Source organism: Acartia tonsa, chromosome 7 (assembly GCF_053477335.1).
Source record: "Acartia tonsa isolate MP-2025a chromosome 7, ASM5347733v1, whole genome shotgun sequence".
In the NCBI taxonomy this organism is placed as follows: domain Eukaryota; kingdom Metazoa; phylum Arthropoda; class Copepoda; order Calanoida; family Acartiidae; genus Acartia; species Acartia tonsa.
Genome location: NC_137266.1, coordinates 48,322,747 through 48,611,104, shown reverse-complemented (window position 1 = coordinate 48,611,104; position 288,358 = coordinate 48,322,747). Strand labels below are relative to the sequence as shown.

Sequence of the window (288,358 nt, the reverse complement as noted above, 5' to 3'; positions counted from 1 at the left end):
TAAAATACATAGTTTAATTTTCCAATTCTCCTTACGTTTTCCTTCAGTTTGAAATAATATTTCAATATCAATTAAAATACCATTTCTTGAATTAGAAATGAAATAAACAGGCATTCAAATATTCCTAACGATATGAGCAATCCGTTACAAATGAACGTACGAATCCACTTGATTAATAAAAACTTTACTTTTAAAAAGAAACAAATACAAGAATACAGTCGGGCAGTGAAAAAATGTTGCATAGCTTTGCTACCAAAAATGAGCAAACACATAAATTGTGTAAAGAAATATGTCAGGTTGTATTTAGAAATAAGGGAATGAGAAATATATTTTTATTTATGCATTGTTTTTCTCTCCTTCACTCTCAAAATGTCAGGGATGCAGGGGATAAGTAAGAAATAATACTATTATTTACAATAACAGTAAAAAAATCATCCGTTGTGGGGTCAGGGTTTTGCCAGGAGGGTCTACATTTAAATTAGACAGTTATTAGTTATTTCTCGCATCGTATTATAAACAGCTTTCCGCGGATATAGAATGTACATGATTGTACATTTTTATATTCGTAGAAAGCTGGATATAATAAGATGCTAGACATAGTTTTTTCGTATGGATGAAAACCGGTTCCTATCCACCAGATTCAAATGAATACGAGAAAAAACTTTACAGCTTATTGGCTTCAAAGGGGTGTCCAAAGCATTCCTGAAAAATTTGATCCACTTTTCGAAGTGCTGAAATTTTGAAAAGTGTCATGTGTGACGTCATAAAAAGGAGGGATGAGAGGAGAAGTGGGAAAGATAACCCCTAGAAAAGAGATGGTTAATAGACGTATTTTTATGATGTCACATATGCAACTTTCTAGAGCTTCCACTTATCTCTCTATTCTTGCAACCCAACTCCGCAAATTCAAAATGATGAATTATTTTGCGCAAAGTTTTAGAATTATTTAGAATTATCTGCATAAATTTCAACAAATCCCATTATTTGCGAAGGCTTAGGTGAGGGTTTTAGGACAATAGAGTTTACTTAGAAAGTGTTTATGTATTTTTGAATTTGATTCAGAACGTTATAAATCAATACCTCCATTAATTCTTAAGTATAAATTAATATTAAATATTATTAGCAGCATGATGTGTTTCTGTCTGTAAAAAAACAATTTTGCCTACTGCATTCCTGAATACGTGTTTAATTCTATGGTTTTCTAGATAAAATTTAAGATATAAAAAAGCTTTTTTTAAGTTTAGATTTTTAAGGGTTCAGAACTTATTTGTCTAAGAGTTTGGGTTAGTGAGAAAAGAGAAGGAAAAATATGGGAGACAAAATGCTTTACAAACTTTGTTTTAAATGCAAAATTGTTTTTAAGCAGACGATTATGTATTGTTGTAGTGAAGCTTCTCTTTATTTTTTTTTACATTGATTCTATTTTTTTATGGTCATTTTTCTTCTTCGAGTCGCTATCTTTTGGAGCCAATGTGTTTATTCACTACCAAATTGACACAAACTATACATTTGTGACAAAAATAAGACAAACAGACTAATAGATAAGAATTGTATAGAAGATCTGCGCTTTAACGTAATTTGAAAGTTTGCTGTTTTATTAAAATACCTTTGTTATGGATTATATATGAATTAATAGACTTATTATATACAATATTATAAAAGTCCAAGAAACCATGGAACTATTGTTCACCAGTTTACTAATTATTATTGGACAACAACCTTATAGCATACTATTTGGAAGTTAAAACCATATCATCTTCCCTGAAAAGTACAACCCATTCGGAACAAAGATCATAAGCTTCAGACAAAAAAAGCCTTTTTTTGTTTTTTTTGGGGATGGGAGCATAGGATTCTAATGGTTCTATCAGATATGTCGATTATTAATATTTTGAAACAAATGTGATTAGCCTAGATATAATGATAAAATTCAATTATACATAACACAGTACAACACATACTAAGGGAGGGAGGGGACATTAGGCTGTTTATTACACTAGTCCCCAAAATTTTATCATGACGTTTTCTTATTCGTTGTCTTAACAACTTTGAGTACTTCTATTACATTTTGATTGGTTCGTTCATTAATTTGAGTGTCTAAAAGTTTAACCACTTGTAATTTACAAAAGGGACAGTTTTTTGTATCATCATTGGGGATGAACATTAATTTATCGGCCATTGTCTTATCCCCATATTTTCCTGTCATCAATTAAGGAAGAATGACATTCATAAAAACAAAGCTCAATAAATCGGACAGTAGGACAAACGACCATTATGAATTATAGGTGACATCAAATAAAGACACAAAACAATAATTCGAAATTAAAATCAATATCTGTACAATATAAATATTTGGATGTCATCATAGGAATCGGGAAAAATTCCAAAAATTAAACTAAAAGGATATTTACAATATGCAATATGTAAATCAAATATATAAAATGTTATCATATACATAATATGCTACAGGCACATTATTTAGTAATTAGACATATAAAATTAAGTTTTTTTTAACCTGAATCTAAGCTTCAATTTGAAATCTCTCTGTGTGTTTAAGTATGAAGATAAATATTACGTTTTCACACACATATCATATCCTAATATTTTATCATTTCACAAAATTTGTACAAAATATGGGGGATAAAGAACTACGTATACAAAGACAATTTTGTCCATAAGTAGCGCAGCAACTATACGATTACAAATTCAGGACAGCATACAATAAAGTTTTCTTATTTGTTGACTTAACAACCTTGGGGACTTGAATTTTTTATTGGTTGGTTCACTGAGGTTCAACTACTATTTGTAATATACAGCAGGAGGGGTAATTTTGTGTTTCATTATTGGGGATGTACATTGTACATCAATTTATAGGCCATTGTCTTATCTCTTTACGCTCCTGACATAATACCCTAACACAAAATAAATCTAAGATTATTTTCCATATTCAGTAGTTGTAATGATTGTACGTCAGGCGAATGCTTACTGGCAAATTGGGATTGACCACTCCAAATAGGCTAAAACCTTCACAGATACAGATAAACAAAATATCTCAATTCAAATATTTACTTATTCCTATATTTCTGATAAAATCCTAGCATATGAATGTATAAATGTGTGAATAGATTATTTATAATTTCCCATAAAATAAGTAAAAACCTGAAAAAAAGTTTTCTTTGTCAAATTTGTTATCAAATATAGAAATGTAAAAAAATCCGAAAATTTATATTTCCAATCAGGAAGAACAAAATTTGACGCTTAAGATCTCGCTAACCAATGCTCTGCTTTTTAGCTGATTTTACCTTCTAATTTCATACGAAGTTTTTAAGCAATTTTTGGAGATTTTGTCAATTGTCCTCCTGAAATTATTTGTAGATCCACATTTGAGTCAAGACATCAAGTATTAATTAATATTATATACCATTAGTAAAGTAACAAAGCTGCAGATGATATCATAAAAACCTAACACGCACACACTTATAGAACAGCAAGTAAATTATAAAGAAAGTAAAAATATTGAAAAGTACTTAATAATCAGGTCCTGCCTTTGACTTTTGTAGAGTAGCTACGCTTTCTATTATACCATTTTTGAAACAACATTAAAGCAATATTTCATGGGGGAAAATAAAGCATGATTAAAATTGCACTAAAAATAGAAAATCTAGATTTCAAGTGTCACTTTTGAAATGAGAAGGAAATTGTCGATTATCCCTTTTCCTGCGATATGAATTCAATATACAACTACAGATATGCTAAAAATATCATATTCATTCTTTTTCGCAAGTTATTTCAATAAATGTTCTGTGTGTTAGTCTTTCTTAAAAAAAAACACCTTTTCGTGGATATTGAAATTATATATTGTAAGATTAACAGCAATTTTGATAGTTTAGGGAGTCAGAAAGCCAAGACTAACAAAAATGTTATTAAATTTATGATTTGTATTGCAATATTTGTGAAAAAATTCTGTAATACGGTGCAATACATGATTTTTCAGTATGGCTGAGAACCGGTTTTGATCCAGCGGATATTAATCGGTTTCAGAGCCATACTGGAAATAAGTTTAAATAATTCTGTATTTTTTTTAATAGAAAAACTTATCTATAATGCATTAGCATGTATGTTTTATTTCTTATCTAGCAAAAAGTGTCCAATAAAGTTTTACCTGATAAATTGAAGAAAATAAGATATTACAACTAATTAAATCCACCTGTTTTAGAGATCTTGATACAATAATTCACAAAAATATACAAAAGTTTCAAAGCTATACTATAGTTGGGTATAGGTACTTATCATTGGTATATATTTTCAGTAGAAATATATCTAGTTCAATAGAAGAGTGTGGCTCTTATTAAACATAGTAATATTTATATTTTTAGTAGAAATATATCTAGTTCAATAGGAGGTTGTGGCTTTTGTTAAACATGGTATTATTTATATTTTGAGTAAGAATATATCTAGTTCAATAGAAGAGTATGGTTCTTATTGAACATGGTAATATTTATATTTTTAATAGAAACATATCTAGTTCAATTAAACATGGTAATATTTATACTTTTAGTAGAATTATATCTAATTCAATAGAAGGGTGTGTCTCTTATTAAACATGATAATATTTATATTTTTAATAGAAATATATCTAGTTCAGTTGAAGGGTGTGGCTCTTATTAAACATGGTAATATTTATATTTTTAGTAGAAATATATCTAGTTCAATAGGAGAGTGTGGCACTTATTAAACATGATAATATTTATATTTTTAGAAGAAATATATCTAGTTCAATAGAAGGGTATGGCTCATATAAAACAAGGTAATTTTTATATTTTTAGTACAAATATACCTAGTTCAATAGGAGGGTGTATAGGAGGGTGTGTGTATTATTTATATTTTTAGTATATTTAAATATATCTAGTGCAATAGGAGGGTGTAGCTCATATTAAACATTGTAATATTTATATTTTTAGTAGAAATATATTTAGTTCAATAGGAGGGTGTGTCTCTTATTAAACATTAATATTTATATTTTTAGTAGAAATATATCTAGTTGAATAGGAGGGTGTGTCTTTTATTAAACATGGTATTATTTATATTTTTAGTAGAAATATACCTAGTTCAATAGGAGGGTGTGGTTCTTATTAAAAATGTTATTATTTATATTTTCAATACAAAATATATCTAGTTTAATAGAAGACTATGGCCCTTATTAAGCATTGTGATATTTACATTTTTAGTAGAAATATATCTAGTTCAATAGAAGAGTGTGGCACTGATTAAACATGGTAAAATTTATATTTTTAGTAAAAATATATCTAGTTCAATAGGAGGGTGTGTCTCTTATTAAACATGGTAATATTTATATTTTTAGTAGAAATATATCTAGTTAAATCTAGATGGGTATGGCTCTTATTAAGCATTGTGATATTTACATTTTTAGTAGAAATATATCTAGTTAAATAGGAGGGTGTAGCTCATATTAAACATTGTAATATTTATATTTTTAGTAGAAATATATTTAGTGCAATAGGAGGGTGTGGCACATATTAAACATTAATATTTATATTTTTAGTTGAAATATATCTAGTTAAATAGAAGGGTGTAGCTCTTATTAAACATGATAGTATCTATATTTTCAGTAGAAATATATCTGGTTCAATCTAGATGGGCGTGGCTCTCGTTAAACATGACTATATTGATAGATTTAGTTGATAGCCTAAAACCAATCCTAAAACCAAGTGCTTGCTTTAAATGAAGATCTTCATATGTCCAGCGGTTAGCAAGATCTTAATGCTTAAATTAAAAGCCCAACAACTTTATAAAGTACTAGCGGCTACGCCCCTAAAGGCCTCTAGTGGCATTTAAATGTTTTTTTTTTATTTTAAATATCTAATTTGAAAAAAAAATTGTTTATGTTATCAACTATTAAATTCTTGCGTCTACGCTGCGAGACTACGCTAGGGACACTATGCGGCGGAAATATTTAATTTTTTTTCGATTTTATTGTGATTTCTCTTGGGAAGGTGGTGGTACCCTCCCCCAAAATAGTTGAAAACCTTTCCAGGACATATGAGAATCTACCCTGTTAAGGAGAACCCAATCGGTTCAGCGGTTAGCAATATCCTTCGGTACAAACACACAGACACACAGACAAACATACTGTTGCTTCAGTATAAGGATGAAACTGTAAAATTAAAGCCACACCATTTACTGTATCTTTCCTTCTTTTAGAAAGGGTATGAAAAGGATAATCGGTCTGGGAAATATTCAATATACCTTACCAACATTTAAATACATTTTTATTCTTTACGTTTCCCCGTGTTATACTTGGAAATAGTTTGTTGGCATGTAACTTTAATTATGTAGTTCGATTTAAAGGTATCTAATTAAGTGGTTCAAACTGACATCGTTACCATTATCAAAGTATTAAAGCCATATAGTAGACTTAAATTCTTGAAATTTCATATCGATTTATTGTCAACGGTTTTGAAAGGGTCGGCATCCTGATACTTTTATTAGGATTAAAGCTTTTAAAGTCATAGATTTTTTAATATACTTTTTTGTTGTTGTGAAATTCTTATATTTCTATGATATAAGCATCATCCTTAGAAAAGGGATAGGGGCCCACAAAATGCAATAGTTAGATTATCAACGTTGAGCCAAGGAGGGAGTGGACATTGGATTGTAAATTACACTGGTATCCAATGTTTTATATCAATTCCAGATTGTTAAAAAAAATTTCAATAATTTTGTCTATCAATTAGGGTTGAGCTTCAATTTGTCCTCTATTGTCCTATCCCTGTATAACCCTGACGTTCCTTTGGGTTTGGTGGTGAAATTAACTTTTTTATACTTGACCCACTATTTTTAATATATAATCTCTTATTTACCAAGGTTTATACTATAACTACAAATATTTTTTTAAATTTTCATCTGTCAGATAAGATCTTACCAACCACTAAACTGATCGAATACTTCAGTTTTGGTACCAATATAGTTTTAGGCTATTTTCTGAACCCTGCCTCCATATTCGAATACAAAGCTCTTTTAGATGATAGGGTGAACCGCAAGTCAGTAATATAACAGAAAGCGAAGATAACCAAATCATTTAATTGGCCATACTTTAATTTCACATTTATCCTTAAAATTCAAAATGCTTTTAACGTACATACTTATTTCAGTTATTGATTCATAGAATTTTAGTATAGAAATGGATATAGGATATACGAGGATAAAATGACAGGGGAAAATTTGTCATCAATTTAGCTTGCTAATATAGATGGACCTTATTTATTGGTCAGTTCGTCCATCCAGTAAGAGGGGAAATCGTTATTTCAGCCAGCTGCGAGTTTTACTTTATCAGAGTACATGAAAATCTGGTGTAACATCCAAGTAATAATATATCGATTAGAATAGTATTACATTTGATGGCTAATTACCAGAAATCACTCTTTATATAAAAAAAATTCAGTAAGTATCTCGAGTTGCTACGCTTTTAAACAAGGGTCAAATTTGAACTGACTTCAAATTCCTTGAATTGCTATTTTAACTTAAATGTATAAACATTCACTTACACCTTAAATTGGACATATGATTTCTCAATAAATTGATACCTAAGTTAAAAACATATTGGTTAATTTGTTGATATGTAGTCACACCATATTAACTCTGTATATTAGTATGCGGAGAGGTTATATGGTCTGTTCTACTTTTCAACAAAATGGGTGTTTAAACAATAATGTTAGAAATCATTTTTATTCAAAACTATGTATGCCTTATATTCTTCACCCTCTTTTCAACACCTCACGGCTTCACAACCTCCTAGTGAAACGCTGGGCACGTCATTAATTAAGATTCCTTCTTAGATCTTAAGTATATTTCAAGCAATGGATAAGAGAACACTAAAAGGGTAAAGGCCCCATGGGTTCGAGCTTTCGAGAGCAAGAAGCAAATTTGTTTTGATTTTCAAAATAAGGTGAGAGGGTGGTTTAAAAAGTCCACATAGTTTTAAAAATTCTAGTAGATAAAAATATCTAAGTAAAATGTTTTTTTTTTAAAAAGGGGAAAATAAAAATTAGATTTTAAATATTTTCTAAATGAAGGTTCGCTATATTAGTATTCTATATCATTTATATATATTTTTCACACTATTGTGTAAACACTGTAAATAAGAACTGCAAAAAGCAATAAAAAGTATTCTTAATATTAAAGACCTATTTGTGCACTAAAAAAGAAAATAAGGTTGCATTTCTCATTTCCCTATAGACCGTCGGATAAATGGTTTAATTAAATAATAAAATAACAAATGGGAAATATTTCTAATCTTTAAACTAATAACCCCTCCCCCCAAGAATTCCAAATAGAAAAAAAAAATTCCTAGCCTATGGGGGATGTTTCCAGGGTTGATTTCCCTTTTTTTTCAGGGGGAGGGAGGGTTGATGTAACATTTAATTAGCTCAAATGAAATAAAGAACAATATCGGCCGGCCCTCCATTCATGCACCTGTCGTTAATTTTAGCAATAAACCACAGACTAATTTTAAAACTTTTTAAAACAAACAATTCTAAACAATTAAATAAAAATATTAAAATTAAATGCTAAAGTTTATTCATAATGAATTTATGCGTTCATTAGCTCTGTTCCATTTTTATATAATTTTTTATTTACTTTCTTAAAAAGTAAATAAAAACTTTTATGCTAAAAAAAACTGCAACCAAAATAGCAAAAAGTGTGTATTGTAATAGCTGAAGTTAAATTGGTCTCCAATAAAGGTTTTTATTCAGCAAATGAGTAATTAGGTGGTAAGAAAGAAAAATTTAGGTTTTTTTTACTGTAGCTTATGATTTCGATACTTACTGAACCATTTTAGAAAGTGGAGACACGGAAAGTGTCATGTGTGACGTCATAAAAGAGGTCTAAATCCATCTCTTTTTTAGAGGTTTCACACATGACACCTTCCGTATGTCCTAATGGTTTAAGGCTATTTTAGTTCTTGCACCAACAAAAATCTTAAAAATCAAATAATAGACAGCTCTAAAATTTATAATATATGCCATGATTTATGCTTTTTATGGCTTTGGGTGAAAATTAATTCTAAGATTTTACAAACTTTATCAAACTTTAACATATTTTTAAACACATTTAGTTAGATAAACATGGATGACAGCATTGATAAAAGCGAATCTCAGCTAAACCAAAATCAACAAAAGAATTAACGGTCACATATAATGCCTTAAAATTACATTAACAAATAAAATCAGAGTTTCTACGACTGATAATACGACTTTATCCTTTATTTTAAGTTTAAAATTAGTAATATTTACATATTGCATCGTATTATAGACAGATGTCAGCGGTTGATAAAATGAAAAAAATTATATGATTGATGAATATTATGATTTTTTCATATTATTATTCGTAGAAAATTGTCTGTAATACAATACGATACATGATTTTAAGTATGGATCAGAACCTATTATTTGGTTTCGAAGCCACACTTGAAAATTTTTATTTATTTCTCTGGTTATTTTCTTTTCAGACGGACTTTCGAAATAAAAACGATGTCATTGTCCGGGCTAATTTAGGTTCCAGGTAAAACCATGCAGATCTAGACCCTTCAGATCTCCAGGAAAGGAGCTCGACTGTTTAGCCTTCAGATTCAGGGATCTAAAGGGATAACATAGAAGATAAACTCCTTATTTTATGAGGGATAATACAATGGCAGAATAATTGATGCACATCCCCAAAGATGATACATTAAAATTAAATTACCCTTCTGTAGATTATATTATAGAGAAACACTGAACTTCATGAACTAATCATCATTAAAAGTCCCCTAAGTTGTTAGGCCAACGAATAGGAAAACGTTATTATAAAATTTTGGGAATAAACAGCCCAATGTCCCCTCCCTCCATGCTTAAGATGTAATAGACGAGAAGTATACAAAATTAGAGAAAATAAATAGACAGATAGAAACTAAACTTTAAAAAAGAAATTAAATAGTTTCCAACGTCCAAGCTTTATCTTTTCAATTCAGAACAACTTTTCTTGGGGGGATGGCTCCCGCCAAATTTTTCTCATCTTACATTTATCATATATTAAATTTTAATTTGTTAAAAATGCTTTGTTACATTTTTTAGATTTACTGTTTATATTTGTTAAGTCATTTTTAGCTAGAAGGTTTTGCAATATTTGAGAATTTTAAGTTATTGTTTTTCTCTCGTTTTCCACAAAAAAAAATGTAAACGAGATTTTTTCAGCCCCAAAAAAAAATCCAGCAGATGTTAACCCCTAATTTTTTCCCCTTGACATTTTTTACCACAGTTCTACACTATCTACACTAGTTCCCAAAGTTTTATAATGACTTATTCATTGGCTTCAAAACTTTGGGAACTTCTTATCTAATTTTGATTGGCTGTTTTATCAGGTTGAGTTTCCAAAGTTTTCACTCACTAATTTGAATTTACAGAAAGGGTAATTTTGTAATCACCATTGGGGATGTACATCAATTTATCGGCCAATGTCTTATTCCTTTAGATTCCTGATACAAACCTATCATAAACACTAACACACACACACTAGAAATGTTACACAGACAATCTTACACTAAAAAGTTACTCATTCACACAAAAACTTACACACACTGGTTAATAACATGGATGTAGTAATCTTTATAAAGAAATAACAGGATGTCTGTTTATAATGTGTCTGATTTTGTAGCAAAGATCTCACTAACCGCTGAACCGGAATGGTTCTCCTTTACAGTAAAGCTTTTCGAAGGTCCAGGAAAAGTTTAGAACTATTGTTAGTGAGGGTGACCACCTTTTATAAGAAGTCGCCCCTAGAAAAAAAAACACCTATGTTCCCCAAAGAATAAGGTTTAGCCAACAAGCGAAATTAATGTAATATAATATTTTGAGGACAGTTAAAAAGGTCGTAAATTCTACTAAGTATTGCCCTCCAACAATAGTTGAAAATCACATATAGATTTGTGATTTGTTTTCGAATTAATTTCGTTGTTGGTTTAAGCTGGTGCCCCCACCCTCCCATGTTTTTAAACTTTTCTTTTTAAAACTGTAATTTGAAGAAAAGGGTCGACCCTAACCCATCCATCAGTAAAGAGAAACTCAAGTTGAAATTAAGATATAAATGATCGATTTCTGTTAAATGTTATTAGATTACAATAAGCCATGGAAATCCGCCGTTTTAAGTAAAATTGTTTTGATAATAGAAAATTGTTGGGATAATTTAATTTATTGAGGAAAAAATAATCTTACAATTTTACCGATCCTTTTTTCTTTGTCTGGTCCCCCAACTAAATTTTGTTCTTATAAGTTTCAACATTAAAAAGATGATAAGACTAAAAGTGTTCCGAACAAAAATGAGTTTTGATTTTCAAACTTTGAATATATGAGACTTTTCAACATTTTAGGGACTTTAAGAATGTATTTTAGCTGCATCGAAGAAAAACCCTTAAATTTTCAATTACAAAAAAATTTCAAAGTCTAAGTATCAGCAAGGATGGTAACATCCATAAAAGCAAAGCTTTAAAATCAGAAGAATAACTCTTGTAGAGTGTCCAACGTTAATTATAGAAATGCCTCGCTTATTATATTGCACCTTGTTGTTCTAATAATCATTGTTTTAAAAATCAGATGAATAGGATAATTATATTATACCAAATTTAGTTGTCAAAAAGTCAAAATGTTTTCAATTGACGTATATATGTATAGAGAATATTTGCTGCAAAATTTGCATGAAACAGTTATTAACAAAAACGCTTTTTATAAAATATTTTTTATTTAATAAATATAGTTTAATATTTTCGTTGATAACATTGAGAAAATGCGTGGTAATGATTATGATATTTGAAGCTCTTCATAGGTAGTCCCTTTTAAAAATGACGTCATCAAAACAAATAACCATTGATAGGCCAGGATACATTGTAACTTACCAATGGTAATATGTGTACTAGCCTTTCATTAGTCATTCATATTGTATGACATTTTTTATTAGGCACTAGAAGCTGCTTTCTGATTTTCTTGAAAAGAAAGGATTAATATTTAAAATATTAGAACAAGGCACAGCAAATATTTGACATAGAATCAATGATACACAAATTAAGTTTTTGAATCTGCAAAATAATTTTTGGTTGCTCTGTTAACATTAAATTTTAACGCTTTCCTTGCATACGATGAACATTTAAAGCAAGATTGGTACAAACTTCTTGAGGATGTGCATCAAGCAAATACGGCTTGGTCAGTTTGGACAATAAATATATCAAGCTTGGTACACACCTCTTGAGGAGGTGTATCAAGCAAATATGGCTTGGTCAGTTTAGACAATAAATATATCAAGCTTGGTACACACCTCTTGAGGAGGTGCATGAAGCAAATATGGCTTGGTAAGTTTAGAAAATAAATATATCAAGCTTGGTACAAACCTCTTGAGGAAGTGTATTAAGCAAATATGGCTTGGTCAGTTTAGACAATAAATATAAACTTTAAAAAGGTTTATGTTTTAATAACAAGTCTATTCATGTAAAAAAATTTAAGTTTTGAAAGATCAAAAATTGTCGGAAGATTCACAACAAAATTTGGCATTAGAAAAATATTTAATTCTTGCCATTTTGGCTATATAAAATTATTTAAATAGTTAAAGTTGTAGTTAAAAAGTTTTTTTAATATAAGATTATTAAAAACTTGTTTTGTAGTTAAATCTATCTATCTATTTCTTACATTTATTAAATAGGTTTTTTGGTAACAATATTAAATTTTTAACAATTTTGAGTTAATATGTAATAGGAATTATTTAAATGCTGGATATTTAAAACAATTATAACAATCTTTTAAATAGTTTAGCCGTTCAATTACATGATATATATGCATACAATCCAAATAAAATATAAAATGTCCAATAACAAAATTTAGTATCGCAGCTATCATACATAAAATTCAAAAATTCAAAAAGTAGTCGTAGCAATTAGGACAAACAATGTGTATTCAGTAAAGTTATTAATTTTTTTTAATCGCATTCTTTTTGTATGCAAGATTAATTTTTTTTAAAAGTATTATTATTTAATAATGAGCATGTTCATAAATTAAACTAAATTTTAACATAAAGTCACTTAAACTAATAAAGAGGTTTAAATAGGCAACAGGTTTTTTTGAAGCATTTTTTGTACAATAAAGAATTATTTAAGGCAACATATAAAAAGCTTATAAATTTCTATATGCTAAATAAAAATATGAAAATTCAGCAGCAGTTATTTTCAGTTGTGTTACAAAAAAAAACAGGTTTAGGAGTCGTTTACAGTAAGAATACAAATTGAGTGGTTTTACATAATTTATAATGTTATTACACTATCGACCTCTCCCCTAGCATCTAGTGAAGGTCGAAGGCCAGTACAATAATCAGACTAAAAATTAAAAATTAAATGTGCCTATTTCTGTTTCTGAAATTTTAATTATACCGCTTGTATTCATAAATCATGAAATAGGTTTAAAGCACCAGTATTTTTTTTCCAATAGGAGGTTGTGAAGAGTAAGACACTCATCCAACCTGTATAAAGCTTCTCTAAACTGGAGAACTTAATAGATTTAGTCATTAGCGAGATCATAAAGAACAGACAACAAATCTTACTACTTTATATTACAGGATGATAATACAAAATAAATAGCATTACAATAATTTACAAAAATATGTGTGGACTCTTTTTTTATGCCTCAGACTGTTCATGTTTGAGTATTGGAGTGTTTGACTGGTTAAGGTCGGTTGGTCTGTTAGCCTGCACGTCAGGATCAAGCACGGGTAATCTCTGGGCACATTGGAACATTTTTCTTATTTATAACTTTCTCATTTATTGGCGGATTCAAAAGTTTTTAAACGTACATTAAAAAAGTCAAATGAAATTTATTAGAGTTAAAAGCTTTTTTTGTCTGCTGAACCCCATTACAGGTCAGCTTCATTTAGGTCCAGGAAAAATTTCTAATATTTTTAGAGAGGGTATCTCCACATTCGAGCGTCCTTTGGTGCCTCTTGGGGCATAACCGCTAAATCAATTATATTGTGTTATTGAGATTACTCTTGCAGAATATTGCAATATCAAACTTTTAAACTTATTCAAATATTTGCAAGAATAAAAAGATATAATTTTATAATGACACTATTTCAAATTAAATCACTTCCTTCGATGAACCTAATTATCCTTGTAAGTATGTGATATAAATATTAGATAAACTATTGATATATTCATGGACCATTGAAAAATCATCCAATATCGATAAAGAAGTGTCCATCTAATTACGCAATATTTTTAAAAATATTTTTGTAATTTAATATAATAGTTTTTCCAGAATGGCTTCGAAAACGATTCTCAGTCATATTGAAAAAGCATCGTATTATAGACAATTTTCTCCCAAATTTAAAATTATAATATTAATGTGAGTTTTTATCCCGGGCCTTAGGCCCCTAGGGGTTTACAAAACTGGTTTTAATCTAATAATTTTTCATTCTTTAAGTCATAAAATAATGTATAGTATGTTCAATTTATAACATCTCGACGCATTTAATAATAAAATAATCAGCAGAGAATTAAATATGACACAATTTAACGGAAAAAATAACGGTAAAATAAAAGACGGTAATTTTTTTCGCAGAATTTCAGAAAGCTAGGTTTTTGGATTGTAGTCATTAGCTCTTATTAGGTCAAACAGTTGTTAATTATGGACCATTTCATAAATAAATAAATAATGGGATAATTAAGAACACCTTGAATTAATAAGAGCATTTGACTAAATTATACTAAATTGTTTGACCACATGTATGGACATACAAATACTTGTAATAGTGTGGATAAATGGTAATAGATACTGGTCAAGAATCAAGATAAAGAAAGTCCATCCCAGCTTTCACTTAATTTTAATATATTTAACCCTTACAGATCGGGCCCAAATCCTACCTTAATAGATAGACCCCCCCTCTATCTCGGCTCCTGTTACAGATAGAGACATAAATTCATGTGCATTTTTAAAGAAAATTACTTTTTCTAGTCATAGCGGTCAGACCGCTCCTTGGCCGTTTTTTTAACGGCTAGACGCTAAATATTAAAACAGCTGTAGAGAGGCCAATTTTAAAGCTAGGTTTACCAAATTTTAGGTGGATCTGTAAGGGTTAAATAGAAATGTATATTTATTTTCAGGCCTTAAGAAATTACAAAGTTTATTCAAAAGGATAATGACATCATACCAAGGGTTGCATCTCTTTAAATTTTATCATGAAATATTTTGGCTTCAGAACAAAGGTCTAATTTAAATTTGTAATAAAATACAAGAATCCTAATATAGATTTGCTTACATTTTAAGTATAGAGATGCTTTTCCTCTAACAGTTTGCCTAAATGTCTTTCGAATCAATATTTGATTAATATGTGTTAAAATTACACAATTAAATCAATTTAAAAATGTTCAAAGTGCCTGTGGTCTTCTACTTTTAATCAGTTCTGGGTTCGGTGACCTAAATATATTTAGAGAATTATTTTGTATAGCAAAGCTTCTCTGAACATGTAAATTGTCTGTACTACTCTATACATAACCGTGCATAGATATCAAGAATGTGTACCTAACTTTCTAATTTATTGACCAAATTTAATACTATAACAGGAATAAAATAATCGAAATCGAAGTATATTGCGGAGAGAAACATATAAATTTTCATCATAGAAAATTTAGTAGACTTTAACTTAAAGTTTTTTTTCAGAAAGGTTGCGTGATTTATATTATACATATTTTGTGTGTCTTCTATAAAATCTAGTTATTTTGTTTGGAGATATTTATTGGTTTATATGGCTTTAGCTAAAAAAAGGTTATGTCTGACATCTGACTTAAATGTGAACTTTTTCCTGAAAACCACGACGTTATGACCATTCAGCATTAAAACTCGAGTCCATACTCGAGCATGACTATCATCATTTTGAATGTATAACTTGTTATTACACTCCGCTTATTTTGAATTAAGTTGTTAAATCACCTGGAAATAGAAGAGTGATAATAAATGCTACAGTGCTAAATAGAGCTTAGACTAGAAAAATATGGGTACCTAAATAAAATAAGTCCCCAAAAAGGCATAATAAAGAAAACTACCTTGGAATTAGAAGAGTGATAATATATGCTACAGTGCTAAATAGAGTTAAGACTATAAACATTTTGGGTACCTGTATGAAATAAGTCCCCAAAAAGGTATACAAATAAACCTACCTTGGAAATAGAAGAGTGATTATAAATGCTACAGTGCTAAATAGAGCTAAGACAAGAAACATCGCCGTCCATCCGCCAGCTTGGAGTATTGAGTGGCTGAAATACAATAATAGTTATTATCAAAAAACATTATAGACAGCTTTCCGTGGATATTAAATACAGCTAAGACTAGAAACATCGCCGTCCAACCGCCAGCTTGGAGTAAGGAGTGACTAAATTACAATAATAGTTATTTGATAAATTCACTTCAGTGAAAAAAGTCTTTTTCATCATAATATTCCATCGTGATTTTTCGGTGAACATTGCACCCTCTTCAGTGTAAATGACATAATTCATATTAATTTAAATTTAAATTGAATTTTAATAAATTAGTAAAAATTTAAAAATTTAAAAAAATTAAGGCAGAAAATGTTGATTTAAAAGGTAAAATTATATAATATGATCAACCTTTGTAGTTTAGCTGGATGTTAACTGTATTGATTGATTGATTAGCCATAGTTTCTTGGGGTTTGAGCCTAAGTAGTCATGGAGTAGGCTGAGACACTTTTCTAGCCACTAGGGCTATCAAGCTCCACGTTCAAGCACATTACGACTTGACCCGCTGTCTCATGAGAGCTACTTATTATTACCTCACCCTCGTCGAGTATGACAGGTGTCCCAAATTAAGTCACCGTAATAAATGACGCTCTCCGCAGAGGAGCTTGGGATAAGGGTAGTACTGATATCATGTACGTGACTATTGAGTATCCAAACTTACTCAATAATCCCCTTCTAACACAACCAGGGGAAGTTGCGTGATTATTATTGCGAATAAGAAATTCGAGTCAACACACGGAGAATTAAACTCGAACTCTCACCACCGTAGCATAGTGTGTTACCACTGAGCCACGGCGCCCCTCATGTTAACTGTAAACTGCGCATGGCTTATGTTCAAAGACCCAATTGAAAGTCGGCACAGGGTCCTTACCTTGTGAATATACAGTTATTTGACCCCTTGCCCCTATATTGTTTTACTTTAATGTTTTACTAACCTCATGGTTCCAACAAGAAAATTGTTGACAATATCCGAGGTGAACAGGAAACCGTAGATTGTTCCACCGTATTTGTGTCCAAATGTCTAAAACAAGAAAAAATAAGTTTATAAGAAGCGGACCAATCTCCGACTAAAATATTTGTATGTTGAAAGAAGAATAAAGGAACAAATAATACAGATTGGTAGTATACAGACTTTAAAAATCTTTTAAAACGGGTCAATAAACAAGGGAGTTGTTGATGCATTCCCTGGTTAAGTAACACTTCACAATTGATATGATTTAGGTTTTTGAAATACTAGCTATAGGCCTTAGGATTCCGTTGGTTTGACGATAGGTAATCATACACAGTTTTTCAGTAATCTTTTTATCAATTTATTCTTTTATTATATCTATCTTTCTTTCTTATCTATCTACTAGTTCTAGATAAAGATATGATATGAAAAATATAAAACTTGATGAATTATAGCTAACACACACACAAACACATACACACACACTTACACACAAACCTCACAATATAAATGTGGTAGATTGGAGCAAATAAACATTTTGTTTGACAGAAAGCCTACATTATCCCAGCATACTCCTATCATACTTTAGCTAAAAATACACCACCACATAGATTCACATATTTTTAAGAATTTACAGGTTGCTGAAAATTAATAAAGAAATTTACAGCATCAACAAAAACAGAATAGTCCAAGGTATGAGAATTCAATTAAAAATAACTTGCAATCATTCTAAGTTACTTATGAATAATTACCTCCTACGCGAAACTGCTGTCCATGACACACTAAGGTGACGGTGAGGTCCAACAATCCAGGATAACAAAAGGGCGCTAAATCTCCTTTTTTTGTCCAAACACTCGAGGTATTAGGTAAAGTAACACCAATAAGACAACCAACTCTTTGATTGCACGACCTTTGTCTGAAAATCCTTACTATGCATGGTAATGACTCAATGAGGTGGGTCTGTTTTGGGCCAAGACATTCTCCCTACTCTAACTATTAATATCGCGCATCTGACATAGCAGTAGTAGGAACCATTTTAACGTCTTTAAATATGACGCGGTGATGAGCCGAGATTCAAAGCCATGCTTGTTAACCACGGTCGCGGGTCTTTATGATTAGTTATTTAGCCTTTATCATATTTTTCCCTCTTTGTACAGTTAAGTACTAAGAATATATTCATATTAAAGATTGATACTCACCCTGTAAGAAAGATATGTTGACAAATACATGTATATTATATGTGAGGATGATAAATTTTACTCCAGAATTTTTATATCTAGTTTAATGTATGTATACCACAGATAATGACACTTTGACCTCTCCACCCTTAAAATTATATCTGGGATATTTTAAAGTGACCCACCGTTTAAGAGAAGCTTTGGTCAAGTATATAAAGAATCACATTCGTTGGCTCAAAAAATTTAGGTCCTTTAAATACATTTTTATATAGTGTCCGAACTTTTTAACCAATATTCTTAATCTACAATGTGAGCAATTTGTTTATCATCATTGGGGATATAATTTAATTCATAGTTCTTTGTCTTATCCCTTAAAATCCTTGTGGGGGAAAGTCAGTAAACACCAAAAAAAATAACAACCTTTCATGTCTACACACCTTTAAATAGAGTTTGTTGGCAGAATTTAAAATCAGTACATTGTGAGTTTCGCTTATAGATATTGATTCATACCTAGTTCAATATGAAAAATTGTCAAATCCAACTCATTTTTCCCAAGGATTAAGAGATACTAAACACTTCTTTAAATTCTTCAATGGATGGTAAATTGATTTAAATACCAATAGTTTAAATCTTTTAGACTGAAATTATTGTTTTCAACCAATCAAAATTCAATAAAAGTACCCAACGTTTTCAAGCCAACGATTAAGATACCGCTGTAATAAATCATTGGATACCTGTGTAATTTACAGTACATTATCCCCTCCAACCCCTGATGATACCTTTCTATGGTAACGCCCATCATCAATAATTCATTTTCAGGATTCAAAAGAAATATCATTTAACTATCTTTTTCTATGGTTCCGGGGAATTTGAGCAGTTTTTTGATAATCATGGTCTATCTGTTAGTCAAGAACGCCAACAGGCTTATCAGCTTATGATAGAATGAAAACCTTCTGACTTTATACATCAACTAACACATTATTAAAGTTTTTAGTTACTTGTAATCAAATAGCATAACCTGCAAGTGTAATGTCTAACATTTTAAAAAAGTTAAATTAAAGAAAGAAAATAACTATGACAATTCAATCAATCTACAACATTTTTTCCTCCCTTTGTATAAAACCTTTGTAAGTAATCCTGTTTTTTTAGTAGCGAAGCTACTCTATAATTCACTTTGTCCGTCCGTCAGTCAGTCCGTCCGTCAGTCAGTCCGTCCGTCCGTAACGCTATGGGGGAAATGGGATTTACTCAGCTCCTATAAAAGATAGAATGCTGAATTTTTTTGACAACATTCCCATCATTAAGGAGCACAATTGACTATAAAACATCATTGGCGTTCGGACCGATTTTTGGCAGGTTTTAGGCTATTTTAATATTTTTCACATTTTTCTCCATATCTTCAGTGTTTATGGTCCGATTTTCAAAATTTTTTCAGTTACAGATATCAAAATTAAATTTCCCGTCGTTTAAAGGAACAACCATAAGGGCCAGACTGCCTCTTTAGCAGGTTTTAGGCTATTTTTATATTTTTCACATTTTTCTCCATATCTTCAGTGTTTATGGTCCGATTTTCAAAATCTTTTCAGTTATAGATATCAAAATTGAATTTCCCGTCTTTAAAAGAAAACAATCATGATGGCCAGACTGCCTTTTTAGCAGGTTTAAGGCTGTTTTTTATATATTTAACATTTTTCTCCATATCTTCAGTGTTTATAGTCCGATTTTCAAAATTTTTCAGTTATAGATATCAAAATTAAATTTCCCGTCTTTTAAACAAAGTAACCATGACTGCCAGACTGCCTTTTTGGCAGGTTTTAGGCTATTTTTATATATTTAACACTTTTTTCCATATCTTCAGTGTATATGGTCCGATTTTCCAAATTTTTTAAGTTAAGGATTTAAAAATTAATTTTTTTGTCGTTTTAATAAAACAACCATGACGGCCAGACTGCCTTTTATCAGGTTTTTGGCTATTTTTTATATGTTTTACATATTTCCCCATATCTTTGTTTTTTTTTTATGCAATTTTCAAACTTTTATGGGATATCAGTAACAAAATAATCTTTCCCATTGTTATGAGCATCTTTAATATAATTTACTTTAACCATCGTCATCATGCAAAATAAAACAAGGTTTCATGTTTATTTTATCCAATAAATCTATTCTTGATTTTAGTAAAAACCTTTTAAATCTACCTGTACGTATTCCCATCAACGATTTTTTGTGCTTCGCTACTTATGGATGTTGTCATCCTTGTTTTATCATTGAATTGTATAGATTTCTCTTTTTGGTCTTTGTTTTTGCTTAAATACTTATTACTTATTTCTGCCTTTTGAGGGAAAAGACAATGAAATTAAATAAATCCTATTATTTACTCACTGTATAACTGGAACGCATGGTCCAATATTTGTTTAATTTTCTACCACTATTTATACCTGAGTTGTAACTGCTGGCTGGGTTGAAAATGTTCCGGGGAATGTGAAATAGATTAGCCAGATACAGGTAGCAAACATGATCTTGCCAACCCACTGATTATAATATTCCCATACATATCTGACAATTCTCGACTTTATTAAAGATTAAATCATTTTTTTGTTGATACTCATTACAGCATGAAGTTGAACATTGAAATAAAGGAGAAAATAATGTAATTTGTCACAGTAAAGTTAAAGACAGAATAGAGCTAGAATTATCTATTAATAAAATAAATGCTTGGTAAAATATAAGATGTTTTGGATATTTATGTAGAAATCCCTGAGTGACAGGTAGACTTGCTACCAAGATGGTTAGGCTTGTCATCTCTAATAACATGGCAACTTTGTAGCTACTCCTAAATATTATTAATGGTTACACAGGTAGACTTTCCATGAAGATGGATAGGCTTGTCATCTCCAATAACATGGCAAATTTGTAGCTACTCCTAAAATTTATTAATAGTTAGACAGGTAGACTTTACATGAAGATGGTTAGGCTTGTCATCTCCAATAACATGGCAACTTTGTAGCTACTCCTAAAATTTATTAATAGTTAGACAGGTAGACTTTACATGAAGATGGTTAGGCTTGTCATCTCCAATAACATGGCAACTTTGTAGGTACTCCTAAAATTTATTAATAGTTAGACAGGTAGACTTTACATGAAGTTGGTTAGGCTTGTCATCTCTAATAACATGGCAACTTTGTAGCTACTCCTAAATATTATTGATAGTTAGACAGGTAGACTTTACATGAAGATGGTTAGGCTTGGCATCTCCAATATCATGGCAACTTTGTAGCTACTCCTAAATATTTTTGATAGTTAGGCAAGTGGACTTTCCATGAAGATGGTTAAGCTTGTCATCTCCAATAACATGACAACTTTGTAGCTACTCCTAAATATTAATAATAGATAGGTAGACTTCTAGAGAGTTCGAGTTCTAGTCCCCATGTGGCAACTCGAATTTCTCAGTTGAATATATTCACGCAACTTCCCCTGGTTGTGTAAGAAGGGGATTATTGAGTAAGTTTGGATACTTAATAGTCAAGTACATAATATCAGTACTACCCTTATCCCAAGCTCCTCGGCGGAGAGCGTCATTCATTAAGGTGACTTAATTTGGGACACCTGCCATACTCAGCAAGGGTGAGGTAATAATGAGTAGCTCTCATGAGATAGCGGGTCAAGTTAAAATGTGCTTGAACGTGGAGCTTGATAGCCCTAGTGGCTATACAAAAGTGTCTCAACCTACTCCATGACTACTTAGGTCCAAACCCTAAGAATCTATGGCTAATCAATCAATCAATCAATAGGTAGACTTTCCATAAACAAGGTTAGCTACATCTCTAATAACAGGGCAAATTTGTAGCTACTCCTAAATATTGGAGATGCGACATCCAAATTTCAAAATTCTTTGAACGTACAGACAAGATTCTTATAGAAATGCTTCGCATCTAGTTCACTTTATTTATACCCTCTATAAATTTAACACAATATAAGACTTTGATCTAAATATTGATTGACAATTCATAGTAATTATCGCGCGCACTTCAGGAGTAAGACACAGATACTCTGGTCAGCCCTTAGGCAGTTTTAATGTATTTTTATGCATTTTCAAGTCTATTATTACCAATATAATACCATATATGGGTAATACTAGCCTAATCATGGTAATCTATATGTGATTGAATATTGTTATATGCTTATATAAAACATTATATCTATTGTTGAAGTAATCATGTAACCATTATGTAATACTCAGTATACCTATAGCCATAGCTACATTTACGTCACAAGTTTAACATACAAACACCTTATTAATCAGACAAGGACTAGATCCTAGTAAATAGTTGTCGTTATGACTTGCACTTCTTAAAATCTCTCAGTTATTCATTGACTCTTGAACTATTAAGTTCTTCTCCTGGCTTAAAGGTAATGATCTTAGTTAATTTAGCATGCATTGTAGTTTAAATTTAGGTTCCTTAGTACTTAGCATGAATTGTGCTTAGGTCTTATGTTAGAGGTCTAACTCTATGCACAATTAAATGCTTTGGACTTAAGGCACTTTCCTGTCCTACACTACTTATGTTTATTATCTCCTATCCTGTATATATTTCATACTTAACTGATTCACTTGTAAGCAATATAATAACGTGCGTTTGTATTTGTTGAACTGCCATGGGTTCAACCAAATTCGTATTATACTTGTGGGAATAAAAGGAAAAAGCATTCTTCACTGACGAGCCGACGCTGAGAATGTCTATGTGTATTGCAGTAAAAGTAGGATTTAAGTAGTACTCATAGAAGAGCGATCTCCATACCATAACTTTTGGACAAGCGCCCCATTCGCACAACCAATATGATAAATAGTAAGATAAGTAGAACTTCTATAACATCATATTTTGTACATATTACAGCAGATATTTGATAAGCTGCTTCCCTTTTTCCTTAATTCTGTTTCTCCCCACCTAATTAAAACAAATTGTACCTGTCCATGAGAAGCCCATAGAACAATCTACCAGTACAGTTGAATACAGAGCTAACTGCTCCAACCAATGATAGGAAATGGTCATCTGCTATGAAGGTCTGTCCAAAGGCCTAAAAGAAAAAATAGCTAATTTGTCACTTTATTTTTCTCACAAATATTCTGAAGTTAAAAAGCTTCATAGTATAAATATATTCAATAAAATAGTTGTTCAAATCTTAGAGAGAAACAACAAATAAATTTTCATTAGAAACATGCTTGAAAACCATATTATCTTTACTAAAAAGTTAACATTCCAAAAATTTACTATTTTGAGTACTATATCTAAATATGAATCAATAAAGATAAATTAGTCATATATGTTGAATTCTTCTTTATGTAGCTTAGGATAAAAGTATTGTAGATTATTCAATTTATCTGTATATCCAGAAGACTATGCTTCAAACAAAAAAAGTTGATCATAAGAAACATTTGGTTTTGAAAACAAAACAGAACATAAGATGTATTTTGGTAAATATAGTGTGTCTCACTCACTTAAATCTATTACTTTTATTGCACTATTAACTCAGGTTTTATTCTTTATTTTATTTGAGTATGGTGCACCTGGAGTAACTTTACAAAACTGCTTAGAAATAGAAACAAAAATAGCCAAATTTGAGTTTAGATTTTAAGAAGAGGCTTAATTTTTACTCTTTAAAGTAACCAACAACCAAAACTAAGCCTTACTAAAAAACAATGTATATCAGACATTTTACTCTATGAATAAGGAATAAGGTATAGCCAACAGGCAAAATAAAATCCAAAATGATATGTGAGGGCAGATAAAAAAGTCGTCAAAAGTGTTGCCCTACAACGACAGTTAAAAATCACGTACTGGTTTCCTGATTTTATTCGAATTAATTTCATAATTGGTATTAGCTGTCTATAAATAATCATGTTGTGCTTTAACCTCGTAAATTTAAAAGAAGCAGAACACTATCCCTTTTCAAAATTGATTAATATACAACCATTAAAAGTAAGGTAAACTGACATTAATAACTATTTGAGATGATTTGCTAATTTAAAAATAAATTATATTTTGCAAGAACATACTATTACAGCTTGTACGTAGTTATAGTGCTAATTTTATGGCGACACTTTTTCTCTTTTTAATCCTTGGAAAAGTAAAATAAGAGGAATTGTGAAATTTAAATGTTTTAAGCCTTGGCAATTATTTCTTATATCCCTAATTGAAATTTTAAGGTATTTAAGAAGATATAATTGCATCCAATAGGTGGTTGTCTTTGACACATTTGGATAAAAATGTTCATGAAAATGTTTGGCAATATTTATTTATTAATAATTAAGTTTTTTAGATCGGTTCAACTATCTTCTAAATAATATTCTGCTTCTTCAATGTCATTTTATATGTCATAATGTTCTTTTGTCCAAATGTCTCCTTAGTTGAGCTTCGCTTTCATGGATTTTGTCATCTCATTTCTTTTTTCAAATATAAATCTGAATACATAAGGTTATTACTTTTACAAATTTTATATGCATATTTATCATAATGTTTGTTTGTGTAAAGAAAAAAGTTAAATAGAAGAAGCCATTTTGTTGAGAAATGGCTCTTTTTGTCAAGCTTATGAAAAACTTTTATGTTTGTTTTTTAGTTGAACTACAGCACACCCAAATTATTTGTACAATTACAATTTGTTTTGGGTATAATTTTCTTTTAGCAGTAAGGAAACAATTTCAATATGGATAGTTATGGTCATCAGTAAAAGGAGAGGTAGCGATCTAAATTAGGGATAAGACAAAGTCGATAAATTGATTTACATTCCCAATGATGATACACAAAACACTCCCTTTGTAGATTACAATTAGTAGTTGAAACGTTTGAATACTTGAAGACTTAACCAAATGATCTAAGCATTCAAATTCATTTAGTAAAAACTTTTGGGTATAGTGTAATAAACAGCTTAATGTCCTCTCTTTCCGTGTAAGTGGGTGATGTACTTTGTACACAATAAAGATTAAGGCATTTTACTTAACTTGCTGCCTTACTGAAATTCTAAATTGATAATATTTACCAAAAGGTTAGCGCTTAGTATTGGTCATGTAAATATGTAAACAAATACAACTACTGTTAGATTTTAACAAATACAGATAAATGACTTATCGGTATGTCTCTCTCATATTTTATCAGTGATTTAAAGGGATAAGACAATGACTAAATATTTAGGAATATTTTCAATGATTATACACTAAATTACCCCTTTATATAGATTAGTGGTTAAAACGTATGGACACTCAACTGAATGCACCAACCAATCAAAATTCATTAACGTCCCCAAAGTTGTTAAGCCAACGAATGAAAAAAAGTTACCATATATAGTCCTCAAAGTTGATAAACCAACGAATAAAAAAAACATCATAAAACATGGGGACTAGTGTAATAAATAGCCCAATGTGCTCTCTTATTATTGCGAAAGTACTATATAAGTATATTTGCAAAAATCTGAGCTAAAAACGTAATAATATTACTTCTGGTTAAAAAGAAAATCTAAATTATGATTATTTAGCCCTAAAATTGGGTTTCTTCGCTTCATTGGTCTGTCTTTCAATAATACTTTCCCTGGGATAAAGAGAAATGTAAAAAGATAAATAGTTATTTATTGCGCAGTATTATAGACAGTTTTCTGCGGATTTGAAATAAAAAAAATATCAGATTCAAAAACAGTTTTTTTAGCTCTGGCCTACGGCTAACAGTTTTAATTTTATGGTTTTTATTTTGATATTCGTGGAAAATTGTCTGTACTAAACGGCTATACATGATTTATTCAGTATGGCTGATAACCTGTCCAATCTGGCGGATATACTAATAGTATACGGATATACCGCGGATATTAATAGGTTTGAAAGCAATAATCAAAAAAATTCTTTAAAAATTTGTTTTTCCAACCTAAACAAGCTGGATATAATGTAAAAGTGTAGAAATTCATTAATCTATATGAACAAGCCCGTATGTCTCTACAATATTTTTTGTGAAGTCACTGTGAATTTGTCAATAATCCTTTGTCCGTCTCATCTTTAGAGCTTGTTTTATGGTTGTTGTCATCCATTCTTTATTCTACACCTTTTCGCGGATATTGAAATGAAAAATTCTAAGATCAATTAATTTTCATTTTAATCTTCGTCGAAAATTAACTATAATACATGGAATATACATGATTATGCAGTATGGCTGAGAATCAGTTCTTATCCAGTGGATGTGTTTTTCGGTATAGAAGTAGTACTAAAAAATATAATCTCCTTTTTACCTAACCCAATATCCCTAGTTTTTTCTTCTTTTCAAAAAAAAACTTAGCTTTAAGTCTATAACTATTTCTTTGAAGTTATATTAAGAAAATAAGAAACTATATTCTGAAAGCTATTATGAAATATATAATGCTAGAGAGAAAAAACATAATTTTTAGTAGATTTTTAAAAAATCTACTTAATAAAAATTATGAGATTGAAAATGACAATCTATCTATATATATGATCGAAATATTAAAAAAAGTAAATCATTTCTCTAACTGTTTATTGTAAAAGATTCTCATAGCCACTATTTGTATATCGATTAATCTGTCATTTAAATAAAAAACTATTGTTTATGTTATCAAACCATCAATTTATTTTACATTTGATCATCAATAATTTTCAATATCAAACCTCTTTTTTATCTTTAAATAAAAAAATTGTTTTTTGATCTATCAGTTTTTTTATCCATTAATTAATTTAACCATCTTTCAGTCTATCTATCAAAAATTTGATTCAACTGTCAATTAATATATGTTTTAAGAAACAATTACGATGGTAAATTCATCTGCTACAAATCTTGGATCATGGAATGAAAACGAAGTCAGGGAGAAGTTATAGGGAGATTTATTAGTAATTAATTACAGAATGGTTATGTCAGTCTGATATACTGGTAATCTAATTTTCAAATGATTGTTTTTTTCTTGGAACTTTCTTATTTTATAGTTTTCTAAATTTTAATAACACCCCCTTTACAATTTCCTCCAAATTTTCTGGATTAATCTGGATTTCATGGCCTTTTTTAGAAGACTCTTAAATTGAATTAATTGCCCATTGTCCCCTCCCTTACTCCCTGAAACGAAGTAGCATGTTTTTTTTTGGCTAGGTAAATGTTAATGATTGCCCTGCAGGTTTAGGAAATAGGCCCCGCAGGGTTAAAGCCCTCCAGAGGTGCTAGAAATAGGATAAAAGCTACAGTGAAAATCAACGAAACCCGCTACTTCGTTTTCTTTCCATGATCCCAAATCGTATTTCCACTTATAAATCTATCCATCTATTTATCAATCTGCCTACCTTATAGAAGCCCGAAACTGTTTGAGTAATGAGAACAGCACAGAATCTTGTCAGCCACAGCATGTAGAACTCGCGACACTTCAAAGCTTCCCTGAAAATTAAAGATTATCAATATATTACTAGCTATAAGTTGTTTGTGTTACTCTAGTTATGTCTTTCAAACAAAGGTTCCATAATTAAAGGGTTTGTTATCTATCTGATTTATTTGCTTCTAGTGTTTGATCATGCTGTAAATATAAAATTAATAAAATTCAGATAATTTTTTACTTAATGAAAAGTCAAAGGTTGTTTCTCTAAAAGTGACAAGTCGAGCACTACTTGGGTTACATATAAAGAAGTTATTCCCCATTTTTAACCAATTTTAACGAAATTAGAAGGGTTGGGTGTGTTTGCTTGCTTGAGAAAAAGCACCAAATTCACAAAAGGATAAGAACGCAGCCACTGGTTTATGCTTACAAAATTTTGCAGGCTATATTTAATATGCAAAAAATCTGACATACATCCAGAAAAATTGCAAGGGGGGCACTATACTTCTAATTAACTATTGGAAAACAAACACCCAACCAAACAATTAGTTATTATTTCCTTGAGTTTCTACAAAAAGTATAGCCCCTATGGAGAACTGACCTAAACTTCACATAACCATGATATAGGGAATATGGTTTTTTATATGATAGGATCGGTAATCTACTATTCTTATTTTGTCCTTTTAATACCCACTTAAATCATTCCCAATTGCAATTTATCCCAACTAAAACCTGGCAAAATATTTAATTATTGGCATATAAAATTAATAAGTACTGCATCTCAAAGAAGCTTAGCTAAAATAAGTTTCACAAATTATTTTTAGTAAGTTAATTAGTAAGATTGGTAGTCCAGTAGTAACAGAAGGGATATTTCTGCAAAGTGCATACATTTTTTTATAATTCAATGTCATTGTGCCCAAGAAAATGTTCATTCCTAGTTGTGTAATATTTAAAACAATGAAATTTTTATAGCCAATTACGAAAACTTTTTAATGGCACTGTGTTCTAAATGAATTGTATAAAAGCTTAAAAGAGAATAATACCTAAATTAAAGGTTTACTTTTCTTTAAAAATATGTCTATTTGTCCTTTTTTCTACGATGGAACATGTCCGTCGTTAATCCACCATTCTGACAGTCCATTAAAATTTTTCGGCTGCATTTACAGTTCACGGCTGACATATTAAACTTTCCAATGAATTAACCATGTATTACTTAGCTGTCCATGATTTTAAGTTTATTTGAAAAACTAATCGCCACTTTGGATGTAATCGTCTTTGCAGGGAGGGAAGGGACAAAAATATGTTTATTACACTTGTCCCCAAAGTTAAATAATACAGTTTTCTTATTTGTTAGTTCAACAACTTATGTGGCTTTTCTAAAATTTTGGTTAGTATGTTCATTAAGTTAAGTGTCCAAACATTTCAACCACTATTTGTAATCTTAATAAGTGGTAATTTTGTGTATTATCATAGGGGATGTTAATCAATGTATCGGCTATTGTCTTTTCCCTGTCGTCCTTGAGTATTTTGTATTTTTTCTTCTGAAACCACTTGATATAGCTCTTATATTCTCTCACTAGAATTATATCTCTTAAATAAAGTGTGTATATAGAACAGCAAAAGATACAAAACCCACAAAAAAAGATTTATAGTAAAACGAATTGATCACTCTACAACCCTTTAATCCACCCTATACTATCGAAGTCAGAACATAGGAATTTAAGAAAAGGATAACTTATGAACAATTGGCCTATCTCTCAACAGATCTATAGTATAGATGTATATACAGACAACTACCCCCCTTTCTTTTTCAAAGACCTCTTTTGTCTGCTTCTAAATTATTTTCTGCTACTTTGCTGTGTAAATATAAGCGACACCATTGGTTGATTTTCAATGACCAAATAGAAAGGTTGCACAAGGCGGTTGCGATGTGGAGATACAGGTATTTAACCCTTTCTTCCTCCAAAATAAGCGACTTGTTATTTTATTTACAGAAATGAATGTTACAAATTGAATTTTCCCCAGGAGTTTCAACCATAATTGGTGTTTAGGTTAAACAAGGGATAAGACATTGGACGATAATTTGATGTACTCCTTATATAATTTGAATAATTGTAGGAAATGTTTGATAAGGAAGTTTTTAGGCCAACGAATGGGAAAGCTGGTTGGTTGATTAATTTAATTTACAATCCAATTTCTCATCCATCTCTATTTAAAACTTTAAACTGTTTTATTTTCAAGGGAAAATTAGTTTTAAATTGAAAAAAAAACAGTCTTAAACCTGCTAAAGATCAATATTAAGTTAAATGTACATCCTTGACCTATCTGTTACGCCGTTTAAGAGGTTTTTGAAACAAACAAACACAAAGTCTTATATCAAGAATTTATAAAATTTTAAAATAGGATTAAGATGCAACAATTTTTGCTTTTATCAGCAAACAGCATTTTCTCACTCTTATTATCCAATAAACTTTTCTATGAAAAAATTTTTTGAGAGAAATTAATTTTATATAGAACTAAATTAATAAAAATTCAAATTAAGAGTTCAGTTTAACCAGAAATTAAATTCTTTTAAAAAGTTAGGATTAATTTAATCAAAAATTATAATTATTTCTAAACAGATTTTAACAATTTCTCTAATTAATTTCTTTATTCGGAGTTCAAAAATAATGAATTTCATTTAAAATCAATTAAAAAAGAGGAACAGGGATCTAAGGGGATAAGACAATGGCCGATGAATTGATACACATCCCTCATGTTAATTTCCACAATTACCCCATCTGTAGATTTCAAATAGTGAACACTCACTTAATAAACTAACTAATCAAAATTAATCTAAAATACCCAAAGTTGTTAAGCCTACAAATATGAGAAAGTTGTTACAAAACTTTGGGGACTAAAGCAATAAACAACAGCCCATTGACCTCACCCTCTCTCTTATAATTTCTTAGTGCAAAACAATGACTATCTCTTCTAATTAAATTGCTAAAATATCTTACACAAAGAAATCAAAAACAAAAGACCATATTTTCATAATAGTCAACTACAACAATACCTATTATTTTATCATTATTTTAAATAAAAGATTGTTGTTTGAAAAGACAAAGGGTTAAAACAATAAAAATTTTGTAAGAAGATTCTTTAAGAAATTTAATTAGAAAGAGCCATGGATCTAAAAGGTTGAGACAATCGGCGATAAATTAATGTACATTCCTAATGATGAAACATAAAATTATCCCTACTGTAGATTTTAATTTAGGCACTACTCTTAATGAACCAACCAATTAAAATTCAATTAGGGTCCCCAAAGTTTTTTAGCCAACAAATAAGAAAACGTTAATATAAAATTTTGGGGACTATTTTAATAAACAGCCCAATGTCCCCTCCCTCCCTGGTTACAGACAGTAATGATACTTACTTTGGAGTGACAAAGTCCTCAATGGTCTGAGTTTGATCATCCATAAGTATATCATTCCTATCAACACAATCATTTGTGTCTTCATCAGTATTGGTACTCTCAGCCAACTAAAAAAGACTATCATTAATAATCAGATATCTTAATTGATGTTTATCCACAATGAAGATAGACAAAATTACCCCTGTAATAGATTCTAATTATTGGTTGAAAAGTTGGGACATCACAAGTTTAGAACTAGCTAATAAAGATTCTTAGTTTGATCATCCATAAGTATGTCATTTCTATCCACACAATCATTTGTGTCTTTATCTGTGTTTGTACTTTCAACCAACTAAACAGGAAAATCTTTAAAATCGTTTGTTGAAAAGTTGGGACACTAGTAGTTAGGAACACAAAGTACTCTCGGCCAACTAAAGGAATAATATCTTAAGGGATAAGACAATGGATGACAAATTGAATATCATTCAAAATAAAAGTATCTCTGTAATAAATTTATATTATTGGATAAAAAGTTGCGACACTACTAGTTTGGTACCAACTAATCAAAATTCGATAAAAAGAATCTTAAGTTATTATTAAATCGAACATATTAGATAATAAAACTTTAAGAACCAGTGTAATTTTCTTTCCCTCCATTTAAATATATATTTCATATTTTAAGACTAAAACAATAAAGCCTTTTTTGTTCCGTATTAAAGTTGGGGCCTAGAAATAAATTATGTATTTCCCAAAATTTTTTATCTAAATAACCTTCTCAAAATGTGTAATTGTCTGTCTTAAAAGTAAACAAAAATAACATCAATCATAAGTAGCAAAGCACTAAAATTTTATGGAAAGACAAACATACACAATGAATTATACAGAAGTTGTTTAGTTGATAAATGTTTAATAATTCTTAGAAAATGCGAAACCTTTCTGAAATATTAATTAAAAACACATTTTTAACGACTTTTATGCATGACCGACAGACTGACGGACAAAGTAAATTATACACTTAATACTTATTGATACAAGAAATATCCACCAAAAATTTCAGCCGTCTATCAATAATAGGAGAGAAAATATATATACTAGCATTGCGGACAGACAATGTGAGCTATAGAGCAGATTAGCTACCAAAATAATTTGTCTTAACCTTGAACAAAAAAATGATGCTGCATTTAAAATTATGATAAAATATATATTTGCCAGGTATGCTGGCTAGGCTGGTTCATTTTTTTCAGGGAGGGAGGAGACAATGAGCTGTTTACTACACTAATCCCAAAAGTCTTATAATGACATTTCCTTATTCGTTGGTTTCGATAAGTTAAGCTTTTCTATCACTAATTGTAATCTACAGAAAGGATAATTTTTGTGAACTTATGGGGGATATACATCAATTTATCGACCATTAGCCTATCCCTTTAGATCCCTTGCTAGACAGTCAGTGAGTAAGATCCAAAAATGAAAATACTGAACAACTCTAATGCATGGCCAAGAGCCAAGCTAGGAAAGTGAGTAAGATCTAAAATGTAAATAATGAACAACTCTAATGTAAGGCCAAGAGCAAGGCTAGGAAAGTGAGTAAGATCTAAAATGAAAATACTGAACTGTGCTAAGGTAAGGCTAAGAGCAGGGCTAGGAAAAATAAAGATATCCTAGAGAGACATGCTGTCTAAATCAGCCAATAGGCGAATAATAATGGAAAATTCAAGACATCTCATTGGTTGAAACATTTTACAGATTTTGGTATGTGAGGCAATATTTTTTTCATGTCGTTCTGATTATGAGCTATAATTTTTCGCAAATCTTAGGATAATGCTTTTCTTGGATAAATTAATTCGTGTAAAAAAATCGTTTTCTTTGGTATAATGTGAAGCATATGACAAAACATATAAGTTAGTAATGATTCAATGAATAAAATTCTTAGAATAAAGTTAGTGTTCTAAAAATTATAAAGTCGCAAATAATGTCGCACATATCTCGTAAACAAAGTTTTTTGTCTATAAACTAAGTTTGACGAAAAATGGGGTCTGATGGACCATCTAGATATGTGTCTGGAAGAGAATGGAAGGAAGGAAGAGTGTTTTCATGTTGAATAAATGAAAAATGTTAAGATAAATTGACTCAAAATATCTCTGCATCCATTTTTCTTCCTTATAATCCTGTATGGGGGCTCTCTAGTTTTGCAGCTATGTACATAGATATATAGTTATATAGCAAGACTAGAGTTGGCTCGATATAATTATCTCCCTATTGGCTAGATTTCTATATGCATATCTATTTCTCAATAAATCTATTTTCCTCACCCGGCATTACTATCTAAAAGAAAGTAAATATTTAATAATTTAAATGATTTTTAAAAGATTTTTTTAAATTATATTTTTTTCTTTACATTACCATCACCAAAGGGTTAATGATGATGATTACAATTTTAGTTTAATATTTGAACACACAAAATGTCGCCACAATCGAATTCTTTTAAAACATAGTTTTCTTAAAGAAGTTGTATCAACTTTTTTGCTTTTTATTTAAGATAGCTAGCCGGTTCTTTCAGTAAGTAGTAGATGTAAAAATTTTCATAGAATTCAGATATGCAATCGGTTTTTTTGTAGACCTCTTATTTTTTAAGTAATTTAAGTTTTTTAAAAAAATAATTAAGTCGGTTTTAAGGTACTAAAACGCAACAAAATAAAAGAAGAAAATGGCCAGTATGAACAAAAATAGTAAGATCTTTAATTTGACACCTTACTTTTAAAATTCTGTTGAGTAATTATTGAAAAAATCTATTTTTTTAACCTCGGTTTAATAAAAACTTTAGACCTAAATATTTTCTCAAACAGACATAAAAAACATGGGTTCATATATACCTTTAGAATCAGAAAAATATTACGAATCTATTCTAAGCAAAATTGAAAAAGTTTTATAAAACTATTATAAAAAAAATAAGTTTATTTTAAGAATCATAATTTTCGGCTTTAAAGGGTTAGCTTGAACCAAACCTGAACAAAACCTAAACAAAAGACAATGCAATGTAGCAGATATTTTTTAAACACAAGAAACAATAATGTATTTTTAACTGCATTGTTTTGAAGTTTATAAACAGACTGATGCATATTTGTTCATAATTTTTCATTCTTTACATGTTCTTTAATATCACTATGTTTATTGTAGTATCTATTGTATATATTGTATGAACGTTCTCCTTTTTTTCTGGCAATTCTATAGGTTAATTTTATAGATTAAGCTTCCCGATTCGTCAATTTTTGCGATTTGTGATTGGCTAGTTTAGTAGTTACAATTCTTAAAATAAACTTTTTATTTTTTCTATTTTTTATTACAATTTTTTAAAACTTTTTCAATTTCGCTTAGAATGGATTCATATTATTTTTCTCATTCTAATGGTATATATGAACCCATATTTTTTATGTCTGTATGAGAAAATATTTAGGTTTAATGTTTTGATTAAACCGAGGTTAAAAAAATAGATTTTTTCAACAATTACTCAACAGAATTTTAAAAGTAAGGTGTCAAATTAAAGATCTTACTATTTTTGTTCATACTGGCTATTTTCTTCTTTTATTTTGTTGCGTTTTAGTACCTTAAAACCGACTTCATTATTTTTTTAAAAAACTTAAATTACTTAAAAAATAAGAGGTCTACAAAAAAACCGATTGCATATCTGAATTCTATGAAAATTTTTACATCTTCTACTTACTGAAAGAACCGGCTAGCTATCTTAAATAAAAAGCAAAAAAGTTGATACAACTTCTTTATCATTTTATAAATTTAAATTTTCTTTTTTATGATTAGAAATTAAATACATCAATATAAGGTAAATAGCAACATGAAATGAAAAAAAAGAATTTATTTTTAATAAAGTAAAATAATGGGTCTTATCGTTCTGGGCAATGAGAGTTTATTATGGATTATTGGAGCACTATGAGTTTTAATCATATATTCCTTGGAAAACTTGAGCTCGTTTATAGACATTTATTTCCTATATAGATCTGACATGGATCTTGAAGCAATTAAGCAGGCCGTTTTGTACATTTAAAGGGGAAAGAATGTGCAGAACATTGGTACATAACCATACCAAGAAAAAAAAAACGGCCTAAAACATCATAACCGTTTGTGAAGGTTCCTTAAAAATGGAGAACCCAATCGGTTCAATAATTATACACATTGTAAGATAATGACAAAAAAATCTTCCTACCTTATATAATAGAATAATGGCAGTTAGATTGGTAGGTAAATTATCAAAGGAAAAATACTATGAAAAATACAAAAAAATATAAATTGTTTTTTTTTCTGTACTCAAAGGTTTATATTTGTGACACATTATGCAATTTTTACAGAAATCTTGCAAAAACAAGGACGCTTTACCAGGTAGGGAAGGAGACATTAAGCTCACGGTTGGTTTTTTATCAAATGAATAAGTTAGGGTACAATGTTTGGCACTTTCGATATAAGTAAATGATAATATAAAACCCATAGAATGCGATAATAACTTCAGAAAAATCGAAAAAAATAGTTTTCATACTTAATTAACGTTTTTAAGTTTTTCTTCAAAAAGTTTAGATAAGATGCCTTTAAAAGTCGTCTATGATTTTGTCAGGGATAAAAATGTAACTTTAAAATAAGAATTAAAACATATTTTTTCAATTAGTACAAAGTAAAATTTTGAACATTTTATTGATCAGTATATTTTTTTAAATGTGAAGTAGAAACCTGAATATTTTATCATGAAAATTGTGTTATGATTTGATTGTCTGCTAGATTACAAGAAAAAAGATACTGACAGTACTTGTTGGTTCTTTTAAAAAAATTAGGTAGATTACTTTCAGAACCCCTCTTTTTGCAACGTTATTTCAATAGAACAGAGCCGTAGTCTTAGTGTACTCAATATCTAGACAGCCAACCATTGTTTTAGAATTGTTCAATTTTTTTAACTTCTGATAAAAACAGAATTAATGGTATTTTTGTAAATATTATACCTCCAAGAAATGGCTATACTTCCCAATCATATGTTGTGTGATATTTAAGAGGAATTATTTTGATATAATGTCATTATAATATTCGTTGAAAAAAGTGCTATTCTAGCTTATACTTTACATTTTAATGTGTATGATAATTCAAATAAAAGATAATGAAGATTTATATTATATTTAATTGTTAAAATTATAGGGATGTACATAATTTATCTCCATTTTCTTACCCCTTTATATCCCTGACAATTATCACTTGATTTTTATTGACACAGACAAACAAAAAAGTATATAACTTCTAGATTAGCTATGCTGCTGCTAAAAAAAATCCGCAATCCTTTTTTGCAAAAAAAAACTGAGTTTGTAGATCTAGGTAGAATAATCTGCAATAGCGGACATATATATGCACACACACACACACACACACATATACACTAGCACACAGACATACATACACACTAAGCTATATAAGTTGGAAAGAATTTTAATGTATATAATAGATTTAAAATCTGCATGAATTTAAGGATTTTTTTTTATAAAATTCGTTTGTATAATTCTTTATTTAAAGCGCAAATACAATATAAAGTAATTGATTTTGACCAATAGGATAGGTGGATTGGAAACTACCTGAGCTCTAATTGGTTGAATGATGTACGAAACTTAAGCTTCTCCAATCAGAGCGCAGATTGTTTTCAACCCACCAATCACAGATGACAAAATTAATTAATTTAAATTGTATTTCCGCTTTTAGATAAAGAATTATACAAAAAAAAACGAATTTTATAAAAAATCCTAAAAATTTTATGCAGATTTCAAATCTATTATATATATTAAAATTCTTTCCAACTTATACAGCTTAATACACACACTTACACATACACAAACACAAACACACACACACACATACGCATACAGTATTACAAATACTTGCATTCATACAGACAAATGTTTATTTTTATGATTAAATAATACTTTAATATAGCCTTTATAGGATTTGAAATTATATCTAGAAATATAAATTATTGATAAAATGTATATATTATAAATTTAAAATTTTTAAAACTTATTTAACTTTAAGCTAAATATCATAAAAATTAAAAGAAATTTGAGGAAAGTTTTCAAAATAAGAGCATAAAAATAGCCTAAAGCCATCCTAAAACTATGATCTAAAAATAAAATAGCTTGAAACCATCCTGGAACCTATATGAAGCTTCTCTAAAATAGAGAAATCAATTGGTTCAATAGTTATCGAGATCTTAAGCTATAAACAATTAAAGAAGCCCTTTTTTTATTTTATATGATATATATGAAAATACCAATCTTTAATTCTATGGTTATTTTATTACGGAATATGTATCAGTATGAACTGCACAATTGCTATATATGTTAAGGTCAGGGGCAGGGTGAAATTAAGTTTTAAGGGGTAGGGACGGGGCATGGGAATGTAAAATTATACTGGTCCTCAAGTCTATATATCATTTGTTTGCTTAAAAACATTTAGAAACTTTTATTTATTCTTGATTGGATTGTACAATTAAACTCCTGAGAATTCTGAGTATTAGAGAACACCAACCTACTCTTTGATTGAATGACCTTTATCTTCTTTCATAATGATACTTACAAAAAAAAACCTACAATTTAAATTTACAGTAGTTCTATTTTGGTCATTTATTAATTGTCTTATCCTATTAATAAAGTAACAGGATCTGTGTGTGTGTACCGAAGTAAGTAACAGAACAAATATGGTTCTTCTTTACTGGGTAGCTTCAATTAGATCCAATGAAGGTTGATAACTAATTTGTGGGAGGGTACCACGACCCTCCAAAGAAAGAATGAACCTTCGAATTTTTTAAATAACGATAAATGCTTACCTTTTCTTGTATATGTTCATTAGTTTGAGGGGGTTCAGTCACCATACAACACTTATAAAGTAACTAGTATTACCTTTTCTTGTATATGTTCATTAGTTTGAGGGGGTTCAGTCACCATACAACACTTATAAAGTAACTAGTATTACCTTTTCTTGTATATGTTCATTAGTTTGAGGGGGTTCAGTCACCATACAACACTTATAAAGTAACTAGTATTACCTTTTCTTGTATATGTTCATTAGTTTGAGGGGGTTCAGTCACCATACAACACTTATAAAGTAACTAGTATTACCTTTTCTTGTATATGTTCATTAGTTTGAGGGGGTTCAGTCACCATACAACACTTATAAAGTAACTAGTATTACCTTTTCTTGAATATGTTCATTAGTTTGAGGGGGTTCAGTCACCATACAACACTTATAAGGTAACTAGTATTACCTTTTCTTGAATATGTTCATTAGTTTGAGGTGGTTCAGTCACCATACAACACTTATAAAGTAACTAGTATTACCTTTTCTTGAATATGTTCATTAGTTTGAGGTGGTTCAGTCACCATACAACACTTATAAAGTAACTAGTATTACCTTTTCTTGAATATGTTCATTAGTTTGAGGGGGTTCAGTCACCATACAACACTTATAAGGTAACTAGTATTACCTTTTCTTGAATATGTTCATTAGTTTGAGGTGGTTCAGTCACCATACAACACTTATAAAGTAACTAGTATTACCTTTTCTTGAATATGTTCATTAGTTTGAGGTGGTTCAGTCACCATACAACACTTATAAAGTAACTAGTATTACCTTTTCTTGAATATGTTCATTAGTTTGAGGGGGTTCAGTCACCATACAACACTTATAAGGTAACTAGTATTACCTTTTCTTGAATATGTTCATTAGTTTGAGGTGGTTCAGTCACCATACAACACTTATAAAGTAACTAGTATTACCTTTTCTTGAATATGTTCATTAGTTTGAGGTGGTTCAGTCACCATACAACACTTATAAAGTAACTAGTATTACCTTTTCTTGAATATGTTCATTAGTTTGAGGGGGTTCAGTCACCATACAACACTTATAAGGTAACTAGTATTACCTTTTCTTGAATATGTTCATTAGTTTGAGGTGGTTCAGTCACCATACAACACTTATAAAGTAACTAGTATTACCTTTTCTTGAATATGTTCATTAGTTTGAGGTGGTTCAGTCACCATACAACACTTATAAAGTAACTAGTATTACCTTTTCTTGAATATGTTCATTAGTTTGAGGGGGTTCAGTCACCATACAACACTTATAAGGTAACTAGTATTACCTTTTCTTGAATATGTTCATTAGTTTGAGGGGGTTCAGTCACCATACAACACTTATAAAGTAACTAGTATTACCTTTTCTTGAATATGTTCATTAGTTTGAGGTGGTTCAGTCACCATACAACACTTATAAAGTAACTAGTATTACCTTTTCTTGAATATGTTCATTAGTTTGAGGTGGTTCAGTCACCATACAACACTTATAAAGTAACTAGTATTACCTTTTCTTGAATATGTTCATTAGTTTGAGGGGGTTCAGTCACCATACAACACTTATAAGGTAACTAGTATTACCTTTTCTTGAATATGTTCATTAGTTTGAGGTGGTTCAGTCACCATACAACACTTATAAAGTAACTAGTATTACCTTTTCTTGAATATGTTCATTAGTTTGAGGTGGTTCAGTCACCATACAACACTTATAAAGTAACTAGTATTACCTTTTCTTGAATATGTTCATTAGTTTGAGGGGGTTCAGTCACCATACAACACTTATAAGGTAACTAGTATTACCTTTTCTTGAATATGTTCATTAGTTTGAGGTGGTTCAGTCACCATACAACACTTATAAAGTAACTAGTATTACCTTTTCTTGAATATGTTCATTAGTTTGAGGTGGTTCAGTCACCATACAACACTTATAAAGTAACTAGTATTACCTTTTCTTGAATATGTTCATTAGTTTGAGGGGGTTCAGTCACCATACAACACTTATAAAGTAACTAGTATTACCTTTTCTTGTATATGTTCATTAGTTTGAGGGGGTTCAGTTACCATACAACAATTATAAAGTAACAAGTATTACCTTTTCTTGAATATGTTCATTAGTTTGAGGAGGTTCAGGCACCAAACAACACTTATAAAGTAACTAGTATTACCTTTTCTTGTATATGTTCATTAGTTTGAGGGGGTTCAGTTACCATACAACAATTATAAAGTAACAAGTATTACCTTTTCTTGAATATGTTCATTAGTTTGAGGAGGTTCAGGCACCAAACAACACTTATAAAGTAACTAGTATTACCTTTTCTTGTATATGTTCATTAGTTTGAGGGGGTTCAGTCACAATACAACACTTATAAAGTAACTAGTATTACCTTTTCTTGTATATGTTCATTAGTTTGAGGGGGTTCAGTCACCATACAACACTTATAAGGTAACTAGTATTACCTTTTCTTGAATATGTTCATTAGTTTGAGGTGGTTCAGTCACCATACAACACTTATAAAGTAACTAGTATTACCTTTTCTTGAATATGTTCATTAGTTTGAGGTGGTTCAGTCACCATACAACACTTATAAAGTAACTAGTATTACCTTTTCTTGAATATGTTCATTAGTTTGAGGGGGTTCAGTCACCATACAACACTTATAAGGTAACTAGTATTACCTTTTCTTGAATATGTTCATTAGTTTGAGGTGGTTCAGTCACCATACAACACTTATAAAGTAACTAGTATTACCTTTTCTTGAATATGTTCATTAGTTTGAGGTGGTTCAGTCACCATACAACACTTATAAAGTAACTAGTATTACCTTTTCTTGAATATGTTCATTAGTTTGAGGGGGTTCAGTCACCATACAACACTTATAAAGTAACTAGTATTACCTTTTCTTGTATATGTTCATTAGTTTGAGGGGGTTCAGTTACCATACAACAATTATAAAGTAACAAGTATTACCTTTTCTTGAATATGTTCATTAGTTTGAGGAGGTTCAGGCACCAAACAACACTTATAAAGTAACTAGTATTACCTTTTCTTGTATATGTTCATTAGTTTGAGGGGGTTCAGTTACCATACAACAATTATAAAGTAACAAGTATTACCTTTTCTTGAATATGTTCATTAGTTTGAGGAGGTTCAGGCACCAAACAACACTTATAAAGTAACTAGTATTACCTTTTCTTGTATATGTTCATTAGTTTGAGGGGGTTCAGTCACAATACAACACTTATAAAGTAACTAGTATTACCTTTTCTTGAATATGTTCATTAGTTTGAGGGGGTTCAGTCACCATACAACACGCCAACATCTGTTCAATTTTAAATTCATACTTCTTCTGCTTTTTGATCAATCTTTGTTTTAAAGTCTGTCTGTCAAGGGAACTATTTTGGGGTCGGGTAGCTTCGCCATACTAAGACAATTTGGCCATGTATTAAACACCCCATCCCTACACCCAACATTTTTTTAGTATTTCTTTTCATAATTAAATTAAATATATCGCCCCTAGTTATATGAAAACTTACTACTTTATACAATAGGATACGCTAAACATAGGAAACAAAAAATAATTTAAAATTTTATGATAATTGACATTTACTTTTTGGAGCAAATATATATATAATTGTAGATGTGTTAAAAAGGATATAAAAGAAAATATTTAAAAATCCATCGAAGAAGGGAAGAAAAAAGACAGAGACAAATAACAAAAGAAAAAAGAAAGTCAGTAAATTATACTAATTAAAATAAAAAAAAATCAGAAAAAGAGTAAAAAGGGGAAATAGAGAGAAAGACCGAAAGAGAATAATAAACAATAAATAATTATAAGAAAAAACATTCCAATTTCCAGATATAAGAAAATAATTGATTATATTCTCCTAAGAAAATATAACAATAGCCATATATTAATTTGTTCACAATGAAAACAATAAAAGTGTTATTTGTTAGCTAGAAGAAATATAAATAATGGGATCTCTTGCAGGGACGAGGGACTAGAATCTCAAAAAAAGATGTTATCATTCAAACTTGTCTGTGTGTTACAGTTTTTAAGAGCTTGAAATATTAGAGTTTCCTTATAGACTTATTTTAAGCAGGTTTTTAGTAATATTTTCTAATTTACTTATAACTACTACAAATATGACGAAGCATTTAACGTGTTATGCTTTATACCAAATACTGAATCTTTTAAATTACTTTGTAAATAAAAATATTTAATTGTTAAATAAAAGATCAAATTTGATTTGTACTTCTAGTCACCATAAAAATATAGAATAGGATATAAAATTATCAAATAATTATTGCGAAACAAAGTTGATGATATTTCAATCATTGATACTTTTATTGATTTCAGAGATTACCAATAGAGTCAATAATGTCTGAGAAATAATGGTTTTAAATTAATTGGATCAACATTTTCCCCTCCATCCATTACTATACATTAAATAGTAGTTTAACTCAATTCTTCCCAGTCTAACTGAAAAGTCTTCTAAGTTGTTGAAGAAGAGTTATTCCTTAACAAAAAGGTAGCCAGATCTCTTTTCAGCTCTCTTAACCCTTCTTTATTTCACTTTTTACTACAACAAGTTGAGATTAATACTTGGGGCGGGTTACAAAAAGACAACAAATATGCAGAAATCTAAAGAGATAAGACAATGGCCGATAAAAAAGTGTACATCCCTAATAATAATACACAAAATTACCTTGTCTTTAGATTTGGAAACGCAACTTAATGAACCAACCAACCGAAATACAATTAAAGTCCCCATTATAACAAACGCTTTACTAAAGTCAAACAGACACAAATATAAAGTAATTCTTTTTTACTATCAGAGAAGCCCAAGGAAAGGAATTGGGGGAAGGGCTATAACCCTAAAAAATCAATTTATGATTGCCATATATAAAATTGCTTAGTAATAGCAATAAATTATACATTTAAAAGAATAGCAGTCTTTTTTGGCAAAAAATACATTTTTATAACACCTACAAAAAGTTTTGGGTTCAGTGTATGAGATAGCTAGGTGTATAATATACTATATTTCAGGAATACAATTTTTATATGAGCTCTTTATTTGATTAACCCATTTATAACATTTTTTTGGATATATTTATTGTTTATGAATTAGTATGATGTAATTCATCAATGTTTGCTTTCAATTAGTATAATAAATTCTTGAAGATTTTAGTATAATTAACCACCTCCCACGATTAAGAATCTTAAACCAAACCGTTTCACCCTTAAAAAGCAACAAGAGCTTTTAGTTATATCCAAGAGGCTAATAGGTTGAGTGAAGAAATTTCTTTTTTCCAAGTATTTGTCCCACTTTTTCTTAAATATTCTTTTATCCTTATATTCACCCCCCCCCCCTCCACCTCACTTTAAGCTCATGGTTGTAATTAGATGTTTATATATCTCTTTATCCTGTATATCAGTAATATTTCTTATTTTTTGTCTTCTCTGCCGACAAATTGAATAGCTGAGCAGGATTTCTTAGATCATAAACTTTTCTAAGCGCTCAAGGTCTTCTGATTGTGTTCTTGCAAATTAGCAAAATACATTTTAAAAAAAACGGTGTCATAATTGAGAAAATAATTAGTTTTGTTTCATAAATGATTTTTTTTTATTGTCAAAAATATTCTAGTATGACTTCGAAACTGAGTTATATCCGCTAGATTAAAACCGGTTCTCTGCCATACTTAAAATCATGTATAGCATAATATTGTAGACAATTTTCTACAGATATCAAAATAATATTAATACTAGTTTTATTAGCCGTCGCCTTTGGCCCCTCGAAGCTAATAAAAATGCTTTTAATCTTAAAATTTTTTTATTTTAATATCCGCAGAAAGCTGTCTATAATACGAGGAGATACATTTTGTAGTTTTGTTTCCACTGTCAATTTTTATAATTTATTACATGTTTTGCTAAGTCTTGCAACAACCCTTTTAGTAAATTGTTAACTGAACATTTTTAAGGAAATAAGACATTTTTACCAGAAAGACACAAGTCCCCAAAGTTTTAAAATAATGTTTTCTTATTCATTGGCTTAACAACTTTGTGGACTTAACTTATCCGGACAAACAAAAAACCTTATCACTTTTAAATTAGATTTTCTGTATCTTTGGCTTTTAGTAAAATGGTTTTGTATGAATTAAATTCCTGAATTATAAAGTATATAGTGCCAAGGATTAACATAAGGCCAGGAACACGGCTTAACAAATCTTCATCTAAAATTAAATAATTACTTTAACATACATAATCATTACTAATAAAAAATTTATTAGAATTTTCTGTCTTTTAAAATAATAGTATAAACTTCGTATTGGTAAAGACTAAAATAAATCTGGGAGAAAGGAGACAATGGGCTGTAAATTACACTAGCCCCAAAAGTTTTATAATGACGTTTCCTTGCTACTTGGCTTAATAACTTTGGGGACTGAAATTTGATTGGTTTAATAAGTGGTTCAAACGTTTTAACCACTAATTGCGGTAATTTTATGTATTATAATTGGGGGTATAAATCAGTTTATCGCCCATTGTCTTATCCCTTTAGATCCCTGATATTTAATATTTTATAACACCAGTTGGGACAAAAGAGTTCTTCTGTAGATAAATATTCTTTAAATATTTTTTCCCTCCTGCAAAGGCCAATATCGTGTTTAATAAGTAAAGCAAAACCAAACAGACAACCAATTTTTAAATAGATTCTGTCTACATCTTCGCTATTTTTATAGAACATGTATTTTTTTGGCGATATTTCTTGGGAAGGTGGGAGTACCCTCCCCCAAAATAGTTTAAACCTGCCCAGCACCTATGAGAAGCTAAATTGTAAAGGAGAACCGTGTCGGTCCAGTGGTTGGTGAGATCCTTCGGTACAAACAGAAATCCTGTTACTTTATAAGGATTATTTATTTGTAACCAGTTCCATAGATAAAACAGACAAATAAGAGTAGCCACGCTTCCAAAATCTTACCAGTAAAATATTTATCATCTGGATCTGGACTAATGTTACCAGGATTCAAAATTACAGTCTAAAAAATAATAATCAAAGAAAATAAACATTATTATCTATTTCCACATAGATATGACTATTTTTACCTTAAGGATTACATATCTTTAGCATTTATGTATACCTAATTTAAAAATCTTAGTTTTTTGATTTATCGGTAAGATCTTCATACATTAATCAGATTACGTTCTCCTTTATAAAAATGCCTTAAATAAGCCATAGGATGTTTTTTTGCCAATTGAGATTTAATTCAAGAATTAGGATGATTTGGTCCATTTTTTGCCCCCACCACTTCTATTCAAACACAATGAATCTAAATGCTAGAGTCGCAACCGAAATTAATTTAAAAATTTGCCTAAATCAACATAAATGTACCTTCCTATATACAAAAAGAAAAGATTCAACATCTAATAATTCATAATCTTAATCTAATCGTACTTTGTATTTTATTGTGACTAATGCAATATCCTACCTGGATTTGATTAAATATAAAGGCTCCGCCTCCAAACCCACCAACAACTACGCCCATCGCCATACCCTTCCTGTTAGGGAACCATCGCATTCCAATTGTCATAGTTGGGATCAAAGCAATACCCTACAAAAATCATAATAATTGCAATTAACAACAATATAGTTTAAATTATTTAAAGCAGCGTTGCGAACTCGTTTGATTTTGGTGCGGCTCCGTCTCCAGCTCCGGCCTAAAATCAAGAAACTCGACATATTTTTTCCCCATAAAAAAAATATTTTTATTTTTGACTTTTGAAGGTTTTAAAAGTTTAATTTTTGATAAAAATGGACTTGAAAAGCTTAAACAGGGCATTTGCACATGACAAAACAGAGTTACCAAATTATAATTTACAAAAAATCTCCTTATTTATCTAGTCCGGAGCCGGAGCCGTTTTTTAAAGAAAATTACGGCTCCGGCTCCAGCAAAATGGCGGCTCCACGGCTCCAGGCTCCGGCTCCGCAACACTGATTTAAAGCTCTAGACACTTAAATTGATAATAAAAAAAATGTTAAAATTGTTCTAGCGATTTCAAACCATGTTAGAGCATGTAAATTGATGTAATGGAGAGCTATAATAAAAAAAATGTTAAAATTGTTCTGTCGATTTCAAACCATGTTAGAGCACTTATTGATATGGTATGATATATAAAGAAGAAAGTGTAACAACTGTAATGAGGTTATTAGAAATTCAGTGGCGTCGAATTTTAAAATGACCTTTTTCAACTTGATTTGAAATAATGAACGTGATTCCTATAACGAAAAGGCTTATATTTTTTAATTATTTAGAAAAAGCAACGAAAAATAGGCAAACTAAAAAGTAAAAGTCTGTCCTCTTTTAAAATCATTTTATGTAGACGGACTGACGGACATATGTAAAATACGAATATCGACTATCTTGTAAAAATACCTGTCCAAAGGCAGAAATAAATCCATAGGTCAGTGCAACATATTCCAATGACTAAAATTCAAAATATAATTATATAATTGGGCCAAATCCTATGAATTTTCTTAGGCTAGCCGGGAATTTCATAAGCTTTTCTTAGTCATTTACATATAAGGGAACACTAAACCCTAGATTAGCCTATACAACTAGGATACGACCAAATGTGTCTTGAAATGTAAAGTTTATATGGGTCATAGAGTTTGTTAATAAAATAGTATCAATATTTATCAAAAAGTTATCCGCTTTTAAGCTGTACATTTGCTAGCATTTGAGATAATGAACTATATGACAACTTGAAGGTACAGGTCCACACAAGAGAAACTAAAAAGCTCAAACACCATATATATATATAAAGTTTTTATGTATATGAGCACTACAAAATGCAGAAAAAATATACATCCAAATGTTGATTTTAGACTTCTTTTTTAATGATAACACTTTTATATATAATTTTGTTGAGTTAAGAATAATAGACAAATTTTTAAAGTTACCCTTTACCTGGTTTAATGTAAAATAAGTCAGGGCTGTGCCTACACTGAATATTGTACATCCAATAAACATCGATTGTCGAACTCCCAGAAATCTAATAAAAATAATTGATCAAAATAAATATGCATAGAAAATGCGTGGGTATTAAGACAGGAGAAAAATTGTCAGATAGCTATCATGAAACTCAATTATTGGTCAGTTTTTTCATCCCATGGGATGTATGTAATGGGCATGGGGTAAATGGGGTGGATAGGAAAGATCATTATTCTAGCCAGCTACAAGTTTTACTTTATTTGAGCACATGATAATCTAGTGTAAGATCCAAGTAATAATAAATCCATTATCAAATCAAAACTAGAAAAAAATACAAACAAAGGAGAAAGAAAGGAAATAAAGATAGAATGGGGGAAAACATGTTTTGAGAAAATAAAATAAAGAATCACATATAAGGTAAATCTCAGAATAAATAAAACAAAACACAGGACAAACATACAATGTATGTATGTTAAAAAGAACAACAATAAATAAAAATTAAGTAAAAAGGCTTTTTACCTAATTACAAAAACTAGTTGCAAGTAAATATATTATCTATAGCATCGTTACCATTAATTCAAAGAGAGAGAGGGGACAATGGGCTAGTTATGCTGTTTATTACACTCGTCCCAAAAGTTTTATTAAAACGTTTTCTTATTCGTTGGCTTAACAACTTTGGGGACTTAAATTGAGTGTCTTAACGTTTCAACCGCTACTTTTAATCTACAGAATCCCCTGCGGGAGCTATTAAAACAGTATATTCTAAACCCTGGGATAAAAGGGATAAGACAATGGCTGATAAATTGATTTATATCCCCCTTGAAAATACACAAAATTACCCCTTCTAAAGATTAAAATTAGCGGTTGAAATATTTTAACTATCAACTTAATTAGTGCTAACCAATCAAAAGTACTCAAAGTTGTAAATCTATGGAATAAGAAAATGTTATTATAAAACTTTGGAGACTTGTATAATAAACAGCCCATTGTCCTCTTTCTCTCTGTTCTTAACCTCCATAAATTAAATGGAGGAGGGGTAGAGATGTTGATTATAAATGTTCCAATTGCAATAATATGGATATTTCCTAAATCTTTCCTATAAAACATAGTCCTATATACTAAACATTACTTTATATTATCAATGTAAAAAGCCATGTAATTTTTTAAATAAGAACATACATAAATAATATTGTCATACAGTAAGTAAGCTTACTAAAATAATGTATAATCTAACTGTCCTTATTTATAATCCGTTATTCCAGTATGGCTTCGAAACCGATTGATATCCGGAATGAGATTAGAACAGGTTCTCACCCATACTGAAAAATCGTATTACAGGCAAGTTTTGACGATTAAAATTATAAATTATAAATTAAAAACAGTTTTGTTACCCCCAGTCTTGTTTTAATCTTATTTATATTCATTTTAATATCCGCAGAAAGTTGACTATAATATGATGCAATAGATAACTATTACTTCATATGAAATATCCCTCCCATGGTAGCTAAAATGTTCTAAATGTAATAGTGAGTTTACATTTCTTGCTGAGTGTGTACATTTTTTACATGGACCATAGAAAAATATTTAAATAAAAACAAGGATGACAACATTCCATTGTAAATATAAAACAATTTACTTAAGTATTAAATAGCCATACAAAGTTTCATATTATGTAATTTAATTTCAATACATATAAGATTCAATGATTTTAAAGAAGAAGACAATTGTGATATATATTGATATACAACCCCAATAATTTAAAACAAGATTATCCAATTAGATCAAAATTATTGGTTGAAAAGTTTGGACACTACTTATTTGTAACTAATTTTTCCAACTTTATTAAAGTACCCAAAGGTTTTGCGCCTACGACAATTTATAACTATATACTCCAATACATCCTCCCTCCATGTAAAGTATATTCTTTTTGCAGTATAAAACGTTTCTGTTCTTTTTTTATCAATTCTTTATCTTCCATGTCAATTTCCCTGATAGAATCTGGTATGGGACAATTCAATGTAAATTCAATAGAAATAAAAGCACCAGTACAAACAAATGGGATCTAGTGCAGTTCACGATAAAATGTTCCTGGTAACGATTATCTCCAAAAATATACACACTTTTAAGGCTGCTAACGGTAAAACGGTGTATCATATAGATTATGCTCACATACAATTTTAACCAACAAAAGAAGACCTAAAAATAATCTGGAATAGTCATTACTCAAAATTAACATTTATCAAGCAGTGCACATAAATGCGCGAAAAAGATTTGTTTCAACGTTTTTTCCTTAGTGAAGCTTTATCTGTACATCATTGGATCTACGCTATTCCAGATTATTTATAGGCCTTTTTATGCGGAGGGCATGCCATGCACTTTCAGCCGTTTGGCAGCTAGCAGCCTTTCGAATTCATAATTTAATAGATTTTTGGAGATAATCGTTACCAGGAACATTTTACCGTGAACTGCACTGAATTCAACAAATGTACACACAACAAAGGTTTATAAATACAAGGATAAAAACACTCATACACGCTTGGCTCAATAATTAAGATAATAGGAAAAGAATGGATAATAACTCTTTGGAATAAGTCATGTATAACAATGTATTACTGACAATATTCCATGAACATTAAAATAAAAATCATAAAATTAATACCAGTTTTGTTGTCACGGGCCCACGGCCCTCAGATCTAACAAAACTGAGTTTAATCTTATAATTTTTCATTTTAATATCCACGGAAACCTGTCTAAAATACTATGCGATAAATAACGTTTCCTATATTTTAGTTGGTAAAAAGGAACAATATTTGAAAGGATTTATTGTCAACTTTTTGTTAATTTGGTTTTGTAGCTGCAGTATCTAATAAATACTCAGGGAACATAAGGGATAAGACAATCGACGATAAATATTATTGTACAGCCCCAACTGTAAAAAATAAAATTAAACATTCTGTAAATTAAAATCATGGGTTGAAATTACAAAAAGTCAATGAATAAGATATCGTTTTTATGAAACATTTGGTAAACATTCTCAACCGCTAAGAGTAGCATTTTTTAACATTTAAACCTTTAAGAGTCTTTTCTGATAAGTAGAACAAAAATACTACTCAATACCTAATCCGAATACCAGACAGGTACTGGCATGTCTTGTAAAAAAGGTTCAATATTAACAATATGTGTATCTTTAGATAGACGTACAAAAGAATTTATTAACATTTGGCTTTATAGAAAACCAATATTTTAAGTCTCTGGTCAACTTTTGAAATAACTACCGCTTGTTGTCTTGTAGTAATTGAGGTTTTCAGTTTTTTTCTCCTCAGGCATATGACCATACTATTGACAGTAAATCAACAATTTCTTACGAAGAACAAATATGAAACGGTCATGCAATTAAATGGTAGAAACATAAATATGCTGCATATATCAAAATAAGTTAAACTTACTTGATTATAAAACCAGAAAGAGGCATTATGACTCCCTAAACCATTCACTCATTTTTTTTATATTGAAAAAAGATTTTTTAATTACATCATTTTCGTATATATGTTATTATCTAAGTTGAGTTTAAATGAGAGAAAATTTAAATATAAAATGATGTTTTAAAAAGTTGTATTCTATATTTTTTAACTCGTTATATGGATTAATTTTACATTATTCTGTATATTTTTTGTTGTAAATGTTTATATTGTAGGGGGACAGACTATCGTACAGAGTAGCTATGCTCCTACTAATAATAAAGTTCTTGTATATAATTTAGTTTAATGAATTATGCTTACTTAATATATTTTTTGTATTTGCCATTCCGTTCCCCAAAATACATAAAGGGAAGTAATCATTGTTATCCTGTTTAACCCATCCTAATTATGTAAAAATCAGTTTTGTTTTGTTTGTGTATAAATAAACTACATATAGAGACTCTGTGTTATTGGGGATTGAAGCGAAGCTTCTCTACAATTAGAACAAATCCGTCTAGCGTGTCCGACGCTCAGTTTCTGTATACTAGAATAAAATGTGTAATGGTTTTCCTGAGTTATGCCCCAAACAGACTGAACCACAATAAAATCTCCATATGTTAAATTTGGTGAACCATTCTTCCTAAAAATAAAATTGAAAATAATTTTAAGCGTAGCTTAACAATTATTGGGTATGTTCGTCTGAATGTAAATTTTCAACAATTTATGTAGTATAGGTAGACTAATAGCAAAACCATAAGTAGATATAAAATTCAGTGTTTCAGATTCTATATTCTGCTATGTTAAAAGTCGTCTTACTGGGTATACAATTTCTTTTCTAAAAAGACAAATATTTAGTAAGTTCGAATTTATACACACATTTCATATAACTCAAATAACAAGTTTACCATAGTGAAAGCAACATAATAAAAAAAACATTTTCATTGTTGTACATTTCAAATCTAAGTTGACATGTATATTATATAAATTACATACACTTATATTACATTTGAGGATTATAGGTCACTAATAATCCACCTAATAAAAAATGACCTCATACAATACAAATAACCAATGATAGGCCAGTATACATTTATATTGACTAACGGAAAAAATGTATAATTGCCTATCATTGGTCATTTGTATTGTTTGGCGTCATTTCTTATTAGGCACTAAAATCTAAAAATTTTCAAAAAATATTTTAAAAACATTTTTACCTCATATAAGAAGTCATATATGTCATCATGTTGCCAAAAGAATAAAAAGACCCCAGAGTCAACTGTATCAAAAATCCACCTGAAAAAAACAAAAATCCAATTTTCTATGTATAGTTAATACAAATGTGAAATTCATATTATTTGCATCGATCATATAAGAAATCATGGCTTACATATAATCAAAATAAAATAAAATTGTAAATTACCTTATATGTATATTTACATAAAGCTCCTAATTCATATTACTTCTGGAATTTTAATCTACCCTAAAAACTTCATTCTAACAATGATATTTACCCCTTTGAAGTTTCTAATAATATTATAATAGCAACTAAAAACTTAACAGTCAATCTTATTTTAGAGATTTTGAGTTACACATATTATAATCTCAATTAACTTGTTTTTCAGATATTCAACCTTAAATCAAACTGCCAAAAACTAAAAAAAACACGTTCTTCTAAAAACAATGAGTACTTTTTATAAAATCTTGTTTGATTGGTTTAAAGTTGAAACTAGTAGTGTCTAACTGTTCAACCAACTATCTTAATCAAGAGAAGGAATAATTTTGTTAATTATTCATGGGGATGTTCATCAATTCACCAATCCTTAAAGATCACTAGGATTTATAAATCAATTTTGATTGACAAGGACAAACTTATACAATAGTGCCAGGGTGCAAAAAAAATTAAAATTTACCTATAAGGGCTAAAATGCCCCGCCAGGGTATTCTCTTGCTTTTCTCCATGGCGGCTGCCATCAAACCTAAGATTAAGATACAATTAAAATTTCGAAACCTTTAATAATGGGAGAATAAGTACTTTTAAAAGGAATAAAATTGTGATAAAAGATTAATAAAAGCTTTTTTCATATAGAAACTGATTGGTTGTACGAATTATTTTGTGGAAGATCAAGGTATACATTTTCCATAAAGAAAAGAGTTCAAACGTCAATAAAAATAGAATAAGAATATAATAAGAACCCAAATTTCAAGTGGTTAGCGAGATCTTAAACTTCATCCCAACGAACAGACACCTTTTCCAATTGAATTAAGTAAAATTTGTATAAAAAACTTTAATTATCATAAAAAAAGGTGTATAGTTTATTAATGTTTTGCTATTTATGAACATTTTGTGATCTTACAATTGAATATTCTAAGCAAATTTACAAAATCATAACATTTTATTCAGGAAGATAACGTGAATTTGGCTTTTCTGTTGATAAGTTTGTAGGCTTTACTTTACTTACCCTGTATTTCATGTGATATTAGTATCATTTTTATATTTATTTGATTTTCTACAATTTTATGACAATTAAAACTTAAAACTAAACAATTGTAAGTTAAAATAGAATAGAAGCATGTATGTATAAAATATAAATCATACGTACATAAACATATGTATTATAAAACATTATATTATTTATAAATAGTGGCTGCACTCTTAGCATTTAGGGCTATAATATTCGAAAGAGTGTGGAAAGTAGAAAAATAGCCTAAAACCAAAATTAAATAGCCCAAAACTAGGGACTTATAAGAAGCTTCCATAAAATGAGGAACTAAATCGGTTTAGTAGTAATTGAAATCTTAAAATTCAAAAAAATGTAATACTTTATATTATAGGATGTAATTATGTGTATTGTACAAAATTAAAGTAAAAGTATAGATATAATATACAAAAACAGAACAAAACCTTACCTTTCTTATATGGATTAGCATGGTATTTTGAAAAGTCGAATTCAAAACTTGCGTCAAAAAGTAACGGCGAAAAAGACATTACGCTTTTGATTCTTTTTATTGCTATTTAACTTTTAAAGGTCACTATATAAAGTTATTTCAATGAGAATTTTGCATTTGAACTTCAACTATGATTTTACAAAATTCTCAACTGATTTTTTTCACCTATTTCTATATGATTATTCTAACATTTATTTAATTTAACTCTTTTCTTGTCAAAAGTCTAAAAGGAACTAACTTTATTTTAATAGGTTATGAATTGGCGGTCAAACTAGACCAATTACACAACCCCTTCCTTTTTCCTTTTTCCTTTTCCCTTTCCCCGAATCTACTCTATAATTAATTTTCTTACAAACTGTACAAGTAAGGATGTTTACTTCCAATGTAAATTGTGAAGAAAAATAAATCTAAAAAAGGGATATTTTATTTGAAGGCCATATTCCCCTGTCAAATGGCCTTAAACCTTAAAAGAAATGGGCTAAAATTGAAAAGCCGTGAAAGGCATTTGAAATATTTTTTTTCGTAATACAATGTGGTAATTGGGATTTACTAGGCTTCTTATTCTTTTGTAAAAAAAAACAAATTATGAGTAAGCTAGTCTATAAATCACTGAGATTTGATTCTGTAATTATATTTTATAGAGAATCGTATAACCTATGAAATTCAACTCAGAATCTCTTTATATCTTACATCCACCTATTTTTATTATTTTATTATGTTTCACTACCTATAAATGTTGTCATCCTTGTACTAGTATTGTTATCATGCTATTTAATTTACAGTAAATATGGTATACAACACTTAGATATATCGTACAATAGTAATTTGATAAAACAAGATAACTTCAATATCATGAATCTTAATGGAAAAGATGTTAGATTGTAGATTTTTGATATACATAAAAGGTTCAACAGAATGTAATTGTACATAAATTTGTATATTGACCCTCCATTCTAAATACAATTGTCAAACATCTAACATAGCATCAAAATAAACAATTTTCAGCATAGGCTTATACTTAAGAGACTTGATCGAACTTCCCAAAATAGTTAAAAACCTTCTTCTGAAACATTTAAGAAGATTCACTATAAAGGAGAACTATATCACATCAGTGGTTAGCGAGATCCTTCACCACAGACAAAAAGCTTATTACTTTATATTATAGGATCAATATAGGATAAAAATAGTTATAATAATGAATTAAATGAGTGACATTCACAAACTAAAGCATAATTCATTGGGCGCTTCTTAAAATGAAGTAAAGATTCGCCAGGGAGGGAATGGACAATAATCAATAAATTATCTTCCACCAAATTACTGAATGGGCTACTAAAGTTATAGAGTTGAGAGAAATTAAAAGATTAATTTTGTCCATTGACCCTCTACCTCCCTGAGATTCATACAAATCAGAAAATTTCTTGTCATTTCCAAATTTTTAGATTCCAGAAATAACGGATATGATATTGACTGATTATTTCTTGTCAAGTCTAATATACTAGAGTTATAATGCAATGTGTGTTTGTTTGTCTGTCTAATATGTTCTCTTTAAACACTGGACCAAATAAGTTCTCGAATAAGAAGTGAGAATAACTTTATAGGGGCAACAAAATAAATTCAAAAGATTGAAATAATAGCCCTAAAAAATATTATTTGCGTTGTTATATCCTTTATTCTTGATATCAAAAGATCATGCATTTAATTTGTTTTTGTTTATATCACTTGCGGATGCAGCACTTGACTTTATAATTTTACACCCTTGATATAGATTTTAGGGAACAGAGATTTCATGACCCCCCCCCCCCCCAAATAAAAATAAATAAAGAACAGGGACAATGTTACTTTTATGTGGCGTTGCAATAAGAATGCTCTCTGTTTTTAAATTTGGATGAAAATATGTTTTCGTTTGTAGCACCTGTGATATTGATAACCAACTCCTTGATTAAACGACCTTTGTTTGGAATTCCTTAATTTAATTTTGAGTTGCACCTCTTGAGTTAAAACTGTTTTATCTGAGATTTGAATACCTCCCCAACGAAGAGTGCATGCGCTACGAGTTAAATTAAAGTCGAGTTTATATAGAAGATTCTCTATCTATAATTCACGTTGCTCATAAGACGTAGAATTTATTATTGTATCGTCTCCTTGACGGGGCATTTCAAGATCAACAAGCAAAATGTTCTCCAAAACAGCACAATTAAGAAATATTAATATAATTGTATAGCTATGATTTTGATAAAAGTCAAAGTGATAACGCTAATAAAAATTGTATATTATATCATTTCTATACAATTGCCCTCAGATAAGAAAATACATATTCGCATCAGTACATTTAATTAAAACCTAGTTTTGTTATTACAGTTAGGGAGTTGAATCCATTTTTATAGAAGCAGAAATATAATCTATGATTATGGTTTGGACCCTCTAAAACTGTAATCTACCTTTCCACTTTCCCCTCTCTTGGTGAAGATATCTTCAACGCCAATACGATTTTTGAAATATAAGATTCTACTTTCCCTTCTCTTGGTGAAGATATCTTCAACGCCGATACGATTTTTGAAATGTAAGATTCCACTTTCCCCTCTCTTGGTGAAGATATCTTCAACGCCGATTCGACTTTTGAAATTTAAGATTCCTCTTTTGCCTCTCTTGGTGAAGATATCTTCCACAAGAGAGACAAAAGTGGAATCTTATATTTCAAAAATCGTATCGGCGTTGAAGATATCTTCACCAAGAGAGGGGAAGGTGGAAGGGTAGATTACAGTTTTAGAGGGTCCAAACCATAATCATAGATTATATTTCTGCTTCTATAAAAATGGATTCAACTCCCTAACTGTATTAAACTACTAAAAATTAGTGTGGGATTTAACAGTTAAGTAAATAATAGTGCAGCTTCGCAATTAAAAATAGCATATGATTCAACAGTTATAATAAACATATATAGGGAAAATATGTTTTTATAATTGGGATTCCTAGAGTTATCAAACATTTAAATTCACTTTGAACTTAAATCCTTAACTAGGCCATAATGTGATGAATTTCCAAAAAAAAAATATTCTAGAAACAGCTATTAAGTGTCAATAATTTGATTACAGTATATAATAAATTGGGATAAAGGATATTGAAAATGAACTAAAAATCTAATTTTATTAGTGGAGCTACTCTATAATCCAATTTCTATTTAGAATCTATCTTTTCTAATAGTAAATATTCTATAAAATTATTAATATGCTGAATTTATCTACCACAGATATTGTAAAATAAATTTTTGACTTATCTCAAATATTATTTGGGAGGCCAGATGAACCCCTAAAAAAAACTTTACCCCCCTACAATTTTGTATTCAATTTTTTTAGATCATCAGTAGTAAGAACATTAGATACACATTTTTCTGGATAAAATTAATGCACATTTATCTTAAATACAATATTAGTAAATTAAGTCTTTCTGTAAGTCATTTTAAATGTCTTATACGTTATTTAACTTTTTATTGATCAGTAACGCGTTCTGGTTTTTTCCAGGGGGGGGGGGGTACGTGAAGCGCACCCGAAAACACTTAAATGAAACTCTAGGCGGATGTGAGCTCACATAATTTAATACACAAGCGAACAATTTATTTTCAAAAAAATGTTAGAATGTGAATCACTTTTACAAATAAAATCTAAATATACTTATATAAAACTAAAATTATAAATTCTTAAATGTTTAAAAATGCGAATTAAGGTTTGGTATAAACTAGTTTTAATATTCCCTCATTTAATATTTCATCAATATAACACACAAATACGTCTTGACCTTATTAAAGGTCATTTAAAAGATTTTAGTATATTCAAGATTTACATTTTCAAATCAAGAGACATTCAACTTGAAATATCATCATATTTTTTGTTTTAAGTATCCTGATATATAAAATTGAAGTGGCTGCGCTCCTAGGGGCAGCTAATAAAAGGCGGGGGGGGGGGGGGGAATAAGTCCCCTACTTTTATTTAATATGTTTAAATATTTAGGGAAGATTCTTGGGGTGATGGTTGTACCATTCCTAAATAGTTAACTATCGTTCATGGACCTATAAGAAGTATTACTGTAAAGGAGAATCATATCAGTTAAGGGGTTAGCAAGATCCTTCGTTATATACCGTTAGACGTCCTGTTACTTACTTCTAAGAATAAGTTTCTAGAGGGCAAAATTAGAAGAAACTTTTATAATGTACTGTAAATATTTTTTTATTAAATTCTATGGAAGTATATATTCTTGTGTTGATCGTATTGTATTGCATTATATTTACTAAATTATCAAAAACAAAACAAATTTTTAGTTACATTCCTGATTTAATAAGCAAAACTAATCTACAATTCATTGCGTTTGTTTACATATTGATATCAGGGATCTAAAGGGATAAGACAATGACCGATAAATTTATATATCTCCCCAATGATGATAAACAAAGTTACACCTTCTTTAGGTTACAATAAGTATTTGATACGTTTGGACATTCAACCTAAAGAACCAACCAATGAAAATCCCATAAAAGTTTTCTTAGTTGTTAAGTCAACGAAAGTTGAAAGTAGTGCTTCTGCTTTTGAATTTATACTTTATATTAGTTCTGCGGTTAAATTGATATTTCGCTAAACACAGACAAATAGACATTATGTTGCTTTTGTAATTAGATAAATATTATTGTCCTTGTTAATTTGCAAAAAATGCAATACACAATTTTATTTCTAGAAAAAATAGTTTTGCTTACGCAATTAATTTCAATAAGGAATTTTGATTATATTTCAAATTTCCATGGCCCACGGGTTAAAGAGAATTAAAAGAGTTATTTATCGCATCGAATCATAGACAACTTTTGGTGGATATTAATTTTAGATAATATCCTATTAGAATTTTTTTTTTTATTTTGAAAATTTGAGTACCCCCCCTCCCCCCACAGAACTATGAATTCTGGCCGCAGCGCTCGGCCCCCTTGCCTGCATAGCCGTAGCGCTCGGCCCCCTTGCCTGCCTAGCCATAGCGCTCGGCCCCCTTGCCTGCCTAAACGCAGCGCTCGGCTCCCTAGCCTATAACCTAACCTAACCTAAAATAGTTGTTCTCTGTACTCAAATTTACAAAATTGAAAAAAAAATTCTAAGAGGTTAACGCCTAATTTTATAATTATTATTTCAATATTTGTGGAAAATTTTCGTAATACATAATATGCTATACATAATATTTCAGTATGGCTGGGAACCTTGTCGATTTATGAAAATTTGATATGAATGAAAAATAAAATAATATTTTTTCAATGTCATTAATATCGTCTTAAAAATAACAATTATTTAGCAATATTTTTTGACATAAAAATAATCATTTATTTTGTGGAAAATCTACTCTACAATTTTCGGGTAATAAATTCATATTGATAAATGTTAGAGACTGACGGACAAAGTGAAGGGGGGTAATGGGGCGATTACCCCCCCAAAATTTTTTTTCATTTTACCCCCCCCCCCCCAAGCAAATTTTACCCCCGGGGTAAAAATTCTGGGGGGGGGGTAAACAAAATTTGCAGCGCGCTTCGCCCGCCATTTTACCCCCCTAAAACCGAATTACCCCCCCTTAAAAAAATTTTACCCCCCCCAAAATAAAAAGCTTGGACGCCCCTGAAGCCAGACCACTAGAGAAAAACAATATAGGGGTAGGGGATTAAACAACTGTATGTCTCACCCCGTGAACCTTGTGCCAACTTTCAATTAGGTATTTGAATTTCAGCCAGTAGTAAATATTAAATCTGTTAAGTCGCTACAAAAGATCAGAAGGCAATTTACTGGTGATGAAAGAGGTCCCCAAGACCGGCGCCAAATAGTTGTCTGGGTTATACATCTATACTTATGACATTAATTGCAAGACCTTTCATAATTTATCATCACGGAAGATGTTAAAACCATTTTACTCCCTTTCGCTATGCAATGCTCTAAATGAAACTGAATGAGATTAAGCTATGTAGAACACAATTTGCGTGCTGAAAAAAATCATACCACAAGAACTATCTTCATTTGCTATTACCATAGTATCACTATAAATAATATTCAAGTTATAATAGGACATTTTTCAGTATTTTGTGTTTGGAGAAAAAAAATTAAGGAAAAAGAGTTTTCGTGGATACAGACAAAAAGATTTCAGTTTTTAGGGAAAAAATGCTTATTTTACAATTATTGAATTTTCTTCAAATATAATTTATGTTAAACAATTGCTTGGCAAATATAATGGTGATGACATTGGGTATATAAAACATACTACTGGTGGTAAAACCATAATAATTATAATTTGTCAAATTTTGGGTGTTTCAAAATTTTATTTTTGTGTAAAATGTTTAATGTTTATTATTTTGTTATAAAATGTCTAAGAAAATAGACGATAAAATATTGTACATACCAAATTATTATAAACAAAATTACCCCTTCTAAAGATTATTTGAGCTATGTGTTCGATTAAACAGCCTGAAACCATCCAGGACCTTATAAAAGGCTTCCAAAAAAATAGTACTCAATCGTTTCGAAATCTTAAGCTACCGATAAAAAACCTTACTACTTTACATAATAGGATTGCTATCTGGTACACCAAAATAAGACAATTTATAGTTAAAGCCTTCCATCCAAATTATTTTTACAGAAATATAATTATTATACAAACAGCACATTGATATTTTAAACATCCTTTACATTTACATACTCGACGTCACACTGAGAAAGTAAAAAAATACAGGAATTTCGGCAAATAAATATTTTTGAAAATTATGTTTTTAAAAATGAAATAACCAAGACAAGATTGAGGGTTTTCAAAGGCCTTCATAGTATATCAAACTATTGGGCAATTTTTAGTTATTAAGTAGGTGCTACTTATTCTAGTTTTATTACTAAGAAGTTTATAATTTACTCACTTTTTCACCTAATTCTCAACCCAACGTAAAATTGGTTTTACATATTAGATTGTTGTTTACTATATCCCTGCTTAAAGTTAACTAAGTACGCACACACACAGGAATACCAGAGATTTAAAGGGATACGACTATGGCCTATTATTTCGTGTACATCCCTAATGATGATACACAAAATAACCCCTTCTGTAGATTACAATCAGTGAATGTTACATTTGGACACTCAAATTAGTGAACTGACCATCAAAATAGGATATTCAAAAGATATTATAAAACTTTGGAGACTAGTGTAGTAAACAGCCCATTGTCCCCTTCCTTCCTGTATTACCTATATGTATATGAGTATTGGTTAATTTAATATATTTATATCATTAATTACATGTGACAAGCCAAACAGAAGAAAATTAATAATTTACTGAATATTAGCTAAAAATTATGATTTAAGTAACAAACTTAAAATAAAGAATTTTGCAGAGCTGCTAATCAAAGCCTAAATTTGCTATGATATGTTCCTTTGGGGACCCAATGCCGACTTTGAATTGGGTCAAAAGCGACGGAAATATTAACACAGTCAAGTTACTACAAAAAAGTAGAGACCATTTTGCTAACAGATTAAAAAGTTCCCAACCACTTGAGCCAGTTAGATGTCTGAGTTATACATCTATGCTTATACATTTATGGTTTGGATCCTGGAATTTGTCGGCAAACTTTTTTTTACTTTTAATTCTTTTTGTTTATAATGTACTATTTGTTGATAAATTGTTAACATTATTAAATGACTCATGGTATTTTTTTTCTATTTGGTAAACTTTTTAATGCCCCGTTTTGGGGCGGGATGCAAGGTTTGAAATCGATATGATAACTCTAACAAGCCAAAGTTTAAGATAAGAGCTATCGGCCTTTCTTGTAGAAAATGTTCGCTATTAAAAACATTTAAGTTAGCCTTATGGTCAACTAACTTATGAATGTCCTCCATGTTTCTTGCATATAGTTGCACGTTCATGGACCAAGGCACAACTCTCTGTACCTTTTTAAAACCTGTAATTACTGTTACATACTTTACTGTTCTTAAGTTATTATTGTTGCGCAATTTAAGTTCCTTGTTTACATTAACACTCAACTAAATCATGTAGTAATTTATAATAACCGTAGGTGCTGATTTTATAAATTATGTGACTTGTTAAAAAATGTATAGTATTAAAATTTTTTCTGTTTTTAAATCAAAATTATAGTTCATACTTTAAACATAAAGAAAATGATACGATTATATATCCTTTTTGAGGCATACAACTATGGTAAATAAAAGTTTTACAAAGTTGCCTCTAGGGGAGGGCGAGGAGGTAAGAAAAACAGTAAAATATGACCATCAATTTTATATATCTTTGGCTTCAGTCAAATACCTTAAAATATTTTCTTATTGTTTTGCAATTATTTTAAATACTGAAAGGTTAGTAATTAAGATGGGAAAGCCCTAGCATTACTGAAAGACAAAAGTAAAAACAGACGTACAGACGCCAACATCAATAGAATAGCTTTGCTACTAAAAACGTGTGCAGAAAACATTAGCAAAAATCTACTTTCCTCTGTACTATTTTCTTTAATGTAACCTTGACAATTATATTTAAAATGCACTTTAAGATACATCAGAATACATAAATTCTTAAAAACACATATTTAATTGCCTTTATATTATGTTTTACTAGCAGTTACGCCCCCTAGAGGCCTCTATGGGCAATTGAAGAATTAGGAAGGGGAGTAATTTCAGTATTAGTTTTTAAAGAAATAAGTTACAAAAACATCTCGGGGGAGGGGGGGTCTATAGGCGATAGGGACGGTTAACTCTTCCTTTAAAGTTATAAACCTTACCAAGACCTTTGAGTAGCTACCCTGTAATGGAGAACCTTATCAGTGATTAAGTGATTATGAAAGAACCATTGATATACACACAGACAGAAACACATATAACTTTATTATATGTTATAAGGATGATGGTTAAATTTTGCAGTAAAATTTGCAAGCCATAGTTGACGACATTTGCAGCAGTTAAATTTGTAAAAATTTTACCATATTAATGTATATAGAATGCTTGGGTATATTGCTAGTGGAAAATTTGTTGTCAATTTAGGTTGCTAATAATCATATCTTATTTATTGGTCTTTTTGTTCAGCCAGTAGGAGGGGAGGGAATGGGGTCAAAGAGGTGTGCATTACTTTATTAGAGTACATGAAAATCTGGTGCAACATCAAAGTAATTAATATCGATTACCACAATGGTATACCTTGACTAACATAATCTAGTTGATAATTATATTTTTATTGTAATTTTAGATAATGAAAAACAAACCTCAATTACATATTATATAAAAAATTTCATCCACTTACATTTTTTAAAATCATTTAATTATTAAAATTGGTTTTATAAATAATTTGAAATATACAATACTTTTCTTTGAATTATCTACTTTAATATTCAATCCTAATATATAAAGTAATAAGCTTTTTTGTCTGTACCGAAGGATCTTGCTAACTGCTAAACTGATCGGGTTCTCCTTAACAGGGTAGCTTCTTATAGGTCCCGGGAAGGTTTATAACTATTTTGGGGGAGTAATCGCCCCTAGAAAAATCCGCACCCCCCCCCCCCCCAAAAAAAATTAAATTTTTTGGGATTCAACTTCCCCCTTCTTAAGTGCTCCTAGAGGCCTCTAGGGGCGTAGCCGCTAGTTTATTTATATACTAAAGAGCGTTTCTGATGTGAAAATGCAGTAAAATCAATATTACTTTCAGCTTGTTAATAAAGAAAACTCAAGGAAATATTATTAAATTATGCATCTTTTGAATTTTTATTTTTTTGCCCTAAATATTTAATGTTGTACTTTATTGGAGGAGGTCATTTACTCTCTCGATCTCAAAATGGGATAATTATAAATTCACTATGCTTTTCTGAATCCATCTTTCTGTCCGTGTCCTATATCCTTTATCCTGAATATACTGGTTTGTTCTTTTTAGGCGAAGTACATGTGTGTGTGTGTGTGTGTGTGTGTATGTGTGTTTGGACAGAATTTTAGAGGCTTTGCTAAGAGAAATGAAATTAAAAGTGGTATTTATACAAAACAACATGGGATGATTCTAAAAGCAACAAAATTGGCTATTCTGAGAAAAAAATTCTTCTCCATAAGTATTTTTAATAGATGTTGAAAATATTTTTTAAATGTGATTTTTAGCCTTCAGATTTGTATTTCATTTATTTTAGGATAAGTTAGGTTAAGTGGGGTTAAAAAGTTCCCCACAAGGCTTGTGCCGGTCTTGCTGCAGTGTATTATTTCAAAATGCCAACTAAATTATGCTCTTTGATAAATTTATCCTTCTTTAAACGCACACCCAAATCATGAAGTTTCAGTTTATGCAAAAACTATTCAAATTTTAAGAAAATATGACGAAATTTTTAAGGTACTTTTTAAATGGATTTTTATATTTGAAAAGGGTATTTTAATAAATAACAGGAAGTTAACAAAATTTTTTGCGATTTTTCACTTTAAATTTGAATACCTAGCCCTTTAAATCTTTTTTTTTTAAATATTAGGTTTTATGTCACAGATTTACATATTAACTACGATTAACTCTTAATTACTTAAATGAGATAATTATATAAAAACAATTGTTTTGTACATTTAAATTACAAAATAAATATATATATTTACATATAAAATGTCTTACAAATACACCATAAATATGCTTAATGCCAAAAACAGTAAGTAATGATACAAATAATCTTTTAAATATCAAAATCACTCAAGAAATAACCAAAATCACTATTCAAACTTTAACATCAACCGCAGACATCAAACGCTACACTAAGGTCAATTTATTCCAAACTTTATCTATCTACTATCCCATCTATCTATCTACTTATAACAACTATCTATCTATTTTACCGGCATGGCTTTCCCTACGGACTTACGCAATACTTTATAAAACATATCGACTTAACAACTAAAATTATGAAATGAATATACTTTTATGTAATACTAACCAAAAATGAGTCACTTACCTTTTATTTTTGTCACAAGAACCCAGAGGTTAAACAGTACATTTTAATTCACTCTAAAAAAATACATCCAAAGAAAATGTGGGAAAAAAGAGCTAACATATTGATATGTGTACACTGGTATATAATACTAAAAGAGTTTCATATATATCCTTCATATAAAAACATTGGGGTGTGCCTACAATTTAGCAAACCCTTTTCTTTAAAAGAAATCTAATTAACCAGGGATCTGAAGGGATAAGACAATAACATATAAATTGATGTACATCAAAAATGATGACTCACAAAATTACCCTTTTTGTAGATTAAAATTAGCGATGGAAACGTTTGAACACTAGAAGTTGTTAAACAAACGAATAAGAAAACGTTATTTAAAAAAATTGTGGAATAGTGTAATAAACAGCCCATTGTCCCCTCTCTGTGTAAGTAACTCTTTAAAGAAATGTTTTGGATATCATGAGTAGCGGTAAGCAACATAGATCTTTAGTTTTAGAAAAAGTGATAAAGGTATTTGTTTTTTCCCTTTACGAGTTGATCATTAAAACATTTAAATCTTATTGAGATACTCTTTTATTTGACAAAAATAACTATTCATGAAAAATATTCGCTATTTCATGATTCTCCTAATTTGAACTACAGTGTATAAACCTTCCTACTGAGACACTGCTTTCTATCCTACTCTCTTTCTCTTACAATGGATTTTTAAACACATGGATAAAAAATAGTTATTTTACTTGGGACACGAACAAAAAAAATCAGTTTTTGGTATTGTCAAGTATGTTTTATGCATATTTTTGTCTAGGGCATAAAGAGTTTTTCCTTTTTCCTTTTTAAAAATTTTAGTAAAGTCACATATGATAAAAAAATTTTATCAACATATTTGGAAAAAAGAACAGAAGAATAGAAAATTCAACATTAATTTCAAAAAATTCTGCATCCATGACCATAAAAGCCATTTATATCTCTGTTCCTTGTATGTAGAATGAAATAATCACACGGTATTGCGGGTGTGCATTAGAATAATTAACTATTGACCATGTTTTATCCAGTTTTTTTTATTTGATTGTTAATATTGAAAAAAAGATAGAGAGGGGACAATGGGCTGTTTGTCACACTAGTCTCCAAAGTTTTGTAATAACCTTTTCTTATTCATTGGGTTAACAACTTTGGGGACAGAATTTTGAATAATTAAGTTGAGTGTTCAAACGTTTTAACAACTAATTATAATCTACAGAAGGGGTAATTTTGTGTTTCATCATAGGGGATGTACATATGAGCCATTGTCTTCTCCCTTTATATCCCTTTGAAAAACTCTTTTTAAAGTTTTTTTGGATCTACTGCTGTCCACGGTAAAATATTGCTGGTAACGAATATTGCCAAAAATCTATGAATTTTAAAGGCTGCTAGCTGCCAAACGGCTGAATGTACAGATCATACCCGTACACCATTTTAAGCGGTATAAGAAGGCCTACAAATAATCTGGAATAGCCAAGATCCAATGATTCACAGGGAAAGCTTCACTGAAGAAAAAACGCGTAAAATAGGCCTTTTTTGCGCATTTCTCTGCACTGTGAGATAATTATGCATTATTGATTTATGGCTATTCCAGATTATTTGTAGGCCTTCTTATGCTGCTTAAAACAGTGTGCGGGCATGATCTGTACGTTCAGCCGTTTGGCAGCTAGCAGCCTTTAAAATTCATAGATTTTTGGAATTATTCGTTACCAGCAATATTTTACCGTGAACTGCAGTAGATCCGTTTTTTTTTCTAAAGTATTTTTTGCTTGCTTTTGTACATAAACTCAAAATCTACGTAGCATTCTTGCAGGTATTATCAAAAAAACAGTTAACTAGAATAATGAAAATAAAAATCAACATTTGTAGAACACTCTAAATGTAGTAGCTCTTTTTGATGACGTAAATATGAGGCTATGGTAAACTTTAAATGCTCTTAGATAATTACATAATTGATTGGTATTACTAAAACTACTCTATAACTATGGTTTGTCCACTTGATTAAACTGTCCGAATTTAAAGCAAAATAGTGTTCCAATTACTCTATTGGCTATAGCTCTATTCAATAACGTAAATATGAGGCTATGGCAAAATGAGAATCCTCTACTAATACTCTAAAATTAAAGCCTTTCCGTTTGTCCAACTGTCTTAAAGTCTTGGATAAAAGATGCTCTAAACACTCTATTGGCTATAGCTCTATCCAATGACGTAAATAAGAGGCTAATACAAAATAATAATGCTCTAAAAATAAATTCCTTTGCAAAATGAGAATGCTCTAATATGATTATTACTTTGCTTGTAGCAAAAGTTCTCTATAAGTAGAGCCTGTCCGTTTGCCCAACCGTCCTAAAGTCTTGACAAGAAGATGCTCTGACCACTCTAGTGACCATAGCTCTATTTAATGACGTAAATATGAGGCTATGTCAAAATTAGAATGCTCATAAATAATAATTATTTTATTGCTTGTTGGACTTCCTATCACTCTATTGACACAAACTCTATACTATGACGTAGATATGAGGCTCGGGTAAATTAAGAGAATGCTCTTAAGTAATTACTTAATTATTTTTTATATTAATAGCACAAAAGTGCACTAAGTACGTAAAAATGCATTATCTTTAATTAAATGTATTGTTTTTTTGGTTATAAAATAAGGGTTCATTAAAAGCTAGACAATCTATAGAACGATGTCTGTTTGTCTATTTGTTTGTCTGTCAGTTTGTTTGTAGCGAAGGATCACGCTAACCGCTGAACCGATCGGGTTCTCCTTTACAGGGTAGCTTCTCATAGGTCCCGGGAAGGTTTATAACTATTTTCTTGGGGGGGACACCCCCAACCCCACAAAAAAATTAAAAATACCCCCCCTCAAAACAAATTTTTTTTCTTTTAAAAATAAAATTAAAATAGTGGGGTCGACTACCCCCCTCCCCACCAAAAAAAAAATTTCCCCCCCAAATTTTTTTAAAAATTTTTTCTTTTAAATCTAAAATACGAAAAATTGGTTTGATTAAATCTCTTGGGGCAAAGCCCCTAGAGGCTAGGGGCGAAGCGGCTAGTTTTAAATAAAAGTACTATATCACTTAAAATTGCCAAAAAGCATTAATGACAACATTTATAAAAGCAAAGCTCTAAAATCAGAAGGAAGGAAAAACCAACAATAACTCTTTTAATGGTTAGATTTTAAAAAGCTAAACATTAATTTGAATGTCTAAACAAATTATAAATGGTTGCAAAAGTGCGTAAAAACAGGACACTGTATAACAAAATAAATTTAGTTTTAAGATTTGAGTTTAGAGATGCTTTGCTTATAATATTGTAACCTTTCCTAGGAAACATTATTTCAAAAATCAGATGAAGAGAATAATTATATCATACAAAAAGTTATTGTCAAAAAGTTAAAAAATTAGCATGTTTCAAACAGACTTTCATGGTAATGATTATAGAGTTGTTTTCTTATATTGTACATACCTTTTAAAAGAATCATCATGCGAAAATTGAAATCGACAATTCTAACTTGCCAAAAAAAAAGATGAAAGCTATCTGTTACGTTAGTACGGTCGTAGTAACCTACCCTAATTCTAAAAAGCATCGGATTTTTAAAAAAATATACCTTACAATAAAAATATGACCCATAAACGTTTAAAATCAGATGTCTGTCTTACATTGTGAGTCTCTGGTAACTTGCGGACGTTATAGAGCAATTGTGCTAAATAAAGCATAACCATACATATAATTAAAATATGATTTAATTTTTAGTAACATTCAGTTTAAAATTCTTTATTTTCATGATAAATTAAATAAACTGTTGATCTATCAAACGTGTTGCTGATGTCAAAAAAGGAGCACAAATGAACTAAAACTGCACTATAAGAGGAAGGAACCAGAGATCTAAAGGGATAAGACAATAGCCAATAAATTGAAGTACAACCTCAATGATGATACACTAACTTACAACTTCTGTAGATTATAATTAATGGTTATAACGTTTGAACACTCAACCATTCAAAATTCACTCTAAAGTCCCCAAAGTTGTTAAGTCAACGAATAAGAAAACATTATTATAAAACTTTGGGGACTAGTATAATAAACAGCCCATTGTCCACTCTCTCCCGGTAAAGAACTACAGGTTATAAGAGGTTAATGTAAGGTGGTTTTAAGATTGTATAATTTAGTATAACATTAGTATTATTTACGTAACATATATTTATTGAGGTGTAATATTAAAATGATAGTATAACGTCGGAAACCATTGTACGTGTATTTACCAACGTTTTCTCTTTATTAAAAATCAGGGAGGAAGGGACATTGGGTTATTTCTTCCACTAGCCCCCAAAGTTTTTTAATAACGCTTCCTTGCTGGTTAGCTAAACAACTTTGGGGACTTTTATTGTATTATAATTGGTTGGTTAATTAAGTTGAGTATCAAAAGTTTCAACCACAGTCTACATTATACAGAAGTGGTAATTTAGTGTATCATCATTTAGGATGTGCATTTATTTATCGTTCATATTGTCTTATCCCTTTAGATCTCTGATTAAAAATAGAGCCTCTAATATATATGTTCTACCCCTTTTTGTTGTCAATTTATCGCCTTATCTTATTTTACTCCTTAATTTTGTTTCATAGTGCAACTACACTATAAATGTAAATTGTCCGTCTGTTTATAAATCAGAGTGTACATCGGCTCTATTTGAAAATCATCTACGTATTAAAGTGATGTTATACTAGTTTAAAAGGCATTGAAAAGTATAATTCTTATATGTGAATTGATTTTTTTCACTTAAATATAAAATCATAGTGTCTATGTCTCTAGAGGGCTTTAAGGGTTACTACAAAAGAGAAAGAAAGGGGTTAGTTGACTTAATACCTGTAACTTCATTTTTTTAGGTGATATTTCTCTTGAGGGGAGAAAAGTAACCTAACCAAGTTTTACTAACAAGAAAAACCTTATTTGTTCATCAGTTACCGAGATTTTAAAGGATAAAGAGAGGGTGAGGGGAGGAGTTGAAGTGTCCCTTTGTAAACAATTACAGTGTTAAAAATATTTTTGGATTAATACCTCTTATACATGGTGATAATTAAAATAAAATACTTTATAAGACGACATTTCTTTTGTATTTTATATTTTACAAAAATTGCATTTTAAAATTGTCCCAAGGATTTCACACTTTGCAGGATGATTTCTGTAAAAGTCACGATTTATAAAGAGTTACCATAAAATATGTACGACCATTTAAATATTCTTTTTTTTTACTTTTTCAATACATTTTTTGTATAGAAAAAAGAACAGAAGTATGAATAAATACGTCTAATAAAACTTTATAGTATAATTTTTCTTCAGGTGTTATGATTGGTAAATTCAACATGGACGTATAGATGGGTTGTAATGCAAATCCTAGTTATATTGTAGCCTTGCTTCTAATAACCATGTAAAGTTCTAGTTTCCAAGTTCTTTACAGACTTAGTCAAGGATGATAAATATCTACATAAAAATTTTCAGGGGTATAGGGGATAGTATTCTGAATATTAAAGTAACAGGGTATATATATGTTCTTCTAGTTCCTCAAGCTTTTTTATAGGGCTAATAACAATGACGCCATACTGGCTTACCATTGGTCAATTAAATGTAAAATGGCCTGCTATTGATGATTTAGTCTGTGTATTGGCTTATCAACGGATAATTGTTTGTATGACGTCATACCCAAAAGAGCTTCCAAGTTCTTAATTTTAAGAAATCTTTGTAGAGCTTATGTCATGGCTTAGGACTATCTTACTTTAAAGTCTTGGGATGGATTTTAGCTATTTTTCTGACCCTTATCTCCCCCATTTGCAAATAAGAAAAAAAGCTTAAAGAATAAAAAGTAATATTTACCTAAACTTATTTTTATTCAATATATGTATCCCTTCCTTTGTTATTTATGGAAAATACAAGTAATAATCATATAGCTTTATGTCTGGGAAAAAACTTTATCATGGAAAATGGATAAAAGACGTTATATTTAGATATATAACATTTTTTTCTTACATTCTTAAAAGTTATTTATCGCATTATATTAAAGACAGCTTTATGTGGTTATTAAAATACAAAATTAGAAAATTAAAGTTTTGTTAGTACTACTTAATGTTAGATGTAAAGTCAACGTTGAAATCACATGACATAGCAATCCTGATATAAAAGATAAAGGATACCTATATGTCTGTCTGTTTATATCGAAGGATCTTGTAAACGCTAAACAAATATAGCTCTCCTTTATAGTGTAGCTTCTTATAGGTTCTGGAAAGGTAAATAGCTATTTTTGGTGAGGGTAATAACACCCTCCCAAGATAAATCGCCAAAATGCTCAAAATAGTTTTACAATCACGCTAGGCGGCGTCATTGTTGTATGACTTACTGGTTTTAAAGGTGTCCAGAGACTTTTCTTTTTAAAACAGCAACGGCCCTTAGAGGTATCTAGCCTATTATACTTCTCTTGAAAACAAAATCAACAATCATCCGTTATCCCTGAAGAAATGTATCAATAGTAGGTTTAGCTTTTGACCACCAAATATTAATTTGTTCAGTTTTCAATGTCAGCAGTTATTTATAGTTGACAGGAATCTACAGGGATAAGACAATGACCAATAAATTGAGGTTCATCCCCAATAATGATACATAGAATTATCCCTTCTATAGATTACAATTAATGGTTGAAACGTTTAGACACTTACCTTGATCACTGATGTCCCTAAAGTTAATAGTCCAACAAATGAGAAAACGCTATTATAAACTTTGGGGACTATTGTAACAAACAGCCCATTATCCCCACTCTCACTGATTTATATTTGTACACTTTTATTTTCTTGCAGACTTTATATTACTTTTATGTTCAATTTACCTTTAAAAAATACGGAAATAAGATTTGTATGATCATCACCAAACCTTTCTCCTTTTCAGCTAAATTATTTTAAGACTAGTGCGGCTACGCCTTTAAAGGCCTCTAGAGGCACTTGATGGGGCGGTGGTGATATTTACAACCTACATTTTTATTTTATATTTGAAAAAAAAGTAATTTTTTATTTCTTAGGGTTGGAGTCGACAATTTTCCAGTTTTAATTTAATTTTTATCATTACAAATTTGTGACAAGGGGATTTTTTTCTAGAGTAGATTTTTCTTGGGAGGGTGGTAGTACCCTCCCCAAAAATAGTTAAAAGCCTTTCAGGACCCTGTAAAGTTGCTGTTAAACGATAAGGCCATGCATATGAAAGTGTAAATTAAAGTGATGTATATCTCCAATTATGACAAACAAAATTCACCCTTCTTTAGATAACACTATTATAAATTAAAAGTGTAATTTACATTTCATTGTCCCCACCCTCCCCATGATACAATACATAGAGTGTGAATATCTTTTTGTAATCTGTAAGTTAAGATATAAAGCAATATATATAAACATTTCTTAGTGTGGAATTTAAAATGACTTTTGTTTTATTATGATCCTTTGAAATAAACAATGTCTCTTAAATATCCTAATTTTAGAAAATACTAAGAGACTAATTACGATTTCATATAGGTAATATTCGTTATTCATATTATTTAGCAGAAGGTGACTTCAAGTTCAAGTTTTAGCAGCCGTTTTCGATTGAGAACATTACAAATGTATTCAGGAATCTAAAGAGGTATGGCAATGGCCGATAAATTGATGTACATCCCCAGTGATGATGCACAAAATTACCCCATTCATAAATTAAAATTAGTGAATGAAACTTTTAAACACTCAACTTAAATAACCAACCAATCAAAATTTAATACGAGTCCCCAAAGTTGTTATTATAAAACTCTGGGGACTAGTGTTATAAACAACCTAATGTCCCCTCCCTCCCTGGTTCTAATGTGGCTTTAAAATTAAGAGTTACCTCGCACACACAAGTAAACTTAAGTCATTTGAAATTCCAGATTGTATAAGAAATGAATAATAAATTATTCACAATTCTCCTATATAGATCTTTTTCTGTATTGGAATATTAAAAATTTACATTTTTCCTTCCTCACTTAGCATATAACTTTTACAGTTTATATGTTATGCATCTAGAGACTTTAAATGGCTTAGATGGGGTAAAATAATAGCCTAAAGCCTAAGGCTTAAATCTTAAAAAAGTCTAATACCATCTCTGGACCTATGTGAAGCTTTCCAAAAACTCAATCAGTTCTGTAGTTGTCGAAATCTTAAGCTTCAGACAAAAAAACTACTTTATAAAAAAAAAGATATTTTGTTTATATTTTAATTAAATGGATAGAGATATTATGTGTTATATTCGTTTTTTTTGCATGGATAGGCCAATTTGGAAGTTAGGACTTTCCCTAAATATTAAAAAGAAATCAATTAATTTGTTTGCAGATAACCATTAATTCTTGATTTTTAATATTTTTATCTATAGAACATTTTATTATTTTTTTAAAGGCTGATTTTCTACAAGGAAAAAATAAAGGACCATCAAAAAGCTTCTCACAGTTTAAGAATTTTTTCTTCTTGTATCACAAGAACTAAAATTATTTTTTAAAGTAAAATAAATCAATCAAAACAGTTATTTATATTTATTTTGTATTCTACTATTCAACAAAACAAACATCACAAATTTCACTTTTTAAATAACATTTCATATAAACATATATTTACTAAATAAACTAATAATTAATCACAAGGTTTTGTTTTGGAGTTTCTACAATTATAATATTATAATATAAATAAATAGGATTTTTGTAATTAGCACAGCAATAACAAGTTTATTCTTTACAAAGGAAAAAAATTTGTTGTAAAGTACTTTTAAATGTACACATTGTTACTCTTAAGAATGCCTTAAAATAATCCAAGATCTGTAGTGATAACTATTTGAGGTTCTAAGCTGGATCTTTAAATGTGTAGCCGTTGACATTGCCGTAGCCGTAGCCGTCGCCACTGCCAGTGCTGCCAATAAACATTGATTTTAAAAAAAGATTTTACAGCAGTGCAATGCTAGCTATCCTAAAAATATGGATTTATAAAAATAAATTATTTTTAGAAAAGAAATAAATTTATTATGCCTAAATAAATGCGTAGCCAATTTGATTTAAAGATCGCTATGAGGTTTGTGACTGTATTTCTGGCAGCGGCAATTGCAACGGCTACACATTTAAAGATCCAGCTCTGTTGTGCACTGATATTTATATTCAAATTAGTATGTACATTTTTAATTATTGACTTTTACAGATTATTTTCAGGTCGCTGTTTAAATGATGGGAGACTGTAATATTTATGTTCGGCCATTTAGTTGCTGACAGAATTTAAAGATTTTAGACTTTTTTGCTTTTGAAATATTCGATTATAACAATATTTACAGTCAACAAGTTAAAAAAGTTTTTTTTTAAATTTCAAATTTTTGGCTATTATCTTTACATAAACATGACAGGATGTGAGTTTGTCTGTCTGTGTAGTATTGCAAAGGATTTTGCTATTAAATCAACCAATATAGTGTAGCTTCTCATAGGCCAGGGTCAAGTTTATAACTATTTTGGTGGAGGGTACAAACACCCAAAATTCCCACTTACCACATGCGCCCCAGAGGCCTCTTGGCATAGACACTATTTGAAAATAAATCCCTGAAACGGCACTATATAGATTTTCACAATAATGAAACAAAAAATTACCCCTTCTGTAGATTAAAATTAGTGGTTGAAACGTTTGAACACTCAACATTATAAAGTAAGCAAAATTCATTAAAGTTGTTATGCCAACAAATAAGAAAATATTAATATAAAACTAAAGGGACTAACATCGCATTGTCCCCTCTCTCCCTCTGTAATGAAATACTCCGACGGAATATCCTAGTTATAGAGTAGCTGCGCTAATAAAATATAAATACAGGAAAATAAATAGGAATTATTAGGGAATCTAAGAAAGTTAAACACACATAAATTTCTAAAATAAATTTGTTTTGAAAATATTTTATTATTCGATCTATAAATATTTCTTCAAGTTTCCATTTCATTTAAATTTAGCGACATCACTTATTTAACATTAAGGATAAGTATATCTTTAATTCAGTAGTTATCATTAATCACTTTTTAAGTTTATTTTGTGTTCTGATTAAATTTCTTAATAGCTTTTGTTGTATTATCTATTCTGTTTTCTTCTTTGTTTCTTAGAAACCTGAAAATGAAAATATTTATTAATAATTGATTACATTTGCATTAATGTTTTGAGGGTGTGCAATTGATTCCGCATATTATAATGAACGCCATCTTGAAGCTTTTTAAAGTGCCTATAATAAATGACGTCATACTGGCATACCATTGGTCAATTAAAATGTATACTTGCCTATCATTGGTCATTTGTATTGTATGACGTCATTTTGTATACGGTACTATAAAGAGCTACTTTAAGCATTGTCAAAAGACCTATTAATTAACAAATAAACAAGAATGACAAAAATCATTAAAGCGAAGATCAATAAATAAGTTTAAAATTACATTTTGAAATTGACAATACAATTCTAAATTAACTGATGTTACAGACGGGTGAACGGACGTACGTAAGGAACTAACCTAGAAGTATAATAGCTTCGCTTTCAATGCGTGCGATGTTTACTTATGCCAGTTAAGCAAAGTAAAAGGGTAGTACAAGATGTTGAATTTTATGAAGATTGCGGAAGTTAATGCGCACCTTATCAAACCATTTTCCTTATAAACAGGAAAAATTAATAATTTCCAACAAGGCTCTAAATCAGATTTTATAATGCTGGATAGAAATTATTCTTAGAAAAAAGTTTAGAAACTTGTACCATCCACTTAATATACAATAAATGGGGTCATCTCAAAAAATTTCTATCTCAGAAAACGCCTATCTCAAAAAACGCCCATCTCAAAAAACACCTATCTCAGAAAATGCCTATTACATTTAAAAAATAAAGTTTTGTCTAATATCTAGTATTTAATAGTATAAAAAAGACTATTTACTAAGTATATTTGCAATAACTTTTATTTAATGAAATCTTCCAATTTTTAACATGTACAAAACGGCCTGCTTTATTGCTTCAAGATCCATGTCAGATCTATATAGGAAATAAATGTCTATAAACGAGCTCAAGTTTTCCAAGGAATATATGTACATAACTCATAGTGCTCCAATAATCCATAATAAACTCTCATTGGCTAGAACGATAAGACCCATTATTTTACTTTATTAAAAATAAATTCATTATTTTCATTTCATGTTGCTATTTACCTTATATTGATGTATTTAATTTCTAATCATAAAAAAGAAAATTTAAATTTATAATATAATAAATTTAAGAAAACTCTGTTTTAAAAGAATTCGATTGTGGCGACACTTTGTGTGTTCAAATATTAAACTAAAATTGTAATCATCATCATTAACCCTTTGGTGATGGTAATGTAAAGAAAAAAATTAAATTTTAAAATCTTTTTAAAATCATTTAAATTATTGAATATTTACTTTCTTTTAGATAGTAATGCCGGGTGAGGAAAAAAGATTTATTGAGAAATAGATATGCATATAGAAAACTAGCCAATAGGGAGATAATTATATCGAGCCAACTCTAGTATTTTGATATCCTAAATGTACCATATTTACATTTTGTGTAAAGACATGTCTTGTATGATACAAATACAAAAAAAAGAGTAGCTTCTAAAATCAGAAGGAACGTTTTTTTAGTATAGCCAATAAAAGTTCCTGACGCTTTTAATCTTAGTAATGAAAGATAACTTTTTAACTATTGTAAAATTAATATTTTAAAGCTTTTGAAAATACGTTCGCTTCCTTGTCTCTCATTTGATAAAATATCCATGTGATTGTTTAGATTAGGTTAATTAAGGATATTAATATTAGCAATTTTGCTACTGCAAGGTTTATGCTTTCTGCAGGGACTAGCAGCTAATATGCAAACCCGTGTAGGTTATATTTGAACTCCTGTATATCCCTAGGAGTTATATAACCATATGAAGAAAACTTGTCGGATGAAAATTTCATATTAAAAAATATTTCATTAGTGACTAGTGGCGATGCCGCTAGTACGCTCAGAAATGCTAGGAGGTAGTAATTACATACAAAGATTACAAAGATGGTACAAAATCATCTAAAAATATATATTAGTATTGGTCTGCAATATTATACAGGGGTGTTTTACCACAATAACTAACCAATTTAAAATTGGCTGCAAAAATATTTGTTTCTGACATATTATTTGAATCATTGTATGCTTTGAAAGGAGCTAATTTTCTAATATTTTTGACAGTATGATTAATATTAAATCTCATGATTCATGTAAACCAAATCCTATAACTTAAAGTAATAAGGTTTCTGTCTGCACATCAAGATCACACTAACTACTGAACAGATTGAGTTCTTCTTATTAGGTAAGATTCGTAAAGGATTGTTTTATGTTTAAGGATTATCTCCCATTCTCACCCCCTAATAATAAAGACCCCCAGGATTGAGTTTTCAATTTAACGAAGATTCCTATATCTCAAACCAATTCTTGGGTTAGTTTTATGCTATTTTTCTGTACCATCCTCACAAAAAATACCCTTAAGCATATCTTCAAAAATACCCCACAGTGTGTGAGCTTCTAGATGATATGGCTATAATGATTGCTAATAATCCATAATAACTTCAGTCACGTTTACCAATATATTTAACTCTCTGAAATATGTCAATTTTTATAATCCTTTATGTTATTTACATGTTACCTATTTCATATCAGAATTTATTGCTGATAAGTAAAAACGTAGAAGTCAATCATCAAGGCAAGATATTATACTTATGTTTTCATAGTCAATTCATAATTCTTATATTCCTATTTTTTAATTTTATAAAGATTTTTGATGTCAGCTTTATACACATAAAGCATAGTTCTTTTAATTGGCTAAATTTTAATGTATTAGAAAACTTTAAAGAAGATTTTTGCAGAGAGAGGGAGAGGGTTACAATACGCTGTTTTATTACACTAGTCCTAATAGTTTTATAAAAACTTTCTCTTAATCGTTGGCTTAACAACTATACTTCACAGAATTATTTCTGTAGTATAAATCCTTTGTTTCTTTTCGAAACTTAAAGATAACAACTTTGGGGACTTTAGTGAATTTTGATTAGTTTGTTAATTAAGGTTAGTGTTCAAACGTTTCAAGCACTAATTGTAAACTACAGAAGGTGTAATTTTGTGTATCATTATTTGGGAGTTACATCAATTTATCGTCAATTGTCTTATCTCTTTAGATCCCTGTGACCCTACAGACACAAAGCAAAACTGTTATGTATTGATTATGTGATTGGCCTACAATACCTTTCTTCTCCAGAGGATGAGTAGAATTCCCAAGAGACTTGTTACACATATACCAGCCACCCCTAAACAATTATGATATAAGTTATCTATCTGTCTATATGCTATCTATCTATCTATGTGTCTATATGCTTTCTTTCTATCTATCAATCTAAATAGCCCCTTGTTAACATATACCATCCACACCTGAACAATTATGATATGATATATCTATCTATCTATCTACCTGTAAATATGACGGCTAAATTAGACTGTTGTAGGGCAGCATACCCTGAATCCGAGATTTCTATACTGTCTATCTGTCTATCTATCTGTCTATCTATCTATGTACCTGTAAATATGACGGCTACATTAACCTGTTCAATACCCTGGGTCCTAGATTTCTAAACTGTCTGTCTGTCTGGCTGTCTATCTATCTATCTATATACCTGTAAATATGACGGCAACATTAGCCTGTTGCAGGGCAGCATACCCTGGATCCAAGATTTCTATACTGTTTGTCTGTCTATCTATCTATCTACTTATAAATATGACGGCAACATTAGCCTGTTGTAGGGCAGCATACCATGGGTTCAAGATTTCTATACTGTTTGTCTGTCTATCTATCTATCTACTTATAAATATGACGGCAACATTAGCCTGTTGTAGGGCAGCATACCCTGGTTCCAATATTTCTATACTGTCTGTCTGCCTATCTATCTATCTATCTACCTGTAAATATGACGGCTACATTAGCCTGTTGTAGGGCAGCATAACCTGGGTCCAAGATTTATATACTATTTATCTATCTATCTATCTATCTATCTATATACCTGTAAATATGACGGCTACATTAGCCTGTTGTAGGGCAGCACACCCTGGATCCAATATTCCTATACTGTCTGTCTATCTATACTATCTATCTATATACCTGTAAATATGACGGCAACATTAGCCTGTTGTAGGGCAGCATACCCTGGGTCCAAGATTTCTATACTGTCTATCTGTCTATCTATCTATCTATCTACCTGTAAATATGACAGCCACATTAGCCTGTTGTAGGGCAGCATACCCTGGGTCCAAGATTTCTATACTGTTTGTCTGTCTATATATCTATCTACTTATAAATGTGACGGCAACATTAGCCTGTTGAAGGGCAGCATACCCTGGATCCAAGATTTCTATACTGTTTGTATGTCTATCTATCTATCTACTTATAAATATGACGGCAACATTAGCCTGTTGAAGGGCAGCATACCCTGGATCCAAGATTTCTATACTGTTTGTCTGTCTATCTATCTATCTACTTATAAATATGACGGCAACATTAGCCTGTTGTAGGGCAGCATACCATGGGTCCAAGATTTCTATACTGTCTATCTATCTATCTACCTGTTAATATGACGGCTACATTAGCCTGTTGTAGGGCAGCATACCATGGGTCCAAGATTTCTATATTGTCTGTCTGTCTATCGATCTATCTATCTACCTGTAAATATGACGGCTACATTAGCCTGTTGTAGGGCAGCATACCCTGGATCCAAGATTTCTATACTGCATGAACTGTTTCCTAAATAAAATTTATGGATTTTATTTAAATTTTCAAAAAATTGTCTGTAATACGATGCTATGCATGGTTTTTCAGTGTGGTTGAGATTCGGTTCTTATCCAGCGGATATTAATTGGTTTTAAAGCCATTCTGTAAATGAAATATTGTTTACAATAAAAAGACCATATGGCCTTAATTAAAGGTATTATATTTTAATTGATTATCTTATTCATTAAATTATTATAATGGTCTTATTAACAAAATATTTCTTTATGGTTTGTTTGAAACTGTTAAAGGAAAAGAAATTAAATTAGTCTTCATAAATTGTAGAGTATTATCCTATGTAATCCATAAAATACAAAATTACGTACAACATAACAAATAAATAATTCTTACATTCATTTTTTTTACATAAATAAAAAACTATTGTTTTTAAAAAAATTATTGGGCTCAGCAGCGGCTAGTTTTCAATCGGCTTGATGTGACTGAATTCTGATACAAAATTGTAGCTGTAAATGACAGATATCTTTCGATAAAACAGGGGCGAATAACCAATCTTTAAAATATAAAAGGGACCTTTGATTTATTAGTTCGCAAAATATCTATTCCACCGGCTGTTAATTTAAAGGATAGACAAGTAGACCGGATGCAACTGCAGATAATTTCAATTTGTGGGTGGTTTTTTTGCACAATATGTGGCTGAAGATGGCCGCAGTGATCTTAATCTAGTTTTGCAGACAACCAGATTTGCAAATATAATTTGCTTTACTACCTTTTTGCAGCTCTAAAAGCTTCTATGAAGGAAGGGGGTTGTCGAACAAACCCAATTTATTCAATTTTAGTTTTAAAAAGAAAAATTAAAACTAGATTATTAGGAAAGGTTTTTTCCTATTGATAAACAGACATGCTAACATCGTATATCCCTCAAACAAACAGAGGATTTATAGAGTAGCCTCGCAACTGAAACTGTTACATAATCTAATTACATAAATAATACATTTGAAACTAAGGTAAAATTATTGAAATGTTGAAATGCCAAATCTGATGATTAAGCATGAAACACGTTTCAAACAGAGCTAATTAACAAGGACAAGCAAACCGTATTCATAAAAAAAAACGAAATTAATAAAGCATAGACATTTAGGCAATATCATATTATTAAAAGTAATTTCAAAATATTTAGATAAACAGTTGATTTGAACAAAAGAATCTGACAAACGGACTGAGGTAGAAACCCAAGGAAGGTCAGACGGTCATTTTCTGGATCAGGATTAGCTGCGCCACTTTAATTGTTAGAACATCGCTAATCCAATTATTTAAAGTAGTAAGCTTTTTTGTCTGTAGCGACGGATCTCGCTAACCGCTGAACCAATATGGTTCTCCTTCACAGTGGAGCTTCATATAGGACATGCTATGGTTTTAGGCTAATATTTTTTTTTTATAAAAAATGCTGCGTTTTATGCTATTTGTCTGCTCTTCTATAATAAATTTAGAGTATAGATGTATAAACAGATAGCTACAAACATTCCTTAAGCAAAGACCTAAAGCTCTGCAGAAGGTTGTTTATCGATAGAAATTTTGCTTTCTCACTTAGCTGCTAGAAAGCTCAAATGCTGTCATTTTAATAAGGTTTGAAGAAATAATCAAAATCACCAACTTGTTGGTATAAGGATTTGGGGGACCTTATTATAAATTAAAGTCATCTGCCCAATTGTACAAGAGTTAAAACAATTAAATCAAAAGATTTAAGTGTAAAACTATTTGTAAATAAGAGTATAAGAATAAGATATTGTTATCAACGACAAAAAAAATGTTTTGCCTAGTTTTTGTAAAAAAAATTTGAGCATATTTATCATTTAATATCAATGCTATCTTTTCAAAAGTGTTTCCATTAATTTGTTTGTGTTTTGTAAGCAAACCCTGTTTTATTATTATTTGTACTGTGTTATTTTATTTGAATATATGTTTCAAAGATAGCTAATTTTTTTAAAAAATAAACTGAGATGAATCTTGGAATTTTCTTATTAAACATAATAATGTATATATAATTAGAATAGTAAGACCTTGAAAATAAGCGATAAATTATTAGATGATAATTATCAGTAAATTTAACAGAATTTAAACGTAATTATTACAAAGCTAGCTAAAAAAGTGTTGACAAAAAATAATAATCCTTTTATTCAAATACTATAGAACATTATAACAAGGATGATAATATTAAGTGTAGCAGCATTTTAAAAAATATGTCTTTCTAAAATCAATTGATTTAATGAATAAAATATTGAAAATATAGCAATGTACAGATTTTTATGATTTTCAGGAATTGAAAATAATTACATTCATTTGGTTGCTGATGTAAAAAGCAGAAAAGGGCATGTATAGAGTCATAAAAGAGCTGCAATGATTTACATATATTTAATAGGATGTAAAATCCTTTTATCAAAGTCAAATGCAGATTAACTTTTATTTGCAAATTCATTGGAAAAAAAATCCGGACTTACTGATAGACAAAGTGAATTATAGAGTAGCTTCTCTACTAAATATAACATATAAATAGACATGCGCAGAAGCTACGTAGGAGCTACGGACAGTTCTAATATTTCGGAAACAGGGATAAGGGATGGGAAACGTAAGAAAATATTATTCCAGGCCTATTTTCCAACTAGGCCTAAAAAACTAGTTTCGGGATGACGCAGTAGTTAGATTTGAAAACTATGAACAATGATGAAATAGCTATTATATGAATGCAAAGAAAAAAAGTATAGAATAGAATTCAGGTAGTTGATTTCACCAATCATAAAATATAATAAAAACTTTCCAAAGAACCAATATGTTAGTGGCTTTAAGTAGAATCCCGTTATTACTTCGCCAACCCCCCCCCCCATTTAAAAAAAAGTTTTTTTGAGATGGTTAAATCTGATTTATTTTCAAACATTTTAAGGGGGGATCTACTTCACCCCAAAATTTGTATTTAGAAATGAACACCGCTTTAGCCCCCCCAGCTTTAATAAATAAATTAAGTAGATTTGAATAAGTACATGGGTAACATTCTATCAACTAATTGTTCCATAGCATACATATAAATTAAGAATTTTTTTAAAAAATAATTTTACGTTAAATATTAACAAAAAAGTTCAATTAAGTGTTTTACCAAAATTAATGAAAATTTTTTTTAACAAAACACAGTACACTTTTATTTACATATTGAACTAGTTTTGTATTTGTAATCATTTAGTTGGGTTATCAATTCCACATGAAATGTAACTTTTAAATTGTCTAAAGACAATGAGTTTTTCACATTGTTCTAAAGTATAAAATGTTGAATCCTACTCAGTCTTCAAAAAACGATCTCTCAATTTATGTTTTGCTATATGGACATTTATTAATGTGTAGATTTAATAATAAGTTGATGTGATTGAACGTCATATATATTGTTGTCCTTCTGATAGCAGAAACTTTCCATTGTTGTCTTTCTAATAGCAGAAATTTATGTTTGCTTGAATTAATTTAGCCAATAATGAACTGGGGGACGCGTTTGTTATTAATAATTGGTTAATGCTAAAAGCAAGTTTCAGGTTATTGGATATTGGCCTACAGCCAATGAGGAACTGGCGAAAATGAGTTGATTTTATAGGCAAAAAAGAAAAGTTGCCCCATCACTTTTAAAAGGAGGCTGAGACCTAATTTTCGGCCAGGTTTCCCATCCCTTATCCCTGTTCGGAAAGGGGAAAGGAAGAAAGTTATCTATCTATTACTGGGAAAAACATTTAAAAGCCCCCTCAAAAGGAAAATATTTTAAAAACAAATTAAACCTATATTGATTTTAATTTGAACCTTAATATTGCTATTTTTAAAAATTGGCATTGATATCTACTTTCCGAAATGACTGTATTGTTAGCAGCTTGAAGTGAAAATATTTTACTGAAAGTCCAAATTTTTACAGTTTTTATAATTTTTTGACAATGCTAAAATTGATTTGTTTCCTTCATTAATTTTAAGATATATCCATTATTTATTAAGGAAAAACACAAATATATGTTAAATTTTATAGGTAGGGAATTGTTTCTAATGATGAAAAATCCTGTATAAAACTCGGCCATTTTAGGGTCCAAGCTGTCAAATTTCTTGACCAATATGAATATGTTAGTAGGTCTTTGCCATAGTTCTATGTAGCCATGTACCATCGACCCCTCTATACTTTAAAATATAAAAGAGACCTTTGATTGATTCGTTTGCAAAATATCTATTCCACTGGCTGTTAATTTATAAAATAGACAAGTAGACCGGCTGCAACTTCAGATAATTTCAAATTGTTTTTTTTTGCAAAATATGTGGCTGAATATGGCTGCTGTGATCTTAATCTAGTTTTGCAGACGACAATCAGATTTGCAAAGAGAATTAGCTTTATTACCTTTTTGCAGCTCTAAAGGCTTCTATGAAGGAAGGGGGTTGTCGAACAAACCCAATTTATTTAATTTTAGTTTTAAAAGAAAAATTTAAACTAGATTATTGTAGGAAAGTTTTTTTATTGATAAACAGAAAGACATCCTTAAATAAACAGATAATCTACAGAGTAGCATTGCAACTGAAACTGTTACATAATCTAATTACATAAATAATAAATTTGAAACTAAGGTAAAATTATTGAAATGTTGAAATGCCAAATCTGATGATTAAGCATGAAACACGTTTCAAACAAGAGCTAATTAACAAGGACAAGCAAACCGTATTTATAAAAAAAACCCGAAATTAATAAAGCATAGACATTTAGGCAATATCATATTATTAAAAGTACCCAAAGAAGGACAGACGGACATCAAGATAAAGATTAGCTGCGCCACTTTAATTGTTAGAACATCACTAAGTTTTGTTGTCTGTAGCTACAGATCTAGCTAACCGCTGAACCGATATGGTTTTCCTTCACAGTGGAGTTTCATATGGGACCTCAGATGGTTTAAAGCTATTTTTAAAAAAGGCTTGGTTTGGTTTAATGCTATTAGTCTGCCCTTCCACATCCGTTCAAATATAGAGCCATTAGAAGCTAGGGGAGCAGCCTTTGTTTTCCTTTTAAACATTTCTGCGAACCAATATATACGATTCGTGGATTTCAATAAAACCAAATTTCATAATTTTATCCCATCTGGTAATAATGGAATGGGGGGGGGGGGGGGAGTTGGGCTGTTTATAATACTAGTCCCAAAAGTTTTATAATGGCGTATTCTTATTTGTAGTTTCATTTTGATTTTTTTATTGGTTTGTTAATTAATTTGACTGTCCAATCGTTTTAACAACTAATTGTAATCTACAGAAGGAGTTCTATTGTTTATCATCATTTGGGATGTACATCAATGTATCGGCAACTCTCTTATCCCTTTAGATACACTGGACAATGAAAAAAATATGCGTCTAAATTAACTGAATGGGGAGAAAAACGTAGAATTAGGGAAAGTTACTTGTAGAGATGTTTCGGTTATCAAACGTTACAAAAATTACATAAGATTTTTCTAGTTTTTATATTATTTGACATTTGTGTCGAAATATTTTCAAAATTTAAAAAGACATGTCACAATTAGCTCATGAAATCAAATTATAATTAATTCTAGAGTCTTCTAAACTTATTTTATGTATTTTTGTAATATTTATGCTTTTTACAAGGTGTAAACCTCGAAGGTATTAAGTAGATGAATCTTGTAATTTTACATAACGGGATAATTGTGTTGAAAGAGTGTGAGATCACTTCAACCTATCTGTAAATTAACCTTCTCCAAAATGTACGGGCCCATAGCCTTAAGGAGGCGCCATTATTTTTCAATAAAAATATTTAAACATGAGAATATACATAAGGCTTCATGAAGTGGTCGAAATCGATTAGTAAAGTTAGTATCAAGATCTTAATATACAGACATCAAAAACCTTACTTTTTTATATAATAGGATAAAATATCTTCACCATGTATCCTGTAATTTATTCTATCCATATATTAACCCTTAAAAGTCGGGCGTTCAATGCCCCCCCCCCCCCCATGAACAGTCAAAGGTTAACCTTACCTAAAGAATTGCTAAGATGACAAGTATATTCTCCATCTACGTCATCCGTCACCTCCAGCTCCAAAACTGGATTCGAACCTTTAAATAGAATTACATTATAAAATGGTAAAAATTTAAGGTACTGTCTATCCGTAAGTCAGTCCGTCCTTAACTCTTTGGGGGAAATACAATTTTCTCGGCTTCTATTGAAGATGGACGAGTAAAGTTTTTGCTGAAGATTCCCTGTATCAATGAGCATCAAGTTTATAATTTACATTGTCCAACAGACTGCCGGTCATGCATAAAAGACATTGAAAATATTTTATTTTATTAATAATTAAAAAAATTTCATGATTTCTAATAGTCTCTATAATTTGCTACTTATGGATGTTGTTATCCTTATTTCTTAATAATCTTTGTACTGAAATTTTTTTAGAATATTTGCCTGTACCTCAGAACTTTTACTTTGTGGTGTGGTTTCAGGATAGAAGGATATGACAACTGAATTTAAAATTACATTTTCTGATCATGACCAGTGATTCTAAGGGATAAGATAATGGCCGATAAATGATGACAAAATTAATCTTTCTGTAATTCATAGGTGGTAGAAACAAGTACGTCCAAGCTTTGAATTTGAGTATTAATATGTAATCTTTATACCATAGAGACAAGGACGTCCAAACTTTTTTTTATTCTTTTTTTTGGAGGGGGGGGGGGGGATTTTTTCTTGTATTTTCCGTAAAGTTATTTGTTACTGTTTAGTCAAATGAGCTTATTAAGTCAAACTGACTCAACAGTAATACACAACTTTACGGAAAATACACGAAAAAACCCCTTCATCAGCTATTAAAAATAATTTTGAAAATGGTATTGAGGGGGAGAATATTTTAGTTACAATAGCCTATCCAGCTATCTCTTATACTGTGTGTGTAATTATTAAACAAGGAAGAAAATGTTTAAATTACCAAGAATTCATTCATTGTGTGCATACAATGTCATTGAAAAGTATTTATACATGATAATTATGTCAGGCTGTTTATTACAACAGTTCCTAAAGTTTTATTATAACGTTTTCTTATTCGTTGGCCTAACAATTTTGGACAATTTTACTATATTTGATTGGTTGGTTTTTTAAATTGAGTGTCCGAAAATTTCAACCGCTAATTGTAATCTACAGAATTGTTAATTTTGGGTATCATCATTGGTGATGTACATCAATTTATCGGTCATTGTCTTATCCCTTTACATCCCTGAAAGCTAAATCATGAATACAAACTATTTCAGACCTCCTTGAAATTATACTAGGATAGAAAGAGTAAAATGGTATTTTTAAAGTGATTTGTACAAATGTTAATTTTATGTTTCTTGCATTTTTTGAAATTTGTTACCTTTGCTATTTTATTATTATTACAACTTTTGACTGAACACTTTGTGGGTAAAGTTTGTAAAGTAGAACAAGCAAACAGTAAACTGTTGTTTGTCAGGAATCTAAAGGGATAAGACAATGACCGATGAATTGATCCCCAATGAAGATACACAAAATTACCTATTCTTTAGATTTCAATTAAAGGTTGAAATGTTTAGACACTCAATTTAATAAACCAACCAATTAAAATTCAGTAAAAGTCCCCAAAGTTGTTCAAATAACGAATAAGAAAACGTTATTATAGATTATTAGTGCAATAAATTGCCCAATGTTCCCTCCCTCCATGGTTGTTTGTAAATGAATTCAAACATCTATTAACAAGTTGTATTACACATCTATCTTATATAGTCATTCTTAAATATTTTGTAGATAGATACTTTTATAAATCTGCTAAAATTTGTATTTTTATAATTTAGATTCTTCTGGTGTTTTAATTTGCTATAAAAGATTAGGCATCTTTTTATTAAAAATAACCCAGATAACTAACTGCCTCATACTTGAGGACCTTTTTTCGTCTGCTAGTAAATTGCTTTCTGCTCTTTTGTAGAGACTAGAGCTATGTTAATATTCCCTACGCTATTGGCTGATATTCAAAGACCCAATTGAAAGTCGCCACTGGGTCTCCATCCCGTAAACAGGAATTAATATGGATACAATTTTACGTTCAACATTCAATGGACTTTCTAGTGCCCCTTATAATAAGCTCAAAAAAACCCAAGAAAAATATAATGATTCTGGTTCCGAGATCTCACTAAACAAATTAATATCAATGTAAATAGTATGAGAATGAATTTAGAATGTACGTGGATAATAATATTATGGTAGGGGAAAAATTGTCGTCAATTTAGCTTGCTAGCATGGAACTCATTTATTGGTCATTTCGTTCCTCAAGTGGGAAAGCAGTGTGTGTTGGAAAAGGGGGCATTTAGCCCGCTGCGTGTTTCACTTTATTTGAGAACATGAATATCTGTTGTAAGATCCAAATAATAATATATCCATTAGTATAAGAAATTAAGTATGGTGTAGAAAACGTCATAAAAAGAAGAAGAATACTTAATGAAATCTCAGCCTTTTATTCTTTATTAAATATTCATAAACTAGGAGTTCCTACATAACAAAACAATCATCATTAATAAATAGAATCAAAATACAATATGTGAGAATATATCTTTTAGGTACTTATATGTATTTAGTTGGTTTTAATGAGACAAAAAATATCCTCTGGCCTACTTTGTTATAAAATACATTTGGCGTTTAAATGTATTTAGACTTCAAACGGTTAAAAAACATAAACATAAAAGGAAATTTATATTATCTATTATGACTAAATAGTTAATTAATTAAACAGTGGCTCTGCTCTTAATGTCAGAAATGAGTTAGAATGAATAGATCAATAAAGATGCTACCAATTGATTAATTAAGGTATTAAAAAGATGTTTTTAGTGTTATATTACAAGCGTTCCTTGAGGCCTCTAATTGCACGTAAAATGTTTTTTTAAATCTATTTTAAGATCTGCTATTTAATTAAAAATATCAAGAAGGCGGTTAGCGAGATCCTTCGGTACACACATACATATTAAAAGGATTAGAATCTGCAAAGGATATATTCAGTAAAGGTTCTTCTTTCTTTATTCCTGTGTTGTTCTCTTGGGACTAGAATAAAGCAAAGAGGAAATGGATTTGCTTAAAAGATATGAGATAATGAAACTTAACAAGAAACTGAATATTCATAACTACGCTACATAACAGAGAGAAAGAGAGCAATGGACTGTTTATTACACTAGTCCCAAAAAAATTAAAATAACGTTTTCTTTTTCATTGACACAATGGGTAAATTTATGTAAATATCATCATTGAAGATATACATCAATTTATCGGCAATTGTCTTATGCCTTTAGATCCCAGTAATGACACAATCTTTTATCAAGTCAAAATTGTTAATTCGTAGTATATATTTTTACATTATGAAATTGAAAGCGTACAATAAAGTTATAGAGAAGCAATGCTTCTAAAAAGATGGGAAAAGTTGATTATTGATGACGTAAAACAGATTTTAAAATATCAAAACATTAAAATCCTATTTAAAGCCATAACATAAAATAGATTTGCGCCTATTGCTTGTAAGTTATATCCCCATAGGTGTTCAAAAATTATCTCCAAATTCCTTCTGTAACCAAAGTTTTAAAAACATGATTTCTCAATCAGTGGCTTTAAAAAATTGAGAACTTGGTTGATTAAATCTTGGTTGGTTGTTACAAATTAGTAGTGTTCAAACATTTCCACCAATCTATAGGAACTGTAATTTTGTTTATTTGATCATAAATCTATCGACATTGTTGTTAAATGTTGATAGCTCAAACTTAAAATTGCATGTTTAATTAAAGTTAGAATTTTTGTCCTACTTTCAATGTCTTCCTTAAAATTCTTAAAAGCTCCATCCTACAAATTAAACATTTATATATGCATACAATTATCCTTGTATCCTTTCCTTAATAAAAATGTTAAATATTTCTTTATTTTCATATATAATAATTCATTTTAAATGAAATAACAACTAAAAATAAACACTAAAAAAAAAATACTTTACAAAAAAATTACACTTTAAAAATACACTATAAAATAATACACTTTTAAAGTAAAAAATATGCAAAAATATAGACCTACATCAAAAAAACTTGACTTAACTAAAAAATACTCTAACACAATAAAAAAATGAAATTATCAGCAAAAGTAGGTTTATATCAGCCTTCCTTTTCTCATCTCATAGGAAGCCTGCTGGTTTTCTTAAGCTTGGTGTAGCTTCAAAGCACTTTAAACTGTAGCCCTGTAAATTCGAACCTGGTCAACTGTAAGACTCCACTGATTGAAGCATATCATAGGAGGGTGTTGACCATGGTCTGCATGTAATATAAATTGTAATTTTTTTTATAAAATTGTAATCTTATTAAATGTAGATTCGAAAATATATATTCATTCATATATTCATATAATTTATAAATTGCAACAAAAACGAGCATTAAGCTTTCTTATGCACTTTTTCTAACCAAAAAGGAATAAATATATGAATAACAAATGAACATATTTTCCTTTTGCAGTAGTGAAGCTATTTTTATTAGGTGTTTTTGTCGTGTTGCGTTTAAGTCACTCTAAAAGAGGCTAGACACAATTCAAAGGAATGAGAACACGTAGCGCATCAGCTTATCGTCGGAGTGGTTAAGGGTTAGAATCTCTGAGCAAACCACTTCAGTTAAAGGTCCAATATACTGCTGCTATATCAAATGCATTCATTGTAAGATTAACAGATCTATAGTATAGATGTATATAAAGACAACTACCTCCCTTCATTTTTCAAAGACCCCTTTCGTCTGCTTCTAAATAATTGTCTGCTACTTAATTGTGTTAATATAAGCGATACTATTGGTTGATTATCAATGACCCAATAGGAAGGTTGCACAAGACGATTGCGATGGGGAGATACAGTTATTTAACCCTTTCTCCCTCTAGTGTTTTACTCTAATGTAAGATTAGTGGAGGCGCTTTTCATTTTAATGTAAAGTTAAAAATAAGAAAAGGTCATGTAATCAAAGGGTTAGTTGTCTGCAATATTTGGGATATCATTTTCATGGAACGATTTTATAATAACAATATCATCCTTGATCAGGAACATATTCTAAGGTGTAACAGTATTAAAAAAATATTTTAGGTGTTTTTCCTCTATTATATCCTATTATATAAAGTACTAAGCTTTTTTCTGTCTGTAGCGAAGGATCTTGCTAACTAACGAACATATATGGTTCTCCTTAACAGTACAGCTTCTTAAAGGTCCTAATGTGGTTTTAGGCTATTTTTTGCCCATCTATATCACTTTGATTATAGAGCCCCTAGATGCTAGGGGCGCAGCCACTAGTTATTCCTATAAAGCAAATATGGAACATTAAATTGGAATGAATTAGCCCTTGAAAAGGCACATCTAGTCAACTGAATTACCTGTTTGTAAAGTTTTGTTAGCTTGCTCCCATTTGTAAAAGAACTGGCTAGGAGCACCTACCCCATCACATCTAAAAAATTTGTAAACAAATCAATTATTCTCAAAAGTCAAAAATAACGAACAAACAAAGGCCATAAACATTGGCAAAAGTATGTACTATTGTAATTTAAAAGAGCTCTTTGCCTTTCAGAGTGCCTTTGCCTTATTAGTCGAGGTAAACAAAGATATTAATGGATTTTTTTTGATCTTTCATTTTGTTGTTAAAAGCGATAATTGATGTACTTTGGAGAATGGATTATAAATAAAAAAAATACAACAAAATTTTTTTGATTTGGCAATTTAATAATTTGATCATTTAAATTCAAAATAGGGACGCTTTAATAATAAAAAAATATAGAAAAAAATGCAAGTTTTACCTTATTTTTATCACAGTATTTACGATTGTAGAATGTAGTGTACATGTTGGCGGATATACAACCTGAAATAATTTAAATAATCATTTTCTGAAGCAAATCAACTCTTTAGTCTGTATGTATGAGAATCTAACCAGTGAACTATAGGTTATAGGTATAGGCTTAGGTAAAACCCTCTAGACGACAAACCGTTTGAATACACAACCTTATCCAGAATTCGTAGCTGTGCATGAAAATGTCTTGGCCTATTTATAGGCCAAGACATTACTTCTATATTTATTATTAATGTCATGCGCCTGACATAAAAAAAAAGTTTTACGTTTTTTTTATGTATATATGGTTGCGTTCTTATCTCATATGATGTCTTAAAGGTCTAAAAAAATGTATTTATCCCTTATTTTTTGAGGCAGTTTTAAATAAACCATTTTTTCACCCATTACAATTTTCAATTTTGTACTTTTTTCAATTCTAACAAAAACTAATCTTTCATCTTAATGTTTTTTTTTACTTAATAATAATCTCAAAATCCTTCTTATTAAGAAGATAAGTGTTCTGAATATGATAAGTTACATTGTGTTTTTAAATAAACAAAGTTGTAACAGACCTATTGAATTTGAAATTATGTAAATTATGTAATAGTTATTAAAGATTTTTCAAGTACTAGAAACTTATAAATTCTGAAGAAGGAAGGTTGATTTTAGATTTTAGAGTAGGTGAAACATTAAACGTTCTTTGTCTGAGGGCACAGTGTGAGGTGTCAAATAATACATCTGAATATAAAAACCTTATCACATGTCACATGCTACTTAGGAAGGAAAGTACAGGAAAAGATCATTGCTGTAATAAAAAAAATATTTTATGATAGTTGAAAACATTGTACTAAATAGTATTGTGTTATTAGCCGGAAGTTGAAAAGATAATAAACAGAACAATTTATGGTTAGAATTGCTGAATATCTATGCCTGTCCATAAATGCATAAGAATACATTGTATATGATATTGTACAATATTCTACAACAAATCATACCCATACAATACAGGGTGTAGCAGTATAATATATTGTATATGATATTGTATAATATTCTACAACAAATCATACCCATAAATACAGGGTGTACCAGTATAATATATTATATATGACATTGTTCAATATTCTACAACAAATTGTACCCATACAATACAGGGTGTAAAAGAATAATATATTGTATATGATAATGCACTTTTTTTTACAACAAAACATATCCCTACAATACAGAATGTAATATTATGATATATTGTATATAATATGGTACAATAATCCACAACAAATCATACCCATACACTACAGGATGTAGCAGTATAATATATTATATATGATATTGTACAATATTCTACAACAAAACATACCCATACAATACAGGGTGTATCAGTATAATATATTGTATATGATATTGTATACTATTCTACTACAAATCATACCCATACAATACAGGGTTTATCAGTATAATATATTGATTATGATATTGCACAATATTCTACAAAAAATCATACCCATACAATACAGGGTGTATCAGTATGATATATTGTACAATATTCTACAACAAATGATACCCATACAATATGAAATTTTATTTAATAAAAGAAAAATTTTAAAACATAATCTTTTTTTTTGTGGGGGGGGGGGAGGGTAGGTGGTAAGTTTTTTTCTAGGGTCAATTTATTTTCATAAAAGTTATAAACCTTTCTAGGAACTATGCGAAGCTACATCTTAAAGGATAAACTATCGGTTCAGAGGTTATTGAGATCATTAAGTAAACCACACAGATCATGTTACTTTTTTCTAAGGAGGTAATAATAAAAAAAAATATTCTGGTGAATTCAACCCAATCAATAAAAAAACCTAACATATTTACTTTTGAAACATCCTGTAAGAAAAATCTTTAGATACATGAAAGATATAATAATTGGAAAGAGAGAAAAAAATTTATTATTATTGTTGAGATGATATCATGTCTGACATATTAATGTTTTACTCTTTTAGGTAGCACAGTAGGATCTTTTCCTAAAAGTGCCTGTTCAAGCACCAACCCCCCTGGCCTTCTAATCAAAACTTTTCAAAGGTCTATCAAAAATATGAAAATTCAAATACTAACTAAAATAATTGTCAAAAATTAATAACTTATTGCTTCAATAAAATTAATAAAAGACCACAACAACCAATTCCTATTTTTTGTTTTTATTCTACTATTTAAATAACTCTTTATAAGACGTTAAAGTATAATGTATTCATAATGCAATAAAATTCTCAAAATCTATTAAAAACTAAAGCATCAAAGTAATCTTTACAGTTCAATTATACATTATACAACATATTAAATTTCCAAATATACTTAACTTTTACTCTAGGTACTTTGAAATCATTTGATACTAATCCTTATTAATTACTATTACTATCTGTTAGAAAAGGGACATTACTCTCAAAATCTGCAAGATGGAATGTAAAGGATATATTGATTGTGAACAAATAGTCATGATATTGAATATATTTCATTAAATAAATTGAAGATACAATTTTCAACAAGAAATGTATACCGAATTAGGATTTTTACCCAAAACATACAACATAAATAAATCAGAAATCAAGCAATTTGATGTGGTATTTTTTTCATGTCAAAACCAAATTCAAACAATTGCTTACTAAAAATAATATTGGACATACTTTTTCTATTGTGCTTTATCCACAAGTATTTGACCATTTGTACAAGCAATGCAATCCAACTCCATTAGTAAGAACAAATCCTAGAATAGTTTCCAAAGATACTTTGCAATTATATATCACAGTAGACTATATGGCAGGTTTATCTAGTACTCCTACTGTCACACTTATGTTACCAAATATCTATGAAAACATCCTTCAGATTCTTTTCTTTTAGATTCACAATCTTAATCCTTGGCTTCCCAGTTCCAAGAAGGGATAGAGATAAAGACCATCGTAAGTTTCAAAGATTTTTGTTGTATTTTGGAAGATTTTTTTATCTTTAAAAGTAGTTCAAAATATCAGGAAGAATGTTTCTTTAGTATAGTTCAAAGAATTTCATGAACTAGTAATACAAAAGAATATAATGCTAATGTGTAAGGGAAGTGCTATTGGTATAAAAATAGCTTATCATTAAAGTTATTAATCTCATGTAAGATCCAAGTATCTTTTTTCTTGTCATTAATATAAGAAAACATTTTCCGATAACCTTTTCTTTAAATTATGAATAGTTTATACTTTTAATAAATATGTATCACATATAGATTTTATTGTCTAAAAATAATTTAGAATTGCATCAACTTTTAATGGAGCGTTGCCATTTCTACAACTCCCAGAAATACGATGAATGTTTTTCTTGTCAAAATGTATTACCCTCCGCCAAAAATGCAGTCATACTTTAAGAAAAAGTCACTGCTTTGTAAAGCTAATGGACCTTGCAGGGTTTTCTAGCGTCATGTGCCTTGGGTAAAACTACTATACAAATTTCCACTTTTGTATAATTATTACATTTAAAAAGTATTCCTGTGTAGTTAGTAGCAGTATATAATATAATTTGCATCTAACATGCATAATTAATTACATTCAATAGTAGTGTCATATCAAATCCGCAATTAAACCTGTCTTTTAATAGAGCAGCTATAACTTTAAGATATTCTAAATGTCCATCTTAAGTTGTCATTTTATTAATTAGATGATTTATTGACTTAAGTTTATCGGACATTCCTTAAAACTAACTAGCTTGAAAAAGGCGTAAGAGAAAATACATCAAATTTATTACCACAGCATCATAACTGGTAAATTTACTTAACCCCTTAATATTCCAAAAATGTAGGGAAAAAAACAACTATGATAACATTTATAAGTATCAAACTTAAAAAAAACAATGTTTGGACAAACAAACAAAGGTAATTATAGAGCAGATTGAATTATCATAACAAAAAATAGAAAGTTTGAGAACCTTCGATAAGATTTTAGCTGTCTATCTATAAAAGCAGAAAATCTAATTGTATCTAGTTTTAAGTTATTAACATGAAATCTTAGAACTATGCGGATCTGATAAAACAACTACATAGATAATGTATAGGTTCTGTGGTCTTATATATTGTAATATAACTACAGATTTTATGCTTAGTAATGCCTGAAATTGTGCTATTATGTAAATATTTCTCCTTGGCTTTAAAAATCTTCCAATTGTGACTTTCAACTTGATAATGGACTTAGATAATTATTCAAAAATATGTTTTTAAAAATGCGAGTGTACTTAAAATGTTATTGAATCTTTTGAGATTTTAAAAGAAATTAAGTTACATTTTGTATTATTGAAAGAAAACGAAGTAGCGGGTTTCGTTGTATTTTGACAGTAGCTTCTTATAGGTTATTTTAGGTTAGGTAAATGTTAATGATTGCTTTGCACGGTTAGAGCTCCCTGCAGGGGCTATAAATAGGAGAACAGCTACTGTGAATACCCGTGATTCGTTTTCTTTCCATGATCTAACAGTTTATACAGTATACAAAAGCAATCTCTACTAAATGATCATAATTAGCTTAATTAATGACAGTTTGACTTTTACAAAGAAATATATATAAAACTAGGAGGAAAATTACTTAAAAATATTCTGTTTAAATCTTATTTGGTCCTTTTGTATAAAACATCATTACAAATAGTTTTTGTTTATTATGAAATTATTTACCTATGGCTATAAGGATAAATTGTATGACATTTTTTATGAAACTAATATAAATTAGTAAGCGTAGCAAATCTATCATCGTAACCAGAAAGTCCGTGCGTCCGATTGTTCTTTTACTATTTGCGATATTTATTCAATTTTGCAACTAATATACGATTTCGTTTAGACTTAGAAATTAATGTTCTGCTTATTAAGTTCTGACACTCTGCAAGAGTTATTGTTTGTTTGTCCTTCCTTCTGATTTTAGAACTTCGCTTTTATGGATGTTGTCATTCTTGTTTTTTCTATATGGTTGTCCTTGTGCTTATACATGTAGTGGATACATAGATAATGTATTTGTTAGAGAAGAAGGAATCAGGGATATAAAGGGATAATACAATGGTCGAAAAATTGATATACATCGCCCAATCATAATAAACAAAATTACCCTTTATGAATAAAAAAAATAGTGGGTGAAACGTTTGGACACTCAATTAAATCAAACGACCAGTGTAATAAACAGGTCATTGTCTTCTTCCTTCTTGGAAAAGAGAAATAATGATATCAATAATCTAGAAAATGTTTTGTCTTAGTGTGTAAGTGTGTTATTGTTCCATCAATTTCACAAAATGTATACATTATTAAATCATTGAAATAGCAATTTTTTAGAACAGCGAAATTGTTTCTTCCCACGCGTTGCTTCAATTAATATCAAAACTTTGCCATACGCAATAGCCTGTGTTTGATTTTGCGATTGTAAAAACACTACAGAAATATGTAGTAAGCGTTAGTTATTGCAAACAAGTATGTGTGTGTTTGTGTGTGGTTTGATTGTTCAGGGTTAAATGTAATAGTTAATGGTGAAAATATAACAAGGACAATAATAAATTTCCAGTGTGGCTTCGAAACCAATTGATATACACTGGATTAGAACGAGTTCTCAGCCAAACTGTAAAATCATGTATAGCATCGCATTACAGACAGCTTTCCAAGAATATTGAAATAAAAATAAAAAAGTTAAAACCAATTTTTTAGCCTGGGTCTTTGGTTCCTAGGGCTAACAAAAATGGTCTCGATCTTGTAATTTTTATTTTAATAAACGCGGAAAGCTGTCCATCATACGATTTTGAGACTATAAATATGTATGCCTATAGTCTATATATGTTTACTTGTATGAAAGGATATTGTAAAAGTCTAATGCTGTCATGTCATTTACCCAAGAACACATCTGTCTCAGATTAATCTGATTAGCAATTTACAAAGAGGGAGGTCATTTTCTAGTATATCCCGTAAAGGTGTGTGTTATAAGGCCTAAAAATAGTAGTAGAACGATAAGGTGCTCTATATATTTGTATTTCCTATTGAATAGAACAATAGGGAAGAAATTTATTTTTTTTTTTTGATAACCGTACCTGGAATATCCATAAATTTCTATCAAACGCTTTGTTTGGCTCAAACTGTCACAAATAAAAAAAAATATAATTATAATAAATCAACCTGTAAAGAATGACTTCTTCCTTTGTTTAATGGTATAGATTGTTCTTAACCTTTACCTTGTACCTATAGAAAACATTATTATTATAATTATATTTTTTTTAAATTTTTGTCAGTTTGAGCCAAACAAAGCGTTTGATAGAAATTTCGTATTTTTTAAAGATATTCCAGGTACGATTATCAAAAAAAAAAAAAAAATTTCCCTATTGTTCTATTCAATAGGGAATACAAATATATAGAGCACCTTATCGTTCTACTACTATTTTTAGGCCTTATAACACACACCTTTACGGGATTTACAAGAAAATGACCTCTCTCTTTGTCTATTTAAACAAGGATGACAAAATCCCATAGCGAAGTATATTAAATAGCAAAAAAGGTATACGAAACAGCCATGCAGATGGATGGATAAAGTGAGTTAAAGAGTCTCAGTCATTGAGATATTTACATTAGAGTAAAACAATAGAGGAGGAAGGAGTTAAATAACAGTATATCCCCACCCCGTGGATGCTGTGCCAACTTTAAATTTGGTTTTTGAACATTAACCAATAGCCAAGAATATCAACACAGCCAAGTCGCTATAAAGAGCAAAAAGCAATTTTCTAGCAGATGAAAAAAGTCCCCAACAGGTAGATCTAGATAGTTGTCTGGTTTTACAACTATATTGATAGATTTATTATCTTTACATGCTACTTTAGACATTATTTAAGGATAAGAAAAATCTCATTTACCCCACAGAATCTTTATCTCTACAATAGTCTAATGGACAGACAAAAGGACAAATTAGTTGTCATTGGAATCATCACATAACATTTTGTTATATTATCTTTACAATAGCTAAGGGAAAACACATGTATCTTCTAGAAATTTGATATAATCCACTGAAAATTTTTATTTTAGTGTGATCTAAAATAGAAAATCCCATGAATTTTATGGTAAATTCTGTGTGTGTCAACTTAGTCTCATGACAGCACCAGTGTTGTTCTGATAAACATTATGTATATGTATTTTTATTTATCTTATTATATATTTTTAGATCTCATGGCATTTTATAGATTTATTTTCAATGTATGGTATCTACTTTGTAATCAGAGAACATTACTCAACGAAACAACTTTTTAACTTAATTTGACCAAAATTTGGATTTAGATTATTTACAAGACCTTTGTCAATTATTTAATACATATGTCAATAGGTTAAACTTAATAATGCTTTTTTTCTGGCAAAAAAAGATGATTTTCTAGTTATCTATCTCTCCACTTTGTGTACATATTATATGTGTATGTTATTGTACAATGTGTCATGTTATTGGACCCTTGTACTAATGTACATACATTATCCTGTAAAATCCCTTATCCTGCCATTGGAGCATTATTAACCTACCACCCGCCCCCCCCCCTCCGTCAATATGATTTAGAAATAAATCTATAGCGCTATATAAAAATACTAGCGGCTTCGCCCCTAGCCTCTAGGGGCTTTTCCACAAGAGGTAATTAAAAAAAAAAAAGTACCACCCCTAAGGTACCCCTACTACTTTCTGTTAAAAAAAAATTAAGTACCCCCCACTAAGGTGCCCCCACTACTTTCTAAATAAAGAAGAAAAAAATGTTAATGGTCCTTATTTTGCTTATTTTTGATAAAATATGAGGGGGGGGGGGCTGGGTGAATACATCCATATTAAAGATTTTAACCATTATCCTATTCATGATAATGCATACAAGGTTGTCTCAGGAAGTGTTAATATTTTTCCCAAAAGTTTTCATCTGTATCTCTTTATAATTAATATTTTAGTTGTTAAATTAAAGAAAGCTTAACACATATATAACCACCTTCCATCTTTATCTTCAATATCTATTTATCTATCTAAATATCTATCTATCTACCTGTACACTTAATTTAGTGCTAGCTTGAACATGCAGGTTTCTAGATTCACAAGTATATACACCTTCCATTATTATCTTTACTCTATCTATCTATCTATCTATCTATCTATCTACCTGTACACTTAATTTAGTGCTAGCCTGACCATGCTGGTTTCTAGCCTCACAAGTATGTATATACACCTTCCATTATTATCTTTACTCTATCTATCTACCTGTACACTTAAGTAAGACGAATGGTTAACGGACTCAACATGTAAAATCCTCAGACAGAAAAACTCAAGGCATCAAATTTTTAAATTAATTCAACGTTTCGAGGGCAAAACTGCCCTCATCATCAGGAACTAAACAAAAAAAATAGCAATTAAAATTTATCAAAATATGCATTTTAAGTCAATTATTACTTAATATATGTTTTATAGGCATTTTTACATATATACACTTAATTTAGTGCTAGCTTGACCATGATGATTTCTAGCCTCACAAGTATATACACCTTCCATTAATATCTTTACTCTATCTATCTATCTATCGATTTACCTGTACACTTAATTTAGTGCTAGCTTGACCATACTGGTTTCTAGCCTCAAAAGTATATATACCTTCCATTAATATCTATCTATCTATCTATCTATCTACCTACCTGTACACTTAATTTAGTGCTAGCTTGGCCATGCTGGTTTCTAGCCTCACAAGTATATACACTTTCCATTATTATCTTCACTCTATCTATCTATTTATCTATCTATCTATCTATCTATCTATCTATCTATCTATCTATCTATCTATCTATCTATCTATCTATCTATCTATCTATCTATCTATCTATCTATCTATCAATCTACCTGTACACTTAATTTAGTGCTAGCTTGACCATGCTGGTTTTTAGCCTCACAAGTATATATACCTACTATTATTATCTTTACTTTATCTATCTATCTATCTAGCTATCTATCTATCTATCTATCTATCTATCTATCTATCTATCTATCTATCTATCTATCTATCTATCTATCTATCTATCTATCTACCTGTACACTTAATTTAGTGCTAGCCTGACCATGCTGGTTTCTAGCCTCACAAGTATATACACCTTCCATTATTATCTTTACTCTATCTATCTATCTATCTATCTATCTATCTATCTATCTATCTATCTACCTGTACACTTAATTTAGTGCTAGCTTGACCATGCTGGTTTCTAGCCTCACAAGTATATATACCTACTATTATTATCTTTACTTTATCTATCTATCTATCTAGCTATCTATCTATCTATCTATCTATCTATCTATCTATCTATCTATCTATCTACCTGTACACTTAATTTAGTGCTAGCCTGACCATGCTGGTTTCTAGCCTCACAAGTATATACACCTTCCATTATTATCTTTACTCTATCTATCTATCTATCTATCTATCTATCTATCTATCTATCTATCTACCTGTACACTTAATTTAGTGCTAGCTTGACCATAATGATTTCTAGCCTCACAAGTATATACACCTTCCATTATTATCTTTACTCTATCTATCTATCTATCTATCTATCTATCTACCTGTACACTTAATTTAGTGCTAGCCTGACCATGCTGGTTTCTAGCCTCACAAGTATATATACCTACTATTATTATCTTTACTTTATCTATCTATCTATCTAGCTATCTATCTATCTATCTATCTATCTATCTATCTACCTGTACACTTAATTTAGTGCTAGCCTGACCATGCTGGTTTCTAGCCTCACAAGTATATACACCTTCCATTATTATCTTTACTCTATCTATCTATCTATCTATCTATCTATCTATCTATCTATCTATCTATCTATCTATCTATCTATCTATCTATCTATCTATCTATCTATCTATCTATCTATCTATCTATCTATCTATCTATCTATCTATCTATCTATCTATCTATCTATCTATCTATCTATCTATCTATCTATCTATCTATCTATCTATCTATCTATCTATCTATATATCTATCTGTCTGTCTATCTATCTATCTATCTATCTATCTATCTATCTATCTATCTATCTATCTATCTATCTATCTATCTATCTATCTATCTATCTATCTATTTATCTATATACCTATCTATCTATCTACCTACCTGTACACTTAATTTAGTGCTAGCTTGGCCATGCTGGTTTCTAGCCTTAATAGTATATACACCTTACATTATCATCTTCACTCTATCTATCTATCTATCTATATATATATCTATCTATCTATCTACCCACCTGTACACTTAATTTAGTGCTAGCTTGGCCATGCTGGTTTCTAGCCTCATAAGTATATACACCTTACATTATCATCTTCACTCTATCTATCTATCTATCTATCTATCTATCTATCTATATATATATCTATCTACCAACCTGTACACTTAATTTAGTGCTAGCTTGACCATGCTGGTTCCTAGCCTCACAAGTATATACACCTTCCATTATTATCTTTACTCTATCTATCTATATATCTATCTATCTATCTATCTATCTATCTATCTATATATCTATCTACCTACCTGTACACTTAATTTAGTGCTAGCCTGACCATGCTGATTTCTAGCCTCACAAGTATATACACCTTCCATTAATATCTTTACTCTATCTATCTATCTATCTATCTATCTATCTACCTACCTGTACACTTAATTTAGTGCTAGCTTGGCCATGCTGGTTTCTAGCCTCACAAGTATATACACCTTTCATTATTATCTTCACTCTATCTATCTATCTATCTATCTATCTATATATATATCTATCTATCTATCTATCTATCTATCTATCTATCTATCTATATATATATATATATCTATCTACCAACCTGTACACTTAATTTAGTGCTAGCTTGACCATGCTGTTTTCTAGCCTCACAAGTATATACACCTTCCATTATTATCTTTACTCTATCTATCTATCTATCTATCTACCTGTACACTTAATTTAGTGCTAGCTTGGCCATGCTGGTTTCTAGCCTCACAAGTATATACACCTTCCATTATTATCTTTACTCTATCTATCTATCTATCTACCTGTACACTTAATTTAGTGCTAGCTTGACCATGCTGGTTTCTAGCCTCTCAAGTATATACACTTTCCATTATTATCTTTACTCTATCTATCTATCTATCTATCTATCTATCTACCTGTACACTTAATTTAGTGCTAGCCTTACCATGCTGGTTTCTAGCCTCACAAGTATATACACCTTCCATTATTATCTTTACTCTATCTATCTATCTACCCACCTGTACACTTAATTTGGTGCAAGCCTGATCATGCTGGTTTCTAGCCTCTCAAGTATATACACCTTCCATTATTATCTTCACTCTATCTATCTATCTACCCACCTGTACACTTAATTTGGTGCAAGCCTGATCATGCTGGTTTCTAGCCTCTCAAGTATATACACCTTCCATTATTATCTTCACTCTATCTATCTATCTACCCACCTGTACACTTAATTTAGTGCTAGCTTGACCATGCTGGTTTCTAGTCTCACAAGTATATACACCTTCCATTAATATCTTTACTCTATCTATCTATCTATCTATCTATCTATTTATCTATCTATCTACCTGTACACTTAATTTAGTGCTAGCTTGACCATGCTGGTTTCTAGCCTCACAAGTATATACACCTTCCATTGTCCGTTTCACTCCCTCACTAAAAATATATTAAGAAATATTTTTATTTTTAAGATTTTCAAATAAAAATGATTCGTTTATGTTCTAATACATTTTGGCCATTATTGTTATTGGCAGGTCGTGGAGTCTTTAGGCTCTTTATGACACTGGTCTCCAAAGTTTTACAATAACGTTTTCTTATTCGTTGATTTAACAACTTTAGGGACTTTTGGAGAATTTAAATTGGTTAGGTCATTAGGTTGAGCGTTCAAACGTTTCAACTACAAATGTTAATCTTCAGGAGGGGTAATTTTGTTATCATTGGGAATGTACATCATTTTATCGACCATTGCCTTAACTCTTTAGGTTCTTGGTTATTAGAGAGAATTATTGAAAATTGACTATCTGTGATTTGAATATTGAATATTAAATAACGTAAAAACTGCTGGAAAACAAATCAAATACCTGAACTCAAGCAGTGGTTGGTTGCTGATAGTATGTCCATTATACTGCCAGCTTATATCTGGTCTAGGATACCCGTCTGCTGTACATAGTATTGGTCCTATAATAGACAGATAGATAGATATGTAAAATAGATAGATAGTATGTCAATTGTACTGCCAACTTATATCTGGTCTAGGGTAACCGTCTGCTGTACATAGTATTGGTCCTATAATAGATAGATTGATAGGTTGTTCGCTAGATAGATATGATGTCCTACAATAAAAAAAGACATATGATTAGATAGATAGATAAATAATATAGAAAGCATAACGGTTAGACTAAAGATCAAGAAATACAATAGTAAACTGAAAGATAAAGGTTGATACAGTATATTTCCATTATAAAGATCAACACAAAAAGAAAATTGTATACTTTTTACATGTATATAAAGGATAATTATATTATGCATATTATCCTAATATTCAGGATAAGTATTACTTTCTTAACTTCTGGTAGGTAGATGCATTCTTATACATGGAGGGATGGGACATTGGGCTGTTTATTACACTAGTCCCTAAAGATTTATAATAAAATTTTTATATTCGTTGGCTTGATAACCTTGGGGACTTTTATTCAATTTTGATAGGTTGGTCCAAGTTGAGTGTCTTTAAGTTTCAACCATTAATTGTAATCTACAAAAGAGGGAATTTTGTGTATCATCATTGGGGAAGTACATCAATTTATGGGTAATTGTCTTATCCATTTAGGTCCCTGATTCTTCTAGGTTTAGATGACATACAGGGTTTAAAGTTGTATCTTAATTTTGGTATAACAGCAAAAAAGTCTATACGAGCATGTTATTTAAAAGTAAAGGGGTATGAAAGCTTTAAGAACCCTATTTGCTTGACAAAAGAGAAAAATTCATGGATTTAAGGAAATTTAAATTGTGTAGAATACTTTATAATACAAAAAGTTTGAAGAAACAATTTTTTTTACAAATTATAAAGACAAAAAAAACTACAAAACATTATTTATTTTTAATTGTATTCTCATCAAATAAAATTAACTTTAAGACGAAATTTTTAACTGGCAGTGGCAATAATGATAAATTATAAATCTTGCTTTATATATACTTCAGTGTCTTTTTTTAAATTTTCTCGCGGCTACGCCCCTATTTATCTTGGGAGGGTGGTGTTATACTCCCCCAAAATAGTTATAAACATTTCCGGGACCTATGAGAAGCTACCCTGCAATTGAGAACCATTACGGTTCAGCAGTCAGCGAGATCCTTCTGTACAGACAATCAATCAGACATCCTGTTACTTTATTATAAGAATTCTAAACTCATATTTTTAGCAAATTTACATCTGCTAATATTCCTGAAAAACTTGTATGCAACAGGAAAAAAGTTGTTGATTAAATTAGTCAACATTCTTAACTTTTAACATTAGGATGATCAATGTTAGACATTAAGATATTGTATAAATTGTACTTAAGGTAGGTAGGTTAGATTATATTATTTACAAGTTAGGCATTAAGAAAATTATACGTTTAATTAGGTCTATTTTCACATTAGGTCTTAATACTTTTGTCCATTAGTTCTTATGTTTCTAGACTTTTGTCTATTAGATATTATAATGTTATACTTTGTTAGGTATTCTGTCTTTATACTTTTGTCAATTTAATCTTTGGTCATTAAACTTTTGTTCATTAAGTCCTTTGTATGTTTTTAGATTTCTGTTCAAATTACATTGTAAATGAAGAAAAGTTTTTACAATCATATAGATACAATTTCAAACAACAAAGAGCCCTATGTAAAAAAACTGTACTGAATTTTAAGCTAACTATTCATCATCCAAGAATATATTCTAGAGAATAAACACAGTAAATTGTAAAAGTATAATAATATAAAGAATTTTCCTTTTGCTTCAAAGAGGGTATTTTTTGCGCATTTTCCGTAAATTTGTAAGTTAGCGTTTGGTAAAATGCGCCTATTAAGTCTAAATGTTCTTAATGTTGACTAATTGACCGCTAACAAATTTTTTTTGGGAAAATACCCGAAAAAAACTTTTGTAAAATACAAATAAAGAAAAATACAAAACTTCTTATTTTTATGAAAATATCAAAAATCTCAAACTGTGCTCAACATATTTCTTAGAACCACAGGGAGTGAATATTAAGAGTGAAATTTATTAACTTTTTAGCTTTGATATTCTGACAAAAAAAGAAAACGGTTAGTTGAATATATATTTGCTTAGTTGGTGGGTCTGTAATGCTAACAACGTTCTATAAAGAAAATTAGAGTATTTAGCTTCAATTAAAAACTAGCAGCTATGATTTATGTAGGTGAGATGACAATTGTTTGCTTAAGGCTTTCTTCTTGGGAAGTTAGAGATAAAACAATAAAAACTTTTTACGAAACCTTAAGAAGCTTCACTGTAGAGGATAATCATATCGGTTAAACATATGGCAAACTTTTTCGTTATAGAAAAACATTAAAGCATACATTTTTAGACAGACAGACACATATTCAATTACTTATATAACTAAAATAACTTAATTGAACTTTTTTTTGCAGAATTTTTCTCCCTATTAGTGGAGCTTTGTAGGTATTTGTTTGTCTGTTGAAAATATTTTCTTAAGAAATATAATGTAGAATTATTAAACTCTTTCATTTGGAAGTAGAAATAGGCACGGAGTCATGGATAGGTAGAAAATGGATAAATTAATCTTTCTCTAATTGAAAAGTATGACTTTCTGAATTTAAAATATAATCTTTCATCAAATGCCAGAAGCAGCCTATAGTGCCTAATAAAATTTTAAAGAAAAGTTGTGTTTATATATATATATATAATAAAACAATGACGTCATAGAAAAAACGCGACCAATAATAGGCCAAATACATTTTACTATTGGTCAAAATGTATACTGGCCTACTGGACTATTTGTTATTAAAAGGTATATTTGTCTAATGACTATTTTGTTAAAAAAAAACTTTACGTTTATGATGAAATCAAAATTCCCCCCACCCCGGAGAAGGGAGACGCATCGCAAAAGTATTTTTTTAAGTGTTTACGTGTTAGGATAGAGTAAATTGGTGAATGACAGCTCTACAAGATTATCCACATCCCTCTAGCATGCATAGTACGCAGATTTGGGATTCGCTACAGAAAAAAAAACATTTAAATTGCAAAACTTTACATTAAATTGTCAGATTCTCTAGTATTTCTTTTCGAAAATAACATTTTAATGCAATTTATGGACTGAATACTATATATAATATTCAAATTGATATCAAATTTATTGCCCCGGAAAAAAAACATTTATATAACCTCTAGTTGAAATAAGAAATATTGCATTTATAGCAACCTAGTTGTTGGGCATTTGTCTGTCTGTCATAGAATCGTATTCATGGGACCTAATGATTTCTTTGTAGGTAATCTTAAACTTAAAGCTATTAAACCTTTCTAGAAAGCGAAACACCTCTATAATCCATAAAATAATGTCTTTAGTCTATTTTAGATATGTTGATTTTAATCATTATTGAAAAATTTTCTTGTTATATATTTATTTAATTTTTGGAATACTAATTCCTAGGACAATGCACAATGTCATAAGTGAACCATCTCTATAATTAAGTCCTAAAAACCTAAATATGTCCTAAAACATTATCCAGCTATATTTGACAGTTTTGCTACAAATTTACTTACAAGTTTTTTTTATACGTATACATTAATTTTGAGTTTATTCAGTGCTGACACTTACCAGTGTAAATGTTTATATGTCCTACCTTTCAAGAGCTTCGCTTTTATTCATGATTGCATCCTAGTTAAATCTACAAAAACTATAAATGACTATATTCTATAAAATATACTACTCATACATACATGTGTACATTTTGGTCGACAATAAAGAGAGAATTGTTCCTCCAATTTGTGAAATAGAACCTATTTATATGAAGAAGTTTATGTCAAACATCTTAGAAACAATAGATAGTTTTAGCACGTTTATGTTAGTTGTTGAATGGTTAATTTTGGACAAAAACTTTAAGATAGAAACTATATAACAAGACATTTTACTTGGTTCTTATTGTTACCATATCAGGGGAATGTTTTTTAAAGAAGAATACCTTGACCTCTAAACAAGCACGATATGATACAAAGCACAGTTAGGACTTAAGGACAAAGGTTGTATATTTGTTAGTTATTGATGCATCATGAAATAACATATCTTTATCATTTTTTAACAGCAATTTTTGCAGGGATTTAAAGGGATGTTTCAATGCCCGATAAATTAATGAACATCACCAATAATGATAAACAAAATTACCCTTTCTATAAATTAAAATAAGTGGATCAAACATTCAAACACTCAACTTCTTGAAGCAACTGATTAAAATTCACTATAGTCCCAAAAATTGGTAAGCCAACGAATAATAAAACGTTACTATAAAACTAGTGTAATAAACAACGCTTACTCTCTGAAGTTTAGTAAAGGCAATATTTTTTTGAGATTTTGGATAAAGACTGTGTAAGGTCCAAGCCCTGGCAATTTATCATGTAAAGTATCTATTGCAATGATGTGTCTACTAGATATTTAAAATATTAAGTATTCTAAACCCTAAACGTATCGTATTTCGAGAAAATTTGGAAGGGAATTTAGAGATATGAAAATATTGAAATTGGGGAATATTAATTTACGTGTGCAAGAATTCTATTTCAAAAATAGGATATTTATTCCCCTCTCCGTTCGTTCAAAAATACCTCCCTATTTCTATTTTTCTAAATATTCAAATTTCTTAATATTTATTTACGAAGTACTTCGTAAATAAATAGAAGATTTTGAAAAATAATAAATTTTTACGTTTTATATTTCTATTTCGAAATAAATCACGCAATCTTAAATGAAGTATGTTCGTTAAACAATTCCGAAATAAAATTTACTAGATATATTAGACTTTTAGGTTCTTTCTATGAAATTAATGTGATGACATAATTTCCTTACTCCAAAAAGTCTACCTGTTAAGAATACGACATTTTAGACGTCTTACTTTTTTCATTGCTTTTTTTACAGGGTAAAATAAAAATTCTTCCTAATATTAAAAAAGTATAATTTTGCATTACGTAAAAAAAGTATATAACGATAATGAAATATATTAAAGTTAACTTATAATAGTTTGTAATTGTATTTGTAACAATATATTTATAGATTCCCTGTTATTTGATATCATCCGTTTCCGGTGTATGCTGTTCAATTTATATCAGGGATAAATATATACACAAAAATTCCTCCAACAAATTTTTATTATTTACCGTGGTCAAAACATATTAAAAAATCTTATTTTAAAAAATGTAAATATAACGAAATAAATTATATTGAAGTTTCTAATTACCCATGTACATTTCTACCTCGTGTCTCCATGAGGTGCACACACACATAGTTCTTCAGTCCTTATTTGAATTTCAGAGTGTATTGACACGTCATACTACGCGTTAGTTAGATACAAAGAAAAGTGAAAAATAATAAAAAATTTAATATACAATGTGAAAACTTCAAATGGAATTATATTAATACAATAAAATAAAGTGATAAATATTATTTGCAATTGAAAATATAGTTATAAAAAAAAGAAGAAAGAAACAAAGTCAAGTGTCAACACAAGATCTAATTCTGTACTGTCGTCCGAAAAGGATTATTGTAGTCTATTGTTTTGCGTGAATGTCATAAGAGTACATGCACGTCAAAATAATAGGCTATGTTTTCTATTTCGGAAGGCGGTACACATAATCATTTAGTAGAGTATATTAAGGTAAGGATTTTGTAATAATTTGTAAATATAAAGTGAAAAGTCTGTTCGTTATAACTTAATTATTCTTATTTTGCCTTTTGGTAATTTCAATTTTAAACGCACAGATTTTATACTGTGAATAATTCGGCAAGCTCCATACTTTGTTTTTAATTATGTTTTTATTTTATTTTTTTATATCGTTCCAAAATTACAAAGTATCGGGTGTGTTTTATCGATAAGTCTTAGTCTTACCTAAAAATATTGAATCCCTGTGTTCGAAAAGAATTTCCGTGCATTTTTTTACGTCGTTCAGAACGGCTCGGCTCCACATTAGTTAAAAGTGAGTTTTTACAGTAATAATATGATTTAACGGTCTATTTCCTTAAATTAAACTTAAAAACCATATGTTACCAAATATACACACATCCGCAGCCGTATTTCTAGATTCGGCTCCGCGTTTTTTTGCGTTGAAACTCGTTTTTAAATGTACGCTCATATTAAACCTGATTATCAAGCTGTTTTTAAACAAATTTACTTACAATTTTGCTTTGACTCTTATATATTCGCATTCTGATAATTCAGTTCTGACATTAATGTCCGTATTTTTTTTACATTTTAACAACAAATTTTTATGTGACCTAATTATCCGATTGGTCTGATTTTTGGTTTACTGATGTTTGAATGTACAATAATATAAGCGAAGCGGCAAGTACGCATTTTCATTTTTTTCCATCACCCTTTAATTGAAATTCAAATTTATTTTTGGATATTTAGTATTTACTTTCATTTGATGTCCAACTTATTTACTCTAGAACCTCGAGCAAGAGACCATCCACGCATAAAGACACAAGACAAGTATGATTTGAGTAATGTTTTTGGCTTCGCTACTTATTGATTATTCATCCTTGTTAAATTAAATAACAATACTGCAAAAAAAATAAATATATCAATAAACAGTTTTTTGGGTTTTATTACAACATTTATTTTATAATGGTAATGATACAGATATTTAAAAAACACAAAATTATTTCATTAAATTATTTGTTTTACTTTTACTTCTACTTTATTTCTTTCCAACATAATTAATATGATAAACATATTTACAAAAATTATTTCATTCACTTTTCCAGTTCCTTGGTTGCTGTCTTCTTGGTAACTTTTACCTGTCTATCCCAAAATGCTTGGGACTTCTTGGGGACTAGCTTGTTCATCTTCAAGAACATGATGGCGTGGATGGTGTCTTTCTCTAGGTTATAGCGCCTCGATGAGTAAACTAATTTGAGGTGTGAGAAAATTCTCTCACACCTCGCATTAGAAACAGGTAAGTTGTTGAAGTTGGTCATCAAACTGACAAGTCCAGGTGGATAACATATCTGCTCTGCAACATGTTCATACCTGGCAGTAAGCATCCTGTGGCTTGCGGTCATTGCTCCTTGTTTGTACAGTTTCTGGCGTTCTTCAACATCGAAATTCTTGGACTTAGATTTTTTGACTTTCGCAATTTCCTCCTTTATCTTAGCGACTTCACGTTGGTAACCGTATGTCAAGGCATGCAACTTGGATTCTTCTATATTATTCCAATCCTTCAGCCCAGCTTTCAGGTGTTTCTTCATGACGTCCAGGGGATCCTTCTGTTTGTCACGTTGTTCTTTCTTTTTCTTCTTGGCTGCTGCTTGAGCCTGAATTTGTTTGAACTCTTGTTGTTTGTTCCAAAACATCTTTTGGATGGGTGTCATCATGCCTGTAATACATAAATATAATTAATAAAAATGATAATTGAATTATTTAACTAATGTTATTATTATTATCTATTTTAATTAATATTGTATATCTTTACCTGTGGGAGGTGCAGTTGCTGGAGAATCGTACTCGTCAGCTTCGGAATCCTCATTGTCGGCATCCGCATTAGCACTACCCAGGTCGGCCTCTTCATCTGCCTTTTCTTCAGGACTTAGGTTGGCTCTCAGTGAGATTCGGTGTAGCCGTTCACCCAACAACCTACAATTTTTGGGTGCTTGTTGTAAGATTGTTTTTGCTTCATCCTGTGTCACCGTAAAGCTTTGTGTGCCACTCGCAATCATTTCCAAATGACTGCGTGACAGGGGGTGTAGGTAGAGACAGACTTGCCAGCCTGCATTATTACGGACAATCTTGTTAACTCTCTGGTGAAGGAACTTGAATACACGTCTAGCGAATAAGTTGCCAGGCATACTTGTCCGTAGGGTAAAGAACACCGTATCCAGCATGGTGAACATCTGGACGATTGTGGCCTCATGGGCTTGGGCGGGAATTGTCAGCATGGTATCCACACACTCCAACACTTGCAGGACTTCTCTGAGGGCAAGAACCTGGTCAGGTGTTGGCCACAGATTGTCAAACTTCTTGTTGACTAAAATAAAAATTAAAAATTAATTCTATTGATATATACAGTTCTAACTTTTAATTAAGGGAACGAGAGAAGAAATAATTTATTTAGTTTAAATTTTAATAAACTTCTATTTGTTACCTTTCTCTTTTGTTTAATTAAGGGACAGAGAGAAATTTAAGTTGGTAATTTTGTTAGTTTTAAATTGTTGTTTAAATTATAATTAACTTTTTTGGGTTTACCTTTCTGATCCTGCACGGATTTTTTCACCTTCTGAAGTAGTTGTTTGTTGTCAAACAACTCTAAGAACCGCTTTATCATGTTCATTCTGGAGCTCCATCTCGTCTCCACGTATCTGGTAAGCATACGTTGTCCACTCTCTACCAAAATGCGACGCAGCTTCTTGTTATTCATAATTTTACTGACCAGCTTTGCCAGGTTAATTATGGTTCTGTTGTACCTCTTCCCTTTCTAAAAAATATAATATTTGTTAATTTTCACGTTTTTGTATAATTTATTATTTAACTTTTTAAGTTACTGTATAAGTTATTTAGTTGGTTCTATTAATCATTTAATTAATTTACTTACAACTTTGGCAGCCTGCTTCAACGCCAACTCCACTTGGTGGTTGAGGCAAACGCCTCCCACTATTAGTCCACATTTTTGCTCATCACATATCATTGTTTTCTGGATGTTCTCTTCCATTAGTTTCCCGAAATTTGTGATTGCTGAAAAGAAATAATTTAATAAATTAATATAATTTAGTTAAATGCATTTCGTGAAACTACCCCTGTAAATCATTAAATGTAATTCATTGAATTTTTTGGGAATGAATTTAATTTAACTTTACTTACCCTCTCTTTGTTGTGGATCTTTGATGGCGATGGACCTGTAGAAAATCGCACTTGATATGCCGCCATCGCCTTGTCTTGTTCCTGCCAGGGTTTCTTCACCTCCATCCTGACCCTCACCTTCGGCTTCTACAACACCATCCTCAACCTCATCTAAATCTTCTGCTTGTGCAACTCCTTTGTCAACCTCATCTATAACCATATCCAACGGGATTTCATCTTCACTATCAGCCTCAGGTGTGTCTTCCTTATCACTATCATCATCATCATCACTGACTTCCTCATCTTCATCCTCATGGTTCATGTAACTTGTATACTCTGTGGGGGTTTTCCCGTGCTCTTCATTGAGTATCTTGACGGACTAAAGAATGAAAAATAAATTAATGATTTACTTTCTAATGGTATTGTTTTAGAATATTAATTCTCGTATTCATTCAAATATTCATCTAAAAAAACTTGTTTTATCTTACAATTGTACATTTTACATCCGCGGAAAGCCATTTAAAATACGATGCGAGAAAAAACTATTAAATAGTTATGATTTTATAATTATAATTTATAATTTTTCATTACCTTTACACAGTTGGCAGCCGAGTCGGATGTGGAGCTGAGAAGTTGATAATGCTCAAGCCCAAACCTTTTCAACAGTTGTTCGAAATATTCGTAGATGCTGCGGCCGGAAGCATCGGGTTTAGGCATCTAAACATAAGTAATTAATCAAATTATCATTTAGGTATTTGTGGTCATTCTAAATTTCTAAGAATTAATTTTAAACTTATACCTGTTCACAGGCGAGCAACAATTCTTTGGGACCTTCTGCATCGGTATAGTTTGCAGTTACTGAAAAATTAGTAATTCTTTTATATTATTCATAATAGTTTACTTTACTTTATTTAATTCAGGTTATGTAGCTGCTGCAGTTGTAATTGCATTAATAAATAATAATAGTTTATTTATTTTATTTAGGTTACCTGCAATGAAGTCGGTGTGGTGAACATTGCCGAAGTCAAAGGAAAGGTGCAAACCTGCGGAAACAAAGATAATATTGATTATAATTATTTGTTATTTAAAATAATTAAATATTAACATTTTTTCCGCAGGTGTGCACCTTTCCTTCGATTTCGGCAATGTACACACCCGCGGAAGTAAAGATAATTTAAATTAAGTATTTGTTATTTCTTTCAGATTTTGAAATTATTTAGTAATGTTTTAGTTTATAAATTATAATACTTAATAGTTAATAGTTATTAATACCTTTATTTTCTAAAATCTTCTTGAAGGATTCCATGTAATACTTGTGCTGCCCCTGCAGCCAGTTATGAAGCTGTTTGCTGGTGGGTGCATCCTGCTTGTTGCCTTTCTCAAGTAAACCGACCTGCTTGGCGATGAGATGGTCAAAGGCATTGCCATCCTTATCCTTAAAGCGAATTTTTTAAAGTTAGTATGTTTTTCAACCTATTTTTAAAAAATACACTATTCTAACTGACATGAAGATATATTTCGATTTTAGCAATCATTTTCAATTCATTTTGTTTAAAAAAATATAGGTATGAGACATTAGATAACAGCAAATATGATCAAAAATATTAAACATACATTTACCTTAAAGCGAAGGAAACTTTCATTATTAACCAGTTTTCCTGTTATGTGGCGCAGCGCTTCTAGGGCAGTGGTGTATATTTTGACTTCATGGATAACTTCAGCATCTGCCTGGGCCTGTTGAAACTTCCTCTGAAAGCTGGCCAGGTTCACTCCCTTCCTATACTCTTGGTAAACATCTCTGTGGTCATTGATCCAGTGATGGCGAAACCTCCTAAACAGGTAAGCAATTAATAATATTTTTTTTAGCAAAGCTACTCTATAATTCACCTTGTCCGTCAGTATATATTTTTAATCAATGTTTATGAATACTTAATACCAGTGTTCTGGAGCCGGAGCCGGGAGCCGGGAGCAGCAACATTTTTGGTGGAGCCGGAGCCGGATCCGGAGCCGTATTTTTTGTTAAAAACGGCTCCGGCTCCGGACTAGGTAAAAATGATTTTTTAAAGTAATATTATAATTTGGCAACGGTCTATTTCCATATAATAAACTGAAAAACTATTGTTACTTAACAAATAGACACACATCCTTCTACTTTTATATAGCTTTAATCAAATAAAAGCAAAATATTTTATATTATTTATCTTATTTTATCAAATTCAATAATGAAAAAAAATTGATATATTAATTTTAAGGTAGGAGCCGGAGCCGGAGCTGGAGCCGGAGCCGGGAGCCGTATTTCCAAATACGGCTCCCCGGAGCCGGAGCCGCATCAAAATTATACGGCTCCGGCACGTTAATACATCATGTTATTTTATGTCAACTTAATATTATTACCTAAGAAGGTTAGTTTCTTGCAGTATAAATTTCTCTCTTGCTTTTGGATCTGTGGGGCATTCTTTCACGTGGTATGTGTCATCCCAGGTATTGAAGTGACAGTATTTGCACCCCCGCCCCCACGGGGTCTTATGCTTACCCTTTCCAGGGTAGTTGGGGATCATGTAAGCATGATCTTCAAGCACTTTAACCAAGTAGACATAAACCTGAAGTAATTTTAATTTTATTAAACATTTTATTTAATAATCTCACACCTGTAACTCTTTTTTTAGTTGTGTTCCTTTGTTGACTTTTAGTTTTGGTTTCAAAAAGTGTCACTTTTGCCCCCCCCCCCCCTCTACATTTTATTATTATTTTTAGTATTTATGTTTGTACCTTATCACCATTACTATATGTTATCCTCTTCCCATCAAGGCGGTCATAGAGCGAGTGTGTGTCACCTTGTACTGTATCCACGCAGTCTAGGTAATCAATAGAACAGTTAATTTAATATATAGGTAAAGTAAAACAAACTAGTATTCTAGAAATTTATGTATTTACGGTTGAGATTGTATGGTTATTAATTATAAATATAATATAATGTATTTTATTTAAGTACAGACAAATAGACATCCTGTCAATTAAATTTTTAATGTTACTACCTATGTTATTGATATTAATTATACTAATTTAAGCTTACCTTTGATGAACATATGTTCCGAACTGTCACTGTTCATCTTGGGTTTATTCTTGGATCCTGCTTTACGGCCACCTCTCCCTTTTGGCTTTTCTCCAGCTGGGGATGACTGTGCTGAAGAAGGTGTGTCTCCAGCTGGTGTTGTAGGTGTGGCTGCGGCTTTAGGTGTGGCTGTTGTACTTGTAGGTGATGGAGACGGCGGCGGCGTTACGTTGAGTGGGCGCATTGGTGATGTATCTGGTGTTGTTTGTGAAGCTGGTTCTGGGCTTGCTGGTTTTGACCTTAAAATAATTAATTAATTAATTAATATTATTTTTCCCTTGCCCTCTGGAAAAAATATAAAAATTATTTGGCTACTTGTTTTTTTTACCTCGATTGGGGAGAAGGTTTGGGGGGTGAAGTTGGTTTTTCAGGTTCTGGGCTTGCAGGTTTTGACCTTAAAAAAATAGCCTATTATTTTAATTATTAATTAATATTATTTTTCCCTTGCCCTCTGGACAAAATATAAAAATTATTTGGCTACTTGTTTTTTTTACCTCGATTGGGGAGAAGGTTTGGGGGGTGAAGTTGTTTTTTCAGGTTCTGGGCTTGCAGGTTTTGACCTTAAAAAAATAGCCTATTATTTTAATTATTAATTAATATTATTTTTCCCTTGCCCTCTGGACAAAATAAAAAAAAAAAATTATTTGGCTACTTGTTTTTTTTACCTCGATTGGGGAGAAGACTCTTTTCTTCTTTTCTTCACCCTTGGAGGTGAACACAACTTTGTTATTATGCGCTTCCGTTGTGGATCAGCTATTTTTGACGCCACTGGAGTGCAACTGAAATTAAATAAATAAATAAATAAAGCATTTCAGTGTTTGTGTTTTGTTACAATTTTCTCTTGTTCTTTTTAGAACCCACCAAATTTACCAAATTTGGGATTATATTCTAAAAAAAAATGGCCTCTCTTGGTGTGTAGAGCACCAAGAGTTGCTGAACATGGAAGGAATTCGCCCCGGAGGATGGATTACTCAATGCGACCCAACCTAACCTGACCAAAAGTAAGTAAGGATATTTTTTTAACATTTACCTACCCTAAGATAAAAAGTTACTGTAAAAATACAAAGGAACCCACTACTTTTCATAATCCCCTTTATTATAATTTTATTAGGGGTATAAATATAAAATGAAAATATTATTATTACCTAATGGTATTAGGGTATAAATATAAAATGAAAATATTATTATTACCTAATGCTATCAATGGGGGTTATTTTTTTTGTGGGGGTCCCCAACCCCTCCTTTTCCTCCAACATTTCCGACACTGGAGTGCAACTGAAAATTAAATAAATAAATAACATTTACCTACCCTAAGATAAAAAGTTACTGTAAAAATACAAAGGAACCCACTACTTTTCATAATCCCATTTATTATAATTTTATTAGGGGTATGCATTTGAGCTTAATAGTAAATAAAAAGTAAAAATACGACGAAACCCACTAATTTTATAAGGGGTAGTTTCACGAAATGCATTTGAGCTTAATAAATAAAAAGTTACTGTAAAAATCCCATTTCTATAATTTTTTTAGCATGGGTAGATGCACTTCGTGAAACTACCCCTTTTAGTTTTTTTATAACATTATTAAATATAAAATGAAAATATTATTATTACCTAATGGTATCAATGGGGGTTATTTTTTTTTGGGGGGACCCCAAACCCTCCTTTTCCTCCAACATATCAAGTTCAACCTCATCCAAAAAATCGGATATGCTTGCATCGTCGATCTTACGTTCACGGAAACTACGCGTAACTGAAGAGTCAGGCATAGCTTGGACAACCTCACTGTCAATATTAATAACATCCGAAACATCGGACATGTTGTCATCATCGTCACCTATAACTTTATTAGAGTCAGGCTCAGCCATTCTCTAACGATGTTGTAACTGAACTAAAACTAAAATAAAAAGATTAATATTAATTATGACTTTATGACTTTAAGCCTAAGGTGGTGAAAATGGCCAGGTTACCGCTTACATTGGATGATTGGGGGAAGAAAAGGGTTAACAACTTAACAGTAACTCCACCCATAATTTTATTTTTTGGAATAGTAAGGGATAAAATAAACACACATAAAAGAAAGTGTGGGGGGGGGGGTATAATCCGTATCCAATTACTACGAGGGAAATCATGAGATGTGTTGGAAAATATTTATATGACATGTAAGACTAAGAATTCTCCTAATTTCCCCTTGAGGAGGGGGGAGGATTTGATGCTTAATCTGCAGAAGGGGTAATTTAACACTTAATTTACCCTCCGTAAAAGATTAAAGATTAAAAGATTAAAGATTATTTGAAACCTGCCCCACCCCCCTTTTTCAACACTTCTTATTTGAATATAATTATATGTAATCTTTTTTTCTCCACCCATCATAACGTAATGGTTAGGAGGAGGGGGGGGGGGGGAAACAACAAGATTTAATTTGGATTTAATACGATGAAATTTTAGTAAATAAATTAGCCGTTAGAGGCTGAATATTTCAAATTGTTTTTCAATTTATACTTAAGTTTCATCATTCATTGGTAAGAAAAGTTAAAAATTATATTTCAAGTTTTAGAAACCTATTTTTAAGAAAAGTTACATTTGAGATGAATAGAATTAAAAAAGTATTCGGTAATGTAGACAAACAAAATTGCTTCATAGTTACATATTGGAAGTTACATAACATTCATGGATTTTCAGCATTATTGTCAGCTTGCTGTCACTTTATGAAGGCTTTTTGGTCAATTATAGAATAGATTGATGATAATGATATGATGAATATCTGTATCATTTCATATCTTTTAAAAACAAAGTTTTAAACCAACGTTTTCTTTTTGGTTTGCTCAACAATTTTGGGGACTTGGGGAATTTTGGGACTTGGTTGCTTCATTAAGTTGAGTGTAAAAACGTTTCAACTATTAATTGTTATTTACAAAAGGGGTAATTTTGTGCATCATCATTGGGAGTGTACATCAATTTATCGGCCATTATAATATAAGGTTATAATTTATAAAGGTGTCATATATATAAACCTTTCTTAAAAGTTAAAAAAACTCTCTCCCGTCACCCAGCATTAGTGGAAAATTTTTATAAAGGAAAATTTAAATAAATAAAGGGATTATTCTTTGTATTTTTTTTTGGGGGGGGGGGTTATAATAAAGGTGTCATATATATATTATGGAAAATTTTTATAAAGGAAAATTTAAATAAATAAAGGGATTATTCTTTGTATTTTTTTTTGGGGGGGGGGGGGTTATATTCAAAATCTTCAACCCTTTCTTTTCATATAGCAACCCTTCTTAAATAGGGGAGGGGGGGGAGACTAGTGTAAAATAAACAGCCCATTGCCCTTCCCTTTTTTTTTGGGGGGGGGGGGACTATAAAGGTGTTACTTACATGTAAAACCCTTCCCCCACCCATATATGTTTGATGATATTGACCTCTAGGCTCTAAATGCGGATGCCACTTATTTTAAAGGGTATGTAAAGATAAAATTTTTTCATGCTATTAGACTATTAGTATTAACAAATTAAAAATCTTAACATTTTCTAAATAATAAATATCGAAGATTGATTTTACGGCATTAGGTTGGTTTATAAAGATAATTTACATTTTACATTTTACAAATTTGTAATTTAAAGTTAAATTGTAGGTTGGCGACGAACGAGAGATGGGCCAGCCAACTTCAAGTTACTTGGATACTAAGGGGAGAAGAAACGGCGGCGCAACCGCCGAAAACTGCCGAGAAAAGGCAAAATAAATTTCAGCGGCTTATCTGAAGGTAATGATGAAATTACATTTTTGCATACAACCCCTTTATTTTAATGGCTTTCTCTACCTTTTGAACACCTTTCTCTTTCTTTTAAATGCGTAATTATTTTTTATATACGCATAAAATAAACTTATAAAGTTAATTATTTTTTAATATTTGATTTTGCAGTGTTTTTATACTTATATTGTGAACGTTTTGAAATTGAATTATATCTGCATTTGCATTATGAAAAATACTAATTATTATTATTTATTACCTTAATAATTTATTTCAGTATAAATATCCGATTCCGAATATGAAATCTAGACCCAGCACGAAACGAAGGAGCCTGCGAATACTTGAACGACGTCAACGACTTGACCCAGGTATAATATATATTGAATTCTATTTATTTTTAGTTATTCCAAGTGTAATATAATGAATAAATAATCCTTATACTAAAGGATCTCGCTAACCGATGAACCGATCGGGTTCTCCTTTTTACCTTTTAATTTACCTTTTTAAAAGCGAAGCTTTTCTATAATTATGGTCGGTCCATCCGATTTAGAAAGCGTAGCAACTCTATAATCATTACCAGAATGTCCGTACGTCCATTTTAAACATGTTGATTTTTCGTCCGAGATAGTTAGCTTTTATTCGTTAATTTAGGCATGTTAGAATTGTCCTATCGATTTCAAACAAAGTGTTAATGTCCGTTTGTCCTACCGTTTCAGTGCTTCGCTTTTATGGATGTTGTCATCGTTGTTTTAAGTATAGCTACTCTTTAGTTTAATTATATTACTGTAAAGTTTAAACTTTAAAGTTAAACTGTCCGTTTGTATAAACTATAGGACTAAGTTAATAAATTTATTTAGTGTATAAGATTTAATTCATTAAGGTGTGGCTGTTGTAATACTTTAACACTCCTGCGTTTGTCCACTCTGACGTTTGGGACTCCTGCGTTTGTCCACTCCGACGTTTGGGACTCCTGCGTTTGTCCACTCCGACGTTTGGGACTTTGAAATAATAAATAAGATTTAATTTATTAAGGTGTGGCTGTTCCTCCTGTTGCTGTTGATGATGGCCATGGACGAGATGATCGGGTTGTTCAACCAAGAGGACAAGGTATTATATATAATCATATTTTTATTATTACCTATTCCAAGTCTTATATATCTTGTACATATTAACCTAACCTAACCTGTACAGAAATACTTAAAATTAATATTTTAATTTAACACTCCTGCGTTTGTCCACTCCGACGTTTGGGACTCCTGCGTTTGTCCAGTCCCCTTACTTTGAAATAATAAATAAGATTTAATTCATTAAGGTGTGGCTGCCGCTGTTCCTGTTGAACCCCAGCCTGATGGGCATCGTCGAGGCCATGGACGCCGTAATGTTCCAAGAGGACAAGGTATTATATATAATTGGGACTCCTGCGTTTGTCCAGTAACCTTACTTTGAAATAATAAATTCACCTTTTGGAATGAATTTAATCTGATTGCGTTGAGATATTTTATGATTTTGAAAAATTAACCATTTAAATTAATAGTAAATATCATACAGAATTGCTTACATGATTATTATAAAACAAGGATGAAAACATGCATAAAACAGAAGCTCCAAAAAAATGCGTCAAAAAATCTAAGCTGGATCTTTAATTAAAATGTATTTTTTTTGGCTCTTTAATTAAAATGTATTTTTTTTGGCTTTTATGGAACTAATTGTAATCTACAGAAGGGAAAATCACTGGGGATGTACATCGATCTATCGACCACCCTCCTGAGAGATTTTAATTTTAATTTTGATTTAATTTATTAAGGTCATGCTCAACAGGTTGTCCAGCAGATGGGGAACAACAACAATGTTGGTGTTGCTCCGGCTCCCCATCAAGCACCACAGCCCCCGCCCCCCCCTCAACAACAGCCCCCCCCTCAACAGCCGGACCCCCCTCAACAGCCCCCCCCCCCCAACAACCAGACCCCATTCCAAACCCCCCCCAACAGCCCCCCCCAAAGCAAGAACCTCGTCGTGACCGTGTCGTACCGGCTATTTTCAATTTGACAATAGGTGCGCACGCCACAGTCAATATTAACAATAATCAATTTGAATTCTATTTAAATTAATATTTATAATTTTGTAATATTATTTCATAATAGAATTCAAATTGATTATTGTTAATTTTGTAATATATATTATTATTGATTTTATTGTTAATTAATTTTCGTAAATTTGCAGATTTTTTAAAGGGGTAGTTTCACGAAATGCATTTAAACTTAATTTAGTGAACCGCATATTTTATCCTGGTTAAATGGTTAAACTACATTTATATGGCATATATTTGAAAAAATTTCAATTTTCTACCACATAGTTTTTAAAATGTCAAGACTTGAAAATCGTCTTTTTAAATTGCATATATCACAAAAAAGACAATTTTCAGGTCTTGATATTTTAAAAACTACGTGGTAGAAAATTGAATTCATTTCAAATATATGCCATATAAATGTAGTTTACCCATTTAACCAGGATAAAATATGCGGTTCACTAAATTAAGTTCAAATGCATTTCGTGAAACTACCCCTTTTCTTTAGTTTTAATTTTTTCATTTTCATTTAATTTTTTTTTCAATTTCATTGTTTCATTTTCATTTTTTAGTAGCAAATCTACTTTATATTTCTAAATGTAAATATGTCTGTCTGTTATTCAGAAATTAAATCAGTGAAGAATTTCTATACCATTGAGCGTCAAGTCTATTATTTACTTATATATCCCCTCCTAAATCGTTGTAAATAAGTAAATGTATCATTTTTCATGTTGTGTTTTACCATAGGTTAGGTTATATTGGGTATAGAATAGACCCCCATTACCAGGGCACCACAGGTTTACAGTCAATTTAATCTGTAGTGCTCCTTCTTGGTCCCTTCTGAGAATTTTTCATCTGTAAATATTTTTATTTCTACTTGTTTAGAACAAAATCGACGACTACTTTTTTGTTTCTTAAAATTATATTTCCAACAACTTTGATTGTATACATTAATACCATGCAATTGCAGATGATTTGATATTAACTTTTATTAAAAGAATAATGCCGTTGAAATTTTCAAATCTAATTTTTTTTTCGTTTTTCAATTTCATTGTTTCATTTTCATTTTGTATTTCATTCATTTCATATTCATATTCGTGATATTGTAAAAATAAATGTGATAAGAAACTCGAAATAATACACTTTTTTATTCATTCTTATGGTCGGTCCGTCCGATTTAGAAAGCGTAGCAACTCTATAATCATTACCAGAATGTCCGTACGTCCATTTTAAACATGTTGATTTTTCGTCCGAGATAGTTAGCTTTTATTCGTTAACGATGCAAGAAATAGCTATTGATAATTTTAAATACGTGGAACGCTTACCTAACCTACCTAAGTATATCAAATAACTATATCAAACGTCTCTCTTCCTTGGATACAAACGGCTGCGCCCCTAGCATTTAGAGGCTCTATATTCGAAGGGATATGAAAGGGCAGAAAAATAGCCTAAAACCATCTAAGGACCTATACGAAGCTGTACTGTAAAGGAGAACCATATAGGTTCAGTGGTTAGCGAGATCCTTAGCTACAGACAAACAGAGCTTACTTCTTTATAAGTTTATATTATAGGATAGATTCATACAATTATTAACCAAGTCTTTAATTTAATTTCATAAGATTAAAACCAGTTTTTTTAGCCCTGACGTGCCGTTTAACGATGCAAGAAATACTATAGCTATTGATAATTTTAAATTTATGTCTTCAAAGTTAAATAAAATAAGTACACAAATAATCACGGCAGAAACATAAGTATTTCGTAAACATATATTAATTAACGACCTAACTAAACTTTAACTATATCAAACGTCTCTCTAGCCTAAAACCATCTAAGGACCTATACGAAGCTGTACTGTAAAGGAGAACCATATAGGTTCAGTGGTTAGCGAGATCCTTAGCTACAGACAAACAGAGCTTACTTCTTTATATTATAGGATAGATTCATACAATTATTAACCAAGTCTCATCGCATTCGCAAGTCTTAGTAACAGACATTAAGAAATTCAAATTATAGAGCAGCATCGCAATTACAAATTAAATTAAATAAAAATAAGAAAATTATTTTTCATAGTTTTATTATTATAGCATATATATGTCAAGTTATTTATGTGGAATCTAACTAAATATTCACAGGAATACGATCTCAACTCAACGCAACATCAATCGATAATGATCACAGACTCATCAGAGTCATCACGGGTAGAGTTCGCGCTCGCGCCACCTTCGTGTTCCAGAACTTCCAGGATGGCGTCAATATCGTCATCATCGGAAGATGGATTTACATCGCCGGAGATATCGGGATATTCGTCTTCATCTGATGATAGATCTACTGTGCCATCTAAATTAATTGCACGGTCATAGACATCTAACGACTGGATAACGTCGTCACGGTAACCGTTGCATTTGGCTTCAAGTTGCTGCAGAACAAGTTCATTTTCTTCGCGTGTACGCTGAGAAGATGGAAGGGCTTGGTGAAGGAATTGGTATATACCAATTCCTTCACTAAATAGTCTGAGCGCCTCCATATTACGAACACTCTGAAACCCCGACCTGAAAAGCAGGTTACATATATCTTTAAAATATCTGTGTAGGACCTGATAATGGGCGAACCATCCAGGCATCAGGTCGGGGTATAAAGCCGGTTCTGGATCTGTGCAGGTAAGAGTACGGGGGAAGTAAGGAACCAAGTCATCCATCATCACGTTGCGCCTGCGGTCAACTCTGACTCTCTGTCCTTGTTCCGCCATAACGATAGCAAAAGTAAAACAATGCAACAAAATAAATACTAGAGAATGTAGAATGTAGATGATATGAATTTGTAGTACTGTAGTATATGTTCAAATGTTGTCACTTCAAAGGTCCGTAAGCAAATGAAATTTCAAGGAATCATTACCCCCTACAAATTTTTCTTTGTTGTTGGTTTCCAAGAAATTATTAAGATTTATAATATTCTAGATATCTTCAAATATGAAGTGTTGGGAATGGGATGTGTGAAATATTTTTAACAAGGATGACAATATCCATTTAAGCAAAACATTAACATAAATGCATAAGTATAATCAAAATTATAAGTAAGTATTCTGTCTATAAATTATATAAATACTAACATACTGACGTCTATAACCAACACAAATTATAGAAAAGCTTCACTAATTCCTAGTATTTTGAATTTTCCATATGTTTTGTTTTGTTATTTCTTGGGGGGGGGGGGGAACATTAACATAAATGCATAAGTATAATTATAAGTAAGTATTCTGTCTATAAATTATATAAAATAGTAATACTAACTGACGTCTATAACCAACACAAATTATAGAAAAGCTTCGCTAATTCCTATTTTCCATATGTTTTGAATTGTTAACTTATTTCTTGGGGTGGGGGGGGGAGGGGTCAATATTTGTATCGTAACGGTCAACCTTCAAATAGGGGAGGGGTGAGACTACACTAGTATAATAAATTATAATCTTACCCACTCCCCAAGTTAAAAATTAATCGTGACCCCCCCCCCCCCCCTCATATATATAAACATAGTGAAAATGAAATTATAAGAATCCTTGTTACTCTATAATTAAGGTATGTCCATACGTCCCTCCGTCCGAGTCTTTTTACGGAAATACACTATATTGTTATATATAGAAAAAGATTGTTATAAATGTTTTATCACGTATTTTACAATTTTTTTGTCCATTTTCACCGCTCATTATGAATATGGGCGGAGTGGTAATGCGCGCTCCCCCCCCCCCCCCAAAAAAGGGGGAAAAACATAAATATTAGGAGGGGATAGGACAGTGGACAATAATAATAATCTATATTCTATCTTTATATATTTAGAGGTGTAATTTGTAAAAATCTCAAAATTTTTAACATTTTCTCCATGTAACCCCCTAAAATTGGGGTTGGTGTTGTATGTAATAAATATTAGGAGGTAATAGGATATCTGTTTAGCTCCCCCCCCCCCAAAAAAAAAAAAGGGGGAAAAACATAAATATTAGGAGGGGATAGGACAGTTGACAATAATAATAATCAAAATGCTGAACTGATAAGAAATAAACAATTTTAAGTTTAGGCAAATTTAGGATTATGTAATTGTAAATTCAATTGTTTAAGTTTTAACGTTTTTCTATTAGCTTAATGCTTCAAAAGACAACCATACATTGTTCCAAATGGTCTATTTATTATTCATAATTTTAGAGCTTCGCTACTTATGTATGTTTTATTAGGTAGACATGTAAGAATTCTCCTAATTTCCCCTTTGAGGAGGGGGGGAGGATTTGATGCTTAATCTTTCATGTCCCACGGTCCACGGATAAAAAACAAATATATAATATCGTAACCAACCTGGTAATGGTATGGTAATAATTGGGATGGGGGGGGGGGGAGAAACAAGATTAAATTTGGATTTAATACGATGAAATTATAGTAAATAAATTAGCCGTTAGAGGGTAAATATTTCAAATTGTTCTTAAATTTATACTTTCATCATTAATTGGTAAGAAAAGTTAAAAATTATATTTCAAGTTTTAGAAACCTATTTTTAAGAAAAGTTACATTTGAGACGAATTGATTTCACAAAGTATTCGGTAATGTAGAAAACAAACAAAATTGCTTCAAAGTTACATATTGAAAGTTGGAATATAGGAATCTTCAGTGATACTATATTCTCTTTATAACACTTTATGAAGGCTTTTTGGCCAATTATATTATAGATTGATGATAATATCTGATAATATCATTTCATATGTTTTAAGTTTTAAAAACATTCTTTCGCAAGGAAGGGAAATTGAAATTTTTTTAAAAAGGGTCAACTAAATAACATGACACGGATATGAAGCAAAATTGTAAGTGAATTAGTTGGAAGACTCTAATTGCAATAAAACCTACTCTTTTTGAATAAAACAAATATACAAAGTTTTTACTTTTTAATTCGTTCGTTCTTTAAGACAGATAGCTATTTCTTTCATAGTTAAACGGCTCCTCGGGGCTTAAAAAACTGGTTTTAATAATCAAACGATTGTACATTTCTGTTCTGTCTATATATCATAGTTATCATTGAAAACCAAAGAATAAAATAATAGGATGTCTGTTAATCTCCACGGATAAAAAACAAATGAAAAAAATTATATTTGATTTGCAATAAAAACTACTCTTTTTCTGTTCTGTCTACTCTATATATGTCATAGTTATCATTGAAAACCAAAAAATAAAATAATAGGATGTCTGTTAATATCTCTCTACCAAGGATCTCAAATTGAAATCTGAATCTATTTATATTCATTTCTTTTTTTCATGGCTTGGGGGAGGGGGGAGGCGAGGGGTTATTAATTTATTTAAGAGAAACAACGAAATTTCATGTCCCACGGTCCACGGATAAAAAAATATATTTGATTTGCAATAAAAACTACTCTTTCTATGTAAAACAAATATACAAAGTTTTTACTTTTTAATTCGTTCGTTCTTTAAGACAGATAGCTATTTCTTTCATAGTTAAACGGCTCCTCGGGGCTAAAAAATCTGGTTTTAATAATTAAGTTAAAATTAAAACTATAGAAACTATTTTTTGAAGCGAAGCTATTTCTGATTTATTTACATAAAAACTGATTTATTTAAATAAAGCGGAAAGCTGTCTATAATACGATGCGATAAATCTCTATCTTTTCTCTTTTTTACCAGAATCATTTTTAAACTTTTAAATTAAATCTAAAAGCTATCCACCAATATAAAAAGTGTATATAATAAGCAGCCGGTTAGTTTAGGCCGTAAATCCAATAATGCGATATAATTATCCGAAGTTCCTAATCCAAACACAAGTATTAACTGATTTTTTTTTGACATGCAACTCTATAATTAAATTAATCGTTACCAGAATCGTTTTGAAAGTGTTAGTGTCTAATAAAATTAAATCTAAAGACTATCCACCAAAAATGAATATAAAAAGTGTATTATTTTGAGTTTCTATCACATTTATTTTTTACAATATCACGCAAAAGTTATTTTTATAATATTTACAATTCAATTTCAATATAGTTATTTAAGTTTCTATTTACAATACATACAAAACAAATAGTTAAATAATTAGTTAATATTAGATGAATATATGATGGCGATGGTGAACAGGTAATAATAGATGGCGATGGATTATTAATATATATACAGGTAACAGATGGCGATGGTGAACAGGTAACTGATTATGGTATATACAATGATGATGACAAGTTGATTGATGATGGTTAATTATGATAGTGCTGGTGAATGTGAATATTTATCTGGTTCTGTTGGCCAGGATGCTCAGGAACAGGAATAGGGACTCTTACACCATTAATAATATAATTATAATAATTATTATTATTAATGGTGAAACTATTGTTGACCCTATTCCCCACTCCAGGGGGGCCATCGGCGCCCCTAGGGCCCCTGGGACCTTGAGGACCTTGAGGTCCTTGAGGACCTTGAGGACCTTGAGGACCAGGAGCAGGACCAGGAGCAGGACCAGGAGCAGGAGCACCAGGAGCAGGAGCACCAGGGGCAGGCTGGTCAACTGGCGGCGGTGGTACTACACCAGCAGGTCCAACTCCAGGAGCATTAAAAACCTGATCACCAATGATGATCAGGTTTTGCCCTATATTTCCCGCCTGCCGTGGTGCACCACGTACATGGGCGCGCTGGACAGGGGCACGCTGGGGCTGGACAGGGGCACGCTGGACACGGGCACGCTGGACACGGGCAGGCTGGACAGCCGGTTCAAGGGCCGCAACCCCCGCACGTACCATACTCCTGGTTACTGAAGGCATTATTAACAGCAGAATCAGAATCAGATAATAATAATTGATGATAAATATGATGGCGATGGTGAACAGGACGATGGCGATGGTGAACAGGACGATGGCGATGGAATATGATGATAAGAATAAGATGATACTGATAGGGATGACTGTGGAAAACTGTATAAGATGACTGGTGTTGTTGACTTGTTGACCTTGGTCTTGAATGCTTCGTATATTTTATTAAACTAAGTTGTATTTGAACGGAACTCAGATATTTATACTAAATCTCCGCCCCCTTTGGCCTTTTCTTCCGGTCATCATACGACGTATTTGCGATGGTTTTAACGTGGTTTTAAGATTTTAAGTACTTTCCGGTCATACACTTAAAGCTTAAATAAGTCTTTACTATATTTTTGATAACTCTTACTCTTAGTAGAAATTATAATTGTACATACATCCTATATCCGTAAAATTGTGTTTAATACTATTTTAATATAATCTTGAAAAAATAATATTTGATTGAAATAGAAATCATTTAAATTTACTATATTTGATAACTCTTACTCTTAGTAGAAATTATAATTGTACATACATCCTATATCCGTAAAATTGTGTTTAATACTATTTTAATATAATCTTGAAAAAATAATATTTGAAATAGAAATCATTTAAATTTATGAGAAAGAAAAATCTGTAAGAAATCGTTTTTACTTTCCGGTCATACACTGGGATTAATAAGTCTTGTCTTTACTATATTTGATAACTCTTACTCTTAGTAGAAATTATAATTGTACATACATACATCCTATATCCGTAAAATTGTGTTTAAATACTATTTTAATATAATCTTGAAAAAATAATATTTGAAATAGAAATCATTTAAATTTATGAGAAAGAAAAATTTGTAAGAAATCGTTTTTACTTTCCGGTCATACACATATTATAAATGCAGGTGTTAAATTAAAACCTTATAAAAAGAGGGGAGAATTTCATTAGATTGGTTTAGCCTGGTAGTAATGGTTAGTTAGAAGGAGGGGTGGGGGAGGGAGATAAACAACAAGATTTAATTTCTCATGGAAATACATTTTGATTTTTGTCTGTCTATCTTTTATGTTGCTTCAGAAAATAGATATTTATCGCATCGTATTATAGACATATTATAGACATTTTCGTTTTTATTTATGTAAATAAATCAGAAATAGCTTCGCTTCAAAAGTTAGTTTCTATAGTTTTACTTTTAACATATTATAGACATTTTCGTTTTTATTTATGTAAATAAATCAGAAATAGCTTCGCTTCAAAAGTTAGTTTCTATAGTTTTACTTTTAACATATTATAGACATTTTCGTTTTTATTTATGTAAATAAATCAGAAATAGCTTCGCTTCAAAAGTTAGTTTCTATAGTTTTACTTTTAACATATTATAGACATTTTCGTTTTTATTTATGTAAATAAATCAGAAATAGCTTCGCTTCAAAAAATAGGTTCTATAGTACTTTTACTTTTAACATATTATAGACATTTTCCGTGGATTTTAATTTTTAAAATATATCTTCAGTTTTTTTTTCACAAAGCCGTAATTTGTCGATATAAGTCGATTTAATTTTTTTTATTAAAAAAAATAGATATCATTCTAGAAATCTACATACAAAGAAATAAAAACTTGACTTAAGTACTCGTTTTTATGGTAAATAAAAATATCGTCTGTACTTTCCTAGGAGTTTTATGAAGGCTTTTTGACCAATTATACAAAGATATGATGATAGTAACCAAATTTAGATAATCACTTTAATAATTTTAGTTCTTTCTTTTTGTCTGTCTATCTTTTATTAAATACAAATCGTAAAATTCGGAATAACTATATACGGTTTTTTTGGACTTCAGTTGAAAGAAATCGTTTTTAATTTCCGGTCATACGCTTATAATACGATGTGATAATTTGATAAATATCTATTTTTTGAATTAAATTTATCGCCTGGACAGACATACTTACAAAGCTATGTTCATATATATTTAAGATTTTAGATTAGTTTGTTTCCCTTCAGTATTTTTTTTGTTTTGGAGCGAAGCTATTTCATAATTAAGTTTTTTTAAATTTTTATAGACATTTTTCCGTGCATTTTAAATTTGTTTCAATTTTCCCATAATTACTAAAATAAAAGAATAATGTCAGTTGTCTATAATATGATAGGATAAATATCTATTCCAATATGGCTTCTAAATTACATATACGGCACAATGCGATAAATATCTATTTCAAACCGTTGGGTCAGTAATTATATAGAAATAAAAACTTGACTTAAAAGTACTCGTTTTTATGGTAAATAAAATTAACATATCTTCGCTTAATCGCTGTACAATATTTTTTTTTGGGGGGGGGGGGGGGGGCGGGGAGGAAAAATTTATGTCACCTGATTAAGGAAGGGAAACTGGAAGGGTCAACTTAACTGAACTCACATGAGAAATATGAGATCTTCATACAGAACAATAATTTTCTATAATTAGGGTCAGTTTGTCCGTCGACTATTTGTCGACTATTCTGAACTATTTAAGTGTTATTATCCGTTTGTTATACAGTTTCAGAAATCGTTTTAATCTTACAGAACAATAGCTTTTTTATAATTAGGGCTGGTCAATCCGTAAGAAAGCGGATAGCTTTTTTCATTTCTGGTAATGTAGGCATTTGCTTCCTGTATCCGTTTGTCATAAAGTTTCAGTACTAGTTTTTATGGATGTTTTAATCCTTGTTAATATTCCCCAATATACAAGGTATATTGATAAAAGGGTCAACTTAGTCACGTGAACAAGGACAATATACATTTTAACCCCCCCCCCCTTTCATATTCATATTTGACTTGCAACTTTGGATGGAAATATAAATAGGATTTAACTTTCACTGAGGGAATTTAGCAATATTTGGCACCAATTTTAATATTTTGAAGCCGTAAATTAGTTTTTGAAACTAACGATATGACTGAAATTATTATCGATTCAGCGTTTGTTTTTTTTTGGGGGGGGGGAACATTTATGACCGCATAAAGCTAAGGGTCAACTCATGATACAGGAAATATGAGACCTTAGAGAACAAGGACAAAACGTTACAATTTACAAAACTAACTCCAATCCAAATAAAATAAAAATATTTATTTTCATTTTATTTAAGTCAACATAGTTTATTTATTTATTTAGATTATTTATTTCATTAAAGTAAAAAAAGTTATGATTATTGTTTTGTTAGTATGTTAGGTTAAATAATAAATTAGTACATATTACTTGAGTTAGAATGATTAATACATTATTTAATGGTTATTGGTGGTTTATTTTTTAACTTTTCTTTCACTTTATGATATTAGCAAGTTTGATATATGGTTGAGTTGAAATGTAGAAGACAGTAAGCAGGGTGGAGGGTTGGAGAATGTAGGGTGTTGGAACTTTGAAAGGTGGATTATTATAGAGTAGATACGCTGAAAGCCTGAAACAAAAAATCTTAAGTCTTAACAGCTATGTGAGGGAGAGGGGGGGGGGTGGTAATTTATCTATCCTTTACAACCCTCTCACATACTCACACGACAATACAAATACACATAATAAATACTAGGATATGACAATGAAAGAAAAATCGAGATTTTTGGAATAAAGAAAGGGGAGAATAAATTATTTAAAAGTCTTATCTATTATACAAATTTTATATCTAAGTTTTCATATTTATTGAATTGTTTACAAGTAAAACTGATATGGTTCTGATATCGCAAAAACCAATCAACCAATATTATTTTTTTATAATTCATTCTAAAAAAATAAAAAAAACTCATCAATATTTAATTTTTAAAGTTTTCATATTTATTGAATTGTTTAAAAGTAAAACTGATATGGTTCTGAGTTCTGATATCGCAAAAACCAATCAACCAATATTATTTTTTTTATAATTCATTCTATAAAAATAAAAAACTCATCAATATTTAATTTTTAAAAAAAAATTGTATAAAAAGTAAAAAAAAACACTGAGAAAATATTAGGTGTAGAGGTTTCCTGTTCTTTCTAGACAGCCATATTGGCTATTTTTCCAAATTTTGACGGAACGAAAAAATTTATTGGAAAATATCAGTAAATATTAACTTTCAGGATCGTAAAAATTTAGAAAAGATTTTAATATTTATGTTTCATGTCCAAATTCAACCCTTTCCCTAATTATTATAAACGACTTTGGACAGTTCGAAAATAGGGGGAATATTTGAGAAATATTGACCCGTGAGTTTCAAATTTCCATCGTCAAAGATATATTGGATTGATTTCAAGTAGACATATGTCTGATCTATTGAGCCACATATAAATATCTTTTCACCCATAAATAGTAGGAAAATACCAACATTAAATACGAATATAGTGTCTACTCAAGGGTAATCATGTTCATAAATAGCGTAGCAACAAGTAAAGTACAAACAGCAATAATATGGTTTTTATATTTCCAAAAACCAGAGCAGTTCTAACTGTATGCGTGGTGTTTTTTTACCATTATTATAAGCCGCGCAATCTGTTCTTTAAAAAATCATTTTTTGCACACCATTTAGCTAACAAGAAATCAATAACAGTAAAGGATAATTCAGTAAGAGTTGAGATTTTTGTGCAAGTGTAAAATAGGATAAAAAATAGTTTAGAAGTCAAAGCTGCAAATAGTATTTAAAGGTTCATTGTACCTTATTGTTCTGAGAATCTTCACATACAAAAAGGAATAATTTTAAATGATGGACTTGTAATCATACATGAAAATCTTATCATGAAGTAGCTTTGCAACTAAAAAGTATATGACCTAAAACTAAAACATAAATTATTGATACATTGATATCTTAAAGTTTCAATGCTCTAATTCTCAATAGGTATCCTTCATATATTTAATTCATTACTGATATGTATATTAAACTAGTTGTTTCGCCCCTAGCATCTATAGGAGAGCGGTGAAGTAAGTAAGAAAATAGCAGATACCAACCAACCAAAACTGAATAAAAGTCCCCAAGATGTTAAGCCAACGATTAGAAAAATGTTATTATAAAACTTAAATATATGGAACTAGCGCATTATAAAACCTACTGTCTCCTTGTTTACTGCTTATTTTCTTTTAATTCTTATAATTTACTGTATAATATGTATTTACCATGTTATTAATGCGCTACTTGTGGATACTATCGTCTTTATTTAGGTTCAAAGTTTTTTTTTCAAAGGGGACTTTTAATGAATAATAAAACATAGAGAAGAAATAGGGTCAGATGTGTACAAATAAATTTTCTTTGACCTTTTTCTCTAATTGAGATATACAGTGACATTTCACAAGGGTAAAATAAGATGGCCAAATATTCCTGATTTAAAGAGAACATTTGGTTTCAAAACAAGGAAGTAAAAATCTGAAATCGAACTGCTGAACAAACGAACATAAGCACTTGTTGAGTGTCAACATTTAATAAGCTGAATATTAATTTAAGGGTATACACTGCTGCATATTTGCGTAAATACAGGATGGACGTACGGACTTTATGATAACGATTATAGAGTTGCTCCGGTTTCTAAATTGTTACTTGAATCATCATCTAAACTTTGAAATCAACAGGACAATTTTAACATGCTTAAATTAATCTACAATTTGTAATCTGATATTCTTTATTAAAATATATTTAATTTATTGTTTTTTTGTTATAATCTAAAATATTTTTTTCACTATGTTAAAAATATGTTGGCCAATCTAAGAATTTGGAAACATTTGATCAAATATTTAGGCTAACATCTGGACCAATTTATTGGAGGAAACGGTATTAGAAAACTACTATTTTACTAGAAGTTACAAAATATAACATAGGTTCTAGAAGCATGTAGTATGCTATATATAAATTAGCTCTCTGAATGCATAACTTTTGTCTTAAAGACCTAAATGTGTTTTTTATGTTCAATTCAATGCAGTGAAAAAAGAATTTTCTTCATAATTATTAAGTTTTATTTCTCTTTAGTTTAGCTGGATGTTAAATGTTATAAAAGGGCTAGAAAAACATTCTTATAATTTAGACAAAATTTATCCCAAATCATATTTTTCAAAGTTTATGTATGAACACTTTTATTTGAGTCTTAAAGAGTTTTTCTCTCTGACTTGTCAAATATTGAGCCGATAATATTTTTTCTTGTTCTTCTCTTCTTGTATTCAATATTCAATGTCTTAAAGCTTAATGGGCAAATTTTTTAGGAGGTCTAAATATTTAGGTATAATAGAATAACCCTTTTGTTGTCATCCCTCTTTATCCATGAGTCTTCTGCTTGTAACAAAAGATATCTCTAACCACTGAACTGTATAGTTTATACCTTTAACTTTATCTTCTGTGTCTTATGAAATAGTTTATGGCTATTTTGATGAGTTTAAGATCCAATAAAATGTCCTCGTGAAATTATTTCCTTTCCCTTAATTTATTTATTTAGTATTTCGATGGACAAAATTATTTAGGCTTCTTTACCATTCACATTTTGTTTATCAACTTTATTTCAAGTAATGGTTCATTAGAATTTGGGCTTAAACTTTAACTGGTTAATGTTATGGGATCTCATTTTTGTTAGATACGGTTTTCAAATAACTACAAAATCTTTACCTGGAACCGTATTTTCAACAACTGTTAATTGACTGCTGGATAACTGAATATTCCTAAAAATAAACATACATTAATTATCTAAAAAAAAGAAAAGGGTTAATGAGTTCGAGAAAAAAAAACTTGTTTAAGGTTCAGGTAGGAATAGCATGATCCATAAAAAAGACATCAACCCTTGACTGTTAACAAATTAATATAAATCATAACATTTTTCGTTAATAAGGATCACTTTGAATTTAACAAAGCATTTGAAAACAAATTTAAAAGTCAATTTAACTATTTATAAAATAGGATAGTATTTATCAGGCATATTAACTCAATTATAGAAATGTAATAATTGTGTTTTAATTTAAAGTAAAGCTTTTCTATAATTTATTCTATCTGTCTAAATAAATAAAATGTTATTTACTTCCCTATATAAAGATTTTCGGGGCCAGAGCTTCAAATATTATTTGTGAAAGTTGTCCATGCCATACAAGATGTATCTTTTAACTTCCTTTATCCGTCCGTTTGTCTATTAAGCTAAGTAAAATCACTCTTAAGAAAATCTAATAGTAATTAAACTATTACGTTAAAATTAATTATTTTGATAATGAGCTTATCTTTATATGATTGTTGTCATATTTGTTTCATAATTTTACATGGTATTATTACGTCAATGTAATCAATTTAATTGTAACCATTTCTGATTATATCATTAAAGAATAATTAATCAGTATGACAAATGTTTTTATCAGAAACGGAGCCTAAATTATGAGTTGTCTATACGTCTTCAAAATATTCTTTATGAATTAAATATTCTTTATATAACATAATATTTTTTGGGTATAGTCCCTTTCGTGGCAACGCAACTTAAGGGGCGATTCTTCGTATTTTTTCTCCTATTTCTAGCGCCTGCAAGGTCACTTGCCTAACCCTGTGGGGCAAAAAATAACCTAACCTAACCTAAAATAACTATAAAAAGCCATTTTAAAATTACGACGAATCGCCACGAAAGGGACTATTGCCTATTTTTCTTATATCATGTTATAAGAGTAAACAATTTCGCTGAAAATCAGAGCTAAATCCGTTTATTGGCTATCGAGATCTTAAGCATCAGACGGACACACAGACAAGAAGACAGATAGACAGACAGACATAATTCTGCTTTGATATAATTTTTGATGTTTACTAAAATTTGTCAAAAAATCATATTAAGCCATTATATAAATTAGACTTGACATTTTAAAATATCATTAAATTCATTGTCTATTAAATCAACTAAACAAGCTAATTATAAAGTAGATCCGCTACTTCCAAATCTTATCCTGTGCGTCAGAATTTTTTTTATAGAAACATTAAATGTAATAAATATCACGTCCAATCTAGCTCAATACAAATTAAATAATTAAAATATAAGATTAAAAACTAGTTGAAAGGGATAAGTTCTAAAAATATATATATAAGATTGAAGATATGTATAGAAAGGGACAATGATTATGAAATTGTTAATTTCAACAGGACAATCAAATCAAATGCATTATAAATTTGGGATATGATAATTTCAGAGCGGAGCTCTTTACAGTGCTTATAAAAATGATGTCATATTAGAATTGTACATTATTCTTATATTTCGTCATTCGGGATTTTCAGCCAAAAGTTTTAAAATTTACCGCCTATAAAAATATTTGGCTGAAAAATCCCGAATTACGTCATATAGGACTATTATAATAAGACGTCATTTTTTGTAGGCACAATGAAGACCTTTTTTCAGAGCTATTTCAAATTACCGACCCTATAATCGACCACTTTTACGGTTTCCTTTTTTGGTGAGATTTTAATCCAGTCACATAATAAAATCATTACAAACTAATCTAATATTAAAAATGCTGAATGGTATTCGTTCATTTAAAGGGGGTAAATTGCAACAACACTCATAAAAAAGACAAGTGATTTTTCTCAAATAAAGCCATCTTAAATATTTTCAGCCAGGAGCAGGCTGGCCTTTAATTCAAAAACTACTTTATATTTTTCGTCATGCTAGTCCAATCCGTGCATATAAACTTGAGCCCCATTGATATTTTCTCAGTAATTTACATTTAAATAGAAATTTAACATTGAAAAGAGAGAGACAGAGAATAAGTCTAGGGTTAAGGGCAGCTAAATTTGGATTTAATAAAGCTACTCTTTAGATGTCTGAGTGTATGTTTTATCATGGATCTAAAGACAATGGCCTATAAATTGATGTACATCCCCAATAACGATTAACAAAATTACCCCTTCTTTAGATGAAAATTAGTGGTCGAAACGTTAGAACACCAAAGTCCTCTATTATTAAGCCAATGAATTAGAAGACGTTATTATAAAACTTTGGGGACCAGCGTAATAAACAGCCTATTGTCCCCTTACTCTCTTATTCGCTCCTTTAACGGCTTATTTGAAAGAAATTTGAAAAGAATTTTTCATCTGATATAAAGCAAGTAATTAAAGTTATTTTGTAGAAATATGAAACTCATCAATTAAAGCTTTCGTATTAAAACTGGATAAATTAATCAATTTTATTTTCATGTATCTACGTATATACTATACATGTATTAGCTACTATCTATCTATCTACCTATACATATGTCTATCCCTCATATTAATATTTCTATCATAAGAAGTAGTTAGGTTTTTTGTTAAAGCTAAAGACTTCATATATTGCTAGTTAGTTCGTTTTAGTTATGCTTTTCAGGCCAGTGTCATATATATCCTTATGTTGATTTAGGCTATTTTGTTGCCATTAACCCTTAACGGTCGGGGGGGGGGGTGGCGTTGAACGCCCCTCCATCCGGTTTTTTCTATCTCATTTTCTGTGTGTGAAAGATAAAGAACCCAAACTGCGTGACTTTTTAAGTTTGGGTATGACACATAACTGAGAGTTGGAATTTTTTGAATATCTCCATCCTGGCGGGCACAGGATGCCAGCAAACCTGGCAGGGTCATCCAGGTAAAGAGCAAAAATAGTTTTTTGACTTAAAAAAAGCATTTTATCTTACCAAAATACTAAAATACCCTCTAGTAGTACATCCTCATATTAAATACAGGTGTTCAAGTCAATTTCAGGTTCCAGGTATGATCCTGCAGGTCCTGATCCTCCAGGTCTCCAGAAATCTTTAAATGGCTCCTGTGGCCGCAATTTTTGACTTAGAGACTTCAAATTTTAAACTTAAGCTTTTCTTACATGTCTACATAACATATTAAAATTTCATAAAGATCCGCCGCCGTTTTCCTACCGACCGCCGACTGCGGCGGCTGGCAGCTGCCAAGTACAGCTGCGGCCGCTGAAATTTATATTTTGATATTTGAAATATAAAATTTACATAAAGATTAACATTTTCTGCAAAAAAAATTTTATTCTAGCTTCAAAAATAAAAAAATTACAGCCGTTTGAAATTTTTAAGTAAAAAAGGACCTAAAAACAAAGGTTGTTAAATAAAAGGGTGAAGGAAGCGAAAATTGACCTTGACTTACTTATGGTCGGAAATTCATCATAACACAGGGGACTTACACAAAAAATTTTAGCCCTCTAGCTCTAATAGAAACTGAGATAACATGGGGGGGCGTTGAACGCCCCCCCCCCCCCCGACTGATTAAGGTGCGGCAAGGGGCCCGACTGTAAAGGGTTAAGGAAATACTCTAGAGGCTATGGTACCGTACACTAGTTTAGTTCAGATAAAATTATTTATGTATATTGTAACTGTATGAAAAATAATTACAATAATTTATTCATCTGTCTATTAACCCTTACAGATCGGGGGGGGGGGGCTCCAAGAGCCCCCCCCTCTAGTTTTTTCAATCTCATTTTTTTTTGTAGGTAAGATGGAGTGCTGTGACTTCATGACTTTTTAAGTTTAGTAATTATACGTCGGCAAGAGTTGATTTTATTAGGATATCTGGTCTGTGTCGGTCGTGGTGTCCGGTCAAAGTCGGTTGGGTAGCACCAAAATTAGAAAAAAATTCTAAAAAAATCTTAATTTCTACATTATGACTTTTGTGTATAAGGAGAAACCTAAAAATTTTTTGGTGAATACTTAGATATCAATGACCTTCTGAGAAAAAATGTGTTATGACCGTTTGACCGCTCCCTGACCGACTTTATGACCGATTTTTGTCCGGCTTTTACTACAGACATATATCATGAATATCGTGGCTTCTATTACAGCTAGAGTCCTATAAATTTTTTTGGTAAATCCTTGAGCAACATATAACAGATAAAAATATTAATCAGCGCCGCCAACCGCCGTTTTACCGCCGTAACCGCCGAAAATGGCGGTTTCCGTTATTTGCCGTTTTTTGGCGATGACCTAAACAAGTAATTTTTTTGATATGAAAAATAAAAGTTCGTCCTAAAATTTGGTCATCCTAGCTGCAAAATTGGCCGCTCTACAGCTGTTTTAAAATTTAGCGGCTGGCCGCTAAAAAGCGGCTAAGGAGCGGCCTGGCTGCTATGACTAGAAAACGTAATTTTCTCTAAAAATACACATGAACCACCAGAAAAAAATTTTACGTCTTTATCTGTAACAGGAGCCGAGATAGAGGGGGGGGCTCTTGGAGCCCCCCCCCCCGATCTATTAAGGTGGGAATTGGGGCCCGAGCTGTAAGGGTTAATACAGTTATTTAAATACCAGATCATTTTTAAAATTTTAAACTTGTAGATGTTAATGTCCGTAATTTTATAATGAAACATTTTATGTATATCTAATTATCCAATCTATCTGTAAATCTATCTATCTATCTATATATCTATCTATCTATCTATCTATCTATCTATCTATCTATCTATATATCTATCTATCTATCTATCTATCTATCTATCTATCTATCTATCTATCTATCTATCTATCTATCTATCTATCTATCTATCTATCTATATATCTATATATCTATCTATCTATCTATCTATCTATCTATCTATCTATCTATATATCTATCTATCTATCTATCTATCTATCTATCTATCTATCTATCTATCTATCTATCTATCTATCTATCTATCTATCTATCTATCTATCTATCTATCTATCTATCTATCTATCTATCTATCTATCTATCTATCTATCTATCTATCTATCTATCTATCTATCTATCTATCTATCTATCTATCTATCTATCTATCTATCTATCTATCTATATATCTATCTATCTATCTATCTATCTATCTATCTATATATCTATCTATCTATCTATCTATATATCTATCTATCTATCTATATTCCCATACCTAGGTCTCTGTTCAATTCTAAACAGACTGGTTGATGTAATTGTATGATGAATATGTTGACTCAGAGATTCACAAGTAAAGTTTGAATTGTCTATGGTCATCAAGTTGGACCCTGAAAAGAACAAATGTTTTATAACAATGAAAGTTACTCTGTAGGCAGGGATCTAAAGGGAGAAGACACTGGCCGATAAATTTATGTAAATCTCCAATGATGATACACAAAATTACTCCATCTGTAGATTACAATTAATGGTTGAAACGTTCAATCAAAGTATAATAAAAGTCCCCAAAGTTCTTAAGCCAACGAATAAGAAAACTTTATTATAAAACTTTGGGGTCTTGTGTACTAAACAGCCCAATGTCCCCTACCTTCCTGAGTTAAAAGACAATAAAAGTTTAAAAGTTATCAACAAGCATTTTTTGTCATAGAGTAAGTATTTAAAGAGTTAAAAAAGAAGGGAGAAATATGTTACCTAGAGTAATAAAGCTAAGAGTAGAAACAATTGAAGGGAATTTATTTGACTCTGGCGAAAGATAAGTTTCCTAAAAATAATAAGTTTACTTTCAATAGTCATTCAAATGGGAGAAGATTAATATTACATCAATTAGACTATGACAATACAGGGACCTAAAGGGATAAGACAATTTTCCGATAAATTGATGTACATTCCCAATGATGATACACAAATAACTCCTTCTCTACATTTTAATTAGAAGTTGAAGCGTTTAAACACTCAACTTAATGAATCAACCAATCAAAATTTACTCCTATGTTGATAACAAATAAAAAAATGTTATTATAAAACTTTGGGGACTAGTGTAAGAAACAGCATGTCCCCTCTGATGACAATATGCTGTTAAGATTTATATAAAAATTTTGCTTTCCTTTACTAAATACCAATTTTCTTTTTACATTTTCATCGTGTATTTAAATAGCAAGAAATTTAAATCAATTTCACTTAAATTCAATATTTGCAACAAAAATGGCAAAATACGTTGTTTCTTTAGAGTGCTCCCTGTACAGACCCCTTCCCCCCCCCCCCCCCCCTCCACAACAATATTAAGATATAAGATACGAAACGTTTAGGCAGTAGGGGTCAATTTTAACGTCTTTAGATTCGAAAATATTAGAGGTGGGTAGGGGGGGGGGGGGGGGGGTTGTGGAGTTTTTCAGTCATATTTTGCTATTCTAATATATTCAACTCATGTGCAGTTAATATAACCTTGGAAAAGGATATTGATAAAGATTAACAATTTTCAAGAACTTGTTGAAGAGTAAGAAGTGAAAAAATTGGATTTTTGTTTGTTTAAAGACACACTTATTAATGTTGCTTTGTGTGGTAGTTTTCTAGGCAGAATAAATAGATTTGATCGTTATTTTTCCAAAATTATTAGTTCCATTTGAAAAGTAAAAATTTCGTTTCTGTACCCTTCAAGCTAATATTATGTCAACAACCCCAGGTACCTAAAGAGATAAGAGAATGGCCAATAAATGAACCAATCTATTAAAGTTTAAAAATAGTTCACAAAGTATGTAATAAAAATTCCAATGTTCCATGCAACACATAAGGAAAAAGGATAAGAGCATGAATACCCTTCCCCTTTTCATGGTAAAATACTACTTTCCCATCCCTAAATTTTTAAAGAAAATCTAGCAGACGAAACGATAAAACATCAACTGGCTTTTGTATGTCAATCATAAATAATAATGTGAATAAAATGAAAAGCGATATTTAACAAACAGCCGGTAGATGCAAAAATCAGCTGAATTTTATTTACAAAAAAAGTTCCCCACTTTTTAGAAAGGATTAATCTTTTACGCACAAAATTTTTTTAATAAAAATTTGATTATATGTAATTTTTAATTAAAACATTACATATTTATATTTAATAACAAAATTTTATTTTTAATTCAAATATTATATTCTAATTATTAATACTTTACATATTAATTTTGTAATCCTCCCATTTGAAATAGCAATAAAATTTAGCGCGGCAACAGCGCTGATCAGGCCCCTAGGCCCACTGCCTATTTTTGTCTTCTAGTTGCTTCGATTCCTCTCTTTTATTTTTTTCTCTATGATGCAACAACTCAATCTACCCCATCCTAAAATATGACAAATTACAAAATACATATCCTTATCCTAACTTAAATCTCTAAAGAAAATATCTTTATTGGAAGTAAATTTATAAATTTTCCTGTATAGAAAACCCATGCTCCAGGTTGCGTATGGGGATTTGGTTCAGGTACCACACGATTTGGCAGCGGGGGTGACATTCAATCTAGATAAGATAAGATAGATAGATAGATAGATAGATAGATAGATAGATAGATAGATAGATAGATAGATAGATAGATAGATAGATAGATAGATAGATAGATAGATAGATAGATAGATAGATAGATAGATAGATAGATAGATAGATAGATAGATAGATAGATAGATAGATAGATAGATAGATAGATAGATAGATAGATAGATAGATAGATAGATAGATAGATAGATAGATATACGATAATGTTTACATTATTGCTTTCCAAACAAGGAAAACCTCTTACATAATGCCATGTTATCCAGGGATCTGAAGAGATAACACAATGAACGATAAATTGATTTCCATCCATTATGATGATAAACACAATTACTCCTTTGTAGATTAAATTTATAGGTTTAAAAGTTTGAAAACTACTAGTTTAGAATTAACCAATCAAAATCCAAATAAAGTACCCCAAGTTTTAACCAATTGGATAAGATGACAAGGTTATAAAACTTTGGATATTAGTCCAATGTCCTCCTTGATTGCATCGGATAAATAATTTGACATTTTTTTTATAAACATAAATACATAAATATAACATTATGGTATGTTTTGTGTATATATATTAATTATAAGTACTGACCTTTACAGTTTTTGTTTGTCTGCACTTTAAATATTGTACAAATGGATATAATAATGCATATATTCAGACATTCAGCATACAACTTTACAAAAAGAATAGTTATTTATCGTATTATAGACAGCTCTCCACGGATATTAAAACGAAAAATTATAAAAATAAAAATACGTTGTGTTAACCCCGAGGGTAAAATGTAAAACTGGTATTAATTTTATGAATTTTATTTTAATATTTGAGGAAAAATCTCTAATACTATGCTATACATGATTGAGAACCGGTTCTAATCCAGCGGATATTAATTGGTTTCGAAGCTATACTAGAAAAATAATTCTAAACCAGTTTTCTTGAAGATGTTGAAATAACCATTGGAGATGAAGATTGAAGATCAACACTAATGGTCATGGAAAATACAATGTAAATTAAAAATAAAAAACTGTAGAGTAGCTTCGCCATTAAATGAAATTTACCTCACAAATTAATTCTGTAGTTTTGCTTGTTAAAGCTGCTCCAGTAAACCTTAAAAAAAATATTTTATTAAAAACAAATGTTTACAAATATAATGCCATTTATCGCATCTTACTATAGACAGCTTTCCGCGGATATTGAAATGAAACAATTTAAGAAAGAAACTGGTAATACGTTGCAAGATTATTCAGTATGACTGATAACTGTCAATATGCCGATGGATATTAATCGGGTTCAAAGCCATACTGTAATAAAAATTAATCATTATTAGCTTTTGAGGGGGGCATCTTAAATGCTAGAGCCGAAGCCCTTAGATTATTACCTAACATCTAAATTTGTAACAATTCCCAATTGTCCAATAAAGTTTATAGTCACTGGATTTATTTATCCAACACTGTCCCCAACCAGTTTTAATTTATTGATAAAAGTTTACAGTATAACATACAGGGAGGGAGGGGACAATGGGCTGTTTAATGCACTAATCCCCAAAGTATTATACTAACGTTTTCTTATGTGTTAGCCTAACATCTTTCGGGACTTGATTAGTTAATTCATTTAGTTAAGTGTCCAAACGTTTCAACCACTAATTTTAATCTAGTAAAGGGATAATTATGTGTATCACCATTTCGTGATGTAGATTAATTTATTGGCCATAGTCTTATCCCTTTAGATCCCTTGTATAAATAACTTAACTTTTATTTAAGTTTCCCAGCAAAACAACCAAACTTATACAACATAGCATCAAAGTTTCCTTTAAAACCAGGGAAGGAGGGGAGTCGGGGATATTAAACTGATTGATACACGAGTTCCCAAAGTTTTAATGTAACGTTTTCTTATTCCTTAGCTTAACAAATTTGAGGACTTTTATTGAATTTTACATGTTTGTTCAACATTTAAACGTTTTAACTATTAATTGTAATCTACAGATGGAGTAATTTTGTGTATCATGATTTGAGATAGACATCAATTTATCGGACATTATCTTATTCCTTTAGATCCCTGTTATAACTGCAGCTTTTTCAAAACATCTGATAGAAGATTTTGTCTAGTCTTATCGATTAATTGTATAACATGAATTAGAAAAAAATTATTTGCACTTGGCTGATAATTTCTTTACTTTCTCAGAAACTCATTTAGACAAGGATGAAAATATATTCTAAAACAAGAGTGGACAGGCGCATTGAACTGTAAATCATTCAAGTTCCTAATGTTTAAAATTCATTGGCTTTAAAAATTGTCGACTTTAAACATATCTTGATTGGGTGAAATAAACTTGCATTAAAAAAAATTATAATTTTTGAAAAAGGAGTAATTTTGTTGATCATAATTAAGATAATACAGTAATTGAGGATGTGAGCTTTTCTGATAATAATTAGGGAGTTGCTACGCTTTCAAACTATTCCTTGTTGTCACAATAATCCTCATACAAGATTTAAAATCAGTATTACGATGCAGAATAGCTTTACTCTCGTAAGAATCTAACAATACTTTTAAAAATAGAACAGTGACGTGTCATACAGTAAATATGTAGACAAATATGATATAACGCCTGAATTCACGTATAAATTGATTTTAAGAATTATATTCCCTACTCCTATTTTCAGCGAATACATTTTAAACCTAATATTTTAATGTTGTTTTAGGTAAAATATATGCATTTACAGTAGACTATAAAAGTTTTAAAGATTTTTAATCAATATAATAGATTTGAAATCTGCATAAAATTTTAAGGATTTTTTATAAAATTAGTTTTTTATATAATTCTTTATTTAAAGGCGCAAATACGATTTAAGTTAATAAATTTAGACCAATAGGATAGCTGGATTGGAAACTACCTACGCTCTAATTGGTTGAATGATGTACGTCACTTAAGCTTCTCCAATCAGAGCGCAGATAGTTTTCAATCCACCAATCACAGATCTCAAAATTATTTAACTTAATTTGTATTTGCGCCTTTAAATAAAGAATTATATAAAAAACTAATTTTATAAAAAATCCTTAAAATTTTATGCAGATTTCAAATCTATTACAGGGTGCGCCACATATCTAGGGACTTTTTTAAAACGGCCATAGCGTCAAAACTACTTGACCAATCAGGACGTTTGACCCCACTATAAAAAGCTTAGGCAATGACCTTTTAGCACAAAAAAATCTTTGGGCAAAGATGGCTCGTACTCCGAGCTGGCCGCGCCTATGTTCAACAAGGCAGATTCGAAGTGCGCCGGTGGTATAATCTGGATTCTCAACTAGGGCCCACTAAATCGGATCTCAGCCCATCTGTAGATAAGCTAGAGTTATGCAACTTGCTGGGGATACTGTTAGATACATAAGTAAGACACTAGAAAGGACCAGCGCTCTTTATCTAAAATGGCTTGGCTTTAGTACTCCGGCAAAGTGAAACGTGGCAGATTTAGAGATGTCAAAAACGTCAAAAATCGTGTAAAATCGTGAAAATTTCTCGTTTCTCGACGTCAGAGACCCATATGGAACTTAAAACTCATTTTAGACTATGAATTGCACTGACAACCCTAGATGAATCTTTCTGCCATTTCCAAAAAGGTATAGAACGTCATTCTAGCTCAACTGTGGTCCAAATAAGAGCTTCCGTGTCAAAGGGTAGCTTGAAAGTTGGGTGAATTTGGATCCTGCGGTTACTCACATTCCTAAGGAAATGGGGCCTCCCAGCAGCCCGATCCTAATTCAATGGACTTTTGGACCTTGGGCTACTTTGAAGCATGCACCAATAGACGTACCCATACCATAAAGACCTCCCTCATTGCCACTATCAAGGAGAACTTTGCCAGCTTGGACAGTTACATTCTGATCTTGGCCTGCCGGCGGTTGAGGAGGCAGGTAGAGGCGGTGATTGATGCTGGCGGCGATTTTATTCAATGATCTAACAGTCATATACCTAATATGCTCCCCAGTTTTTAAAATTTAATAAAATCTTTAAAATTGACGATTTTATGTTCATTTGTTTACAATTTAGAAAAAGTCCCTAGATATGTGGCGCACCCTGTATATTGATTAAAAATCTTTAAAACTTGTATAGTCTAATTTACAGTCAAAATTTATATGAAATACTAGTATAAAAATCTATTTTAACAATCATGATAACTTCAAAAAGCTAACAACAAGTTTAATTTTTTTAAAGAAGATTCTAACATGCATAAAATTACAATAAAAAATCAGTTTTAAGAAAAGAAATATGTCTTTGATGCTGCTTATTTGATGTTAGGTTAGGTTGGGTATAGGTTAAAAGAGTTCCACAAGAATAGTTTCCCTTAGGGTTAAAGCCGCACAGGAGCAGAAATATAGTTAGGAAAAGCATATTGTATGTATGTGTCCCCCGAATGCAGGGAGGGAGGGAACAGTGGACTGTATATTACACTAGTCCCCAAAGTTTTATTAATATTTTTTAAATAGTTGGCTTAACAACTTTGGAGACTTTTATTAATACTTATGGGTTGGTTCAATTTGTTGAGTGTCTAAACGTTTCAACCACTATTTGTAACATACCGAAGGGATAATTGGGGATGTTCATAAATTTATCCGCCTTATCCCTTTAGATCCCTGCCCCAAAATGTGTCCAAATTGGTCAAGAGCGGACAAACAAAGCTGGATATGTTAATTAATTTCCCTTATTGGCACACAAACAACACTTTCACTCCACCCACTTTTTCATAGCATGGCTTTTATACAATTTACATTCATCTACATGTAAGACTTGACGGTTAGCTATTTTTATAGTCTTTGTTATTATTCAAACACCCTTTATGCATAACAAATATTACAAATGTTTTTTTATTGGGCCGCAATTTTGTTATCAATTTTTAAAAGCGAAGCTTTTACATAATTAGGGTCGGTCCGTCCGTCCGCAACGGTTATCCCCTTGCGTTAATGTAAGCATGTTAGAATTGTATTATCGATTTCAAACTTTGCATGATGATTATTATAAAAATAAGGTACGTTTAAAAGCGTAGGAACCTTCTAATTGTTTATAGAAAATCCGAACGTCCATTTAAAACATGCTGATTTTTAACTTTTTTGGCATTTTTGTATGATACAATTTACTAAAATAATTTGTCCGTCCTTCTGTTTTTAGAGCTTCGCTTTTATGGATGTTGACATTCTTTGCATATGCTATACTCCTTCATACAACTTTATTATTCATAGACTTTTAATAAAATCCCCGAACATGGTTTAATTAATAATGTTTGGCGGGAGTAGGGGGACGTACATAAGTAGTGAATCAATAACTCGACTTACACTTTAAAGTTTTAGGATTTAAAACAATTTGCAAATTGCAAAGCATTCCTTTAAATTATTAACATTCATGCCAAATAGATATCTTCTTTTGGGAATACTGATTCATAAAACAATAAATTACAATACTATAAACGAAGCATTTCTTTATTAAAGTCCTAAAAATGTAAGCATGTCCAATGTCCATTAAACAGTATTATGAATATAACAGTACTGCAACAAATTTACGTACATTTAGTCGAAATTTATACATTTATATTTTGCTTATTCAGTTCTGACACTCTATAAGGGTTCATGATCGTTTGTCCTACTGTTTCAGAGCTTTGCTTTTTATGTATTGTAATATTGTAATTGTAATATTATAATAATATTATATTGTCTTACCTTGGAAGCTTTTGAACAAATCTGGGCTTGGCAAATACTTCCAGATTAATATAATCTTTAACTCCGCCCCCAACTAAGTTCACAGCCTAGATAGATAAATAGTTAATTGGAAGGAAAGATAGCTATGATAGTAAGATAAATAAAAGATAGAAAGAAAAATAATAGATTATTAAGTATGGACAGATTAATATATTTATAGTTATAATAATATTTAACTCCGCCCCCAACAAGTTCACAGCCTATATAGATAAATAGTTAATTGGCAATAAAGATAGAAGTATAGTAGTACTAATAGATAAACGGAAAGCTAAGATAGAAATTGAAATAGAAATAAAAGGAGATACAAAATTAATAAATAATTAAGTATTGCTAAATTTATATGATATTTTACTCCATCTCTTACAAAGTTTACAGCCTATATAAAGATAGATAAATCAAAGGAAAGGTAGCTAAGATAGAATGTTAGATAAAAAGAAAATGTAGACAAATAATATATTAGTGTTGCTAGATTAATATAATCTTTGACTACCAAGTTCACAGCCTAGATATAAAGATAAATTGACAGATAAGATAGAAAGATGATTTATTTTTTTGAAAGCCTATATACACAGATAGCTGGATGTATTGTATTATAAAGAAAGGTAATTGGTGGTAAAGCTAGAATGATTGATAACTAAGACAGAGAGACAAATAAAAAGAAAGATGGATAGAATGATGTTTAGTTATCAAGCATGGGAGTTTCCTATAAGTAAGGCTAAGGAATCCCTAACTTCTAGGCTAAGGAATTTTAAAGAAGTTATTAATATTAATATCCATCTAACAAGGATGAAACTTTATAAGTAACATTCCATGAAGTTATACCTGACATGATAGATTAGCCTGACTGCCCAGGATGCCAGGATCCAAGTTCCAGGTATTGCTGGCCAAACTCTTGATACGAGTATCATTCACGTACCAGATGAAGTTACTGGCTGCTGGCTTACCAACGTCTAACACCTGAATAATTATACATCTAGATATAAGCTGAACTTTATCCCATTTTGTAATAGTTACAAAGTATGGGCCAAAAACTTTATCAAATAACTCTCATTAATTCTATGTTTGCGTGGGACAAACGAAAATAGATTGATTAATTGCAAAACGATGTCTTTGTTTATAAATATCAATATGCTTAGGGATTTTCTCTTCCTTAGGTGGTACTCTCCTCCCAAAAATAGTTATAAACCTATGAGATACTTCTATTTAAGGAAAGACCATATCGGTTCAGCGGTCTCTGAGATCCTTCGGTACACACACAGAGACATACATCCTGTTACTTTTATGTACAATTATACAGAATTTAAGGTATAGTAACTTATTCTTAAAAGTGATTTACTTAATTACCTGGCAGGTTAGATTTGTGTTGAGTTCTTTGTAGAACTGTCTGGACTTGGTCAGTATTTGTGCAGAACCTGGAGGATATAAAACCTCCAGAGGGACGGGCTTCGATCTGACAACGCAATCACAATCAAATATATTAATCTTTCGAGTGTCATTTCTCTTTTTGCAATGGTTTACTTTTGTATTTTAATATACCTATTATTTATTTATCCGCGGATATAAAATATATTTTCACTGAAATAAGAATGTATTTACTTTGACAAATCCAAAAATTGCAACAACAAAAAGTTGCAATTTTCAATTATTTTGAATAAAAATGCACTTGTCATTTATTTCTCTATCTATAAACCAAAGTAGCTTGATGTTTGTCCGTCTGTCCGTCTGAAGCTTAAGATCTCGGTAACCACTAAACCGATCGGATTCTACCCTTCAGGGAATATACCTACTGGTCCTGTGGTGGCTTTAGGCTATTTTCTTGGGGGGTGGGACACCCCCAACCCCACAAAAACAAAAAAATCCCTCCCCCATTTTTTTTGTAGGAGATATCCTTGGTCCTTTTTTTTCTTTTTTTTGTAGGAGATATCCTTGTTCCTTCTTTTTGTAGAGGATTTCCTTGGTCCTTCTTATTTTTTTTACGAATTTCACCTTAACTTTTTTTTATCATCTCTTGGGGCAATGCCCCTAGAGGCTAGGGGCGAAGCCACTAGTAGAATATATTCTGCACATTTTATATTTGGATAAATTTTCTTTCAATTTCTTTTCTCTAATAGAGGCAATTTTAAATGCACTGTACATATCCTATATTCAATCCCTCATTTTTATTGGTTTATATTTATTACTAGCGGTTTCGCCCCTAGCCTCAAGGGGCTTTATTTCTGAAGGTTCAGGGGAGAATTTTAAAAATTTTGTTTACATATTTTTAGATATTTTTTGTATTTTATAACATTTTATTACTCTTTATATCATTTTATAACTCTTTATAACATTTTATAACTCTTTATAACTTTTTATATTGATTTATATTAATTTAAAACCTTTGAAATTTTTCTTTTTTTTATTGTTTTTTAAATTTCTTTGCCATTAGTCTTTTTTGGAACTCGCCCCCACAGGAGAAGGAAGTTTTCACAATCTTTTTGAATTTGATAAAACAAAGTTTAAAAGAAGAAAAGAAATTTAAAAAGAAGAAAAATAATTGAAAATATAAAGAAAATATAAAAAAGTATAAAAAAGTATAAAAAAGTATAAAAAAATATAAAAATGAATAAAAGTATATAGAAATATATAAAAACATAAAAATTAGAAAAAAATATGAAAATTTTTTTTTTGGGGGAGAAATTTTCATTTTTTGGGGGGTTGGGGGTGTCAGCTTAAAACCACCACAGGACCAATAGGTATATACCCTAAAGAGTAGAATCCAATTGGTTCAGTGGTTACCGAGATCTTAAGCTTCAGACGGACGGACGGACAGACATCAAGCTACTTTGTATTATAGATATATATTTTATTTATTTGTCTCATATCTCTAAAATTTAACCTCCCCTACAAAGAAAAGAACCTAATTTCCCAACCTTTTATAATATTAACAACAAAAAAGGTATAAGTAACAGAGTATATTTTCATTTAATTTATCTTTATCATAAGATTTAATAAAAAGATAACATGATTTAAATATAAATTTGATTATTATTCCTAGGACTTTGTCCGACTGTATTGGCTCCCTCACAGGAGTAATTCCCCTCAAACTCCCTAGTTTATCATCATCAATGTAAAAAGTGTTTTAAATGTCTAATATCAACTTATTACCAATTATAGTTTTACAGAAATAATAAAGAAGAGGAAAATGAATTTATAATATTGTATTACCCTTTTTATTCTTACAAGGTTGCTTTTTTGTTTTTGCTTACAAACTTACAAAAAAGGGTTTAGCGGAAAGTGTCATGTGTGACGTCATAAAAATACTTCTAAAAAGGAGGGATGAGAGGAGAAATTGGTTACATACAAAAAGAAGGAAATTCTTATAACGTCACACATGATACTTTATATATCACTTTTAATTATGGACTAGGAATTATGTAAAACTTACTTGTAGTGGCGTGCGTCAGGGGATCACAGGTCTCCTTACCAAAACCTTAGATTAAAAAAAATCTCCAAAGAAACGGACAACGGGGCCTTCAAATAGGGTACAGTGGTGGTCAGAATCCGTTGGAGATTAAATCTTAGCTGCTCCTTCTTGCCAGATATTGCAATTTGAAGTTTTGTGGTAAAAATGCCTAAAATTACAAGAATTCCAAGGATATATGCAAAAGTGAACACCTTAATTCATCAAATAAAAAGGGTGAGTTTAACATTTGAGGAGTTTATATGTCTCTACACATGTAAACTACACAGTCCCTCCCCATGTAGAAAATTTTAATACTTGAAAGAAATTATTTAATGAAAAAGGTACATTGTCCAGTTTACAACTTTAAGCTAGAGGCTGTTACCCTGTAACCAGTAGAGATATTTTCAATCCAAGTTTACATATACCTTAAGTAAATTTTTAAAATACTCTCAACACCCGCCCCCCCCCCCTTCAACCCCCCCTTGCAACCCATAAATTTTAGGGAAAAGGGGTTGGGCAAAGTAATAGTATTATGTTTTACTCAAAACTACTTGAAGTATTGTGAGAAAAAATTATATGTAAGATTCTGAGGCCCAAAGTTTCTGGAAATATTGTTGACTACCCCCCCCCCCCCCTCCTAATGAAATCTAATTAGAAGGCGGTGAAGAGGCAGTTGAGTTCTTTAGATATTATTAAAGAAATATCTAAGCTTTAGTACTTAAACTTTAGTAGGCATCAAAATCTCTTACAAATATTGCTGCACCCAACCCCCTCCCCAATGGAAAATACTCGATAATATCCTTAGAAATTTTTTTTTCAATTTTGAAAATTCAGTACACCCACCCCCCCCCCCCCCCCCCCACCAATAACAAACAACTCTGGTTGCAGCGCTCAGCTCCCTAGCCTGCCTAGCAGCAGCGCTCTGCCCCCTTGCCTGCCTGGCCGCAGCGCTTGGCCCCCTGGCCTGCCTAGCCGCAGCGCTTTGCTTCCAAGCCTATAACCTAACCTAACCTAAATTAGTTGTTTGTTGTGGGGGGGGGGGGGATGGCGGGGGGACTCAAATTATCAAAATTGAAAAGAAAGATTCTAAGAAGAGAATACCAAATACTCTTGTGTTACTTTGAAATCACTGAATTTTAAAAACTTTGGATTTAAGCTTTTTTAGGATACTTGTTACTTATACAAATATTGCTGAATCCCCCCCCCCCTGATCTGTTGGTAATAGTAGCTAGTGGCATAGGTAAATAATATTGTATATTATTTAGAAACCTCTGGAGATATTCAGGGTTAATATTTTAACTTATATAGGCCCATATTTACTTTTATAAATATCTATTCCAACTACAACCCTCCAATCTAATACACTTATTTTGCTGCATAATGTCCTCCAACCTATTGGACTAAAAAAAGAAAAATTGTCAACCCATTGCTCCTTCCCTTAACATTGAATAGGTAATACATATAAAGCAATTTGGAAATCTAAAAGCTTTATTCCAAAGTTTGCTTCTTATTGCTATAGTGGTTCCTGAGTAAAACACAGGTGTTGAGGTTGTAAGGAGGATACCTGGAGGGGGAGGGCAATCAATATTTTAATATTTTTTTTATGGGGGTAGAGGAAATTGAGCAGCAATATAATTTTTCTGGATTGGGTTGGTTCAGGTTGGGGAAAGGTCAGCAATATTTGTTCAAGTATGAAGTAATTATGGACCTACTAAAGTTTAAATCCAAAAGCCCTCTATATCTTAAGTAATCTCAAAGTAAATCACAAGGGTATTGCTGTACTCCCTTCTATTACTTAATTGGAGGAAGGTAGGGGGGGAGATTGTAAAGCAATAGGGAGGGAAAGGGAGGTTGGAGGGAGGTTTCAGCAAAATTTGTAAAAGTTACTTTTAACTTACCAAAGCATATCTCAAGGGTTTGCTTTGCTGCTATAATTCTAGTGGTTTCTTAGTAACACACCATAGTATTGCCCTTTCAACTGCAATTCCCCACCCCCCCCCCCCTTTCTATCTTTACAAAATGTTATATTTTTAATTTATGAGGGGAGGGGAAGAGGTCAGCAATATTTGTAAAAGTGCTTTGGGTCCCACAACAATACAAATCCAAAAGCTTATATAAATCTCTAATGGTTCCTTAAAACACATTGGAATGACATTCTGCCAACCCCCCCCCCCCCCTCAATTATGTTAGGACAAGGGGGGGAGAAGGTGGTAAACATAATTTCTACAAAATTTTGGCCTATAAACCTTACATAAAATTTTCCCACTATACTTCAATTAGTTTTTGAGAAATACATAATATTACTATGCTCCCCCCCCCCCTCCACCCTAAAGTTTGCAGGTTGTGAGAGTATGGGGGGGGGGGGGGCAGAATTACTAAAAGTAACTTGGGCCATATGTAAACTTAAACTGAAGTTTTTTCTACTGGTTCTAGGGTAACAGCCTTTAGGATCAAGTTGTAAATTGGGAAAACCTCACTTATAGTAGTAAAAATTGTTCTAAATGAGGATGAAGTGTGTAGTTTACATATGAAGTGATATCTAAAGTCCTCAAATGTTAAACTCACCCTTTTTATTTGATGAATTAAGGTGTTCACTTTTGCATATATCCTTGGAATTCTTGTAATTTTAGGCATTTTTACCACAAAACTTCAAATTGCAATATCTGGCAAGAAGGAGCAGCTAAGATTTAATCTCCAACGGATTCTGACCACCACTGTACCCTATTTGAAGGCCCCGTTGTCCGTTTCTTTGGAGATTTTTTTTTATCTAAGGTTTTGTTAAGGAGACCTGTGGGATGTTAATAGGTGTCAAGACAGCCATTAAAAATAAAACTGGGAGGGTATACCTTCCCTTTTGTTCAACCCTTAATAATTTTACAACCCCCTAAAAATCTCTGTGTAAGCCACAGCCTCCATTTAAAAGAAATACTATTTAATACAGACAGACACACATACATTCTAACTCTTTTATATCATATTAGTTATTTATCGCATAGTACCAAAGACATTTTTCTGCGGATAGAAAATGAAAAATTATAAGATTAAAAACAGTTATGTTAGCCACGAGAGCCAGATGGCCTTGGCTTAAAAAAAACTGGTATTAATTTTATGATCTTTTTTTTAATATTCACAAAAAAAGGTCTGTAATACGATGCTTTACATGAATTTAAGTAAGGTTTAGAACATGTTCTAAACCACCGGATATTAATCAGTTTTGAAGATACTGGAAAACACTTTCTGCATAGATCCCTGTTGACATACTCCAGTATAAGTTTACTAGGGTCCACCCCACACATAGACAGATCACTACCCCGACATTGGGGTAATTCTGAGGGGGTGTTTAGAGTTACACAAAAACATATAATAATTTTTTTATTTAAGGAATCCATAGGACATTATACATTATTCTGGTACCTAAAGTTTTTTTTAATTGGTTGCTCAATAACTTTAAGTACTTTTATTTGCTGGTAGAAATTAGCATATTCTAATCTTTCAAACTACTTAACCTCAATTTTATAGAAAGAGATAATTTTGTTCATTATCATGGGGAACATACATCACTTCATCTTTCATTGACCTATCACTTAATACCCCTAATATAAATCGAAAAATACAAAAGTATTCAATTTTCTTACATGTAAATTAATTTGAAGTAAAAATACTGTTTAAAATCGAAAACAATATTTTTGTATAACTTTCCTGTAAGAAGTAGACCATCCATATACCACTTGACCCTGTTTAGTTGGGGAGGGTTCCCGCGCAGTACCTCACAGTACAGGGTGATGTTCTGCTTCCCATTCTCTTTCACTGGTGATATGGGCTCCATTCTAGATAGATAGATAGTTAGATAGATAGTTGGTGAGGTTTCCCTCGCAGTACTTCACAATACAGGGTGATGTTTTGCTTTCCATTCTCTTTCACTGGTGATATGGGCTCCATTCTAGATAGAGATAGTTAGATAGATAAAGAGTTAGATAGATAGATAGTTAGATACATAGATAGATAGCTAGATAGATAGATAGTTGAGGAGGGTTTCCGCGCAGTACTTCACAGTACAGGGTGATGTTTTGTTTCCCATTTTCTTTTACTGGTGATATGGGCTCCATTCTAGATAGATAGACAGTTAGGTAGATAGATAGTTAGATAGATAGAAAGTTAGATAGATAGAAAGTTAGATACATAGATAGATAGTTAGATAGATAGTAAGATAGATAGTTGGGGAGGGTTTCCGCGCAGTACTTCACAGTACAGGGTGATGTTTTGTTTCCCATTCTCTTTCACTGGTGATATGGGCTCCATTCTAGATAGATAGATAGATGGTTTTATAGATAGTTGGGGAGGTTTCCCTTGCAGTACCTCACAGTACAGGGTGATGTTTTGTTTCCCATTCTCTTTCACTGGTGATATGGGCTCCATTCTAGATAGATAGATAGTTAGATGGATAGATAGATAGATAGCTAGCTAGAGAGGGTTCCCTTGCAGTACTTTACAGTACAGGGCGATGTATTGTTTCTTATTTTCTTTCACTGGTGATATGGGCTCCATTCTAGATAATTAGGTAGATTGATAGATATATAGATAATACATACATAGATATGGTAACTTTTTAAATATAGTTTTTGTTTTTGTGTTCATTTTTCTGTCATTGGTGATATTTGATGTATAATCCAGACAACTCACTGGTTCTAGGGTTTGATTTTAATTTCTTTTAACAAGAAGGTCTATTTTAAATAACGCATTGCAACCAGATATGCGTTGGGAAGGGGTTTAGACACCCATTGATACAACAGGCTTTGTTTGTTATCTCCTTTTTTTGTAAAAATTTCCTTTAAGCTAAAATCCTAGCAAATATCTGTGTACGTGCCTTATTTTCATTTTTAGTACTTTTTGTTCTTTCATTACTTGTCTTTTCAATTTGTCAGTCCTTTTAATTAATACTCCCTAAGCAATAAACTTTAATGCAATGCATAATGTATTTTTTTGCGTTTTATTATATACAAATACATATTTTATTTATTTATTAATAGTAAATAGTTATGTAAATTATACTTTCTTTCTTTATTAAATTAACAAAGTTATTCTTCTTTTGTTGAAAAAAACTAGCATTCCTTTGAATATGATGTAAATAATGGAATTTTGAAGTAGTTTGGCTCCCCTCGGAGTTCAAACAATTACATTTTTTTTTCTTCTTAAGAAAAAGGCTATATATAAAAGAATATAAAACGTCTAAAAAGAAACTTTTTTTTTCATCCCTTCATCGCAGAACTAGTAGATAATCTTAGAAATTTTATCCCTATATTAGAGGATAGAAGATCTCAGTATATCAATCTATAATACAAAGCAGAATGATGTCTGTCTGTCCGTCTGTCCGTCCCTTAAGATCTTGGTAACCACTGAACCGATCGGATTCTACTCTTCAGGGAATATACATACTGGTCCTGCGGTGGTTTTGGGCTATTTTCTTGGTGGGTGGGACACCCCCAACCCCCCCAAAAACAAAAATCCCCTCCATTTTTTTTTGCTGAAGATTTCCATGGTCCTTTTTTTTTTATTACCCTAGAGGCTAGGGGCGAAGTCGCTAGTATCCTTATATAGAGGTAACAGAATGTGTGAGAAAAATTGGTAACTTTTTTTGAGGAGTGTATCTAGAAGTGCATCTAGAGGCATCTGGGGCGTAATTGCTAGTATACTGGTATACTAGTATTGTATCATAAATCATAGTGGGGGGGGGGGGGGATAAATAAAACACTCCATCCTTATGATATTGATCTAACTCATTTGGAAATTATATTCCAACTTCCTAACTTCTGTCGTAGGATCTATTGTTTTCAACCTCGTTTTTTTTCAGGTTCGGTATTTACTCACTAAAAACCAAAACCTCTAAATTTGAGTCCCTATCATCTAGAGCATTTGTGTTAAAAGGTGGCAGAGAATTACCCTAAAACCATTCCACAACATTAATGAAATAGCCTAAAACCACCCTTACCTTCCAAGATTTAAATTGCTTCTCTAATATTGAGATATTGTCCTAGAAAAAAATCATTATGCCTCCAATATTTTTGAACTTCCCTAACAGAGTTTATAAATCCAGGCCTATGCAGTTCTGTCCCAAAATAACAAATAAGTTTCTAAAATAACAAGGGGGATGGAGGGGGGGGGGAGTTATCTATAGGCAAAATGAAAACTGTTGTAGTTAAAGCAAATAAATGACGCTATTACATTCATAAAGAGGAACAAATAATAATTAATTAAATGAAAATTGCATTTTATAAATACGCCATTTACTATTTGCGTCAAATATATTTTATTTTGTTTGTTTGATATGTTTTTAATTGTATATATTTATCATTTTTTAACCCGCGACCGTGGCTCAACACGTAGCGCATCCGCTCGTCGTCGGGAAGGTGATAGGTTCGAATCTCGGGCCGACACCGCGTCATAACTAAAGACGTTAAAAATGGTTCCTACTGCTGCTATGTCAGATGCGCGACATAAATAGTTAGAGTAGGGGGAATGCCTTGGCCCAAAACAGGCGCAACTCGTTACCATGCACAGTTGGGACTTCTCAGACAAAGGTCGTGCATTAAAGAGAGTTGGTTGTCTGATGGATGTTACTTAGCCTAATATCCTTGGGTGTTTGGACAGAGAAGGGTGCGTTAGTCATCCTTAGTTCTCCTGGATTGCTGGACCAGGACCTGGACAGTACATCAAGTCGATAAGGTCCGGTACTGCAATCCCGCCCGTACGAGGTAATCTAGGTATCATTTTTTTTTAAAGTAATGAATCTATTAAAATCAATTAATCAAAATTTTAAAATTTTCTCTTAATAATTTAACATTTACAGTAGGGACTTTCGTCCTTATATATTCATCTCTCAATTTAATTATCTGTCTGTCTGTATGCCCCTACCTAAATAATATCTTTGAATACGGTTGATAATAACAATAATAATAATACAACCACTTTATAAAAAACTTCCGAGGCATAACAGTTTTTTGCACAAACTTTCTCTTCAAGTCCAAACTTCACCTTCCTAAAACATCCACACTACACTTAATATTTATGTCGCGCACCTGGCATAGCAGCATGTCTAGATATATTATGTGATTTGAGTCAAGATTCGGACCCATTACCTCCCCGACGATGCGCTACATGTAACGCTACAGAGGCGTTTATAACTGTCTGTATCTATATATCCTATTATATAAAATTTAACTTTAAACCGATTGAGTTTTCTATTTTATGAAAGTTTCTATCTATCTATCTATCTATCTATCTATCTATCTATCTATCTATCTATCTATCTATCTATCTATCTATCTATCTATCTATCTATCTATCTATCTATCTATCTATCTATCTATATATCTATCTATCTATCTATCTATCTATCTATCTATCTATCTATCTATCTATCTATCTATCTATCTATCTATCTATCTATCTATCTATCTATCTATCTATCTATCTATCTATCTATCTATCTATCTATCTATCTATCTATCTATCTATCTATCTATCTATCTATCTATCTATCTATCTATCTATCTATCTATCTATCTATCTATCTATCTATCTATCTATCTATCTATCTATCTATCTATCTATCTATCTATCTATCTATCTATCTATCTATCTATCTATCTATCTATCTATCTATCTATCTATCTATCTATCTATCTATCTATCTATCTATCTATCTATCTATCTATCTATCTATCTATCTATCTATCTATCTATCTATCTATCTATCTATCTATCTATCTATCTATCTATCTATCTATCTATCTATCTATCTATCTATCTATCTATCTATCTATCTATCTATCTATCTATCTATCTATCTATCTATCTATCTATCTATCTATCTATCTATCTATCTATCTATCTATCTATCTATCTATCTATCTATCTATCTATCTATCTATCTATCTATCTATCTATCTATCTATCTATCTATCTATCTATCTATCTATCTATCTATCTATCTATCTATCTATCTATCTATCTATCTATCTATCTATCTATCTATCTATCTATCTATCTATCTATCTATCTATCTATCTATCTATCTATCTATCTATCTATCTATCTATCTATCTATCTATCTATCTATCTATCTATCTATCTATCTATCTATCTATCTATCTATCTATCTATCTATCTATCTATCTATCTATCTATCTATCTATCTATCTATCTATCTATCTATCTATCTATCTATCTATCTATCTATCTATCTATATATATATATATCTACCTATCTATCTATCTGTCTATCTATCTATCTATCTATCTATCTATCTATCCATCTATCTATCTATCTATCAATTATACCTGAGCCTGACCAAAGGTGTGGTAAGGACCTCCACTCTAATACCTGGCTCCAACTTCCCTCGGCCAATCCTGTTTTCATGGAGAAATCAATTTTTTATTTAGAGGACTTTTATTAGTATTTTCTCCAAATGTCTCATGTTGAGCACAAAAAACACCCCAACCCCCCTCCCTTATTTTCGAATTTGTGTGTTAGATTAGGTCAAACTAAACCCCGAACCACTTCATTACGCAATCTACATTTTCCTGGATATTTTGTCTACGGTAGTCCATAAGTGTACAGCTTTACAGTACATTGTTTCTATTTGTTAAAGCAACACCTATGATAAAAGAAAAAGATTCTGTTTAAAGTAAAATGCTTATATTTCAATCAAAATCTATATTTTTGTATTTTTTACCGATCCACGTCATTATGCAAATCAAAAGAAAATCAATGAGAAAACGTTTGTTTTGCCCTTTTTTCCACTTTTAAAAATTAATTCTGATAAAATAACAATTTTTTAAGGGATTTATGCATTAATTATAAGGAAAAACAGTTTAAGGTAGATTTTATTGATTTTTCTAAATAAGAAATAATTGAAAAAAAGAAATTCTAACCCTATCACTTTAGAGGACAGCTGCCGACCCCCAGTCTTATAGATGAAGCTAAATACATGTAAAAAATAAAAATTTGCCTGAAAAGTATACAAAAATGTTTTTTGATGTGTTAAAATAATCTATTTTAAAATCTTGATTTTGAGGATGATGGCCTTTAAGATGCTCTTTCTGGTGGTGATGGTGAGCTAAATGTTATCAAAGTGCATGCCCTTGAAGAAAACTTATATATTAAACTATGGTCCAATTTTTGTAGTCATAGCAGCCTCCAGGCAAGCAATATTAAAAAAGAAAATAATTGCAATTTTAATTACTAAAATTCATAAAGTAAATAATGTAGTTTTTAGATAATGGTTATATTTCATGTCGAGAGGCTCCACTGGAGGCTGCTATGACTACAAAAAATGGTACATAGGTTAATAGACAAGTTGTTGTAATGGTCATGTACTTAGATGACATTTAGCTCACCTTCACCACCAGTAAGGGCATCTTGAAGGCCATCATCCTCAAAATCAAGATTTTAAAATGGATTTTTTTAACACATCAAAAAACATTTTTGTATACTTTTAAGGGTAATTTTTATCTTTAACATGTATTTAGCTTCATCCATAAGACTGGGGGTCAGCAGCTGTCCTCTAAAGTGATAAGGATAGAATTTCTTTTTTTCAATTATTTCTTATTTATAAAAATCATTAAAATCTACCTGAAACTGTTTTTCATTATAAATAATGCATAAGTCCCTTAAAAAATTGTCATTTTATCAGAATGATTTTTTAAAAGTGGAGAAAAGTGCAAAACAAACGTTTTCTCATTGATTTTCTTTTGATTTGCATAATGACGTGGATCGGTAAAAAATAAAAAAAATATAGATTTTGATTGAAATATAAGCATTTTACTTTAAAAAGAATCTTTTTCTTTTATCATATGTTTTGCTTTAACAAATAGAAACAATGTACTGTAAAGCTGTACACTTATGGACTCCGTAGACAAAATATCCAGGAAAATGTAGATTGCATAATGAAGTGGTTCGGGGTTTATATTCAGGTTAGACCCGTAGAAATTAAGCCTAAATTTTTAGATCCACTGGGTCTTTTCTTCCCATATGGTTTAAAGAATTTACCCTTTTAAATTTAATTTTTAAAAGTTGGGTGGGGGCAGGTTTAGTGACCCAAAAACGCTTTGTGGGAAAGCATCAAAGGACTCAAATAAAAATTGATAATCCTGCCTGTTTTCCAGAATACAGGTATAACAACCCTCGTCAGCCACGCTCATGGATCTGATCACAAACCACGCATTTCCAGGCTGAAAATTAAGCTTTTTTAAAGCATTTAGCATTTTGACAATAAAACAAAAATTAAACATCCAAAAGTAGCGAAGCCCAAAACAATCATGGGGTTGACAAACAGACAAAGTGAGTTTTAGAGTAATTTTTATGTTCTCGTAAAAATGAAAATATTGATTAAATGAATATATTGCATAGGATCTTTAATAGCAGCCAAGAAAATATTATAGTCACGGACGATAAAGATATTTTACATTCACAGTTGAATAATTAGTAAAGGATAGTTCTTAACATATATGTTCGTTTTCCCATTCTACTAATTTCGATCATTGTAAGTTTCCTGTAGTACAAATACCTTAAAAACTAAGTAATTTTTGTTCGTTTTTTTATATTTTGATACGATGTGATTATTCTTTTTTATATTGTATTGCATTTTGACACGATATCATAAGCTCAGCAATGCATTTCTATAAAAAGCATATTAATACATATATTCTGGATAATATGATGATTAACAACAAATATTTAAAGACTAACATACCTGGATTATGTGTTTACTGGCATTCATGGAGAAGGCGTTGCCATCCCTCAACCAGGTGATGCTTGTCAGCCCCGCAGGGTTAGCCAAATAGTCACAACTGATATTTAGATTCTCACCCTCCTTGATTCTCAGTACCTTACTCCTTAATATTCATGATTAAGTATCTATCTATTTAATGGATATGTTATGAATGTCAGACCCGCAGGGTTTGCCAGGTAGTCACAGCTGATATTTAGATTCTCACCCTCCTTGATTCTCAGTACCTTACTCTTTAATATTCATGATTAAGTATCTATCTATCTATATGTGAATCAGGTTAGGCTTGTAAGCCCCGCAGGGTTAGCAAGATAGTCACAGCTGATATTTAGATTATCAGCCTCTTTAATTCTCAGTACCCTACTACTTAATATTTATGATTTTATATATATCTATCTATTGGATAGGTTATGTATGCCACCCCGCAGGGTTAGCTAGATAATCACAGCTGATATTTAGATTCTCACCCTCCTTGATTCTCAGTACCTTACTCCTTAATATTTATGATTAAGTATCTATCTATCTATATGTGAATCAGGTTAGGTTTGTAAGCCCCGCAGGGTTAGCAAGATAGTCACAGCTGATATTTAGATTCTCATCCTCCTTGACTCTCAGTACCTTACTCCTTAATATTCATGATTAAGTATCTATCTATCAATCTTTGAACTAATTTCCAGCAGCCCCGCAGGGTTGGCAAGATAGTCACAGCTGATATGTGGTTCTCACTCTCTTTCATTCTCAGTTTTTTTTCTATATGTTTTTTTATAATTTTGATATTTAGCATCATTTTTCCTTCATTCCTATTATATTTTTATCATTTATCTTTATAGTACCTTTTAAATTGTGTATTTATCACATACATATTTACATTTACACAAATTTTGGAAAAAACGTTGCTAATATTTGACCTAATCATCCTTGTTTTCTATAATTCTACCTTGGTTGAATAACAGGAGCAAACTGTACACTCAGACTGATATTTGCTATGCGTGGCTCCAGTATTTCTGTTACTTCGTTGGATGCCTTGCAATGGATAAACCCGTTGTGGTCACCATAGCTCACTGGAAATCTGAAAATGTGTAGGAAATAAGGAATCACAATAATGGATAAGACAATGGACGAAAACATTTTCTGTAGATAAATTAGGCACAATAATTATGATTAATTAAGAAAAAAGACTTTTTCAACTAGTTTTTGTATTGTTTTAACTTTTGTCAGTACAACTTCTATAGTAATAATCCGTCGTTTTTTTTTGCTACTAATGCATATAATTTTCAATGATAATGAAACATTAATAATTCCATTTTTATGAAATGAAATTAGGCATATTAGAGACTGAATAGTTGATATGTAAAGAAAAGTAATAGTTATTTCTCGCATCGTATTATAAACAGAACCCGGTATTAGTGTCGGACTGATTATGACGTAACAAAAAAAATTAGCCAATGAGAGGACATTATTGACCAATATGGTAAAATTCATAGTAGCCTCTCATTGGCTAATTTTTTTTGTTACGTCATAATCAGTCCGACACTAATACCGGGTTCTTATAAACAGCTTTCCGCGGATATAGAATGTACAATTATAAGATTAAAACCAGTTTTTTAGCCCAAAGGTGCCGAAGGCACTGGCTAAAAAGACTGGTTTTAATCTTATGATTGTACATTTTCATATTCGTAGAAAGCTGGATATAATACGATGCTAGACATAGTTTTTTTCGTATGGATAAGAACCGGTTCCTATCCACCGGATTCGAATGAATACGAGAAATAAATTTACCTAATTTTACTTTGAGTTACATAAGTGCCATCTCCTAACAGACTTGCTATGTGCTTCACCTACAAATAAATTAAATAAATATTACAGTTCATTTTGTTCACATGATTTTTTCAAATCAATCAGTTACGTGTAGAGACAGTTAATAACACCTTTTAACTTATTCGTCAGTCAAAATGGCATTTCCTCCTAAAAGTTGTTTGATAATATTATTAATTATCCAATTTATTTTTTTTTTTTTTATACTGATTCTCAGGACGATTAGAAACACATTTATAAGCGAAGTATTTTCTATATTTGTAAGTAATTATAATTGTATTAAATTGTAGTTTTGTGAAGTATCCTTTATTCAAGTAACTTTGGTATATAGTTATTGGAAAATTTGTTCAATCTTGAAACAAATTTTTGATATTATATGTGGTTGTTATTCTCAATCTGTTACCGTCTGATATGTTGAGCTTCGCTTATATGAATGTTTCCTTCCCTTCCAATAATACATTTGTTTTGAGCAAAAATAAGAATTGAAAAATGAGAAATAATCAGTGGAATGAATAATAATAATAATAAAAAATATTATAGGTCATAACATATTTTTTAATAAATCAATTACAAGAAGACACCGTTTAAGTTTAAGGTCAAAATGTAAAACCGCTTAACGTATGCGCTAGTCGAATAGCAATTCTTTTATTTGCTTGTTATTTTTCGAGGTAAATCCGGCTTTTATAACAATTAATTCTATGATATATCTAATTTATTTTTAATTCTCTGGAAGATTAGGCACACAATTAATAATAATCAATTCTTAAAATGGAAGTTTTTAAGTAACTTTGGTATATAGTTATTAGAAATTTATTAGTTATAGTTTTAATATAATTTTTAATATTACATTGGTCATTTATATTTTTTGTAGGCACTATAAAGAGCTTAATATTACATCTTTTTACACTTTATTCATTACCGTATTATATGATTAGCTTCGCTTTTATGAATGTTTCCATCCTAGTATATAATGTTTAGTATATATGTTTTGTGGAAAAATAAGAATTGAAAAATGAGAAATAATCAGTGGAATGAGGTTTACTCTCCAATTTATAATGACATATAAGTCTTTGTGGCATTGTGCCAAAACTTTTTTTTTGTATGAGGATCATTCTTTTTAACCTTTTTTACAAGGAAATATTATTTCAGTATGGCTTCGAAACTGATTAATATCCGCGGGATTAGAACCGGTTTTTAACCATACTGAAAAATCATGAATATCATCAATTACAGACAATTTTTCAAGAATATTAAAATAAAAATAATAAAATTTATTCCAGTTTTGTTACTACGGGCCTTCGGCCCCGCATGGCTAACAAAACTTGCTTTTATTTAATTTTTCTTTTTTATCAGCCCCCCAGGAATAGGGATAAATAGATAAATGAAATATCAACAAATTTTAGGTTAACTTTATATGATGATAATGCCTTTTTTAGCAACATAAATTGCATAATGTATAACCTTATTATTTTTGCACTTTTTTGCATTTACAAAACTCAAGATTTGGCATATGCAGAATTAACCAAAGGACACACGTTGTATATTCAAACAGGCTAAACTTAAACCAAATTCAACATTTTAAAAGAGAAAGAAACTTTGGTGATTTATTTTCTTTCATCAAAAGGGCATTTAACCTGCCATAAACGAAACATAGTTTTCTTGTTTTATCGGTTATACCATACCAATTACAAAATCTTACATAAAAATTTTAAAACTTATACATCTAGCTAAGTATATTTTTTACAATATTGTAAAAACATCTAAATAGGATATGCAATGCAAAGTGACTTGTGTGAATATGTTAATTTGTGTGCGAAAATTAGCAGGGAGGGAGGGGACAATGAACTGTTTTTTACACTAGTCCCCAAAGTTTTAAAACAATGCTTTCTTGTATGTTGAATCAATAACTTTGGGGACTTTTGCAGAATTTTAATTGGTTAGTTATTAAGTTGAGTGTCCAAACTTTTCAATCACTAATTACTGTAATCAACAGGAAGGAAAATTTTGTTTATCTTCATTGGGGATGTAAATTGATTTACATTATACTATTTAAACAATATTATTTCATGATACTTTTTTCTTGGAAGGTTAGACGTACCTAGTACCCTCCCCCTCCCCCCTACATGTTTTTAAAAACTGAACTTGTTCTATAAGAAGCTTTAATGTAAAGGAGAACCATATCAGTTGAGCAAATAGCAAAATCCTTAGCTATAGATACACCGACAGATAGACATAATCTTATTTTTATATCAGAATTTTTGTAACTTTTTTCTAATTTTAAATTCAACTAAATTAATTGGAGTTTCAAACATTTACCTGGTTTGTTATTAGAGGCGTGGAGCCATTATACCACGTTAATACGGCAGCTGGCCTCGCTCCTTTGGATACACACTGCAGCTGTACTAGGTCACCCTCTACTATGTCTTCTGTTACACCTTTCATAGATAGGATAGATATATATATAGATAGTAAATACGGCAGCTGGCCTCGCTCCTTTGGACACACACTGAAGCTGTACTAGGTCACCCTCTACTATGTCTTCTGTTACACCTTGTATAGATAGATAGATATATAGTTAATACGGCAGCTGGCCTCGCTCCTTTGGATACACATTGCAGCTGTACTAGGTCACCCTCTACTATGTCTTCTGTTACACCTTGTATAGATAGATAGATATATAGTTAATACGGCAGCTGGCCTCGCTCCTTTGGATACACATTGCAGCTGTACTAGGTCACCCTCTACTATGTCTTCTGTTACACCTTGTATAGATAGATAGATATATAGTTAATACGGCAGCTGGCCTCGCTCCTTTGGATACACATTAAGATATATAAGTTTTCCGGAATTTTAAAGTTAGGGGGAGATTTGAAATCTGCGTCAAATTTTAAGGATTTTTTATAAAATTCGTTTTTTCTATAATTCTTTATCTAAGAGCGGAAATGCATTTTAAGTTAATTAATTTTGACCAATAGGATAGGTGGATTTTAAACTACCTGCGCTCTAATTGGTTGAATGATGTACGACATCCAATCAGAGCGCAGATTTTTTAAATCCACCAATCACAGATGCCAAAATTAATTAACTTAAAATGCATTTCCGCTTTTAGATAAAGAATTATAGAAAAAACGAATTTTATAAAAAATCCTTAAAATTTGATGCAGATTTCAAATCTCCCCCTAACTTTAAAATTCCGGAAAACTTATATATCTTAATACACATTGCAGCTGTACTAGGTCACCCTCTACTATGTCTTCTGTTACACCTTGGATAGTTAGATAGATAGTATCAAAAATGAAGATTTTTAAATTCGAACCTTTCCTGTAATAAGAGTCAGTTAGTCCGTCCGTACGTTAGGAACGAATAGGTTTTTCGTTAATTTAGGAATATTAGAATTGTGCTATAGATTTGAGACGTTGCATGACGATTTCTGTATTAGGTATATACTTTTTAGAAACGTAAAAACTTTAAAAGCAATGTTCGTACGTCCATTTCAAATATTTTTATTTTTAACTTTTTTAAAAACATATTTTAATTTTGATTTAATTATCTGATTGATCTGATTTTTATAATATTGATTCCTGAGACAACAATGTACAATGTCATAAGCAAATCATCTCTATAATCAAGTCCTAAAATGTAGGTATGTCCTATATGACATTTATATTCAACTTATTCAGTTCTGACTCTCTACAAGTGTTAATGTTAGTTTGTCTTGCCGTTTTAAGGCTTTGCTTTTATGGATGTTGGCATCCTTGTTTATATACAAAATTTGTCAATTGTATAGTTATTTAAAGACTTTTTATTCAGATACAAAGTTATTAATGATTTTATATTGTTCATAATTTCTATTGTTAAATATTTCTTTTATTTTGTTTCTAATAAAATTAAGTTTTTTGTCATGATTGTCTACGTTCATACAACATTATTAAAATTTTAACGTATAAAGCTATTTTATAAAAATGAAATTTTTAAGTATTACTTTACTGTTTATTTCATATCATACTCTTAAAGTAACAAGTGTCTGTCTGTTTGTACAGATATAGTTATCCCGTACAGTGTAGCTTCTTATTGGTCATGGGAAGGTTTTAAACTATTTTGGGAAAGTTACAGCCACCATACAAATATAAGTAGGAAAAAATTACCCAGTCCAAAAAAATGGAAGGTCGACCTTCCACATATATGTATATATTTATCTATCTGTAGGACACCATCTAATGGGACAAACTATCTATCAATGTATCTATCTATCTATCTATCTCTGTATATATGTATGTATCTATCTATCTATTTATCTACCTGATATAACAGTAGATAAAGGCTGTAGGACAACATCTAGTTAGACAAACTATCTATCTATCTAACTAAATAACCATCTGTCTAACTATCTATCTATCTATATATCTATTTATTTACCTGATATAACAGTAGATAATGGCTGTAGGGTAACATCTAGTTAGACAAACTATCCATCTATCTAACTAAATAAACATCTATCTATATACCTGATATAACAGTAGATAAAGGCTATAGGGCAACATCTAGTAAGACAAACTATCTATCTAACTAAATAACTATCTATCTATCTATCTACCTGATATAACAGTAGATAAAGGCTGTAGGACAACGTCTAGTTGGACAAAAGCTTGCATGTAGTCTTTTAGAGCTTCACTTTGGACCCTGAAGAAAATTTAAAACTTTGGTGTTTTTTTTCACGCTATTGTAATTGAATGTGCGGCTTAAGTTGGCATTGGCCGAAATTAGAAGTTGTTGCTAAGAATAGCTGAGGTTTAGTGATGCTGCGGATTAAAGGGAACAAGCTGATGGGCTTTCTCGAAATCGTGCGGCTAGTTATGGCTTCAGCTAATTCAAAGCCGCTCAGATTAGTGCAGCTGCAGCTTCAATATAGCGGTTTTACTAATTTTAGCTGCGACTATTAAAAATACTAAAATGCTTTACCTACAACATATCTTCTCTCCTAGATGTTCTCTTTTCACTCTAAAATTAATTATTCCAATTAATGTCCTATCTGATAATTTTAGAATGCATGTTAGACTATAAAAGTTTTAAAGATTTTTAATCAATATAATAGATTTGAAATCTGCATAAAATTTTAAGGATTTTTTATAAAATTCGTTTTTTATATAATTATTTATTTAAAGGCGCAAATACGATTTAAGTTAATAAATTTTGACCAATAGGATAGCTGGATTGGAAACTACCTACGCTCTAATTGGTTGAATGATGTACGTCACTTAAGCTTCTCCAATCAGAGCGCAGATAGTTTTCAATCCACCAATCACAGATCTCAAAATTATTTAACTTAATTTGTATTTGCGCCTTTAAATAAAGAATTATATAAAAAACTAATTTTAAAAAAAATCCTTAAAATTTTATGCAGATTTCAAATCTATTATATTGATTAAAAATCTTTAAAACTTTTATAGTCTAATGCATGTATCATATGTATATCCTTTTAATAAAGTAAAATTATCTCGGCCTGTCTGTCTGTGTGTACCGAAACTTTGAGGGGCGTTGCCGCTAGTTAATAAAAATTAAGACGTTGAATTAGTCTTATATTAAAGTAGACATTATATATCAAAAATAATTACTTATAAAACCTATGTCATCTGAATACCGCATACTCTATTGATTACAATAAATGTTATTTCTTTTGCAAAGATAGATAGTTGAAGTCAAATTCTGATAAATTTACTAAAGGTTAGCCACTAATTGTAGAGTAGCTTCGCTACTTATGATGGTGATACTTACTTTATAGTAATGTGTTTACTGACTGAGGTACTAACATTTGTCTGAACTGATATGGTCTGTTCACCCTAAAAATTGTATTTTGTTTACTATTTTAAGTGTAAGTTTATTAAATATTGCAATCTATCTATTTGTATGTATCTTCTTTTATCTATCTAGAAAATATATAAGTTATGTATCGCATCGTATTATAGACAGCTTTTCGTGGATTTTAAAAAAATATAAGATCTAAAAAAAACCTAATAAAAGCGGTATTAATTTAATGGTTTATATATTAATTCTGTTGGAAAATAGTATGTCATTCGATGTTATTCATTATTTTTCAGTATGACTATGAACCAATTCTAATCCACCATATATTAATCGGTTTCGATGCCATACTGGAAAAAATTTTGAACTCAGATGTTAGATAATTTTATTTTTGCTGAAAAAAATTGTTACAATTTATTTTTAGTGTTATTAACTATCTATACTTGTTTTATAGATTCATTTTATAATAATTTTCCTTCTTTTCAAAACTTTATATATGTAGATAAATTAATCTAAACTGGAATGCATTGTTTAATCCCTGTTTTTATTTCTTTGTAGATGTGATTAAATTAAAAAGTTGAATTGTGCTAATCTCCTTTGTACAAAAGTTACACAGAAAAAGTTTCATATGAAAAAAAGAAGATGCTTAATAGGGGAAATTAACAAAATGTACATTTTAACAAGTTAAGGGTAATTGTTCTTAATTGTATGTAACTTATGTGTTAATTGTATGTAACACATGCCTTGGTGTTGGATGTTTGAAATTAAAGTATATTCTGTCCCCGATTTAACCCCAAATTTTGATCCTTTTTAGGACCTATTTGGGACAAAAATAAATAAACTGTAAATAACTTGATTTGCAATGTCAACGAGTAAATTATCATTTTTCAGTATAATTCAGTATAATTAATAGTGTTATAATAGTGTTTAACCCTTACAGATCGGGCCCCTATTCCCACCTTAATAGATCGGGGGGGGGGGGGTCATATTGACCCCCCCCTCTATCTCGGCTTCTGTTACAGATAAAGACGTAAAATTTTTTTCTGGTGGTTCATGTGTATTTTTAGAGAAAATTACTTTTTCTAGTCATAGCGGTCAGGCCGCTCCTTAGCCGCTTTTTAGCCGCCAGCCGCTAAATTTTAAAACAGCTGTAGAGCGGCCAATTTTGCAGCTAGGATCACCAAATTTAGGACGAACTTTTATTTTTCATAACAAAAAAATTACTTTTTCTGATCATCGCAAAAAAACGGCAAATAACGGAAACCGGAATTTTCGGCGGTTAAACGGCGGTTGGCGGCGCCAATTAATATTTTTATCTGTTTATTATTGCTCAAGGATTTACCAAAAAAATTTATAGGTCTCTAGCTGTAATAGAAGCCACGATATTCATGATATATGTCTGTAGTAAAAGCCGGACAAAAATCGGTCATAAAGTCGGTCAGGGTGCGGTCAAACGGTCATAACACCACTTTTCTCATAAGGTCATTGATATCTCAGTATTCATCAAAAAAAATTTAGGTTTCTACCTTATATACAAAGTCATAATGTAGAAATTAAGATTTATTTAGAATTTTTTTTAAATTTTGGTGCTACCCAACCGACTTTGACCGGACACCACGACCGACACAGACCAGATATCTTAATAAAATCAACTCTTGCCGACGTATAATTACTAAACTTAAAAAGTCATGAAGTCACAAGTCTCTATCTTACCTACAAAAAAATGACATTGAAAAAATAGAGGGGGGGGTCAATATGACCCCCCCCCCCCCGATCTGTAAGGGTTAAGCCGTTTGAAGTCTTGTGTTATTAAAAAGACCTATTGAAAAAAAAACAGCAGAAATGGTTTGTTTACACCATTTTTAATTGATACTGAGTTAGTTATGCCTCTTAGAAATAACCTGAATAAAGTATTTTTCAAATCTTTTTAGTATTTTTATAACCCGTCTTTTCATAGAAAAAGTGTACAACGTTGGTGTCTGATATGATCCTCAAAATTTTTACTTCTAAATACATATATTAAGTTTTCTCTTTGCTTGCTATTAATTATCATTACAATTAATTTCCGAGAAGTATTATATATGTATGTGTACTTTGTATCTTTGTATCTAATACAAAGGACTGCTGCTATGTCAGGCGCGTGACATCATTAGTAAGAGTATGGTGAATATCTTAGCCCATACACAGACGAAACGCATTACCATAAACGGACTTTCAGATAAAGGTCGTGTAATCAAGGAGTTGGTTGTCTATCAGCGAATGGACGCTTTTATACTGCAATTACAAGACGCAGAGTACGTTTCAAGGTGCGTTGAGAGGTCTTGAGCATATCAGCAAGAGGAATAATTTTTAACGTCTTTACTTATGTTGCTCCGAGATTCGAACCTATCACTACCCCCACGGATAGAGGATGCGCTACGTGTTAAGCCACGGTCATAAGTATTTATCAATGATCTAAAGGGATAAGACAATGGACTATAAATTGATGTACATTCCCAAAGATGATACCCAAAATTACCCCTTTTGTAGATTACAATTATTGGTTGTAACGTTTAAACACTAAACTAAATGAGCTAATCTATCAAAATTCAATGTAAGTCCTCAAAGTTATTAACCCAAAAATAATAAAAAGTAATCATGAAACTTGGGGACTCGTGAACTAAACAACCCATTGTCCCCTCCCTCCCTGTCTATACCTGCAGATTCTATGTTAAATAAAGTATATTTTATTTTTTTCATTAAAACATCTCTTTTTATTTTTACCATCTTTCATGACAATAAATCATTAAGATTAATAGATAACAAAAAACATTGTATAACAATATATTACGATTTTTGTTGGAATATATGTGTCAATAATAAAAAAAATGCAGGATAAAGTATAAGGACATACTTTCATTTCTAGGATTTGAATATAGAGACGCCTCGCTTATTATAATGTACCCTTTTGTCATTATAAAAAAATCATAACTTTTTGGTAACGATTTTACAGTTGCTACGCTTTCAAATTCATACCTAACTAATAAAGGAATCTTCATGTAAAGTTTGAAATCGATAGAATAATTAGATCATGTCTTAATTAACAAAAAGAACTAGCCGTTACGGACAGACCGACCCTAATTATAAAAATGCTTCTCTTTTAAAATATTAAGAAACGGGAAAATTTAGATAGATGTAAAATTAATTGTAAATTAAAAACTGTATTATTTATTTAACAGATATTTTGAAAGAAAACTGAAATGTCAAATAATCGCTGTTACTACATTTCCACAAAACAATATTTTGTGATAATAGTAAAAAAATCAGTCTTTGTTTCATTCCAGGGATCTAACGGGATGAGACAATGGCCGATAAATTGATGTAAATCACCAATGAAGATACACAAATTATCCCTTCTGTAGATAACAATTAGTAGATGAAACGTTTGGATTTTCAACTTGATGAATCAACCAGTCAAAATTCTGTAAAAGTTCCCAAAGTTGTAAAGTCAACGAATAAGAGAACTTCAATATAAAACTTTGGGGACTAATGTAATAAATAGCCTATTGTCCACTCTTCTCTGGTTTCATCCGTAAATTAAATGATTTACAGTGATCCTGGACAGGCTTTATGCAATTTTTCTTCTAAAACTATTTTGTTTTATAAAAATTGACTTAAATTTTTCTTTCCTTTTAAATTTTATTATTTTTTGCTTAAATGTTTTAACATTTAAATTTCTTGTAGAAACAAGTCAACAGTTTTATCAGCGGGAAGCTAAGTATTTTTTCTGGAAATATGTGGATAAGAATAAATCTCCGAAAAAATTATTTATCGCATTGTATTTGAGACAGCCTTCCGTGGAAAATAAAAACTATAAGAATACAACCAGTTTTGTTGGTCCCGAGGGACCATAAGACCAGACTAATATTATAGTAAGATTTTGTGATATTCAAAATAAATTCCTTCCTCCATGCTTAGTTTTTCCATGCTCTACATGTAAGTTGAGAAGCCACTCTATAATTCACTTTGTCCGTACATCTGTCTGTACGGATAAAGATAAACGTTAATCACTCGGCTTGTTTTATAATATAAAGCTGAAATTTGTGTTGTAGATTCCTATGACCTATGCACATCCATTCTATTCATTGTTTTGTCTGTAGGCGCTTTGACAGTCATTAAATTTCTGAGTAAACGTATATCTGTAAGTTAGATGGTTGATTTACCATCTATTCTAAAACTCACTTTGTCAGTATATATGTCACTAATATACATTTATCATAAATTAAAATTTTTATAAAATCATATGGTATACAATAATGCAAGTGCTATAATTTGGTATTTTCTAAACTCGAATAACTGAGATTTAAAATTTAAATCAATTTCAAGCTTTACATAAAATTCATGATAAATAAAATGACAAATTTAAAACTAATGTCAAATTCTTAGAAACAAACTTTTTATTTGCATTAATTAACAATTCTAAAAATTGTATTTTACGAAATGTATTTGAAAATTGAAACCATATGAAGTGTTATTTCAAAAATAAATGTCAAAATATTGGTTTTCAAAACATATCCATGTAAATTTTTATAGTTAATCTATCTTTCTACTCGCGGCTACAATTTACATTTTATATTTAAAATAAAATTAAGAATTTTTTTATGAGGAGGGTATTTTTTCCAGGGAAAATTTCTCTTGGATGGGTTAATGTGCCATCCCCAAAACTAGTTATAAATTCCCTAGTCATATGATGAATGATGATCTTTCATTTAAAGGAGAACCATATTGGTTCACCTTAGGTCCAAAGGTACAAATCAACATCATGTTACTTTATCTAAAGGATTTTGTTTCTTGTTACCTATTTTTTATCTGTGTTTCTGTTTATTTATCTAGGAGAGCGAGCAGACAATAAAAATTATTAATTTTCATTTTTTGGAGTGATTAATTATCTTTCCATTGGCCTATCCCTGGTAAAACCCTAGGGAGGGAGTTGACATTGGGCTGTTTTACACAAGTCCCCAAAGTTTTGTAATATTGTTACTTATTCGTTCGCTTAACTACTTTTGGGACTTTTATTAAATTTTTATTGGATAGTTTATTAAGTTGTGTGTTCATACGTTTCAACCACTACTATTTGTATTCTACAGAAAGGGTAGTTTTATGTATAATCATTGGGGATATACATAAATTTATCATCCATTGTCTTATCCCTTTAGATCCCTGATGCAAACCTGTATAATATTATCTTTAAAGTACCAGTCCACATGGGGGAGGGGTCTACCCCCAACACATTCGCATGTCAGGGTTATTTCACTCCCTAAAATAAATTTTACAATAAATTAAATGTATATTAGCTCAAAGACAAAAATTTCTATGATCTTTTCATTTAAAGACATTTAAAGTAAGGTTTATTTGTCTGGAGCTAAAGATCTCGAAAATTGCCGTTCCGAATGTGTAATAAATTTCAGAGAAGCTTCACACATGTATTAGGTTATTTTCCTGATATCCACTGCCCGATAGCCTGATATCTAGTTGCCGAATGTGTACGCAGTTTCCTGAGTGTTTCCTCATCCTAGCTCAATATTTACTACTAGCTAAAAAATCTTCAAACTTCAAAAAAAAAATCAAAAATTCAAATTTATAATGTATAATGTATAAATCGTTTACACATTCAAATTTTGATTATTTCAAGGGAAGTTTGAAGATTTGTAGCTAGTAGTAAATATTGAGCTAGGATGAGGAAACACCCAGGAAACTGCGTACACATTCGGCAACTAGATATCAGGCTATCCACTGCCCTCTTCTTGAAGCAAGGAGTGTACCAATTAAGATTAATACAATTCCAAATTCATTTATAAAATATCAAAAAGCTAATTTTTTTATATATAAATAGGTCCTGGTAATCATTAATTTTCAGGCAAACAATTCTTATTTTAAGAGATCTACACTGATTTTAAATGTTATATTTCAGTTCAAACGTTACAACCACCAATTTTAATTCATAGAAGGGTTAATTTTGTGTGTAATCATTGGGATTGTGCATCAATTTATGGGCCATTGTCTTATCCCTTTAGATTCGTGTACCATAGATAAATAATTTTACCTTCTGTGACTGGACCAATAAGAGTGTTGGTATATGTTCTTCCCTCGTATAATATCTTCTGATATTTTGGACGCTCAAGGGTTCTAAAAACAAAAATTTTATTTCCTTTAAAATATTTAAGATGTTTTAAATGGAGCAATAATGATTCCTAGTTTATTTGTATTTTAGTGTTCTATTTTTTTTTTCTTCAAAACAACACCTATTTCTAAATGATCTTCTGTTTGTTATTTAATTCTTTAATACAAAAGTAGAACAGTATTTTTTCTTTATATCAAAACCGTAAATTAAGTCCTTCTCAGAGATTATACCAACAAATCATATGATGGTTTCAAGGTATTTTCTTTGGTGGGTGTAGCACCGTATTCTCGGGAAATAAACTGTGGAATTTGGAGTTTTACCCTAAACTATCCTTGAGGGAAGCCCAGTTAAGGTTAGGAAGCAGCTACAAACTGTTATTAATATATATTAAAGACTTAATTAAATGCTTTATTTAACTAAAAATACTGCAAAATTTAAAATAATACAACTGTGGGAGTCAAATATCTAGTAATCCATCAAAAAGTACTTATTTTGGTAAACTCTTCAAAGCAGGAAATTTCCATAAACAGGGACAGACAATATCTAAAATAATTACAACCTAGTTAAATATATTTCATATCTTCAATTCCCTTAAAAACTCTCAATATATATTTAGTATTCTTAATTCTCTAAAAAACGAAGGTTATCAAATTGTCTTTACTTTGTTTAACCTATTAATCAATTATATGTGGATATATTGACCACGGTCGACAATTTAGGTTGCTATTATGGACCTCATTTATTAGCCAGTTCGTTCTTCCAATTGGCCATCTTCGAGTATCCCTTTATTACAGTGCATAAAACTATAGTGCAACATACAACTAATAATATATATCGATTGAAAAAGTCCAGAACACAATCTTTTTGTTTATTTAGTTTATTGTTCAAAACCCTCACCTTATCTAATAAGTGTCACTTAATAAAGCCTGGTCAAAGTTGTAGCGATATTTTAGAGGATTTTTGTTAATCTAATTGCAGATATTAAATCAACATGAAAAATTAAAAATAACACCTTGGTTACTCAAATCGGTTGGGTAGAAGTAGGTTTCATAATCATTATTTTTTTTATTTAAAAAAGACACACTGTTTAATTCTTCTGAATAACTTTCCCTTGCCCCGAAAATTGTATTGTTGTATGATTGATTAACTCCGCAACTAATAAAATAACTTTTTACTTTAATTTACTTCAACTGAAAATTTTTATTTGATTACTTTTAAATTGAGCAAATTATATCATTGCATTCATTTGTCATGAAGTTCTTTAAGGCGATGATAATGTATAAATAGGATTTGTCCGTACATCCATTAAGAACTCCAAAACGGACTGGTATCGTTTTGAAAATATGGAGGGCTAAAATTCATTGGATTATTGATATTAGGCTGTTTATTACACTAGTCCACAAAGTTTTGAAATAACATTTACTTATCGGTAGCTTAACAACATTGGGGACTTTTATTGCATTTTATTTGCTTGGTTAATTTAGTTGAGAAATTTAAAGTTTCATCCACTAATTGTAATCTACAGAAAGGGTAGCTTCGTGTATCATCATTGGTGATGTATATCAATTTATTGGCCATTGTTTTATCCCTTTTTATCCTTGCAAACGTGGGTAAAAAATGTTTTAATATCGCCGACAAAGAAAGATATTTTTGGTAAAAAAACACATACTTCAACAAACCATTTGTCGTTTATATTACATGAGTTTCTATATTATTTTTGCATACATTTTTTGTGCTAGCTTGTTATTGCTGCGCTACATATGAACCCAATTATCTTTGGTTATTTTTAATGGATTAACATTTCAGGTGTCAACTTTTGCAATTTGATAATTTTTTGACATAATGAAAATAAATTACTGTATTAGCAAATTAAATAAGTCTCAATTAAATGAAAAGTAAAGAAAGGCATTGATCGAAAGAGATAATTGCCAATGAATTAATGTACATCCCCAATGATTAAACAAAATCATTCCGTCTGTAGATGAATTACACAACTAAATGAACCAACCAACCAAAATTCAATAGAAGTCCCCAAAGTTGCAATTCCATTTAATAAGATAACGTTTTTATAAAACTTTAGGGACCAGTGTAATAAACAGCCTATTGTCCCCTCCCTTCCTGATAAAGCTGATAAATAGTTTTGATATTTTATAAATGTTTAATACCTGAGCATAAAAGCTTGAACTACAGGACAATCTCTTCTAATTTCCAGATAGGTAACTTCACACTTGTAAACACCTTCGTCAGATTGTCTGAAAAATAAATGTATAAGTATAAAAATATAATCAAGACAACTACCTGGCCCAAGTGGTGAGAATCTTTTTTGTCTGCTAGCAAATCGCTTCCTACTCTTTGTAGCGACTTGGCTGTGTTTACTTTTTTACGCTATTTGCTGATAATCAAATTGCAATTCGGCACAGGGGCCCGCAAACGTGGGTAGAGTCACATATAGTTCGTGTCCCCTCTATTCTTTTACTTTTATGCCTGAAAATATGGGTATTATATTTATATAATCAAAGCATTGCAGACAAACAGACATACTATCAGACAGAGTTAATATATGTACAGGTTGAAAGTTGGAAAATACATATTGTTTTATTAATATAGATATTTAAGCATTACTAAGATAAAGACATGATAACAGGCAGAGTAAGTTTTTAACTTGAAAATTGCAAAATATATCTTACGTTTTAGATATGGTGCATTATTTGCCAAATGTACCACTTTTCTGCACGACCTCTCCGATTTTGGTAATACTCTATATTTTGGTCCGTTGGGTCATTCAAGGATGCTGGATGGCCAAAAAAAAGTTTCAGAGTCAATGGATGTCTAGATATCTAGCTATCTATGAGGGTAGGTAACAAAAATTAAAAAAAACTCCATTTTTTCACAATTTTAAAAATTATTTTTTTCATCAATCTTTCATCCAACCTATACATTTTATACACCAAAATGATCGTTTATTCATGTCAAAAGCACACATAGTGTTATTTTGGCCAAAACTTTAGTTTTACAGGGTGTCCAACAAAAAGTGTATTTTGGATATCTAGCGCAATACCCAAAATACCTGTCCGAAAAAAATCGTTTTTTTTGGCTTAAATACTGTGTTTAATCTGTGGGCATATGTGGTATATAGCGGTTCGGAGGACCCGGGACTATAAGGTTGTCAAATTTCACTTTTGGACACCCTGTAAATGTGATTTTTGCGTTTGTAGAGCTAAAAATTGGTCCAAATTGGCTATTTTTTTCAAATTACTCTTTTAAGTGTCTAAGTATGTTTGGCCATAGTGTTTTCTGACCAGATCAATATTTTCCTATTTTTTGGACACCCTGTATTTTCAACAAAAAAAAATTAAAATTTTTGTTATTTTTTTATAATTTTTTATTTTATTTCTAAGTGTCTAAAAACTGTCATGTAAATACATAGTTTGACTGATGACAATAGTATGTGCCTAGTTTACAAATTTACACACTTTTGGGACAATAGTATGGGTCGCCTCCGGGTTCCAGGGACAAATGCAATCCTTTATCACAGAACCACAATCTCTCACCAATGTCTCCTTTCCAGATCAGCGACACATTAATCCCTGTTTTGTCAAATATATTTAACCTTAGAATGGTGATATTATTCTACACCGATCCTAAACCCAAATATATTTAAGGGATAATCTTTGCCTATAAGCCCTATTCCGAAAATGGCATTAAAATATTATTGATAACTTTATACTGTTATTTTATTCTAAGAATCCTTTTATTCCTAGGTAGCTAACTCTGCCAACACTTTTGGACTGGAAGGATCTGTTGTGATTACTAGAGCCATGCGAACACAGCTACAACATTCCGTTCCGCTGCCTACAGCCCCGTGAGGCGTGAGATTCTTTGTTAGGTACCTTTGTCAGGTAAGAAAATCACTAGGTCTAGCTAAGAACCAATCTTCCAGAGTATTAACAAAGCAAAACTACCTTTAAGACGTGAACTTATTCAAAGTTCTAATCCGAAAATGTTAAATTGTCCGAATAGATAACGATCTCCAACTTTCCTATACTTCAGAAGCTGGGGGAGGATACAGTTGTTAGTATCGGCCGTCAGATAGCGTGCTATCATCAACCGTTGGTAGCCGAGCCACCACTGTACCTTCCCTGTGTTATTCCTATTTAGCCCCGTAGTGACTTGCGACTTGCTGGTACCTAGTACCGCGCTATAGGAGTTCTCTTCAGAAGAAAATTTGGAGATAACTATCCGTCCGGATACCTAAGCTTTTAGGCCCTAAGGAGGCCCTATTCTTAAATTTATCTCAATTGACCAACACCAAAATGATATTCTATAATTTATTTAACAAAGTATTATGAATTTATCTAACAAAACTTTTTACTTTTTAGGTGTGTTCCAAATGTAAAATCCTAAGTTTGAGCCGCCAAGACTCTCAAGAAAATTCCAAAGAAAGAGAAGGGAGTCTTCCCTTAAATTTTAGAAATTTCAAATAGAGTTTGTGTGATATATAAATTCCGTGAAACGACTGACTTTTTCTCTCTTCCAGGTTCACTTTTATAGGCCTGAGACCTATGCAAAAAGGAGAGACAAAAAGAATGACTTTTATTTTTGTGTTGATTTCATGTTTAATTAAAAATTGGCGACCTGATTTTTAAGATTTTGCATTTAATAGTGTGGGTATAATTCAACTAAATCTCAATATTCATTCCATAAATAAGATCACATTTTATTTTATTTTACATCAAGAATACATTAAACTATTGGTTTCGAATTAGTTTTTTTCTAATAATGTTTTTTCAATATCTTCTTTAATTTTTACAGATTTTCATTCTTTTAAATTTAGTTTTTTATCACGAAACCTCTAATTTTATGATTCTTGTGTTGTTTTACTAATCTTAATTTATATTGACAATATTTGCTAATAATTTTTTAGCTGTACTATGACCATTCTATTAAAAGGGTCATGTTCTCTAATATTATCTTTTAGGGTCTTCGTTTTATAGATCTTATTTCCCCATTTTAATAGATAGGTCTTTATACAAGCTTTTTTACTTAAAAGTTATATTAAATTGTTTTAAGTTTGTCTAATTTTGATAATATTTTTATAATCTTTGACTTTCGCTAGAATAAATGCATAATTTAAGGTATGGGTTGGCTTTTTCCCAGTAAAGCTACTCTACAAGTCATTCATAGAATCGGTTTAGGGGAAAAGGACGAACCATGCACCCCCCTCAGAAAGAAAAGCTCGATTATAACACGTTTCAAGAGGCTAAAGATGACCCGTGTTTCATACAGCCTTGGTTTTTGAGGTGTTTTAAATCATAGGATATCTTTCGTTTATTATTTTAATGATTTTTTTGTGTTTTTCGTACAAAGAAAAATTTTTAAATACTATATTTACGATATTGTTAAAGTTCTTATTTTATAAACATAAAATGACCAAAAATACTTATACCGATGGCTAAATGTCGTCTTATCTCACATATTTCGCGAATGCCGCGTACACTCCAGAGTACGCCATATTGGATAACCATGCCGGTTTTAGTTTACTTTAAGGTGGCGTCACGCTGAAATTTCTTATTTTCTAAAAAGGGAAAAATACAGTGAAAAATCATCTTTTATAGGTTAAAAATTTATAAAATGCATGTGTAAATGCATAAATTTAGGCTAGGTGATAATTTCAATATATTTTCCCTTTGAATTAGCCTTCGGTGATAAGTTTTTTCTTGTCGAATGAGGAATCAATTCTTCATTTTGATATTATTAAAAGTGATTCTTATTTTTCAGAATCTTCGATTATTTTCTGCTATCATCTTTTCTTGTTTGTTTTGTGCGAAACTTATTTTTGTCAGGCATTATGTTAAACGAAGTTGCCATGGGGAGGTTATACTCGGTCTTGGCCGAGTATAATCTCACCATGCAACAGTTTAATGCCCTAAACATCTATACCGGCGGTAAGCTGGTAGAGATGTTAGGGCAGCCAGGCAGGGATAAGGAGGAGGACCGGTTGTTTCTTCAGGTAAATATACCTTTTTATTGTTCCGGCACTGATCCTTAATCCTGTTTTTTCTATGGAGACTTTTTTACTATAATGGATAATGTTTTATCAAATGAATATTTCAATCACAGTAATGTATTCCCTTAATATTAATAATTTTATATTTATTAGAATCAGCTTCTGTTTTTGGTTTAGTTTTCTTCTTTTATTTGCTGATTTTAATAAACATAAAATGTTATTACATTAATTACAATATTACATTAATTACAATATTTTCGGTCATTATCGCTTAGTTTCAACGTAAATCATTTATATCAGTTTTATTAAAAATTCTCTATTCCATAATTTAGAATTGTATAATATTTAGTCTCCCTATTGCGATAGATAAATATCTTTTTCGGACTAAATTTTATACGTATTGTTTAAAGAAACTTTTTTCATTTTCATAGTCATATAAAATTTCAAACATCCCTGTATTGCGCTTATCGCATAGCAGTTGTTTTGTGTTTGAATTTTATATTTTATTTATTTTATTGTGTTTTAATTATTCTTTTTTGATAAGTAAATGATTTTCCTTTTTTCAGAATACGTTGCATCAGTTAGAGAAGGCCGGGCTTGACATGATCAGCCCGGCTGATCCAGTGTCCGGAGATGTCTTGATAGCCATTCTGACTCTTATCTCTCTGATGATCATCCTTCTTTCTGCGAAATTCCGTAAGTGCATAGTTCGTTTTATTCGATTTTGACCGATTTTTTAATATATTTTAACTTTACTACTTTATTTGCTGAAAGTAAAATACTCAAACAATTTAGCCTCTTTTATTTGTGTATTTTTCAATCAGTTTACTATATTTTAAATTATTGGTCAAAGGAACCGTCTGATCAATGTTACCCCTTTCCATTTATATTATTTACATAAGAGCAGCTAGCAGTGACAGAAAGGTATCATTGATCAGATATTTCCTCGAATATATTTCATATATTATCGTATTTTATTATTTAAGGCAACTTAGTTATAGAGTAGTTTCTCCCTTTTTTAACTTTAGATTTTTTACAGTTTTTTAGCCAGCATTAGCTTTTTCGTGTTATCTTATTTTAAAGATTTTTTAAATTTTCCCTTTTTTTTTTTTTTTTAAAAATAGGAAACTTTGCTTTTGGGTCTTGAGTAAAAATAAGTTTTGTTTTGGGTTTTGATTAAAAATTAACTTTGCTTGGGGTTTTTTTTGGGTTAAAATTTGTTTTGGGTTTTTTGAGTAAAAAAAATAAAATCCTTTTTTGCGTTTTTGTTTCCAGTGGTAGATCTTCATTACATTTGGTTTCGTTGTCGTTTGGTGGTCCTTTTTGTTGGAATCTTCCTGGTTTCACGTATTTTTGCCTTGTGGTATTCAGGATTATTGTGGAACATATTGAGTTTTTTCTCTATCATTTGTTGTTGGGCTGGGTCCAGTTGGTGTCTGTTGATGCGTTTTATAATTTTTATCATTCTGTTTAGAGTTTTCCTGTTTCCTGGTAAAAAGGCCATTGGTTCAATATCTATGTCGTACACGGGGGTTTTTAGAAACCAATCTATGATGAAACGCCCGTCTTGCCTGGCTTCTTTTTGCAAAAAGGTCCATTTATGATCCCCAACCACATTATATTGTCGTTTTAGTACTAGGACAACTTCTGACATTTTCCTGCAATCTTTGTAGCATCCTAAAAAGTTATGTGTACACAAAACCTTGTCTTGGTTAAAGTCTAGATAAGGGATAGTGGTTGTTCTAAGATATTCTAGTTGTTCATGGTGTTTTAGGTTCCATAGTAGGATAGGATCTTCAACCTCTGCGGCTGTTACAGGTAGTTGGCTAACGCTGTCCATTGGGGTTGGTTGGTCCATTGTACTTTCCATGCTTGGCTGGTCGTCCTGTTGGGTTGGTAGATGGGCGCTAGCTAAGTCATTGTCTATTTCAGCAAAAATGTCGTCTAACATTTCGTTATAGGCAGGGAGATCCTGGAAAGTGATGTTTAAGTCCATATCTATGGCTTCTTCCAGGCTTGGTGTTGATGGTTGTAGTGTATTCGCAGAATTTGCCGGGGCATCATTGCTGTCAATGCCAAGAACGCTTTTGACTATGGTTTTTCGATAGTAGTTTAGATCTTGGCCGCCAAAGTTGAGTGGTTCTCCCCTGACCAAGGCAACCGCCGTTTTACAGACGAAAAGGCCACAGTCAGTTAGGTTTATTTGTTGTGGCGCATCGTTGACGATACTAACGGTTACAGGCGTGTTTAGGATTTTTTCTTCTACAAAAATGTTGTGTAGTTTTTGCAGATTTTCAACAATATTTTTTCTATGATCTGCTAGGTCCCATTTGAGAAGCGAATCATAGTATTCTATTGTATTGTTTGATTTACAGACTATAACGAAAGCCCAGTGGTTCCCCCTTAGGTGAAGGGGAATTAGGACTATTTCTCGGTTTAACATGGTATTTAGTTGTCCGTCATATATTTGGTTTAGTTCCTCTCGGCTGTTGCTTTTTAGAAATTCGCCAAAGTAGGTATGTAGGATAGCGACATTTTCTAGGTGACCAAGTTCTTCCATTAAAAAGGCAAATATTACTTCCCCTCCTAACCATTGATTAGGACACATAGTTAATATTTCAGACGTGGTAATTGGACGTCTGTGTTTTGGGGTATAAACGGTCTGATTCCTCTCAACCAATTGCATTAGTTCTCCTGATGGGAAATCTTTATGATCAGCTGATAACATCAGCTTTCTTAAGGCTTCGGTTAGGACAGATTGGTATTGTCCCTCGGGATAAATTTCATTTTGCCCAATATAATTATTTTCCCCTTCAATTGGAGCTGTCCTTCCTGAAAAATTATCAGCCATTGTCAATCCTCTCAATTGTCCACCTGAGCGTGGCTGGGATAGGCGGGTTTGCCCTAACAAATACAGGTGGTAGAACCACCCTGAGCGGTGACGCTGTATTTGCGGGACTTTACAGCCGCGGCTAATAACTTCTCGTCTTTAGGAAATGCACACTCTGATTGTTTATTCTAAAAATATTTAAAAATCATTAAAAATTTGTTTATCCCTTTATCCCGGATTAATTTAGCCTTTTTTGATTAAGTATAGAAAAATTATTAATTAGTGATTGGGATGTATAAAGATTGTTTTAAAAGTTTAATTAAAAATGGAGAAATAAGCATTGGTTTTAGAGGTATCGGGTGGCAATTTTTCATGTTTGGCTTATTAAAATTATTTTGTAATGGAAAAACTGTAGTTTACCTTGAAAATTGTTCTTCTACCAAACTATTTTTATTTGAATTATGATCAATAAAGGTTAAGTATGATTTCAAACACATGTGTCCAGTCTCAAGTCTTAATTGTAACTGATTTAATTTGATTTTGAATTATTCTTTACATTTTTTAGAACAATATGGAGGTTTTTTATATGTTTTTATAATTAAGCAAAATTTGATTTTGTGACATAATAATGTTAAAATTTGTGCGCCATAGTTTTTGTAAAGTAGACCTTTGCTTTTTAAATGTCTAGTTTTGTCTTTTGGTCTTTTTTAGAATTTTAATGGTTTTTTGACTACCCTGGTAATTTCTGGTGCTGCGTGGATGTTGTACAATTTTCCTAGTCTGTCGGTCTAAAAATATATGTATATAGGTACCTAAAAACAAAATTAGCAGTAAGGTAATTGGAAGTACATTTTTTCCTAAATAAATTTGGATCTTTTAATGATATTAATTTAGTTTTTTGATAATTTTATTTATTTTGTTAGGAAATTTTTGTGTACACTGGTGGTCGACCTTTTAAACGGCTGGCCTTTGGAGGTTAACGAGCTCATATTCTGTATGCCTAATTTCTTGTTCTTTGCAACAACAACATTTTGCCAAATTTTTTGCGTCATCTTTTGTGCAAGGGAACCATCTGAATTCTCCTTCGTTACTAATGAAATAATTACTAAAGCATGTAACAATGATTATGATCACGTTAAGCCCTCCAAAAGAAACCCACACGAAAATTGCCCACCAGTGTTGCATTATAAAATCGTAAATTACTCCTAAAATATCATTGAAAGATCCGGTTTTTCCAAAATGTTTGTTAATAAGGTCTGGTGTCATAAGAAAACTGGCGATAGGATTTCCTTCGTGTTGGTAAATTTCACAAGTAGTGTTACAGGCATAAGTTAGGTCCTCTATTAATTCTGTGTGTGCGTCTGCTGAGAATGTAAAAGTATAATCGCAACTTTTCACTGTGTCCTTTATGCATTTGTTGTCCTCTACTCTTATATGTCTTCCTAAGCAATATACAGAGTGATGATGGATTAGTGTTTTGTCACAAAGGAGCTCTGGGGGAAAGGTAGATGAAAATATCGTCCTTTCTCGCAAAGCCCATTGTGGCACACCACCAAACCACATCGATTTGTATTTGTATCCATAATGTTTATCTGTGTTAAAGGCCCATAAATAATCATCATGGTACAACATGCTTACTATAGGTTTATCAGCAGCTACTAAATCTACGCATTCTCGTAGTAAGGTGGGATCAATCACTTTAGGTTGATCCCCTAATGGAATAATATTAACTAGATAATTTGATATTAGGTCTATTTCTTCCATGATACGGCGGTATATTCTTTGTCTCAAAGGTGTTTTGGTCCCTTTTAAGATGTCATAGATTTTTTGTATTCTGAGGCCTAAGTCAAATTCCTGTAGCTTTAAGGTTTTTCTAAAATTGATTTTGGAATAGAGTGGTGTGAGTCCACTATTTGGTATAGATTCTAGAGTATTCTGAATTTTTTCGCTATCTCGTGCTAAGCTTGCTAAAATTTCAGTTAAAGTGTCATATTTTGTTTCCAATCTTATTAATCTTTGTCTAGTTTCCGGAGTTTGTACTAAGCTTTTGATCTTTTTAATTTCGTCATAAGCTAGATTAATTTGAGACAGAACTTCTTCGGATGTTCTGAAGTCTGGATAATCAGATTCGTTATCACCCTCGTCATTGTCTCCATTATCTGATTGTTCTGACCTATCGTTATTATTTTGATCTCCATTATTATTACTTTGTCCTCCATTGTTATTGTTTTGTCCTCCATTGTTATTGTTTTGTCCTCCATTGTTATTATTTTGTCCTCCATTGTTATTATTTTGTCCTCCATTGTTATTATTTTGTTCCCCATTGTTATTTTCTTGGGATGATCCAGCATTGACTGGAGGTGTTTCACTGTTTGTTGGAGGTGCTTCACTATTGCCAGGAGGTACGCCATTCGCTTCTGATTGTCCTCCATTGTTAGCTGGAGGTGTTTCGGAGCTTGATCCTGCCGGTGGTGCAGGTTTTTCAGAGGATGAAGGAGTTCCATTCTCCACTTTTGCTCCGCTGATTGGTAAATTATTGCCTTCAAGTATTTGTCGTTTTAGAATACGATTTTGTTTCTTTAAATCCCTATTTTTCCCCATAGTTTTCTTGAATAGTCCTCTAAGATAGCGGTTTTTTAATGTTTTTGATTTTAACATTGAGTCAATATTTTGGGTGTGGTGATCAGGATCTTGGCAACACGTATAGATAAATCTTGGGGAGGTTGGCAGGATCACGATTCTTTCTCTCATTTCTGACCATTCCATCCCTTTTCTCTTGAGATTTTTTATCAGAAACCATAGTAGATTCTTCATACATTGTATGTAGGACATTGTTTTGTTGTTGTCGAAACCGGTTGTATCTTCTGGGTTATGGTGATCTTTTTTACATTGATTGACAAATAGGGAGTTTCCTGTTAAGTTTAACAGTATTAGTGTGTTTTTATTTATTTCTTTTCTTATGGATTCAAAGAAATTATTTTTTATTTCTCTTTTTCTGGGTGGTAAGTTTGATGAATATAACATCTGTACATTTGTTAGGAAAACAAAAATAAAACCTGCCTTTTCAAGTTCGGACCTTACTCGTTGAAAGTAACTTCCCCCTATGCATATAACTTTTTGCTTTTTATATGCAGGCGCCATCTTTTAATCTCTGATTTATATGCTGTGCTGAAACATAAAAATAATATAATTGCTTTTTAAAATGATATCAATTAATAGATTTATTGAGTATTGGTCCGATCTTTAAAAGGTTTATCTTAATTTATATATAATGTTTTATTAATTTTGATTTATTTTCAGTGTTGCCAAAAGACAAGCTGCAAGCCTTCTCCCGGCGTTTTTCCCTGGCGTTTGGTCAGGTGTTTCATATCCGGTCACGTCCGGGAGAGGCCGCCAACGATCTCCGGCTTGAAGATATCGAGGCCCCTATGAGCAACCCCGCTGTTGAGCGCGAAGCTGCTGTTGTGGAGGGCGCTCCCCCAGTTTATTGTTCTATTATGTGGTAAGTAACTTTTTTAAGTATCGGACTTATTTTAATAAAGTGTTCTCAATAACCCGCTAATTTTTATCTCGATTTTAGCGTTTTATTAGCTAAAGACATTTAACAAGAGTCTTTTAATATATTTTTTGGTATTTCTTTACTAATTTATTTATGTTATTTTCAGATTTTTCTGCTTTCCCAGATCTACCTGAAGTATTCTTTGGCCATTTGGCTGTAAGCTAATTTACCATCTTTTTATCTGCTGTTTAGCAGATTGCGAGGTAATAATTAGTATTTTGATATATATATTGCTTTTTTATTTAGTCAGTGAAATTATACACTGAAATCTTACAGTTTTTGATTAGTTATTGTTATGGATCCCAACTACGTTTACGACGAAGATAGTAGTGAGGAGATTGGTGTTGATCTTCATGATGGTTCGTTGGACTATCATAAAGATTTTTTACGTTGTTTAGAGCCTTCTGTAGTTAATGTTATTTGTAGGTAATGATTATTTTTTGTACTTTTTTAGAAGTATTTATTATAGGAAGAATAGTATTGTTTATTAATTCTATCTTTTCCTTTTTTAGTCGCTACCAACATCCAGCGCCGCATCCTGTCTTGTTTAATTGTTCCGAAAATATCTCGGATTTGAAGGAGGCGCCCGTGAGCGGCTTTCGGGCCGCTTGCCCAGCACTCTTGCTGGTTGGGGCTGGCGTTGTGTGTTTTCTTTTGGTTATTGTGGTGAGTACCTTTTATGTTTTTTAAGTTTCAATCTATTTGGTTTTTTATAACCTATGGTGCTTTCCTCCCTGTTTTTATTTTAGGGTCTTTGGAAAGTTATTTTTGGTCTATGTTTGACCTATTGTCCCGTTCTTATCTGTTTATAAGTTTGGGAGCTAGTTGCTCTTTTTGATTTGAGCTAAAAGACCTCATTTTTCTTTTATTGAGGAATAAGGCCGTATGCATACTTTATCCTTATTTTATTTGAATGAAACTTTAAAGGATTTTTTATTAACCAAAAGATTTAATGTTATTTGCTATGGCAAATACTCTCCCCCTGTGGCAAAAAAAATTTTCGTTTAGGGGTATTTTGACGACATATATGTAGCTTTTATATCTCTTTTAATTATTTAAATTCCAGGGATGTAGGGAGGGAGGGTGTATTTGTAAAATTATTTTCTATCTATCTTATAAGTGATTATTTGTTCAAGACTAGTAGCGCTTTTTTACTGACATTTTAGAAATTTGACTGACTGAGTATTAGTGGTATAGATTTAGTCGAGTGAAAGATAGATAGGAGTTGTTATTTTTATTTTATTTGCTGCTTTATTCGGACATTAGTTTGTTGCTATTTTATGTTCCTCTTTGTCTAAGGTTCGGTTATGGTTGGTTGTCCAATAGGAATGTTTTTAAAGGACAGGTTTAAGAGGTGTATTCGCGAGTTAAATGCACGTGTTTTGTTTATGCGCTTGGGTATTTGGTATAAAAATAGTTTGCTGTTGTTTTGGTTTTATTAGTTGTGGTTTTTTGTTTGAAAATGCTTTTAGCAGAGGAGGAGAAAGTTGAAGCTTTTGAGCTGAATAATAGCCAGTTTGAAAGTTTAAGATTGAATTTTATTTTTCTTTTGGATAAATTTCAAGATGAGGCCCGTTATGCTAGTTTTGCTAGATTAGATGATCCAATGTTGCCTATAAGAATTAGGGAAGAATTCTGGAATTCTGGATTCTTTGGTCGTTTGGATAGCCTATATGATAGATTTCTTGCCCTACAACCAGCATTTGGTGCTGATCGTGAATCCTTTGTTGCTAGTATTAGACCTATTATGGATGGATATAATCAGCTGTGCGATGAATTTGATGCTAATATGATTATAAATTAGTTTGTTCTTTCTTATAAATAAATATGATGTGTTTTATAATTTGTATTTTATTTTTATGGTTGAGTGTTGTGATGTTTTAATGTTCGAAATTAATTTTATTTGGTTATTATGGTTTAAAATCTACTTATCTTACTAGTGTTGAAAAGTTTTATTGCAAGGATTACATTTTAAATGCAAGCTAAAATGTTATTTTTAATTTTGCTATTTTTTCTATTGCTGTTGTGTGTTAACGCTATAAGGATTATAACTTATATTTAGTAGTTTGATAAATTTAGCGCTTTTTGAAACAAAATTTTAATTTTACTTATTTTTTCTAAGGTTTAAATTTTTTGCTTGTTATTTTGAATTTTTTGATATCGGTCTGTTTGTTTGTAATCTGTATGTGTGTTATTGACAATTTTAAGTATAAATATAAGTTGTGCTTTATGAATTTATCATTCTCTATTGAACTTTGGAATAAAGATGTCTGAGATGGAGTTCACGGATTCGGATGTTTGTTATGAGTATGCCTATGAGAGTGCCTGTGATGATTGGGATTTTATTCGAGAATACGAGTTTGGTTGTGCTCGGCAGCAGTTCGAATCTTATTTGGAATATCCTGGTGATGGTATCTGTATCTTGGCTAAAGAATGTTTGCGTGAATTGGATGTATTGTTCAACTATTTCAGCTTGAGCCGCCCCATATTTGGAGAAACCAAGGAGGCTTTTGTTCGAAAGATGAAACCTATCTATAAAAAGGTTGCAAAATTGGATCGATTCTTCCGAGATGCTATGGGCTTGGTTGGCCAGAATGTTTATGATATTTGGCAAGAATATTAAAATTTAAATTTGTAGTTTTAGTTTCAATTTGTAGTGTTTTATAAAATTTATTGTCATAATTTTATGAATAAATTTTGTAATATTTATATATTTGTTGTTTTGTATGCTCGAAAATATTTCTGATCTATTTTGTTTTTGTTCTATGGCTGGTTTATTTATCCTTGCGCGCGCGTATCCTTATCTGGTGTGCTCAGAGTTCTAATGTTTTTTGCATTTGGATTTACATTTAGTTGGTTAGCGAATATTCAAAAGAATGGCTTCAAGCGAAACTGTTAGATTAATTTGGGAGGATTTGACTAGCGTCATGAGGAATGCACATAGATATCTACAAGCGAGGATTGAGACCTCTGATCCTACCGTTGATAGACAGGAGGTGGTTAGACTATTGGGTGTCCAAGAGACTTTAGTCGCAAGGGTCTTGCTCTGTCGGCCTTTGCCAGGAGAAACTGAAGATGTTCAACTTGCTAAGTTGAAAACCGTAGAAGATGATGTAGAGTTTCACCAGCTACAAGTTTTTCATGTTTAGACAAATTATTTGTGTTTCAAATATACATTAATAAATGTGAAAATTATGTTAACTATTTTATTTTATATGATATTTTTAAGATTTGTTTTGTTTTAGTAATTTTGCCGCCTCTTTTGTTTTTAGCTGCCCGCAGCTGCTCTGTAGATTAGTTAATATCTTAATTGGTTTAAAAAGGGGTGTTTTTTATTTCTCCAGGTGTATTAAGTCTTTGTTATTTGGCGCGCTTAATTTGCGCGCGAATTGGTTTATATTTGTGTTTTAGTTGATGTTTGTTTGGCTTGTTTTGTTTAATTTTAGTTGTGTTTGGTTGCTTATTGCGAAAATGCCTATATTTGCTGGTCGTGAGGCTTTAAAAGTTATTTATGGCGATTTCACTAGAAATATAGCCAAAATTGTGGTGGGTCTACAAAACGGCGAATACGGAGATTTAGCTTCTCAAACTGATCGAAATAATTTTAGAAGAGAGTTGCTGGATCTAGAGTTTGAATGGGTCATTCGTTTCACACCAGATGATACTAAGCCTGCTACGTTTGCCGATGACTTTATCGAGTATTCGAATGATTATGTTGATTATATTCGTCGAAGACTCGATTCAATTTCCAACAGGATCTGTGCGGAAACCAGCGGTAGCTTTCCTTGATTTCGAAATATTGTTCTTATTGATTCCAAATTAATTTTTTCAATAAATTGTGGAAAATTGTTTTTTATTTGTTTTAAACGGCGTAATAATTTATTAATATTTTTTATTAAAGGTTAGATTTATTTTATATTGTAATATTTGTATTGGAAGGATTGTAATTTTAGGCTTGCCGCTGTAATTTAGCGCCTTATCATGCAGCATTCTATTAGCCAATAGGAATTGATTAATGACAGGTTAATGATGTTTACTCGTGAGCTTGATTCGTATCCCTAGCTTAGGTTACCTGGTTATTTTGGTATAAAATGAATGGTTATTATGGTATTTTAATCAGTTATATTTTCTGTTTAAAAGATGTCGTTTGCAGAAAATGTGCTGGAAAATTCTCAAGCCTTGCTTGTAAATAATCTTAATTTTGAGAATATGCAGAATCATATTAAGGTTTTATTGGATAAAGTGTTGGATGAAGTTAAATATGAGAGTGTGACCAGGTTCAACAATCCTGAATTGCCTATGAGAGTTAGGGAAGGTTTCCTTACTGGATTTCATGAACGTTTGGAACGCTTGTATAGTGTCTTTCTCTCCCAATATCCCAGCTATGGTGACGACCGTGAGACCGTTGTCGTTCGCATGAGACCTATTCTCGATGAATATTTACGCCTACGCGAAGAATTTTTTATTAATATGATTATTAACTAATTTGTTACTTTTTGTTAATAAAAATTGTTTTTGTATGTTTGATGTTTTATCTAGGCTAAGTGTATTTGCGTGTGTGTGTATGCTTGCGCAGCACAGGTGGTGTGTGTGTGTGTGTGTGTGTGTCCCTCAGTGACCTTCTGAGATGTACTTTACTGCTAATTGGCTTGTGTGTGCGTATGCCTATATGGCACTAGGGTGTGTGTATCCCTAACTGAGTGGTGTGACGCACACACACCAGCAGACTAGGCTGTGTGAGTGTGTTTCAAAAGATTCGCAAGTTGGACTTCAAAATAAGCAAGCTGGCGCCATACTTATTCTAATTTGCATTATTTAAATTAAATTGAAAATCATCCTAGGTCTGTTTATGCTCAAATTTGACATGTGTCAACTTTTTTCAACATTTTATTTGTTCTTACAAAAGGGAAATATTAATAAATAAAAATAGTTTCGGAGCGAAGCTCTACTTAAATTAGCTTTTTACGTTCGTTGATATAGATTTTTTGTAGTAAATAGAACCTTTTTTAAATTATTACTTTTTTTATAGAAAACTGTTTTTGGATTGGTCCTTTAACGTTTTACTTAGGTATTAATGCATATTTAAGATACATCTATCAACTAAATTTTTTGGAAGTAAGCTACTCTACGATTTTGCGTTTTCGTTTTAATATCAATTCTATTTTTCTGGGAGCGAAGCTTTTCTAGGCATCAGCCGCACATTCTACTGCTACGATTTTATTTATTTTGAGGCAAAACCTACTATTGTCGCTTAGAAACTTTTTAGATTTTTTCTCGTTTTCCTAAATATAGAATCAACATTTCAATTAATTTTTTAATCTACTTATCCCTATCTTTTTTAAATAGAGTTTACCAATCATTCATAATTATTTTTAAGCGATACATTAACTCATTTTGTGCTTATTGATTATAATATATTTTGATTATACAGAGATTAACATATAAAGATTATAATATTAATATGGCTAAATAAGATTAAATAAGGATAATATGGTTAAATATAGGTATCATGAATAAGGATTAAATATGTTGCTATTCTAGACTAATATCTAAGTGGATGGGTATTAATTTTCTTAACCATCGTGGTTTCTAGGGGCGGAGTCATAGCGTGGCATTGGTTGAACCGAGGCACAGCGGCGACGTCCTGCTCCTCTATCAAGTTGTAGGCGAAGGTCTCCCCTAGTAGGCCAGGCTCTGAAACCCCATGCTGGTAGTCCACTTGGCCTTTGTTGTTGTTCTCTAGGATACTCTCCAAGTAGGTTACGAGTATCGTGCTGGTAATGGTTAGCACGGCGTTCTTGCAGTTGTTGGTAACGTCTATCTCGTCTGTCTTGGTTGCGGTGAGCACGGTGATCTTCATGTTCTCGAGGTTGTCGGCGGCCGAGGCTTTGAAGTCGGCTTCCTTCGTGATGGGGGAGCTCGTGTTGTTCTCTCTGAAACCGGCTAGGTTTATCTCTCCCCTCCCATACTGCAGAGTCCCATTCCCTGATGGCTAAGTGATATTTGTTGATAGAATGGTCGATGCTGGCCACATGGTCAAGGAAAACTTTGGTCAGCCTTTCACTCCGTGGGGACTCGCGGAACCAAGCGATCAAATTTTTCAAGAAAGCTTTCCATTCGCCGTTCTTTCGAATTTGATCGCTCAGCTGGTCATGAAATATCTCATCACAGGTGGCGCTTTGGACCCACTTCAAGTCCCTGAACATAGCGTTGAAGTAGAAAATATAATCATAGCAAAGTACAATCACATCCTCTTGTTTCATATCAGCATCCACTAGTTCCATGAGTTTTTTCTTAGGAAAGCATCTAAAAAGTTCTGGTGAATTCACAACTATCATTGTTTTTCACTTAGAGTTTAAGTATTGTCTTTATTTTCTGATGTTTTACTGAAAATAATTTGTGTAGCTTATGAATGATTGGTTAACTACTCTAAAGAGTTTTGTTGCCCTACATTTAACCTAATTTGTGCGGCTAAATTTAGAATGATGCTTCTCAAATAAGGGCGTGCCAAACGTCGATAGTTTGACCTCATGTAACTATAAAGGCGTGCTACTGATTCCTGAGTAGCTTCGCTCTTTTTTAATTTCTTACAAGCTCTGCATAGACAGATTTTGGCCTGTATGATTGCTTTGTATAATGAATCCAACTGTTGAATCAGTCTTACTAGCTCCCAATATATACGCATACGATCAGGGGACACTACTTGTTTGCTTTTTATTATGTCTATTGTTTTTGAATGACACATGTTACATTTATTTTATCAAATGTGTTTTTTAATCACTTATTTTATTAATTGTATTTTTTATTTTCAGGTGACCTGTATTTGTAACTCCCTCAGCCTTTGGTGTGACTTGAGGAATGTTCGCCAGCTGTTGAAGAGATCTAAAACCGAAGAGGAGGGGTTAAAAATTCGCTATAGAATCTTGAATACCAAAACCCAACGCCTTAGAGTAGAGTGTTTGAGGTTGCGAACTGAAATGCATGGTTACCAGCGACGTTATAACGTGGCTAAACAAAAGATGGATCTAATCCCGTCGTCGCTGCGAGACCCTACTCCAAGATCTCTGCCTTGTTTGTACCCCATCGGAACCCGAAGCCTTCCCACCTCGCTCCAGGACATCTGCCTGTCTGGCTCGTGGCTGGAGCTGGATGTTTACAGCGAGGTCCAAGATGCTGTTACAAAACAAGGAACTGATGGACAAGATTTTCCCTTGGAGTCCGATGAGCTTGAGCTTTCCGAATTTGGCCGCAATGACGAAAGGTGGGTTTTTAAATATTAAAGGAGAATAGCTACTATATAACTAGGATATTTGTCTTTCTTTAATTTAGCTAAGATTAAATACTTGACAGTGAATCTACTCTAGAACTAGATTTGTCGTCTGATATACTTCTCAGTATTCTATTTGCTTTATTTATTTTGTTAAATTTTCGGATATCCCGCAAGGTCAACACCTTAAAGTGTTTAGCAACCTTTCTGGGTAATTGATAATCGCCTATTAAATCCTCACGCAGTATTTTTATTTGCGTGGGGTTCACTTTCTTTGTAGAAGTGCTCCAGATATTTTTTATCGTAATTAGGGGTGTTCCTATATGAAGTATTACCCATACTATTAAATCAAAAACTGGTTTATTTTTGGCATAGTATTTCTTTTTTAGATGGTCACGGCGCAGCACGCAAAACTGCCCCACTTTATGGTTATGGTCATGTCTATTCTTGTTAAGTTTTTTCAACAATTTTTCTTGTCTGTTGAAAATAAATTCTTGTGTTTCATCATGTAATTGCTTAAAAGGAAACTGATAATCCTCAAATCTCTTGGATAAAGATTTGGGGTCGAATGAGAAATTAGGTCTAAATAAATTATCATTTTGCACTATCCCACCTTCAAAACCATACAAACTAAGGTAATGGAGGTTATAGGGACTTAGCTTTGTTCCTATTAATTTTATTGTATTTACTATATGTATTACTGTGCTTAATGCTGTTTTAATTTTTACTTCTGCGGCATGTGCCCTTGCAATTCGCACTAAATTTTGGATTACTTTAATCCTGTTTTCGATATTTCCGCGCGAAGCACTTTTATAAGCAGCACTATCCAAAAATCTTGAGCCTATTTTTCTTAAAAATAAATGACTTTTTGAATTTTTGATGTTCTTGCCGTTGTCGGCCCAAAAGTTTTTGACATGTCCATGCAATAGAATGTACTGGCTTATGCCATTCTCAATGTCTTCGTAGTTTAGGTCTGGTAGGTAATGCAGTGTAATATACTGGGTGGCAACATCCATAAAGACAAGTATTCCTTTTATTCCATCTATTTTTGATTTCTTACTAAATTCTAATATGTCCATTGCCACCACAGTATTTCTAAATTTATTATTTCTATTAATTGAGGTTAATCTCTTTAATCTTAAGTGATTATTTTTGGATTTTATGCATGTACAACATAAGCCTATATGGGCTTCAATTATTTTCCGCAATTTTGATTTATATTGTACATAAAATGTAGATGTTATATTATCACGAACCCTTTTCACCCCTGCATGTACCATATCACGGTGCATACTTCCAGCAATATAGCCATAAAGAGGGTAGGGTAGAATTAATAAATTTTGCTTATACTTTAATGTCGTTGGATTGACGTCATCTGACAAATTTTCTTTTATTTGTAATTGTATAAAGGTAGACTTTTCAAAAATTCGCAGCCTTTCAAAAGTAGCATTTGCATTTGGTAATAATATTATGCTTTCTTCATATTCGGTGTGACTTTCAGTTTTATTTGACAGATTTTGTTCATTATCATGGGGTTGATTTAGAAATTCATTTACTATTTCTTTTCTCATTTTTTCCCTTTCTTCCCTGTCAGGTTTTTTATTGAGTTGTTGTTCAAAATGTGCCATTTTGTCTGCCATAGCCTGATTTGAACTATGTCCTATTGTACTGTGTTCTTGTGTATTTAATAGGACTTCAGAAAATGATTTTTTTGTATCAATGCTTATCCCTAAATCCTCAGTGTTTTCAACATTTAAATTTATTTTTGAACTCGTGTTAACATTTTGTTCAATAGGGTCAGGAGTCAGGGGATCTATATTATTAAAATTTATTGATTCATTATCTGCAAGATTACTTATTGGATTTTCTATTATATTTTGCTCTTCGTCAGGCAGAATTGGAATAGGATCATTTATAATAAATTGTTCATCTATGGGCACAATATCTATTGGATTATTATCCTCAATTGTTATAGGAATTGGGTCATTAAAAAGTTGTTGATTTTTATCTGAGTCTGTATCCTTAATCCCTGAATCAAAATTAACATTTTGGTCATCAATTTGATTTGAGCTCTTTTCAACATGTGTCTTATTGTCTGATGTCTCGGGGACAGGGATAGGTATACTAGTACTTTCATGTTGCACATTAATATTTTCTTCGGACGGATTTTTAGCAGGGACAGGAGGCAAAACTTGTTCTAGTAATTTTTCTGCTAAAGCTTTTGATTCTTGCAATTCCTTTTTACTGGGCTTTTTGGTTTTATCCTTTTTTGCCCTTTTATTGCGGGTTGTTAATTCCTCATATTTCTTAAGAACTTCGTCAGCTTTGCCTCTAGTTACTGCTAAAATTTGTACATCCGTGTCCTTGTTTATAAAGTTTTCTTTGTCCCTAATAATGGGTGCTGCATCAAAAATAGCAAAATTTTCCCCTTGATATACAGGCTTTATTTCCTCCACCTGAAAGTCAAGTCTTTCAGTAGCATGGGGCATTAAGCGGCTAATAAAATCGGCCAGCTGTTCGTCTGTCCGAATAGATAGAAAGGAAACCATTTTTCCAAACCAATAGAGAATTTTTTGACTCAAGTAATCAAGCTTACTCTTACGATTCTCAATTTTCTTGTTTCTAAGGATCTTATAACATGCCACATTGTCTGTCAGTATTAATGTCCTTGTACCTTTGATCTCCACCTCAAAGAAGGTGAGGCCCTCGTATATGGCCAGGATCTCTAGGTACACTATACCTGTGGTCTCCATAACTTTGGGGGCCACGGTTTTTGAGAAAAACCCTAATATTTTTCCTCTCACATTAATATCATTTAAATTATTTTTCATGCTTTTTTCGAGGAACGTATAAACTTCTCTGTCACTGACGTCTAGATTCTGAACTGTCTTTTTATATTTTCTCTGTTTTATTTCAAAATTTTCTTTTACTCCCAAATAATAAAAATTGTCATTATTAACAAAAATTATAATTTCAGAGTTGGAGGATTCGGTGAACCGCTGGTAGAGCAAGTTCTCGAGGATGGATCCGTCCTTGCTTGACAGGTAAATTATTCGAAGTTTATGTTTCGAAAACATTGAAAAAGCATAGAATAGGAATGTCTGAACGTATGGATTATTTAATGATAGAGCCCCTGCTCTAAGTAGATTTATTTTTTCTACAAATATTTTATTCATTTCTTTTTTAGTCCTTACAACATCGTCAGATGTGACTTCCAAGAGATAGCTTAATTGTGAATACATTGTAAAATTATTTGAAAAAATTTTATACCAATTTTCATATGAATTTGAAAAATCTAGTTTTAAGAAGATTGATATTTGATAAAATAAGTTTAGATAATCTGATTCTTTAAAAAGTACCCCTATCTCTTCATGGCCATTAAAATATGCTTTTAGTTCAGCAGGCATGTCCATAAAGTTAGGCAGCTCGGATTGAAAAAGGTCTTTAATTTCAAATCCTAGCAAGCTGGAACCTATGGCATGCTTGCTGGCGTCAGTATATAACATCTGAAAGTCTATATTTCTTGCTGATTCATTGCTGAGATTATCAGATGCAAGTATTTCTTTGATTTTATTGAAGTGAAAATCGGCTTCTTCATTCCAGTTAAAATTCCTTACTTGGGGGAACAAAGCATTCATATGTCCATGGATAGGTAGGGGTAAAAGTGATCTATAATATTGAAGATTTCCTATAAATGATTGAAGTTCTTTTAATGTTTTTGGAGCCTTTAGTTGCATTATATATTTGACTTTTTTGTCAGGGATGGTAATCCGTCCCTGGCCAATTTCGTAGCCAAGTACAACTACTTTATCTTTGTTTAAGTCTGTACAGAAAGTACATTTGTCCAAATTTAATTTTAGATTTAGCCTATTAAGGCGGGATAGAAAAGTTTCTAGCTTGGCGAGGTGGTCCTCGATGTCTTCTTCATACCATGAGAAGATTGAGAGGTCATCGAACCAAACTAGCAACAATTCTATTATGTCATTAATTTTTAAGTCATTTAAATGAATATTGGACAATATATAATGCAACAAAAGGCTGGGTGTTCCTGCATAACCGGTAATGGCCCTCTTAAACCGGAAACACCCAAAACTGGTTACAATGCAGGAAACTCCCGAATCAAGAACTTTTTGAGATAGTTTAAGATTATAAAATGCATTTTTAATATCTACAAAAGTCCCATATCTTACTTTAGGTAGCAGATTTTTTAGCGTATTCATCGGATCCATTGTGATCGATGATACGCTGTAAGGAATACTAGCATTTACCCCCCTAGAGTCAATGATTATGCGTGGTGGCGCCTGTTTATCCTTACGGCTCGTAAGGAAAACAGGTGACCCAAACTGCTGACTGGGTGGGGAGCATTCTATAATGTCCATTTTTAAGCATAAGTCTATGAAATATCTAAGATGGAGCGTATCTGTTAGGGAGAGATTATAGATTTTAGTATTCTTATCATAATTTTCAGGGCAAGGGAAATCCATTTCTTCAATGCTTTCCCCAATATCGAAGTTGTGGGACGCCCCACTTTCAAATTTTAATAAAAGATTAGCTACTCTTTGTTTTACATTTTGGTCCTCTATGTAGCTTAATTTTCCTAATATTTGTTCTAAGGTTAATGGTGGTGGGGGTAGTGGCGCAGTCAACTCAATTCCCTCTTTATTATCCCCAAAAATATCTGCTATTTCTTCGAGACTTAATTCATTTTCTGGTTGTATTGTATTTACTCTATTTATTTTAATAATCTTATTTATGTTAACATATGTTTTATCTTTCTTAAAAACATCAACTTTAGAGCGGGGCTTTATACGTTTTTTAGCACTATTTTAAATGGTATTTTATCCAGTAATTTATTTACAATATTTTTTACTTTATTCTTAACATATTTTATTATATTTAGGATGGGTTTAATTAGGTAATCGTGCGTCTTTGACAGAATATTGGAACCTTTTTTTATTTTATTAAGCTGCTCTTTAATTCCATTGTTTCCTCTCAAGACAGCGATTGATTTAATTGAACCCATTTTAGGTGCTTTAAAACCTTTTAATTCTAATTTTTTGTCTGTTTCAGGTTGGCAAGGCAGGAGAGAGATCAGAAACCCGCCTGGTTTGATGATAAGAGGATTTTCTCCTACATTTTCACAGTACACCGCGAGTTTATTTTCCCCTGTCCTAGTTATTGAGTACATTTTATACTTTATTTTAATTTGAGTATACATGTTTGAGAGGTGTGGGATAAAGTGTTCTTGTTTTGGGTCTTTATCTTTGACTTCCAGTTCTATTAGTTTTTCTTCTCCCTTTGCTAGTTCTAATTTTTTGATATTGACAGCAAAAGGGTTTTTTACCTTCCTTCTGTTAGGATTTATTTCTATATAGACCTTTTGCCCCTTTACTTGCATGCCTATATTGCAAGTAATCAAAAATGGGCGTCCTAATAGGCAAATATTCTTTTCTTTAAGTACATGGAAGTCCAAGAACACTTTTCCTACCCCTTCAAACTCGACCCCTAGGCGTCGGGCATCAATGACGCTTATCGCTTTGCCTTCTACTGAAGACAAACGGTAGGCTGAACAAAGCTCCATCTCGTGGTAATTAGGTAGCACTTTTAGTAAGATATTTTCTGACACGCAGTTTACTGCGGCCCCAGTATCAAGTTCAAAAATTATTTTGCTGCCATTAATTGCCACGGGAATTTGGATCTTGTCCAGCACGCCTAGGTGGCTTTGAATTGTTTTAATTTCGAGATTTGTTTCTAATTTGTCTATATCTATTATATCGGTTGTCCTCTCAGCCAGCAGTTGCAGGAAATATCTCCCATTGGGTATATTGACATATAGGAAAATTATCGTCAATAGTCCATATGGAGCAAGATAATTTCCCAACAACATGGCTGTGATCACAATCATAATAAGTGTCATAATTTTATTTTGGTTGGGGTATTCGTGTAAATAACTCAAAAACGATATCGTTTTTGCGATTTTTACACGATTCTCCAATGATAATTCATTTTTAAAATAATGTTTCTTATGTTTTATTCTGCTTTCAGACTCATCATCAGGTTCTAAAAATGACTGCTCAATGTTTCCGGCTTTATGTTCTTGCCTAGCAGACGCTGCATTATCAAATTCGTCCAGGTAAAAACAGCCGCTAGCGATAGTTTCAACTTCAGTCTGTTCGTCTGTTTTTATTTTATTTGCCATATCTATGTTGGCTATGGTTTGATTGATATTCAATAGGTGTTCTTCTACAGATTTATCTCCCCGATACTCGAAATTTTCAAATATTTTTTCTAATCCGGATTCGGAGATTGATGGAGGATTTTTTTCATCCTCATCTGAGCTAAAATCGCTACTGTCTAAGTCACTTAAGTCTGATATAGGGTCTTTGTCACTGTCTAATTCTATTTTTTCGATTTCGGCCATGATTTCAGCCCTAGTTAGTCCTGTAATATCTGTTAATAGATCGTTTTCATCTATATCATATTCAGGGGTATCTTCCATTGAAGGGTTTTCTTCGGAAAGAATTTTTAAGTCATTTTCTTCAATAGATTGGGTATCATCAGAATTACTACTAACATTTTTTATTTCTATTTTAGGATATAGCGTTGTTTGTTCAAGTATGGTGCTATTGGCTTTATTTTCGCTCGAAATGGGTAAGTTGCTACTATTGCTGTCATTAATTGGTTCATTTTCTGATTCTTTAAGCTCTTGTAGTTTTTCGGATATACCCTTTTTTACAATTTCTTTGACAGGTATGGTTTCTGTCAAATTGATATCTAATATTTGGTCCTTATTTATACTATTACTATTTACAATATCACAGCTGTTACCTTCATTTAAGCTGCCAGGGGCTGCTGATTTATTATTTACAGATTCATCTTGAATATCATAATTAAGTGGGATATTTACAGGGTTATTTTGTTTGTCTTTATTGGTTGAACATTCCAGTAATTTAATTTCTTGATTTTCATTATTTATTTCTGTTTTTAGAGTGAGTGTAACTGCCACTGGAATGGATATTTGATGTTTGTTTATAGCAGGTGAGTTTTTCCCTTTGTCAGGGGCGCCGGGTATTTCCCAAGAGTCCGTATTATGTATTTTATTGATTTCTTGAGAAGTACTCGGCGGCCTTAGCCGTTTTTTTCCGCTGGCAGTGGTAAAGTACACGCTGCCAGTGGATGATGGCGTCTCGTTATCCCATAATGTAGGCATCTAGGGCATTGTTCTTGGGCCGGTGTCACATTGGGGTAATAGTGACAATCGGCACTACCATGGGTGTCAGAATTACATAGTAGGCAAACGATACGATTGGCCAATTCCTTCTCTTTTTTCTTTTTGTCCCACCATTCCCCATTAGCTTTCCTAATAGCAGGGTCTGGGTGTTTAAGACAATGTTTGCTATAATGTCCTTTTTTGCAATGTTCGCAAACAGGTTTAGGTTTTGTAGATACATCTTTGGCATTTTTATCATTTTGTTGTCCTTTGTTTTTGCCATTATCTTTTGGTGTCTCTTTTTTGGCTGTTAGGGAATTTAGGCGATTTTTTCCTAATTGATTAACATTCCCGTTTTTCTGTTTTTCCATCCTTCTTTTTCTGTCCACAGCTGCATGATAATAGCTGCGATTATTGCTAAACCAGTTTAGTATTGTCTCTTTTGTGCAATGTGGTATATTTGTCGTTGCCAAAAATGCAGATTGCAAATATTGCGGTACCAGATAAAAACACACTTTTTCTCTGAGTTTAGCCATTTGATTTTCGTGGGAATTTCCCGTTTTTTGCAACATTGCAGCTAGATTTATGACAGCTTTGTTAGGTCTGTCCTCGTCCTCTGCCGTTATCCTATAGGTGTGGAAACGCCTTTCGTAATCCTGTGGCCCAAGTATTTCGGCACCTATGGTAGTTAGGATGGCTTTTACAAAATCCTGTGCACTTAGCACATTAGGATCTATTTCTAGCATGTCCAGTTTGTTCCTTGATTCTGGGTTAAAATAGTGGATTATTATGTTGTTGTAGGAACTATGGGTGAATGGTTTTATATATGTTTCTAGATATTTAAAAGTGTTGAAGAAAGTAAAAGGATTTGTTTGTTCCCCGTATAGATTGGGTATTTTGCCAAGATATTTTATTTGGCGAAAAATGCGCTCATGTTCTGCGATACCCCATACTAGATTGTTTGGGATAAGTTTCATGATTTTTTTAATATTTAGATCTGTATGGCTGGGTGAGTCTTGGAGAAGGAGCCTCAACTTATCCATCTGTTCAGAGGTTAGTTTATTTTCTAATAAGTTCATTTCGTTCATTTCCTCTCTATTTCTATTATCTCTATTGTTAGAGGATGTTCGTCTGTCCCAATCTGATTCCGTATCAGATGAACTGGAACTTGAACTTGAACTTGATGTTGGACTATTACTGTCTCTGTGTTTATTCTTTCTCTTTGGCATTGAGAAGTTTTTATCGTCTTTCCTTCTGTCCTCTTTGTCGCTATCGCTTTGTTTGTCTTTTTGTTTGTGACGGTGTTCATGATGTTTGTGATGTCGCCTATCCTCAAAGCCATGAGGATTGAGAGGATCATAGTGTCTGTATTTTTTATCTTTGTGTTTTTTATTTTTATGTTTTTCTGAATAATCGCTAGATTCAGATTCATATTCTGGTGGATCTGATGATGGTTTATTTTCTTTTTTATTTTTAGGCTTTGCGCCTGTTTGTTCTTGCTTTATTGTTTGTATATTATGCTCTATCTCATTTTGGGGGTTGAAATGTAATTGTGGCCTATGCAAGATTCTATTTCTGCGTCTGTTATTTAAAACAAACATGGCTGGAATAGTGTGAACCTCAGGCTCAGTTTGAATTCGAGGTATTTCCTCAATTTGATCATTTATATTTTCTAAGTGTAAATACTGCTGTTCAGTATTATCTAAGTTAGGTTGATATTCAGGGTTGTATGGTGGAGGATTTAATACATCCTCGTCTATATTATCAATAATATTATCTTCCATTTTCAGGACATATATTCGAGGCTATATTCGAGGCTAGAAGAAAACGATGTTAACTCTGACTATGGATATCTAGCGGTAAGACTTATTTAGTGGCTTTATAGCCCTCTCCCCCCCTAAAGGAAAAGTTAAATCTTACCTGGGTTTATCCGGTAACGGAACCAACTTATGGGTCGCCTCCGGGTTCCAGGGACAAATGCAATCCTTTATCACAGAACCACAATCTCTCACCAATGTCTCCTTTCCAGATCAGCGACACATTAATCCCTGTTTTGTCAAATATATTTAACCTTAGAATGGTGATATTATTCTACACCGATCCTAAACCCAAATATATTTAAGGGATAATCTTTGCCTATAAGCCCTATTCCGAAAATGGCATTAAAATATTATTGATAACTTTATACTGTTATTTTATTCTAAGAATCCTTTTATTCCTAGGTAGCTAACTCTGCCAACACTTTTGGACTGGAAGGATCTGTTGTGATTACTAGAGCCATGCGAACACAGCTACAACATTCCGTTCCGCTGCCTACAGCCCCGTGAGGCGTGAGATTCTTTGTTAGGTACCTTTGTCAGGTAAGAAAATCACTAGGTCTAGCTAAGAACCAATCTTCCAGAGTATTAACAAAGCAAAACTACCTTTAAGACGTGAACTTATTCAAAGTTCTAATCCGAAAATGTTAAATTGTCCGAATAGATAACGATCTCCAACTTTCCTATACTTCAGAAGCTGGGGGAGGATACAGTTGTTAGTATCGGCCGTCAGATAGCGTGCTATCATCAACCGTTGGTAGCCGAGCCACCACTGTACCTTCCCTGTGTTATTCCTATTTAGCCCCGTAGTGACTTGCGACTTGCTGGTACCTAGTACCGCGCTATAGGAGTTCTCTTCAGAAGAAAATTTGGAGATAACTATCCGTCCGGATACCTAAGCTTTTAGGCCCTAAGGAGGCCCTATTCTTAAATTTATCTCAATTGACCAACACCAAAATGATATTCTATAATTTATTTAACAAAGTATTATGAATTTATCTAACAAAACTTTTTACTTTTTAGGTGTGTTCCAAATGTAAAATCCTAAGTTTGAGCCGCCAAGACTCTCAAGAAAATTCCAAAGAAAGAGAAGGGAGTCTTCCCTTAAATTTTAGAAATTTCAAATAGAGTTTGTGTGATATATAAATTCCGTGAAACGACTGACTTTTTCTCTCTTCCAGGTTCACTTTTATAGGCCTGAGACCTATGCAAAAAGGAGAGACAAAAAGAATGACTTTTATTTTTGTGTTGATTTCATGTTTAATTAAAAATTGGCGACCTGATTTTTAAGATTTTGCATTTAATAGTGTGGGTATAATTCAACTAAATCTCAATATTCATTCCATAAATAAGATCACATTTTATTTTATTTTACATCAAGAATACATTAAACTATTGGTTTCGAATTAGTTTTTTTCTAATAATGTTTTTTCAATATCTTCTTTAATTTTTACAGATTTTCATTCTTTTAAATTTAGTTTTTTATCACGAAACCTCTAATTTTATGATTCTTGTGTTGTTTTACTAATCTTAATTTATATTGACAATATTTGCTAATAATTTTTTAGCTGTACTATGACCATTCTATTAAAAGGGTCATGTTCTCTAATATTATCTTTTAGGGTCTTCGTTTTATAGATCTTATTTCCCCATTTTAATAGATAGGTCTTTATACAAGCTTTTTTACTTAAAAGTTATATTAAATTGTTTTAAGTTTGTCTAATTTTGATAATATTTTTATAATCTTTGACTTTCGCTAGAATAAATGCATAATTTAAGGTATGGGTTGGCTTTTTCCCAGTAAAGCTACTCTACAAGTCATTCATAGAATCGGTTTAGGGGAAAAGGACGAACCAAGTATATGTATATTTTACAAATTTTCACACTTTTGGGACACCCTGTGCATGATTTAAAAAAATGGTAGTTTTTGCCCCTTTTTGGGGAGAAGGAGTCGTTTTAGGACCATAAACCTTTTCTGCATTATTTTAGAACTTTGTAAGGCGCATCTTTTGTTATATATGCATCATCCGCCTCCGGCGAACCGTTTTGCCGGTATTCACCGCCAAAGGCGGAATTTTCTACGTTTTTGCCGTTCCCGATGTTTTAATTGGCAGTTTTGGGGAGAAGAAGTTGTTTTATCAAGATCACTCTGAAATACTTTTATTTAGGCAATTTAATTTACCACATTTCTTATTTTTGCATCATCCGCCTCCGGCGAACCGTTTTGCCGGTATTCACCGCCAAAGACGGAATTTATGACGTTTTTGCCGTACCCGATGTTTTGATGGGCAGTTTCGGGGGGAAGGAGTTGTTTTATCAAGATCACTCTGAAATACTTTTATTTAGGCAATTTAATTTACCACATTTCTTATTTTTGCACCATCCGCCTCCGGCGAACCGTTTTGCCGGTATTCACCGCCAAAGACGGAATTTATGTCGTTTTTGCCGTTCCCGATGTTTTTAAGCTTAGCTATTATGAATGTTTTCATTCTTGTTTATTTTATATAAAAGATAAGGATATAATTTTATTTCAACAAAAAATATCACACTTTACAACAATCTTAACAAACGAACAACTGATTTTTCATGGATCTGAATTGAAGAAATCTAAAAATATTTTGTTACCCCATCCCTTCCTCTAAAAATTATGACGATCCTTAACTAGAAATTGATTTTTTTTTAAATATATTTTATTGGAAGAGAACATTTTACATTATTTTGAAGAAACTATTTCTTTTTTTTCTTTGCTGAATTTTGTTTAGTCACCTTTTTTCTTTTATTGTTTTTTTTCAAATTAACTTCTTTTCCAGTTTGGCTGTTTGATGTAAATTTTACCAAGAGCGTGTTTGAGTCTATTGGAATGAAGGCATGGAGAAGCATAGTTTGTTTTATAGTGGAACATTGTTGGAATCTTTCTTCGAGCCATAATTTTTTTGCTTCTATTTGTTCTTTGGCAACATAAAACAGTTTTATGTTTTTAATATTTTTTTCACCATAACTAAATAACTCCTGTGGTGTTAAAATAAAGTTTCCTGATGGGGAACGCATGGAATGAGAATAGGCTGCTCTCTAGTGACCAAAAATCTTTTATGTTAACTTACATGATTTTATTTTAAGAACATACCATTTGTTTTTAGTTTAATTTTCAATAAGAATGAAAATATCTTTAACGGATATTTATGTAATATATTGGAATATGATATTAAATTGTAACCATTCACATTGGCATATATTATAAATTTATATTATAGAGTAGCTTTCATGTATCCAATTATTATAAACCCGCAAGCATGGCTCAATACATAGTGCATCTGCTGATAGGTTTGAATCTCAGTCTTAACAAAAGTTAAAATGATTCCTACTGTTGCACAACATAAATAGAGTAGGGATAATGCCTTGGCCCATAAAAACTCATTAGCATGCACAGTTCAGACTTCTCAGGAAAAGGTTTTGCAACCTAAGGGTTAATTGTCTGTTGGATGTTACTTAACCCAATGTCCTAGGATGATGCTCTGGATTCTCTAGATGATTACTTAAAAATTATTTAGTTATTAGGAGAATCATGCCCTAACAGGTATAATATCATTATCATAAAAGAATGTTCCTTAATAGTTCCTCCTATTCCATCATAACTCCCTTTGCCATGCGCAGTTGCAAAGAAGTGCCACTCTGCATCTAGACCGAAATCTTCTTTGTGGTTGGCAAGATTGCAAAAATTTTTAAAATTTTTATACTGAGCTGAAAAAAAATAAAAAAAAGTAATGATAAAAATACTAGTTTCCATGGGTAGTAACAAGCAAACTATATGAAAAATGAAATAATGAAAAATGTTTGTATTATTTACATTTAGGAAACTACTATTGATTTTTTTGAGTATAACAATACTCTTCACTATTATTTGCTAAGAACATTAACAAGGATATTATCAAAGAGATATCTTTACAATATTAGAAAATCATTTTTATAAAAAAATATAAGCAATATTACAAATAAATTTTTCCTTCAAGTTAAATTTACCTTTGCAACCATCTGAGAAGTAGAACACTTTTTTTATATGAGGATATTCTTTTTTAATTTCATTCAGAACTACCTCCTAAATTATGCTCAATAAATTCTGAACTATAGGAATAGTTATTTCTCGCATCGTATTATAAACGGCTGTCTGCGGATATAGAATGTACAATTATGAGATTAAAACTAGTTTTTTTAGCCCCGAGGTGACGAAGTCACCGGCTAAAAAAACTAGTTTTAATCTTATGATTGTACATTTCTATATTCGTAGAAAGCTGGATATAATACGATGCTAGACATAGTTTTTTCATATGGATGAGAACCGGTTCCTATCCACCGGATTCGAATGAATACAAGAAACAATAATTACTTCACTCGATTTTAATGATGTATATTTGGTGTGAAAACTAACTTTAAAATTTTATTTGATAGCAAATTAAACTAGATTATTCTAAAGCAGAGCCATTGGTTTTTATTCTAAAATAAATATTTTAAGTGAACACAATTCATTCCTGAAATGAAAATACAGCAACCGTGTTGTGTTCTAATTCATCACTGATAACTGCAAAAGATCTTGTCACTTTAACTCCATTTTCATCAGTACAATTAAGTACCCAGGGATGTATTGTTGACTGTGACCTTTTAAAATTGATAACAAATTTAAATGAATAAATATTTACAATCAAAGTTTCATTCAGACATACACATGGACAGTTAAAGACGGCTAAAAACATAAAATTAACTGTAATGCTTTAAATTAAGGCACACACTGTTACACGAGGACGTCCAGGGGGGGGGGGGGGTAAAGGGATGATTACCTCTCCAAACAAATTTGGGGATGCTATAGGCATAGGAGTAGGGAAAAAGTTTGTGTCGTGCTTCGGGCACCATATTCCCTCCCCCAAAAACAAATTACCCCACCCTTAAAATTTTTATCCCCTCCCCCAAATATAAAAGCTTATATGCCCTTGCTGTTACACTTCAGTTTACAGACAAATGTATTGTTTAAATTAAGTTATTCCCTGTTCCAGTGAAATGCTTGTGATGAGTTCTGGACTACAAATGCGTAGTTTTGGCTGGATTAAATTGTATAGGTCACATTAGATAGTGAGTCATAAATTTTCATTTAGATATGAGGAGGTTTATCATTCTTCAACACTATAATTAATACTAGTAGCTATGCCCCTAGAGACCTTTTATGTTTCAGGGGGGGTAATTTTTTTCTCGGGGTAGGTACCTTCCACCAAAATAGCTAAAAACCTTCCTGAGACCTATGAGTAGCTACCCTGTAAAGGAGAATCCATTCAGTTCAGCAGTTAACAATATCCTTCAGTAGATATGAACAAACAGACATCTTGTTACTTTATTATAGGTACTAGTGGCTTCGCCCCTGGCCTCTAGGGGCTGTGCCCCAAGAGGTTTAATTACATGTTTGTTCTATTGCCTACCTAGCGGAAAAAATTCGTAAAAAATATATTGGTGTCCAATCCCCCTAAGAAAATAGCCTAAAACCACCACAGGACCAGTAGGTATATTCCATGAAGAGTAGAATCCAATCGGTTCATTAGTTACCAAGATCTTTAGGAATGGATAGACAGATAGACATCAAGCTACTTTGTTTTATAGATATGATATAAGCACACTTTTTTTGTCTAAAATATGGGTTATACTTTTGAAAAAATACATGAAAGGCAAAAAGACAGAAAATGCTGCTATACACTAGCAAATATACAATTGCCTAAAGTCACCAGCAAGGATAGCCTCATCTTCTTTTAATGTTTCTTTCTTATGTTTGAAAAAATTTGTTTGTTGAGAGGCAATATAACTATGAAGTTTCAAATCTTGTAGGCTACTTATCAAATGATCAACAAAATCATCTACTTCTAAACTTATTTGAATAATATTTGATCTATCAGTGTTAGTCCATTGCCAGAATGTAATAATTTCAATTTCTTCTTCAGTAAAATGATCTTTAAGAGCTTGAACTTCTTGGGAAATATCTTTGGCTCTGCATACATTGCACAAATTCTGATAACAATTATCACTTGGCGAGTTACACATTAGTATTTGCATGTAATGTCTGTATGAAAGTTTATTAGTATCAGATTCAAGATTCAATGGATTAGAATAAAGTAGTCCTGAACTTTCAAATAGGAGTTCGACATTGTTGTGTATGATACATACGCATACATTATGAATGCCATTAGCATTCGTAAGAATAACTTCTCTTGGTTTTAACTGGTAAAATTTCGAAATAGATACAACGTTGTTTGGATTGTCTTTTAAAAACTGCTCATGCAGTTCATCTACTCTAAACAAAAGCAAGCGTTTTGCTTTATAAACATATTCATCATTTTCTTTAACTTTTATTGTATCTCTTCGACCTAAAAAAAAACATTTTTACAGGGTTTATATTAGAGTTGGCAATCCGTCTAATTTTTGGACCAAATTCGAATTCAGATTCTTCAAAAATCCATCCAAAAATAAAACTGATTCTCTGCGGATTCCGGATTCTAGCAATATTTGCAGCTGTCTATCTTTAATAGGAGCTGAGAAAATCACATTTCCCCCATAGCATTACAGACTGACGGACAGACAAAAATTATTCTTCTAGCTTCAATAATAAGAAAATGACAGCCCTTGAAAATTTAAAATAGCAGAGATTTTGTTGCAGAATATAAAAGATAAAAATATAATAAAATAAAAATATAAAATTGCTGGATATCCAGCCCAACCAAAGTTACCCCACCCCCCGCCCCCCCCCCCCCCCATCCCTTATTACAGTAATTTTCAGTCCCCAATGTCTAATAAGATGCTGTTATAATACTTTGGGTACCACAGTAAATTTACAGTCCCAAACATTCAGTAAGATGCTGTTATAATTATGCCCCCTCTCTTAAAAAGGACCTATAAACAAAGGTTGTTAAATAAAAGGGTGAAGGAAGCGAAAATTGACTTTGACTCACTTTTTGTCAGAAATTCATTATAAAACAGGTGACCTGCACAAATTTGTTTAGCCCTCTAGCTCTTATAGGAGCTGAAATAATGGGAGAGGGGGTTGTTGAACGCCCCCCCCCCCCCAGACCTGTTAGGAGTCCAACTTTAAAAAAATCTTCTTTTTTAAAATGTAGTAAATGAAAGCACCATCTAATGATTATACTTTACCTGGCAATTCTCTGGATATTCCATCAGAACGATAAAATTCTACGATTTTCTTGATAGTTTCTTCTGGGAGTTTTCTTCCCTGTCTTGGCATTGGAGATGATAATGAACCTACAAAATTTAAAGAAAGAACAATTAGTTACCATTTTCATTCTGCAGATTCTTTGCTTTTTTTATCATTCTTATGCCTGCTTCTGGAAAATGTTTTTTTACAGTAGACACTGACCATTCACTTGGCAGACTTGTCAAAATTTTCCATTTGTCATTCATACTTCCCAGAGGAAACTTTTCTTGAAATCCCTAGCATAAATACAATTTTAACTCTTAATAGTCAGAACGCCCCCCCCCCCCCCTCCGTTTTTTTTTCTATCTCATTTTCCGTGTGTGAAAGATAGAGGGCTCTATTAGGAGCTGAGATTATAGGGAGGGTAGGGGGAATTGAACGCACCCCCCCCCCCCTCCCAACCAATTATTGTCTTGAAAGGAGCATGACTGTTAAGAGATAGTATGCAATGCAGAATATCGATTTAAAATTGTATGTAACATGCTTTTAAAAATCAGATGAATAGGATGGTTTTAAGATTCAAAAAGTTATTGTCAAAACAGGAAAAAACAGCATGTTTTAAATGGACGTACAAACTTTCTAATGACAATTATAGGGTTTCTATGCTTTTGAAATTATACCTAATTGTTGTTGGAATTAGCATTAAAAGTTTGAAATTGATAGGTCAATTCTGACATGTTTAAATTAACAAAAAAAAGTTATACATTATTTGCGGATGGATGAACTGACTGTAATTATAGAAAAGCTTTGTAAGATTTTAATATTTGAGTCACCTTCAAAATTGCATTCAAATCATCTTGAGGGTCAGGTAGTTTAACATTTGCCACTGTTTGAATGGTTTCTTTTATTTTGTTAGCAGCACTTGTCACTTTGTTTTGTGCATACTCGGCACTAATTCTTCTTTTGTCCCATGGGGAAACTCCAAGTGTTTCTAGAATTTAAACAAAAATGACAACATAACAGATGGACAAAACAATGTGTAGATTAGATGGGCATATGTCATGGAAATCTTCACTAAAAATTTTAACTGTGTATCTGTAATAGGAGCCAAGAAAATCACATTTCCCCCACTTTGTCTCAGACAGACAGACAGACGGACGGACATTTCGAATTATAGAGTAGCTTCGCTACTAATAAAATAAACGTTTCCCCCACTTTGTCTCAGACAGACGGACGGACAGACAGACGGACAGACGGACGGACAGACGGACGGACAGACAGACGGACAGACAGACGAACAGACGGACGGACAGACAGACAGACGGACGGACGGACGGACATTTCGAATTATAGAGTAGCTTCGCTACTAATCAAAATTTCAACTGTGTATCTTTAATAGGAGCCGAGAAAATCAAGTTTCCCCCACTTTGTCTCAGACAGACGGACGGACGGATGGACATTTCGAATTATAGAGTAGCTTCGCTACTAATAAAAATTTCAACTGTGAATCTTTAATAGGAGCCGAGAAAATCACGTTTCCCCCACTTTGTCTCAGACAGACAGACGGACAGACATTTCGAATTATAGAGTAGCTTCGCTACTAATAACACACTATACTTCCGTCTAACTTAAGTTTAAGGTTTGGCTATGGAAAAGTAATAAAACTATAAATTATAAAGATTTCTATCCCAACATACCTAAAGCATTTATAATTGGAGGTGTTTCCATTAGGTCAAAAGATGGCGATTCCTGAACTTTTTCAACATAATCATCATCTTGAGCTTCAATTATTTTTCCAGCAAGGACCATTGTTTTGCAACGGCAGCACAGTTTTCGTCCAGGAATAAGGCCAGGGTATTTTGTGGCATCATTTAAAGTTATTTCTACTAACCATTCACCAGAAACTACGCTTTTGTGTATAATATACGGATCACTACAGGTTTTTTGCCAAAGAGAATAAAATTTCACAAAGTCAAGATAATGTTTATTACACAGATAACGGCAACATTTGTTGAATTGTTCATTTTTTGCTCTTAGCAAAAATAAATCATGGTCTTTAATATATTCTGTCCCTGGTGTATCACAATTTAGAAAAGCACATATTTTTAATTCATTCATGATCATTTAACCACAACACTTTATAATAAGTTTAAGATTGTTTATTTTTTTAGTTTGAGCTTATTTTCAACGGACCTTCTGATGTGTCAATTAACCGTCACCGCGCCTGTTTACATTGACGCGCTAATAAGGTTGTCTGCTAATTTGAACCAGAACCAGTTTTTTAATTCACCGACGCTAGTAAGCCATAGACAAAGTAGAAAATAATTGGACAAACACAAATATTTTTCTACTTTAAACTTCATCTTATTATTTTTATCTTAATTGTTAAAACAAGAAAATAAGTGAATATTTTATTAAAAATATTTGATATGACATAAACTATATAAAGCACGTCCAATTGTAATTCATTTTGACAAAAATCAGTTGGACGTAAAAAAAAATATACTTCACATGAAATTTAGTAAATTAAATTGCCTAAATAAAAGTATTTCAGAGTGATCTTAATAAAACAACTCCTTTCCCCCAAAACTGCCCATCAAAACATCGGGTACGGCAAAAACGTCATAAATTCCGTCTTTGGCGGTGAATACCGGCAAAACGGTTCGCCGGAGGCGGATGGTGCAAAAAAAAGAAATGTGGTAAATTAAATTGCCGAAATAAAAGTATTTCAGAGTGATCTTGATAAAACAACTCCTTCCCCCCGAAACTGCCCATCAAAACATCGGGTACGGCAAAAACGTCATAAATTCCGTCTTTGGCGGTGAATACCGGCAAAACGGTTCGCCGGAGGCGGATGATGCAAAAATAAGAAATGTGGTAAATTAAATTGCCTAAATAAAAGTATTTCAGAGTGATCTTGATAAAACAACTTCTTCTCCCCAAAACTGCCAATTAAAACATCGGGAACGGCAAAAACGTAGAAAATTCCGCCTTTGGTGGTGAATACCGGCAAAACGGTTCGCCGGAGGCGGATGATGCATATATAACAAAAGATGCGCCTTACAAAGTTCTAAAATAATGCAGAAAAGGTTTATGGTCCTAAAACGACTCCTTCTCCCCAAATTTACTTTTTTTTATTTTTTTTTCAGCTCAGTATAAAAATTTTAAAAATTTTTGCAATCTTGCCAACCACAAAGAAGATTTCGGTCTAGATGCAGAGTGGCACTTCTTTGCAACTGCGCATGGCAAAGGGAGTTATGATGGAATAGGAGGAACTATTAAGGAACATTCTTTTATGATAATGATATTATACCTGTTAGGGCATGATTCTCCTAATAACTAAATAATTTTTAAGTAATCATCTAGAGAATCCAGAGCATCATCCTAGGACATTGGGTTAAGTAACATCCAACAGACAATTAACCCTTAGGTTGCAAAACCTTTTCCTGAGAAGTCTGAACTGTGCATGCTAATGAGTTTTTATGGGCCAAGGCATTATCCCTACTCTATTTATGTTGTGCAACAGTAGGAATCATTTTAACTTTTGTTAAGACTGAGATTCAAACCTATCAGCAGATGCACTATGTATTGAGCCATGCTTGCGGGTTTATAATAATTGGATACATGAAAGCTACTCTATAATATAAATTTATAATATATGCCAATGTGAATGGTTACAATTTAATATCATATTCCAATATATTACTTAAATATCCGTTAAAGATATTTTCATTCTTATTGAAAATTAAACTAAAAACAAATGGTATGTTCTTAAAATAAAATCATGTAAGTTAACATAAAAGATTTTTGGTCACTAGAGAGCAGCCTATTCTCATTCCATGCGTTCCCCATCAGGAAACTTTATTTTAACTCCACAGGAGTTATTTAGTTATGGTGAAAAAAATATTAAAAACATAAAACTGTTTTATGTTGCCAAAGAACAAATAGAAGCAAAAAAATTATGGCTCGAAGAAAGATTCCAACAATGTTCCACTATAAAACAAACTATGCTTTTCCATGCCTTCATTCCAATAGACTCAAACACGCTCTTGGTAAAATTTACATCAAACAGCCAAACTGGAAAAGAAGTTAATTTGAAAAAAAAACAATAAAAGAAAAAAGGTGACTAAACAAAATTCAGCAAAGAAAAAAAAGAAATAGTTTCTTCAAAATAATGTAAAATGTTCTCTTCCAATAAAATATATTTTAAAAAAAATCAATTTCTAGTTAAGGATCGTCATAATTTTTAGAGGAAGGGATGAAGTAACAAAATATTTTTAGATTTCTTCAATTCAGATTTATGAAAAATCAGTTGTTCGTTTGTTAAGATTGTTGTAAAGTGTGATATTTTTTGTTGAAATAAAATTATATCCTTATCTTTTATATAAAATAAACAAGAATGAAAACATTCATAATAGCTAAGCTTAAAAACATCGGGAACGGCAAAAACGACATAAATTCCGTCTTTGGCGGTGAATACCGGCAAAACGGTTCGCCGGAGGCGGATGGTGCAAAAATAAGAAATGTGGTAAATTAAATTGCCTAAATAAAAGTATTTCAGAGTGATCTTGATAAAACAACTCCTTCCCCCCGAAACTGCCCATCAAAACATCGGGTACGGCAAAAACGTCATAAATTCCGTCTTTGGCGGTGAATACCGGCAAAACGGTTCGCCGGAGGCGGATGATGCAAAAATAAGAAATGTGGTAAATTAAATTGCCTAAATAAAAGTATTTCAGAGTGATCTTGATAAAACAACTTCTTCTCCCCAAAACTGCCAATTAAAACATCGGGAACGGCAAAAACGTAGAAAATTCCGCCTTTGGCGGTGAATACCGGCAAAACGGTTCGCCGGAGGCGGATGATGCATATATAACAAAAGATGCGCCTTACAAAGTTCTAAAATAATGCAGAAAAGGTTTATGGTCCTAAAACGACTCCTTCTCCCCAAAAAGGGGCAAAAACTACCATTTTTTTTAAATCATGCACAGGGTGTCCCAAAAGTGTGAAAATTTGTAAAATATACATATACTATTGTCCCAAAAGTGTGTAAATTTGTAAACTAGGCACATACTATTGTCATCAGTCAAACTATGTATTTACATGACAGTTTTTAGACACTTAGAAATAAAATAAAAAATTATAAAAAAATAACAAAAATTTTAATTTTTTTTTGTTGAAAATACAGGGTGTCCAAAAAATAGGAAAATATTGATCTGGTCAGAAAACACTATGGCCAAACATACTTAGACACTTAAAAGAGTAATTTGAAAAAAATAGCCAATTTGGACCAATTTTTAGCTCTACAAACGCAAAAATCACATTTACAGGGTGTCCAAAAGTGAAATTTGACAACCTTATAGTCCCGGGTCCTCCAAACCGCTATATACCACATATGCCCACAGATTAAACACAGTATTTAAGCCAAAAAAAACGATTTTTTTCGGACAGGTATTTTGGGTATTGCGCTAGATATCCAAAATACACTTTTTGTTGGACACCCTGTAAAACTAAAGTTTTGGCCAAAATAACACTATGTGTGCTTTTGACATGAATAAACGATCATTTTGGTGTATAAAATGTATAGGTTGGATGAAAGATTGATGAAAAAAATAATTTTTAAAATTGTGAAAAAATGGAGTTTTTTTTTAATTTTTGTTACCTACCCTCATAGATAGCTAGATATCTAGACATCCAGGGACTCTGAAACTTTTTTTTGGCCATCCAGCATCCTTGAATGACCCAACGGACCAAAATATAGAGTATTACCAAAATCGGAGAGGTCGTGCAGAAAAGTGGTACATTTGGCAAATAATGCACCATATGTAACTTTATACTTGTAAATTCCCTTGTCGGATTGTCTACAAAAAACATTCTAGATATTAAAGCATTACAGATAGACAGACAGCAGGCAGACATATTAAAGGCATAATAATTATACAAGTTCAGATATATAACTACCAGTGTGAGGGAGAAGACATTGGACTGTAAATTACACTGCAAACTAAAGTTTTATAATCACGTTATTATATTCGTTGGTTGATTCAACCCCTAATTGAAATTTACAGAAGGGGTAATTTCGTGAATGTACATTCATTTATCGGCCATTGTCTTATCCCTGATTATTTCCTATCTAAAGCTATCCCTAAATTGTCCTTAGCCTCTTAAATATTTCTAAATCCTAACACAAATACCATTGCAATTATGTGTCCTTGTGTAAATATAAAAGCTGTGTTGTTTATGGAAAGTTTAATTCTTGTTAATATTTTGTCCTAATTAATAAATTAGATGCAAATGCAGCTTCCCGCCAAAGTGTTCGCACAAAAAAAAGTAAGCTCTGTTTCCCTTATGGATTTAATGTTTATTATCAGAAACATAAGTATGTTTTTCGCATAGTAGCTGTATTTTTCATGCTTGAACGTAAAAGAAGTATGAGGCTTTGATCAGTATATGTATAAAACCGTTGATTTATTCTATCCTGTTTAAAACACTCCCCTCCCCCTAAATGATTGTTGAACCTGTAGAACCCATTCAATATAAAGGTTATTATCCCTGCGGGGGTCATTTTGTATTTAACTAACCTAACCTAACAACAAGAATGAAATAACTGTTTAAAATTGTTATTATTGAAACAATGAATACTACATCAAAGATTATAAAATTTCATAGTAATTTTAAGTAACTTACTGTGTTGTATGAACGGATTTTACACATTTATAGAGCAGCTACGCTACTTCTTTGTAGTTTTTAAGGACGTCCAAGCTTTTTTGAGGACATTTTGGTAGTTTTAAATAAACTCTGGTAGAAATATTAATTTATTGTGTTGACATGTTTATGAGAATATCAAACTAATTAAAAGGGATTTATTTACACTAATAAAACTATAACAAGGGTGCCAACATTCAAAGTAGCGAAGCATAGATGTACAAATAATATTTTACTTGTTAAGACCAGCAAAGTAGACGAACGGACATTGAGACTTTAGCGTAATAAGTATTTATTAGTAAAATTATTCTATATAAAATAATTATCATTTTTCGGGTATAGCCCCTTTCGGGACATCGCCTCTTAAGGGACGTTTCGGCACAGTATTTTCACAGTAGCTTTTGATAGGTTATTTTAGGTTAGGTGATTGCCCCGCTGGGTTATTATTATAATCGCCTCATAAGGAGCGTTTCGTCGTATTTTCACAGTAGCTTTTGATAGGTTATTTTAGGTTAGGTGATTGCCCCGCTGGGTTATTATTATAATCGCCTCATAAGGGGCGTTTCGTCGTATTTTCACAGTAGCTTTTGATAGGTTATTTTAGGTTAGATGATGGCCCCGCAGCGTTATCATTATAATCGCATCATAAAGGGCGTTTCGTCGTATTTTCACAGTAGCTTTTGATAGGTTATTTTAGGTTAGGTGATTGCCACATAGTAATAGACCTATGAACAAAGGGAATCTTAGAGAAGAATCATTATTAGTGAAAGAAATGTTTATTCACAAACATTATTAGAGACTATGATATTATATTTCTCACTGGAAAAGTAAAAAAAACGGATACTCCAACAGACAATTGGAAATATAAAGAAGGTGAGCATCGTTTTTAATTAACTAAAATCATGTCTGCCTTTCTAGCTTCGAACAGACAAATTGATTGAAAGATTAGCTTTAATGCTAAACTACTACTATTAAATAGATAAAGTTTACAACTTTACAAAAGTAATAAACTATTATTAACAAGAAAAATAAATTGCAATTTTGGAGATTTTAGGGGACAAACGAACAGACACACTGATGAAGAAAAGGATTGATGGCTAAACAGACATCGTTTACTTTGTATTATAGATAATGTTACTTTTAGTAGAACAAAATATCAGTTAACATCGTAACCTCACTTAAGTACTAGAAGCTAGAAGCGCTGCCGCTAAACGGTCATGGTTATCAAGAAACAAGGATGACAACATCCATAAAAGTGAAGCTCTAAAATGGTAGGACAAACCAACATTAACACTTGTAGTGTGTCAGAACTGAAAAAGCAAAATATAAATGTTTCAGTCTTAACAAAATCGTAAGTAAATTTGTAAAGTAAAATCAGATGAATAGAATAATTATATCACATTAAAAATTTTGTTAAAAGAGTTAAAAAGCAAAATATTTTAAGTTGACTTTTTGGTAACAATTGGTCTAAATCGTACCTAACTGTTATAGGAATCAGCATGCAAAGTTTAAAATCGACAGGACAATTGTAACATGTCTGAATTAATGAAATAAGGTAAGTGTTCCGGACAAACGGACGTACAGACCCTAATTATAGAAAAGCTTCGATTTTAAGAATTCCCCTGAAAGTTACCAACTCCACCTTGAAAATGAATAGTAAAGAATTGTCCCTAAACTTTGTCTCCCCGTCAGCACTTTCTATAGTAGTTTCACAAATCAAGATCAAAAGTTATTTTCTTCTGTGGTTCAGGGATGTAGGGAGGGGACATTGGACTGGGATATATTCTGGTGCCCAAAGTTTTTTTTAATATCATTATCCTATTCGTTGGCTTAACAACTTTTAGTTAAAATTGGTTAGTTTTAAACCATTGAACTAATAATTCTACAGAATGGATATTTTTGTGTATCGTCATTTAAAATGTATATATTTTTGTTTTGTTTATTTTCCTATCCCTTTAGATACCTGCGCTTAAAGGTTAGGGATATAGACAGATAAATACAGTAAAGGAATTTAAGATGATATTGTTGTATAGTAATATCACAGAGAAAGCGTCGATTTGGAAGCAGCTTATATCGCCTATAAAAAATTACGTCATAAGTGCAAATGACCAATTAGAGGCCAGTATACATTATAATTGACCAATAGTACATTTTACTGGCCTATAATTGGTAATTTTTGATTCTTGATTTGTCATGATTCTTGAAAATAGAGAAAGCATGAAATTTTTTGGTATATTGAAATAAATTTAGGAATTTTTTAATGATTTTCAAAAATCTTGTTTAAAATACAAATACTTAATACTTAAATCTCATAAAAATATAAAAAATCTCTTTTTTCATATAAATTATTGATTTTAATGTTTCTTTTTTGGTCAATTTTCAAGTCTACTATGAATAAAATGATAAATATTTGCGTCACTAGCAATGAAAAAGCCAATTACCAATACAATACAAAAAATATTTCCACAAAAATGTGAAAATATTCGATTTTAATTGGTCATATGGAAAGTACTGTCAAATACATAGTACTACTTTTTTTTGTACGTTTATCCAGTAAGAACACCAAAACAGCTTTAGAGGTAAATTTTTGTGTAGTCTCAAAAGCTTTACTAAAAAATGCTTTGTTAAAATGTATGCACGTCTTCAATAAATTGTTTGATTGTCTGTTTATAATGTCAGATGGACAAAAAGGAATAATGACAATGGAGACAGTAATATAAAAACAGTCACACAATTTAAATAGCCAATTTAATGTTAAAATCATTGGTGGAAAAGTTTGGACACATCCATTATCCCCTCCATCCCTATTTCTGGAAAATCAGGGATCTAAAGCGAAAAGACAATGAACGATAAATTGATATACATTCCAATCCAAACGATGATATACAAAATTACCCCTTCTGTAAATTATAATTGGTGGTTTAACTCAAATTAATTGACCAACCAATAAAAATTTAATAAAAGACCCAAAAGTAGTTAAGCCAACGAATAAGAGAACCTTATTTTGAAACATTGTGTTATAAAAAGCCCAATGTCCCACCCCTACCTGCTTAAAAATTAAATTTTTAATATACTATCTTATGTCTTTCTAAAGTCTAAAGTACACGAACTATACTCTAAAAACGAGATTTATGTATCTTAAATTAAAGCCTTTAACTAAGACTAATATTTATACAAAATCTTAAAATGAAACACTCTCTTCATGAATATTAGTATGTTTATTATATAAAAAAACTAAAATAGCTTACACAATAAAGCTTCATTATGTCAACAAATAATAAAGTTCTGCCAAAATAAACCAATTTTTTCAAAAAAGTAAAATAATTGATTTTTATCAATATATTAACAGGCAATCTTGGAAAGCAAAAATACAAAAATTCAATTTACAATCAAGTAACTCGCCTTTAGAAGCTTAAAGAAAGCCTGAAACTATTCAAAAAAATTAATTAGTGGTTTTATTTATATTGCAAATTTATTCTTATGACATATCACTCTATAAATTTACTAGCGGCTTTGCCCCTAGCCTCTAGGGGCTTTGTCCCAAGAGGTAATTAAAAAAAATTAAGTACCCGTACTAAGGTACCCCCACTACTTTCTGTTAAAAAAAAAAAATTAAGCACCCCCACTAAGGTCCCCCCACTACTTTCTATTTAAAAAAAAAACGGGGAGGATTTTTTTTTTTTTTTGGGGGGGGGGGGGTTGTCCCACCCCCCAAGTAAATAGCCTAAAACCACCACAGGACCAGTAAGTATATACCATGAAGAGTAGAATCCGATCGGTTCAGTGGTTACCGAGATCTTAATTGACGGATGGACGGACAGACAGACAGACGGACGGACAGACAAACAGACAGACATCGTTCTACTTTATATTATAGAAAATTTATATCAAACTTGTTTGGGAGTTTACATAATGGTTGAAACATGACTAGCTATATAACTTTACTTTCAGGCAAACCTTGCTTGCAGAAAAGCTTCACTTTTGAATTAGACATATTGTATGATCATTTATTTATAACGTAGAGTAGTAAACTAAATTAGAATTGTTATTTATCGCATCGTATTATAGACGGGTTTCCGCGGATATGAAAAAGAAAAATTATAAGATTAACTCTAGTTTTGAGAGTCCTGAGTTGTCAAAACTAATTTTAATCTTATGATTATTATTTTGATATTCGTGGAAAATTGTAGTTAATACGATGCTATACATGATTTTTGTGACTGAAAAACGTTTCTAATCCAGCAGCTATTGATCGGATTTAAAGTTATACTGGAATATTTGTTTTTTATTATTACAATGTGTTTACTTTTGTCCAGACATTATACTTACAACTTTATTGGAGACCTATCAAAAAGTTGTCTTATAAAACTACCAATCCTTATACTAAAGTAACAGTATATGTGTGTGAGTACCGAGGGATCTTGCTAACCTCTGAATCAACATGGTTCTGCTTTACAGTAAAGCTTCTCAACGGTCAAACAAAAAATCAAATGATTGGGGGAGACTAACTAAAAAATCAGGCCTTTGGAGTATCCAAATTTGACATAGCATCAGCACGTAAAGTTTTTATAGCCTTACCTATGACACTTTTGGGCTGAGATTTGGACTCTTAACAAACTAGCGGATGTTATGCTAGATATGAGACTAAGAAACCAGTACTAATAAGTTGTTTTATTTTTATTAAAGTACAATATGTGTTGTTTTATGAAAATGTCCAATCATTGGGAGAATATTTTCATGACTTACTCCCATTAGCTGTCAACATAGCTAGATTATGCCAGGAAAAAGTATAAGGTAAATATATAGAAAAAAACATATTATTAAAATGTAAATCATATCAACTGTATTTTATCAGACTTTTTTATTTGTTTACTGTTTGACTGAAGTCTCTCGTCCCTGCGGGAAGCCTAACAGATAAAATAAACTATACATAACTAGCTCAGCTTAAACTAATTAAACTCTTATTGAAATAATTTCATTTTTAAATGAATCACTTGTATCAAACTATAAATCAAACAATGAGATTATATAACTATCTAATAAATGAAGGTAAAAGTCTATCCTGTAATCGCCAACAAGGTTACAGTGATAGGACAATCTACGATAAATTAGTTTTGTCCACAACATGTAAGCATAAAGGTCTGCCTTAAATAGTTTGTTCTCATATTGGGGGCAAAAGGATTGTAAATTATTTTTCAATCCCTTCTTTTATTCCCTTCTTTTATTCCCTTTTTCCCTGAATCGTTTAGCAAAATGCATATTATTATTTAGAATATTTTTTTACAATTGGTATTCCATAGTATTTTATTTATGAGGAAAATCTATAAAATCATTACTGTTATTGAAGCTCAATAAAATGCTTAAGTAATATCTATTTTCATTAAGTAGTAAGATTTTTTTGTTTGTAGCGAAGGCTCTCGCACACCGCCGAATCAAAATTGGTCTCCTTTACAGTTTAGTTTCTTATAGGTCCAGGAAAGGTTTATAACTATTTTGGGGAAGGGTATGTCTACACTCACAAGTTAAATCGCCCTTCGAAAAAAAAAACACCCCCCCCCCCTCCAAAAAAAAACCTTTTATTTCCTTTTAGAAAGTAAGGGGTAAACTATCCCCCATCCCCATTATTTCAAGTGACCCCAGAGGCCTCTAGGGGAATAGCCGCTAGTGTAATATAAAGGAATATATTTTAGTATAGTAAAATCTTAAGTATCACGTAGTAAGTTAAATGATTAAACTAACAAAATTAAAGTAATACAATTTTTCTAAGAGACATTTTTGTTCAAGCAAAAAAAGCATACAGACAAACATAACATTTTAATGGATTTGCTGTCCAAAAACAATCACATACAAATGCAAATTACTGTCAAATTTGAGGTTTGATAATCATAGACTTTTTAATAGACCACAACAAAGCATTTAATGTTCGTCATTTATAGTTATATACAAGAAACTTTTGAAACAAAGTTTTATCCATTTTGATTCATATTAATTTTATTGATATGAAACCTTGATGACAACATCTATAAGTAGGGAAAAGTAATTGGTTTGTTGAAAATCAATCAATAGCGTCTGGAAAGCAGAAAGCAATTTGTTAGCAGACGAAAAATTTCATTGACAGGTGGATTTAGGAAGTTGTCTGGTTATACATTATATTATAAATTTATTTAGATATTTTTGTAAAAATATGATATATGTGTATGTGATTACCTTGTGTGCGTAAACTGAAGAAGAGCAGTGTTATTATCCAGAGACATGGCAGCCCTGTTCGATAATGGCCCCTCAGAATTCTTAAAACTGGAAACAGGACTGTACACAAACACCCTAAAAATATAAATTTTAAAAGGAATGTCTTTTAAATATTTTTTCTCAACATATATAATTATAAATTTCTATTTAGGTTAAGTACATTGCACAAGTTTGAGTTTAACATTAAGATTATATTGGCCTATTTTGATTAGTTTGCCTGGAAACATTTCTTTATCATACTACTATGTATAATAATGGCCCTTCAGAATTCTTAAAACTGGAAACAGGACTGTACACAAACAATCTGAAAATATTAATTTTTAAAAATCCACTAAACTGAAAGCCAAAATGGGCACAAAATCTTTAAGAAATATCTAAACAAGTCAATAAATTCAATAGTAAATCAAAATAATATTGTGTTTCTGTTTAAAACTAGATATGTGAATGTTGAAAATAGTTGAATATATTTGTTTTAATATGCATGAATTTGAAAAGAATATTTGGGGTAATTCTATGATATGCTTAATTCAGTTTCTTTCTTATTCAACTTTTTCACTTCTTCTTTCCCACTTTAAAAATTTGATTTAAAAATCATTGTTAAGATAACCCAGTATAATTGACTATTGGGGTGGAAATGGTAAAGAAATCTATAAGACAACTTTTTTTAATGTTGCATTTAATACATTTTTATACTTTCTAATCCCTGGTCCTATGTACAAATACATTTTATAGAGTATCTTTCCTACCCAAAGATAAACTCTTAATTTAGGATTTTAATAAATAAGTTAATCTAGATACCTACTAAACTAATTGGACCAGTATGAACACATTAAAGAAACAATCCTGCCAAATTATATTTAGGTTAAATCATGTACAATGTAAATATTTTTGTGGCAAAGGTCAGTTATTTTATATCTAATCCATATATAGTAAGTCATCTATAATAGTATAGTTTCTAATGTAAAACAAGCTTTCGGAAAATTATATCATACAAACATTTCATCGCATGTATCATGGCAAAACATAAACAGATTTGTACGTCTGCTATGAATTCCTTTTTAAGTTTGATTATTGTGTCATAAATCTAGAGCTTATTTAAACCTATGTAAAGAGTGTTAAATATGTCCCATGATAAACCTGATGAATATTGCCATTATCTGTAACATCTCATGAGAATATAACACTTGCTACAAATATAATAAACAATAGAGATACTTTAGAGAAATAATAGACAGATTATATGTAGAAAGTCCAACTGACCCCATTTTTCGTCAAAATTTAAAAGGGAATTTGTTGCAGACAGAAACTGTTGTTTACATTTTGTTATATACAAGATACGGGTGAGGAAATTTTTGACAAATTTATTCAACAAAATATTTTTAGAAAGCTAAATTTATTTAAAGAATTTTTTAGGTTTGACGAAAATTGATGGACCATCTAGATATACCATGTCTATATAATAAACACACACACACACTCTTACACATAACATAAATCAGTTTGTATATGTTTCTAGTTTGAATACAATAGGTAGGCATAATTTGAGATAATAGAAGGGTAATTTGCTTCTTTTATCTATTCAATACTACAAAATTTCTATCTTCTCATTTAAAAATGAAAAGAATTGTATATTAGGATGGTACCATAAGTTTATGAACGCGTTTCCACTTCGTTGGCTCAAGAATCTTATCATCAATTTATATGTTGTTTCAAAGTTTTCATGATGATTCCTCCAGCTTTTGAGTACAATTTAAAACTAAATAAATATGTACTCATTATATGTTGTTTTAGCTTTTTTCTTTAATATGATATAATTATCATTCCTAGGCCAATTAAATACAACAGTATAAGCAGTAAAGTAGTCTTAAAATATAAGTGTGAAAAATAAACATTTTCTTTTTTTATAAATTCTAGATAAATTTCTTTGGTATATTAATTTGGACTTCTACATAATGTTGATGATTTTTAATGCGATATTTCTATATTTTGATTAAAGTTAGTTTGCTTGACACTCTAAACTGTTAAGCTTCGCTGTTAAGGTTGTTTTCAAGCATGTTGCATGCAAAATTAATATTCATATTAATTATTTCCTTATGACATTAACTAACAGCAATGCCCCTAGAGGCCTTTAGTGGAACTTGAGTAGGTGGGAGTCAAATTCGATAACCCAAATTTTTATTTTAAATTGAAAAAGTAAAAGTAAAAAAATTTAGGTTGGGAGGTAATTTTTTTCTAAAGGCGATTTCTTTTGAAAGGGTAGTGGTACCCTACTCCAAAATATCTATAAACCTTCCTAAGACTGATGGGAACCTACTCTGTAAGGGACAATTCTTCAGTACAGACAGACAACAGACATCCTGTTACTTTATTATAAGGATGTCACTAATCACCAGGTAAATTATCAGAAATAAATACAGCCTATATACAGACCAATTTATGTCAAGTTGATGTATAAAATGTTGGGACAGGTTTTGAAACAGATAATTTACTAAAGTAGCATTTAACTTTCATGTTAATTAAGTGGACAATCTCATGGACTCTCGGATAAGTTGTAAGACTCAAAATATAAAAAAGTGTTGCATTCAGAGAGAGGGGGGGACAATGGGCTGTATGTATATTATACTAGTCCCCAAAGTTTTACAAATGTTTTCTTATTCGTTTGCTTAAAAACTTTGGGGACTTTGCTAAATTTGATTAGTTGATTCATTAAATTAAGTGTACAAACGTTTCAACTAGTTATTGTAATCTGCAGAAAGGTATTTTGTGAATCGTCAATGGGGACCCATACCAATTTTTGGCTATTGTCTTATCCCTTTAGATCCCTGTGTCATATTATATATTTTTAGACAAGTGATCTTTTGAAGCTTTAACATAGTTGACTTGTAGCGGGTTTGGAGCTTTTATGTAATTACTAGCGGCTACGCCCCTCTAGGGGCACTTGAGGAGGAGAGAGTCGAATTTAATTTCTTATTTTATATTTTAAAAGAAAAAGTAAAAAATTTTTCTTTTTTTGGGGGGGGCGAAAATTTTTTTTTTGGGGGGGGGTTGTAATTTTAGTTAAAAAAATTTTTTGGGGGGGGGATTTTTCATTTTTTTGGGGGGTTGGGGGTGTCCCACCCCCCAAGTAATAGTTATAAACCTTCCCAGGACCTATGAGAAGCTACCCTGTTAAGGAGAACCCGATCGGTTCAGCGGTTAGTGAGATCCTTCGGTACAAACACACAGACATCCTGTTACTTTAGTATAAGGATTTTTTTGGTTGTGCTTAACGCAAATTGACTCTTGAGAGCTTTTTTATTATAATACTAAAGATAAAAGAAACATATAAAGAGTATGAAAGATTTTTTTTCGTCCACTTACTTAAAAATCCATGGTTTTAATATCAATATAGATGACAGTATAAACTTTTTTCTTTATCCATGTAAATGTCTAACTGGATTAATTAAAGAGATTAGCTAGGATTAGGTTAGCTTAATGTGTGTAGTTACTATTTTTTAAATTCTCATTTTATCATTTACCTTTCACCAATGAAGATTATGTCCATTTTATGATCTTAAATTGAAGCTCGTATGCATATCTTTTTTATTTCTCCATTCTTTTATTTCGGTAAGTTTGTCTAAGTTAGGTCCTATTTTTTACTAAGGAGGAATTATTTTTTTTAGCTAGTAGGAGAAAGTTGGACAATGGGCTGTTTGTTATACTAGTCCCCAAACTTTTATAAAAAAAAACTTTTCTTATTCGTTGGCTTAATAACTTATGGGTTTCGGTGAATTTTGATTGGTTCATTTAATTGATTGTTTAAAAGTTTCAACCACTAAGTTTATTTTACAAAAGGGGTATCATATTTGGGGATGTACATCAATTTATTGGCCATTGTCTTTTACATACCTGTAGAACACTATCTTAAGGAAATGTTAATTTTTATTTTTAAGTAAATTAAATTTTTTCAGTAGAAATACCTAAAGCATTAGGACCTGCTGGAGTATACCTGAAACCTAATCTTGGCTTAAAATATAAACCAATGTGTAATACAATCAGTCAATATTTTAAATATAGAAATATTGTTTTCCAGTATGGCTTCGCAACCGATTAATATCCGCTGTATAAGAACGGTTCTCAGCTATTATGAAAAATTATCTATCACAACGTATTATAACCTGTTTTCTACGAATATTAAAATAAAAATCATAATATTTATACCAGTTTTGTCAGCCCGTCCCATGGGGACTAACATAACTAGATTTAATCTTATTTTTTTCATTTTCATATCCGCGGAAAACTGTCTATAATACGATGCAATAAACAAGTATACTAACCTTGTTGTGTCTTTGTACCATTTAACCGAATGTACACTGCCACAAGCATTGGAATTTATCGTACAATGTAGCTGTGTACTTTCTCCAACTTTGGTCTTGAACTCCTAAAATAACAAGAGCGTTAATAATATTTTATTACCACTAGTTGCTGCGTCCCAAGAGGCCTTTAGGGACACTTGAGATGGAGGGGGAAGTCGAACCCCTCACACCACTTTCAATTTTGAAAAAAATTTAAAATTAGTTAAGGGGAGGTGTAATTTTCTCTTGTAATGATTTTTCTTTGGAGGATGTTGGTACCATCCTTAAAAATTCCCAGGACCTTTGAGAAGCTACTCTTTAAAGGAGAACCATATCAGTTCAGCAAGATTATTTAGTTACCACAGACGGACAAACAGACACAAAAATACTGTTATTTTTCTTTAAGGATTATGGAAATATTTGTAGTTTGTAAGCTAATAAAAGGATAATGACAAGCCTGGTATATAAAAGCACTTTTGTATTAATAAAAGCACTTTTTACTCTACCGTTGCTAAGTAATTTTACCCACTAATTACGCTACCATTCTTTTTACCAAAAAAGAGAGATCATTTCAAAGTTAAGGCAACTTTATTTTTCTTCACATAGATTCAATGAAAAGATTCACTCTTAATTGAAAGAAAGGATAGATATGAATTGTCTATAAAAGAAATTGTACTAGTTATTTATGGCATGGTATTATGGACATCATTTCACAAATGTTAATAAGTTTTCAAGCCATACATGAAATAATATTACTTATATAAAATGACATCTAGGATCAGTTAAGACAATCCTAAGAGGGGGAATATAGTTGAAGAATTAGAATCAAAATTTGGCAGACATCACAAAGAATGTTTGTTTTTAAGGCAAAAATGTATCTAAGTTTATTTTCTATTTTAGAAAGCAGTTGACGTTAATAAAAAATACAAATTTAAACAAGTGGCATTATATTGTGTTACTAGCGGCTACGCCCATTGAGGCCTCTAGTGGCACTTTAAATGTTTTTGTTTGTTAAAGTTTACGATAATTCTTTATTTTACGGATACCTCCTAATGTTACGTTGAAGTCTCCCAGATTTTAAGAAAATTTTCAATTTTTTTGTCATTCCTTTTGGATGGGTGGTAGTACCCTCCCCCAAAATAGTTAAAAACCTTCCCAGGACATATGAGAATCTACCCTGTTAAGGAGAACCCGATCGGTTCAGCGGTTAGCGAGATCCTTCGGTACAGACACACAGACAGACACACAGACAGACAAACATCCTGTTACTTTAGTATAAGGATAATAATGATCATAAATAAAATTTAGATATATTTTCCACTTCAGCTTCCAAAGCCTTGGAGCTATATTTGATTTTTTAGCTCTCTATTTCACTGAGAACTTCCCTTTATCAAATATCTTTGTTGAGTTGCTATTCCTTTCAGTGCATTGGAATTATACATTCAGAACCTAGATCTTTCATAGATAGGCTTTGTAATCCTATTCAGAAATTGGATGTTAATAGGTTTTAGGCTAAAAATGAACATTTTTGTACCATAGTCATAGAACTCGGTGCTTCAAATAGGTGTTTATTGCATCGTATTATAGACAGCTTTTCCCAGATTTAAAAATTTAATTACAAGATAGAAACTAGTTTTGTTAGCCCTGAGGGGCCGATAACACTGGTATTATATTACTATTATTTATTTAAATATTCGTGGGATATTGTCTGTATTTCAATGATATACATGATTTTTCAGTATGGCTGAGAACTGGTTCTAATCCGGTTTTGTATAATTAATTTCCAACTAATTATTCTATCCCTTTATCCATCATTCAAACCTTTTCATCTAGATAATGTTATATGTGTTTTAATCAGGGAGGGAGGGGACAATAGGCTGTTTATTACACTAGTCCCCAAAGTTTAATAACAACGTTTTCGTATTCGTTGGCTCTAAAACATTGGGCAATTTTGATTAGTTAGATGCTTAAGTTTAGTATCCAAACGTTTTAACCACTGATTGTAACATACAGAAGGGACAATATGTGTATAATCATTGGGGATATACATCAATTTTTGGACCATTGTCTTTTCCCTTTAGATCCGTGATTTTAATGCATTGCTTTGTTCAACTTTCATTAATTTTTCAAACAAAAGACATATTATCATCTTTCTTACAGAATTTGTTATTAGCTTAAATTTCTTATCTTTATTAATTAACTTTACATTACAAAAATACTAGTTGCTTCGCCCCTAGCATCTAGGGGGAGGTGAGTGAGGTCTGGGGTGGAAAATAGCTTAATACCAGCTCAAGATATTTGTAAAGCTGCTCTGAAAAGGGAAATCCAATCAAGCCAATAATTTTCAAGATCTTAAGCTTCAAAAAACAAAAAATCTTACTACTTTATATATACTATAAAGCCACTGTGACACTAGATTCAGACCAGAGCCAAAATCAATATATTGGCCTAACCTCTGCAACTTTCAAGCAAAGATTTAGTAGGCACAAAACCTCTTTCGCACGAGACACAGCTTGCACAAAGCTATCTGATTTCATCAAAACACAAAGACAGAAAAACACAAACTATAAAATTGAATGGTCAATTAAAAAACTAGCAAACCCTTACAATCAAAATTTCAAAAAATGCAATCTTTGCTTGACAGAAAGCTTCGAAATAATGAAAGCTTTCAAATCTAACATACAAACTTTAAACACCAGAAATGAAATCTTCAGCAAGTGTCCACACAGAGAAAAGTGCATGACGTGAAACATATTCAAAGCAGTATTTTTTTTATATGATATGTATTAATTTGTAAAACTGCAAATGATAAATATGACCTAATTTTGTCTATTTAAAGATTCCCTTTAAACACCTCCCCCTTTTTATATAAAGATGCTAATTCCCCCCCAACCCCAAGAGGATATAGGCAGTAAAAAAACCCGCATGGGGCACAATTTTCTAACACTTCTTTCTCATTTAGTCTTTAAAAAGGATTCAAAATGCATGGACATATATATTTTTAACTCTTATTTTATACATCTTAATTGGAACTGATGATCTATTTTTATAGAGAAACATATGTATTCCACCAATAAATAGTTAAAAAAATTAAATGTGTTTATACATATAATACTTTATATTATAGTATATGTTGATAATTGTGTTTTGACAGTTTTTCGTTGATAGTAAAATAAAAATTATTAGATTAGTTCCAGTTTTGTTGTCCCGGGTGAGTCATTTTCTGTTTTTTTCTCTATTATGTTAGTCTTAAAAATACTCTTGTATTATGATACACTACATGACTTTTCAGTATGGCTTATAACAGATTTCAATCCAGGAGAAATTTATTCATTGACAATTTGACATTGTATGATTTTTTTTACCAAATTTGTGCACTATATTTTCATTATTACAAGAAAGGGAATTATAAATATAATATTACTAATAAAAATAAACAAGGATGTGCACTTCAATAAGTAACAAAGCGCAGAACTAGGATAAATTATAAATAAGTTGACAAGGTATGGATAGGAAGGGAGGGGACATTCCGCTGGCTATTATACTAGTCCCCAAAGTTCTATAATAAAGTATTCTTGTTTGTTGGCTTATCAATTTTGTGGACTAATTGAAATTTGATTGGTTGGTCGATTAAGTTGTATTTTCAAACGTATAAACCACTAATTGTAACCTACATAAGGGGTAATTTTGTGTATCATTATTGTAATGTTTTAGGGTATAAATATTCCCCCTTTTCTATTCTATCGACGGTCAGTAAGCAGGAATATAATTGCAGATTATATTTAAGAAAACGTTATAATAAACAGCCCATTGTCCCCTCCCTCCCTGATAAAATTATTGTTGAAGGTAATGACATTCTTGGTGAAAAGAACATAGGACAGGCATTTAATAGGCATTTCTCTAGTATTGCTCTTAATATTCGACAGACTATACCACCTACTGACAGACCACCTGACTCTTATCTTGAAGAATCTGGCAATCTTTTTAATATTCCCCCAATCACACCTGCAAATATATTAAAAAAAAGTTGTCCATTATATTTTAGATCCTTTATGCCATATTTTCAATAAATCAATTGAACTTGGTTCGGTACCTGACCAATTTAAAATTGCAAAAGTAACTGCTGTCTTCAAAAAGGGCGGAGACCCTTTTAATCTTAATGATTACAGGCCAATTTCTCTACTTCTTATATTTTCAAAAAATTTGGCATCCATGGCAATATGCTCAATTGGTTTGAATCATATTTAACAGGTAGAAATCAATTTGTTAAATTTGGCCTTTTTGATTCTGATCCATTAGAGATAGATAGTGGAGTGCCCCAAGGTAGCATATTAGGTCCTATTTTGTTTCTTATATTTTTTAATGACTTGCCTAAAACAACACTTTTAAAAGTCCTTCTCTTCTGTGATAACACCACTATATTAGCATCTGGTAAAAACTTGAATAAGCTTGTTGAATTTGTTAATGCAGAACTCAAAAATATTTCCCAGTGGTTTAGGGCTAATCAAATGTCATTACATCCCAACAAAACAAAATTCACTATATTTTATCCTACCCCCTCTCTTATTCCTTGGAATGAAATAAATCTCTATTTTGATGATAATGAACCAAATACCCTTTACCCTAACCCTTTACTTAGACATAGAATTGACTTTGTCAACCATGAAAGTGATATTCCAGCTATAAAATTTTTAGGTATTTTTCTGGACCCAGCCTTGAATTTCAAAGTTCATATAAATGAGTTGAACAAAAAACTCTCTAAATCATTATTTTGTCTACGAAAATGTCAAAGTCTACTTACTGAAAAAGCCCTCAAGGCTCTGTATTTCTCTATTTTTCATTGTCATTTGGTTTATGGAATCCTTATTTATTCGTGTGCATCACATTCAAATCTTACTGGTATCATAACAAAACAAAAAATGGCTGTAAGATGTATTAAGCAAGCAACTTATTATAGTCATTCTCGACCTTTATTTAAAGATCTCAATATTTTACCCTTTGAATCTTTATCACTTTATTTTAAATTAAAATTTATTTATGAGTACATAAATAACTTGTTGCCCAGGTCTTTTAATAACATGTGGCCAAGAAGGGGGGAATTAAATGGTAACTATAATTTGAGGAACAATAATAATCTCACTGTTCCTTTTTCCAGAATCAACTTAGTAGAGAGGCTTCCTCTTTGTTCTCTACCTAATACATGGAATAGTTTTAATGACCGTGACAATATAAAAAATGCCTTAAACCTAAATCAATTTAAGAAGCAGCTTAAAAAATGTATTCTCTCAAGAATAGATATAACATGTAATAGACTACTTTGTCGTTCTTGCCACCTAAGAATGTAAAACCTCTATGTTGTCTGTTTTACAAGCCTTAGATTAATCAATTCTCCATTCTTTACTTAATTATAAGTATTTTAATCATTAATATGAACTCACACACACTCACACAATCATCCTACCATTTCCGTCTGCAAATCCTTTCTCTATTCATATCCCTGTAATATACCCTTATAAAATGTTTACTTTCTCGTTTTAATAAAAAGATTCACACTACCTTTTAGTTTATTTTTCTTTGATATTTGCAAAGGCTATCTAATATCACCTCGAGAGAGATTATTTAGTCCTTTGACACGTATATTAACTTTTTTGTCTTATGTGGATATTATTAACCTTGTTATTATACTGTAATTAATTAATCATGATCAATTTTACTGCTTGTTTGTGATTATTTATGTCATGTATGTATGTATGCCTATTTTACTATGTGTCATAAAATAAATATTTCATAACATTTCATTTCATTTCATTTCCCTTGTTAGTAGGACATTCTAGAGTTCTATAGTACAAGCACTTTTTCATTACTTTACAGACGGACAACCATTGTAAAATAAAGAAAATCATAGCAACGAAAAAAAAATGTATTTTCTTGTAAATAGTAATGCACTTCATGATTGAATATTTCCCCAACTTCCTATTTGGTTTAATCGGCAAATAAAAGAATACCCCTTTTACTTTTTCATTTAAACTATATTACTATTTTTTTAGGGTCGGTCGATCGGTCCGGCCTTCCGTACATCCGTCACAGAAAATTATAATTGAATTGTACCATCGATTTCAAACTTTGTATGATGATACCTATAACAGTTAGGTACGACTTAGAAAGCACTGCAACTCTATAATCGTTACCAAAAAGTCCATACGTCCATTAAAACATGCTGATTTTTTTACTTTTTTGAAAACATATTGTGTTAAAATTATCTGTTTCATCTTATTTTTGGAATACTGATTTCTAGGACAACAAATTACAATATTTTAAGCGAAGTCCTAAAACAATAACTGTATTTAAGCAGTTAAAAATAAAATTTTCTATTTTTATACATTTATATTATGATTATTCAGTTCTGACACTCTACAAGTTTTAATGTTCGTTTGTTCTACCGTTTCAGAGCTTCGCTTGTATAGATGTTGTCATCCTTGTTAAAACAACATTATACGAATTGCTATTATTCGATACACGCTTCTTTTGAAAGTTATTAATGACGCTGATTTCAGACAAATGATTTTCATATTAGAAACAACTTGCAAAATAGATTTTGAATGGTTGATCACTGAGTTGAGTGTCCAAACGTATCAAGCAATAATTGTAATCTACAAGAGGGGAAATTTTGTTTATCATCATTAGGGATGTTCAATAATTTATCAGCCAATGTCTTAAAATCCCTTATATCAATTACTTTATAGCGGTTGAGCCCATAGCATGTAAGCGTCCCATATTTGAAGGGGTTTGAGATGGCATATGATTAGACTAAACCATCTTAAAACTCTGTTAAAAAGGGACTAAATCGGTTCAGTGGTTGGTTAAAAGCCTTCCTACTTTATATAATCAGATTAGAAACTATTATTTATGTTTTGTTTTGCTAGACGCTGTAATAGGCAAAGATAGAGAATGACAATCAAAATAAAATTAGGAGTTTGCTATAATCTTTATCCTAAATAAAGTAACATTATCTGTCTGTAAGTCTGTCTATGGGATCTATCTATCGAGAAGATCAATCTTACAAATATAAATTCTTAAATATCCAATAAAAAAAAGTCTAACTAATGTTAGAGGTACAGTTAGGATTTGTAAAAAAATATTAGATTTTCTTCAAATTTCATATGGACATAAAAAAATGTAATTTTGGTCTTAGATCAGGTTAGGTTACGTAAGGGTAAGGAAAAGCCTGGTAAGTAAAGTACATGCTTGGTTAGGATCTCATAGGACTAAGCCCCCTGCAGGGACTAGAAACATTTTTTTTTCTCTCAAATATTAAAATAGGAATATCGCTTCTTTTATATTGCACTGGAATGAAATAATTTCCTTATGTACTTTTTGATCAGGCAAAAAATACTTGAATCCAATTGCACTAGTGAATAAAAAAGGATAAAAAATACAATGTAATTTTAATTAATCATCTATTATTATGAGACTAGTTATTGGAATTAAGTTTATTAAAAGTTAATAGTACCTGCTAAAATTATCTTTCTATCAATGTCCCATCCCTCCCTGGCTGCGGCCAGGAAGGGAAAGGACATTGGGCTGTTTATTACACTAGTCCCCAAAGGTTTATAATAACGTTTTCTTATTATTTGGCTTAACAACTTTAGTGTCTTTTATTGAATTTTGATTGGTTGTTTCATTAAGTTGAGAGTCCAAACTTTCCATCTACTAATTGTTATCTACATAGAAAGTGTAATTTTGTGAATCATCATTGGGGATATAAATAAATTTATAGGCCATTGTCTTATTCCTTTATCTCCCTGGGCCGCAAGAGTACATATAAATTATAATTATTGCCATGATTGCTAGGTTCAGGTACACAATTGTGGCTTTCATTCAACCATTCTCATCATTATCAATAAATTGTGTTTTTTTATTTTTATTTTTGTCATTGATGAATCAAATAAAGAAATAAAAAGATGAATAATACACGGATGACAACATCCATTAAAGCGAAACAAACGAACATTAACATTTGTAGAGTGTCAGAACTGAATAATCAGATTATGAATGTAAAAGTCTAGACTAAATTGTAAGTACAAGGTTAAAAAGCAACAAATTCTTAATGGACGTACGGACTTTCTAGTAGCGTTTGTGTAGGTACTACATCGTACCTAATTGTTATAGGAATCATTATGCAAAGTTTAAAATCAATAGGACAACTTTAACATGTTTAAATTAACTAACGGAAATAGCTAACTGTCCCTGAGAGACGTACGGACTGACCAACCCTAATTATAGAAAAGCTTCACTTAAAAAAAACTCTCAAAAAGATAATTGCATATTCATCCATTTTAATTAAATGATAAAGTCAAAATGATAGACATTCAGCTTACATATCTACTCCTCATATAATTCTTATAAATCCCTTCAACCGCCAATTGACATCCGATAATCCACCCTATTAATACTATACTCTTATAAAGGAAAGGCTAGAAGTAATACTTGCAATTTGCATTATTTCAAAATTATTTCAAAGCTGTATATTACTTGGAATTGAAGGTTGGTCCAATTCCAACTAAATAGATATTTCTTTATATATTAGGTTCAAGTACAATTAAAGTATAAATTAAATATTAATATTATTATTATTAGTGCGACTTTTAAGTGATCATCTAGAGAATCACCATAGGATATTGATTTAAGTAACTAACCCTTTCATTGCACGACCTCGTTTAGAAATCATAACTGTGTATGGGAATGAGTTGCACATGTTTATGAACCAAGGCAAGCAATATCAGTGTCATGTGCCATTTTTATCGTCTCTAGCATGACCCGGTGTGGACCAGACACGAACACGACACCTCTTTGACAGCAAGCAGGCACGCTATCATTTATGCTGTTATATTTATGTCATATCAGAGTTTTAAAGGGATATGACAATGGGCAAAAAATTGATGTATATCCTCAATTATGATACACAAAATACCCCTATTGAGGTTTAAAATTAGTGGTTGAAACATTTTTACACTGAACTTAATGAACCAACTAATCAAAATTCACTGAAGTCTCCAAAGTTGTTAAGTCAACTACAAGAATTATCAGACTAGTGTTATAAACAGCCCACTCTCTCTCTCTGATGTTTTAAACTTACTGGAATATTATCAGCTTGAACAAGAACAAGGAGCAATGTTAGGAGAGAAGCTTGAAGTCCTCCAGGAGAACTAAATCCAGGCAGCCAGCGCCCACCAGGTAACCTAAGTTTTACAGGATTAATATTCCACATTTTTAATTTCACTATTTTGATATTATTATAACTTTTGTCATTATGATTTTTTTCTTCAAATTTTGTTAATTAATGTAACTTTTTTATTTTATTCATAATTTGATCACTAATTGGAAGATATTTCACTAGATTTCCATTATTCCATTTTTCTTCTGAAATAGATTTCTAGTTTTTAGAATTTAATAATGGTTGTACATATTCTTTATAAATGTCAGGAGCCGTGATTCGACAAATTAATTCCCTTTGAAATTGTTAAAATTTTGATATTCTTGTGGCGTAATGAGTCAAAAAACCGCAACAAAATCTAAGAAAAAAAATGTGCGGCTTCCTAGTATATAATTTATTTACTTCGTAAAATAGGATAAAATAAATGTAGAAGTATATGCAGTTTGACTTCAATAAAGTGTTTAATTATGTTATTGTTTTATTTTTTTATTGTTATTAAAAGCGAAACTTTTCTATAATTAGGGTCGGTCCGTACGTCCGTCCGTCCGTAAAGGTTAGCGTTAATCAAGGTATGTTAGAATTGTCCTATCGATTTCAAACTTTGCATGATGATTCCCCTAACAGTTAGGTACGTATTGGAAAGCGTAGCAACTCTATAATCGTTGTCACAAAGTCAGTTCGTCCATTTAAAACATTTTGATTTTTTGACAACTTTTTTTGTTTGAGATGAATATTGAAATCGTTTTGACTTAAGGGGTTAATTTAATCGTTAGAGGGATAGATACTCCCACCTAGGTGTCCATCCAATAATCAACATACTCAAACAAGCCTACTTTTATCATTATCATCATTGCCTTTTAGTTCTCGGCAGAACGTAGGCCATGCACAATGGTTCTCCAATCTTCCTATGTTTCGGCACGTTTTGAGGCATTGCAGAAAGATGGAATTTCCTTAGCTTTCAGCTCACTTAAGAGTTCACTCCTCCAGGTTGTTTTTGGTCTACCTGGTTTCCTCTTTCCTATGTGGGGGTTCCAAGTCAAGGCTTGATTGGTTACTTTTATAGGTAAAATGAAATCTTTTAATCTCTCCTTAAAATCAAGGGGAATATCACTTTAACAACCTTACAGCTCCCATTGGCAAGGGTATACAGGGATGTATCCACCCCCTTAAGTATATCATGGGGTCGATACATCCCCCCAAACAAACCCATTATACACGCCTATAATAATTCTATCTCAAATTATTATTTTAGCTAATAAGAAATCCATTTTATTTTTCTCTCTTTTCAGTTTCATTTTCAGGAATAAAGTCATGACTGCTTAAAAAATCCGTCAAATTTGCAGGGTGAAGGGGAAAGAAGGGGGGTGATTCAAAAGCAGGCCTTGCAAAATTTGATTTGACCCACAACACCCTCACTCCGTTGTATAAGTATCCTGTCATATGTACATATGTCAACAATTACACCTATTGTATCGTTTAATAATTTGATAGATGTATACATATTTGCGTAAATTTTCAATACTTTTGTCAATTATAAAGCTAAAATTCAGATTGTCATACATACATCCATATTTCTCTAATTTCACTTGCGGAAATGCATTTACTGTTCCTATGGCAGTATACCATACTTCTAACTTAACAAAAAATTTCTTAAAGCATTTTTTAGGAACACAGTAATAGTGTCTGACTGATTATGACGTAACAAAAAAAATAGCCAATGAGAGGCCACTTTAAATTTTACCATAAGTCAATAACGGCCTCTCATTGGCTAATTTTTTTTGTTACGTCATAATCAGTCAGACACTATTACTGTGTTCATTTTTTAGCAATCCAAAAATCCGTGACAATATCAATTTGAGTGTCAAAAGCACAACCCAATGAAGTTGATAAATATAAATAATCTTTCACTTCTTTTCACACAAACACAGCGGGAATGGGGACATAGATGATTGAAACCAGGAATCAAACAATCAATCCTTTGATTGTACGATCTTTGTCCGCAAGTCCTAACTGTAAGTTGTGCATGCTTTTGGACAAGACAAGGCTTACTCGAACTATTTCACTCGCTACAGTAGGAACTATTTTGACGACTATTGGTCTTATTGTGCCAGTTCTGGACCTAGATTCGAACCTACCACCCTCCTGACAAAGCGTAATGTGTAAAACCAAAGTAGCGGTTTTGAAAGTCGCCAAGTGCAACATTTACCAGTATTCTTAAAAACCACGTCATAAGTGAAGACGTTAAAGATTAAAAATCAAAAGCATTTCTATTCCAATGCACATTTATAAAAAAAAGAAGCTTGGTGTGTCTTTTCAAATCAACTTTAGACAGAAGTCATTATAAGAATATTGTTAATTGTTTTATGTAAATATAATAGTCTTTTATCGCATTGTATTATAGACAGCTTTCCGAAGATATTGAAATTTAAAAAAAAATAAAATTAAAACCAGTTTTATTTTCCCCTATGAGACGATGTCCGGGCTAAAAAAATGGTTTTAATTTAATGATTTGCATTTTCGAGGAAAATTGTCTGTAATTCAATGCTATACCTGCTTTCTTAGTATGGCTCTGAACTGATTCTAATCATCGGATATTAATCGGTTTTGAAGTAATACTGGAAAAGAAAATTACTGTTTTTCTTAATAATCCTGATATCTATCCATATTAGAAAAATATAAAAAGTACAAATCTTTCCATAAAGAATTTTATTCCATAATAAAATGAGTTCTTTTCAAAATAAAACAATTTATTTCTTATTCGTTTATAGAGGAAATATTACGATTGTGTAAGAAAAAGAGAAAATTGTATGCTATGATAAAAAAAAATTTTAAGAAGGAAAATAATATATAATAATGTTAAAGAAATGAAAGAGGATAAGATTAAGAAATAACTTTTTTTTAAAATTCATTAATAAAAATAGCTAATTGGCCTTTTATGAAGATAACAAAAATTTTTATATTTCTTTTAATTCGGACAAAAGGTCGGCTACAAAGCAAAGTTCAAGAAGTTGGAAAATATACTGTAATTTAAATATACAACCCACCCCGGCCGTTTAAAGGTGATAACATGTTGATATATATACATGGATTGATAGATAATTAGGTGGAAAGTCGGATAGATAAATATACAATTTGATGAATAAATGTATTGTTCGATGTTTGGATAGGGATATATTATTGTCGGATAAATATATAAATAGTTTTTACAGACATTCTATGAGATGAATCAAACCCATTACTGCCCCCCGCCCCCCCCCCACTCCCTCTTGACGTGCTTGTAAAAAAACAGTTTACTATTTTCATAAAATATAATATTATACATAATGTTCTCACATTATTTCCTTGATAGATAATATAAATGATAATAAATAAACATTTGAGGAAGAGTATATATTAGAGCAATTTGTTATAGAGTAATACCAACATCAATCCTAAAATGTATTTAAGCAGATTGCAACACATTTACTTACAATTTTACTTACAATGTTTAAATTATATTCTGCTTATTCATTTCTGACATTCTACAAGCATTAATATTCTTTTGTCATATCGTTTTAGAGCTTTGCTTTTATGGATGTTGTCATCATTATTTGTCTAAATCTAAGAGCAAGCTACAAAATGGCATCAATAGGATTCTTTACGGGAAAAATTATGCACGAAATAAGAAGTAGAGTATAGTGCATATAAAAAATCGTCATACAATACAAATTACCAATAATAGGCCAGTGTATAATCTAATTGACCGATGGTAACATGTATAATGACCTATCATTGGTCATTTGTATTATAAAACGTAATTTTTATAGGCACTATAAGCTACTTCTTGAAATGGTCTAACCATCATGGTATTTTATGTAAGAATATATAAAGGCAGCGAACCATGGCTAAGCTAAATTCCTATAAACTATAAATGTAGTATAATAAAAGATAAAGGAATAGTAAAAATATTTAATAGATATTTTTAAGATCGAACATTTATACAGACTTCAGTTTTAACAAAATTAAGTTAAAATATAATTGTTTTTTTTATCTGGGGATTGTGAAGGTGCCCCCTACCTCCTTTCAAATAAATAAAATTTCCTCTCCGTAGTAAAAGTAGAAGAATAAAGAAGGCAGGGGTAAATAAATGTATGTTCACAAGATGGGGACTCTGTGCAGACTTTCAATTGGGTCTTTGAATATCAGCCAATAGTGCCAGAATTTGAACCCAGTAAAAGTGTCTGACTATGACGCATAGGCGTCCAAGGGGGGGGGTAATGGGCCATTTGGCACCCCCAAAATTTTGTGAACAATACCCCCCCCAAAAAAAAATTACCCCTACAATGGGGGTGCCGTAGGCACCCCCAACGATTTTGGGGGGGGTAATTACCCCCCCCCAAAATAAATGTTCTTTAAAAAATTTTTTTGGGGGGGGTATTTACCCCCCCCCCAAATTGAATGTTCTTTAAAAAAAAATTTTACTGTCCAACCAATTAAAACAGTTCTTAACCATGATAACAAAAAATTTAATAGTTTGATCATGTTTTATTTGCTTGGGCCTTTATAAGGGCTAAAACCATCCCGGGGATCTATGATGTAATTGTAAAGCACTGAAGATTCCATAAAATAGATACCTAACTAAATTAAATATTTCATTAAATAATGAAAAAGAATTTCTATAGGCGATTTCTTTTGGGAGGATGTCAGGGTGTCTCAAAACTAGTTATAAAACTTACCAGGACCTATAAGACGCTTCACTTTAAAGTAAAATCATATTGGTTCATTGGTTAGTGAGTTAATTATTGTATTTTTATGTTCTAAAGAATGAGATACTACTATATATTTGAATAGTAGTGGCGCCCTTAGCATCTAAGAACTTGTGTTTTCTAAAGGGTAAAAAGGGAGGAGAAAAATAGCCTAAAACCACTCAAAGGATTGACCTATAATAGTGTGGAACCATCATGGGATCTATGTGAAGCTTTCCTAAAAAGGAGAACTCAGTATTAAAAGTAATGAAATCTGAAGCTATAGTCAAATAAACCTTACTTACTACTTTATGTTATAAGATAGTACTTATTATTAACTTAATAGATTAGGTAGGTGCTTTTTTTACATAATTAAATTACCCCCCCCAAAAATTTTACCCCCGGGGTAAATTAGTTTGGGGGGGGTAATTACCCCCCCCAACAGATTTGGGGGGAGTATTTACCCCCTCCAACAGACTTTAGGGGGGGTAATTACCCCCCCCGATCAAATTTTACCCCCGGGGTATAAATTTTGGGGGGGATAAAAAAAAATTTCGGCGCGCTTCGCGCGCCATTTTACCCCCCCCAAACACGAATTACCCCCCCCCTAAAATTTTTTACCCCCCCCCCCAAAAAAAAAGCTTGGACGCCCCTGCTATGACGTCAGAAAAAATTAACAATTAACCAATGAGAGACCGCTATATATTTTACCATTGGTCAATTACAGTGAATACTGGCTTCTCATTGGTTAATTGTTAATTTTTCTGACGTCATAGTTCGACACTTTTACGAGGTTCCCAGAATTTTTTTAAAAAATCAAAACAGCAAAGTCGCTACAAAAGAGCAGAAAGCAATTTGCTAGCAGACTAAAAAGGTCTCCACCAATGGAGCCAGGTAGTTGTCTGGGTTATACATCTATACTTATACATTTATTAGTACAGTTACTCTAAAAATGTCCTTATTATTTATTTCTTTACCCCCTGAGTGAACATACCACCACCTAACTTGTTGGTTCAGGGTAATGAGCTGAAAACAAAATATACTTCATTCACAATACATTAGACAATATAGACTATACATAAATGAGCTTTTTTGCGTGTTTCTTATTATTTGATAGTTATTTATCACTTTGCATTATATACAGCTTTCTGCGGTTAGTATTATGGATAATTATGAAATTCATTCCAGTTTTGTTAGATCCAAAGTTAATGAAACTGGCACTAATATTATTATTTTCATTTTATTATTTGTAGAAAATACGATACATGATTTTTCATTATTATGGAGATGCGATCCCCAATTTTCAAATTCTTTGAACGTACATATAAGACTTTTACAGAAATGCTTCGCATCCAGACTATCTATCTATGTTTGATATAAAGTTAACACTATATAAGAGTAGAATCTAAATATTTGATTGACGTGCCTCTGTAATTATCAAGTAACATTCAGGCACGAGACACAATTACTTTAGCTAGGCCCAAGGCATTATTTGTATCCTTTTTATGCATTCATAGGCCTACCTTTACCAATATAATACCATATATGGGTAACGCTAGCCTAATCATGGTAAATTGTATGTGATTCATTAATATTATATGTTTATTAAAAACATTATGTTTATTGTTAAAGTAATCATGTAACCATTTAGTACAAGTATGTATGCCTACAACCATGCCTGATTTACGTCACAAGTTAACATACAGACATTTTATTAAACAGACAAACACTAAGATCCTTATTATAAGTTGATGTTATAGCATGCACCTCTTAAAATAAGTCAGTTATTTATTGACTCTCCTACCATCAAGTTCTCTTCTGGCTTTAAAAGGTAATGACTTAGTTGTTTGGCATGCATTGTAGTTTAAATTTAGGACCCTTAGTACTTAGCATGAATTGAGCTTAGGCCTTATGTTAGAATTCTAACACTTAGCACAATTCACTGCTTGGGACTTAGGGCACTTTTCTGTCCTACACTACTTATGATTTTAACACTTATCCTGTAAATATTTTCATACTTAACTTATTCACTTGTAATATAAATACACTTTATAAAACATTTTCCTTCCTTAATACTTAATATACTTATATAATTCCGATCGAATATCAAAACCAACCATTTATTCTTAGATTAAAGCAATATAATACCTCGCGTGGGTCTTTTGTTGAGCTTCCACCAGCTCCACCAAATTCGTATTATACTTGTGGGAATAGAGGGATAAGCATTCTAAATAGACGAACCGACGATGAGAATGTCTTTGTGTATTACAGTAAAAGTAGGTTTTTTTTTTAGTAGTACTCATAGAAGAGCGGTCTCCATACCATATTATTGGACAAACGCCCCATTCGCACTACCAATTATCGCTCAGAACCTGGTATAATCCAGCAGATATGAATCAATTTCGATCAAAGCCATACTGGAAAAAAAACAATCAATTTAAATTTTTATATTAGATTGATTCTCTGACTTATTATCTGTATATTAATGTAAATAATATGCAATTATTTTTGTTAATTTTATCTGCTTTTATGAATATTGAGAGAAAAAATCTTCAAACTAAAAAATACAATGAGAAAAAAATCCTTAAATGAAAAGATCCAATAATGTTAATTCTTGCCTTACTAGTGCTCATTGTTAAAATGATAATTTGAAATTCAAAACAGAAAAAGCAGAAGAGAATTAAATTGGAGACAACATTGTCAAAGCTGTTAAAATGTTAAAATCAGCTGTCTATAAAAAAAATAAGTAAAATTTTTTTAAGCACTTTCTTTTACATTAAAAATGTATAGACCTAATTATATAAATTATTCCAAAACAATTTTGTTCAATCATAAAGGGCAAGAAAATGATATAGCCTGCATGTCTCAACTTTAATATCATTTTGTCAATAAACATATAATTTTATCATTAAAATTACCCTTTTACTTTTGTTAAACTATTAACCCCTACTTTACAATTATAGTTGGTTTGTATGTCTATTTGTTCGTTTTATGTAAGTTACATAAAACAATTTATTTATTATTCTACTTAAAAAAAATAAGATATTTAATATTCAATTTAATTTGTTTCTAAATTATCTTATGTCTTATTCTCGGGATAGATAATAAATGTATAAGTATAGATATACAACAAAGAAAACTACCTGGTTCAAGTGATAGGGACGTTTTTCTTTCTACTTTTTGTAGCAACTTGGCTGCGCTAATGGCTGATATTTAAAGACCCAATTGAAAGTCGGCACAAAGTCCCAACCCCGTGGACGCTTTACAGTTATTTTACCCCTGACCCCCTCTATTCTTATACTTTTATATAACAAAATTTTCAAAGAACCTTAATTGTTCTTGTTTGATTAAATGTCACTAGTAAGTGTCCAATTTAATCAAATATTCATTAAATTTGAAGAAAAAAATCAAAGTAATAATAAGTGTACAATTTTGATCTTAAAATGTGAAGCAATGAATTATCTTGTACAAGAAATGTAAAGAATTATCAACTGAATATGTAATGTGTATTGACTTTATTGTGTGACACTTTTTCTAAAGAGTAACTTTGCCATTTCAATGCTAGAATCTTTCATTTGATAAAATTCAAAAATTTCTTTCAATTCAATAAAGTCCCAAAAGTTATAATGGGTATAGTCCTTTCCACGACATCCCTCCATAAGGAGCGATTCTTCGTATTTTTAAAATGGCTTTTTATTGGTTATTTTAGGTTAGGTTAGGTTATATTGTGTTAGGTGATTGCCCCACAGGGTTAGGTAATTGGCCCCGCAGGGTTAGAGCCCCCCAATTGGCTAGAAATAGGAGAAAAGCTACTGTGAAAATAACGAAGAATCGCTCCTTATGGAGGGATGTTGTGGAAAGGACTATACCCGTTATAATCCAACCAATAAGAAAATGTTATCACAAATCTTTGTGGACTAGTGTAATAAACAACCCAATGTCCCCTCCCTGTACATCTACGCATGCATGCATGGCCGAATGCAGTTTGGGTTCATGATATCTGGATATTTTTTTCTTATATTACCCAAGTAATACATATCAAAGATGTGTTAATAACATATATCATATCATCATCTTTTTATCTGAAAATGCAGCTTTATATAGCACATCTTTATTTACAAACATGTAAAGAAACTTTATAGTTAATGCCAGAAAAAAAAGAATAAGATTATTATTGTGTACGTAAAATTTTTATTCAAACTATAAATTTGTTTTGAATAAATAAGAAACTCTACTCTAAAAATGTATTCTTCAGTATTTTATGGGCATAACTGCTAAAGAAGTTGTATCAACTTTTTAGTAGCGAAGCTACTCTATAATTTGAAATGTCCGTCTGTCCGTCTGTCCGTATGTCCGTCTTAGTTTGGGGGAAACGTGATTTTCTCGGCTCCTATAAAAGATAAAAGGCTGAAATTTGTTGACAACATTCCCATTATTAAGGAGCACAATTAACTATAAAACATCAATGTCGATAGGACCGCTTTTTAGCAGGTTTTAAGCTATTTTTGTATTTTTCACATTTTTCTCCATATCTTTGGTGTTTATGGTCCGATTTTCAAAATTTTTTCAGTTATAGAATCAAAATTAAATTTCCTGTCGTTTCAAGAAAACAACTATGACGGTAAGACTGCCTTTAAGCAGGTTTTAGGCTATTTTTTATTTTTCACATTTTTCTCCATACCTTTGGTGTTTATGGCCCAATTTCCAAAGTTTTTCAGTTATAGATATCAAAATTAAATTTTCTTTAGTTTCAAGAACACATTAATGGCGGTCAGACTGCCTTTTTGCAGGTTTTTGGCTATTTTTATATTTTTCACATTTTTCTTCATATCTTTGGTGTTTATGGTCCGTTTTTTTTTTAAATTTTTGTAGTTAAAAATATCAAAATTAAATTTCTTGTTGTTCTGAGCATCCAGTATGTAATTTACTTTGACCGTCAGTCTGTTAGTCATAGTACTGAAATATAAATAAATATTAAGAAATTAAAAACAAATGTTGAAAAGGTTTCGTGATTTTTTCTTAATATACATGCTTTTGTCAACTAATATCTAAATTCTTAATTTAATTGTTTATGCTTCGCTACTTATGGATGTTGTCATCCTTGTTTGCTTTTTATTTAAGATAGCTAGCCGGTTCTTTCAGTAAGTAGTAGATGTAAAATTTTTCATAGAATTCAGATATGCAATCGGTTTTTTTTGTAGACCTCTTATTTTATAAGTAATTTAAGTTTTTAAAAAAAATAATTAAGTCGGTTTTAAGGTACTAAAACGCAACAAAATAAAAGAAGAAAATAGCCAGTATGAACAAAAATAGTAAGATCTTTAATTTGACACCTTACTTTTAAAATTCTGTTGAGTAATTGTTGAAAAAATCTATTTTTTTAACCTCGGTTTAATCAAAACATTAAACCTAAATATTTTCTCATACAGACATAAAAAATATGGGTTCATATATACCATTAGAATGAGAAAAATAATATGAATTCATTCTAAGCAAAATTGAAAAAGTTTAAAAAAATTGTAATAAAAAATAGAAAAAATAAAAAGTTTATTTTAAGAATTGTAACTACTAAACTAGCCAATCACAAATCTCAAAAATTGACGAATCTGGAAGCTTAACTTATAAAATTAACCTATAGAATTGCCAGAAAAAAAGGAGAACGTTCATACAATATATACAATAGATACTACAATAAATATAGTGATATTAAAGAACATGTAAAGAATGAAAAATTATGAACAAATATGCATCAGTCTGTTTATAAACTTCAAAACAATGCAGTTAAAAATACATTATTGTTTCTTGTGTTCAAAAAATATCTGCTACATTGCATTGTCTTTTGTTTAGGTTTGGTTCAGGTTTGGTGCAAGCTAACCATTTAAAGCCGAAAATTATGATTCTTAAAATAAACTTATTTTTTTTATTATAGTTTTATAAAACTTTTTCAATTTTGCTTAGAATAGATTCGTAATATTTTTCTGATTCTAAAGGTATATATGAACCTATGTTTTTTTATGTCTGTTTGAGAAAATATTTAGGTCTAAAGTTTTTATTAAACCGAGGTTAAAAAAATAGATTATTTCAATAATTACTCAACAGAATTTTAAAAGTAAGGTGTCAAATTAAAGATCTTGCATTTTTTGTTCATACTGGCCATTTTCTTCTTTTATTTTGTTGCATTTTAGTACCTTAAAACCGATTTAATTATTTTTTTTTAAAACTTAAATTACTTAAAAAATAAGAGGTCTACAAAAAAACCGATTGCATATCTGAATTCTATGAAAAATTTTACATCTACTACTTACTGAAAGAACCGGCTAGCTATCTTAAATAAAAAGCAAAAAAGTTGATACAACTTCTTTAAAGATTGTTGATTATCTCACTAGTCCTTTTAAGTTAATTTTATTAAAAATGTTATCTCCGTACACATCTTTTTGTAGTGAAAAAGTACTTTCTGTTATTGTACTGTAATGTTATTGATGTCCTAATTATAATTGTATAATTGTCCCAATATATTCGCATAGTAAGGCAAACTGTGCAATACAATGCTTGTACAAAATAGTAATCATTTAAATATTCCAGTAACCCTGATTCTATCAAAGAAGATAAAGTATAGAATAGAATCCAGGTAGAAGATTCTGCCTGGCTAGCCTGAAATAAAATTGGAACTTTTGAAAGCCCTAAATGGCTACAAGGCTTGTAGTAAAATCATATGATTTAAGATATTATCGAGAAATGATATGAAAAATAAATGCCTTTTTTAATAGTATACTAAAAGCCATACAGCCAATCGTCCAGCCATATTTGTCCTATTCACAATGGATTAAAACCTTATAGTATTAGCAAAACTTTAAACAAAAATTCATTTCAACATGAATTTAGTAAAAAAATGACTTTAAAAATATTTGGTTAAGAAATAATGATCACGGCATTTGTATTAGGGTTGCGCATGAATTTGTTTACAAAAAATCCTTAGCAGCTGATTTTTTATTCTTTCAAGGTCTGAGAGTAAAAGATGTTTATATCCAATTATATATTTTTAAGTATTTTAATTTCAATTATTATCATAAATTATTTTATTAATTGTTGAGTTATACGCAAGTTACATTTACATTTCGTAATCGAGTGATTACGCAAGTTGCGTCATAAAGTACATTGACAGTGGTGAAATGTAAACAATATTAGATAAACATAAATTTAATTTCTATGCAGTAGAGACATAAAGTTAGAGGAAAAATCTAATACTTTTCAATATATTTTCATTAAAAAGATATTATTTCAGTTTTGTCCCAACTTGACATGTGTACCATTCAAGTTTCATATTATGTTTTTATTGCGCAAGCGCAACTTTTCTTCAATATTCCCTAAAATATTTGAGGTTTTCATTTCTATTCCTCCTTATTTTATGGATTCTATATACCTAATATATATTTGTAAACATTGCAGTTTGGTATTCTTTAATCTATTATTTAAGACTTGCATTTTTACAAGCAAAGCTGTTCTAAATTTAGAATCTAGATGTAGGTATAATTGGTGGAGTGTTATGTTTTTATGCCTTTTTATGTCTGTTGTATTAATTTTTCAAAAAAAATAATTTTGGGTGTAACGGAACTCTAGGGGTATAAATCCGCTATTTTTGAGGTTTGCAATAAAACACCAAAAAGCCTTTTTAAGCTTTCGACTCCCATAATTTTTTTACCTAATGACTTATTTAATCGGTTTTTGAAACACAGTTTTTTTAATAACAATATTAGAAGAAAAACTTCCTTTTCTCTTCCACTCTCCCTTTTCTTTTATGAAATTCTTTTTAGTAGTTTCTAAAAAGTGCAATTCATCTGATATGTATGTTAACAACAGAAAACGGCTTGTATAACTTTTTCTTCTTTATATACAGTATTTGTAACCAAAAAGTATTCAGGGTTTTATTACATTTCTTAGTTTACAAAGGCATGCTATAAGAGTGGTAAACAAGATTATATGCAATTCATGTCTATAGCTTTAAACATATAAAATTTTCCTAAATAGTTTTCTAGTCACATTTTGAAAACTATATGTGAAAATATATAATATGTAGGTAATCTTCTTGTATTTAAATAATTGCAAATTCTATATTTGAATATTAAACAAATTTAGAATATTTAAAACAATAGAACTTGAAATAAATCTGTTATAATTCCCTAACTAAACCAGAGTAAAAAATGCGTGGATATTTGATTTCTAAAGCTGCAAGTATACGTTTTCTCGATTTTGGAATAGAAGTATAATAACTTTGTATATAATTAGGTCTTTACATTTCAAATGAATAAGAAATTGCTTACAATAATTTTACTTAATTTTTTTCATAAAGTAATACCATATTTTTGTCCTGAATTATTTTGCTTGTTGAATTTATTGTCCATGTTGTCTTTTATAAAAAAAAATTAGTTCTTTAGAATAATACAAGGAAAAGTCAACTATTATTACTATTGATTTCCAGATTGAAGACTTGAATTTTTTCGTCTTAATCTAAGCACAATATAACATTATTAAAAAAAGCTTACTTGGCACAATAAAAGATTAGTATATAAATAAGAGCTTTTTATTAAACAAATATTTTACAATATTTATAATATACAAACATATAAGAGAAATTAAAATATCTAAATTGTTTTTAGAATATCTGCTTAAGAACACATTGGTTCATGTCATATCCCCTATTTTATAATACACTGAAGATTCTTAAGACTTGGAATTTAGTGAAGTATTTCCAACAATTCTCAGATAACTTTATTTTACATTTACCTAATTTCCTTGCTATTTTAAAAAATAATATTATACTTTTAGAATGATTTAGAAGAATAAAAAAAGCAATTAACATAAACAATTTATAGGTAAAAATTAGGCCATGATTAAAGTACAATTAGTAGTTTTAAGGGAACTATCTATGTAATAAAAAACAGTCATCAATATAGAAGGTTATTCCTTGTATGACAGTATCAGGACGTCCGATTGTGTGTGTGTCTATTTGTTTGCACCAAAGGATCTCGCTAACTGATGAGCCAATATGGTTCTTCTTTACAGAACATATTTCAATTCATCCTACAGTATTTGAAGAAAGGTATTTTTTCTACCTAAAATCTGGTACTTGACCTAAAAATGCCACTCAGAATATCTTCATAATATTACTGACAACTTATACTTTATTAATACAAGAATTATTTTAATCATAAGAAAGACTTTCGAAGATTTTTTTTAATTTTTTTGGACATTTTTATAGTAGCAAAATAAATGAAATTACAATTTTCAAATTAAAGAGCATTATGGACAGAGTTTTCCGCGAAAAGTAAAATGAAACATTATGGGAGCAGGGGCCAACAAAATAGGGACTACTTAATTCTATTCTTGTTTCATTTGTCGAAGAATAACAGAAATTATACATTTTTTTCATATGGACAATTTGTAAATCGGATTAAGAGCAATGGTGAAAAAAAACTAATTATGTTTTTTTTTTATTTAAAATTAAAAGTAAAACATAATAAGGTTTAATTATTTTTGAACAAAAAAAAGAGATTTCCTTTATATTTTACAGTCTATGATATTAATACATTTTAATTAAGTATCATAGAACAAGGATGACAACATCCATAAGTAGCGAAGCACAAAAAATACCTGGACTGTCAGGTAAAGTGAATCAAACAATTTTTCATTGGTCATAAAAAAGGAAGAAATAGAGAGAACTTCATTAAAATAAAAGGTATTAAGAAAATCGAAAATAAAGCTACTTGTCCTTTCATGTATGAAAACTAAAATTCTTCAGAATGACGGAAAATTTAATTTTGATAATATTAACCACAATAATTATAAAAATCACACTAAAAATACCAAAGATATTAAAAAGTGGCTAATAGTGCAATAAGCAGTCGGATTGCTATGGATGTTATATACTTAAATATAAAGTGAATTATTGAGTCGATTCGCAACTAAACAAGCATGACAACAACCATAAAAGCGAAGCACTGAAACGGTAGGACAAACAGACATGAACACTTATATAGTGTCAGAACTGAATAATCAGAATATAAATGTATAAGAGTCGAAGCAAAATTGTAAGTAAATTTGTTGAAAAACTGCTTTATACAGGATAATGTTTATGGACATACTTACATATTTAGGACTTGATTATAGAGTTGGTTCGCTTATATCATTATACTTTGTTGTCCCAGGAATCAATATACCAAAAATCAGACCAATCTGATGATTAGATCACATAAAAATTTGTTGTTAAAAAATCAACATGTTTAAAATGGACGTACGGAAATTCAGGTAATGATTATAGAGTTTCTACGCTTTCTAAATCGTACCTAACTACTAAAGAAATCACCATGTAAGATTTAAAATCGATTGGACAATTCTAACATGCCTAAATTAACGGAAAAAGCTATACGTTACGGACGTACGGACGGAGGGACGGAAGAACCGACCCTAATTATAGAAAAGCTTCGCTTTTAAAAAGATAATTTTTTAGTAACACACATCCTTGAGGCTACATACATACATGTAAACTGTAAAGCTTACTTATATGTAATTGTACATTTTATAACAGTTTTTAGCTTTGATGCTACACGATATAAGTACGTTGTTCAATCAAAATTTAAATATCTAAAAAAGGAAAAGTATAAAAGTTATTGAGAAGCTTCGCTATTAAAATGCATGTTTTTGCTTTCCCTATACCATAAGTAGAAATAAAGAATTAAGGTTTTAGTTTTTAAAAATCTTAACTATTTTTAACATAAAAATTAAATATTATCCTTTTATATAAAGCAATTAGGTTTTTTGTCTGTAGCAAAAAATTTGAAAAAATACTAAACTGATTGAGTTCTCCATTTTAAGGAGGCTTTTCATAGTTCCCATGGGTGGTTTTATGCTATTCTAATTTTAGACTTAGACTAGTGTAAGGCTATTTTCTACTCTTGCCTCCCTCTTCCAAAACAAAACCCCTAAATTTTAGGGGCTCCGCTGCTAGTTCCTCTCAAACTATTGTTTTCTATGGATACTTTTAAAAAGCTTCTCAATTTTAAGATTTTAGACAGTATTTTAGCCTACCATTTATATTTTAGCTAAAATGCATAAAACTTTGACTTTTGAATTATTTACCAGTCCCTATATTTGAAAAGATTAATCTTTATCTAGATTTACACAGCAACTTCTAAACCCTTTTATTTTCAGATTAAATTCACTATTATGCAGTAAAACCCATGGATTTAAAGGGATAAGACAATGGTCAATAAATTGATGTATATCCACAATAATGATGCAAAACATTACCCAATATGTAGTTAACAATTAGTAGTTAAAACGTTTTGATACTCGACTTAATATACCAACCTATCAAAATTCAATAAAAGTCCCAAAAAATGTTAAGCCGACGAATAAGAAAACGTTATTACAAAACTTTTGGGGACCAGTGTAATAAACAGGCCAATGTCCCCTCCCTCCCTTTCTAAATACAACCCCCAGGGAGAACAGGGGCAATGGATTACAAATAATTCTGTCCCCTAAAGTTATCCTGCAATTCGTTACCTTCAAAACTTAAAGGGGGATTGGATTGCAGAAAGTAAAAGATTCTACAATCTTCATATGCGGCTATTCACATTTATAATCAGTTCGTACATTATTTTTTATAGCCTGAAACCGTCTTATAAGTAGATCTCAATCGGTCCTATAGGACCAGAAGCTGCATCCCCTAGTCTTGATATATATCCCACAGTTTATAGACTAAATATTTAGAAACCTACCCAGGGGCTATATACTGCTTCCATGAAATAGATAAATTAATTGGTTTTCTCGTATTCATTCGAATCCGGTGGATAGGAACCGGTTCTCATCCATACGAAAAAACTATGTCTAGCATCGAATTATATCCAGCTTTCTACGAATATAAAAATGTACAATCACAAGATTAAAACCAGTTTTTTTAGCCGGTGCCTTCGGCACCTCGAGGCTGGTTTTAATCTTATAATTGTACATTCTATATCCGCGGAAAGCCGTTAATAATACGATGCAAAAAATAACTATTACTGTTAGTGAGAACAAAAACCAAGACTCGGAAGCCGCTTATAAGCTTCAAATATTGCATGTTTAGACTTCCAGCTAATTCTTAATATAAGAAACGGTTGATTTATCTGAGGCTTAAAGGCGGCTGCCGAGCCCTGCAAAAAAAAACCTTACTTCTTTATATTATTGGCTGGATAGATACAAAAACGTGATTTTTCTTAAAGTTACAAAGAGGCAATGTTTAAACTGTACATTTAACATTCAACAACTCAAACGTTGATTTGACCGCTTTGGCTCCACCCCCCCCCCGGGCCCCCCCCCTTTGCCCCACCAAAAAAAACTCTCGCATATTTTTGTTTTAGATGGACAGTAATAAAATACCGTTTCTCGAAGTCATACGCAATGAAGCGAATTAGATAATCTTACAAGCATAGCTTTTGTCTTATAGAGAAATGAGTAAATCAAATCGCAAAAACGGAGATCTGAAACTTGCTCACATTTTACATGGCGTATGACCGCGTACTACTTCGGAGAAACGGTATTTTATTACTGTCTGTCAGCTCGCGCTTATTCTTCATTTGACCACCTGAAGCACAAACCTGCACCCTTCTCTCACTCCACCAAAAACAAATTAATATAAAACATATTCCTAGTTATGTAGCTTTAATGATATATGTATCAGTTAGACAATTCTTTTTGCGATATATGATACGTTAGAAATATCAATATATTAGTGAAATATCTACATAAATATTTATTTTTAAAAGCGAAGCTTTTCTATAATTAGGGTAGGTCCGTTCGTACGTCCGTCCGTCCGTCCGAGATAGTTAGCTTTTATTCGTTAATTTAGGCATGATAGGATTGTCCTATCGATTTCAAACTTTGTATGGTGATTCCTGAAGTAGTTAGGTACGATTTAGAAAGCGCTGCAACTCTATAATCGTTTCCAGAATGCCTGTACGTCCATTTTAATCATGTTGATTTTTTTACTTTTTTAATAATAATTTTTTATGTGTTAAAATTATCCGATTGATCTGATTTTTTTATTACTGATTCCTATTACAATAAGGTTCAATATTATTAGCGAAGCATCTCTATAATCAAGTATTAAAAATGTCAGTATGTCCTTAAACAGAATTCTGTATTTAAGAAGTTTTGCAACAAATTTACCTATAATTTTGTCAAACCTTATATTTTCATGTTTTGTATATTCAGTTCTGACACTCAACAAAAGTTAATGTTCGTCTGTCATATCGTTTCAGAGCTTCGCTTTTATGGATGTTGTTATCCTTGTTAACACACAGCTTTGGTTTAATCAGTGTACATATGTTGTAATATTTTCCTCTTGAAGATTCATTTTTGTTTTAAGGTGTAATTATTTTAGATACTAGCGGCTAAGCCCCTTAGAAGCCTCTAGATGCACATAAATTGGTGAAGGGAAGTCGCTGCTTCCCCGCCCCCATTACATTAAAGGAGTAGTTTCACAAAATGGATTTGAACTTATATTTATGAATTTATATGGCATATATTTGAAAGAATTTCAATTTTCTACCACGTAGTTTTTAAAATATCAAGACTACGTGATAGAAAATTCAAATTCTTTCAAATATATGCCATATAAATATAGTTTAACCCATTAACCAGGAAAAAATATGCGGTTCACTAATTAAGTTCAAATGCATTTTGTGAAACTACCCCTTTTAGTTTTAAAAATAAAAATTTAAAAAATTGTGCCATTTTGTTGTTCGGGTAAATGTTTCTTGGGAGGATGAAGGTACCCTCCCCCCAATAAAAAATATTCCTTCCCAAGACATATATAAAACTTCAATGTAAAGAAGAACCATATCGGTCCAGCGGTTAGCAAGATTATGCGTTACAGACAGATCATTTGTAAATCAATTTATGCATGCATAATTACTATATCCCTCTATATATTAATTTTCAGATATATCTATTTTATTTCTACAAATGAAAAAGTTTTAAAAATGGGAAACCTAACTAACCATCCTCATGTGTACAAAGTACTTACAGTAATATTTCTTGTTCTATTCTTGTATAATTCATCTATGCTACTCTATAACTATGATAATATTAATACTATTGAAGTAAGTGAAAAAAGTTACACACATCAAAATATGGAAACAAAACTGAATGAAAATATATATTTAAAAGGTAAATATTGAATTTAATTTACCCTTAAAGGTCATGGTGTGTGAAAAATATAGACAACTGTGTTGAATTTTTTAATATCTAGCATCCTGACGGATACAGGATGCCAGGAAACCTGGCAGTGTCATACAGGTAGAGGGCAAAATAAACCTTAAGGATTTTGAAATAAGACAATTTTGTAATACTGACAGATGTACAAAACTATATATCACGATGTGTACAATTTATGTTGGGGGAGGTATTGGGAACATACATGATGAACATCGCCAATGATAATAAACAAAATTACCCCTTCTATAGATTACAATTGGTGATTGAAACATTTGGACGAACAACCCAATCAAAATTTAACTCCACAAAGTTGTTCAGCTAAGGAATAAGAAAACATTGTTATAAACACTGGGGGCTAGAGTAATAAACAGCCAAATGTCCCTACTCTTCTAGATATAATAGATTTCTGTTTATTAGTAAAAAAACGCTGACCGCTTTGCCTAAAATGATTTAGTTTTGTTATTAGTTTTGTTTTCCTTATAATAAAGTAACAGGATGTTTGAGTGTCTGTGGGTTTGTACCGAAGGATCTCGCTAACCGCTGAACCGATCGGGTTCTCCTTAACAGGGTAGGTTCTCATAGGTCCCGGGAAGGTGTATAACTGAAAAAAAAAAAAAATTTCTTTTAAAATCTAAAATAAGAAATTGAATTATTAAATTCGACTCTTTCCTCCTCAAGTGCCCCTAGAGGCCTCTAGGGGGCGTAGCCGCTAGTAACTAATATTCAATTTAGATATAGAGTCAAAACAAACCAACAGGAAGACAAAATTCGAAATCTTATCCAACCCAAATCTAAGCAACTATACCACATCAAATTTTTATAAATATTATCAAGACGGCCTCAAAGTTATCAATAAAACTGAAGATGATAACAGCAATGATTTGAAACTGATTCTGCTGTACGATCCAGTATTTAGAAATTTTAAAGACGGTTTAGACCAGTGGAAATGGTATTTTCCTCTGGAAAGCCCTTTTACATGTAAAAATGGATTCTCCTGTCGGCTAACAACAGACCATGACAAATTAACTGAGGTAAGAATTGTTTAAGTATGGCTTCGAAACCGATTGATATCTGCTGGATTAGAACCGGTACTAAGCTATATTGAAAAAGCATGTATCGCATCGTCCAGTTTTCTATGAATATAAAAATGTACAATCACAATATAAAAAATTGATGTTATAATTGTACATTTTTGTATCCGCGGAAAGCTGTTTATAATATGATTAACCATTCTACATTTATGGCTTACCGGTACGCTAATAATGGAAAAACATAAGAAATATGCGAAGATTTTCTATAATTAGGTCTGTACGTCCGCAACGTAGAGCTATATCGTTAATTTAGGCATGCTGGAATTGTTCCATCAATTTCAAACTTTGCATGATGATTCCTGTAAGATTTAGGTACAATTTAGAAAGCATAGCATCTCTACAATCTGTTTGGATGTTGTCAAACTCAATTAAAAATTAGAGGAGTATGTATAATGATTCCTTGGGTTTTATAGTATATTATTAAAAGTATAGTAATCTTATAGAAAGTCCACATGTCTATTATATTCTATTTTTTTATCGTTTTTTTGACAAAAATTTTACGTGTTACAAAGTAATTTAATAACTTAATTTTGAAATTCTGATGCATACTAAACAATGATTGGGAACTAAATACAACATCTATTACCAGGCTTCTGCTGTGATGGTGTCTCTGCCAGGTCTACCCCCTGATTCCAATACCTGGATCCCTGGTGGCTACATACCCCCAGACCACCAGAAGTGGGTGGCTGTCTGGGCAGAGGCGCCTTGGTACTTTGCTCAACATCAAAATATTACTTCATGGTTACAGGTAAAGTTTTATATTACCCGCGACTGTGCCGTACCCGCTCGTTTTTTTATAGTTGGCCCAATTTGTCGACACAACAATGTTTTATAATCTTATTTCAAATAATATGTCATCCATATAACCATTAATTTAAAATCATGAAATGTCGTTATAATTCATTGACATAGTGGTAGTTTCCCTCATGTGCCTATAGTCGAACACAGAACTCTCCCATTATATTAAACTTATTTTATATTTTAAATATAGAATGTTTTTCAACCTATTTTTAACAAAAAATACAATATTCTAAGACATGAAGTCGGTATATTTCGATTTTTATTCCTTTTGTAGAAGTAATGAAAGAAAATGTAGCTTGGTCGTTTTTTTTCTCAAAAACAACGAAGGAAGGGGGTGGGGGGGGGGTGTCAGTTAATTTTAGGGAAAGCACCGAAAATGTTTTTTTTTAGATGTTGGATGATATTTTTGATTGGACAGCGAGTTATCATTCAGATGCAACTTTTACTGGATTTTATCGGCAAAATTGCAGGTATCATATCCGGTATTTTAAAGTTGTCAGTTGTATGAATAATTTAGTATTACTTATCTTACACCAAAATACTAATTACAATAAGTAAACGCTGTAGCGGGCAAAAATGACGATATCTTACATCCCCCCATTTACCCCCATCCCCTCTACTACTACTGAATAAGCGAATTGACAAAAAAAATTCAGTCATAATATCCATGTATATTTACATCCATTGTTGTGTGTATCTCTTGAACAGCATAGACCGAAAGCTCCTTGTAATTCAATTATTTGGTTCTGGACTTATATGAAAGAACAAATTCCGGTGCTCTCCCCTAAATTGGCTATTGAGGACTAAACCCCCTAACCCTTTAATTTTAAAATGGGCCTTAACCTGCGGTACTTTAACCTTGCGGGGCTGCTCAATACCCTATATAAAATAACTTTAAATCATTTCAACTTTCAACAAAATTTCTTTTTTAAGTTTTACTGCAAATAATTTTCTTTTTAGCTATGTGAAAAGAAAGACAAAACAGCCAATGGACAAAGAATTGATTTTAAAATCCAAGAATAATTCAGCTTTGTGGGTGGTGAGTCATTGTAATTCCACCAGTGGGAGAGATAAATATGCTCAGGAAACACAGATCAATTATGTATTTGTTAATTAAGAACCCAAAAATGGAAGATTTAGCATTTTTTACTCATTTGAAAGATTTCTAAATAACTTTTCAGTTGCTACTATTTGTTTAGTTTTCATTGTTTCATGGCTTAACCCTGCGGGCTTTTATGAACCCAATGAACCCAATAATCTGATCAAATTAGAACACAAACAACAACCCCTCCACCCCCCATTTTCTCAATTTATTTTAAATTAGGGAAGGAAGGATGGGGGGGGTGAGCTTTTTATGCAATTTTAGGAAATCTTCAATTTATTCGTTTTCCTCCAAAAATAAGAAGACATAAAATCTTATGATACCATATATTTTTATAGATATTTGTATCTTATTATGAAATTTTTTTTGTAATTCAATCTGTGTCAATAACCAGGATATTCAGGCCACAGGATTAATCAACGTAACCGTTTACGGTAAATGTAGTACAAGCGGGGAAAAAACTGAGGATGCCTTCAAAAATTTGGACAACTACTATTTTTATTTAAGCTTTGAAAATTCTCTTTGTGATGATTATATTACTGAGAAGTTTTTTAAGATGCTAAAACAAAATATTGTTCCTGTGGTTATGGGTGCTCCGAGGAAAGTTTCATATTTCTATAATACAATATTTAAAACTAGGGGCTATGCAACTAGAGGCATCAAAGAGCTCTTGTGGTGGAGGTCGGGTTGGGGGGTTAAGTCAACCCAACCACCTATTTTAGTTTAGTTTTTAAAAGAAAAAAATCCTCGGATAGGTCGTTTTTTCTAGTGGTTATTTATCTTGGAAGGGTGACTCTCCCTATGAGAATCTACATTGCAAAGAAGAACAATAATGGCTCAGCAAGATCAGTTGGACAAACAGACAGACAGACACACAGGAAGACATTCTGTTGCTTTTATTTAAGAACATTATTATCATATGATTACATTGTCAGTAGTCCTTCATTTCTGTTATTTTTTATTTTATTTATTGATTATTTTTTATAGGGAAGGGTGGAATTTACCTGCTATAAAAATATAAGGATATTTGACAACCAACCTGATACTTGTACACGCCCTTTGTCTGTAAGTTCAGGATGCAATTGTTGTGAACTGGACTATTATCCTCATTAGGTTTTGTGTGTAGTACTGTCAAGTAATACTAGAGTATCTATGCTAAAGAAAACTATGAAACTAATTAAATGAACAGATCTGACTATGAAAGATTAGCTCCTCCCAACTCCTATATCCATGTTGCTGATTTCACCAGTCCTACAGACCTTGCCAAGTATTTACTTCATCTTCAAAATAATCCAGGTAAGAAATATCATGTTTATCTATTTATATATTTTGATGAATATTATGAATATCTGGAGGCTAGAGTATCCAGAATTATTGTTATTATCTATCTATCTATCAAGATGAATATTATGGATACCTGGAGTGGAAGGAATGGTACCAGCTAGAGTATCCAGAATTATTATCTATATCTATCTATCTATCTAGATTAATATTATGAATACCTGGAGTGGAAGGAATGGTACCAGCTAGAGTATCCAGAATTAGCTATCCATCTATTTAGATGAATATTATGAATACCTGGAGTGGATGGAATGGTACCAGCTAGAGTATCCAGAATTATTATCTATATCTATCTATCTATCTAGATGAATATTATGAATACCTGGAGTGGAAGGAATGGTACCAGCTAGAGTATCCAGAATTAGCTATCCATCTATTTAGATGAATATTATGAATACCTGGAGTGGAAGGAATGGTACCAGCTAGAGTATCCAGAATTATTATCTATATCTATCTATCTATCTAGATGAATATTATGAATACCTGGAGTGGATGGAATGGTACCAGCTAGAGTATCCAGAATTATTATCTATATCTATCTATCTATCTAGATGAATATTATGAATACCTGGAGTGGAAGGAATGGTACCAGCTAGAGTATCCAGAATTATTATCTATATCTATCTATCTATCTAGATGAATATTATGAATACCTGGAGTGGAAGGAATGGTAACAGCTAGAGTATCCAGAATTATTATCTATATCTATCTATCTATCTAGATGAATATTATGAATACCTGGAGTGGAAGGAATGGTAACAGCTAGAGTATCCAGAATTAGCTATCCATCTATTTAGATGAATATTGATGCTGTGAGTATTGGTGCAAAAAATATGACGTAACAAAAAAATTAGCCAATGGGAGGCCGTTATTGACCAATGGTAAAATTTATAGTGGACTCTCATTGGCTAATTTTTTTGTTACGTCATATTTTTTGCACCAATACTCACAGCATCATGAATATTATGAATACCTGGAGTGGATGGAATGGTACCAGCTAGAGTATCCAGAATTATTATCTATATCTATCTATCTATCTAGATGAATATTATGAATACCTGGAGTGGAAGGAATGGTACCAGCTAGAGTATCCAGAATTATTATTGTCTATCTATCTATTTAGATTAGTATTATGGATACCTGGAGTGGAAGGAATGGTAGAAGCTAGAGTATCCAGAATTATCTATCTATCTATTTAGATGAATATTATGAATACCTGGAGTAGAAAGAATGGTACCAGCTAGAGTATCCAGAATTATCTATCTATCTATCTATTTAGATGAATATTATGAATACCTGGAGTGGAAAGAATGGTATCAGCTAGATTGTCCAGAATTCCCATGGCTTGGATGTCAAATTTGTCAAAAACTTTATCAAAAAGAAGCACCCCAAAAAGTAAGTTTAATCTAAAAATAACATAATTAAATTTACCTGATAAAGTTTTAAAAAAGAGCTAAATATGTTGAGACATACAAACATACATCCATTCATTATATTTTAGGATAACTTTCTAATATAGCTCCAAATCTGAATAACTTCTGTTGTTTATAAATGATCCGTTTGACATTTTAAATTTTTTTTTAAATTTTATTAAAGAAGAGATTGCCATATCGATCAGGTTTAGACTTCCAGCTGATTTTAAAAATTGTAAAAGATTGATCTCCCCGAAGCTTAAAGGCGAGACCTGAAAATAATTCATAGAGTTATCCATTCTTTGCTGGCCTAAGCTTTCAGCCCTTCGCGGCTAAATAAAAAGGAACTAATCATATAGTGTTTCATTTTTTACGCAGGGAAAATATATTTGTGACAATACAATAATTATATTCTTTAATTTAGGATTTGTTCAGAAATTTCACCTCATATTGGAACTCAAAGAAGTGCTATGGTCAAGATTTTACAAATACTCGAATTTCTGAAGATAATATGTAGCCTCTGTATACGAGGATAAGACAATGGAAATCTAGAATTATTATAATTACAGTGGGATGCTTTCAAGGTGACCGAACGCCAAATTTAAGTTTTGACTGCCGAGTCACCAAGGGAGATAAACTAAACTTGGATGTTAAGGTGTCTATAGAAAGGTATCTGTTTTATAAAGAGAAAACTATAGAGGGCTTATGGTCAAACTGTCACCCAGCTCCCACCAGAATGGCAAAAGTGACAGCGATTGGAGAAAAATAGTTCACCTTGAAAGGATCCCAATTTATCTATCTATCTTTCTATTCATTCAGATGAATACTATGAAATATATAACTCACTTTGTCCGTGTGTTTAACAATTAATTATTGTGTTTATTATAATTTTTAAATTCTTTTTTTTTGGTTCTGATTGTTTTAACCACACCGTAATCAAAATATCTTACATAAAATAATAAATAAATGCAAGAAAAATTTCCCTCTACCTATTTTGTTATTTTTAAAATCGAAGCTTTTCTATAATTAGGGTCGGTCCGTCCGTCCGTCTGTCACAGATGGATAATTTTTTTTGTTAATTTAGGCATGTTAGAATTGTCCTATCGATTTCAAACTTTGCATGGTGATTCCTTTAGTAGTTTGGTACGATTTAAAAATCATAGCAACTCTATAATCAATACCAGAATGTCCGTACGTTCATTTTTAACATGTTGATTTTTTCAAATTCTTATGTGATCTAAGCATCCGATTGATCTGATTTTTGATATGTTGAATCCTGGGACAACAAAGTAATATGTTATAAGCGAAGCAACACTATAATCAAGTCTTAAAAATGTATTTATGTCCATAAACATTATCCTGTATCAAGCAGTTTTTCAACAAATTTACTTACAATTTTGCTTCGACTCTTATACATTTATATTCTGATTATTCAGTTCTGACACTAAATAAATGTTAATTTACCTTTGTCCTCCGTTTTAGTGCTTCGCAATTATGGATGTTGTCATCCTTGTTTCATTCATAAAAAAATTGTGGGGATCTGTTATCGACTTCACTCTGAGGGAGTAATATTAATCAGAAACAAAATTATTGTATTGCATAACCTACATATGTAGTGCATGGTTTCATAGGCGTCCAAGGGGGGGGGGTAATGGGCCATTTGGCACCCCCAAACGATTTTGGGGGGTAAATACTCCCCCCAAAATAGAAAATCTCTAACAAAAAAAATTTTTGCGCGCTTCGCGCGCATTTTTAATACTAAATTTTTTATAAAATTTAAATTACCCCCCCCAAAAATTTTACCCCGGGGGTAAATTTTGGGGGGGGTAAACAAATTTTACCCCTGCCAACAGATTTCAGGGGGGGTAATTACCCCCCCCAAGCAAATTTTACCCCCGGGGTAAAAATTTTGGGGGGGGTAAAAAAAATTTGCGGCGCGCTTCGCGCGCCATTTTACCCCCCCCAAAACCAAATTACCCCCCCCTTAAAAAAATTTTACCCCCCCCAAAATAAAAAGCTTGGACGCCCCTGCATGGTTTAACTTTGCATGGTAATGAGTTGTGCCTGTTTATTGATCAATGTATTTGTATTTCTTACTTCTTTTTCATAGAGCTTCAGTATTGATCATGTTCCAATATGGTTTATAAACTGATTAATATCTGCTGGATTAAAACTAGTTTTATGTCATACTGTAATCATGTATCATATCCTATAAAATCCAGTTTTCTACAAATATAAAAATGTACAATCAAAAGATTAAAACCAGTTTTCTTAGCCCGTAACTTCGGCATCTTGGGTCTAACAAAACTTATAATTTTCATATCCGCGATAAATAACTATTAAAGGTGTCAAGAATTGCTAAAAAAAAACATTTTTATTAGTTTGTTTTTCTTTTCTGTCATTATGAACATGGTTATTATGATTGATTTAGCTATATTTTAGATTTAATCTTTTTAGATAAATTGTAGTACCTTGTAAAATACCATTCTATTGAATAAAAAAATAGACGTGCTACAATTTAGCTTTTAAAAAAATATTACTAGGCGATAACATTTTTCCTTCATGTTTATACAATTAATAATTGTATGCCTTTTTATTACCTTAAACTTAAAGTTTACCAAATTGAAAAAAAATCTTAAGAGGATAATTACAAATTATTTGTAAGCATCTTACGGTATTAGGAAAACAATGATGACAACATCCATAAAAGCGAAGCACTAAGACAGTAGGACAAACGGACATTAACATATGTATAGTGTCAGAACTGAATAATCTTAATATAACAATATAAGGGTCGAAGCAAAATTGTAAGTAAATTTGTTAAAAAACTGCTTGATACAGGATGATGTTTATGGACATACTTATATTTTTATGACTTGATTATAGAGTTGCTTCGCTTATAATATTGTACTTTGTTGTCCCAGAAATTAACATACCAAAATCAGATCAAACGGATAATTAGAACACATAAAAGTTTGAAAAAAAAGTAGGAAAAATAACATGTTTAGAATGGATGTACGGACATTCTGGTAATGATTATAGAGTTGCTAAGCTTTCTAAATCGTACCTAACTAATACAGGAATCACCATGCAAAGTTTGAAATCGATAGGACAATTCTAACATGCCTAAATTAACGAAAAAAAGGCTATCTACATGGATGGACGGACGGACAGACGTACGGACGGACCAACCCTAATTATAGAAAAGCTTCGCTTTTAAAAATTCAGATATTGTGTTGTAAAGGATCAGGAATCCTGAAGGAATAAGACAATGGCCAATAAATTAATGTGCTGTACATCCCCAATCGTAATGCTCAAAATATATCTTTTGTAGATTACAATTAGTGGTCAAAATGCTTGGACACTTAACTTCATGAACAAATCAGAACCTAGTAAAAGTGGCTGCCTCTGATTATGACGTCAAAAAATTAGCCAATGAGAGGCCACTATAAATTTTACCATTGGTCAATGACAGTGTATACTGGCCTCTCATTGGCTAATTGAACCTAGTAAAAGTGTCTGACTCTAATTATGAGGTAAAAAAAAATTAGCCAATGAGAGGCCACTATAAATTTTACCATGCAATGGTCAATTAGTGTATACTGGCCTCTCATTTGCTAATTTTTTTTATGTCAAAATCTGAGTCAGACACTTTTACTAGGTTCACAAATCAATCAAAATTTAATAAAAAAAAGTCCCCAAAAATGTCAAGCGAAAGGATAAAAAACGTTATTATAAAACTATGGGGACTAGTGTAATAAACAGCCCAATGTCCTCTCTCTGGATATACTACATGGTTATTTAGTTATTTAGTAGCACCATTGTCAACGCTACGTGTAAGAAGAGCATAAAAGAAATTTACATAAGAGAAAATCTTTTGCTATTTTTTGTTTTGTCTGATGCAGCTTGAAAACAAGTCCAAAAATAAATTTTTAACAAACGGATAGAATAGGTTATAGAACAGATGGTTATAACAAAAGGGGGGAGAGAAATTTTATTTGAAATTGCTGAAATCTTGGATATTTTTGTGGCGTAATGTTTGCGTAGAACTTGTTAAAGGGAAGTGGGAAAAAAGGAAGAAACGAAGAAAATTGATATGTAGAATCCTGGTTTCTAAGAATCTTGAATTCTTTACATCTCAAAATATGATATGTCTTTTAAAAGCTAAGCTTTTCTTTAATTAAGGTTGGTCCGTCCAATTCAAATCTTCTATAACAGTTAGGTACAACTTCAAAAGCGCAGCAACTCTATAATCATTACTAGAATATCCGTACGTCTATTCAAAACATGCTGGAGTTTTAACTTTTTGACAAAAAATTGTATGTTAAAGTTAACCTATTTATCTGATTTTTGGTATATTGATTCCTATTACAACAAGGTACAATGCTATAAGAAAAGCATCTCAAGTCCTAAAAATGTCAGTATTTCCTTAAACACTATAATTTATTTAAGCATTTTGCAACAAATTTATTTACTATTTTGTTTAAACTTCTGAATTAATATTCTGCTTATTAAGTTCTGACACTCTACAAGAGTTTGTCCTTCCAATTCAGAGCTTCGCTTTATGGATGTTATTTTCCTTGTTTATGGTACACAATATGGGTGCTCTTTGTTAAGAAGTATCTGAAACCAAAAATGAGTAATCTATCTGAAAAAGCAGCTTATAAAATAACATTTCCCCAATGTACAGACAAAATGAATTATAGAGTAGCATTGCTACTAAATCTAATAATAAACTTTTGTTCAGTGAGGGAGGGGACATTGGACTGCTTATTACACTAGTCTGAAGTCTCCAAAGTTTTTTTTAATAATGTTTGCTCATACGTTGGCTTAACAGTTTGGGGACTTTTATTGAATTTTGATTAGTTGGTTCATTAAGTTGAGTGACAAAACGTTTCAACCACTAATTGTAATCTAATAAAGGATAATTTTGTGTATCATCAATGGGGAAGTACATCAATTTATCAGCCATTGTCTTATCCCTTTAGATACCCGCTTTTGTTCCTTTTTAAATACAATTTGACAATCTATCATCCTATTATATAAAATAGTAAGCTTTTTTTTGTCTCTAACGAAGAATATCGCTAACCACTGAACTGATATTGTCCTACTTTACAGTGAAGCTTCTTATAGGTCCAGGGAAGTTTTTTTTTAACTATTTTGCGGGATTTTACCACCACCCTCCCAAGAAAAATTGCCCATAGAAAAAAGTTAAGGCGCCAAAAAAAAATCATTTTAAAACTTTACAATTGAAAAATTTAAAAATTATTGACAATTAAGTTTGAACCAATTAACCAAGACTTAAAATTAAATTACCCAAAGTTTTTAAGACTATTAATGGCATAACTTATATCTAACTTGACTGTATCCTTATACTAAAGTAACAGGATGTTTGTGTGTCTGTCTGTGTGTCTGTGTGTTTGTTTGTACCAAAGGATCTCGCTAACCGCTGAATCGATCGGGTTCTCCTTAACAGGGTAGCTTCTCATAGGTCCCGGGAAGGTTTATAACTATTTTCTTGGGGGGTGGGACACCCCCAACCCCCCCACAAAAAAAAATGAAAAATACCCCCCAAAATTTTTATTTTTATTTTTTTTAACTAAAATTAAAAATTAGGGGGGGGGGCAATTTTTTTTTCGACTCCCCCCTCCGCAGGTGCCCCTAGAGGCCTCTAGGGGCGTAGCCGCTAGTAATGTATAAATAAGTAATAATATCTGATAAGTATAACTCCCAAATATATATGTCTTCATAATTTAAGATTTTTGACTGTAAAAATCAAAGTTTATTAAATCATTCCAATAGAATATTTTTTAGGGACCAATTTTATCCTTTTCTTTATAAGTTTGTGTGTCTTTATGCTACTTTATGCTATTAATATGTTGAGTTTTATTAGATTGCTTTTCACATAATGTTCTGTTGAAATTTGTTATCCTTTTTTAACGTCTAATAAACAAAAATAGTTAATGATTTAATAAAAAAAATTATATATCTAATAAAATTCACTTTTACAATATAACACTTAATAGTTTCATCTGATTTTCACATTCAGAAACTGTTCGGTAGTTTGGGTTCTAATACGAACTGATAATATAACGGAGAAAGAGAGAGATTGATAGAGAAAGATAAAGAGAGAGATGCAGAGAGAGAGAGAGAGTCAGAGAGAGAGAGAGAGAGTCAGAGAGAGAGAGGGAGAGGGAGAGAGAAAGAGAATGAGTGAGGGAAAGAGAGAACAAGAGAGATAGAACCCAACGGAGGTCTGACGGAGAATTGTCGGGCCTTTTTGTATACACACACAACATACACGCAAACACACACAAATAAATTAACGCATATTGTTGTTGTTTAACTTTGCTTTTCAGGGTCCTGTATTGACTTGGACATCACTATTTTCTTCGGTGCTTATTTGATATGGTAAAAAAGCGAAATAAATCATAGAGAGAGGAGAAAATTGGCTGTTTATTACACTAGTCCCCAAAGTCTTATATCAACGTTTTTCCATTCGTTTTCTTAACAACTTTGGTGACTTTTAATGAATTTTGATTGGTTATTTTATTAAGTTGAGTGTACAAACGTTTGAACCAATAAATATAATCTACAGAAAAGGCTATTTTGTTTTTTAACATTGGGGATAAACATCAGTTTATCGGCCATTGTCTTATCCCTATAGATCCCTTAAAATAAGTTTAGCAACAAATATAAAAATATTTGCTTAAGTTTCCAATTGTTTTCTAAAATGTTCTCACTTTTTTCTCCCTCACACCTTTATTTGATAAACTAATGAATATTAATTTAACAAGGATGACAACATCCATAAAAGCGAAGCACTGAAACGGTGAAACAAACGGACATGGACACTTATATAGTGTCAGAACTGAATAATCAGAATATAATGTATAAGAGTCGAATCAAAATTGTAAGTAAATTTGTTGAAAAACTGCTTTATACAGGATAATGTTTATGGACATACTTAAAAAAGCTATCCGTTACGTACGGACGGACGGACCGACCCTAATTATAGAAAAGCTTCGCTTTAAATAAAGAAAAAAAATAGATATAAAATTTCTTTTGTATTAACCAAGGGATTTCAATTATTTAATTTTAGTAGTACATAGATTATATAAATAGTACATGCTGTTAAAGACAGGCAAATAGATTTTGTGTAGATGCTCAAATAATTTTAAGCATATGAATTTACAGCAGTCGGACTGGACTTGGGCTACTTATTAGCAACTATTATTAATGATTTTTAAAAACTGTTTGCGCTAGAATTTTGGTCGTTACAGGAAAGGTAACATATTAAATGAAAGATATGAATAACCAATCAAACTTCAACAAAATTTATTGATGGTAAAAATACAAAAAAAATCTTTTAAGAAAAAAATGGGAAAATAAAGAATAGAAATTAAGTTGTGGATAGTTTAAGGAAAGGGAAGTAGATTATTTTGAACAAGGATGACAACATCCTTAAAAGCGAAGCACTGAAACGGTAGGACAAACGGACATAGAGTTGCATCTCTTATTACATTATACTTTGTTGTCCCAGGAATCAATATACCAAAAATCAGATTAATCCGATGATAAGATCACATAAAAATTTGTTGTTAAAAAATTTTAAAAATCAACATGTTTAAAATGGACGCACGGACATTTTGGTAATGATTATAGAGTTGCTACGCCTTCTAAATCGTACCTTACTACTAAAGGAATTATCATGCAAAATTTGAAATCGATAGGACAATTCTAACATGCCTAAATTAAGGGAAAAGCTATCCGTTACGGACGTACGGACGGACCGACCCTAAATATTGAAAAGCTTCGCTTTTAAAAATGCAAACCCACAAACATTGATAACAATCTATTCAAAATATGGTTAATCGATAACAAATGTATTAATTAATTGTACGGCCAAGATACTACATGGGCCAAAAATTTGGGACCCTTTTCGTCTGTTAGGAAATAGCTTTCTGCTCTTTTGTAGCAACTTTGCTGTGTTAATATTTCCGTCGCTATTGGCTAATATTCAAATATTCCATAGCTCTCGGTTCCTCTATTTTTTAAGACTTTAATTCTATATCTTTGGGCATAAGCATTCTAAACATTATAAATAAATGATGTAATTTAAAATAGCACCTTAATTATCATTTCATGCGTTTTAACAATTTTTATGAAATTATTTTGTGGAATTCCTATCCCTGGCTATTTTATAATATTTGTTTTTTACATTTGTGGTTTGTTTATTGAATTACTTTAGTATTTCAACGTCCCACAGGGTTAGAGGGTCCAGCGGAAAAGGTTTAACTTTAAAAAAAGTGCCTTCCTTCAAAGTACGTGTTAAGCACTGAAAGCGAGGGAGTTTCTAATTCTTTAAATAAATTGACAATAAGTGGGGGAGGGTATTTTTTTCCCTAACCACTGCGGAACATTTTTTTGCAATGCTGTAACCCTGCATGACTACCCATTACCAAACATAACCTAACCTACCCTATAATAAACAAACCAACGATATATTCCAAAAATAAGGGTAGAGAATTAGTGTGCTGCAGGCATTTTGTATCAAATTAAAATTTACATAATCAACCTATATAGACTTAGCATTAAAACACAGTTTTTCACTGATATAATTCATCTTGTAAAGATCTAACTGGGTTTCTACAATGCATAAGCATTAAGAAAACAAGAATAACAACATTCATAAAAGCGAAGCTCATCAACTAGAAGTATTAGAATTACAGTTGTATGGTAGGCATTTTATGACTACTCCTTTACTAATTCATAAATTCCTGTATTTCCTTTCCGACAAACCAAAGAATAACATTTTTCTTCTTTTTTTTCATTTTCTTTTAAGGAAAAATAAATCTTGACATTTTTGTACTTCAAAATTTTAATACATAAATAGATTTTTGTAGATTTTCTGCCTGACTTGTGTAAAAATTATTTATACAGATTAATATCTATTATTTAAGTGATATAAATTGATTTTTCCCCATATATACAGACATAGTATTTGTAGAGTAGATCTTATAAGCATAAGCGTCTGAGGGGTAGGGGGGTACGGTGCCCCCCCCCCCTCGTTTAAACCCCTCATATTACCCCTCTCATATTTTTTTAATTACATTAGATTAACCCAGGGAGTAAGGGAGGGGACAATGGGCAATTAATTCAATATAAGAGTTATCAAAGAAAGGGCCTGAAATCCAGTTTAATCCAATAAATTTGTAGGAAATTATAAAGGGATTGTTAATTGAATAATAGATTTCCATAGCGTCATGTAAAGTGAGATCACAACTTGTTTTTGATGAAATATATTGAGGTTTTTTGGTGTGATTTTTATATTAAAAGATTATTGGACCCGGCCAGCTGCTAGCAAGAATATGACATTGACTGCCCCTTTTTATTCTGTTTATTTCCCTTGCCCTTTGCCCCTTGCCCCCACCTCCCTTCTCCCTTCTCCCCGTCTGCTACATTCCAAACTAACACAACAAGTGTTTATTTCCCTTGCCCCCCACTTCCCTTATCCCTTCTCCCCGTCTGCAATATTCAAAACATAAATAACGAGTAGCGGCATTTCATGCGCAAGTCCCCAAACTCAGTCAGAAACTGCTAAATTCTTGCACATTCCCTTTAAGCCAGTCCCCAAAGTCTGAGACTCCTAAAAATTGAATATTCGATCCATTGTCCCCTCCCTTACTCTCTGAGATTAACCCCTCAAAACTTTGATACTCTTAATTTTACCCCACTCATAAAAAAATCTTGGACGTCCTTACAGGTGAGGGTGCTGTCCAAGACGCTTTTAATTTCTAGCTTAATTACCCAGGGTAACTGAGGGGAGCAGTTTAAATTTTTCTGTCAAACTACCCAGGCAATTAGGTTGAGTAACATCTAACAGCCATCTAACTCTTTACTCTAGGCTTATTATATCCAAAGATTTCAAATGCATATCACAAACAAAATACGAACAACTTATAATTTCTTCAATATAAATTATGATTTTGCCAGCAGACCAAACCTTAGTTGTGTGTAGTTAGTAACTTCAAAGTATTCCAAGTACTGTACTTCCAAAATTGTAAATAATTTCCTGTCAATATCCTAGGACAAATAATATTAGTGAAATCTCCCAAAGTGCTTGACGATCAATATAATCCCCCACCATCCCTACACACTTATTTCTCAATAGATTGAAATCAGGAACTAGGTAGTATTTTCCTTTGCCTAACCCCATTACCTTTGCAATGCCATAACCCTGTGGGGCTACACTCTTCCATATATAACCTAACCTAATCTTACATAAAACAATAAAAAAAACAAAGAAAAAAATAACCACCTCCCTCTCCCCACTTATTTTAAAAATAAGGGGGTTTTGTTTGCTCTACAAAGCACTTTGAGGAAGATGTCAAAAATTAATTTGCAGTTTATAAGCTATTTAAAAATGAATATTTTGATGAATGAAAAAATTTTATTAATAAAAAAAAATCTAAATTACCTTGAACCTGACTTTATGTGTTATTTGGTTTGATTTTCTTTTTATTACTTCGGATGAAGAAATATGTAAATAATGCCTGCAATGTCTGCTTAATGCATATACCCTCCTTCATTTCCGTAGCGAGGCTACTCTATAATTTGAAAACTTAGTATATATTTCTGTACAAAAAAACCGATGGAAGAAACGTGATTTTCTCAGCTACTATTCAAGATAGATGGCAGAAATTTATCTTGAAGATACCCTGAATACTGAATACTGATATACATACAGTTTATTTTTTACTTGGTTCGCCAGTCAGTCGGACCTGCTAACAAAAGACCAATACATATTTTATGCCAAAATGTTTAATATTTTTTTCTTTATTTATATATATTTTTTTTTATTTTAATAAATATCTGCTCTATAACTTACTTAATATGTTTGTCCATCCACAATTTTTGGGCTTTGCTACTTTCATTTCCTTACTTGAATCTTGAATTTTTAAAAGGGAAGCTTTACTACAATTATTAAAAGCGAAGCTTTTCTATAATTAGGTCGGTCCGTCCGTATGTACGTCCGTCCGAGACAGATAGCTTTTTTCGTTAATTTAGGCATGTTAGAATTGTCCTATCGATTTCAAACTTTGCATGGTGATTCCTGTAAAAGTTAGGTACGTGTTAGAAAGCGTAGCAACTCTATAATCATTACCAGAATGTCCGTACGTCCATTTTAAACATGTTGATTTTTTTACATTTTTAACAACAAATTTGTATGTGACCTTATTATCCGATTAGTCTGATTTTTGGTATACTGATTCCTGGGACAACAAAGTACAGTATTATAAGCGAAGCAACTCTATAATCAAGTCCTAAAAATGTAAGTATGTCCATAAATATTATCCTCTATCAAGCAGTTTTTTAAACAAATTTACTTACAATTTTGCTTTGACTCTTATACATTTATATTCTGATTATTCAGTTCTGACACTATAAAAGTGTTAATGTTTGTTGGTCCCACCGTTTCAGTGCTTCGCTGTTATGGATTATATCATCCTTGTTTAGTAACATGACTCAAAAGAGGCCATCCAAAAAAAGTTAAATATTTACATATACTAAATACCTTTTTCAAGACTCGTATTAGCTGTCCTTATGTCCATTTTATTTCCCTGTCCCCACAGATTTTGAATGATTTTGTACATTGGTCTCTTGGGAGTTCCACCCGCCACAATGCAAATATAAAAGGTGTCCAATCATGGCCGCTTGATTTTAATGCTCTCATAAATGAATATATTCTCTAAGTCAAGAAGATTATGGTTTCGAGTCCATATTATTGTTCCTTCTTCGTCTATATCAGATGGGTGACAATTTATAGTAAAAAAAGGTAAAAAAATATATTATAAATTTATCGCCGTGCTCATTACAAGGGACGCTTAAATTGGTTTTAAATGTTCTTGAGGTGTTTATCATATTTTTAATTTTACAACATACAAGAATATGTGTGCTTTAATAGAGTACAAAAGATCATTTAGTAAACTTCATGATTTCATCTGAATTATTAGAACAGCGCCTCTTAAAATAGAGTAAAGTGCCCCCAAAATAACATCATACAATACAAGTGACCAATGAGAGGCCAGTAAAAATTTTACCATTAGTCAATTACAATTTATACTGGCCCATCATTGGTACTTTGTTCTGTATGACGTCATTTTTAGGGGGCACTTTACGCTGCTTCGCGAATCTTCTTACAATTAAGATTGTATTTAGAAATACCTAATTGTGAAAAAATCATAAAACACCACTATAAAAGTGTTAGCAAAAGTCTGATAAAATTATATAATAGGAAAATGTTGAAAGATTCATATTATAAAGTACAAATTATATAACTTTAGCTTTATTTTTTACTTCTAGATTATTCTTATACTCTCTTTATATTAATAGTTTAATAAAGGACAGAGTATAATTCTTACTTGCAAAACTTGATAAAAATAGTATATGCTTTATCTAGGCTGGTTGTCTATTTATTCTGGCACTTGTAATATCAATCAATGTGACATGTACATCTTATGTGAATACATGTTAATCTCTCACTAACCAACATATCATATGCTAACAGTATGGCTCTAAAGAAGTAGTATATTATATTCTACGGAATTTCCAGTAATTTATGTAGACCTCTGCACATATGAATACCTGTTAATCTTTGATTCTAAGCAGAACTCTATTTTGTGAATTTCTTATTCCATGCATCTTATATAAAAACCTATTAATTTCAACCTATTCAACATAGCATATGCAACCAATATTGCTATATAACTTTATGATTCTGCGCATAAAAGACATATGAAATTTAAGAAAATAGACTGATAGCTGTAAAAGTATTGTGTATTTGTAAACTATTATTAGCAATACTGTTAATACTAATATATAGTGAATGTATCCTATAAATAAGCTGATTTACCATTAATACACACTAAACATATCATATGGTCACATAACGTGGACTTTATGTACATGTAGAGCAGCTACTATATAATTCACTTTGTCTGTCCGTCAGTCTGATATAGTCCGTAACGCTATGGGGAAATGTGCTATTTAAGAAGATAGCTATTGTGTATATTTTGTGTAAGCATCTAGTAAGTATTTTATTTTGTCCGTCGGTCTGTCGGTCTTCAAAAAACAGAAAAACAAATAATTCGTGATTTTCTTTCAATGATAGTATATTCGATGTTTTTTTTTGTTTTTAAGTGACAACTGAACATCTGTTCTATATCTTACTTTTGTTTTTCAAATAAAAATACAGAAAGTTGCCCTAAAATGAATCCTTTTGCTATAAATGGTATTTCTGTAGTAAGGCTCACAAAACATTATGAGTTTAAATTTTTTTAAATTAAATGTCTTCACTAAATATTATTAATGTATCAAGTTATTATTCTGATGAAAAAAAACCATGAGACTTTTTTGTGTACATAGCAGGAAAAGAATACTATAATGTATAAATGGGGTAAATATGTTACACAGAAAAATTAAGCTTTATTATAATGCATGGTCACAGTTAATTACCAGACAGAGTAACCTTGAGAATCTTATGTTATGATAACATAATAGCACTTTAGAAATCATTGAGAAAGAGAACTTTAGTGATTGTCCATATGAAAATACTGTGCGACTTTTTTTATTTGGTTCTTCGATACAGACAAAAAAATAATTACTTCTATACACAGAAGAAAATTAATGACATTTAAAATGAAAATAAGAAAATAAAAGTGTTATATAGTAATAACATGAAAAACCTTCAGAAACATTTAGTAAAAGGATTAATTTAATATGAACAGTAAGATATATAAGTTGGAAGGAATTTTAATGTTAGAGGGAGATTTGAAATCTGCATAAAATTTTAAGGATTTTTTATAAAATTTGGTTTTTTTTGTATAATTCTTTATCTAAAAGCAGAAATACAATTTAAGTTAATTAATTTTGACCAATAGGATAGGTGGATTGGAAACTACCTGCGCTCTAATTGGTTGAATGATGTACGACACTTAAGCTTCTCCAATCAGAGCGCAGATAGTTTTCTATCCACCAATCACAGATGTCAAAATTAATTAACTTAAATTGTATTTCCGCTTTTAGATAAAGAATTATACAAAAAACAAATTTTATAAAAAAAATCCTTAAAATTTGATGCAGATTTCAAATCTCTCTCAAACATTTAAATTCTTTCCAACTTATATATCTTAATGAACAGTATGAACAGTATTTGAATATACTAGTGGCTACTCCTCTGCAGGTCTGTATGGGCTCTTTAGGGCAGGAGGGGAGGGAAGTCGACACCCCAACTTTAATAGTATTTTTTTTAAAGTTAAAAAGTCAATTTTTTGTATAGGGGCGATATCTCTTGGGAGGATAGTGGTACAACCTCCAAAAATAATCATAGTCATTCCTAGGATCTATAAGAAGTTACATTGTAAAGGAGAACCATATCGGTTCAGTGGTCAGCGATATACTTTGGTACACACACAGACAGACAGAGATCATATTACTTTATTATAAGGATATAGCATGAATAGATATTTCCTTTGATAAACCTAGAAAGTGATTGGTCCAAAGTAAATCTACTCAGAGAGAGAGGGGACAATGGGCTTATTATTTCACTAGTCCACAAAGTTTTTTTTCCTTGGCTAAACGATTTTGAGGATTTTTGGTGAATTTTAATTAGTTGGTGTATTATGTTTAGTGTTCAAACGTTTCAACCACTAATTGTAATCTACAGAAGGGGTTATTATGTGCATTACTATTGGGGATGTACATTAATTTATCGACCATTGTCATTTCCCTTTAGATCCTTGAAACCTACTAAAACATATGATACATAAAAAGTGTTCATAAGTAGACACACACTCACACACACACATTGGTTTAGTTTACATTGGGTTGTTTATTACACTAGTCCCAACAGTTTTTTAAAAACGTTGTCTTATTTGTTGGCTTAACAACTTTGGAGACTTTTAATGAATTTTAAGTTTATTAAGTTTAGTGTCCAAACGTTTCAACCACTAATTTTAATCTACAGAAGGAGTCATTTTGTGTATCATTATCAGGGATATACATCAACTTATCGACCATTGTCATATCCCTTAAGATCCCTGAAACCTACTAAAACATATGATACATAAAAAGTGTTCATAAGTAGACACACACTCACACACACACATTGGTTTAGTTTACATTGGGTTGTTTATTACACTAGTCCCAAAAGTTTTATAATAACGTTGTCCTATTCGTTGGCTTAACAACTATGAAGACTTTTGATGAATTTTATGTTTATTAAGTTTAGTGTCCAAACGTTTCAACCACTAATTGTAATCTACAGAAGGGGTTATTATGTGCATTATTATTGGGGATGTACATTAATTTGTCGACCATTGTCATTTCCCTTTAGATCCCTGAAACCTACTAAAACATATGATACATAAAAAGGGTTCATGAGTAGACACACACATTTGTGTAGTTTCTGAAATAATAATATTGGATTATCACATCAATACCCTAGATTACCCTAGGATAAAGCTTTACTGTAATTACCCTATATCAGAATAACCAAAGAACCATTTTAGTTCTTTTCCTGTATTGCCCCAATTTCCCCATGCCTCTGATAAAAAAAAGTATAGCTAATTTTTCAATATCATGAGTAAAGGATTGTAGATTTTTTTTGTAGATCATGGAGCGATTACTTACCTTCTAGGGTATATCCGTCTGTCTGTCAGAAATATATTTTTTATTTTCTAGTCAAAGTTTACAAATTGACAATGTAACATTTAAAGGCCGTAGTGATTTTATGGGTGAGCCATTGTCGATTTTCGTTAAATATACACACATAAAACAAAAAATTCAGATAGAAAAAATGTCTAAAATGTAAAATATGAAATGTTTCTATACATTGTTTGCACACCCCTTTACATTATTGTCTTTTATTGTGTACTCATCTCTATAAATATTGGGAGAATATTATTTTCTATTGGGTTCCACCATGAGGAGTAATACATGGAAAAATTACTGATTTATACAGTAGAAAGGTCAAGCAAGAACTTGTGTGTATGTATGTAGCCCAGATTCAGATGCACTCATAAATGAAAAGTGAGAATCCTTTTGCAATTCTTAGATTTTTAAAGTTTGCGCTCAGCCAAATGCATTCTATTTTACATTACACAAGCTGACCCGCAATTCTCATGGAAGCTGTACAGTATAAGGTCTCGCATTTGTCTAACTGGTGTTTACATAATTATAATTCAAAGTTTGTTAATTTTCCTGTGGGTAGTGGGTCCGTCCCAAAGATAAAAATTATCTTTTTAATTGTCATTTACTTCTGTTCAAGCTAGCTGTTTCCCATGAAGGAGCTGAATCTAATTTTAGTGCTAAATTATTAAAATTCTCAGGAATAAGGTATAAGCTAAAGCCAGCAAGCAAACTAAATCTGAAATAATATTCCATAAAAAAAATAGAAAATGACTTTGCTTACAAACAGTCGAAGTTGCCTATTTAACGACATTGCTATTAGATCGGTTAATAAAGGCATAAATTATATATAGGTTAGGTTAGCCACTTCCCAGGGGTTTTATCACTTGCTTAAGTTGCCCCAAGCATTTAATTTTTGGAATTCCGTGTGGTTGAAATACTTTCAGAGCCAATAAACATAAATGTCATACATGCCATAAAAAAAGTAAATTGTTCTTATATAAATCATCATGGGATGTAAGAGTATGTGTCTACATGCAGGCATTTAGGGATATAAAGATGGAAATTATTAGTATTATATATTTTCTAAATTTTATTATTAAAGTTAAAGAATAGGTGGGACATGAGCTAAAAGTCACTTTGTCCTTATTTTTTGTTTAGTCTTTGAAATTAGATAAAAGAATCGAAAATATAAACAAAGCTGAGTTTCTAAAAACATTAGATAATTTGCTAGCAGAAAAAAACGGCCTCCACCACTTGGGGTAGGTAGTTGCCAGGTATATACATATATACTTTTGCATCTATTACTTCATTAAAAAGCAATGTTTAAGATCTTTATTACAGTTTGAAAATACAAAATTTTAGTGAAAAAATATTATGGAATACTATCAATTTATTCTCATATTTCTGTTACTATATGTAGGATAATAGGCCAATAGAACTAAAGTCTAAGTAGAATAGAAAGTCTAACAAACATTATTAAACACTGTCATATTTATCATCTTATTTTGTAGTATTTCCTGGATGAACGTACTGACCAATAAATAAGGTTCATATTAGCAACCTGATTGAAGATATATCTACCTATTCTATAATCTATATCCATTGTTGGACTATATAGAACTGAAATATTTTGTTAATTGTAATCATGTAGGCAGGCAAAATAAAAAAAGGGCCTTTCTCCATTCTGGTGATAATAATCTATTATCTGTAAGTGTACACAGATGAAAGGTATAAAACTCTTTATTTACCATATTTTGTCTTTTTAGCAACATTAACAATGTAAAAATAAATAAAAATGTATTTTCCAGTGTGGATTCGGAACCGATTGATATCCGCTGGATTTGAACCGGTTCTCAGCCATACTGAAAAATTATGTCTAACAACGTTTTATATCCATTTTTCTACGAGTATAAAAATGTACAGTCATAAGATTAAAACCAGTTTTGTTTGAACAGACCTTCGGCTCATTGTGGCTAACAAAACTGGTTTTAATCTTATAATTTTTCGTTTTTATATCCGCGAAAAGCTGTTTATAATACTATGCGATAAATAACCATTTTCATAATGGAACTTCTTGTAACATTATAATATCAAAAATACGAAAATAGGAGCATGCTAATAATAAAAAGTTAAGCTTCTGGTTTGAAATAAAAACCTTTGGTTTTATGAAACATAGGCATTTTTTTACTTTTTTTCACAGTATAACAAAAGGTTTTCATTTAGCTAATGGATTCTTGCCCAAAGCAACAAATATTAAAAATCATCAGCGCAATAAAAGAACTATTCTGTTGTAAGAACCTTTTAAAACCACTCCCAATCTGTTTTTAGGTGAGAAAAAGGTTGGCGGTGTTCATGTAAAGTATCCTGTATACGAAGCTGTTTATAGTAAATATAAAAAATGACGTCATACAATAAAAATGACCAATGATAGCCCAATACACATACTAATTTACCAATGGCTGGCAGTATATAATTTAATTGACCAATAGTAGTCCATTATGGCTTTTTTTTCTATAAGTTCTATAAAAAGCTTCCCTGTAAAATAAAGTAATATTGTGTGTGTTTGTCTGATTGTATGTTAGTAAAATCACACAAACGGCTAGATCATTTGTTCTAAAATTCTAAGGAAATTAGATTTTGATTCAGCAAAAGTTTTAGACTATTTAGTTTGAGAATTATGTCCATCCACCCCTTACCCCTATAAGTTTAAAAAATGGCCCCGAAAAAATTAACCCATCTAAAAATGTGGAAATTTGTTGAACGGCTAAAACTTAAGTTTTTTCAGTTTTAAATGACGACCGATTGGGTAATAAGTTGTAAAATGTTGGCAAGCCCAGCAGTGCTAAAATCAAGTAAAGTAGAGATATAACTTTTTACCACCATTCTTTTACCAATCTTGGGACACTTTGCAGTAATAGTGTGGCGCAATATAAGCATGATAGTGTTTCATTTTTTTGATGACCCCATACGTTAATAATCTTTGGGGGATCTAAAAGGGATAAAACAATGGAAGATAAATTGCTGGTTAAATTACACATTCAATATATTACAAATAGTGGATGAAACGTTTGAACACTCGATTTAATAAACCAACCAATCAAAATTTAAATAAAATTCCCCAAAGTTTTAAGCCTACAAAAAAAGAAAATGTTATTATGAAACTTTGGCCTCAACATACAAAAAATATATGTATGTTAAAAATAGAAGAAATAGAAAAAAAAATTCTACCTATGGCTAAAAAATGATTTTGTTCAAAAATAAGTAACACCCTGGCTACTTTCAAGCCACACTCTCGCCCCACTTAGTAAAGCATTGAATTGGATTTCTGTGTGATTGCCAGAAGATTTTTATATCCCAACCATACAATTATACAATTATTTGTAGAGAAGCTACTCTATGATTAGTAAATATACGTTTGTAAATTTCCTATACAGGGATTAAGAATTATTTTTTGTTGATATTTCAGATCTACTAATATTATTATAAAATAGATCATTAAGGAAAATTTAGTCTTCGTTTTTAACTATAGATTGACAATCTTTAATTTTCTAATTTATTGTATAAGAAAAATGATTTATAATGTGTTCTAGTGCAAATATTGTTATGAAATAGCCAATAGCCGTGTTGATTATTTTCATATTGAAAACCAATTTGTCTTATTTAGTCAATAATTATTGCAAAGTCTGACTTACATTTTAAATCTAGGATATAGCGACAGGTAATCGTCACCAAAAAAGTCAAAAAATTGAAAAGAAAAATTAGGGGCATAAACATTATCATTTCTTATAATAAAAAAGGATCTCTGTTTGTGTGTGTGTGCCTAAGGATCTTACTAACCACTAAACCGATATGGTTTTTTTTTACAGGGTAGCTTACCATAGGCCCTGGAAAGAGAACAAAAATGACCCCCTCCCTAATCTAAAAAAAGAATTGCCTTAAATATTTTAATTCTATATTCTGTTATCCTTTCCTTATATCCCTTGATTTAAAGGCATAATTCCAGAAAATATGTTGACTTCTAATAATTTATCAAAAACAACCCAACTTATAAAAAGCAAATGTAAGCGATCCAACAAGATAAAAGCTATAAAAATCCTTTTAAGCACGCCCTAAAAGTTTTATAATTATTTAGCCAATAACTTTAAGACGATAAATCAATTTCTTTATTTAAAGACTTATAATGCAATATTTTTTTATGTATAGTAAATACACCAATTTACCGTTCATTGTCTTATCCTTCAAGATTCTTGCTAATTAAAGAAATGAAGTAATTAGATAGATTTGGAAGTTTTGGTATATTAGAATTTGCCCATGTAGACCTTGGGACTTACATTCATTCATCAAATGTGTAATTAAAGGATTTATATTATTTTTCATTTGATATTTATATTATCAGTTTACTGCTATTTTTATTTTGAAAACTTATAAATGAAAGAATATAGAAGGTAGAAATATCCTTCATAATTTTTTTTACTCTGCAGTTTGTATATTGGCTTATTTCTTCCGTACTAAAAGTGTTTCTACTGTTTAGATAATTTTTTTATTAATACAGCTAAACTTTTCTTTTATATGTCAAGAAAAAAGTAAAAGAATAGAGGGGACAGGGGTTCAACAACTGTATGTTTTCGGACTGGGGAACCTGTGCTGACTTTCAGTTGGGTCTTTGAATATCAGCCAATAGTGTCTGAAATAATAGCACAGCCAAGTCGTTACAATAGAGCAGAAAGTAATTTACTTGCAGACGAAAAGGTCCCCAACACTGGAACCAGGTAGTTGTCTGCGTTATATATTTATACTTATAAATTTATTGTTCATGTCATTTGCTGTGACATTTTTTAATGTAGATATATATTTTTGATTGATTGTAACGATTATTTTTTAACATTATTTTGATAATATTATATGTTGTTCAAGCAGAAAATTCTATATATTGTCAGTTATGACTTCTGAAAAAAGAGTCTCTTAAGTCAAACTTAAATCATCAAAATTATTTGTCAAAAAACGTCATTCTCTGCTGCAATTAATTGAGGTAATGTTTACAAGCACAAGAAAGTTTTCGCGATTCCCATGATGATTAGGTTGATGTTTTTCTCAATGTTTTCCTATTTTTTTTAATGTTTTCAAAAACATAATTTGAAAAAAATCTTCGAACTAAAAACATTAAGAAAAAAATCCTCCCATGAAAACATACAATAATAAGTGAGTAGTGCGTATTTTAATTCAAATCTTGAAAAAATGTTACCTAGAATAAAATATTTTGCTGTTTTTGTCCGAAACCAAATTGTTGTGTAAATATTGTAGACGGAAAAGTAAATGTCTGAACAGTTGCCATTTTTTTCAGTGGAATTGCTTAAATTTATCCTGAAGCCCTATCTCCCCTATCCCCCCTTTCCCCTTACCGACGTTTACTAAATTAATGCATTTATTATTACTTGGATCTTACACCAGATTATCATGAACTCTAATAAAGTGAAACTTATAGCGGGCTAAAATAACAATCTTCTCTGCCTCCCCACCCTTAACACGCTTCCCTCCCCTCCTACTGGATATATGAATTGATCATTAAATGAAAGGAGAAATAGCTATTAAGAAATATTTCTTTAGCATCAATATAACTTACCATCAATATTTTTTTTAAATATTTGGGGGGCCGGGGGCAAATGTTCTACTGGACATTAAAAGAATTTTGCAAGAATTTTGTTTGCAAAACAAACAAATTTGCAGATACAATTTATTTGATAAATTTAACATTAATTTTGTTTTGGTTAATCAATCATTGTTTTTCATTTCGAGGGAAAACTACGCGACAATTTAATTCTTTAAGCAATGAAAAGCTATTATTTTTAATTCGATTTGGATTGACATCCGACAAACAAATGCAAAGCAGTAAGAAAATAAACTTGCATAAAAGAAAGACAAGTATTAGAATAAAGAAAGTATTATCAATGGTATTGAAAATGTTTTAGGCTTTAGTTGGGATCTATATTCCTAATATTTAAGATACAAAGTATGGATGAAGGGAGTTTATTTTTTGTGACTTTTTTTCTATGCTGGTAACCAATGGCGTGCACGGGGTTTTACAGCGGGTTGTAAACCTTGAGTAGGTGAAAAAGGGGGGGGAGGCAGACCTGTCCATGCTAAAATCCCATATAAACCATATAAATTGTGATCGGTCTTTACTTTTACAAGATCCTAGCGATCAAACACACATTTAAGTAACTTACTTCTTTTAAAAGTGTAATATACAGTAAGACATTACTGACACGTGGACCATTCTAAAAAAAAGAAAAAGGCATAGTGTAATGTTATCTAAAAATAGTATGATGCATCCAAAAATAGAATAAACCAGCCAACTCACAATTCTGCTTGTAACTCTAGCACTGTAAAAAAAAAATACTAAAAAACACTATAAAATATTAATTATGCAATTCAAAAAGGAACTCAGTAAAAGTGTCTGACTATGACGTCAGAAAAAAATAACAATTAACCAATGAGAGACCGCTATATATTTTACCATTGGTCAATTACAGTGAATACTGGCTTCTCATTGGTTAATTGTTATTTTTTTCTGTCGTCATAGTTCGACATTTTTACGAGGTTCTTCAAAAAGCTCAGCAATAAAAATGTAGCCAGGGTGGGATGGGACAATGCAATAATGTAAATTATACTGGTACCCAATATTTAATATACACACTCTTTCATTTGTTTATTTTTAATTTTGGGAACTTTAAACAAATCCTGATTTGTTGGTGCCTTAACTTTTCAACCAATAAATTATATATTATATACAAAAGGAGTAATTTATCGTCCATGCAATGCATCTATAAATTTATAAGTGAAACAAGGATGACAACATCCATAAAAGCGAAGCACTGAAACGGTAGGACAAACGAACATTAACACTTGTATAATGTCACAACTGAATAATCAGAATATAAATGTATAAGAGTCGAAGCAAAATTGTAAGTAAATTTGTTGAAAAACTACTTGATACAGAATAATGTTTATGGACATACTTACATTTTTAGGACTTGATTATAGAGTTGCTTCGCTTACAACATTATACTTTCTTGTCCAAGGAATTAATATACCAAAAATCAGATTAACCGGATGATGAGATCACATGAAAATTTGTTGTTAAAAAAGTAAAAAAATCGACATGTTTAAAGTGGACATACGGACATTTTGGTAATGATTATAAAGTTGCTACGCTTTCTAAATCGTACATAATAACTAAAGGAATCACCATGCAAAGTTTGAAATCGATAGGACAATTCTAACATGCCTAAATTAACGAAAAAGGCTATCCGTTACGGACGGATGGACGGACGTACGGACGGACCCTAATTATAGAAAAGCTTTGCTTTTAAAGATCTTAATAGATAATCTAAGCCGTTAGTAATATATTCAGAGAAATATTAGGTTTTAACTTTTAATTTAGTAGATCTCTGCAGGGATCTAAAGAGATAGGACAATGGCCAATAAATTGATGTGTATGTCCAATGATGATATACAAAATTAACTCCTCCAGTAGATTACAATAAGTGGTTGAAACGTTTGGACACACAACCTTATGAACCAACTAATCAAATTTCAATAAAAGTCCTCAAAGTTGTTAACGAAACGGGAAAACTGTATTATTAAACTTTAGGGACTAATGTATAAAACAGACCATTGTCCCCTTCCTTTCTGAGATGTATAGGTAAATAATAAAAAAATTATGATCTTTACAGTGAATTGCAGTGTGTGTATTAGCTTGTTTAAATTGTAATTTAAAATTGAAACTTTAGAAATATATTTTCCATAATTGATGCCATATTGGATACCAATATTATTGGGTCAGGAAAGGGGCATATCTTGTAAAAATTATATTTTACAAAAGTACATCCCAAGCAACTAAGTTACTAAAGTTTTGTCTGTAAGTTTCCAAATTGTTTTTTTTTTGTTACATATTAAAGATACTGTCAAAGAAAAAAAATATTCACAACCAATAGGCAAGGGGGAATGGATTTATTAGTACTTGGGTCTTAAACCAAAATTATGTTCTCCAATAAAGTGAAACTTGTAGCAGGCTTGAATCACAATCGATCCCATACCTTTTCACCCATCCCCTCCTCACCTTCTAGATGAAAGAACTTACCAATAACTGAAAAGGCAAATAGTAACCTAAATTAACGAAAATTTTACCCATGTCATAGTATTCACGTATATTCTACATCAATTTGGGGGGGGGGGGGTTACAGATAAATAGGAACAGATACATTTACTTTTAACAAGTATAAATTCTGTATTTGGTAGTTTAAAATAGTTTGCAGATCATTCTTAAACTTTTTTATATAATTCCATTAATAAGAAGCATTTTTATTGATTACAAATACCTTTCTATTTGGTTTGATCGGGATTTATACAAAACTTGAAATATTTAAAGTATAATCCAGAAAAAAATGATAACTTGTACTGCATTATTAGTCACTAAAGACGCTAAATTCTAAGTTATTTGTATAATCATTTTTTTTTTCTATTATTTTTTCACTATATTTAATTAACTCCAAAAAAAATTCAGTGTTTAAAAGGAGAAACACCATTTTGTTGAGCTATTTGGCAAGTTATGGTTTTGGGAGCAGAGCTAGACTGGAATTCGTTAGCATTCATCATTCATTTGCATAAAGCTGATACTCTACTCTTGCTGTTTCTGTTTCTACATCCCTAAATAACTGATCCATTAATTCAACAAAGATTTAGATTTTTTAGAAATATTCTATTAAATTTAAATTTTACATGATGGTTCCTGTAACAGTTTGGTACAATTTAGCTCTACAATCATTACCGGAATAAGGCAATATTTTTCAAGCGAAAAAGAATCTATTAACAAGTTTTAGAAAATAAGTAACCCCTTCGTATTTAGCGACAAAATTTCTAATGATACTTTTAATTATTTGTGTTCTTGTTGAAGGACAATTTGAATAATAAAAATTATAAATTGATTTTGATTACCAATAGTACATGTTATAATAATGGTTTCATTAAAATAAGAACAAGGACAATTATGTCCATCAAAAGCATTTTCTACATTTGGATCTACTGCAGTTCAAGGAAAAATATTGCTGGTAACGAATATTGCCAAAAATCTATGAATTTCAAAGGCTGCTAGCTGCCAAACGGCTGAACGTACAGATCATACCCGCACACCATTTTAAGCGATATAAGAAGGCCTACAAATAATCTGAATTAGCCAAGATCCAATGATGCACAGGGAAAGCTTCACTGAAAAAAAACGCGTAAAAAAGTCTTTTTCGCGCATTTCTCTGCACTGCGAGATAATTATGCATTATTGATTTATGGCTATTCCAGATTATTTGTAGGCCTTCTTATGCCGCTTAAAATAGTGTGCGGGCATGATCTGTACGTTCAGCCGTTTGGCAGCTAGCAGCCTTTAAAATTCATAGATTTTTGGCAATATTCATTACCAGCAATATTTTTCCGTGAACTGCAGTAGATCCCTACATTTAAACAAGGATATTCATATTTTTAAAGCAATAACTAAAAAACAAAAAGGAAAGAATAAGTAAATTAAAGTGAAGAAAAAACATTGAAATATAAACAAAAATATATTGATTTGCGGTATTTAGCAGGCATGGTGTAAAGGTATTTGTTTTTGTGAGTACTTACCTTTGCAGATAAGAAGATGTATTGACGATAAATGCATAA

At 31.1% G+C, this 288,358-nt stretch overlaps 8 protein-coding genes across 9 annotated transcripts; 2 read left to right on the top strand and 6 right to left on the bottom strand.

The window, feature by feature from the left end:
* Positions 1 to 11,774: 11,774 nt before the first annotated feature.
* On the bottom strand, positions 11,775 to 53,697 carry LOC145324593 (apicoplast pyruvate carrier 1-like). The gene is made up of 20 exons (XM_080167174.1): positions 53,441 to 53,697; positions 52,444 to 52,509; positions 51,748 to 51,826; positions 51,106 to 51,173; positions 50,522 to 50,558; positions 47,052 to 47,136; positions 46,518 to 46,568; positions 45,573 to 45,695; positions 45,065 to 45,122; positions 44,200 to 44,318; positions 41,347 to 41,433; positions 31,224 to 31,330; positions 27,780 to 27,870; positions 23,427 to 23,536; positions 21,222 to 21,293; positions 20,899 to 20,995; positions 17,272 to 17,357; positions 16,241 to 16,336; positions 15,461 to 15,500; positions 11,775 to 13,804 (listed from the first exon to the last, which is right to left on the bottom strand). Exons 1-20 carry the CDS (start codon positions 53,517 to 53,519, stop codon positions 13,706 to 13,708), a joined length of 1,650 nt encoding a protein of 549 aa, XP_080023300.1. The 5' UTR covers positions 53,520 to 53,697; the 3' UTR covers positions 11,775 to 13,705.
* Positions 53,698 to 74,283: 20,586 nt separating this feature from the next.
* On the bottom strand, positions 74,284 to 238,435 carry LOC145324592 (synaptogenesis protein syg-2-like). Its single transcript, XM_080167173.1, has 32 exons — positions 238,156 to 238,435; positions 229,002 to 229,105; positions 224,647 to 224,760; positions 178,033 to 178,119; positions 175,790 to 175,872; positions 174,918 to 175,003; positions 169,681 to 169,745; positions 168,868 to 168,906; positions 168,503 to 168,588; positions 166,225 to 166,343; positions 163,873 to 163,931; positions 163,031 to 163,162; positions 162,058 to 162,199; positions 161,460 to 161,536; positions 159,644 to 159,712; positions 155,002 to 155,133; positions 149,209 to 149,314; positions 148,687 to 148,821; positions 147,826 to 147,911; positions 143,178 to 143,226; positions 142,013 to 142,094; positions 140,285 to 140,356; positions 139,812 to 139,923; positions 134,573 to 134,625; positions 103,301 to 103,397; positions 102,788 to 102,875; positions 91,145 to 91,206; positions 90,728 to 90,798; positions 85,336 to 85,413; positions 79,229 to 79,309; positions 77,764 to 77,825; positions 74,284 to 74,612 (listed from the first exon to the last, which is right to left on the bottom strand). The coding sequence occupies exons 1-32, from the start codon at positions 238,285 to 238,287 to the stop codon at positions 74,577 to 74,579; spliced, it is 2,796 nt and encodes a 931-aa protein (XP_080023299.1). The 5' UTR covers positions 238,288 to 238,435; the 3' UTR covers positions 74,284 to 74,576.
* LOC145323888 (uncharacterized) lies at positions 110,885 to 111,927 on the bottom strand. Its single transcript, XM_080166482.1, has 2 exons — positions 111,675 to 111,927; positions 110,885 to 111,456 (listed from the first exon to the last, which is right to left on the bottom strand). The coding sequence occupies exons 1-2, from the start codon at positions 111,844 to 111,846 to the stop codon at positions 110,885 to 110,887; spliced, it is 744 nt and encodes a 247-aa protein (XP_080022608.1). The 5' UTR covers positions 111,847 to 111,927.
* Positions 111,851 to 112,721, bottom strand: LOC145323890 (uncharacterized). The gene is made up of 2 exons (XM_080166483.1): positions 112,287 to 112,721; positions 111,851 to 112,160 (listed from the first exon to the last, which is right to left on the bottom strand). Exons 1-2 carry the CDS (start codon positions 112,585 to 112,587, stop codon positions 112,000 to 112,002), a joined length of 462 nt encoding a protein of 153 aa, XP_080022609.1. The 5' UTR covers positions 112,588 to 112,721; the 3' UTR covers positions 111,851 to 111,999.
* Positions 126,466 to 128,716, bottom strand: LOC145323887 (uncharacterized). The gene has a single exon (XM_080166481.1). It carries the CDS (start codon positions 127,977 to 127,979, stop codon positions 127,419 to 127,421), a length of 561 nt encoding a protein of 186 aa, XP_080022607.1. The 5' UTR covers positions 127,980 to 128,716; the 3' UTR covers positions 126,466 to 127,418.
* LOC145324361 (uncharacterized) lies at positions 203,283 to 205,885 on the top strand. The gene is made up of 4 exons (XM_080166966.1): positions 203,283 to 203,793; positions 204,531 to 204,599; positions 204,963 to 205,100; positions 205,581 to 205,885. The coding sequence occupies exons 1-3, from the start codon at positions 203,665 to 203,667 to the stop codon at positions 205,065 to 205,067; spliced, it is 303 nt and encodes a 100-aa protein (XP_080023092.1). The 5' UTR covers positions 203,283 to 203,664; the 3' UTR covers positions 205,068 to 205,100; positions 205,581 to 205,885.
* On the bottom strand, positions 211,608 to 213,543 carry LOC145324041 (uncharacterized). Its single transcript, XM_080166669.1, has 4 exons — positions 213,432 to 213,543; positions 212,568 to 212,725; positions 211,874 to 212,030; positions 211,608 to 211,841 (listed from the first exon to the last, which is right to left on the bottom strand). The coding sequence occupies exons 1-4, from the start codon at positions 213,541 to 213,543 to the stop codon at positions 211,723 to 211,725; spliced, it is 546 nt and encodes a 181-aa protein (XP_080022795.1). The 3' UTR covers positions 211,608 to 211,722.
* Positions 238,436 to 256,904: 18,469 nt separating the features above from the next.
* LOC145323886 (4-galactosyl-N-acetylglucosaminide 3-alpha-L-fucosyltransferase FUT5-like) lies at positions 256,905 to 263,640 on the top strand. 2 transcript variants are annotated; one of them, XM_080166479.1, is made up of 9 exons: positions 256,906 to 257,162; positions 257,943 to 258,241; positions 258,891 to 259,049; positions 259,493 to 259,572; positions 260,063 to 260,188; positions 260,601 to 260,804; positions 261,394 to 261,500; positions 262,825 to 262,940; positions 263,382 to 263,640. In XM_080166479.1, exons 1-9 carry the CDS (start codon positions 256,976 to 256,978, stop codon positions 263,472 to 263,474), a joined length of 1,371 nt encoding a protein of 456 aa, XP_080022605.1. In that variant the 5' UTR covers positions 256,906 to 256,975; the 3' UTR covers positions 263,475 to 263,640. The 2 variants fall into 2 exon arrangements, with proteins under 2 accessions (XP_080022606.1, XP_080022605.1); XM_080166480.1 differs by lacking the exons at positions 262,825 to 262,940; positions 263,382 to 263,640 and adding an exon at positions 261,851 to 261,945 and having other exon boundaries at positions 256,905 to 257,162.
* The last annotated feature ends 24,718 nt before the right edge of the window (positions 263,641 to 288,358 follow it).

Excerpts from the sequence above, each read along its gene's own strand:
- LOC145324593 (XM_080167174.1), bottom strand. The coding sequence starts at position 53,519 with ATGTCTTTTTCGCCGTTACTTTTTGACGCAAGTTTTGAATTCGACTTT. Across the intron at positions 45,696-46,517 it reads TTATTTCTGCCTTTGGACAG|GGTATTGCTTTGATCCCAAC; the intron begins GTATTTTTACAA and ends TGATTTTTGTAG. Across the intron at positions 21,294-23,426 it reads TATGGGCTTCTCATGGACAG|GAGTAGCTACAAAGTTGCCA; the intron begins GTACAATTTGTT and ends AATAATATTTAG.
- LOC145323888 (XM_080166482.1), bottom strand. The coding sequence starts at position 111,846 with ATGAATAACAAGAAGCTGCGTCGCATTTTGGTAGAGAGTGGACAACGT. Across the intron at positions 111,457-111,674 it reads ATCCGTGCAGGATCAGAAAG|TCAACAAGAAGTTTGACAAT; the intron begins GTAAACCCAAAA and ends TTTTTATTTTAG.
- LOC145323890 (XM_080166483.1), bottom strand. The coding sequence starts at position 112,587 with ATGAACCATGAGGATGAAGATGAGGAAGTCAGTGATGATGATGATGAT. Across the intron at positions 112,161-112,286 it reads AGATCCACAACAAAGAGAGG|CAATCACAAATTTCGGGAAA; the intron begins GTAAGTAAAGTT and ends ATTTCTTTTCAG.
- LOC145323887 (XM_080166481.1), bottom strand. The coding sequence starts at position 127,979 with ATGCCTTCAGTAACCAGGAGTATGGTACGTGCGGGGGTTGCGGCCCTT.
- LOC145324361 (XM_080166966.1), top strand. The coding sequence starts at position 203,665 with ATGCGCTCATGTTCTGCGATACCCCATACTAGATTGTTTGGGATAAGT. Across the intron at positions 203,794-204,530 it reads ACTTATCCATCTGTTCAGAG|GACATATATTCGAGGCTATA; the intron begins GTTAGTTTATTT and ends TTCCATTTTCAG. Across the intron at positions 204,600-204,962 it reads CTGACTATGGATATCTAGCG|GTAGCTAACTCTGCCAACAC; the intron begins GTAAGACTTATT and ends TTTTATTCCTAG.
- LOC145324041 (XM_080166669.1), bottom strand. The coding sequence starts at position 213,543 with ATGGTCCTTGCTGGAAAAATAATTGAAGCTCAAGATGATGATTATGTT. Across the intron at positions 212,726-213,431 it reads TCCAATTATAAATGCTTTAG|AAACACTTGGAGTTTCCCCA; the intron begins GTATGTTGGGAT and ends TTTAAATTCTAG. Across the intron at positions 212,031-212,567 it reads ATTTGAATGCAATTTTGAAG|GGATTTCAAGAAAAGTTTCC; the intron begins GTGACTCAAATA and ends TATTTATGCTAG.
- LOC145324592 (XM_080167173.1), bottom strand. The coding sequence starts at position 238,287 with ATGTGGAATATTAATCCTGTAAAACTTAGGTTACCTGGTGGGCGCTGG. Across the intron at positions 178,120-224,646 it reads CTTCAGTTTACGCACACAAG|ACAATCTGACGAAGGTGTTT; the intron begins GTAATCACATAC and ends TTTATTTTTCAG. Across the intron at positions 79,310-85,335 it reads TCATCTTAGCAATTCTTTAG|GAAACAGTTCATGCAGTATA; the intron begins GTAAGGTTAACC and ends AATTTTATTTAG.
- LOC145323886 (XM_080166479.1), top strand. The coding sequence starts at position 256,976 with ATGGGAAACCTAACTAACCATCCTCATGTGTACAAAGTACTTACAGTA. Across the intron at positions 257,163-257,942 it reads TGAAAATATATATTTAAAAG|ATATAGAGTCAAAACAAACC; the intron begins GTAAATATTGAA and ends TATTCAATTTAG. Across the intron at positions 260,189-260,600 it reads AGAGATAAATATGCTCAGGA|TATTCAGGCCACAGGATTAA; the intron begins AACACAGATCAA and ends CAATAACCAGGA.